Raw genomic sequence first — 288,358 nt, forward strand, 5'->3', positions numbered from 1 at the left:
CCACACGTAGGATGTCCCACAACCACAATACTTAAACAGGCTAAATATGCAATCGGTAAAAATAAATGCACAATGAAATCGTCTATTGTTTTGCTCAAAGGTATTTTTTAAATACTTTTTCTCAATTTTCTTTATGAGTTAGTTAGGCCTATATAATTGATATGTATTTTGTAGGCCTATTTATGTTTTAATAGTAGAAGTTTTGAAACAATAAATTATACTATTAATATTAATAAAAAAGATCTCGTACTAGAGCGTGGGCTTACGTTTTAAATATTTATAGTCTGCTGACGTTGCTTGGTTTACTTTCTTGTAGCGTCCACCGTCCAGGTCTGCGTTTCCCAAAAGCACCGTGAAACCATTGCCACCAATGGTTTCTCTTTGAACTTTGCTCAAGATGCTTTCGAGAAACGCAGCCCGACATCGTCCAGCACGCAAACTTATTCATATTTATAAGCTAAACTTCCACCTTAGCCATTTCACAAGCGCCACAAACAAACGTCTGCGTTTCAGCCAATCAGGAAGCGACACTGTGTTGCGTCACGCAAACTGATTAATATTCACAACTCAAGCCTTCACCGTAGTAGATTTCGTAAATTCGCTCGCGCCCAGCAGACCTTCTGCTCTTCTTTAATTACTTTGCTGAGCAGAGAGAGTTTAGTGCATCCGCTCAGCTGGGACAAATCGGCAGTCATTTTTTTTGACTAGCCTAAACTCACGTATTTGTTGCTTTTTTAAAGTTGTGCAAAAGATCTTTTCTCGAACAAGGGGAGCCAAGTAAGAAATCGTGAGATTTCTGATCATTTATTTGGTGCGACGTGAAATAAAACACAATGACTCAGTTCAACAAGGGCCCTGCATATGGTTTATCAGCTGAAGTGAGAAGTAAGGTAAGGTTTGAATGATTTTACTTTAACGTCAGCCGATTGGTTTGTAATGTTTCTTTGCATTGCAAATGTTATAACGTTAGGTATGAAAGTGTAAGTTAACTGTCTCAAACCAAAACCGCTTAACTTACCTAGAGTCAGCTTTTCAGGCATCACAGACATGTTCAGAATCAAAAATGTCGTGTATAATTTAGTACTAAATTAAACGTGCTTAGGATTGCCGAAGGTTTTGAGAGAAAGCCTTTGTGTTTCCTTTTCACCTGGTTCCTTTGATTTGTTTGTTCTGAGATTTTGGTTTTAGGCTCGTTGCCATCTTTGTTTTACTTCTAACGTTAATTGAATTTTTTTTTTTTTTTTTTTTTTATAAAACACAATTCCTCATACTTTTGTACCGTACGTAGAAAGAAGAAAATAGTCCGTGTTTCATGTCGCACAACCCTAGTTTCAATGAATGAAACTTTTTACGCACGCGACGTGATTTGCTTTTCTCGACATGTTGAGATGCTGTTTGTCATTTGCAAGACGCAAAACTTGACATTTCATCGCAATTGATGTTTACCGTGTTATATTCTGTTAGTAAAGCTTCCTTGCCTGCTGTAACCTGATGTGTTGGTGGGTCATCATGGGGTCTTTTGTTGAGTTCTGGGTGGAGCTCCAGTTTGAGAGAGAGAAAGAAGCGAGGCTGCTGCACGCTCTCTGCAGATGAACTCAAAAACACAAATAAAACCAATAAATGATGACATTATCAATCCAAATACGCGACAATGTGTATATTAACGATTTAGTGAGATAAACGATGTCATTTCTTTTGGTTTGTGTGGAAATGTGTTGCGGAAACTTTGGCCGAGGTTTTCTTTCATTTTTAAAGGACTTGACATTTAAGTTTGATATGTAGTGTGGCTTAATTTTACGTACTTTTGTAGTTAAAATATGTATAGTCGCTCCTTTGGAACATTTTTATTTGTTAAACAATATATTTAAGTTAAACCTTGTTTGAGTTTTATTAAAAAAAAATTGGGAGGGGGTGTCACTAAATCACACTGTGGCTTTTCTGTAGAATTTCCAAGCGGCTGTTTTTTTTAATTTTTATTTTTATTTCTTAATGTTTCTTGTTTTCTCTGCACATAAATATACCATAAAATGTTATTTGATTTATTTAATCAAAGGTCTGAAAACTAGACCTAAACGTAGTTCCAAACCATTGCTCCTAACTATTGTTTTTGTTATGTCCCATATGCTTATTTTTCTTGCATGCAAATTGACCTAGTCCTGCGCTAATGACGGTCCATCTGGTGCACCTGGGATTAACTTTCTTGCTCGGGATCAATTTCACATTCACACATCTGGGTTAGAACCTGCAGACTTTTTGTTAGCGACTGCCGACTAAGACCTTTAACCATTAGGCTACAATCTTCTTTGTTGTCTTAATTGCTTATCACATTTGAAAATCACACAAAGACGACGCACCCCAGTAGTGTCTGTGGTTGGTCATTTTAGTGCTTTTCAACAGTATTCCCATCACGCCATGTATCTTAAGCGTGCGTGTGTTTAGTCAGAATGAGGGGGAGGGTGGGCAAACAATGTAAACCACAGTGGGGTGATGCTTTCTTGAATCCTGTGCCATCTGCAGAGGTGTGAGTCCACTTGCCCCCAGCTAACTTTCATTAGCACTTTGTTGGGATGCCATGCAAATATCTGGAGATAACTTACTGTAGGAAACTCCATTACTGATAGGAAATGTCCAGACTGCCAGCAAAAATCTGATTTGTTGCATACCATAACCACATTTGGTGGTGGTTTGAAATGCAATTCAGATTTTTACAGATGCGTCCCAGTCTGGATCCTCTGGCCGCTCAAATAGGATTTCAAATGTTCTTTTGCGTCTCTCTTTACGTGTAACACAATGATAACGTCAAAACTGGTGACGTAAACACCGTGCTGCACAGCGAAGCTGCTTGCAATACATTGTACAAAGTGGTATATAAACGTGACATGGTTTGATTGGATTGCTGAATTGCAGAGCTTGTGCAAATGTCCTCAACGCTATGATCAGATGCTGTCTTAAGGCCCCGATATACTTCAAGCGAAATCGAAGAACGAACTGATGTGACGTAATTTCGAACAATATCAGGCCAAAACGAACTTTGTTTGGGGTTCCTTTTGGGAGTTCGAAACAGCTTGCCAACCAGCTTTCCGGCTGGTAAACACCTTTGTACTACCATTGATCCGTGGCGATTATGTAATAGGTAGGTGTTCCTGAAGGCTCCGCCTTCTTTCATGTGGAAATATTTTCCGCTTAATTTCTCCTGTTCAAGCCGTCGAGGTCAGACATCCGTAGGTGAAAACACGAACACACTGGAGAGCTACTTTATAATAGAAAATAAGACACTGACACTGTTCTTCATGTTTAATACGGTAAAGCTGCTTGATTGTAGGGATGTCCCGATACCACTTTTTCACTTCCGATACGATACCGATGCCGCAGCTTTGGCTATTTGCCGATACCGATATCAATCCGATATTTTTATTTTATTCTTGAACTAATACTACTACTAATAAAATATATGGAAGCACTTTGCTCAATTAGCCACATAAAAACATCTCACTCAAATGGAGAACAAATACTTCTCCAGTATATAGTCCACTCCACAACAACAGTTGATAATGAAAGACTGCCACCCTTTATTCAAAAGACCTTGAGATATGTTTGGTAATTGTACCTGAATGAATTTAAAATGAATGTGCTATATTTCAAATCAATAATGTTTCCTTAAAATGTTAATTAACTTTAACGTTATTCTCATCTGAATTATAAATGATTTGTGTATAAAATAATACTACCATTAAACACACATTTGATTTTCTTTTTTAATCAATGTAGAATGTGTAACTTCAAAATAAACAGATTAGTGCTCTGTTTTAGGACAAGAAATGAAAACCAATGTAATATGATGAATGTCCAAAAGATGAGATGATTTTTGCTTTTAAACAGTGTCTGTGTGTGTGTGTGTGATTTTGGTTGGGTTACAGTTGTAGGTTACAGTTTGACGAAAGCACAATGTTGTGTTTTACACAAATATAAGTAGGTTAAACACTTTTTGCAGTTTTAATGATGTCCTGTATGAACAAAATGACGAGTACGTTTTTGTTTTCCACTCTCTCTCTCTCTCTAACAGTTGTTCCGCATTACATTAATTAATGTGCACGCAAGTTTTATTTATTTTTATACCGTGTATTCTACATGTAAATCCATGCACCGAACCGTGACGCATGTACGTTCAATACGAATACACGTACCGTTCCACCCCTAATAGGTATCGGATCATAGGTATCGGATCCCCTCCGATATCCGATCTAGCGTTCTGGGCCAGTATCGGCACGATACCGATGCCGTGGGTCGGATCGGGACATCCCTACTTGATTGTAAGCAATCTATTGTATAAAGTGAACCGTAAATAAACGTGACGTGACTTTAGAGTGCCGAATTGCAGAGCCCATGCAAACATATCCACGTTACTATGAAATACTTGCTGTTTTCTCAATTTTGTTGTGTGTTTATTTTGTTATTGAGAGGAAAGCACACAACACATATTTCCATATTTATCTAAACACCGCTCTCAGCAGTTTGGGCGGCATCACAATGTTCACTAACAGTATACCACTGGTCATGTATTTCAAACTACTTTTTAGCCCGAAACTAAAAAAAAACTTTACTATGACTGAGTATATCAGGGCCTTTATGCTCATCTAGCCAGAAATTATTTCATCAAATGCAGTAAAAGCAGTATTATTGTGAAATGTAATATTTTATTTGAGTATTTAGAAAATTAATTTATTATTCCTGTGATGCAAAGTAGAATTTTCAGCATCATTACTCCAGTCTTCAGTGTCACATGATCCTTCAAAAATCATTCTAATATGCTGATTTGCTCTTATCAATGTTAAACAGTTGTGCTGCTCAATATTGATTCTTTGAATAGACAGTTCACAAGAACAGCTTTTATTTGAAATGGAAACTTTTTTTTAAATGATAAATGTCTATACTGTCTCATTAAATCAATTTAATGTGTCTTTGATTATTTAAGTTAATTGTTTTAAAAAAGAATTACTGACCCTAAACCTTTGACTGGTACTGTAGGAAATTGCCCTAGGCCATATGCATGGTCAATTATAGAGTTAAGTGTCATTATACAAAATGTGTGGCTCATATGTAAATGTGCTGTAGGACTGTTCTCTTTAGAGTCCTTGAGCACCAGGTTTTAAAAATGTAGTGGTCATATAAACCAATTGTTATATGCGAACACATCTTGTAGTCTGCTATACACCACAGACCTTGCTGCCACATTATTTAGTCTGCTAGACATTTCCAGAGCAACAGAGTGAATAATTGATCAGCAGAAACAGCTGTGTTGTTCACAAAGTTCTCTCACAGCGTTAGATCTTTGTTAAAGCTCTTCCCTCCAGCAAATCTATAACCGCATTGTAGGCAGGATCCTTTCCCTCTGTGTAGCTCTGGCTGGATTCCTCAAGTACTTCCTGCAAGTTTTTTTATTTTATTTATTATGCTCAGTTTTTGCCCCCCACATGATTGGTTTTGTCCATGAGGCCTGCAGAACTCCCAACATGTTGTTCTCACAGGGCCAAATACAGATGTTCTCCCAGTTTTCTCGGTCTTCAGGAAGTTCACTCTCTGCTCTGGGTCGAGGGGCTCTGTCTGGAAACATGTATCAATGCTCTCCTACATGTTTTTTCTTCCTTTTCCTTAAATGCTCTAGTATACACTTGGAACACAAGCTCTATTATGTGGAAAATGGCAAGTGGACAGCTGGATGTGAAGACTCTACTGATGTCCTAGTTGCAGAGCGGTGTAAAACACCCTGAGATGATAAAGGAGTCTGATATGGGATATGAGAAGGATTCAGAGGGAAATCTTGTTGCTCTCATCAGCCTTTAGCTGTTGCGTGTGCTATTTGAACCATCTTTTGGGCCTATACTGGCTCTTTATTGGGACTTTTTCAAGTTGGGTAGAAAGATCAGTTGTTGTTTTTTTGGGCGAATGCTCTGCAAGGCCTGAATGTTTGCTTACTGTTGCTTTAGTAGGAATTTCTCTCTTCCATTGTAACGGTGCTGGTGCTTTAATCCTCTGACCTCTCGTATTATGAGTTTCACTAGGGAAGCACCAGTATTAAACATCTGTGCCACTGCCAACACCAATAATTACTTTCATGTTTTAACAACATTTTATCCAAATAAATGAAACACAAAATGCTATAAACAACAATCTGGGGTTTTAAATATTCACCTGGGGTCTCATTTATAAAACTGTGCGTAGGAACCTTACTAAAAGTGTACGTGCGCCCGAAAGCCAAAAATGGCGTACGCAAAATAATATTCGGATTTATAAAACCGTTCGTACGCCAGAACCTGCGCAGAATACACTTTATAAATCCCAGTCAGCGGAAGATTGTGCGCACATGCGTCTCCTCCCCGAAATAACCATATATGGAGCTTACAACGCCTAGTTTTACTATGCAGATCCTCATCTGCATATCATTTGCATATGATTATTCATCCACGTGATAACGTTTAACGGTACAAGACACATTACATTAATAAAAATCAAGCAGTTGCCTATCCTTGCCTTGTTTTTGAATACATAAATCAAATAGTGTAAAATACATTTCAGAGAAAGTTTTTCTCAATCTTTTCCACTGGCCGAATTGTATTTTTAATTGATACTTTTAATGGAAACAGATAGGCCTTGGGCATTATTTGCACGAAACTATTTTCTCAGACAATCTGGTATTATCATGATAAGCAGTTATCTCTGTCGTTAAAACATTAAAACAAAGCATGCCAGAGGAAAAGTGTTCAAAAACACTGCATTAACAACAAATATTTCTATTGACTGAATTTGAATATAAAAATGTTGTAACTTCTCAGTAATGACTTCATGTTTAAGTGCTTAACTCCATTAGTTTAAATCATTATTTTATTTATTTAAACTGTTATTTGCGTCAGTTTCACTAAACGGCCCAACGCGCTCGCTGGCGCGGACATTTAAGAAGGGATGGATAAGTGACAGGCTTGGTGAGTGAAATTATATTTGTATTATCTTTCTGTATGTTAAATTTTCTTTAGATTTTCTGTCTAAAAGTGACCAAAAAGACACTTAACTTCAGCTCACCATCGGTGTCGCCAATTCCCTTTGTCTCAAGAATGTGCGTACGCACGGCTCAAAGTTTGCTTAAAGGTGCGCACATTCTCCCGTCAAGTTTGTTTTTTATAGATCACAACCTTTGCGTGGGAACTGGCGTACGTACGTTTCCAGCCCCGTTTTGTGCGTACGCACGCTTTATAAATGAGACCCCTGGTGAATTTAAGTATCACACTTATAATGTAGTGCAATGCAAGATAAATATACATTTTGAGATTTTCTGAAGATTACGTTTAAAGGCACAATATGTAACTTTTTTTGCTTTAAAAATAGCAAAAATCACTATATCTATGTTATATATTTGTTTTAGTTGTGTACTTACATTTATCCCGACTGTTTCCAACAACTTTCAAACCAGGAGAAATTTGTTATTTAATTCAAAGACACGTCCCGTTTCTTTATTTCCGTTTTGTCGCCGTCAATGTCGCCATATCCGCGTTGTCCCTGGTTTCCGCTCGCACTGCCATAGCAACCAGAGCTATGAACCAGAGCCCTCTGATAGTAACCAAAGCGACAGATGTGGACAACTGTTAGTTTGCAATGTCTATTTGCATAATAACCAGTGAAGCATCGAATCGCGAGAATGATTCAGATTTTATTACATAAACAGATATTGATAATGATAATGTAGGCTTTTTCTGGTAACGCCGTTTCGTTGTTTCAAATGTAGGCGCGTTGCGCGTGGAAAGTGCGCTCATAATGTAAGAGACGCCGGCGCGACCACAACATTGCCAAACATCAAATGGCAAACGTAAAATGCAAGCGGAACGAAACTGCTCGTTATTGTGTGGTTGAACGACCGTTTATCAGTTTGGACCAGTGCAGCGCGAGCCGATCGTGATCATGCGACACTGTTACTACACAGCGCTAATAAGAGATGCAGTAAAGAAAGCATTTGTATTCGCCACAGAACTGACAGAAGTAATAACATCGCTGCGAGATCTAGTGAGAAGCATTCATATTTCTCCGTTATTAACGGATCAAACAGCGCTGACGTGGAAACCTGGAAGAAACATTGTGCCATGAATGAACTATCAGTGTCCACAGATCAGCAACATTCCATGGATTTACTGTAGTAACACTAACTGCAACCATGGACGTTTGGCAGGAATAGTAGGCTATAATGCCTTCAAGTAACACGTCGGTTTTATTTTGACATTATACAATTGCTGCCCTCAAATGTTAATCTGAACTAAAATAAACCTTTGTTTATAACTATTACAATATGACATTTCATTTTTTCCAAGGAGCTGTTTTGTTTTATATGCTCCTAAGAATAGTCAATTATAGCTCTAGAAAGTAAAAAAAAAAAAAAAAAAAAAAAATCATACTTTATGATGTTAGTTTTAATATAAAAAAGAATAAAACATTTAAATCAAGGACATTTCTCTGGCATTTATTTCTTTATGCTGTATCAAAAATGTACCGAACCGAACCATGACACAAGTGTATCGTATCGAACTGAACCGTGATTTTTGTGAACCGTTACACCCCTATAATATACTTATGTAATATAATTTGTATTTCCATCACAGGTTTGGTCTTAAATTTCCTTCAAAGTGGCATTAAAAAGGTCTTAAAAAGTCTTAAATTTAACTTGTTCATATTTGTAGACACCCTGGTCAGGTGAAGCAAAAGAAATCTAAAGCCCCTTTCACACAGCGCATTGAACCCGGGAAATTGCCGGCAAATTGCCGGAACGCCTTCTGTGTGAACGCAAACATGACCTGGGTTTAATGCCGGGATCGATGCCGGGTTGGGGACCTAGTAACATTGCCGTGTTCAGTCCCGGGACGCGCGCTGTGTGAACAAAAGCCGTAATAATGCCGTGTCGTAGTGATGACGCTGAAGCTGGGATCGTTCGCCAGCTGTGAAACGGTACGAAATGCGCAATTTTATGATCGAATCAGAGAAATAAATGCACAAGCGTGGTTTCTCGAGAGAGAAATCGCAGCTCATAAGCAAACTGAAGACCCTGCTGAGACATTAAGTCACATCGATGTCACGTGTCTTTCCGGGACATACACGGGTTGTGTGTGAACGCGCTCTCTGATTCCGGAAAATCACTGGCAGTGTGAATGAACCAAAATCAAATGAACCCGGGTCAAATCCCGGGTCACTTTATCCGTGTATTTTCCGGAATCTCTGTGTGAAAGGGGCTTAAATAGGGGGGAAATTATCATGAATGATTATCCAATATTGACTAAAATGAAAGACTCTTAATATCGGTCGACACATGTAGCCTAATATGTATCTTGGGCATCTAATTTTTATGTGCAAAAGTAACTTGATTTGCTAATTTTACACCATCATAAATTGCTTTAAATGCAACAATCAGAAGTTATAATTAAGTTGAATAGCAAATAATTCACACAGATGATGATATTTGGAAATCGCAGGATTGTGGATTGAAAAGTGTCGGGGCCGCTATGAAAAGCAACATGTATCAGGAACAGGATGTCTGTCAGCTCTCTCAAGGGTAAATGTGTGTTGTGAATTGAGTTTGGGTGGAAACAAGGTTTTTCAGCTTTATCTTGCTCTGATGAGGGCTTTTTTCTTTTTAGTGTACATTATGTGTTGTTTGTCTCAGTGTTGAAGGATGTCATTGTTAAGTGTGACAAACACCTCAGGCATTGTGTGATAAGTGATGATTATCTCCTTTTTCTTGTGTTTATAAGGAGACTTGACAATAACACTTTCATAATGGGGTATATATGGTCTCAATTCAAGTTCTGCTTGTCATTCGTTCACGCCAACCAGGAGACACTAAGGTGTGACGCATGGAAGGTCATCTGTTTGTTTTGCTGTTGTTTTTGTCACAGTCCCATTTCCTGTTGAACTAATGCTGACACACTGCTGAAGTAAAAGACCATAACAGGTTATAGAGCACAACAGTTGTGTTCCCAACTTGAAAATCCCTTTCATTTGTATTTTTAGAGAATGATTTTGAGTGAGAATGTATCTTTTAGAATAGACCTGCCATGAGCTTTTAGGTTTTATGTATGTCAGGGTGATTTTCAGTACTTAAAATCGCTGAAATCCCAGACAAGAACTACATTGGAAATCTAAAATATTTATTTATTATTTGATTATTTATCAATTATTTTATTATCATTTATTCATTTAAAACAATGACTAAGTTAGAGTGCACATCACGATATATCTGCCACTATTTGTATCGGCCAATATATGATCATTTTTAATGATATAGTTATCGACCCAATAAGAAAATTTGGCTGATATTAAAGCTCATAAATAATGGATTATTTCCATCAGCTGAGACGCTTCAGATACACACTGTTCACCATGATGGTTTTGAATTGCTTGAAATATGATTGGAATCACTTCAAAAAGAAAAATAAAGTTAAGTGCAACATGTGCAGCGTAAGTCTGCATAAAATTATAATAACACTACTGTAAAAGAATGTGAGTTCGTTGTACGCTCGTGGTTTAACGTGTCGTTACGGGAAGAGCACATCCACAACAGAGTTAAACCTTTGACTATAAGGCTTGTGCATTGACAGCCTTTTGTTTTTTGCAATTATAAGTTGTAATATTATGTTTATTTTGTGTATATACAGTATATTGCGTTCAATTTTAAAACTTACTTGGTTCAAAGGCTACTGTATGTTTAATTTATGCAGAGGTGCTTAGGACATGGCTTTTAATGGTGTGACTTTTGTTTTTGTAATAATAATCAGGCTTGCAAAAGTTTAATATAAAAATGTGGATTTGAGTTGTGGTTCATCTTGTAGTTTAGTTTGGGTCAAGTCTTTGAAATGCTTATTGAAGAATTGTTTGAAATGCCTGTGTGGCAAATGAATGGGGGAAATATTTCTTGAACCAAAGGGGCGGTCAATGTTATGCTCCAATTGTCCTCTCATAATGAAGGACTTCTTAAAGAAACAGACAAAGTTTTATGCCTTTTGAAAGTGTCTTTTTTATATGAATGTTAAGGCCTTAAATTGTTATACAAGGTAAAAGGAAAGTTTCTCAATTGCTATATATTTCTTAAAGGGGACAAAAGAATTGTCCCTAGAAGCAGACATGTTTTAGCTTGTCACCTCTTTGGAACCTCACACATTTTATTCAGCTGAAGTTAAGAACCAAACTGCAATTGTATGGTTGATGGAATATGTTTTACAACTCATTTACAATTGATTTTCAAGACCACACTAGTTGAAGGCAATTAAAGAACCTTAAAGTGACATTGAACGGAAGGACTACCTCTCAAACATGAAGTGACTTGATTATGATACAAAACTTGTGCATAATTTAACCTGTTAACCGTTACCCCCATTTTTAAAAAAAAATCATTCTGATTGATCATTCCGAACGCATTGTTTACATAAACGCTAAATAAAGTGATCGGGTTGATGTGACGAGCTTCAAATCGGATTTAATCTTTTGACGTGCACAAAAGTCACTGTTGTCACATACTAATCATCCTCCTTTTTTGTTTTAAAAAGCAGTATGTTTATATATTTTAGGTCGTAATTAGGAGACTGCGAGCACACAAAGCTTTGTGCCATGATGCTTATATTAATCAAGCAGTAAAAATGCTCATTCCCGCGCTCAAAGCGAGGCGTCTTCAGATGAGAGTCCAGATTGTAATTGGAATTCAATGCTCCATGTAAACACACCTACTGACAGTTAACAGGCTAATCTATTTTAAAGTCTATAGAGGCTTTTTTTGTAGGCAAGATAAGTCCTTTCAATACGTTTCTGTTTGCTGAATGGCAGTAATGGGGCCTGACAGGCGTCTGGAGCTGCTCCTGAAGCCAGAGTTCACAGATGGGGCAACGTTCTGTAATTTCCTGTCCATCTTACTGCACTTGGCTCCAGTCCCGCACAAACTACCCAGAGATGAAGACGAGACGGTTTTCCAAAACTAACCTCAAAACATGACGGCACCTGCACGCTCAAAAACCCTTTTGTTTTGGAAGTTTATGAATTCATGAATTGAAACTGTGCAAAAGTTTCCATGTGAGTTTCATGCACGTGTTCTCAGTTCCAGTTATTTAGGTTCACCAGGGAAACTGTCTGTTGCTACTTTATTGGCACCATATCAGTTGGAATGAACGTCTTTTTGTGTGGCAGGCCTTGGATTACATATAGAGAAACTGTTTTAGGAAGTACGAGTTTTCAGTATCTCTCTCTCTCTCTCTCTCTCTCTGGTCCCTGTAGATCGCTCAGAAGTACGACCTGCAGAAGGAGGAGGAGCTGAAGTACTGGATTGAGGATGTAACGGGCATGCCAATCGGAGAAAACTTCCAGAGTGGATTGAAGGATGGTGTCATACTGTGCGAGTGAGTCTATGAGCATGATGGAAACCATCATGTGCATTTCAGTTTGAATAGGATCTCAAAACATTGGAGCACAGATGGCTGTGCTTGTTTGGCTCTTAATAATGACTCTCAGCCCCACCTGTAACTTTTTGTCTTATTGTATCCCTACAACACACCAAATTATGAAGTGACTATAATATTCAGGCTTGAGACCCCCCCAAAAAACCTTGTGCCAAGCTCAAACCATGTGTTGTTCATATTATAACCATCTAGTCTGGCATCCACACCTTCTTTTGTTTGCTGTTGCCCTAAAAAAAAAAAAACTTGAAAATGTTCCTTATTTTGATGAAGAAACATTGTCTAATGTTATCTTGGTATATACTATCATTACATTTTATGTTTTTGAAAGAAGTCTCTTATGCTTACAAAGGCAGCATTTATTTGATTGAAAATGCAGTTTTAAACAGTAATATTGTGGAATATTATTACAATTTAAAATATTTTTTCTATTTTAATATATTTTAAAATGTAATTTATTCCTGGGATATCAATGCTGAATTTTCAGCATCATTACTCCAGTCTTCAGTGTCACATGATCCTTCAGAAATCATTCTGATATGCTGATTTGAAAGAAAGTCAGCTGTGTTACAAGTATGATCAGTTTGTATTTTTGAGAGTTTTAAGTACAATTTTATATATGTGAATAATTAATAATAATAATAATTTATTTATAATAATTACCTTACTTGTGAAAACGGTACCAAAGTGAATAAAACAAATATTTCTTATCAGTGTTGAAAACAGTTATGCTGCTTAATATTTTTGTGGAAACTGATATTATTTTCAGGATATATAAATGGTTTTTACTGTTTGATCAATGTAATGTGTCCTTGCTGAAAAGTATTACTTTCTTTAAAAAAAAAGTTGCTGACCTTACACTTTTGAAACATCAGACCATGTAATTTGAGTGTCTCATATGATGTAATATTTGTCTTTCTCATAGGCTTATTAATAAACTTCAGCCAGGATCCATTAAGAAAATCAACCACTCCAAACTTAACTGGCACAAGGTGAGGGGAAAACTGTTTATGTATAGCATTGTTTCAATGTTATTATATGGATTTTTCTTCTAGTTTCAAGTCGGTTTTATTTTTTATGTAAAAGTCACTTTTCTCATTCTTTTCACTGAAGCTTGAGAACCTGGGCAACTTCATCAAAGCCATTCTTGCTTATGGCCTGAAACCTAACGACATCTTTGAGGCCAATGATCTGTTCGAAAATGGGAATTTGACTCAAGTTCAGACCACACTTCTTGCCCTGGCCAACACGGTGAGTTCTGTGCAAAACATTTTTGAGGAGATGATAAAAGGTTTTATTCTCTCTGACATAAGTTTGGATTTGGAGTTTTTGGAATAATGACAATTTCTTTCTTTTTTTTTCAAAGGCAAAAACTAAAGGGATGGACACAAAAGTCGACATTGGTGTAAAGTATGCGGACAAGCAGTCCCCCAAATTTGATGATGAGAAACTGAAGGCTGGTCAATGTGTGATTGGACTGCAGGTGTGACTTCAGTTGGTTCATATCTGTTGTGGCTTTGGGAAACCAAAAACTTTTTACTTTAACTTTTTTTTTTGCCCGTTTCCACGGGGATTATCTTCTATAAGTTTCCTTCAATCATGCCTTGTATATTTATATACATCTTTTATTTTCTTAATGGCTAGATGGGGACAAATAAATGCGCTAGTCAGGCTGGAATGACCGCATATGGCACCAGGAGACATCTGTATGACCCAAAGACTCAAGCAGACAAGCCTTTTGACCAAACCACAATCAGCCTGCAGATGGGAACTAATAAAGGAGCAAGCCAGGTGAGTGTGAATCCCTAAAGGGATAGTTTACCCATAAAATGGAAAATTCTATCATTTACTCATCTTTGAATCAAAAATGAATGTATTTGCAACGAAACCTGAGAGGTTTCTGTGCCTCCATTGAAATAACCAAAACCTCATTGGTTGTTATGCGACACACACACACACACACACACACACACACACACACACACACACACACACACACACACACACACACACACACACACACACACACATATTTGAGCTTCTGTGTTTACCTTATGTTTTGTGTTTATCATATGTTATTAAGTTTTAGTTAACTGGACTTTCAATGAAGGGACAGAAAATGAAAACAGTAAATGATGACACAATTTTTTTGGAGTGAACTATCCATTTATTTATTTATGAACAAATTTTTTTAACTTTTTGCTGTCATCTCAATAGGAATCCACACATTCCGTAATTTCACAAGAGGAACTTGTGAGGGGAAACATTTCCCATGTGCATTTCATGTCAGATTTAAGTTTATTTGAACATTTAGCACGCAAATTTGCCACATTTACCAATATAAAGCTGTTTGTTTTTAGATTCATTGCATTGCTACTCTATTGAAAATGGATCTGCTTGCTGACTTTACGCTAATGTGATCTGGCCTTAAAACATGGGTGTCCAATCCTGCTCTTATAGGGCCAATGTCCTGCAGAGTTCAGCTCCAACCTGCCAAGCTAGCTCAGTCAGCTTTAAATAAACTCCTGATGTACTTACAAACTTTCCAATGCCTCGTTTTAGGAGTACAGAACCTATTTGTACTACTGTAGAAGTTTGGTACCATTCCGGGCATTATTTGTGGGGTGATTTACGAGATACAATCTTGGACCCATTAGTGCCTGCACTAAGCCATTCGGCTGATATCTCTAAATAAGCTCTAACTTTAATAATGTTCGACCAAGGGAAAAAAAGCTTCTGGGGCGGTGTTTGGCTCGAGGTCATGGTACAAAGGACCCTAGGTTGAAATTACTCCGAACAATCCCTTTAAAGTCGGCATGAAACAGAAGTTACAATAATCTTTTCTTCCCTATTGTGACATATTGTGAAAAAAAGAATTGTTACTTAAAACACAGGAGTTAGGTGGCCAAGTCAAACTTTAAGTTTTTACTTTATTCACCCTTTCTTCTCTTTCAGGCTGGCATGTCGGCCCCCGGCACCAGGAGGGATATTTTCGACCAGAAAGTGGCTGTCCAGCCTCTAGACAACTCCACCATCTCACTGCAAATGGGCACCAACAAGGTGGCCTCTCAGAAGGGCATGAGCGTGTACGGGCTGGGCAGGCAGGTGTACGATCCCAAATACTGCTCCTCCCCCACTGAGCCCACCATCCACAGCAATGGCAGCCAGGGCACAGGCACCAACGGCTCCGAGATCAGCGACAGCGACTACCAGGCTGAATACCAAGGGGAGTATCAGGATGAGTACCAGGCAGACTACCACAGTGAATACAGAGCCCCCTATGACCATGGGATTGACTATTAAACTGCAGGCATACAGCACAGATGAATATTTTTGGATCTTTGCATCAACAGAGCGAGTTGATTTTTCCCTCGCTGGCCTTTTTTATATGACAAGAAACGGATGTTTAGAGGAGTGTTTCTATATCATCATTCCTCTATTGATTATACAGTATTTTATTAGGTAGATAGACAATAGACTATAGTTTTAAAAGTTTGGTCCTTTTAAAAGTTGAGATGTGTTAGAGAAGTGAAAGTATTCGCCAAAAGTCCTTCATGACATATTAACCACAATCTGTATCCCTAGATTTAAACTCATTTTGAGCATCAGGCTCTGATGTGTATGGTTTGGTTTAGCAATGGAATTTCTAGCATTTATTTTATGCAGATTTCATCTAGTTCCCAAACTGACTGCAGTACAAAAAAAGACATCCAGAAAGATTCAACAATCCCCAGGCCAACTTAAGCATTGTTGCTTTTTAAGAGTTTTTTAAAGTGTATTTTTTACTTCCTGTGTTTAATTCATTTGACCAAACAAGACATTGCTAAATTGCACCATAGTCCCTTGTATATGTTAGGACCAACTCATATCTCCTTTTACCCTTCCCCTCTTCCCAATCATCTTGTATTTATTGCCAGTAATACTCAATAGAGACTGCAGTCCTGTTGAATGGCTCTTTTGTTTTGTCTTTTAAATGAATAAAGTTTTTAATTTTCTGTTGTCATTTTGGTTAAATGGAAAAACTTTTTGGGTTTCTCAATAGAAAAAACAAAACAAAATCAGATGAAAACCAGTAATTTTCTGATCCACTCCACCATGATGGAATCTTATCTTTGCGGAACCATTCCGGAAATGATGCGCCCTTGCGTTTGGACAAGCGGGAAAGAGTGAGTCTGAATGCTGCCTTCTGTCTGAAGGTCAAAGGGAAACTCAGATCTGTAGAGTAAAACACATCCAGCAGTCTGTCTGATCTCAGAGCAGTAGTGAAGCTTGGAGGACAAGGACTGGCCGGTATAAAGGGTTCGTGAGAAAAGCACCAAACCCCCACCTCTTCCCGCAAACACCCTGACAGGGAATAATCCCTGCTTTGTGTGCCTGTGGAATTTGGCTCTGATAATGCAGCAGTCAATTAGACAGTCTGACAGAACGGCACAGGTTTCCCCTAGCAACGCTCCCTTTGTATCAAATGTTACTCTGTATAAGCAGCTCGAAAGCTTCTACCTTGCGTTGGGAAGATCTTGAGTACTACAGTAAGTTAGTTTTCCAAGTGTGTTCTGGTGGGAATGTCTACATAAATGTACTGCTGTTGTGCTCCCTGTCCTTAAAGTTTTGAAAAAAACTGATAAAAATTTAAAATTGTCATTTACTCACCTTCATGTCTTTCCAAACCTCTTGACTTTTGTTTCTGTTGAATTTAAAGAAAGTATTTTGAGAAATGTCTATCCCTCAGTGGTTTTCCAAAACTTTGTTTCTCAACATTCAAAATATATTTTGTTTCACAGTTTGGAGTTTGGAACAACATGAAGATGAGGAAATGATGACAGAATTTGTATTAATGGCTGAACTATCCTTATACGTTGCTTTGTTGATAACTGATCACATGGTTGTATTTTAGTAATGTTATCTTGATCAATAACATTTACAACAATGCAGACTAAGGAAATGTCACTCTATGCTATTCTCACTTAATGAATGGGGCTAAAACGTCTAATAATCTCATTTAATACACTAAATATATAGACAAACCTGAGAGGTCTTAATTCATTCAATGTGGTGAAATTGGACTGGAAAAATATCTGTCATAAGATAACATAAACCTAAACATAACCATGACTGAACTAGGAAAAATCCTATACATGTCTTACCTTTTCATACGATATTACCATTTAATTTTAATTATGATTTGTCATAAGCGACGAGAATACTTTTTGTGCGCAAAAAACAACAAAAATAACGTGCGTATAAAAAATGCGTAGTGCTTCTGTGTTGTACGTCACACGCATCACACACATGACCAGCGTCGGCCAATAGTGAGCCTACGTGTGACGTACAACACAGATGCGCTACACAGTTATACTACGTGAACTAACTCTAGGCCCAGAGAGAAGGAAATGAATAGTGGAATAAAGTCGTTATTTTTGTTGTTTTTTGCGCACAAAAAGTATTCTCGTCGCTTGATAAACTTAAGATTGAGCCACTGATGTCACATGGACTACTTTGATGATGTCTGTATTACCTTTTCTGGACATGGACAGTATACCGTACATACATTTTCAATGGAGGGACAGAAAGCTCTCGGACTAAATCTAAAATATCTTAAACTGTGTTCCGAAGATGAACGGAGGTCTTACGGGCTTGGAACGACATGAGGGTGAGTCATTAATGACATAATTTTCATTTTTGGGTGAACTAACCCTTTAAGAATGAAATTCAGAAAAACCATAAGACCATCCTGCAGGCATCTGCTGAAGACATCAACAGATCTCTTTTTTTCGTATTGTGTGGAAAAGCATTTAGCAGAATACAATCATTTCTTTAACTTTCATTAGGGGATTTTTACATGAACGCTGTTTTTTTGTGCTGTGAAACATGAAGCAGATAAATGTCAAAAAGGAAAAATATAAAGGTATGAGCTCATGTACGCCTGAATATGTTAGTCTCAAAGAAAACACTATCATTTTGCACCACAAACCTCAAGATCAGTCTGTGAAAACACTGAGGTAACTTTAAACTCGAAAAGTTTTAATACATGTGGCATGAGCTGTTCCTCATCAGTTACAAAAGCTGGACTGTACATTTGCCAACCGTTCTGCAATCTCCAGGCCTTTCAAAGAGCATTCAGGCTTTACGCACACACAGTATGTGAATACTTGCATCACAGCAGGCATGGCTACAAGTAAATGGTTGGATTGTTTTTTTGTTTTGTTTAATACTTTCCACTCGTGGCTCAAAGAGAGTTCCTCTCAGCGTTCAGCTGGACAAGGCAGCTGCCGAGGGAGCGAGGCTGGAAAATGTTTGTCACTCCTCTTTCACTGTGTCGCCTCTACACCGAGATATGCCTGTAAGTCATAAGGTAGAATTTCTGTGAGTGCAGGACAACTTGCACTGTTTCTTTAAAGTATGTTTGCTTAACTATAATATTTCATATGACCTTTGGCGCTTCTTGTCAGATGTGGGAATAGTAGCCTACATTGGATATGATGTCAAGAGCTTGTCCGACCTTGTCTTTTACCCTTAGATACATCTCTGTGTGGTCTGTTTTTCCCTGAATTAATTCCAAGTCTCTGCGATGCTAGTGTCTCTAAATGGAAGAACATAAATGGTTGTTTTTTTAACATGTCTCCTAAACGCTCCCCTTATCTTCCATTGGTCAGACAACAAGATAGCTCCACCTTAAACCCAACACCATTCGTTGAGAACTGGACAAAATGCTCAAATAAACAAAGTGATGTTTTGAAGTGTTGCTTTTTGTGGGATTAAATGCCCAAGCAAATGGCTTGCTCATAGTTGTCACAACTCTAAAGTATTTAAAAATTATTATATATTTTTTTAAATCCAGACCTCAGTAAATTATATTTTTTTGTTTTGTGAGTCTTAGTCTATGAACATTATACCAATCAAACCATTTGGGGTCGTTAAGATTTTTAAAAAAAAATCAGGGCTGTATTTGTTTGATAAAAAACTGTAAAAACAGTAATGTTGCGAAATTAATATTACTATTTAAAATAACTAGTATATCTGAATATATTTTAAAATGTAATTTATTCCTGTGATGCAAAGATACATTTTTAGCATAATTACCACAGTCTTCAGTCACATGATCCTTCAGAAATCTTTCTAATATGCTGCTCAAGAAACATTTATTATTATTATTACCAATGTTGAAAACAGTTGTGCTGCTTAATATTTCTGTGGAAACTGTGATAAAAAAAAAAAACTGGATTATTTAATAAAGAAAAAGTAAAATAAATAAATGTAAAAAAAAGTACAGCTTTTTTGAAATCTTTAGGTTTATTCACTGTAATAAAAATAAAAAAATCATTTTAATGCATCCTTGCTTAATAAAAGTATTGTCTTTAAGAAAAAACTCCCAACCTTTGGCCCGTACTGTATGCTAGCATACTCCTATGTTGACCAAATACTGTTTTGCCTTTCAAATTTAAAGTCTTTCTCTCTGGAGAAACAGACCAAAAATACTGATGACTCATCCTGAACTGCAGGTTCTGTCCAATCATTTGCTCTTTAAAATGAGAATGATCCTCCCCCAATACCGCCCACAAACGACTAGCAATTAGCTAATTATGGTTCATGATTGTGATGTAACTAAAGCTTGTATAGAAGTTTGGTCACACTTTAGATTAGGGTCCAATTCTCACTATTAACCAACTATTAACTATGACTTTTCTTTTGCCTTAATAAACTCATAATTACTGCTTATGAATAGTAATGTAGTTGTTGAGTTTAGGTATTGGGTAGGATTAAGGGATGTAGAATATGGTCATAGAGAATAAGGCATTAACGTGCTTTATAAGTACTAATAAAAAGCTAATAACCTAGTAATATGCTTGCTAAGCAACTAGTTAATAGTGAGAATTGGACCATAAATTAAAGTGTTCCAAAAAGTTTCTTTCACAAACTTAAAAAAAAAAAAAAAAAAAATCAGCACGGCAAAGTGCTTGTCAAGTGATATCATTTAAGTGACGAGAAAAGTGGAAATAGAGAAATATTATTTGTTTTAAAAACTCAAGTGGGAATCATTTTGGGAATCTGCAGAGACACCTGCTGACTAGTCGCAGAAATACACCCTCTCGAGTGTCCTGCCCTAGACTCATTACAGATAAACAAATCCTCAGAGCTCCGCACTTCAGGCCGTGAATATTCCAAAATGAACCATCTAAGTGTTATGATTATCATCTCTGTTTAACAACGACAACGTACCATTAAAATAACCGTATCAGTTGGTAAGAGACATGGCACCTGGATGAGCGTATAGCCTACATAACAACCAGAAGGTGGCACTCACATAGCAATATAAAAAGAGGCTCTTTGAAAGATTTAAGCGTAACTCAAAAGGCTAACCATGTTTTGCTCACGGGATGGTTTCCAGTTGTTCAGGAAGAGTAGAAGCCACTTATAACATTAAACTTATCAGTAAAGCCAGCACAAAACTGCTGATAACTGTGAGAGTAATCAGTCATGAACATTCCAGCCAAAAAGGGATTTCATCACTTCAGAATGAGAAAACACAGCGAGCACATCTGCTCTGCACAATACCAGCTCTGTTCAGTGAGTGCAGAGTGAACCACAGCATGTGGATCATGTGTGTAGTCAAAGCTAGCTTGGAATGAAATCTTTTGTAAATCTAGTTCAAGTGCAGATGATGTCTATACCAACTTTGAAAGATATGCCAGAGTGCGAATTACCCCACCATAATTGGGGGGTACTGCTCCTTCACTTCTTCTATGACCATCATGGTCCACTACCATATCAATCCCCACCGTGATCGCCAAGTGCAACATGTGTTGTGCAACACACATAGTCTAAACATGCGACAAACTAATAATCAGTAGGCTACAGAATATCTCATTGTTATTATATATCCAAAAGAGAACTGTTTTGATCAACTCCCAAAAGTTAAGTGCACTGAAATACCACTCTAATTACTAGTAAAAGTAATATCTTTACAAGAAGCCTATTGCCTATTTCAGGGTTTTTCCTGGCTCAAAATGAGGCGGAGGTGGTAAAATCATAATAATATATTTTAATAATAAGCTAATTTATTTCATTTATATTTCATTAATTAACTTAAGCTTTTTGTCTCAATGATTATAGAATTCTGAAAATATTAACTGTTTTAGGCCTACTATAATATTATAGTATTATTTATTTCAATAATATTATTGTAGCCTATTATTTATTTATTTAGTCATATTTATCAAATAACAGTTATTGAGTTTTGTTTGTTCATGTGTAAAACATAGGCCTACATAGATTCAGTGTGCAGGTGTTACAGATGCTATTCAATCTCTCCATATTTCAGTGTCAGACAGGAAGAATTGAACAATTTGCAATGCAACAAACTTTTATTAAACATGCAATTTATAACTTGTTGCAACTGTCCCCAACCCTATCAGCCATGACAGAACATCATACGCCTGCTAGACACACTGACTTTGACACATGCTAACCATGTCACTTAGAAGTCAACAAAACAATAATTCAAACTAAGTAAGTTTTGATTAATTCATACAAAATTTCAGGACAGTATTACAAAAATATATCTCATGAAAATTTTTACTTTCACACCTCCAAAACAAGTTTTGTTCAATAAATGCAGCAGCAGATGTTGAATATGTCTACTGTCTTTTTGGTGGGGGGAGGGTCTAACTGTGCATGTGCGGTGTGAGTGTCATCACCCTAGCTTGTTTCTGATTGGAGAAAAATGACATGTTGCAACCATCCCCTGTTGCAACTGTCCCCGGTCTCCCTACTCCCTTCAAGCTTAAATTGTCAATTACATCATTGTTTGAAAACACTCAGAATTTTTTTTTGTACCTTTATAAAGGGCATTTTCCCCTAATTTTATTAAATGTATGCTCCATCTTTCATTTCAAATTCTTAAATTTGATAAATATATTCAATTAAAATAATTAGACACTAGGCTGTTACCAATCAAATTAAATAATTTACATTGAAAAATTATAACTGTATTAAATTCGATTTTTTAAATATTTTTGAATACACAAATAAGGAATGTTGAAAAGAATGATACTTTATGAAACTAGCGTTTTGTCATTTAACGTTGACACTTGCTTGAGAAGTTGAAGTCGTTCTCTATCTCCGTTGCTTCTAGCCACGGTGGTTAAAAATGGTACGGTCCACAATAGGGGTGTCTGAAATCGCTTTACATTAAAATGTTCCTACAGTGAAAATAGGAGTTGACTTGTAGCCTATTGTAACTGTAATTATATTTTTTCACAATATCAGAAAAATTATCCGACCCCCCCAAAACTGATATTTCTGTCCCTTTGGGGGGTATAGTACCCCCCAGTACCCCCTGTAATTCGAACTATGCAAACTTTTAATCTCACCTAAAACAAAGTGAGTTATTATAGCAGATTGTCCAAGCTGCTTTTTCCATGCTATGAAAGCGAATGGAGACCACATCTGTAAAGCAAGATTTTATGATACTTTATAGTGATATTTTAGCTTGACTCCACCATCCACTTTCATTGCATCTCAGCAGCTAGAAGTCCTGCTATAAATGTCTAATAAAGTTTTCATATTTAATTCTTTTGTGACGCGCTTTATCACATGAATTGGTTATGAGACGCAGTAGTGTGAAGTCTGGAAAAACCCAATGCCCTCATAATATATAAATGCTAGTTCCTTGAACCCGGTGCGAAAGCATATTCCGTCGCATATATTTGTGTTTCCTTAATAATCTAAAAAAATTGTTTTACCATTTCAAAGGAAAGAGGAAGTGGAACATTGTACTTAAGCATCAGCACTTGTAACTTTATTAATGAGGGCTATAGACTTGCTTACCAAACTCTGCGTGACGTGAAAAATCATACCTAGGGTCACAAGGAAGTGACCAAGTGAAGTGATAAAATTCATACATTTACATTACTTATTGCAAACCGCATGACATCCTCTTTACGGTAACAATGTGCATTGGTAATCAATGAGTGTTTTTATTTCAGCACATTGATTCATCTGAATGTTGATAATGATGGAGACCAGAGTTCCTCGGTCAGCAGGAATGCTAAGGTGTCAGTGTTAGTGTGTATGTTTGAACTTTCTGTTTGTGTTTTGATTTGTTCCTGTTTGCCTTTGTTCTTTTCCCGCCACTCCTTTGTTTCTATGGTTACCGTCATCATCAGTTCAGTACCACCTGTTTAGTCCTCATCGTCATCTGTCTCACCTGTGTTGTGTTAATCAATGTAATCTGTCAGTCCTGGTCCGATCTCCGTCCTATTAAGTGTGTGTGATCCTTCTGCCTGTCTGTACCTGTTTGTGTTATATTGTCAGTAAAAGTTTCCATTGGAAGTTTTGATTCTCTCTCGTCTTCTTCTGCCTGCACCACACAGTGACGTGAGGAATGTGGAGGTTGCGCCGGACAGTGTTCATCAGTGACTCCCATCTCATGACAGCTGTTGCGTAACCATACTGAGGATAATTAGCAGGTTCAGAGATAATACAGAAAAATCAAGTGAAAAGGCAAAGTTTTCTTTACCCTTGCATGTTCCTTTCCTATTAAAAGAACAGTCCCTCGAGTGAATGGATCATAGCGTTAGTAAAATGGGAACGATTCCCAGCCTGCAGGGGTGGGATCGATCCACATGAGAGCATGGGAAACTCAGAAAGGGACTTTCTTAGACTGCAATATTTTGTATAATTGTTTTTATCAATCTAGCCAGGACATACAGTCCTACAAAAAGTTGCATGTTAAATATAAATGAAAAGAGTTCCCCAAATTTTTAACTCAAATCAGTGTATATTTTCATTTCCAATTTGTTGGAGGCTTACTGGAACCACACATTACATGGGTGAACAAAATGTGATAGAAAAATGTGAGATTATTACAGTTTTTCTTGATTGCTTAAACACTATAGCCAGGCTTTTGAACTAAAAGGAAGGTGAAGGGCAAGGAAGACAAGTCTCGGATGAAATTCGTGCCACTCTAGTTGCCCTAGGTATGACCATGAGGGAGGCTGGGCTCGTAACGAGTAAGGCCAAATTTGAGTCGCTTCAACGTCGCCTCGATCATAACAACCTTCCGGGAGAAAAACAGGTACAGTAGATGTACTTCAGACTGCTCTCTACTGTAACTTTTGAGTGCAGTACACTGTGCTCTTACAACACGTACATGGAAAAAGAAATGCATCAAATTGCCTCACATACCGATAGTTTTCTGAATGCTTCCATTTTTTAAAAAGGATGTGCAATAGCGGTAATGTGTTACCGTTACAGTAATCAGTACTTCTATTTTTCTACACAGAGATGATGAAATGGAAGAAGTCTGTCAACTATATCAGTTGATGCAAGACAGCGGGGAACAGGCATGCAAGTGGATTTTACCCGCGCTGCCTGGCTAGGTGTGTGTGTGTGTGTGTGTTGTACTGTGTAGTACATGAATGAATAAAAATGTGCCAATGTATCCATTGGTTGTGTCTTACCACAAGCAACATAAATTATCAGTTTTGGAAATGTTGTTTTGAATTTATTGCACCAGTGTGTAAGACTATGTTGTAGTGTGTGACGTCTGAGGGCAAAGTTTGGTTTTTCAGCAAGAGTGAATGGTTTTGAGTGTAGAGCTTCATTTTGACCAGAAAATAGGATGTTTGGGGAATTGGGTGAGACGTTATGGATTTGTGTTTACTGTTTTGAGAATATGAGGCATATTTTCAAGAAATGTGTTTAAGCAATCGAGAAAAACTGTAATAAAGAAGGGTGTGGAGCTGAGTTGGGTGTAGAGCTGAATGATTGTTGATAATGCCAGTAAGTATTTGTAGAGAATGATAAAAAAAAAAAAAAAAAATTCTGCAAGGATTGATTTTAAGACTCCTTAGTGCCCATTGGCAGAGAGTTTAACCAGAAAGTTATATCTATCTATCTATCTATCTATCTATCTATCTATCTATCTATCTATCTATCTATCTATCTATCTATCTATCTATCTATCTATCTATCTATCTATCTATCTATCTGTCTATCTGTCTGTCTGTCTGTCTGTCTGTCTGTCTGTCTATCTATCCGTTCGTCTATCTATCTATCTATCTATCTATCTATCTATCTATCTATCTATCTGTCTGTCTGTCTGTCTGTCTGTCTGTCTGTCTGTCTGTCTGTCTGTCTGTCTGTCTGTCTGTCTGTCTGTCTGTCTGTCTGTCTGTCTGTCTGTCTATCTGTCTGTCTGTTTATCTATCTATCTATCTGTTCATCTATCTGTCTGTCTGTCTATCTATCTATCTATCTGTCTGTCTATCTATCTATCTATCTATCTATCTGTTCGTCTATCTATCTATCTATCTATCCGTCCGTCCGTCCGTCCATCTATCTGTCTGTCTGACTGTTTATCTATCTATCTATCTGTCTATCTATCTATCCGTCCGTCCGTCCGTCCGTCCATCTTTCCACCATCCATCCAACCAACCACCCATTTCTTCATTCCTCCATCCATCTTTCAGTCTTTCTATTCATCCATCCATCTCCATCCATCTTTCAGTCTTTCCATCATGCATCCATTCCTCCATCCATCTTTCAGTCTTTCTATTCATCCATCCATCTCCATCCATCTTTCAGTCTTTCCATCATGCATCCATTCCTCCATCCATCCATCTTTCAGTCTTTCCATCATACTTCCATCCATTTATCTTAATTACAGTGCTGCATTCAGTTCCGCAAACTGGAATTTTGTTTTTTGCTCGATTTTGGAATTTAAAGGCATTCTCAATTCAATTCTGAATGGGCACAAAACCGTAAAGACTCTTACCACGTTTTATCATGCAATGGACTGCTAAATGACGTAGAGAGACACTCACCAGCCGGCTGTATCCATATCCAGAGGAAAACTGAGAACAGAATGGTACTGTTGACAGGAATGATCAGTAATATCCTGGAGCCAGAAGAGGACAGGCTCACTGTCTCTGAATTTGAACTAATGCTCTGGCCACGTGTTCCCTGTTTCCTGTTATCCTAAAGGGAGACCTGCTACAGTCACTATATGACTACTCAACCTGTAACAATGGTCTGAACCAGGGATGGAGATCCTTTAGCCTGATCATTATACTTGTGTGAGTGGTGATAGCGTGTTTATACTGGATAAGAGGCCGACTTGTTGGAGTCTGGGAGAGATCTGGGATTAAATGTCCTCCCTCCACTGTTAAATTCCTCTACATAGAGTGTTTAGCAGGCCTGTCTCCTGGGGTGGGGTTGGGAGTGGGGGGGTCAGCGGGTGTCTGAGAATGTTCTATTGAGCCGTCTGTTGAGACAAAGCGTGAAATGATACAATAGAAATCGAGCTCTAGTTATTTTTTAGTCAGTATAGGAGTAGACTCTGTGGCTCAACCTCCTGAGGCAGTCAAAAGGACACAGCCGAAGGACAAGCAGAGGAGGGTTGAGGAACTTACAGCTCTAAATATAGCGTTTAGTCAGACCTTCATTTGACCTGTCATCACCACAGGCTTGATTAGATACATTCTGAAGACACGTAGAAGACACCTCTCTGATTGTGACAAGTTACCAAGGTGTCAGTCAAGAGACTCCCTTCGGAAGTACCTTCGGAACTTTGCAAACACCCTATACATATTGACCTGGGTGTTACTGTGTTGACCTTTGTGTTCTTTCTAGGTTATTGTACTCTTTATTACTAATTCTGATATGCAAATTAAACACAGCTGTAAAGTAGAAAGTACCTTAAGAATTTTCTGAAATATGTATTGCTCTCAGAATGAACTCCCCCACATGCATTTTTTCACAGCCAGTTGCTGGCAAAATTCCAAATTCTAACACACTAAAATGTTTCATTTCTATTTTTATTCAAGAATGTTCTCTTTCTGCACAATGAAAGACTCATTTTTTAAACCTGAGTTTAGGCCATTTTTGCTGTCCTGCCAAAGGCTTTACCTTTAATCTCATCAGAGCACAATATCCCCCCCCCCCCCCCCCCCCCCCCCCAAAGGCTTCAGTTTTGTCACAAGACTTCGAGTAAACTCTGGGTGTGACGTAACATCGGCCTTTTTGAGAAGTGGTTCTCCTCTAGTCTGTTTTAACAGTAAAAAGATACACTACGCAGTATATTTTTCCATAATTTTGAAAAAATATACAAGTGGTACTTTAGTCTGGAAAACTTTTCACTGTGTTGCATATGCAGTTGCTAGGGTATTCTGAATGTTTGATAGGGCATTGGGTGTTTTGGGTGGTTGCGGTCTAAAAAAAAATAAAAAAAACCTGTAGATGTGGCTCAAGCCCTTGCTTTAGTATAAATCTGTTGGATCTAAGCAGTGTGGTATGAAACACTCGCATCTATACTGTAGATATGCTGATGTTGATTCAAACTGCACTGTTGTAGAAGCACGTCACACTCTTAAGAGTTCCATATAAGGCTCATGACCATAAATAGAATTCAGACGGCCAATGGAGGCTGGTATTCTTACTCCTTACAAATAATTGAGACCATACTTTGAGGACGGTAAAGTCATGGAAATTGTACACCACACGTCTGCCACACTTGTACATTATTGCGTCTCCGGGAACGGAAAAACTGTTTGAACGAATTTTCAAATACAGATTTTGAAGATGTCTTGCTTATTGTACTCTCAACCTAAACCTTTAAGTATTTAAGTAAAATCTTATTATGTTATATAGATGTAATGTAAATGTAATGTAGATGTAAATAGATTAAAACCATTCAACTCATCAATTGGTCATAAAAATGATCCAAATTAGTATGAAATATTATAAGTATTTAAAGTAATTATGATGATTATAAGGGCATTAAAAATAGACTGCCGAAATCTCTCACGCGAAGAAACATTTTGGACATAAATATTGCTTTAGAGAGAGTCCAAAATAAGTCTGCTATTAGTAGCAGCTGTAAAAACAAGAATCCAGTACAATCATGAGGGAATTACAGTAATTTTTTGCAAACATTATTTTTTCAGACTGATTGTTGTTCGTTTTAGTGTCTCACCCATCCAACCAGTCAGAAGCAATGCTTCACCACAGTGCCCTCTGTCATCACAGTTGAATTTCATAATATTTTCTTTCGGTTTGATGAATTTGATTATTGCCTCCAGTACCTTTTTAATGTGGTATCAGACAAATTGTTAAGCAACCTATTAAAAGGAACTGCTATTTCCATTATGCAAACAGTGTAACAGACATCCGCCATAGTTGCCTCATTAGCATAGTAGCCTCATAGTTGGCAACATAGTTCCTATCTATTCCATTGAAATCAGATTATATTAATCTAGATTAAAATGATTAATCAGCAAGGTAGGTTCATTACTACCAAACAACGACCACCTCAGAGTCATGCTTTACCTCTTAGTACCAAAGATTAAGTTTAGATTCAAGAAAATTACATATAAAAATTACCTTTAAGTATAAACATGAGATATTTTGCGACACCAACCACTTCCAGTTTACAGAAAAACCACTTTTATTAGGTTTCTTGATGCAACAATTAAGTAACTGAGGAAAAAAAACCTTGATCACGCATGTGGCGAGATATTTTCTAGCAGAGTCATTGCTGTGACAAATTGACGGTTATGAAACTGAAAGCTTGTTGAGCTTGATGATGTCAACTGGCAACTTATGGGAAAATGTTAACTTCAGTTTGTGTATTGTTACATTTCCTGGCTTTAGTTCACCAATATTAAGCCCATTATTTGCCATGTTCAGCCCCAAATCTGATTTACAATAATTTATCATCTCAAATTATGGCATTACTTCATGAAAGTTTATCCCACGCTATTTAGACTGTCTGACCAATGTCTCGGTGCCTGACTGTCAACTAGGTTACCTCAATCTCATGCTACATGTCACGCTGCATGCATGACTGGACTTCCACTTAAATTTGAATTAAACAGTCACAGGATGCAAATTCCAATATTACTCAAACAGTTTAAAGTATTTCAGATGTTTACCACTAAATAAACAAAGTGACATTGCAAATGCACATTCTAATAAACACTTGAATTCAGGTCACCGAACGTAACCTTCTTTCAATATAAACAAACAAACAAAAAAACAATCCTGAGAATCCTTAGCAGTGAGTTTATCTTTGCAGCCTCATACTAATCAGAGCTTAAAGTCACTATGAAATTAGAATTGATAATTTTTTATTGCAGTGTTTATTATGAATGATTTATCCATGTACATCATTATTTTTGTAAAATTCATGTGCCCTTTTAATCTTTAATCAAAATAACTTCCCCTCCCTTCAGTGCCGTCTCTTCTCTGATGATGTGTTTACTGGCGCGAGGGCGGGACAACCTGTCACTCACATGACATCAACCAATAGCAAACCATTATCATCCAATCAATCAAGCCCCGTCCCCATCAAGTGTTTTCCTGTTCTGGAAGCCATTTCATTTACATTTATGCATTTGGCAGACGCTTTTATCCAAAAGCAACTTATATTGCATTCAGGGGCGTAGCCAGGACATTATTTCTGGGGGGGCCAGCTTGGGCCAGTCTTTTATTTGGGGTGGCACTTGATTGTCAAAAACTACTATTTTAAAACTCACTCAGAGTAGCGGTTTTCCCGCGGCTCGTCAGGCCATAAACAATGGATTGAACTTCCTTACTAATAATGTCTTATTGACAGGGGCGGAGCTACGTGGTTGCCGGGGGGGCCACGGCCACCACTGGTCAAGGCTCTGGGAGGGGGAAAATAAATTTAATTTAAAGAAAAAAACCCTCCTGAGTTTAAATAAATACTCATAAATAAATACTCGACCCCCGCCGAGTGAACAGGAGGGCGCGAGGGGCGGATTCGCTTTCTGTACGTAAGAAAAAGCTTAGATTTCACCACTGAGCCACAGGGGAAGATACATCATTTTACCGTTAGAGTGAATATAGAAGAGAGCGTCATATTTTGTGTCAGCGTTTGTTTGTAGGTGTGCATGCTTTGTTTATAACAGACTAAAACACTCTATTTCCACCTTTCGCCGATGAGTGACGCAGATTTGAAAACTCACTCAGCAAACAAACAAAAAGACAATTATGAAAAATAAATTGAATATTGCACTTAAAATGCCATGGTTTACATAAATAAATTATCGCCTAAAAATGACAATTCATATTGTGTCTTTCTGTCATTTGCACTAAAAAATCCCCGTCTCATGTTAAGGTCCCTAACCCCTCACATAATCATGACACATCGCACTCGCACATTATCTAAGCCAGTGGTTCTCAAAGTGTGGTACCGTGTGTGGTACTAGGCTATTCTAGTACGTTACTAGTTACTAGTGGTAACGTTACGCAGAGGAAACACTGAATTTCGATCTCACCGGTGTGAGTAGAACGTGATCAACTGCTAAATTCAAACTGTGCTTTTTTTCCCCAACTAACGTGATCATTATAAAGGCGATTCAATGCTTTAGCTAACAAATTTGTGAATATTTTGAATAAAAAAAATAAATAAAAGCAGATCATCAGTAGGCCTATGTATTGAGTGGTTGTGGTTGATTGTGGTCGTGTGACGACACGTCACCATGGAAACAAAGTCAAGTGATACGATCTATAACTGTCGCCTTGAAAAGCTTACGCTTGGGAGCAGCTGATTTTTTTAAACTTAACTAAGTGTGTGAAAAGGTTAAATATAAATGAATGTTAGGTGGATTATTAAATTATGAAAAGTTCAAAACTGCTATTGTGGCTTCAATCTGGCAAGAAAAGTTTGGATCAGGAGGAGAATGTTTCAAATACAAGAACTGAAGAGGATGAAAGTGAACCAAGCACTAGTGCTGCTAACAACACAACAGTGGCAACTTTGAAAGCGCCGGTGAAGGCAGTGAGAAATTATTAACCTTTTCACACACTTAGTTAAGTTAAAAAAAATCAGCTGCTCCCAAGCGTAAGCTTTTCAAGGCGACCGTTATATCGTATCACTTTGTTTCCATGGTGACGTGTCGTCACACGACCACAATCAACCACTGATCTGCTTTTATTTATTTATTTTTATTCAAAATATTCACAAATTTGTTAGCTAAAGCATTGAATCGCCTTTATAATGATCACGTTAGTTGGGGAAAAAAAGCACAGTTTGAATTTAGCAGTTGATCACGTTCTACTCACACCGGTGAGATCGAAATTCAGTGTTTCCTCTGCGTAACGTTACCACTAGTAACTAGTACTAGAATAGCCTAGTACCACAATTTGCCTTGCAAGTTACACATTTACATTCTTATCAGTTCTTGCTTTCTCTGGGAATCAAACCCATGACCTTAACATTGCCAGCGCCAATGCTCTACTGTTTGAGCTACAGGAAAGTTTCATTTGAAAAATAGGATAGAAATTACAACTTCCATTTCATGCCAACTTTAATCAGTGATATACATTATCACAGAGTGAAATGCCATATTGGTTTGCTTCTAAATCCTTTGTGCTGAATAAAGCCTGTCTTATTAAGATTAAGAAGCAGAGGTTTATAAAGCTCTTTGCTGTAGCCAGAAAAGATCTCATCATCTGCCATCTATTTCCTCTGAAGGATAAATTAATTGTTTGCTAATCTTTCCCTTAATACACATGAGTGAATTAACATCAAAACCATTAACAACAAAATCCATCAAATAGGGCAGTTTTGCTGCATTTTTATCTCCTTACCTACAGTAAGCTTGAAAATGAAATGTTTTGAAAAGAAGGTTAATACAATTTATTTGGGATTTTGATCAGTAAGGAAGGTACAGCCAAGTTGGTTTTCCCAGCAGTCGGGCAGTCCGTCTAAGCAGCTTATGAGGGAAGAAAGGGGCCGCCAGCAAATATTTTGTCCTTGGTCTTGTAAATTCAAGTAACAGTGTTGACACAAAATCAAATATTTATTGGGGTTGACTAGAAGTTGTTTTCTCATAGACATATGTGATAACCTGAAGTCAAGCCAAGGCCAACAGAACTTTGGTTACTTACAAATCTTCCTCAGTTGGTATGATGTTCTTTGCCACAGAGTTACTTCAGACTTTATCTTTCCTGGATGGCACACACGAGTGGAAATTCTCACTAAAAAGAAAAGCCTTTTTGAGAAGATCTGCTTAGGGAAATTATTCTTTGCATAGTGCAGATCTATAAATAGGCCTATACAAAGTATTTTCACTTCCCATAGTAAGATCATATTAAGAATCACATTTATTCATTTATTTATTTGATTTATTTTAGACTACAACTGAAAATACATTTCAAATAAATCTGTTTGGGTGATTGTTAGCTAAACACAACTAAACTGAATTAAGATTGTAATCTTAATTCACCTGCACAGCACGGTCTAAAAGCAGTTAAAACAACACAGAAATGTGCAATGACTAACTGACCTGATGATCTAGCAAAGAACTAGCCTACATTCAGACGTCTATTAGCGTTCGTCAAAAAAAGTTCTAAAGACGTGCTTGGATTTTGGATTATCTTCATGAAACCGGTACCCGGATAACCGGATAACCATATATGGTTATACGGCCCGCGTTACGATGGATGCCCAGCCAGTGACAAAACCCCAAAGTTAAGAAAGGGGCGGAGCTACATTCGTGACTCATGACGAGTCTCCTCTGTGGCTGGCAGCAGCGCCAGAGCTGGGAGTTCTCACCCACACTATAAAAACGGCTCATTAGTGGAAGATTTGATTGAACAACGCTCCTCGGAGGGATACATTGAATTAAATATTTTACGCCTAAATTGCTATCACTAACGATGGAGAGCATGACTGTAATATTTTCGGCACTTTTTCTTGCCTGGCTTACTCTCGTAAACGGATCCCCAGGTAAGAAATCTTGGTTTTATGAATGTTTAATAAAAAAATAAATAATCAACAACTGTAAACGAATACAAATATAAATTGTTTACTTGTACTGTTTACTAGTATGGCAGTCTGTAGTAGGCTAGTAATATTGTACAGTACAGCATGCATGGCGCAGAGTATTCTAGCCTAACGTTATATCTGTGAACTTCAGATGAGTGGTTTTGTTGTATCTCAAGGTTTGGTTGTAATGGAAACCAGAGAAAGCTGAATGATGTTTCATGATGTATTGTTCTGACTGATGTTCTTTGTCTCATTTAGCATCAGTGCAAGTGGGCAAGCTTCCCAAAGCCAAAAATGTGTTGTGGTCATCTTACAATTTCAAAACAATCCTATCATGGGGACCTAAACCTGTCAATTACACATATACAGTTGAATTCTCAAGGCAAGTACACAAATATCTTATTTAGCCAGCATGCCTTTGCTTTGGTGTTTCTCTTTATTGTTCATATTAATATTATTTTGTGATCAACATTCAACACAAAATTATAAAAATCTGTACACTGTACACATGATCGAAACCCTATGGCAGGTGATCCTAACCAACATGTTTTTTTCTCTTCAGAGCTGGTAAGGACAAACTTAGAAACCCTAACTGCATCAGAACCACTGAGACCGAGTGCGACCTGACCAATGGATTGGACATAATAAGGGGTTGTTATACCGCTGAAGTGCTCTCAGAGTCCCTGCCGGGGATGACTTCTGACCATGTGGAGGCTCCATTCACCAGGTCGAAGACATTCTGCCCTTATAATGACAGTGAGTGTCCAACCATGCATTCCAGAATATGCTAGAGTTCAAAAATATTACTTCATTCATCGAAATTCAACAAATATTGATTTAAAGCAGTTGTTCTAATAATTTTGATCTGTTCTTGTAGCTTTAATTGGAAGACCTAAGTTCACGTTGACGATGAGTGAGGACAAAAAGATTGTGCTGATCATACACGACCCCATCACAGCTCGGTACGAAAATGGCAAATCTCTGAACATCCGTGACATCTTTAAGAAACATCTCAAGTATAAGATTACGTACAACAAGGCTGGAAGCACGGGAAAAGTGAGTGTCGGCACGTTTACCAGCCAAAGATACTATTAAAGATTTCATGCCATGCGTTTCTTATTTAAATGCCCTCCGACTTTGCAATTCTCACGTTGTTTTGTTTGTTTACAGAAAATTGAAACTGTGAATGAGAGCAGAGCAGATTTTCGGCTAGATGAGGGTCAGAGTTACTGCTTCAGCGTGGCTGCATATATCCCTTCCCGTAAAAGAGACAAGATGTTAGGAGAGTGGAGCCTCCCCAAGTGCTCGCCACAGGAGCACAAGACCTTTTTTGAGGGTAAGTTTTACCAAGACTTCACAATTTTGCCTTACTGACATTTACGGGGATGTTGCATTCATTTGAGAGACAGAGGAAGGCGACAAAGGGGCATCCACGTATTCTAAACGATTCAAGTTTTGCTCAAAGATTTAGTTGTCTAGAATTCCTGTGTTTTGGAAAACAGGAAGGTTGTTAAGCATGAAGAGGCCAGCTCAGGGTCAGCTACCAGAGTAGAGGAGGGAGGGTGATGCACTCTGCCATTACTCACTCAGAAACTGACCAGGGAAAGACTGCTGTGCTCAACCGACTTCATTTAGTTGGGTGGGACTAAATTAAATATTGGGACTATTGGGATATAAAATCTATATATATTTCTTAAATTCGGAAATAAAATCTATATATTTCTTAAATTCATTAAATAAAAAAATAAAAAAAAGATTTTTCCAAACCTGGAGTTTCCAAACACAATAATTCAAGGTTGATGATGTGTTTATCTATTAATTCATCAAAAAAATGAATTCATGATTAGATTTAAAAAAAAAAAAAAAAAAAAAAAAAAAATATTATATATATATATATATATATATATATATATATATATTATAAAGTCATTAAATTGAAAGTTTTGTTGAAATTGGTATTTAAAAAAAAAACCAAACCATTGAAACTAACAATACAAATAGTTGATTTCTATGAACTTGCGTTTAAACAAATACTTTTTTTTTGTTTTTTAAGTTCCTTTTCCTTAACGTGGACACTTATTTATCACTGAACCTTTATACAAACTAGCACAGAACCGTTACATGAACTGGATTTGAGCAATAACTTAAATTGTGTGTCAGATTGGCATTTAAAATGGCCATATTGCAAAGCTTTCCACTATGATTCATTAAAACAAATTATAGACTGTTGTAATGATACAATGAATGAATTTCCTCTTTTTTTTTTTTTTCTTTCTTCATAGAGTATGAACCTGCTGTGATTGGAGGAGGAGCGGTTATTATACTGGCTTTTGTAATTGCTGTAATAGTTCTGATTGTGGTGTGCTGTAAACGAGCACAAAGACAAAAAATGATGGCCAAGGAAACCATAGTTTAGAGGAATCCACCATTTCTGCTGATCAAGTCATGAACGGGACGCACAGCTGGACTGTAACCATTTTTGCGCTGGGAGGGACCGGTGTGTGCATAGCACTGGACTGGTTTCTATGAAACTAACTCTACATGATATGTTATACATATCAGACTTGCTTTTATTTTATTTTTATGAACGAATAGAACAGTGTATTAGTTTATTAAACTGCCATATTTATTGTTTTCTTTAGAAATACATGGGTATTAGCTGCTCTGTGTGTGTGTGTGTATATATATATATATATAGATTTATATCTAGAGGGAAAATATTTAATGTGCGTAAAGTATTTTTTTTTAAATGTTAACTGATACTTGGAACTTTAAATAAATTATTCATGTTATAAGTTTTTATTTATTTTTTTAAGAGGTAGCAAAACTAAACTCCAGGATTTAGTGGCATCATTGAGTTATGCTGTGTAATGACTTGTGTAAAAGGAGTTGCACAATCAAAAATGAGGAAGAATGGAGCAGCATATGCTCTTTCCATGATTCTCTTTCAGTGATTCCTTTTTTCTTTTTCCATTTTTGCTTAAAAAAAAAAAAAAATCCCCATTAACTACAAAAAAAAAACTTATTCAGATTGTGAAACACAATTTGAGATTTAAAAGGATTTCAAAAGGAACAAAACTTCCAAATAACAAGGAAAGCTTGTGCAATGCTATCTGACAATTAAATGGAAAGGAGACGCTTAATATTCTTGCATTCTCGTCTCAGTAGCTCACCCTTGTGGTCAGCTACAGTAAGTTTTGTAAGAAAAAGTTGTCTTTTTTTTCTACTAATGACTTTGACCTGAAACAAGAAATAAAGGGAAATGCAAACAATTGTGCATAATGTGAATGTCAAAACCAAAAAGTATAAAAACCACAACAAAAAAAACTTGTACGAAACAATGTGGGATTAAAATGAATTCTTTTTAAATAATCACAGATTTCATTGTATGTTTTGTAATTCAGTAAAACATGTCTGTAAGGCACTATGTATACACATGTATAAATATCCAATAGGTTCTCAAACATATATTATTAAGCTTCATTATATCTTAAAATTAATTTTCCATCAAATAAAATTCAGAAAGACAGCTCATTACACTTAAATAATACAAGTTTCCATGGTGTTATGATGAACTCATTATTGTACAAGTGGCATGCAACCGTGTTATTTCCAAACATAAATCAAGTACCAACAACAAATATCACTACTTTTATATTACAAATGCTCGATTTTTAAAAGGATATCAAACCCAGTTTTATTCCTCATCACAGATAACCTCTCCCTGAGAGATCTTTATCCACAGAGTTACAATCCTTTCCCTCAGACGAAGAAAAGCAGTTATATTTAACATCTTATAATATAAAGACAACTCCAGAATATTGCTTCAGATCCACTCATAACACGAGCAGAGCAAATATCTGCGTAAAACCATTCTTGCAGAAGTTTTCACAAGCAATAATTTACCTGAAAAAAAAACTTTGTGAATGATTTACGCAAGGATTTGCTCATGAATAAGGCCCAATGTTATTATTATGATCCAAACTCCACCGTTTCCTTTGTGATGGATTTAAACTCGTAGTTTCCTCTTCCATCCATCTGCAAGTAATACTGTAGAAAAGAGAAACAATGAGTTAAGACTTCACCGCACATTACTTTTTCAGTGTTAGTACTTTCATCATGAAGTTGGCAGTATTCATAAGAAAACGGAAAGGCAAGATTGTACCTTGTGGTGCTTCCATAGTGATTTCCTATGGGAGACTGTGAACAGTGTGATGCCAACCTAAAGGAGAAAACAGATGATTCCAGCTGAGCTCAGGGAGACAGATGTTCCTGAAGCAAACTCCCACAGGAGCAACAAATACATTCCTGACTTCCTCAATTTGTCACAGAAAATGAGCATGGTGGGGTGACCGCTTGCTGGCCCACTGTACATAACTTCTCCCCCCCCAAACATTTTTGCATTCATTGTGAATAAGAAGATGACACCTGACTACCTTTCGACAGTGGCTGTAGATGAAGTCCTCCACATCAACGCTTACAGCACTGGTGCACTCATCCAGAATAGCAAACTGGGGCTTGTGGTAGAACAGACGAGCCATCTGTGCAATTCAATATAGAGTTAAGTTCCTCATGAGGTTCCTTAAGATATGAACATTTGGGCTTTCTGATCGTATACAGGCCACATTAATATCTGTCTCTGTCTCACCCTAAAGAGAGTGAGGTTTCAGGTTTAAAGTCACCATGATATCAAAATTGAAAATTATTTATATTTCACAGATTCTTTTTTTATGCATGTGTCCTCATAATCTTAAATCAAAATAACTTCCCCTCCCTCTTGCAGCAACATATCATCTCTTCTCTTCTCTGATGATGTGTTTACTGGCGTGAGGGCGGGACAACCTGTCACTCACACATGACATTAGAGCAATAGCAAACCACAACCATCCAATCTATTCCCGATGGACAAAAATCTAGTCCCGCCCAACATTTTTTTGAATATACGTCACAATAAGGAAGAAAAGAGAAAAGACTATGGCAACTTCCATTTCATGCCGACTTTAAAAAATAGATAACGCAAGAATTAGAGCTTACAGCCATCCTCTGCTTTTCTCCGCCACTGAGGACATCCATCCAGTCCTGCACACTCTCCCAGCTGCCCTCTCGGTCCAGGATATGTCCCAGCTGGACATTGTCCAGATATTCCTTAAGCACCTGACCACAATTACACAATATATAATAACAGTAACACTATAGTTTACTATTCAAGCACATTACTTAAAGGAACAGTTCACCCAATGATTACAATTTTCCTCAATATTTATTCACTCAAAACTTTTTTCCTTCAGTGAGACATTTAGCAGACTGTCTAAATTCATTGTTCTGTTTCATAAAACCAAAGTTGACTGTCAAGCTCCAAAAAGAACATCATAAAAATAGTCTATATGATTTTTGCACTATATTCTAAGTCTTTCTGAATTCATATGATAGCGTTGTTTGAGAAGCAAACTTAAAATACAAGTTACATGCACACATTTTATGCTGCTTTCTGTACTTTTTGGAGCTTCAATCAACATGTGGGTGAATAAATAATGACAGAACTTTCATTTTTAAGTACGTTTTAAAGTGATAGTTCACCCAAAAATCTAAACTCTAAACACAAATGAAAACTTTTTACACTACAAAAAGTTAATAAGGAGATTGTAAAAGTAGTCTATATGAATCGAGCAGTTTAAGTCTTCTGAAGACACGATCGTTTTATATGATGAATAGATTTAATGTATAAACAACTGATCAACGCACATACCTAGAGCACATCAAACATGGTCAACAGGAGTTCAAATGAGAACAAACCTCATTGGTTCTCACACGTCAAGCAAGTACATTTGAGCTTCCGTTCTCTATGTTTGTGCATTGTTCATCAATGTTTATATGTGAATAAAAGTAAATACAATTTGTTCATCATATAAAGCGATCAACTCTCTTCTGAGGACTTGGATTAAACCGTTTGATTTATATGGATTTCTTTTGTCATCTTTTTTCTTTTATAATCTCTTTAAAGCAACAACGTTTTGATGGAATGGACCTTCAGTGGAGGGTAAAAATATCTTCATTTGTGTTTTGAATATAAACAAAAGTCTTATGGATTTTGAACAACATCAGGGTGAGTTAATGATGACAGAATTTTCATTTATGGGTGAACTATCCCTTTATCACATAACATCTAATTTTGCTGTCCATTTGATTCTAAAACTCACCCGATCAGATGTTCCTTTCTTCTTTTGGTCTTCATGTGTGTCAGGATAAATCACCTGATCTCGGAGGGAACCCAGTGTCATGTAGGGCCTCTGAAGAAAAATACAAACAAATTAACCTGGAAAATGTAAAGGAGAACATTTTCACATTTAACCTGCTGGCATGAAAATGCCCACCTGAGGAACATAGAAGAGCTTCCCTCTCTCTGGTTTTGTGAGCTGTCCTCCATACAAAGGCCACAGCTTGGGAAGCAAAGAAAGACAATGTTAGTTAACAACAACAGCAAAAAAAACACTGAGGTTTATAAAGACACATAATTCTGCTGAAGAACAGCTCTAACCTCTCCCAGCACCCTGAAGAGGGAACTTTTCCCACAGCCGTTGGGCCCACAGACCAACACATTTGTCCCAGATGACACCTTAATGTAAGGAGGGAAGATGGTAATTACCAAAAACAGATTGCAAAACCCTGTTATACAATCTGAACAACACATTTAGACTAAAAAACATTTTATTTATGGAGCAGTAACCTCAAAAGACAAGTCACGGATGAGAATGTCTCCATTGGGCGTCGCTAAAGGTATGTGTTCAAACCTGTGGATGAAAGGATACAGCTCAACTTGAAACACTAATGATATGCTGGTCGGACACGACGTCTACATTCAGAAAAATAAACAAATAGGTCTTTGGTACTGAGGATTACACAAATGCATAAATGCTAAGTACCGGTAGCTAACTATGACGGCTTGACTGATGTGTTGTTTAGTTTGTACGTAACTTACTTGATAATGTTGTCTGCGATGATGATTTCACCTCTCCCAGGGATAAGAGGGATTTTCTCTACTGCTGCATCTGTCAATTTTTTTAATATATATATAAAATTCAAGCCAATATATATATATATATATATACAGTGCTATGCATAAGTTTAGACACCCATACTAAAGTTGACTAAAAAGAGGAATAAAAAATCATCTTTTGGAAACTGAACTTAATGCCTTAATTTAAAAAAATAGGAAAAATCCAACCTTTAAGGACACCAATTTTCTTTGTGAATGAATAATGCATCGTAAATAAATAAATGTTCTTCCTTAAAATACAGGGTGCATAAGTTTGGACACCCCTATGTTAAATTCCCATAGAGGCAGGCAGATTTTTATTTTTAAAGGCCAGTTACTTCATGGATCCAGGATACTATGCATCCTGATAAAGTTCCCTTGGCCTTTGGAATTAAAATAGCCCCACATCATCACATAGCCTTCACCATACCTAGAGATTGGCATGGTTTTATTTCAGTTAGCCTAATAGCTAGTTTGATTTGCATTGAGAGATGATCTTATGGAAAGTACCCCATGCCAATCTCTAGGTATGGTGAAGGCTATGTGATGATGTGGGGCTATTTTAATTCCAAAGGCCAAGGGAACTTTATCAGGATGCATAGTATCCTAAACAAAAAATTTAAAAAAATACTTAAAAATAAAAATCTGCCTGCCTCTATGGGAATTTAACATAGGGGTGTCCAAACTTATGCACTCTGTATTTTAAGGAAGAACATTTATTTATTTACGATACATTATTCATTCACAAAGAAAATTGGTGTCTTTAAAGGTTGGATTTTTCCTATTTTTTTTAAATTAAGGCATTAAGTTCAATTTCCAAAAGATGATTTTTTATTCCTCTTTTTAGTCAACTTTAGTATGGGTGTCTAAACTTATGCATAGCACTGTATATATATATATATATATATATATATATATATATACATACATACATACACACATACACACACACACACACACACACACACACCAAGGCTGCATTTATTTGATTAAAAATACAAAACACCCCCAGTAATATTGTGAAATATTATTACACATTAAAAATAATTTGAAGTGCAGTTTTCAGTGTCACATGATCTTTCAGAAATCATTCTAATATGATGATTTGCTGCTCAAGAAACGTTTATTATTATTATCATCATCAATGTTGAAAACAGTTTCAGTTACAGGATTCTTACAGGATTGAATAGAAAGTTCAAAAGAACAGCATTTATCTGAAATAGAAAGCTTTTGTAACATTATGGGGGGGTTTACTTAAGTTTTACTTACTTTACTTACTTTTTTAAGTAAAAAATCTTACATACTTTTATTCAGCAAGGATGCATTAAATTGATCAAAAGTTACAGTAAAGACATTTATAATGTTACAAAATATTATATTTCAAAATAAATAAAATAGAACTTTCTATTCATGAAAGAATCCTGAAAAACAAATTGTACATAACTGTTTTCAACATTGATAATATTAATGAATGTTTTTTGAGCATCAAATCAGCATATTAGAATGATTTCTGAAGGATCATGTGACACTGAAGACTGGAGTAATGATGCTGAAAATTCAGCTTTGCATCACAGGAATAAATGACATTTTACAATTTCAAAATAGAAATTTTACATTTTTATAATATTTCACAATATTACCGTTTTACTCTATTGTTTTTATCAAATAATGCAAATTAGCATTTGAACAGTATTATTAGTTTACAATTCATTGAGACATCTCTATGTCACAAATTCATAAAATGCTTCAAACAAAACAAAAAACACAATGCACAATGATCCAGACCTTTGATTTGCTGTGTAATCATGGTTCGTTCATATCTGCCTGAATTCAGCTCCTTAAGGACATCCTGAATTTCTGTGATTCGTGCAGTGAACCTAATAAAAGGATTCAGATTCCACACAAACACACTTATACTCGAGCAGATAAAAGACAGATGGTAAGTGAGCACTGGCAAGTGTAGAGATGATGGATGGCATGAGGACCAAGCAATGAATGAATGTATTGGAGGCAGAGCACTCACCCGGACAGTCTGGTCATCTCTCTGCCCGCCAGGACGATCCTTCCCAGGGCCTGTGCCAAACTTATTAACATCCGCCCACTCTGGTAGTAGTCCTGCAGCGGAAAACAAACACAGAAGAACTTCTATCTTCTGTGCAAACATTTAACTAAGGAAATCCTTATTGACCCAATAAAGCAATTTTCCAAAGACAATTCAATCTGGAGAGATCAAAGGTCAGTAATTACAAGCAATATATTATCTGGATTTCTTTGTCTGTCTGTGTTCATTCATACTCACTTCCAGTCGCTCAGCGTATGAGCTGTTCAGATGCCGTTGGTTTGTGAGGTCCAGGAACGACCGACTGATAACCAGGTAGCCCACCACCATGGCTATGTCTAGAGAATCATCAGAAAATGTGTCTCCCATGAAAGATTCTTTACATTTATCTCAATAATCCTTTCACACTAGGGCCTGTATTCAAAATACTCTAGGTAAGTCTACTTTTAAAGTCAGCATTGCCATTTTCAGCCTATTTTACTTTCATAATGTGACATATTTCCAAGTGAAACATTTTCAAAAAGAAAAAGGATCCAGACCTGAATTTGACTTTGATGACTATCATATACTACATCAATTACATTTGGATTGAGGTTTAGAAATAAATTATTTGAACACATTAATTGCTCACAATAAGAAACATGCATTAAACAGTTCAAAGGGCCAAATTTGATCCATGTTGACCTTGTTGAAGTTTAATTTGGATTCTGCTGCCACCTTCAGTAGTAGGCTATTTCTGCTTACATTTGGCTATGATGCTGTCCACGACGCCCATTGAGAAACGAAAGTGTATGAAGCGATTCAAGTGGTCGACCTAAATAAACAAGAAGTCTGATTGAAAGATTCACTAACAATGTGTATGGATTAGATAACGGATATCAAAGCTATTTTTATTTTCCTCACCAGTTTCTGAAAGGATCCAATAATGGTTTGCTTTTCTCTCCTGTTGCCGTTGTAGAACGCGATCTCCTCACTGAAATAATATGGAGAAATCATGCGTTTTTCTTCAAAAAATACCTCAGGAGACAAACAGCCAGACAAAGAGATGGAGGCCCATGGATACATACCTGTTAGTGATGAGACGAGAGTTGACATATCTGTACTCCCCCTCATACTTCTGCTCGGTTATGGTCATCTTGCCGATCGGCCTGCGCAGCCTGGTCAGGATCAGACCGGAGAACAACAGATAGCTCAGCAAACAAGCAGGGCCCTAGAGAGGAGCAGGAAGATGCTTCAAACACCGTGGGGACTGAGGCACTAAATTAGTAATGAATTACACCTAACACTGTTTACCGGCTAAGTCATTAATTACCGTAATTTAAACATTTAAAAATAAAGTAAGGGATTACTCTTAATTTTTCTGCAATTTAATTGCAGTTACTTCTGTTATAATTGCATGAAATACTGTAAAGACTATAGAAAAATTGTGTATAAAACCATAGCGGAATTAAAATCATATTTTAACGTCTAGTGTTAAAATGTATGCTTTAAATGTAACTTTCTTCCTTTAAATACTAAGAATAATTTATGCAATTTTATATTATTTATTTGGATGTTTTATTTTCATGTCTATCCTTGTATCCTTGGTTGAGTCTAATATGGGATTTAGGAAATAAATAGAATGCAATACTTTTTAGAGAGAGTAATTAGAACAGTAATCTAAAGCCCTATTCGGATGGGACTAGTTTTCTAAACGAAGTTTGAGGTACAATTCTTATCACTCGATGTCTGTGATTTCACATACCGATTCGACTAACATCTCCGTGTTTATTACAGAGGTGGGAGTGTGTGTTTTCTAGACGTGGGCATTCCAGAAGGTCATGTGCGTATATGTATATGTATATATGTATGACGTATATGTCTAAAGTTATTATTTATTTATTTAATTTTAATTTATTTGAAAACCCTATTTAAGTAAACTTCACGAGTTTATAGAAGTGGCTGTTTATAATAAACCCACATAAGTGAGCAGCGAAATCTAGACAAGCATCTTACTCTTACCTGACACTGATATTAAAATGGGAAATCTTCGCAGTTTTTTTGCGATTTGGCTCTATTTATTAATTTTATAATCTTATTTTTTCATCGAATACCATCCATATTGAAATGAAAGCATGCTGAACTGAAGATTGGTGTGCAAACGGTAGCTCAGGTAGGTTAAAAAACACACGAGGAGAAGCGCTAGGATAATACAACATCAGCAATCACAGACATTCGCATTAAGACGCCATTAGCATTACCTGAGATCATTTTTCCAGAAGGTAAAATTCACCGTAATCTTTACTGACATTGTCCGTAATGATTACAGAGATTGCACATTCGGACGGGACTAAAATCACTGAGAAGCCCTGGTAATAATTACTTTACCCCACCCCAATAATTACAAAATCCCATCCGAATATGGCTTAATATAATGTTGAAGATGTAATTATTAGCTAGTAATGAATTACTTTTTTAGAGTACCTTACACAACACTGCTGGTAAATTATTCAAAACTGACACTTACAAGAGAACCAATGGCTGTGTTGAGTTTGCAGATGTAGATCAATATGTCTAGTAGAGGCTGGAGGAAAAAGAAAAAGAAGTCTCAAACTGAAGACATCTTAATATATGGTTCAGAATGACCAAGCTGTAACAGAGTGAGTGTTGCTCTGTGTTACCTTGCTGACATTGGAATAGAGGTCCACCACACTGTTACAGAACTTCTCCACATCTTGGGTTATTAGCTGGTCTGGGTTGGCAATGCGGTTGTCTAAGTTGCCAATCTGATAGTATGTGAACCCCCTATTGTAAGATATAGTGTTGTAAAACATACAGCAGTGCTTTTCTAGTGAAGACTTACACTTATAATATTGCGTTACTCTCCCCAAAACTTAAAGGTATAGCGGAGGATTTTCCCGAATTTTAGAAAAGAACCGCCTTCTCCACTTTTTGAAAAAATGCACATGCGCAACACTCTACCTGCTCCCGAGAGGGAACGCCTATTAAACGTGTGCACGAGAGAGCATGCACGAGCTAATCATAGCTTACATTAACTTTTACTAGCAGTGATTTCTCCAAATAGCATGCCAAACTTTACCTGTCAAGTAGAAACTTCGCGACTGAGGCATCAGTGGGAAGCCCAACCTGTGTTTTGAGCGCACGCCGTCGTGTGAATCGTGTGCACGAGCACGTACGACGGCCTTACGTATACATATCGCCAGAATGATTGACACTTAGGAGGACCAATAGTCTTGATGATCCACCCGGAAAAAGAAAATCCTCCGCTATACCTTTAAGTTACTTTTTAGGAAAGTGAAACTGAATTTAGAATGGCACAACCGTGCTTTCTGTATTTGACTGCATAAGGGAAAAAATGCAAATAGAGTTAACTAAAAATGGATATGAACAGAAAATGGACAGAATAGAAATATGATAAGGCTGGATTCAATTTAAGCATCATTCACCAGTTGACGAATATAACTTACGTCAGGTAGTCATTGTAAAGTTGATTGGTCAGCCTTACTCTGAAGCACAGCTTCAGTTGGTCGAGTCCCAGCTTTAAGAAGTTATTCACTAGAGATATCTGATGAGTCACACAAAAAAGACATAAAAACATTTTTTTATTTTATAAATCTGTATATGATATACATAGTCAAAGAAAAAACAACAGGTACTAGAATATGTAAATACATTACCTTATTATATATGCTAACTACATTTAAATAACATTTTATAGAACAAAGGATCAATGTTATGATCCCTTTATTAAAAATAGCTTAAAAATATTTAATACTGAATTAAACATTATATTATCATATACATTTATATAAATAATGGCTTGTCAAGCTAATCTGAACACAGTTAAAATTGGACAAAGTTTAAAATTGTGCAAAGTTTAGTCCACTTACAAAAGGCATGACTGTGATAAAGTTGACCAAGTATCTTTTGAAAGCAGTTGTCGAGCGTCCAATAATTGCACTGCAAACCACACACACACACATATTGAATAACAGTCATTGTGTGCGTGTATTCGGTACACATTACAAGAAAAACAGGACAGACAGCATTTAAGTGATCAGGCATGTTCCACTGGCAACGGAACCCAGATGTAGTCATACCACTGAGAAACGCACTGGACTACAAATACAACAAATATAGGAAAAACAATCAAAATCATTATTCAAGATCAGATGAGATAAATCTAAAAAAACATCCCCTAATGTTAAGGAATAATGGGATATTGTGATCTTGCAGCTAATACGGCATGTGGAAAATGTGATCAAAGCTCTAAAATTTTCATACCTCTCAATCATGGTCCCATTACGGATCACCCAGACATCGCAGTAGGTTCTGGCAATGAGCATCGCAGCAATCAGAAGCAAATATCCTGACTAGGATAGAAAACAAGCAATAATGCAGCAGTAGCCTATATAAAAAAGTATTTTACCTAGACCACACAGCCAGTGGAAACAAAAAATAAATACATAATAGAAAAAAATACTTACCTCTTTGCAAAAGGTCTCTGGCAGCAGGATTTTCATGATATGACAAATGCGCCTAAAGAAAACCTTGTCCACAGCAGCCTTGTCTGTCTTTCTATCCTTCTGAAAAAAAAAAAAAAAAGTATATCTATATATACACACACACACACACACACACACACAACAAACTCCGATCTTAGATAAAGAATACTACTTAGATTTAGACTAAGGAATATACTTACATCATTGTCCAACAGTGGTTTTGATGCCCCTTTCTCTCTATAAATGAACACGTGGGTAAAGCATGAGAAATCAACAAGCCTTAAAGTAAATCACCTAAAATGTCAATGTAACTCAATGTAACTTCAAGGCATATTAACCTCTGAATAAATGAATGCGTCCCATGTCAATGATGTTTCAATGTCGAAGAGGTTATATCGGACACCGGGTAAATAAATGGCAACAGGCAAAAGAAGCAATGATCTTACCCATTAGTTTCCGAAGATAGTCGTTGTTTAATTACGTACACTGCGAACAGCACAGCACCTGCGATGGAGAAATTGCCGGCTGTCAGATGCTTACTAACAGCCGCCATGTTCACTATAAAAACCAATCAGGAAGCGACGGCGGCAAGGAAGGACCCACGCAGTGGATTTCCTCCTGTGTTTTTTCACAGCACGACTGTTAACCGAGAGCTTCTATAGGTCTACACATGCCTAAGAACACACATACGCACATCTTAGAATTATCACACACATGCACACACATGCACACACAAACACGGATATGTAGGCTAATAGTGAAACGTTCAGCCGCAAGGTGTCGGCAGAATCACGTCATTCTCCATAGGCGCAGTCATTTCTTTTGCTACATTTTTGGTACGTACGGTTTTTGTTTTAGAAACGTTTTTCCCCTTTATTGTGTGATGCATCAATAATCAGGATAGAGTTTAATTTCACCATTACACCCATCATTTCCAGTTATAATGCAATCTACCCTTTCGTGCCAAAATCTGAGTATTTAAACCATATTGATAATACATTTTTATTAGAAAGTACAATTGCTTTGTTTAACTTAAAAAAAAGAAATATAATGTTTTTTTTTATATTGTACATTTATCAGTGTTATTTATTATTATTATTTAATATTTTTCTTTATTTTGAAAATCAATAATTTGTTATCCCTTTTACTGCCAACATTTGTTCATTTAATTTCGCTTCAGCTTTGCATCAACCGTTGTATTATATGAAGTGGAACCATACTAACATTATTTAAGTATTGACATTGAATTACTATGTAAAGTTTAAATAAGTTGTCATTTTTTTTTAATTGTTCTTCGAGTCTTTCTTATTCTTTTTTCCTGCTATATGCTGGACCTTATGACTAGCATATAACCCTTATTTTATCTCTAACAGAAATAAAACTATTTATTATGTTTGTACACTTCTATAGAAGTATACACTATATACACTTATACACTTCTACATCACTGTACTACAGTCTCAGAGCAGCACATGTAATTTTGACGAGGAAAACAAGCGATCCGCTCAGGGCACTCCCCAGCCAATAGGAAGTTTGCTTTGAGGTCACGTGAGTACGTTTTGAGTCAGTCAGTCACTCACTCAGTAAGTTTTTCTCTCGTCAGTTGTGATGTGAAGAGCGGTCCGTTGGCGAGCATCTTATTTCAGCTTATTTTATGTTTTTACAAAGGATTTACCTTCATAATTCTGCGGTATGATGTTCCTCATGAACTATTCAAGTAAGTGCCACTCGTTTGAGACGCTGTAAAAAGCAACCAACTGTTAAAGATTTGTAATTGTGAAGTGGTTAGCTAGCACTATAGCAGCGCTAAAGTGTAACGTAAAGCAGCTATGAAGTGGAGAGACAGTTACAGTATTGAGAGGAGTTAGTTATTAAATTCGGTTCGTCAAATCATATGTGCTCTCTTACACTCGGAAAATAAAATATCTAAATTATATACAGGATTTTAATAATACAGAAGTGATTTGATACTGATTGCATGCTTTGTTAAAGAGCCAAACTTTTCAAGCCAAAACAACATTTAAGTCTGACATAAATCATAGCTGGTGGTCATACTCCACCCAATGTCCGTGTTTTTTCCTCTGTCCATTTCCTCTCATATCACTGAACACAAGCGCGAGGGTTTTGATTGGCAGGTGTCAAGCCCCTTTATTTAAATGATAAAGATCGGTGCATTACTCGCATTCTGCAGCAGACGTGCGTTACGTGTATACGAAAGCAGTCACGTAACGTTAATCACAGTGCTCAAGAAAGCAGTGTATGGCCACAAAATGCCATGTGAATGAATGTAAGATGCATGCATTTGTAGATAATGGGTCAGGTAGTCTGAGGGCTTGTTCCTCGATCATCATAATGATAGTGAAGAGCTCGAAGAGAGCACTTTAGGTGCTGTGGAACCAGGTGCTGGGTTTTAAAATTAAAATTCCTGTTTGCTTAGAAAAGCAACTCTAGATAATTTGATGCATTTATAATATGGCTCGATGTTTACTACCCTCTCAATATGTAAATTAAGAAAAAATCCAAAATAAATTCAAATACACTTAACCCAGATCTAAAATACATCTGCAGCAACCAAATTTAAGGTGTCAAAATTTGTGATAGTTTATGGATTTGAACCTACAACTTTTTTTAAAATGTAGGCTACATGGGATCGGATTTGATTCTAAATTCCATGGATTTCATCTTATGTAAAAAGTAAGGAACAAATCAGGATTTACATGAAAATATTTTTATGTATAGGCTACACGCCAACTAAAGAGCATGTGCGTACAAACCTTATGCACTCTTATATACCAGTAATTAAATATAAAATGCAAAGATAAATAGGAATATGCATTAATATAATTCTATTTGCAAATGAGCAACATTTTAACTTGCTTTGGTAAAATTACATCACCAAAATTAATTCATTAATTATTTCTTGGAAGAAAAAAGAAATCTATAAACACTAATAGTCAAAAGTTTGGAAACAGTAAGGTTTTTGAAAGAAGTCTCTTTATGCTCACCAAGGCTGCATTTATTTGATCAAAATACAGTGAAATATTATTACATAAATATTACATATATGTTATTGCTAAATTTTCAGCAGCCATTACTGCCGTTAGTTTGTCACGGTTTACCCAAAAATATTAAGCAGCATAAACTGTTTTCAATATTGATAATAATAACAAGTGTTTCTTAATAAAGAGATATTTCTGGGCATTCTGTTCATGGAATTGATCATCATGACCTTGTACTACACATTGTGCTTGAATTGAAGATTAACTGCGATTTACAAGGGATGCATTAAATGTTTTGTGTTTACATTTTATAAATCATTTCAGAAACATTTCGGTCATACGCTCTACATTCTACACGCGTTTATAAATGGTGCACCTGATATTAGGTTCCACCGTCTTTGTATGCTTACCTTAGCTGTCTCCCACAGTGCCCTCAGCTCTCCACTGGCAGGCGGGCGCTTGGATCTGCGGCTGATGCGGCTCAGTAACGGCAGAAGCGGCTGCTGGAATGTTCCGTCAGGGCAGCAACAGTGGGAATAAGCGCTTGGCAAGCGGTGCTCGTCTCTCCCAGCCCAACATCCCCGTGTCCCTGTCACCCGGCTCCAACAAAACACAAGAAATGGGCCGCAGCTCTAATGACCCCCTCAATGCAATGGGCCTGGACCATACCATCACCGCCCCAGGAGGAGACCCTGAATACATCATGCAACTGGTCAATGATGTGCGCAAGTTTTCTGACGTGCTGCTGAGCCTAAAGGAGGCTTTTCGCTCCAAAGGTGAGGTTCTACCTAAAGCTGCAGTCCGTAACTTTTGGCGCTCTAGCGGTACATAAACAGAACTGCAGAACAATGTTGCCGGAGCTACTTCTCTCTGTTTATGTCTATGACGAGTCACGCAGGTACAGGGCTACTCCGCAGTGGTACGACCCGAACCAGACTAAAATAGTCAGAATATAAACACTGTTTATAGGTGTACCCTAGTGATTCAGGATAAGAAAACAGATTCATGATGTACTCGCTTATTAGCTGTAAAGTTACGGACTGCAGCTTTAACGTTTGCTACATCAGATGCTTCCAAAAGCGTTTTGGTGCATTTCAGCTGTGGTTGATCGTGTGGTATGGCTGTTTATGACTTAGCAGCTTCTTCTAAATGTGCATATGGGTCAGTCTTGTCAGCCCACGGTGATGTAGAAGTCGTGTTAGTGTTTCTCATTCCCATCACTGGAGGAGTGCCACATCTGTCAGGATGCCACGGGTAAACTCCTGGCCATCCTGCTGAGAGTGCTTCTTTTCTGCTGCACAAGGCATCTCTGAAATTTGCCTCCTTCTGGTAAATCCCACCCTCTTTATAGATATGACTGCACATGATACACAGAGTCTGTTGTTGGTTATTCCTGTTTGCTTTTTCAAGGTACAGAACTTTATGGGAAACTATGTGTTCCTGTTCTGCATTATTGGAAACCGCTAGAAGATGATGTTCCTGTTAGATCCTTCCTTTTAGAGAAAAGTTGAAAGAATGAAAGGCCTTTATTATATAGTCACGCACAGTAAAAATAAATAAAAAAATACAGCATTTATGACAGAGCTGTGGAGTATAGATAGTGGCTGGCCAATTATGGTTTGTGGTCTGTACACATTTAAATACTTTCCCATCTAAGAATAGCCAAACTGTCCCACCCCCAGCAGGGAATTATGATGCTTTTTATTCTTTGCAAAAAGCATTTCACCACTTAAAATGGTGGTCACTGGCTAAACAAGTGTGGTGACTATAGATTTGCTATTTCTGCCAAATTATGTTTATGTACACTGTGAAGGTTTAATTTCAGTCAGTAATTCAGTCAGTCCCATCCTTATAATTGTTCCAGACTGTTTTTATTTTGCAATGTTGGACTAACAAATACTACTGTTTAAAAAGTTTGGGGTTTGTAATTTTATTTAATTTTTTATTCAGCAAGGATGCATTAAATCAAAGTAAATACATTTATAATGTTACATATGACTATTATACATTTTAAATATTTATATTTAAAATAAATGTTCTGTTTATCAGACAATTCTGGGGAAAAAATGCATCCAAAAATAAAAAGCAGCACAACTGTTTTCAACATTTCTTGATTATCAAATCAGCATATGGGAACAAGGATCATGTGACACTGAAGACTGGAATAATGATGCTGAAAATTCAGCTTTGCCGTCACAGGAATAAATTGCACTTTAATAAATAGAAAAACATTTAAAATTGTAATAACTTTTCAAAATTTTACTATTTTTACTGTATTTTTTATCAAATAAATGCAGCGTTGGTGAGTATGAGACTTCTTTCAAAAACATCAAAAATTCGTACAGACCCCAAACTTTTGAATGGTGTCGATAGTGTAGATAAACTGATTGTAGTTGCGTTAATCAAACTCTAGTTTGCCTCTGCATTGTGCACATGCTCAAATAGGTAGAGGTGATGCAGAAAAACGCATATTTTAATCCTTCAGTTGTTCAAATTGTGCTTTGTGTTACTTATACCATACAGATAGATGAACACTAGCCCGACTACACAAAATCCTTCTGTAGCTTGTTTATAACTGTGAACATAGGCTACTTCATGTAATTTTCACATGAAATTACACGAATTAACATTTTATTAGCTTTTAATTTTATTAGCGTACTTTTGTAATTTGTACATATTGCCAAAGCTTTACAGGAAGTGGGTTGTGGTGAAAAAAAAAAAAATCTCAAAAGAGGCTTTTGTACAACTGTGTTATAACTTCGATGCTTTATTTGACAAGTGTGGCAGCTGCTGACTACGACAACTTAACACAAATACCAGCATAACAAATGGGTTGAGTAATCTCTAATCCGGAGATTTGGTGCGTATTTGCTTAAAATGAGCAGCTAATTCTCTTTCCCAGTAGCTCAATCAGTGCAGTCTGCCTAAAAAATGATTCTTCCTGCTTTTATTTCAAATGTTAAACTGTTTGGTTGAGTACTGATGAATGAGATACTTCACACCACCCTCTGTCAAGCAGCCCGGTGACACTTCCCACAAGCACATGCTTTTGACCTCCCCTCTCTCCCACTGCCCTGTTCCCTCTCATCAGAGGAGATGCTCACTGACCCTCTAAATGTATGGATTCAGTCTGTCTGCACAGAGATTGATCATCACACAGCTCTGCTCACCTCCCTGACTGTTATTTTACACTAGCTATGATCTACAATTCAGCCAGGAGGAACGCTACAGGAACTCATCTGCGTGCTTATTTGCTCTGCATTCTGACTGCATGTCACTTTGAATTTCTGCTCTAGACTTTTGTAGCCACAATGTGTCAATTTAAGCAAAAAAAAAAAAGAGTGGTTCGTAAAGTGGTTATCAGAAAACTGCAGTCGCAGTCCTTTTTTAGTTAGTGTTTATGTTGGCTCATCACTTTGATCTGTGCGACCAAACTCTTCTCGTCGGTGATTCCTCCTCCGCCATGAAGCCCCCTCCTCCTGCATACCCCGCATTCCTTCAGAACAAATGTTCACTTGTTCCTTCGATTGACTGTTGTTAGGTGTGCGACACATGAAAAATGACTCTTACTTGCCGAAATTTCCGAATGTTTTCAAAGGCACTTTTTCCTCTCCGTTTTGGTTGTTTGACTATCTGGAAGCCGGGGAATTTTTAAGGAGTGCAAAGTTGCCATAGTCAAATTGTTCTCAGTCAAATGGTTTTCTACGTTCCTTCTTTCTGATCGACATCTTTCCCAGTAAAACTCTCCGATGCTGTGCACATCCTGTGAGAAATGTCAGAAATGTCACTTTTTTTTGTTTGTTTCTCTTATCAAAACAAATCTGAGAGCTAAGCCTAGCGTGATTTTCCTTGAGTCAAACATTTGAGATGTTTTTAGTGTAATGTTGAACTCCCGTGACAGTTGGACATTCAGAAGGGTGGGGTGTTTTTACTGGAAGGGCTAAATATCAAATAATTCCCTCTGATTTTTAGAGAAGCACGTTCAGAACGAATGGACCGTATTGTGGCCTGTTGACGCTCATCATGTGGGTAGCTGAAAGAATGTGCTGTTTTGTTTTGAAGTTTCTCTTAAGTGCTCTGAGTTTGAAGAGTACTGTGATAAGAGCCAGAAAGTTCAATTCAGTTCACATTTATTTGTATTCCCCCGTGATACATATCGTTTTAAAGCAGCTTTACAGAAAATGCATGTTTCTACATTACAATTTATAGTAATCTGTTATCAGAGGTGACTGTCAATGTAATGTCCAAAATGGACAGTTCTAAGATAATAAAAAATCATGCAGTTAGCTAATATCATGGCTTTCGTTCTGTCATGCACCAGGTATGTAGACTGATTTAGCGTAGGTCAGATAACAATACTTAGTGTTCGTCTTATTTACAAACTTACGGAATTGATTCAAGGTGCACTGGCCTTTTTGTTTGCTTTTAGACTACTTGTGTAGCAAGTGTTTAAAGTAGAGATGCACCGATTGATCGGCTGGTGACCGGAATTGGCCGATTTTCACGTGATCGGCCATGACCGGCGACCGGCCGGTCAGTCTGACATATGCCGATTTTATGCCGGTCAAATGCACTCGGGCGCCGCATGATTAACCTTTTGAGCGGTACGGTCTCATATATGAGATTTGTATGTCTGTGCCCATGAGAGTACGGTGCGGTGCCACATTTAGATGTTCAGTGACGTCGCATAACTGCCAGATTCAAACTGTGCTTTCGCGCGTTGGCTGCCTGGCGCTGAGCCAGAGTCGGACGCGTTCAGCGCTGTTATGGCACAACTAAGCAGTGTTTTTAACCTCATAATGTTTATTAATGTTTGTTATATGTAGGTTTCAGATATTTAAATACACAAGCACGATTAAAACAATACATTTGGAGTTTGTAAAACACACACTGATGGAAGCAGCAATAACAATCTATTCAAATATAATTTGCCAACATGTGTGTTATTCATATCAGACAAACATAGTGGAAGTAACTATAAAGTTTACTCTATTCTTCTCAGTTCACCGGCCACTTTCTTGCATTTATTTCGGAGAAACTGATGAATTCACGTGCTGTAAATCCGACTGACAGGACAACATTGCGGCGCCCATCTCATTATAGATCAAGATTAAAGGTTTTTAAACGACCACTCACTTACACGTATTTGAGAATCGGAATATCAGATAGGCTAGTTGATGACATGGTAAGCAAGTTTGTGAATATTTTGAATAAAAAAGGAAAAGTGAAATAAAAGCGACACATCTGTCATACAGTTTTATTGTGGCTGCGGTGTATCGCGTGACGCGTCGCCATGGAAACATTAAAGGGAACGTTCGCGAAAAAACTCACTCGGGGGGTGGGGGTGTCAGTTAGAATATTTTAAACTTACGCGTGAAAGGGTTAAAGAAAAGATGTAAAATAAATATTTGTGTGTGCTGTAAAGTGGTTAGAAAAAAATTAAATCGGAATCGGCTAAAATCGGTATCGGCAGGTCAAACTCAGTGAAAAATCGGAAATCGGAATCGGCCTAGAAAATTGTAATCGGTGCATCTCTAGTTTAAAGTGTAGTACATTACAAGTCAAGTTTTGACACATTTAGTCATTCTTTATCACAATTTCCAAAATGTTTGAAAATGCAGAAATGTAAGTATGCAATGTATAGTAGCGGTATATACATATATATAATTTAATTCTATATTTTTATACAAAAGTTCTTTCTGGTTCTCGAATCTGATTGGCTGAGAGCCTTTTCCAGCCGTGCGATATTCCAGCATTATCAGCACTGGAACCTTTTCACCTGTTGTAGGGCTGGGTATTGACACAAATTTCACGATTCAGTTTGGTTTTGATTCACAAGCTTTCGATTCGATTCCGATTAATTTCCATTCGATATTGATTATTTTGGCTAGCTATACGTGGGAGTCAGTTGGTACTACAGTATAATATTGAAGGTTAAAATTAACTGATTTGTATACAAACACTTAAATGACACTCAAGTAAGTTTTTATAATAATAAAGTTATGATACTAACTTAACAATAACATAATTATATTTGTACTCCAATTCGTTTTTTGAAATATAGTCTAAACATTTAAATGGTGGCTGTCCTTTAAACTTGACGGATTTATTAAAACATGCATTAAATTTTGAAGAATATAAAAAATTATAATGAATATGGTGCACATATTTAGCAAAATGCTCCTCTCTAGAGTTAATTTTCATGTTTTTTTCTGAATTAAATGTAACATTACGTGACACATTGTTTACAAGCTGTTTTATTGACGTCTTTCTGCTGTTGAAACACTGATTGAGCGATTACAGGGTCCGAAATGAACACCCGCCAAGCGCCAAATGCGGGTAGATTTTCCGTTTGGCGAGTAAATCACCTTTTTCAGTGCGCACGCGCTCTTCTGCCTCTTAACGCTCTCATCTGTTGACGGCGCTGAGGAAAAATGATATGTGAAGCTCCCGCCACTGGAAGAAGCGGTCGCCGCCCATTTGTGTCCTCCCACTGCTGGCAGTTGGAGAGCAAAGGCCGCGCAAAGCCGTGCAGAACGTCTTCAGCACTCGCGGATCGTGCATACTCCGCCGCTGGCCAGGCTGCTTCTGCTTTACACGCCATGGCCGTTCTTTTCTCGAGAAAAGGAGTTTTCCCATAGCATTTGCAACGCAATACTCGTTCCCTTATCTCTCAGGGAACCGAGGTTACGTAAGTAACCGAGTACGTTCTGCCTTGTTCCATAAATATTAGCCTATTTTATATAAATAATATGTCGTATTTGATATTGAGAGCCCGTCCGGCTTTTATTTTTGTGCTGTATTTATTTGTGAATCTACCTGATTCGCTTTCTGCCAATGGTGAGTGGCTTAAAAAGCTGCAGTCCATAATGAAAAGGTTCAGTTTGATGAGACTCTCTCAACCCTTAAGCATGGGAACTCTGAAGGATCTGAGTCCACACAGAACCAAGCAAAATGCTAAAATTAGCTCAGGTTTTTCTCTTTTCTTAGACTTGGTTAAAAAATAATCTTCCAACGGAGTTATTTTTCTCCAGTCGTAAAGCTCTTATTATTGCTCACAAAGATTATACGCATTGGCCATGTACACACTACAAAGTTTTGGGCGTGATGACCACATTTAAACGCGGGAGTACTGTCACTGGTACACAAAGCAGGTCTCTCTAGACTGTAATGAATGGGGTTCCCCAAGACCACAGGCCTGCAGAGCATAGGCGCTGATCCGGGGACTCGAGCACAAGATATTCTCTATTCATTTTATCCAATCAGCAGCGATTGAGATTCGGGGACCTCTCTGATTGGTCCTGGTGGGTCATAAATACACACATTCCTTCCTTTACTTTTAGCATTACAACATAACAACCTGACACAAGAGCGCATGCTTTTTGTTTGTTTACATGATGATGAATTGCATTTTACATAATTAACTTCAAAATCATCAGGTAAATCAGCGAGAGAGTGACTCATGATAACGGTCATGGAAAGAGTTTGTGTTTTAGTTTGGTTGGAATTGGTAATCATAGGCGGAGGGGGTAAGGCTGACTGATCGTTCACACCGCCGCTGGCGAGAGCGTCAAAATTCGTTCCGGCTGCCCTGCCAATAACGCTGTAAAAAGATTTGTGGACGCTCTGACGTTGAATTCTTGGTCTTTTTTAAACTTTATTTAAAGGGGCCGTAAAACAAACAAGCATGTTGATTCGTATTTGTGCAGACTGAGCACAATAGGGTATAAGTTAACCTCATGAAATTGTAACGTAATTTTGTAAGAAATTGTAAGTGAAAGTAAGAAATTGATCGATGGAAAGAATTTCACAATTATAGTTAGCCTATATGTTTGCTAACGAAATAAACCAATTAAAAGCCATTTGTGAGGTGTGGCTTTTATGTTTATGGTTAAGTTCTAGTCTAATTTCAACATGCAGTTTATAGGAGACATTAACTAGCCTTGGTCTTTAATTAACATTAATTTGTGTGCAGCCTATATTACAATAACTGTACTGGTTGAAGTGTAGCCTTAATGCAATTGGTCAGATCGGTGTTGCATGCCTTCTTATGTGGTCATGCCACTAATGTGGTTTGAACCAAAGTTTACAGGACTGCGATCTCTGGAATCCTCTCAAGCAAAGGACTTCTACATTCCGATTGGTTGCCGCCGAACCGCGTCATAGCTCATTACCATAAAGTTGACCTGACTTCAACTCTCCTCGACGCCCTCACTGTCCAAGAGGCGCCGCGCAAGTGCCCATACAAGGAATTTCACCCTTTATGACGTCATACTGTAGCCTGGTAATACCAAACTCTGCTACTTCGCTTTGCTTCGTAGACAGAGTCTGGCATATCATAATTGAAAAGCGTTTTCTTTCTCGCGGGGGGGCGCTTGTCGGAAGTTTAAAATCATTGGTTCCCGTAAGCCAATCACATAACGTTTGGTTATGGCGTGTGTTATGCGCATGCTCAGCCGCATCTAACTTCCACTGTAAACACATGTAGTATGATGCGAAAACAAAACCATCGAGCGAAACACCGGAGTGAACATGGCTGTGAATGACTTTTGCAGATTATGTGAAGTAAATCTACGCATCCACGGTCCAATCAGTGTCTACGTCACGGCTCTCAGCCCGCCCTCTGTTCGTTGATTGGCCGGCTGTTTTCAGGCCGGAGAAAACGGAAAGCTATTACGCTTTCTCAGACTGAATACAGAAGCGAAATGAAATTGAGCGGAATTAGGAAGTCTGACGTAGTCAGGCTAGTCATACTGGGCCATTCTTGGAAAAAACTTCCCGAAACTTGTACAAACCCTGAAGGAGTGTATTTGGCACATAAATACTCCGTCCAACTCGTTTTATGAAACTTTGGCCATGTTTAGCATGAGAATCAGAATGCATGAAATAACATTAGACATCCCCTTTAAATTTAAACAGCCAGTCAGATGGTAGATTTCATTTGGTTTTTATCATTCCCTACATTTATTTCCAAGTTCCTCAGTCACCTGCACTCACCCTTACAGGTGCAATCTGATAGATGCAAAACAAATGAGGGGTTCAGGCATAAAAGAGTATTTTCCTATAGCTGGGCCTGGTCAACAAATAGTTTTCGTGAATGCACCAGCCTGTTGGAGGTCTTGGTATGGCGGCCCCTTTGGCATATATTAGTGGTGTTAATCTGGGGATATGGACAAAACCCTCCAAATTGAAAAAGTGAAAAAAGACACCCAACCCTCGTTTTACACGATTGTTTCACAGAGTGTTGCGGGTGGCACCATTGCCGAAGCCCCGGTGGTAGGTGATATAATGGCTCGCTGCGCTTGTGAAGTGGAGAAGAGAGATTTGTTGGGCTGTAACTTTCCCACTGAAGGTGAGGGATGTTTTTGTGTGGGCCTGTGGTTGGGTAGCATTTCCTGGGGTGTGGATTTATAGCCACAGTTCAGCGGATTGGTCATGGGGATGTGCCAGTTGGCCCATGAAATCCTAGCTAAGTACAGGGCCATCATTAGTGCTGGATGTAGAGTGTGTTTTTTTGGGTTTATGCCAAATAAAGGCCTCTTGATAGAGGTTATTTTGGTGGAACTGAATTTGAACATGAAAAGTGTGACTTGTCAGTTTAGACCGCTGCTTTTGGTTTGTTTATTTCCTCTTATGTGCTAATAATGGGATACTCCAGACTTTGCTAATTTCCTGCACTTCAAAGAATGCTCTTTCTGTTCCCGTAAAAGAGAAGTGGGACGGTGTGAAGAAGGCCGACGGGCACAACGGCAAACCCAGTGCTGCTTTCTCACAGATGATTTACTACAGAGCGTCACTAAGCTTGTCTGCCGCTTTGGGCAAAGCGAAACTAAGGCAGGTTGAGACGTGCCTATTGATTACCTGTTGTTAGCAACGTAGGAAATGCCAACAGCAGTGCGTAAAAGCTTTGAAGTGTGTGATGACATTGTGTCAAGTGGCTCATTTTCTAGGAAGCATTTGGAACATATGGTGGGACAAAAAGCATACGACCGTTTTTCTCAGGAAAAGAGTGACGAGTTTCCGACTAACAGCCCTAAAAATGTAGCTGATGTTTAATTGACTTGTACTAAACGTTTTTAGTAGAGATGCACCGATTGATCGGCAGGTGACCGGAATTGGCCGATTTTCACGTGATCGGCCGTGACCGGCGACCGGCCGGTCAGTCTGACAAATGCCAATTTTATGCCGGTCAAATGCACTCGGGCGCCGCATGATTAACATCGCGCAACATCAGCATCACACCCGTGCACACATGTAGGAAACCTCGTGAATTACGTCCGTTCAGACCGCAAGCGCGTATTTTTTTTCGGCATGATGTTAATCAATGAGTGCATTCACAACGGCAGCAGGAGCAGCGCGTGAGCGTCAAGCAGGAGCGTCGCGAGCAGTGAAGCGCGTGTTTCGGCGCCGAGTCTATTTGCTGCACTGCTCGCGCTCAATTAAAGGGAAAGCACACTTTTGATGGACAAAATAGCCTAAATAGGGTTTCACAAAAAAAGTGCCCAAAATGCACAGAATTTGCGTGTTTTAACAATAACTGGTGTAGGCCATGTCAGAAAAGAAGACTAATATTTATAGAAAACGTACCCATTTAAACTTGTTTTATTATTAAGTTTGTACAAGTGATTCCAATAGGCCTGTGTGTGTGTGTGCTTTGAGAAATATCTTTATACTGCAAGGCTATATTTATTTTATGTTTTATTTATATATTATTTTATTGCCATTCCCTGTTTTCATACAGACGTTTAGTTTGCTAAATACATATATAAAAAAATTATTGGATATTGAATGTGAAAAGGAAATGGTTCTTCCATAACACTGCACTTCAGATGTGTGAATTACCCACACCTGGAGTAATTAATATAGTTCTATTTTATAGCGTTTATGTGTTCAAAAAAATATGTAGGCCTACTATGCAAATTGTAAAATGTTCTATTACAGAAAAGATATTTGTATATATATAAATATAAATATAAATATAAAATATTTGTGTGTGCTGTAAAGTGGTTAGAAAAAATGAAATCGGAATCGGCTAAAATCGGTATCGGCAGGTCAAACTTAATGAAAAATCGGAAATCGGAATCGGCCCAGAAAATTGTAATCGGTGCATCTCTAGTTTTTAGTTTGGTTATAGTTAATGGTAGAATTGGGGAAAATTAACATGTTAATTTTTGCATTTGATGTGGATTGTTTAACAATAACACTAAACAAATATTTTTATTTATATTTAAAATAATAATATAAACATTAATTAAATGTTTTTTTCTTATTTTTTCAAATATTAACTACAATATTATTCATCATTCTATATTAATTTGGGGATTACATCAATGTGTAAATATATTTATTATTAGAGGTTTCAATGTTAGGTGCAATTAATCACAGAAAAATGTGTGATTAATCAGTTGCTTGTACTGTTCAATAGTTATAATGAGATTGAGTTAAAGTGGGATGCATTAAAATAGTATTTTTAAATTATTATTTATATTAATAATAAATAACTTAAGTATTGAATTTATTTTATAACAACATTTAATATTTATTTAAATAATTGAAAAAAATATTTATTTTAATTTCAATATTATATTTTCCTTCATGTTGATTCTGTATCATTCATTTGATGGACCTTCAGGCCAGCAGTTCAATAACATCCTGTTGCATTTTGTCCCTCTGAGCTTAGGACATGTTGTTCACAACCTCAATTTAAAAACATCCATCTGTCAGTTTAACTTGCTGAGATCTAAAAAACATGTCAGACCTGTCAGCTACGGGATAGATCCCTTATGTGTAACTGCCTTGACTTTCTTGCCGATAAGATGTGGGATATAGGGCTGTTTGCGGCCTTCGTTCTCACACTGCGGTGCGAGGCTTGTTGGCAGTTGGGTGAGATTATGTTAAACGGCTCTGATCAGAGACGGAGGGGCAGGCGAAGATCACAAGGGAAACATGAAGAGACTGAGCGTGAAGCGTGGCTGGGCCAGCACGCAGGCCAAGCGTGGGAGGGACGGCGACTCGCTGCTGGAGTTCTCCGGGTGAAATAGACCCTGGACGGAGGGCCGTCAGCAGGGGGCTCATCCTGAACAATGCATGTGGCAGTATCCCCACAGAAACAAAGCCCCGAAGTTCCCCCTGAGCAGTTTTCATGCATACTTTTTAAAATCCCATTGTTTTGACAGCACTGAAGAGTTTGGGGGCCCAGATGATGCATTATTCATAACCGAGTTAGAGCGGATTTGAAGAGCACCGATTGCTACGCTGGCATGAAGACGTCCTGGGACCCCAATCAGGTCTGACACATGACACATCCCCTGTGTGCTGGGCCCCCGTTGGGCGGATGCAACATTCCATCAGGCTTTTGAGGGGTGGGGGGGTGGATCACTCCCTGTCATTCAAACTGACCTGTCCTGCATGTCAGGCCACACTTTAAAAATCAAACATCTTTAGAGACCAACAGCACTTCGGTTGTGCTTTTTAGATGTGGCTGCACCTGGATTACCATTAAAAATGTGCTGTGAACAGACAGCTTAATCAGAAAAGTAGAGATGCATCCGATTCCGATTTTCTTTCAAATAACTATAATTGACAGCATATACAAACAAAAAAATCTACTTTTCTTCAATGCAAAATTTTGTTTTTGAGCACGAAACCTGCAGGAATTAGTACAATGATGCACAATACAAGCACTATTTAACCTCGCCGTCGGAGAGATGAGAGCGAGAACGCGCAGCTGACGAATTCCAGTCCCTGGCCGGTCGAACGGTGCATCTCTACAGAAAAGGCTTTTCCTTCTGTGACCTACTTGGGACTTGACCCCTCACCAGTAATTAGGAGGGCAGAGAGGGGAAGACCTTCAGCTGGGGTAGGGGCTTCTAATGGAGGCCTTTTGTCAGAGGGACACTTCAAAGTCAGAGAGGAGAGAGGATACACTTGAGTATCCCTGGGGCTAGAGCCTCCTCTCCTCTTACCACTCTGGAATCTCCTAATCCTGTGGGTTTGAAGACGTGCGCCTGGTCACCCAGGTTGGAGGAGGGAGGTCATTATGTTGTGCTAATGCAGGATCTTTTAGTGTCCTTAATGCATGATTTTAAGATTTTTGTATATACTCATTACCTCAAGATAAGAGGCCTGCGTGGAATGGATTTTTTACTCCTCCCGTCCATTTCCAGAAAAAAAGTGTTCTATTTTTGTCCAGCTTCCGCCCATATCTTTCACGCTTTGTCCCGCTCTTGTCAGCAAAAGCCAACAGGTAGAGATCTATGTGGATCTATGTAGATTCTGTCTCATTTCGGTGCCATGAAGAAAATTCCAATTCCCCCAACCCGTGAAACTCATTTTGTTGCAGGAGACATGAAGAAAATCCAATATGCCTGTTAAGTGTTTTTTGTTGATGAATAGATGAATAACAAGAATAACATTCTGTATCAAACTTCTTCACTTTTTCAAAATAATTTTTTTGCGGGGGTCCCGCGAGCCATTTCTTTCTCCTTTCTCCCAGGCACACAACAATATCTTCACTCTTGCACCAGCAAAAAAGAAACAAAAAAACAGGCCCACACAAAATATGTGCCTGAAGAACTCCAAAGAATTGTAATTCGGGCTGGGCATTGACACAAATTTCACAATTCGATTCATTTTTGATTCAGAAGTTTGCGATTTGCACTGGTGCGAAACACCACCACGTTGCGCAAGCTGGCATTTCTGTTGCATATAAACCGCGCTTCTCGTTTGAGCTGCGCAGCGCGGGCCGTTTATCAGCTCAGACCAATATTAGACAGCGCGGTGTGAGTTTGATCACGCGACACCGTTACTGCACAGCGCTAGTAGATTAAGAAAGCATTTGAATTCACCACAATATTACACTGTTCACATCTAATATTAAAATATTATTAAAATTATGAAAATATATGAAAAAATATATAATTTTTTTTCCCTATACATGTTTTACATGTTACTGTTGTTATTAATATATATTTTTATATGCATCTCAACTAGCTCATTGCTTTACTGTCAAATGTGCATTTCCAAGAAATAAAAGTGTAATAGTTTTTAATGCGAAAACATATATTTTTTTCTAGCTGACTAACAAGTTTTTGGACATTGAATGGCTTTTCTGTGGTAAATGTAACTTTATGTGACATTGTTTACAAGCTGTTTTATTGAAGTCTTTCCGCGGTTGAAACACTGATTGAGCGATTACATGTAACATGATACAGATTTCAATAAGTTGTAATGTAGGCCTATCTTTCAACATACCTTATGATGTTCATTCATATTTATTTTTGTGCTGTAACTAGTAGTAAAGTGGAAGTCATATGCGCTTACAAGTGCGTATTGCTATTTTTAGGATGGGAGGGCAGTCTACAAGGCTTTGTTCAATCATCAACTGAAAACAGAATAGACTTAAAGATAATTCTATGGGTTTAAAAATTGATATCGGTTCTTCAAAATGAGAATCGATTAACAGGGTAGCCGCGGGGTCTTAAAAGTCTTAAAAAGGTCTTAAATGTCATGTTCCTAAATTAAGGCCTTAAAAAGTCTTAAATTCCGTTGTCCAAGTCTTAATTTTTTTAATGAAGGTCTTAAATTTCATTATACTAGCCTATTTATTCAAAAAATTCAACAGGGTTTAGTGTAACGTCAGAGAACGTCTCAAACAATAGTTTGGGTTTTCGCGCCGGCGGCAATGGAACAACATTCTAATCGATCAGTCGAGAGGAGAGACATCATGGGGAAGTGTCGTTCGGTTCGGTGTACGCATTTTCAAACCGAACGGTTCGTTGGACCATTTTTCCTGCCGACCAAAATTTCATTATTTCAAATGTAGGCGCGTTGCGCGTGGCAAGCGCGCTCATAATGTAAGAGACGCCGGCGCGACCACAACATTGTCCAACATCAAATGTGCAAACGTAATGTAAGCGGAACGAAACTGGGCTACTCGTTAAGGCCTCATTATGCTTCTGCGTCAACTCCACGGCGTAGCTACGTCGTCACTCCTACGGCGTCGTGGCTGTTTTATGGTTCTGCGTCGGGTTGCATTGCATCGCGGTGCATTTCACCGCCAGAACGCTAGGTGGGGTGTGGTTCGCGAATCTCTTTGCTAGTTTGTTTTGGTTCCGTGCGCTGGTTCCGCGCGAGCGAAAGAGAGAGAGTGTTGTTGCCCGTCTATGGTTGTTGCAGCTGGAGCTAATCGACGTTGAACAACAAATGTAAATAAACTTTTTTTCAAAACAACCATTGATCTATTAATGTGCAATGAGTAAAAAAGCACGCCAAGAACAAAGGGCAAAGGTTTAAGTATACAATAAAAAAAAAAAAAAAGAGTAATAGGTACAAGAAACACACAATATAAAACTGAAACACAATATAAGTTAACCGTAATATAAAACATTATCTAAGAAAATGAACTATTTACAAAAGTGCACTGAATCACGAGGATGCAAATGTTCAGTCTTGCTCTCTGCTCTCATACACCAATCGAAGCCCTTGCGGTCTGCGTCGCCTCGACGCGTAGTTACAATTTTTTGGAGGTGCACGTCGAGCTACGGCGGAGGGGTTGGAGAGGGGTTCGCGGCGACGCAGAGGGGTCTGCGGGGGTACGCCGTCGATTCGACGCAGAAGCATAAAGGCCTCATTATGCTTCTGCGTCAACTCCACGGCGTAGCTACGTCGTCACTCCTACGGCGTCGTGGCTGTTTTATGGTTCTGCGTCGGGTTGCATTGCATCGCGGTGCATTTCACCGCCAGAACGCTAGGTGGGGTGTGGTTCGCGAATCTCTTTGCTAGTTTGTTTTGGTTCCGTGCGCTGGTTCCGCGCGAGCGAAAGAGAGAGAGTGTTGTTGCCCGTCTATGGTTGTTGCAGCTGGAGCTAATCGACGTTGAACAACAAATGTAAATAAACTTTTTTTCAAAACAACCATTGATCTATTAATGTGCAATGAGTAAAAAAGCACGCCAAGAACAAAGGGCAAAGGTTTAAGTATACAATAAAAAAAAAAAAAAAGAGTAATAGGTACAAGAAACACACAATATAAAACTGAAACACAATATAAGTTAACCGTAATATAAAACATTATCTAAGAAAATGAACTATTTACAAAAGTGCACTGAATCACGAGGATGCAAATGTTCAGTCTTGCTCTCTGCTCTCATACACCAATCGAAGCCCTTGCGGTCTGCGTCGCCTCGACGCGTAGTTACAATTTTTTGGAGGTGCACGTCGAGCTACGGCGGAGGGGTTGGAGAGGGGTTCGCGGCGACGCAGAGGGGTCTGCGGGGGTACGCCGTCGATTCGACGCAGAAGCATAAAACAGGCTTAAAACAGGCTTTATAGTGTGGTTGAAGGACCGCTTATCAGTTTGGACTAGTGCAGCGCGAGCGATCTTGATCAAGCGACACTGTCACAGCAGCGGTAATAAGAGATCCAGTAAATAAATCATTTGAATTCGCCACAGAAGTAATAACATCGCTGTGAGATCTAGTGAGAAACATTCACATTTCTCCGTTATTAACGGATCAAACAGCGCGTGGAAGCCAGGAAGAAACATTGTGCCATGAATGAACTATCGAGCGTCCACAGATCAGCAACATTCACCATGGATTTACTGTAGTAACACTAACTGCAACCATGGAAGTTTGGCAGGAATAGTAGGCTATAATGCTTTCAAGTAACATTACGTTGGTTTTATTTTGACATTATGAATACAATTGCTGCCCTCAAATTTTAATCTGAACTAAAAATAGACCTTTGTTTATAACTACTACAATATTAGGTTACATTTCATTTTTTTCCAAGGTGCTGTTTTGTTTATGCTCCTAAGAAGAGTCTATTATAGCTCCATCATTGGTCAAAGTGTGTTAGTTTTAATAAAAAAATAATAATAAAAAAAAAATTATCTGCCATTTATTTATTTTTGCTGTATCGAAAACGTACCAAACCGTGACACAAGTGTATCGTATTGAACCGAACCGTGAATTTTGTGAACCGTTACACCCCTACTATCTATATCTCTCTTACCTGTCTACCCCTCTGAAGCAATGGTTGAAGCAATTTGAATGCTGAGAAACTTTACTAAGACGATTTGTAAAGTTAGTTTATCTGTTTATTGTTATGAATGTTTGATATTTACCAAAAACATCACTTTGCAGTGTTTTGTTGAATTAGTTTTTTTTAATAATAAATATTTTTAATTAAAACATTTGTTAGTAATAGTCATTATTGGGATTTGATCTGGTGTTTTACGACTGCATAATGGGTGCGATGTAGGTCTTAATTTTCATTAAAGTGGTCTTAAAAAGGTCTTAAAAAAGTCTTAAATTTGGGGTGATCAAACCTGGGGAAACCCTGATTAAAATCGAGAAATCAATCATTTTAACCCAGCCCTAATTGTAATTCTTAAATTTTAATCATAAAATTAATTCAATAAATTCTACAAATCTCTAGCTCCTTACATGTTTGTTTATTAAATGTTTTGGCTAATTTGATTATGCTTTTAGCTCATTTAATTTATGTAAAATTCCCCAAAAAGATTCCACAAAAATGAAAAATTCTACAGTTTCTGCCTGAGCCTAGCTGTGACTAACACAGAAACAATAAAAGATATCTTGATGTTAATCAGTTTTTTTGTCCAAGTGACGCTACTTTTTGTTTCTGCAGCATTGCACATAGTCCTGCCCACAACAAAGACTCATTGGATTGAATGCCTCTCCTCATGCATATTAATAATCATTATACAATGACTTGATGTAAACGGAAGTGACTGACACGTTGGTCTTAAAGCAATGTGCCAGGCGGTCATTGCATAGGCTACACATGCATTCGTGGGACTGAGTTGGAGGAAAAGGAGTGATGATGGAGATTATAGGTAATAGAGAGGCAAAAAATCCATCACTTATCATTTTTGGCGCCACAGAGTCATGGCCTTGTTTCCCTGACATCTTTTATTCATTTGTTTTTCCATGTGTTTTCACACTGAGGGGAATTTAGGGTGGTAAATGCAGATGATAAATTGAAGATGCTTAACTGTCAAAACATTTTGAGCTTCCTACTTTTTTTCTTCCTTTTTTATAGTGGGAGAAGTGATTCTCTCTCTGTTCCGCCAAACACACACATACCTTCCACGTTGTAACTGTGCACTCATAAAGCTTCTGTCTCATCCCTGTGGCATGATGTACATCTGCACAGAAAGGATAAAAAACAGATGCTCCTGCTATCAAAACTTCACGAACCCAGTTTGCAACATTCAGTTAGATATGAAGTCATCCATTGCACACAGACAAATTACCGTCCACTTTATCCTAATCCAAACAAGAGAGATTAGAGATTGTGGTTTTCGTTTATGGGTTCACATGGTGTAAACTTTTTTTTTTTTTTTTATCCTAATGTCTATTCAGCAAGTCTACATATTTGTAGTGGATTCACATTTAAAGGGGTTTCACGTTGATTTTAAAGTGCCCCTATTATACTATTTTAAAGGTTTCTAATTTTGTTCTCCTAAAATAAGTTTACATGCATCCCAGGTAAAAAAAAAAACACTTAATAAAACTCGTAATATACAGTACACAGCACATCACCTCATTTTTCAAAGAGTCTGAGGATTCAGTCACTTTTAACCCCTCCTTGCCACAGGCCTACTCTGTAGTGTTGTGCCGATAGACGATAGTATTGTGTATCGACGATAGTCGGAGATATCGCTAATGGCTGATGCCTTTGATATCAAATGATACTTGGTTTTCCCATTAATGTATTGAATCATTATTTTTATTGTTATCAAGCTAGTATTATTATCAGATGAATATCAGGACCAACTGTTCATTTGCCTTCCCTAATTTCATAACGACATCACCACATAACCTCACTTGCGACACCAACACGAGCGTATAAGGATTGAGGGACTCCTCAATGAAAAAGGTTTTAAAACAGACGGTGGTTTGAGACTCCTTCAACAGCATAACTCTCGTGCATGTGTGATATACACAGGCTCACCTTTTCGGGTGAAATATTTCTATGCAACGTAACATTTTTCTTGATCACCAAAATATTCTAATTTCCTGCGATAATAAAATTAAGTAAATAAATAAACTAGTAAATAAATATGTAAATTGATGATCAATAATATTGATCATTGATCAGCCCAACATTACTACTCTGCACTGATTGGTCAGTCGGCCCAGTGTGTTGTGATTGGTCTGCATGAAAGGTAATATTCGAAAAAAGCATAATGGGGCACTTTAAGGTTGTTTCATTCAGGTACCTCCATCACTGGGCTTCTCACTCTGTATGCATTGCACACATATATTCACACATACATATAGACTCCTGTTCAAAGGTTTGGGGTTGTAAGATTTTTAAATGTTTTTCTCACATTGTTTTTCTTATTCTCACAAAGCATTTATTTGATCAAAACTACAGTAAAACAGCAATATTGTAAAATAGTGTTACAATTTAAAAATAACCATTTTCCATTTTAATACATGTTCAAATTTAATTAATATATGTGATGGCAAAGCTGGATTTTCTAATATGCTGATTTGGTGCTCAACAAACATTTCTTATTATCAGTGTTGAAAACAGTTGCGCTGCTTAATTTTTTGTGGAAACTGACATTTTCAGGATTCTTTGAATAGAAAATTCAAAAGCATTTATTTTAAATAAAAATCTTTGTAGTATTATTAATGTCTTTACTGTCACTATTGATCAGTTTAATGCATCCTTGGTGATTAAAAGTATTCGTTTTTTTTACATAATATATCTTACTGAACACAAACTTTAGAAACAGTAATGGATATTCAAAAACTTAAGAGAAGCAAGTCAAAACTCTCTGATCTCCTTTTCCATGACATCAGTAATCCAGTGCAGTCAGCAGTTATGAAGTACCTTTCTCACAGTCAAAAAAATCTGTTATTACACGTCTGGATTGATGTGAATAGATGCTGTCAAGTTTGTCTCAGAGTTCTTTTCTTATCTTGACGTCAGCCATCTCTCAAGTGCACAGAACACTGTCTGCATCTCAGCCACGGCACGGCCTCATAATCTGCTCATCGTCTCTAACCACAGGGGCTTGCACCATCACACGCCTCCGTTTGAGCCTTCTCTAAACGAGCGTGCTGTTAGGATGTACCAATGTCACATACAGTATGCCAACTCAACATGTGTTTGCTTGGGGAAGCTTGGGGAACTTTCACACGGGTGAATTTCAAAGCTTTCTACATTACTGCTGTATCCTTTCTGTTTTAAAGTTGTGCATCCCCTACACACGCAGAGGAAGCTGAGCTGATGCGATTGTGGTCTCTGTCTGTCTGTTTGTCACCCACAGAAAATCAAGAGTGCTCGCAGCACGTGGTCAACGAGCGACTTGGGGAGCTTGTACGCGTGTTGAAGGTCGTCATTGGCAAACACCAGCCGCTGAACTCGTCAGAAATTCTTGGTGCTGCAGGCACCGTTATCGCCAAAGTCAAAGGTGAGCATCTTCTTTCAGCTCCGCCCCACCTAAGAATCAACTACTCAGAATTGATCTATAAAAAAATGGTCTGTTCTGTGTACATAGTTTGTTTTATTCAAATACAGAATTTGCTCCTCCAAGATCAATATCTTAATGCATTAGGCCTAAGCCACATTAAGAGTTAAGCATTAATTCTAAACCTATTTGTAATGCATCACTTTTTTAACTCTTGTTTCTGGCTCAAGTGTTAAATAATGTGAAGCAGTTGTTTTTGTACTGATGGCAGATGTATCATTCATTTGTTATGAATAATCTTATCTTTTGTTTTGTATCCATCAAGTTCCAAAAAAACAAAACATATAGTCATTACTGCATGGTTATGAAATACTAATACATTTTGATGGTTGAATTTTCAGAACAAATAACTACATTGTGATGTTTTCTCTAAAGACTCATAACATGATATTGATTTTGGTCATACCACCCACTCCTAGTCAGAATAATTCTTCTTCTGGCTAGTGCGCAGGAATGTTCATGTGTACATCAATGCAGTTCGCAGTCAGGTTGCAGAAGAGGGAACAGATGATTTCTGTGCTATATTGACGTTGTGAATGTGTTTCTTATTGGTTATAAACATAATTCCCAGCTGTTTCCAACTGTGTTTTTGTTCTTTTTTCCCCCGACTTTGGCTGTATTCATTCAAGTGTCCGCTTTAAAGTATCCTCCTTTGCCACTAGAGGGCCAGTGACCCCTCTGAGCTCCCATGTGTCCTATACCAAGGACAGGCTCTTGTGAAAAGGAAGTCTGAAGAGTTTAACAAAGGAAGATAATCTGTGGATTGTCTTTTTTGACGTGCTTGAGGCCTTTTTAATATTTTTGAATAGGGAAGTTGAGAAGAAAGACTGATCACCTCAGATATCCGCCTCAAGTTACCTGTAAGACCGACATTCCATTATGAGTGTCCCACTCACACTTCAGCTTGCTTGCATTTTAACGCCCCACATTCATGTCAGCCGCCTTCTTTCTCTTGATGGAATGCGATGAACTTAGCAGGAAATCAGGAAATCAGATGCACATTTTTTCCCCCTCCATCATGCTCTGTCCATGCGGTCCTCTCTCTTTTTAAAAAAACGCTGCATAGTTTTGCTGAAGAATCTCTCAGGGGCGCAGCAATAAAAGTGTCAAGTGTCTCAAGTTATTGAAATTCTTTCTTCCCTCACCCAAGTCTTCAGCGAGTCAGTGGCATCTGAACCGCTGTTTTTTTTAATCTATTTTTATTTTAACCTCTGATCTGGAGAAGACTCTGTTATCTCAGGTATTTTATCTCATCTTATGACGCATTGCACCTGATAAAGTGATACCTGCATGTGTTTGAATGCCACAAGTATGTGGTAATAATCATTCTTAGGCTTTTTCTTAAAACAGACCTATTGACAGAATTTTAAAGAAGTCTGTCCAATGACGCAAAAAATGCTTTCAAGGTTTTTTTCTTTGAGAGAACTACTTTCTGAATGTAGCCATTCCCAACCCGTATTTGAGCTGTGAAGTGGAAGCATTGTTGTGGAACTGCAGGATGTCCTGAGGAAGAAGTCAGCGTTCCATTGCAGGGGCCACTGAGCTGCATTCAGAAGTAGAGAGGCATGCACCAGGAGCCACGCACCTCTCTCGCTCTCTTCTCCAGCGCCGTCTCCTCCTATGGGTGGCAGTTGAAGTTGGGGATTCCCATCTCTGCCAACAGTCGCTGCGTTTTGCATGGCATTCAACTTTAAAATGCACCCATGCGGAACTGGAAACTACAGCTGAAGATGTTGCTTTTTTTAATTGCCTCGTCACTTTTTCTTGTATGGCAGGAAAAAGTGGAAGTCGAGCTTTATTGTGAACTAGGCTGTGGTGTTAGTTCCTGAATTTCTGAGGGAGTTGTGCTTTTGGTTAATCTATGCTTTACCCTAGCGAACTTGGATATGACGGCAAGTGCAAGTTAAAGTTGTTGGTAAGTTGGGCGAAAGTTGTTTGAACGTCCTCTGAATGTTTTGAGAGTTCAAGCTTTTGTCAGTGTTTCCTGTAAAGGGGAGGCTCAGCTAGCAGACAGGAAGCTCTTGGTAAATGCACGTTTTTTGCTTCTCGGAGACTTTACTTGCTGTCTGTCACAGATTCAACATCAATAGGATGTCAATTTATCGTCTAACTGCTCAAAACATGGAAAATTAGCACCAATGGGGTGGGTCATAAATCATCTTCTTGAAACAATGAAGAAAAGCATCCTTTGATTTATTTACATGCAAACTGTTCAGCATTTGTGCTGTACTCTTGGGAAGCATGTCTTTAGTACAAAGCAGCATTAGACTCTAAATAAGGAAGAACCTAGAAGTTCCTTTTCTTTGGGCACCACAGTGTTCAAAATGAGTCTGACTTTAAAGCATATTAAAATTGGTTTCCTGTGAAATGTGAGAGTTATATATTATCGGAAAGCGTTGGATCTGCTCATCGTCCTCAGTAGCTATGGTGGTGCTCCCAGCTGTTGACAAATTCATATTGCCATAAACACAGTGAGATCTAGCTCTATGCGTTTGTTTCTCATCATCATCTAATAATAATTGTGATTTTGGTGCCTTTTGGCTCCACTTCTTATGTGGTTTTTCACTTCCCACAGGCGTGAACGTCAAGGAAGTCAATAAAGAAAACAAAGGCACTATATTTGGTGAGATATACACATCGATCGACACTTTGGCATTCACCTTTGGCAATGTGTGAGTACCGTAGCCCTCTCTTCTGTAATTAAACGTATATTATGCTCTGTATAGATTTACTTTCAGTTTCCATGTTCTGATTTTACAGCACACGTCAGCTGTGCATCCTGTAGTCACTCTCTTACCGCTAGTTAAATGAACGTTTGCAGTGTTACTTTAAAGGGTTTGTTCACCCAAAAATGAAAATTCTATCAACAATGGCCTCATCCTCTTGTCATTCTAAACCCGTAAGATTTTCAAATCTTAGAGGTATTTGTCCCTCTGTTGAAAGTCCATGCAACCAAAACTTTGATGACTTCAAAAAAAATGTTCATAAGAACATGAAGTAATACATATGAATCAAGCAATTTAATTCAAGCCTTCTTAAGAGACACCATTGTTTTATATGATGAACAGATTTAATTTAGCTTTTTATTCACATATAAACATTGATAAGCGCACATACCTAGAGCACATCAAATATGTTAAACTGAAACTCAGCCATACCTCATTGGTTCTCACCCATCAAGCAAGTATGTTTGAGCTTTTGTTTACCATATTTGATGTGCTTTCAATGGTTAGAATATGTTTATATGTAGAATTCATGTTTCAAATATGAAAGTTATGCAGGTTTGGAATGACATAAGGATGAGTAAATGATGACAGAATTTTCATTTTTGGGTGAACTATCCCTTTATACTGCTCATATTTTTTATTTAAAATGATCTATTTGTGATTTATATTATTTGATTATTATATTTGTGAAAACCAACATCATAATATTGTAACAGTGTTATGTATGGTCAAGTTATGTTGTGTGCAGTGTCCCAGCAGTGACTTGTCCTTCTTTTTCACTCAGAGTGTCTGACTTCCTTATGGGAGATGTGGACAGTGGCTCCAGGTTGGGGTACCCCCAAGCCAGAAGAAGTTGTGTAAGTTGTCACCTTCATTGCTTTTTTAAAACACTGGTCACAAGTTGAGCCTTCAAAGGTCCTTAAATAGTTCACACACAAAAAAAGTCATCATTTACTCACTCTCATGTTGTTCATACCCATGTGCTATTTTTTCAGTGGAACAGCTCTTTTCCATACAACAACAGTTCATAGTGACCACGTCTGCCATTAAAAAGTACCATAAAAGTAGTCCTTATGACTTGTGTGCTGCGTTCTATGTCTTAGCCATACGGTAGCTTTATGTGAAAAGCAGACTGAAATTTTAGCCATGACTCACTATTTATAAACACAATTATCATATGGCTTTAGAAATGCACTACCATTCAAAAGTTTGGGGTTGATAAGATTTTTAAATGTTTTTAATGTTTTTGAAATGCATTTATTTGATTACAAATATTATTACAATCAAAAAACTGTTTTCTATTTTAATATAGAGTATCCCTGTGATAGCAAAGATGAATTTTCAGTAGCCATTACTCCAGTATTCATTTTAATATGATAATTTTAATATGCTGATTTCAGGAAGCACTTTTTACTATTATTAATGTTTAAAACAGTTGTGCTTCTTAATATTTTTTGTGGAAACTGTCATGCATTTTTGTCAGGATTCTTTGCTGAATAGATTGTTCAAAAGAACAACATTAATTTGAAATAGAAATCTTTAGTATTATTATAAATGTCTTTAATGTCACTTTTGTTCAGTTTATTGCATATTTGCTGAATATTAATTAAATTTAATTAATTCTTGTAAGTATTAATTTCTTAAAAAAAATTAAAAAAAAAATCGACCTTTCTCCAAACTATGAACACTAGTGTATAGTTGTATGGACTAGTGTTATGGCATTTTTATGTCCTTTTCGGCGCTTAACAGGTGTGGTCACTATGAAATGTTGTATGGAAAAACCCCTGAATGAAGATTCTACAGAATTCTTCTTTTGTGTTCCATAGGAAAAAAATAGCATATTTTTAGAACAAGCATGAGCAAAAAAACATATTTTTAGAACAAGCATGACTAAATAATTACGTTTCATTTTTTGGTGAACTATCCCTTTAAAGGTAGGGTAGGCAGTGTTTTTCAGAAACACTTTTTGTTATACTGGTTGAAACTCTCTTTACATCCTGATAGCAATCAATTATTTAAGTGGTCTAAATATATAAAAAAAGATGACATATATCTTCTGTGGAAGTCTCAGGACCAAAAAAATTTTGTCTAGTCATTGCATGTGGTTCGATATGATACGATGCCCTATTTGCCCATCAACCTATGTATTTCCATACCTCCGCGCAGACATCACACAACACACATCAGTGTGTTCTGTAAGATGGCTGTGCAGAGTTGTAGACAGACTGTCCCTGAGCATCACAAACAATCAGCAGCCACCTTTTACAGTTCCTCTTGAACCAAAACAACGGGCTTATGCTGTGTTCATGCAGTAACTACTGTAAATAAGAGATGGCAACCCGTGATGTTCTTTTTAGATTTATGTGCTTCTATGGCAAAACTATCAACGGCGAAATGAATCTCCAGCAGTCAGGTTGAACAAGCCAGCGTTCTTTAAGTTGTTTACGTTCATTATCATTGTAATGTTATGTGCTTTGAAGTATGAGGTAATTTAACACCTTCATTTACTGCAGAATCTGCTCTGGTTATGCGTGTGTTTTGAAGAAAGTGTGGCTTTGGAGACGCTCTGAAGGGATCTTCAAAGTTGCTAGCCTCTCTGAAAATGCCTACCCTACCTTTAAGTTTAGATGTCTTTTGAAAATAGTGAAACCTGGCTGGCACCTGTGATTTAAAGAGCAGTGTTCTCAAGCTTTGATTGACCTAGATGTTGAGAGACAAGATGAAAGAGAAGCACCTTCTCTCATCCCTCACCTCTGTAATCAAACTTCTCATCCCATGTGAAATGTCTTTCCCTTTATCTCCTCTAGTCTTTTGATAACCTCTCTGAAGATTCACGGGGCTGCAGTCAAAATGATCTGGCAGGTAAATGGATTTCCTTTCTTCTTTATGAAGCCGCCTTTTACATCTTTCTATCACTGTTTTTATCGCAAAGATAGCAGGCTTGTGCCGTCGAGGTGTTGCAGTAAATCACAACGCTCATTTTATGTGCCCCCGAACAGAAATGCAAGCTCAGAGTTTGAAGTTAACTTTAAGTTTTCTAGTTTAAACAAACCATACATGATAGGCGTTGTTCTAGCAGAGAGACAGATGAGCAGTACTGACTTGGGACATAAACAACAAGAGAGCTCTACACACCCCATACCTTCACACTTGTGTTGTTTTTCATATAGTATAACATTCTTCTTGTTTGCCAAATGGTTGACATTCTTTGGGTTTTTTTTGGACATTTGTGTGAGGAATGGGAACCACATGTGGCTTATTGGGCGGGGTGCTTGGATCCAGCGCGGCTGAGCTGCGTGTCAGTGCATTTGACGAAGGTTAAGCAGAGATTTTATGAGATGATCTCACACGCTCATGCCACGCAATATATCGTACATGCATCTAATGTGAACACAGATTAGTGTCAGTTTTAGAAACATCTCTTATGGGAACAAGCAAGTCTGCCACCAATTTGAGGGCTGTCGCTGCCTTTAATAAGGCTAACTTGTAAAATTTGCCTTGTAACATTTGGCCTATAAACCAAATAAGGCGGTAACATTTAATAGTAGATTTTAAATGACAGTTTTAGAGAGCGCAGAGACGAGGTTGAGGAAATATAAATGTCTTCAAAGGGTTCCTCTGTGCATTTTTAGCAATCTTTTTAAACAATGTGGAGCGTTTGTGTATTTTTTGTATGCGTGTGTTCATATGCGGTGTTCTGGGTGTGTGTTTCCAGATCATGCTCTGTTTCCAGAGCTGTCCACTGTGGAGCAGGTGGACCTCCTCCTGCTGAAGAATGACAGTGGAGTAGAGTCGGCCTTGCTCTATGCCAAGGCCTGGTCAAAATACACCAAAGACGTGTTGGCCTGGGTGGAGAAACGCCTCAGCTTGGGTCAGTCCATTCTTAAAGCCTGATCTTACTTGTTTTGAGTCTTCAAGGTTGATCTTTAGTGTTTCATGTGGTCTCTCTGTGTTTGACAGACATGGAATGTGCAAAAGGTTTTGCCAAGATGGCAGAATCTGCAAAGGCAGTAGCAAGTCAGCAGGTGATGGTCTTTTTAGTATGTTGTTTTGATCAAAGGTGATGCTCAAACATTTATGGTCAGTACGATTATTTATAAAGGATGCATTAAATTGAAATTGAAATGTTAAGCAGCACAACTGTTTTCAACATTCAACATAATAGTAATAAATGATTCTTGAGCATCAAATCAGCATATTAGGATAGCATATCTGCATATTCTTCAGTGACACTGAAGACTGGAGTAATGATGCTGAAAATTCAGCTTTGTCATAACAGGAATTAATTGCATTTTTAAAACATCGTACTGACCCCAAACTTTTGAACGTTATTGTATTTGGTTTTGGGCCTCTAAGTGACATTATTGTGTGACTGTGTGTCTTTTATCTAAAGGACTACATGCCATTCCGGGATATTTACGTCTCTGCCTTTAAAAATGAGATCGAGTACAATCAAATTCTGCTCCAAACGGCTACAGCTCTTCAAACCAACAAATTCATACAGGTATATTCAGTTGACTCTGCTGTACACTTTTAGCTAACTATTCAACAAATCATTTCCTGTAATTCCATACAATTCACATAATTCCAACAGCCACTGCTGGCCCGCAAGAATGACCTGGACAAGCAGAGGAAAGAGATAAAGGAGCAATGGCAAAGAGAGCTGAAGAAAGCGGTACCTATGATTACTTGAATTTCATCACTAACGTTTCTTAAGAACGATAGCGCTTTATAACCCATGCGTGTTTTCAGAGCGAGGCCGAGAACGCTTTGAAGAAGGCTCGTCTGCTGAAGGTGCAGAAGAGAGAGGAGTACGAGAAGGCACGCAGCTCCACCAGCCGCACCGAGGAGGAGCAGCCAACGGCAGGAGGCAGGACTCTGGAGAAGAAACGGAGGGTGGAGGAAGAGGCCCTACAGAAGGTACTGCAGAAAGTGCTCTATAAAGAATTTTTAAAACACTAAATTCAACTCCAACACCATCACAGACTGCACAAACACACACACACCCTTGCTTTTATTGTCCTTGTTTACTGGGCATCAAAGTGGCAATAAGAAACAGAGTTTGTGGGAATTCATTTGATTTTTCTTAACATCTGATGCACTGTCTGAAAATTTGGCCATATAATCTAAACATTACTGTTGCTATAACAACTCTAGCAACTACATAGCATCACACTAAACGCCACTCAGCACACTAGCAAATGGGCGAGCATTTTCTTCATAAAAAGTTTCATTTTTGTAAACCTTGGTTTGGTTTGGTTCTGCTAATGACATACTGCGGCTTAAAACAGGCTAGTAAAATCACTATGATTTTATTTTGTTTGACTCACGGTCTGTTTTTGTGGTGACTCCAGGCAGAGGAAGCGCAGGAGCAGTATAAAGCCTGTGTGGCTGATCTAGAGGCAAAGAAAGTCGGCTTGTCAAGTGCTAAGAGTGAGATCCTCACTCAGATTCGGAAGCTGGTCTTCCAATGCGACCTGACTCTCAAAGCGGTCTGTATCACTACATCCCTTTATAACACTACAGTTCAAAAGTTTGGGGTCTGTAAGATTTTTAAATGTTTTTGAAAGAAGTCTAATATGCTCACCAATGATGCATTCATTTGATCAAAAATACAGCAAAACAGTAATATTGTGAAATATTATTACATTTTAAAATTATTTTAAAATGTAATTTGTTCCTGTGATGGGGTCATTACGCCAGTCTTCAGTGTCACATGATCCTTCAGAAATCGTTCTAATATGCTGATTTGCGGCTCAAGAAACAGTTGTTCTGCTCAAATTTTTTTGTGGAAACCATGATACATTTTTCTCAGGATTCTTTGATAAGTTCAAAAGGACAACATTTATTTGAAATAGTAATCTTGTTACATTATAAACTTGCTGAAAGTTTTAATTTATGTCAAAACATAATTCTTATTGACCCCCATCTTTTAAATGGTTGTGTTTATATTGAAAATATTTGTTTTCCTATTATTGCATACTGACTATTCTCATGAACTCTTGTAGGTGACAGTGAACTGGTTCCAGATGCAGCAGGCTCAGACTGTGCCTCTATCTGTAAACTACCAAGCTCTAAGTGAACAGGCCAAAAGATATGAGCCAGGCCAGCGCTACTCGGAGTTTGTGTGCAGCTTGCCTAAAGAGCGAGTGTGGCTGGAGTCTCTGTCTCAGGACATCACCACTTCCTCAAAAACTGGGTTAGTCCACACTCCAGTTTTCATGCAAGCCATGCATTGTTTGCATCTTCCTCAGGAAGAATGATGAACGAAACAAGGGTCGGTCTTGACGTGTTGTTTACCCTGCTGTCCGTAATCACTACCCTGTGCAAACTCTGCTTTTCAGCTTAACCTCTGAATCACACCCATGTACAAACATACTGGCCATTGCTATCACATCTCTTTACAGTGCATTCAAATTTCACGCTTGCCTTTTGAGTAACCCATTTCACAATCAGCAGAGATTTTGCACAGTCTGTTTTGGTATTTTTATAAAGCCTGCTTTAACAGGTTTCCTTCATTTCCAGAATGTCCCTTCATAAGAGGTCTCAGAGCAGCACCCGCTCGTCCCATGGGAATCTGTCACAGGGTTCTGTTACCTCTGCGGATAACCACAGTGCAGATGAGGTCGAGGGTACCGCACAACCCTGCAAGACCAAGATCGCAGAGAGACGGTCCAATAGTAGTATAGACATGCAAGGTAGGAGATGTTGTATCTTTGTCAATAAAGATCTAGGCTGGTGACTAAAAGTTTGTAGGTTTACAATGATAAGTTTCTGTGGCACTAAATGGAATGAGAACAATAATGACATAATTCCCCTTCTACCACTGTTTGGACAAACAGATAATCCTGGCCCAAACTCACACAATTGGTTGAGCCAAAGTTGCTACTTCAGGCTGTCTTTACATTCTTTGGGGGACATCAACCTACTCAACTTGCATTTGTTATACTCTAAAATGTATTTTCTTTCCAGTTAAACAAAATATGAGGCACATTTGTTTGGAAAGCTTCAATCTCCTGTACAGGTTATTAGCTTTATGTCCACTGTGGGTTTTTTTACCCAGCGCTGGCCGTTCAAAGCAGTCAGGATTAATGCCCAAACCCAGATCGGCTCTCAGTTTCCAAAAATTCCCTGGTGCTATGACATAATCAGCCTGCTGGATTACAGCCTGAGCATTCAGGCTGGATGACTAAACTAAAGAATTAAGAACATCATTTGAAAGCTATGAACTGAATGAAACATTCAGGCAGACTGATTCCCCCAAACACATACAGGACTTTCTCCCTCAGTTTAATGGAGACTAGAGATTTCGAATGGAAAGTTAATTCTACGGTTAATTCTGTGTGTTGTAGCGTTAAGGACGCAGGGTTCGCAGCGGGCCTGGAGCTCAGGCAGTGCTGGCGGTGGAGGGATGTGCAGTGACTCAGAGAGTGCTGGGGGAAGCAGCGAGTCTCGCTCCATGGACTCCCCCACAGCCAGTCCAGGTGCTTTTTCTGACACACATTTCATCCTACTATCCGTTTCACAATATGGGACATGTCTTATATGTGAAATACTTTATTTAAAATATATCACAAATGGCTTCTTATATCTGTTCATTTTCTGTGTAATATCTATTTATTCGTTCATTCATTTCACCTTGTCTTTGCCAAAAATAGCCTTCTTAACTGGCATTAAACAATATACTATTATTTCCCCTATTTATTTATTTATTGACTGATTTCATTCATTCATTCATTTAGTTATTCATTCTATACTGACATTAAACAATACACTACTGCTTCTACTATTTCTTTTGTATTTTTGTTTTATTTTCTATGCCAACATTACCACAGAAAATATACATTTTATTGTTTAGGAAAGGATTTTTATAAATGTCATAAAAAACATTTTACAACAGATAATTTATGGTTTGTAATGTGCAATTGTTGCTGGAAATTCTACAGCTGTTGTGGCAGTTATCATTTCATAAATGCAAAACCTCATTTACATCAGCCAGCCAGACAACGTGACCTTAGTGACATACTGTAGTTGCATCAGCAGAATTTAACATAATTTGCTTAACAACGTTCATGTGATCAACAAATCGTTGGGATGTGAGAATATAAGCAATGACCTAATCAGGCATGTGACCGTTTTGCCATTCTTTTTGTTGAGCCCTGTATAAATTATATCCTAAAAAGAAGTTCCTCTAAAAATATTGCTGTTTTAGGCACGTTTGTAAGTTTTGCTTGTAGTGTGGTTGACCTAGTTCTCATTGGACAGGATGGAGAAGTGCTCTGCAGGACCGGAAGTATCTAATGTGTGTGTTTGTGTGTCTTCATACTAAAGGGGATTTCAAACGCAGGCTTCCCAGAACTCCCTCAACTGGTACCATGTCTTCTGCAGATGACCTGGATGAGAGGGAACCACCTTCCCCATCAGATAATGGTTGGTAGTACAAACTGAATAGCGTGATTGTGGCCGTCTGTGTTCATAGATGTGTGACACCACACGCGAGTGCTGAATTGCTCGCACCATGTTTTTCTCTCTGTGCAGCTGTACAGATGGGCTTGGTGTTGACACTGGCGAAATGCCACAGTTAGCAAGTTCCTGTCTCTCCACCAAAAGTGTTACATTTCAGTAATAATTGTTGAATGTAAACACATGTTAGACTAATACATTTGAGGAAATGGAGAGAGGGTTGTGCTTCCTCAAAAGTACCAAAAGAGTCATTAATTTAATCGGAATACAAACCAGAATCATTACATTTCTTTTAGTTCCCATCCCCACTCACATTTAAGACTCTATATTATCCCATTTCCAAACTAGAAATTTGTTGATGGGCCAGAAGACTGTTTTTAAACTATTGGCAAATTAGCATTCGAAACACATTGTCTCCTCTCGTCTCAGGCCTCTCTGAGATGGTGTTGGAAGCGGCCAGTTCTCCCGGCCCTTTCCGCAATACTCAGATGTCAAAAGCAGCGCACACCCACAAGTTGCGGAAACTGAGAGCGCCTTCCAAATGCAGGGAGTGTGACAGTCTGGTGGTGTTCCACGGGGCTGAGTGTGAAGAGGTACGTCATCATCATCAACACCCACACTGATTCAGTTCACATTGTTCAGTAGAGCCGTTTGTCATTCTATAACCTCTTATTCCGTAGTGCTCCTTGGCCTGTCATAAGAAATGCCTGGAGACTCTTGCCATTCAGTGTGGTCATAAGAAGCTCCAGGGCAGACTGCACCTGTTCGGGATTGACTTCGCTCTAGCTGCTAAGAACAGTCCTGACGGCATCCCCTTCATCATAAAAAAATGCACCTCGGAAATCGAGAGTCGTGCCCTGAACATTAAGGTAAAGAATTGAGATGTAACTGAAAGAAATTGCTTTAATTCAATGCTTGAGTCATCTTGTTAATGACGCCTACTTTCGGTGCATTTCAAGGGCATTTATCGTGTGAATGGGGCGAAGTCTCGTGTGGAAAAGCTTTGCCAGGCCTTTGAGAATGGAAAGGACTTAGTGGAGCTTTCTGACCTCCACCCACATGACATAAGCAACGTTCTCAAGCTTTACCTAAGACAGGTGTGGTGGGACAAATAATCCCAGTTTCATCATGTCTTTATGAAACTTGACATATTAGAGTGCAACAGCGCCCGCCCGGTTTTTCAGTGTCCATGGTTTCAAATTTTTTTCTAAGTCTTCATTGAAGTTATAAGCTATGACTTACCAACCAGCCAGCTATTAGGTAAATCACAACATTACAAACTTTGTTTTGAAGCAAAACAAGTTTTTGAAAATCAAATAAAAAGACAAAGCTACAAGACTGTATACTTAATGACTTTAATAAGGTAAAGAATTCAACCTAATGAAGCATTGCAAATGACAGTAATACTTCCTATCCTTTTATGTATTGTAGCAGTTACCCACATGTGTGGTGAATATGAATGTAATGAAATGCGATGCGTGTAATGTATGTAATTAAAGCATTGTGAATGTATTGTATTTTAGAATTATTCTAGATGTAACAGGTCATATAGAAATGTTGATAATCGAGTCCACAACCAATTTCCCTATTAGGGACAATACAATGATGGATATATATATATAAATCTATTGATTTAAACATGTTGGTTGTATATAGAAACAGTGTATTGCAAAATATGCATATATATATATACACAAATATTTAAGTATTTTGAGAGCGTAGGGAGACCGTCTTGATTACATTATTCACAGTGCTTCATGGCAGTGGGCGGAGCTAAAAAGATATTTTGGCATGGGTTGCTTGTTGCGATTCTCTGATTGGTGGAGATTTCTCTGCAGAATCATGGAGTTTTTCACCAGGAATTTAGCTGTTAAACATGATTATTTAAAAAGTAAGTTGTGGGCTGATGGCTTCAACGAAAGCATATACCATCGATTAACAAACTTGTAGCTCACAGTAGGTCTTTTTTTAAGGGTTTATATGTTAAAAATCAGTTCCTTATAAGGAAAATGAATGGGATTTTTACTAGCGGGACCCCACTGTTGCACTCTAGTGCAGCAGTCGGGTTTCAGAATTAAAAAACTCCATAAAATTTTTCCATGGGGAAATTGATTTTTAATGATAACTCATAAAGCTTTAAAGAAAGCCTTACTGTGAGCTACGCGGTTGCTTCTGTTGAAGCTGTTCGTCCACATTATTTCAACTTACTTTTTAAATAATCGGTGTTTAACGGGAATTTGTGGTGAAAGAACGACATTACCCATGAAGCTGTACAGAAAATTCCACCAATCAGAGATTCGAAACAAGCAAAATGTGCCAAAAGATCTTGTTAGTTCCGCCAACTCCCATGAAGCACTGTGAATGATGTAATCAAATACTTAACGTTTGAATATATATGAATATTTTGCAATAAACTTAAAATATATTATTTTTATATAAATAATCAGCATCTTTAAATGAGTGGTTTTAAATGTCTTTATTGTTTTTAATTTGATTATGCTGTTTGCAATGTTAATAGGATTGTAGTTATTTCTATCACTAAAGCGTTAAAAAATATTTTTAGTCTTGTACCTTTGTATTTTTGTCAGATTTTCAAATACTTTTTTGCTTCAAATCAAATTTTGTAATGTTATGATTCACCTCATAGCTGGTTGGCTTGGTTCATGGCTTATAACACTTTAACAAGACTTTTTAAAATCCCTATGGGAGAAATGAATGGAAAATATACCAACGCCACTGAAAAAGTAGGCGGCCACTGTTCTACTCTATAGGCTTCCATTTCTTTTCTCATTTAGAATTTTATTAAATTTTTTTACTTTTTGTTGATCGACATTGCCTGTAAAAAAGAATAATGTTTTTTTGTTTGTTTTTTTCAGTTGCCAGAGCCGTTGATTCTGTATCGGTATTATAATGATGTCATTGGGCTGGCAAAAGAGACTCAGAACCTTGATGAGACTGACTCTGCTAAAGAGAAATCACCAGGGGAGCAGCTGTGCCTCAGCATTGAGCTTAAAAGAGTTCTCTTCAAAATTAGAGACCTCCTTCGCCAGCTTCCTGCAGCCCATTACAGAACCCTGCAGTTCCTCATCACACATCTGCACAGGTATCTTAACACAAACCATGAACATAAGCATCTGTAAAATAAAATGAATGTTGCAAAAAGCAGGAATCCATTGTCTAAATCTGGTTTCATTGCTTGTTGCTTGAAGCCCTTAAATGTGTTTAGTGAGAGTGAAATATAAATCCACCACTCTAAAACATCATTGTCCTACAGAGTAACAGAGCAATCTGAGGAGAACAAGATGACGGCTAGTAACCTGGGTATCATCTTCGGTCCCACGCTCATCAAGCCAAGGCAGTTGGAGACGGAAGTGTCGCTGTCTTCTCTGGTTGACTACCCTCACCAGGCCCGCATGGTGGAACTGCTCATCAGTTACCACCAGATGATCTTTGATGTCCCCCTCAGCCCTGTGTCTCCCACCATTCCTACGGCATCACAGGCTTCACTTGTGCCCAACATGCAGGACAAAGAGCCAAAACTCAGCCGCCACTCCCGATCTCTCATGGATATCAAAGAGGTGAGATTGGCCAAAGAACAGAAGCTAGACCTCACTTGCTCTAAGGACATTTTTAGGAAATGTTAGCATTTATGATTTGTGATCTGTGTTTATTCTTCATACAGAGTGCGAAAGTCTACAAGAGACACTCGTCTGTGATTACCTCTGCACAGCTTATGGAGGAAGTGAAGGAGATAAAGACAGGGGATGATAGAGCGCAAACACCTGGTTAGTATGAGTGTCTCTGCTCATCTTTGGTGAAATTAAAACTGATAAACCATGGCAGCATGAACATTTTTTTTTTAAATATTTTGTTTAAAAACATTGTAATAATACTGATAATCAGTGTTGGGGTTACGTAATCAGATTACTTTTTTTCAAGTAACTTGTGAAAAATTACTTTTTTAAAAATTCACAAGTTAAATTTTTTTTTTTTTTCAACAAAATATCTGAATTGCTTTTCAAAAAAGTAACGCAAGTTACTTTGTTTTCCCATTTATTGACTAAGAGCTCTCCTGTCCCAATTTTGAGAAAAATCGTGATTAAGTGCAGAGGCGTTGTGTGCGCTATGAACATGATGGTTACTGAAGTTCTAGACTAAATGTGAGCATGCATATACTAATCTCACTTGCACAAAAACAGATTCAGTATTCATCAAAATGAATAAAATCAGTGAAATAAAAATCAGTGAAAGAATACTACGCAAACCCCCAATAATTAAATGTTAAATTAAACAAATATTTGTATGCATTTAATCTCACTTTATTGATGTAAAGTTATTTATTGTTGTTTATTTATGTACTTGCTGCCGCTGACTTTTGATAAGTCAGTTAAACTATAAGCAAAAATGACTTCAGATTTTTAGTTTTTATTAGTGAATTAAGTGTTGAACTTTCTTCTCCTGCGTTCTATTCTTCTGCAATCCAGAATGACAGCACAGCTGAAAGGATTGTTTGAGCTGTGCCCTCCACTGTACACTTGTGAATTTGCATTTCCTTCAGCCTTATTATTTAAATTTTGGTGTGAAAGGCCTTTACATTGAAAAAAAATCATTAATAAATATTGTGTAATTGTAGTAATAACATGGTAATAACATTCAGAACTTTGAAAGCTTTGTGCATTTACTATGATATATATACATATATATTTTTTTAAATACTATATGATTTTTAGTTTAGAAAAATATGAAGTTATGACTGTTTTATAAACTTATGTTCCACTGGGTCAAAACTGACCCGGAAATGCAAAAGTCGTATTCAGATTTTAAATGCAATAAGAGGTTACTGAGAGTCTCTTTGGAAAGAATAGTGTGTATAATGAAGTTTAACAGTATTTTCTTCTTTCCAGTGGGTGAGGGCTCAGATATAAATGGGGTTGACTCATCTTCTGTGGACATGCAGAAGGCCACATCTGTGTTCAGCCGGCCCGGTGCCAACAGCCGATTGGTGCAGCTGCGTCCCCAGCGCTCCAAGCAGGTGTCTCGACCAATCAGCATGCCCGTGGACCGACTGCTCAACGAGCGCAACAGCCGCAGCACCGTGGAGCATGAACACTCGCCTGCCGCCATTCAGGAGACCACTGAACCGGAGAAGCCTTCGACACCGCGACTCTCAAACTATTACAGGAACCCCTTCATCGACACTCAGACGCTGAGGAGGACATGGGACAGACAGTACAGACATTACGATGTGACACCCAGAACTGCAATGATAGTGGCCAACCTGCCACCTTCTGGCGGGCCGAAACCGTCTGAAATAAGTGTTGTACCCCACAGCATCGCTGCTAGAAAAGATGGTACAAGTCAGTCCAGCGGGGCTCCAATATCCTTCCGAGCTCCACGGACACTAAAACCGCCTCCTGGAACGTTCTACAGACCTCCATCAGGAGGCCCATTCAGGTCATTTGACTCGCTGTCAAAAAGCGTTTCAGCAGCACCAACCACTACTACAGGAACAGTTTACACAACCGCCATTACCATATTACCAACAGCAGCAACAGTCTCCACTGCAGTGACGACGCCGCCCGCCACACCAACAACACCCAAGCCCACTTCAGACAAGACAAGCACTGTATCAGGAGGAGCGGAAGAAGGACTGTCGGAAAGCGAATCGCTAAGCCCCATCACGCTCTCGCCGCCTCAGTCTCCAGGATCCAGCGCTGAGGAGTTTAACCCAACAGACGCCAAACCCCTCTATCAGAGACGCAGTCGCCGTATGCAGGAGCTGGAGCAGCGAGAGGCACATTTTGTTTAAAAAAGAAACTTGACTGTTACAAAATCTGTTGGCTTCTGGGGTGGTTCACTAGGGCAGTTTTTGTCACGCTTGGTACAGTATTCTCCTGATATGTGACAGTGACTGATTCCTCCACAGCCCTCACAATGTCAATGTTAATACTATCTACGGCTTTATATCTGTATGTCTTTTTGTGCCATACTGTATATATGAAATTGTTTTAATATCCCTTTGAGAAAGGGCAAAAATATTACAGGAGAGGTGAAACGTCTCCGTGAATTTTTTTTCTGGATTGCTAGCTCTTTGTTAATGTCCCTTTAAGCTACTGTATGAGCCGGAAATATCAGCAAAGGTCCAAAACATTTGTGACATTCACTTAACTGTAAGTGAGCACTCTTTTATGTTATTTTTGTATATTGTTTCTGAACATTTATGCCAAATGTGTCTCATTCTCATTATCTCCTTCACTGTGATAAGATGGCCAAGAGACACTTCTATATCATTAAATAATCAGTTATATTAATGTGTTATTAAAACCAGAAGTTCTGTGTAATAATTGTATCAACTCAACAGGAGTGTTTATAGTGTTGTCTGTACTGTAAATGTATGGCAGCCTGTTCATTGTGATGCACTTGCTAAGCCTAACCACCGCATCATCCCTGCCTTGGCATGATGTAATACAGTTACTGCCGGCTGTTTTTTTGTTTTATAGTTTGTCTCTCAGAAACGCTTCTGCTCTTGCGTGTTTTAGGCTGCGTAAGTGCATCTGTTTCTGAGTTACATATGCATTTGTTTTCATTTTGTACACATAACCTTCTGCCATAAACATACCAACAATTCTTGAAGACGTGCAACATTTGCGATTAAATATTTAGTGAAAACTAGTTTTATATTTTCTGCACATATTTCTTTTCTGTTTTGTCCATTTACATGTATTGTAAAAGTGGATTAAATATAAAGACTACATTTTTTTAAATTTCGGATTGAAAAATGAATGGCCACTGTGATGCTATGGGTTGTTGCCAGGGCATTGTTATGCAGTCGCTGAGGTGTTTCAGGAGTTCACTCTTGCATATAATTAAATAGAGTAAAGGTTATGCGTATTTGGCGTGCTGTCCAAGGGGATAGGGTTTATTTATTTATTTATTTATTAATTTCTAGGTATATTACTGGTGGTTTATTACTGGCCCAAATCAAAAAGATATTGTCGTCACACAGGGTTTGAGTCCCTCGCAGTGTTGTTGTTGGTAACTAAATCTAAAACCAGTTATAATCATTTTTGTTTATTGAAATAAAGCTGAAATAAAATATAAATATTAGATGAAAGGCTTAAAATAAAACTTAAGATTAGAAATGTTGACTTGGCACTAAAAATAAAATGTGTTTAAGTTTAAGCACTAAAATTATAAAAACTAAAACAGAATTTAAAAATAGATTAAAGCTAAATAGAAATATATATTTTTTAAAACTTATAAAAATGACAAAAAATTACTATACACTGAAAAATTGCTTTTCAAATAAAGCAAAAATTATTGGAGTAGATTTTACACATTTTAAACTTTCGTGTTTCAATGTTACTTGCTGTTTCTTTGTAATTAATTGTGAAAATTGAACAGTGTAAAACTTAAACTAAACATATAAAAGTTATATCAGAATCTTAATAAATACTGTAAGAGTTTATAAATAATATAAAAATGTCATCGGCACCAACATTTTGGTTTTTTGGCCCATTTTATCATCTGCCGGGCAAAAAATGCGCAATTAGAGACAAACGGTGTGGGTAGAATTATGTTTAATACTTCAAAATAATAAAAAAACAGTTATTCCTGCTTTAGCAAACACTACTAATTTAAAATGTGTACATTTAAATATCATTTATTATGATTTAATCAGGTATATTAAATATTCAATATTTGTTCAAATGTTCAATATTCCTTGTCAAAGCTTAATTTAGCTGCTGTATTTGGAGGCCAAACCAGTGTCCTGCTATCTTGCCTATTGTCCTGAGTCCCTGTGTATCTGTAACTGTCCGGGATAGACTCTGTCCCTCCTCATCCCTAATTAGACACGTCACCTGAGCTCCAGCACTGAGCTGCTCAGCTCTGACTCATCCAACAAACACAGAAATAGGAGATATGAAATATAGCACACATACTTCCAAATGCCCATATAATACATAATATAACACAACACACATTATTAGCATCTCCTAATCCATCGATCCACCGCATGTACATGTAAAGAAATAGTAGTCATGTTAAAATGGAGGGCTTTGCTGATGGCCAAGTTAACCCAGCAGATTAAGGCAATCAGATTAGTGGTATCACCTGAGTCAGTCAGGAGCTGCAAGTTTGGCTGTTGTGTTTCAGCGACTATCATGGACTGTAATTATGTACCTTTACATGCGAATATTGAGGGACTCAAATCTTTTCAGCACTGAGGTAAGCATACCATTTTTTGGTCATACGCTACTGTTCAAACGTTTATGATCAGTGAGATATTTTATTTGGTATTGGTTTGTTTTTTTAAAGATCAGTACTTTTATTCAGTAAGGATACATTCAATTCATCAAAAGTGACAGTAAAGACATTTATAATTGAACAAGATTTCTATTTCAAGTAAATGCTGTTCTTATTGTTTCTAACAGAATCCTGAAAAAAATGATCACGTTTTACTCAAAAATATTGAGCAGCACAACTGTTTTCAACACTGATGTAGGCTAGTAATAACTGTTTCTTGAGCAGCAAATTATCATAGAATGATTTCTGAAGGATCATGTGACACTGAAGATTGGAGTAATGATGCTGAAAATACATATATACAAGAGACTTCCTTCAAAAACATTAAGAAAACTGACACCAAACCTTTGAACAGTAGTGTGCATTCACGACGGTTATAGTTGTTGGCCTCGGTAGAGAATAGCATGTTATACCTAAAATAAGGCATTTTAATTCTATCATCATTTAGCCATAAAGATCAAGCATACTTGCAATATATCTGTCAAAAGAGACTGTAAGATGAGACATTTGTATCTGAACCTGAGCTCAAAGAGCTTTAATCAGTGTTTGTGTAAAAAGATCACTGTGGAAAATTAGATGTCTAACAGACATAATAACAGCTCTGTCTGTGACTGTTTTGGTCTTGATGTAGTCATTGCTGTGGCTCAAAATAGTTCAGTGGTTCAATGCTAGGCCCACATTTCCCTTTAAAGATTTGTGGCCCAATTTCACATGACTAACAAACAAGTCTCCACGCACTAAAACTGCTGTTTATTTTTTTTTTATATATAGCCTACAATTATAAAGGAATGACTGTTGGTCGTCTAAAATCTGATCACATGGTCACATGTAAAGCTCTACAGTGCTAACAGTATTTATCTGACACTTGAATTACAACATTTCTGCAAGTTTTCTCTCAGGTTGATTGTATGAAGTATGTGATGTGTTGCCAGGTTTGTTGTGTTTTGGTGACCCCTACAAGGGGTTGAGTTGGAGCCATGAACACAAGCAGCAAGATCCGTCTGCTGCTGTGGAAGAACTGGACACTCCGCAAGAGACAAAAGGTAGCCTACAATTAACCGATTCAACGGAGTCCGGGACACAAAACAATCATCATCGCAGGCTGTAGTTTCTAAAGCCTCAAGAAAGACAGCTTATATTTAGCGCGCTCTGTTTATATCATTTAATACAAGCCTCAGATATTTGGTTCTGAGTGCAGGATTTAGGCAATGAGGTGTGACATACCACACAAAACCAAAATATAAGACTCTGAAGCGGAAAACTGAATGTTGGATGTTTTGAAAGAGTGTTTGTTTCGCTTCAAAATGTTCAAAGTGTACACTCTAAAAAATGCTGGGTTGATTCAACCCAATGTTTGGGTTAAATATGGATTAACCCAACCGTTGGGTTTAAACAATTGAATTTAAAAATGTAAACCAGCGGTTAGGTTTTGATCAAATTTTTATACAAACAAACAAACCAGCATTATTTGTATTTATACGCATTATATGTATTTTTTTTTTGTAAATAATGTGTGTACTTTTTTTTCCGACTGTTTAACATCAGGGCAGCACTTTTCAGTACGGTTTAATTCTATGCATGATTTATACTGGTACCAAATCGTTCATTTGCGAATTTGGAGAATCTTATTTAGATTTATCTGTCAATATTTGATATTAAATGTTAGCCTACATCCTCATTTTGCATATTTTTACAGTGAGATTAGGCCTACCCCTATCTGAAAATGAATATCTGTATCTGAAAATGAATATCAATTTGAAAATATCATACTGTAAAATGTTAATGCTTAAATTCAAAACAATTTTAGTTTTTATTGTTTTCTTTTCCATTTATTTAGACAAAATAGTACAGAATTTTAATATTGGCCATTTATCAGTTGAATAACCATAACATGAAAATAATTATTGTATTGTTCAAAATTGCTGTATAGTTATTGTGCATCCTTAAATTCTTTAAAATTAATGCATTATGTATTTATGACCTACCAAAGAACAGTAATTAATTACAGTATTTAGTAATCGAGGCCCATAGAGTAAGATACTTCCTGTATTTCTGTTAGCCTGGCTAAGGTCAGACCTTGAGACGTGGTCTGGGAACCACATGTTCATTTTCTCGTATTTGAGGCGTGGTTTACGAATGCCCAGAGCCGTTTATTGGGCGCTACGAATGTCTATCAAATGCGCCTGTACGTACTGTACTGTGCTCATAGCCAATCGTTTCAATTATACCAGATGACGTATGTAGAGCGAGGGAAATTCGACGAGGAAGAAGACGAAATAAACATGCGTTCTAAACTACTTAGAACACTATCTAAGGCTGCATCGAAAGGTAACTTCGCGTCTGCTGCCATGTTGGATCCATAGATATAAACAAACTGCTTCGGTGTGTCGCATAGACGTCGTCATCGTCTTGCTGCTCCCTCCCCGTTCTGTGATTGGTTCCCTTTTTGAGGGGAAAATCTGGTCCATGGTGTCCAGGCTGCCTAGCAGCATGAATAAAATCGCTCTGCGCGCAAGGCAGCATGGGGAAACCCAGGCTATATTTCTGTGGTAATTATGAAAGCTGCTTGTTATAAAAAAATTTATCATCAGAAACTGAGAGTATTGATAAAATCTAAATTAATTAACCACAATTCATTTAGTGTTTTCAGAAGGTTCTTCAATAAAAACAAAAGTGTATCATTTCAGTTTTATCATCTTCATTTTTAATTTATAGTCAAGTTAGATTGTTTTAGTTTGAACAACTTGAAATGTTAAAAATGCATTAATGTATAAAATAACATTTTATAAACTAATAAATACTTAGTTGATTAGTTGATGATGTTTACGACCTGAGCTTTTTTTGTATTACAAAGTGTTACCAGCATTGCTACAATCCTACATTCAGATCTGACGTGTTTCTGAACATACTGCTCTCTTGTTGTGTGTACAGATTCGCTTCCTGGTTGAGATTCTGTGGCCTGTGGTTTTATTCATTGGACTTGTCTGGCTACGAAGAGCAAATCCCTTGTATCGCCAACATGAATGTAAGAATACACATTAACGTAACGTAGTTCCGGTTGTGTAATGTCACACTCACAGCCATATAATGATAATGATAAGAGTTTTCAATTAACAAAAAGTTTCCAACAACATCTGTCTGCTCATCATATCTGTAAATGCAGGTCATTTTCCCAGCAAGGCTATGCCCTCAACGGGAATCCTGCCTTGGATCCAAGGGATTTTCTGCAATGCTAATAACCCATGTTTTCGCCATCAAACCCGAGGAGAGTCGCCTGGGGTCGTTTCCAACTACCACAACTCCATGTGAGTCAGACGCTCCTCCACAGCTCGAATCTGGAAGATTTTCCTATCTAGCACATGTTGTGTTGTGTAGGCGTTCAGAGATAGTCCTCTGACACAATTCAGATGAAAAATGTGTCTTCCCATGCAGAGGAGTTTTGCAGGAGGTCCAACTAACATTTTGGGATTGTAAATGTAGTCTTATCCCAATAAGAAAGTTTTTTTTTCTTCTTTTTTTCTGGAAGTTAATTCCATAAAATGGTGGGACCCAGCTAAAAAATATGTTCTATAAACGTTTTGCTTATTAAAATGTTACTTCTAAATGTTCTCTTCCATTTTTCAATGTTTTAATAATGTTTTTTTCTTGGTTATATGAACTTAATGGGAAAACTATTTTTTTTGTTTTGCTATTTTTCAATGTTTTCCTATAACATAATGAAACATTTGGTGAACATCCAACTAAACGCTTCAGTTAAAAACATTCCATGGACGATAGTTTTTGAGAACATTATAAAGACCTGATACCCATGAACGAATGTTTTATTATCTTTTCTGGAAGAATGTTTGTTCATAACTTTGAGAGAACCTTGTTTTTAATGTACATGTACTTCCAATCCCAGTTCCAGGTTATCATTTGTTACTCATTTCTATACCCTCCTTAGACTGGCTCGGTTTTACATGGATTCTCAGGAGCTGCTGTTCAACGACACTGAGTTCCGTCAGCTTGGTCGTTTGTGGCATGAAGTCACTATCATGAGCAACTTCATGGAGACGCTGCGCACCAATCCTGAGCTGGTGGCAGGTATGTAGAGCATGGGTAGGGTCTGCTGTCTGACCCATAACCTAGCCCTCAGAGGAACTGATGGGACCTCTTTAATGGATCTGAGTGATGAATGGAGAGAGTGGGCATTTCCTCTCTTGTGCTTCCACTCCTCTCATACCTGTTTCCTTTTCCTACTCCCTCTAATGGGTTGATGACTAGTCCTTATAGTGTGAGGGAAAACCCAAGTCTTTCTTAATAGATGATGTGAATTTTTCTGCTTTGGGAAAGTACATTTTTTTTAGGAAAATGTCCAGTGATCAAGATTTTTCTAAATAGGATGTGTTCTCTTATTAACATATTTAGTTTGTCCTGGGACAACATTCCTGTCAAATATAGTCCTAGCCATGAAATCAGAGGGAAATTATTTCTCATGTCATTCAAAACATGTAAGAATTTCTTTCTACTGTGGAACATGAGGTGAAATTTTATTGAATGGCTCTTTTTAATATAATTACTCTACTGTTTATGTGGCAAAAATATGGCAAAAACAGTAATATATTACTACAATTTAAAATAAATGTTTTTTTATTTTAATAATGTATTTTAATAAATTAAATATAACTTATTCCTGTGATTCGAAGCTGAATTTTCAGCACCATTACTCCAGTATTCAGTGTCACATGATCCTTCAGAAATCATTCTAATATGAAGATTTGCTGTTCAAGAAACATGTATTATTTTTTGTCAGTGTTTAAAGGGGTGGTATAATGCCCCTTTTTACAATATGTAAAATAAGTCTCTGTTGTCCCAAGAGTTTTAGCTCAAAATACCCCACAGATGTGTTTTTACTGCGTGTTAAAATTGTCCCTTTTTGAGGGTCAGTAAAAACACATAGTTTCGTGTTTCTTTAAATGCAAATGAGCTGCTGCTCCCAGCACAGAGGGCAGGGCTTCAAGAGCTCGTGTGCATTAGTATCTTCGATTACCTCACGCAGACAAGCTCTAAAATGGCAGAAACTGTTCTGCCTTTTATGTTTAAGCTGGAGTCGGACAACAATGGAGAGACTCAAAAAGAAGTGACAACATGTAGAATGCAACAGGACGTTTCTGCAATTTATGTTGCTGATGTGGAGTTAACTATCTTCAAGTCTTTGATTAGCATATTCTGTCATGATAATCTGTAAATTCACTTTAGATGCACGTAAGATGCCTACAGAGTGACAAGCAATTGCATTTGTTTTACGTACTGCATTGCATGTGAAAAGAGGAGGCGACAGCTTGAGCAGACTCACAAATGTGCTGTACTACAACAACTCTTCCTCTTCTCAACATGGACTGCGTGTTCCTGGGGGCGGGGTTTATGTAAATTTTAGTGAGGAATGTCGTGTAGTCCCTACCAGCCGTTTGTTGTAGTCCTTAAATAACTATTTCTTTAAAAGCAAATATCTTCATTTGCTTTGAACTTTGAGCGTTGTAACTTTGCAGATGTTGTTTACGTTCAAACAGCAACATTACACACTAACTAAAGTTAGAAAAGTGAAATCATAATCAACCACCCCTATAAAACAGTGAAGCATTTTTTCATGATTCTTTAATGAATAGAGGTCAAGCATTTATTTGAAACAGGAATCTTTTGTTACAATGTAAAAAGTCTTTACTGTCACTTTTGATCAATTTAAAAATAAAAGTATTAGCCTATTTCTTTAAAAAAAAATATTACTGAACCCAAACTTTTAAACAGTATTGTATATATAATACAATTTAAATGATTTAAAAAAAAGCCATAAAAGTTCATAAAAGAAAATGTAAGTATTATTCATAAACATCTTGTCTACTATTAGGCCTATTCCAGAAATGTTCTAGGACCAATTAGGATTTTGATCCAGGGATACTTGGGAAAAATATCTCATCACAGTGATCATTTGCATCTTTTTAATGTCACATAAAAATCATTTTCATAATATGTCTTATCAAATCTTTTATACAAGTAACAGCCCTATTAGTATATCTCTGAACACCTTTAACTGCAGTGAATTAGTTGGATCTGTCAGCACTTTCTCCACACACGACTCCCATGTCGTAACCTTTCAGCACAGAGTATATACTGTTGAGCGACAAAGCTTTCAGCAAAGAATTCAGTGATCAAGTGATCCATTGAAGCACTTTGTCAGCACAGTTTGTCCTCTGAGTGAATATATGTCAAAGTCATTATACACGCTGGTCAGCACTCCGCTGCAATGTTAAGAGTGCTTCAGTTAAGAAGGTGTGGAATGCATTCTTCCCATTTCACATGTACGTAACTAGGCCACAAAAAGGGGAATATTTGTATCTCAAGTAAAAGTTTTAAAGGATTTAGTTTAAGAAAGCAATTTTTATGATCTAAAACAAATCTTTTATGACCTTTACATACTTAAATGAGGCTTGGACTTTTATTGTCTGGACAATAAATTGAGTGAAAAACGTACAGCAACACAATGGCAGCGAGTTACACATTTTCTTACATTTTTTCATTGTACAAATGTAGTTATCAATACTGACACTGTGCTTTTTTCCCCTTTATGTACTCGCACACGTAGGCTACATTGATGTTTAATCATATATTTCCCTCCATGTTCTTTCCTTTCCTCTGTGCTCTCAGGTAAAGGACTGAAAGTGGAGGACATTTTGAAGGACGACGAGAGTCTAACGTCATTCCTACTGCGGGACGCTGGGCTTTCAGTAGCTGTTGTGAATGATCTTACAAGTGCACTATTGCGGGTGGAGCAAGTAAGTTATGGCAAATTTAACTTTTTAGGCTACTGTTTTTCAATAGCACAATGGCTGCTTCTCTTGTGAGACCTTGGCTTTCATAAAGGCTTGATCAGCTTCCACTGCAACAAGAATCTTGCCACGCCGTCACATCCTCATACACTCCTATCGGGACTCACTAGATGTTTCCAGCGAAATCTAGTGGGTTTGTGTTGTATTTTATGGTGTTTAACAGTCACTGAGAGCCCTTCCTGAGGTTCTATGTCATTGTCTTGGTGACGTACGTCTTCTTTTGTTTCACGCTGGCCTCTCACACACAGGCTGATTTATTGTGCAGTCCATTGTCTCAGGGATTTTAACAGCACTCTTAAGTAGACTGCTTTGATCCTACACATTACTAAGTGCATCTCGATATATTGTGACACACAGCATAATGTACAGTAGAGAGATATTTCTGGAAATCTGTATTTGAATGATTTCTTCAACACAAATTGAAAAAAATGTAAATCCCATTTTTCAAGATAGCAATGAGACTTAATAGAGATCAAATATAACCATATTCTTAAGTCTCCTGCTTCTCAGAAATGTCTTCCTACGAAATATATTACCTCAGTAATCTTATTTTTGCCCTCTAGAGTTTCAAAAAGTCTTACACTGTAAATAATTATAGTAATTTTTAAGGTATGCTATGTAACTTTTGGCCCTCTAGTGGTTATAAAACCAAACTGTATGCATTTTGCAGAAGAACATTGTTTTGGTTGTGCTTCGGCTCTACATGACTGTGTGGATGAATATGGTTCATAAAACAAAATGGTTCTACTGCTCATAAAACATTCACTAATAGGCTTAAAGGAACATGCCGACTTTTTGGGACTTTAGCTTGTTCACCGTATCCCCCAGAGTTAGATAAGTCCATACATACCCTTTTCATCTCCGTGCGTGCCGTAACTCTGTCGGACGCACCCACCACTAGCCTAGCTTAGCACAAAGACTGGAGGTAAATGGCTCCAGCTAGCATACTGCTCCCAATAAGTGACAAAATAACGCCAGCATTTCCCTATTTACATGTTGTGATTTGTATAGTCACAGCGTGTACAAATAACAAGGTCACATGAGACACAGCCATCTTCTAACCGTGTACATACTGGGAACTATATTCTCAGAAGGCGAAGCACTGCTACTTGGGCGGAGTGATTGGGCGGAGTGACAGTACACGCTGTGACTATACAAATCACAACATGTAAATCTCTATACTCTGACTATAATGTTAACCATTGTCTCATTTGTGTCTATTTTTTGTATAGTTTATGCAAAGCAAAGTTTTTCCAACGAAACATAATGTAACTTAGAACTGAAATTAGTTTTTCATTGCTATGTAAGAATAACCACTGAGCAATAAAAACAACATCTTCTGGGCAGTCTCATCTTCACTAAGCAGAGCTTTAATTCTGGACATGCTGAACTTTGCCCAAAAATCTGTTCCTGTGTTTCCAGTTTGCATATGGTGTCCCGGATCTGACTCTGAAGGAGATCGCCTGCAGTCAGGCTCTTCTGGAGCGATTCCTCATCTTCCCCAGCCGCAGAGGATTGTACGGGGTCCACAGCGCCATGTGTGCCCTTTCCCAGCAGAGACTGCAGAAGATCGAGGACGTACTTTATGCCAACTTAGACTTCTTCAAGCTCTTCCGACTGGTCAGTCATGACACTTTCTCTTTTCACATGCCGCACTGTTATACTGGTGTTTAGAGAAATGAGATGTAATTCAATCCCAAAATTTAAAACAGATATTTTAAATTGTAAAAAATATCTATTTTTTTTTTTAAATTATGATTATTTTTATAAATGCAGTCTTGGTGAGCATTAGAGACTTCCTTCAGAAATGTTAAAAATTACACCGACGCCCAAACTTTGAATGGTAAATTAAAGACTAAATTATACTGACATTATAATAACTTATACATTTATAAATATAATAGAGTAGTTATAAAGTTAAATAGTTATATATATATATATATATATATATATATATATATATATATATATATATACATAATACAACCAGAATAGTTCAACTGTAGCCTAATTGTGGGTCCAGTAAGCTCCCAATGTTGTTTTTCTTTAGATCTCGAAATGTTTCTAAATGGTCACGGGGTGTTATAATGTACTCTCTCTGTAACTCACTCTCTGTTTGCCTTATACATTTTTAAACCGGTATGTTTTGTTTCAGGGAAATTTAAATATTTTTCATAAAGTTTGGAAATATTTAGGTCAGAGTCAACAGTAATTAACTTTCATCAATGTACTCCAGTATGTTGTATACAGGAGCTGTACGGATGTCACCTGATGTGTCATGTGCTTTGGAATTATGGAAAAGCTGTTCTAAACACATCATAAGTGTTGGCAGGTGGTGCACTAAACTAAGAATGTGGATCGTGAGCCAGACCTACTTACCTGTTGTTAGATTTTAGGAGACCTATGAATACCACTGCTGAAACAACACTACTTATCAGCTTTCTCTTTCTTAGTCTCTCTCTCCTCTCTCTCTCTGAGGTTCAGCCAGGGTTAGGGCAAAGCAGATGGTAGCGTTAGCATGATGACACTGCTTGGCCTAATTTACTAATGAGATTAATGAAGACACACCCTCGCGGTGATAAGGACTGCAGAAGCAGTTGCTGTTCTTTGAGCAGTTTTGCCGTCTCGTGATGATGTTAAGCTTTCGGAAAAAGTTGTTGCTAATCTTGCATCTCTACTCATATCTTAAACACTGACTCACCCCATTGTGGTGTGGGCCTCACACATCAGAATGGATCCATACCTGAATGTGAATTTGTTAGAAAAGTACCCAAACAACATTTTTGTTTTTTTGTAAAACATTATCAAATCACCCACATGGCCTAAGTGGTGTTTAGAAGAACTGGCTAGTCATTTCAGAGGAAGAGGCAGAGCAAGTTATTATATTTTCATGAAAGATTATGAAGGCAATATTTTTTTAATTTGGAATAATGTGTACCAATAAATTGTCTTCATTTAAACAAGTAGCAATGCAATGAGGAAATACATTTTCTACTTTTATTAAAGATCATTGTAATTAATCAATAAACGATAAACCATTAATTACACTGTTCTACAGCCGAAATGCTTCTGAAATAAATGTAGTCAAACTTTGAGAATGATATGCTATTGGGTCAGTATACGACCCTTGACTTGGGAATGGCAGAGGATAAGTGAGTTATAAAGGGAAGGGATCTCAATTTAAACCAGAAATCACTAAAATACATCTTTAACTGGATCTATGAATATATCTCTGACTGTACTTGCTTTTTAGACAAAACAATGAATGATAAAATCTGAAGCTGGTATTCCGTCATACATGATATGAATTGCATCATGTTAAGTCATGGATGATGCAATCACCATGATCACTCTGCTGAGCAAATTGTCCTATATCAGCTCTAGAAATCTTACAGCAGGGGGTGCAAAACGCAGTTCCTGGGGGGTTAGTTTCAACCCTGCTCCAACTCATACAGTACCTGTAGTTTTCAAATAAGCCTGAAGGACTTGATGAGCTGGATCAGGTGCGTTTAATTAAGGTTGAACGCTAAACTCTCTTTTTTGTCAGTGTCAGTGATTTTGCAAAGGGACACATAAAATTGCTGGACAGTGACAAGAGATGCTCCCATTTATGAATACACGACACAAGTGGCACCAAGAAGACACTGAATAAGACTAAACTATGTACATAATAGTTTTTTGCATTTTGTTTCATAATAAATTGGATTTATATAACCCTTTTGCTGATTTTTAAAGGGTTACATAAACAGGACAGGTGACAGGTAGGCTACTATCTACACACTATACATAAACGTAAAATGTAAAATCTTACAAATATTTGGCATCTATTTAAATAAATATGTATTATATAAAAAATATATTTACATAAACTACTATTCAAAAGTTCATTAATAAATCATGGTTGTATCAGTGTATCACGGTTTCCACAAAAATATTAAGCAGCACTATTGAACTATCTTCAACATTGATATTAGTAATAAATGTTTCTTGAGTTCCAAATCAGTGTATTAGAATGATTTATGTGGATCATGTGATAAAAAAAGAGAAAGAAACTGCTGCCTTGGTGAGCATAAGAGACCCTGGAGAACCCAAGAACCCTTTTCTTCTTTGGAAAATTATGAACTATGCATTAAATTATTGCTAGAAGTTCACTGAACACCAAAATATCCACTTTTTCTATTTTAACCCTTTATTCCCTAATTTAGGATTAGGGCCAAATTTGACCCATTGGGCTTTAGGCGTATCATGGTACGACTCAACCTGTTCACCTTGAAAGTTCACGTCAGGCAACTCAAAGCCTTTCTTTCGCCAACTGTAAGTTTTTGCGGCATGATTTGGCTCCATCTGTGGGCTAGCAGTCTCGGCAAACGGCACATCTTCATCACTGGACGAGCCATTGGACGAGTCACTGTCTTGGGCAGAAGATTCACCACCATCACTTTCATGCGGTTGAAACAATTCATCAGAATCGCTATCGCTGTCCAATTTAGGGCCAAAGTCACTATCATCAGCTTCAAGTTGCTCCAATACTTGTCTTACAGTGATCTTTCTCTGTTGCTTTCCCTGTCCTGAAAAGGGAACGGCCATACTCCCTGAAAAGATATACTACTTTATTAGTCTCTGGCCCTGTACTACTGAGGTAACTTATTAAAATATATTATACAAATGAAATTATTTCAAGGCTTTAGCCAAATACAGGCCTGTCACCATTCTCCATCAAAGTCACTCAAAGAACCAAAGGGTCATTTTTGACCCGACATTTTTTTAACCCATACACCCAGAGGGTCATTTTTGGCCCATCGTTTTTTTTAACTAGCTCAGAGTCGCTAAATTATCCAAAAAGAATATAAAACGTACTTCTAGGCATTCTGCAAGCTAATACTAGCCTGGTAATACCAAACTCTGCTACTTCGCTTTGCTTCGTAGACAGAGTCTGGCATAGCATAATTGAAAAGCGTTTTCTTTCTCGCGGGGGGGCGCTTGTCTGAAGTTTAAAATCATTGGTTACCCGTAAGCCAATCACATAATGTTTGGTTATGGCGTGTGTTATGCGCATGCTCAGCCGCATCTAACTTCCACTGTAAACACGTGTATGATGCGAAAACAAAACCATCGAGCGAAATACCGGAGTGAACATGGTTGTGAATGACTTTTGCAGATTATGTGAAGTAAATCTACGCATCCACGGTAAAATCAGCGTCTACGTCACGGCTCTCAGCCCGCCCTCTGTTCGTTGATTGGCCGGCTGTTTTGAGGCCGGAGGAAAACGGGGAAAACGGTCGCTATCTCAGACTGAGTACAGAAGCGAACTGAAATTGAGCGGAAGTACGAAGTCTGACGTAGTCAGGCTAAGCTAATACTAAATAGATTAACAAAAAATACACAATTTTACCAACCGCTGGTTTGCTGAGAAGACGATTTTGTTTGGGTAGGTTTCCAGCTCAACAAAACAGCATGTGGTCAGCCATCTTGTTACTACCACTCTGGCACTTGTGAGTTCAATATTCATCCACTAGGTGTCTCTATGCAGGGGCCAGAAGTGGCGCTCTGGGCTTTTGAAGTTAAATTTGACAATTTTTTTTTGTTTGTTCATTTTGGGTAGCAGCAATTAACAGCGGCCAAATTTGACCCCGTGGGTTCTCCAGGGTTAAAAACATTTAAAAATCCTTTAAAGGTGCAGTGTGTGATTTTTAGAGGCATCTAGTGGTGAGGTTACGAATTGCAACCAACAGAAGTTACGGTGGCCGACAGGAAAAGATGTCGTCGTCTGAGACATCAGAGAGTGGCCAGTTAAGCAATGAGGTTTCTTTACAAAGATAAATTAAAGCCGCCTTTCCACTGCACACGACATTCGCATTCGATTGTCGCATTTTGCCCCCTGGTGTCAGTCGCACGGAACTTTGAAATTGGTCGTGAAGCAACCGTTACCCTCGGCTATTCACAATGGTAAAATGAATGATTTTAATGAATGTAATGCATGCATGAATATATCCACACAAAACAAATGACCCTCAATACATCTAATATAAAAAATAGTCGATTTTATAGAGCTAATCAATATAAATATTGATTTAATAATGATAAAAATATTTTTTTCAGCCATAATTATTAATAACCGTCATTTTGCAGGAATAGCGTTTACATTAAAGTAATAAAATGTTGGTAATTCTAGCTTCGCACTCATAGTTTTAATTAGAATACATCACATCCGGTCGACCGGTCGCATACGGTCTAGCCGCAGAAGTTCAGATATTTCAACGCATCCGAAGCTCAAATCGGATCCGAAATTTCTGCATACGCATATGATCGGAACTCCCCGCAGCTCCCGTACGACTCTCCATTGGAAATGAATGACTTCCGGTCCGACGGCTGTCGTTTGTCGTGTGCAGTGGAAAGGCGGCTTAAGAAATGATGTTTACTTAATTATTCATTAAAACAATGTTATTGCGAACATTATTGTTACTTGTTCATCATCGTGTCAGTGTTTTATTCGCTGACTTTAGCTAGCTTCTTTGTACGAAGAACAACATAGTGACAAAACGCGCTCTGTAGTTTGTCCGTTTAGGGCTACTGTAGAAACATGTCGGCGCAAAATGGCTATTTCGAAGTAAGAGGACCCGCGGTGTATGTAGATAGAAACGGCTCGTTCTAAGGTAATAAAAACATAACAGTTCATTATGTAAGGTCTTTAAACACCACTGAAAACATAGTTATGTATATGATATTGCATTTCTGTCAACAGGTCCTCCTAAATATTACACAATGCACCTTTAAGTGGTGATATGTAATGTATTTTAATTTGTACTTTTAAAAAAGACTATTGAAAAACATGTTTAGAATTGTGTACTCAAAGTAATTATATACTGATTTGTAACCTAATAAATTCTGACATTTCCGTTTTTACTTGGTTTCACATAAATTCGAACGTCTCTTTCCTTCTCTCTGTGTTTAGTTGCCCATGGTCCTGGATAATCACACGACTGGGATGGACCTGCGGTTCTGGGGTCGAGTGCTTTCAGCAGTGTCTGACAAGCTTCAGGAGGTAAGACTGCTTGAGAAAGCTCAGTTCCTCTCCCCCTTTCAAGACCCTTATTTTAGCATCCAGGATGCGCCTCATTTCCCTTCAGCTCTTCAGAAAGCTCCAAGAAAGGGGTCAGGAACGTGTGTGCGGATCGTTTTTGTCTATCGCATCAGAACCTCAGTTGTCCGGTTAAATCACCACAATCTCGTGAAGAGGGCAGAAAGCGTTTATATGACCAGTTCATGTGTGTACATGCATGTGTGTCATCACTCCTGTTTTATTATTATTATGTGAAAGGACATTCCACTGAGGTCACATCCTGAAGGTGGAGTACATTTCTTTCCCTTTTGCTTGGGTGACAGAAAGCCTGGCCAACTATTGCTATCACCCATCTCTAAATCCATCTGCGCTGAGTGGGTCTGAATGTATGAATGGGAAGTAGGGAGTAAAAGTGTTAGTTTAGTCGAGGTTGAGCAATGACTCATTACTCATACTGAAAGCCTCTATGGAAATCTTCATGTTTTCACTTACACTTATCTTGACCTGGTTTGTCTTACTTTGGCTATCATATTGTGAATTAGAGTTCACGACCCATGGAAAAGTGCTGGATCTCACGTTCACTCGTATTTTGACACAGAGCAGTGTTTGCTAGGCTTTGTGGTGCAGTCTGGAGATGAATATGAGCATAACAGCTGTGAGGATATTTGCCCCCCACAGGAATTCTCCCTGATGCATTTCCCTTAACATCAGAGATAACATCAGATTACATGATGTCTTTTATATTGTTGTAGAAATAGAAATTGTTTTCTTTAATACACATTAATACAAGGTATTCTGAAGCAAACTTAATCTTTTTTCACTGGGGACCAAAACAGCATTGGACATTGTATGGACAAAAAACACTTTTTGTGTGTGTTGATTATTTCTATACAAAGTTTACCAGCTGGATTAGATTGATCATGCATGGCAGAATTCAAATCGGATCAATTCCAAATCTGGTTCTCACCTTATGTTTACCTCCAGGATGCCAAATTCAGCCACAACTGTACATGAAGGGTTATTTAGGGATTTCCTCTTCAAGGAGATGCGTCTTTAGGTTGCCACGTGTATTGAGAATAGTTCTGGCAGATAAGAGATGTTGACCTGGATGGAGAGGTTTAGACAAGGTCGGTCAACCAATTAGGCAACTTACTGTAAGTGACCATCTAGGGCACATCTCTTGCCTTAAAATATATATATTTTTTTTTTTTACTTCATCAAATTCTTAAACTTCCATTTGGTAACTGTACTATTTGTCTAAAATAATAAAGAATGAAAAGGTACTCTAATGTTCATAGGTTTGGTGTCGGAGGAAGTCTCTCATTATCTCATAATTCTCATTAAGGCTAAATTTATTTGATTAAATATACAGTAAAAATAGTGTGAAATATTGTGATATATTATAATTTAACATAACTGGTTTCTATTTTAATAAATGTTTTAATTATTTGAATTGTAATTTGTTCCTATGATGGTAAAGCTGAATTTTCATCATCATTACTCAATGCTCAATGCTCAATAAACATTTCTTATTATTATTAATGTTGAAAACAGTTGTTCTGCTTAATTTTTATGTGGAAACTGCGACTTTTTTTTACTGGTAGTGAATGCTTTAAGGAATACATCCAATTTTATAGTTATTCTCAAGTAAGAGTGGTGCTGCTTTTTTTTTTTTTGTGGATCATAAAAATAGATGTTTAGCAGAATGTCCAAGTTGCTCTTTCCTATACAGTTAAAATAGCTGGTAATTCAAGCTCAAAAAGGTCATTAACGCATCAAAAAATTATCATTCAAGATGGTTTTGGGCTGAAAATCTTGCCTTCCTCCATCTCTCCTGCCCTGTTGCATTTAACACCCCATATACATAAATTAATCTGTTCATTCTGTGTTGTTAGAGTTTTGATTTTTAAAACGTTTACATTTACTAAAATGTCCACAGCTTACAGAGAGGCCCAGCTCCCAAGACTTGATGCGGGTCATGTACTCCATCTTCCAGCCTGGGGGTCCCTCTTCCTTCAGTCAGCTGATTTCCACTGTGTCAGATCTGTTCTGCGGATACCCTGAGGGGGAGGGCACCCGGGTCTTCTCCTTTAACTGGTACGAGGACAACAACTACAAGGCTTTCCTAGGCATCAACAACTCAAGAGGACATGAGAGCTACACCTATGACAAGACAGCAAGTGAGAGCTGTTAATCAGTTTGTTTGTTTCTTTTTGTTTCTATTCTTCACTTTCTCTTTTTTTCTTGTTTTGTTGCTCATTCACTCTCTCTGTGGCCCACAGCTCCATTCTGTAATGCACTGATACAGAACCTGGAGTCGAACCCTATCACTAAAATCGTGTGGAATTCAGTGAAGCCTCTGGTGATGGGGAAGATCCTGTACACCCCAGACTCCCCGGCTGTCAGAAAGATAATAAAGAGTGTAAGATTCGCGCACATGCATTGTCAACCAAATCAAATACTACCATTCAAAAATATTTTGGGTTGATTGGTAAGATTTTCTCTGAAATAAGTATCTTATGCTTATGCAGCTGCATTTATTTGATCAAAAATACAGTAAAAACAGTAATATTGTGAAATATTATTACAATTTAAAATAACAGTTTTTTTGTTGTTGTTTTAAAAAATACATATTTTAAAATGCAATTTATTCGTGCATATAAATTGCATGAAAGCTGAACTTTTAGCATCATTACTCCAGTGTTTATTGTCACATGATACTTCAGAAGTCATTATAGTATGCTGATTTGATGTTTAAGAAACATTTCTTATTATTATCAATATTAAAAACAGTTATGCTGCCTAATATTTTTGTGGAAACAGTGACACATTTTTATAGAGTTTAAGAGCATTTATATGAGATATAAATGTTTTGTAACATTATAAAAGTCTTTACTTTTGCCTTTTGAATAATTTAATGCATCCTTGCTAAATAAAAGTAATAGTTTCTAAAAAGAAGGAAAAAAAAAATCTTACTGACCCCAAACTTTCGAATGGAATACAGTACAGACAAAAATCTGGGTTTCACTTTATTTCGATGGTAGCTTTAACTCTGTGACTATAAATAACATTGCACCTACATGTCTACTAACTCTCATTAGAGTATTAGTAGACTGATAGGGTTAGAATAAGTTGACATGTACTTGCAAAGTTACTTATAGTTAGCAGAATGTCTATTCGAGGACCATCACAATAAAGAGTTAGCAGATATTAAGCAGACAGTCTACTAATACTCTACTATAAGAAGTACACATGAGAAGTAGACATGTAGTTGCAAAATTGCTTCAGAATGTTCAAAAGGGTTCATCAAAAAAAAAAAAAAAAAAAACCTGAACATGAATTTGAGAATGTCTCAGTATTTGGTTTATCTCTCTTTTTCTTTAATAACAGCAGCATACAGTATGAGCTGCGTGAACTCCACAAGTGTAAAACCTGATGATCATTTTCTGCATGTTAATTTGAGATAATCCAGCAAGCGTATTGTGTGCTTCAACAGTCAGGGTTACACTTGAATATATTTCCATCTGGATTGTTGTTTTTGTTTCAATGAGCTGGAACATTTCCGAGTCAATTATTTTGTTATTGTGTATCCCCAAGGTGCCATGTAGACATACAGTATGACACTGACAATGCATATGGATTCATGATTGTGTGTGTGTGTGTGTGTTCTCCAGGCCAACACTACTTTTGAGGAGCTAGAGAGGTTGCAGAAAATGGGTAAGGTCTGGGAAGAGGTGGGACCACAGCTATGGGAGTTCTTTCAGAGCAGCGTCCAAATGAACATGATACGGGTAACATATCTGTTTCTTTTCATCTCATACCCACACATACAGTACATGCACACACATACACACCTCTCTTCACATGCCACATTATGCCAACAAACGTCCGAATATCTAATCCACTGCCCTCCTTTAGTCTATGTATGATCTCATGGGATTAAGTTTTAATTTGTATCATCTCTCATGATATGGTAACCACTGTATAAGTAAATCCATTCTCAAATATTGTCTGAGAGATTATTGGTATAAACTGCTGTTTAAAAGTTTTGGGGTCAGTAAGATTTTTTTTTAAAGAATAATACCTTTCAGAAATGCATTAAATTGATCGAAAGTTACAGTAAATATAATTATAATGTTAGGAAATACTTAAATGAATTCAAATGAATGCTGGTCTTTTGAACATTCTTTTCAATTGTTTTCCGAATTGAAAATTCAGCTTCAATAAATTACATTTTAAAATGTATTAACATAGCATAATACAATTTTTTTTTTTTAAATAACACTGTTTTCACTGTATTTTTGATCACATAAATGGATTCTTGGTGAGCATAAGATACTTTTTTGCAGTGTGTGTTACTGTCCTTCATTTCTATTTCCAACTTTCTCTCTCTTTTCCTCCCCACTGTAGGACACACTTAGAAACCCCACAGTGATGGACTTTTTGGACAGGCGTCTAAAAGAAACAGAGTTCTCTACCAAAGACATCCTTAACTTCCTGCACAATGGTCCAGCAGAGGATCGATATATGAACATGACAAACTTCGACTGGAGAAATGTCTTCAGTCTGGCTGATCAGGCTATTCGGATGCTCAACCAGTACAGTGAGGTGAGATCAGTCATCAATTCAGAATAGGATTAGTTCACCCAAAAACTGAAATTTCTCTCATTAATTTCTCACCCTCATGTCGTTCCAAACCCGCAAGACCTTTGTTCATCTTCGGAACACAAATTAAGATATTGTTGATGAAATCCGAGAGCTGTCTGACCTCTCTATGAACAGCAACGCCACTACCACTTTCAAGGCCCAGAAAGGTAGTAAAGACATCGTCAAAATAGTTCATGTGACTACAGCGGTTCAACCATAAGGTTATGAAGCGATGAGAAATCGAGAATACTTTTTGTGCGCAAAAAACAAACCCAAAAATAACGACTATATTCAACAATCTCTTCTCCTCCATGTCAGCCTGCTACGCTTTTCACTTAGTAAACAGTGCAGCGCTTCCCGGTTCTACGTAAGAACGCCGCCTCATTATTGGCCAGCTCCTGCGTCAGCATCACACGCATGCCATGTGTCGTGCTGCTCATGTGAACAGCGTTGACCAATAATGAGCCGGCATTCTGACGTAAAACCCGGAAGTGGGTCTTACAGGTTCGGAGTAAATTATGACAGAATTTTCATTTTTGGGTGAAATAATCCTTTAAGGATAAATTAAGGATCCAATTTCAGCATCTTTCAGCTTTCAGACACATCCACAGGTGTGAAAGTAATATTATTTACCACTGTAAAGATATTGTAAAGATATTTGATATAATATAAATATGAAACAATCACAGGTGGAGTGTCCGGTGGAAGCCAAAAGGAATATTATTTAGCACTGTAATATGTTAATACTGGCAAATATCATGAATAGAGTCAAAATTAATTTGCATCCTTTGACCTTGAGGATGCAATTCAGCTCCTTCTAGAAGAGCTGAAAAGTTCTATCGATGTAGAGCATGTAAAGCATTTCCTCAAACCATCCTTGCCGTTCCTCACTTCACAGAATGCGGCTCTTTAGCTCTCGTTCTGCGGAGTGCTGATTGCTCTCAGCACATCACCACAAGAAAGACCACTTAGCACAGCTATATAGAGCCCACCGTGGCCAGATGGGTGAAAGGGAAAAGAACAAGCAAGCTGTCAACAGCATGCAGGCCCCTCTATTGTGCGGCTGTGATTAAGTGGAGAGTGGGAGGGAGAGCCAGCCTTTGCCAGCGCCGTGTTGTTTTTGTGGACAGGGGGCTTCATTGAGAAACAAGAGGGGCAAATCACTCTGTTACCTCACCTCCCCAGCCACAACCGGCCCCGTAAGCTGGAGGCCTCTTCCCCGCAAATTGATTAGATTGGGACGGCGATGGTGGGAGAAAGCTATCATAGAGTGACCCAGCCTCCCTTTGTCTCTGCCCGAGCGGCGAACCATCGTGCTTTACAAACAAACCTTGCTTGTTTAGCCCATTAGCTATAGCTGTCATCGTTCAGCCCTGCACAAATGTTACCTCGAAGAGCGTAATTTGTCACTGAAAGAAATTCTCTCTATTTTTGGTTTGTTTGTGGTTTTTCAGGGGTGTGATCTCAAGCTGAGTGCTTCTGAATGTGAATGTTGTGTTCTTGAATTGAAATGTGTTTAGAACATGTGAGTCCTGCGGGGGGTCCCATTGAACCTTTCCATTCACTTGTTTGTTCGGGACCTCTGGTGGCATTGTACATTACCATGAATGACTCCATTAGATATGGTGCACATGAAATAGGAGGCCTCTCGGCTCTAGTGCGGTGGCATGTGATGTGAGAGCGAGCCGTTCACTCAGCTATTGTACAGCAGTCCTCCAGTGAAGAGCCAACACAGACTCTGTGATTTTCCCATGTCATTGGAGCGCTTTGAGAACGAGAGGCCTGCTATGTGGAGAACGGCTTCGGCTCTTGAAAGCGTGACACACACACAAACACACACACACGCACATTATTACACAACATTATTAGTTCCAGTCCTCGATTTTCTTATTGGCCGCTTGTCTGTGTTTGTGCACTCTAGATGTGATGGGATCTTAGAGAGACTCTTTCTGCAGTTACATTGTTATGGCAGTAGGTGGGGCAAGTGGCAAGCCCATTTGTTCAAAAACAATCATTTACTCAGCAGAATGGCTGCGTCTGAAATTGCATATTCTCTTGAGTAGGTACTTATTTTGAATGAGTAATAAGTAATTACTTCATAACTGCTAAAATAGTACATTCTATATAGTATGAATGTGTGCGGTTTGAATCTAATCTGGACGTGCTACATTCACCATGTTGTCATTATCATGTGACCTGCGCCAGTTACGTTGCTTCACTGTCATCAACAAATCCTCTCCCGTGGCCTCATGGGATAGTAAAGTGTCCATCTTATGCACACTTCAGAATCTCGCCGGAAGTAGTAGGTCGTCCGGGTATTTTTTGCCTATGAATACTGTGAATTCAGACGTACTTCTTTTGTCACATACTGTTTTTCACCTAGGGAAGTATGCGATTTCGGATGCAGCCATTCATTTGTTTAAAAACACTGATTCATTCCATTAGTGAAGCACGGAGATGCACAACGGTTCTGTTGTTGCTTCGTTTGGAACTATTTTCATTGGCAGAGCAAAAATAGACAAAGTAACTGGCAATATTGTGTCTAAAATGTAAAAAATTGATAACTAATTTCTTTTTTATTGAATGGCCTGTTGTATAAAAAAATTCACATTTGCAGTGTGCTGTTTGTCTGAATATTCGTAACAACAGTGGGACAACAACACTTGCTCGTGCAATATTGCTTCTTCTCGAGCAATGAATAAAAAGTACGAATAGCACATGTAACTTACAGTATATGAACCACTGTAATTATGGATGTCACCACAAGCACATATAGGATTCAACATTCAAACACACATTGTTTTCTATTTCCTCATATTTACACTCTTCTTCTTTTTATATCTTATCAGTGTATAAGTCTGGATAAGTTTGTGGGTCACATGGATGAGAATCTGATGACCCATCAGGCCCTGCACCTGCTGGGGGAGAATAAGTTCTGGGCGGGTCTGGTTTTCATGGACATGTACCCCTGGACCACAGACGTGCCCCGCCACGTCAAGTTCAAGATCCGAATGGATATTGATGCAGTGGAACGTACCAACAAAATCAAAGACAGGTGAGATGTCATGATGTTGAAATGGCCTGATTGTTCACTTGATCTAATAAGGGTTGTTCCTTATATAGGGTCAAGCTGGGTAGTTCATGAGACACAGATTAAGAGACCATTAAACCACTGAATTAGAGTGAAACTGAATCTGTTTGACATTAATTTTAATAGCCAGTTTTAAAGAAACCATTCCAGCCTTTAGTGGACTTCTTTACTCAGACAGATAGTCAAGCAAGCAAATGTTTAAATCAATCTTGAGGGAGCTTTGAAGGAACATTAGATTAAAGTTCATGTCTCATCTTTCAGAGTATATGTTTTGATTCAGATTTTATATAACATTTATTGTGTAAGGAGAGAATGGAAGATCTTCTCTTAATTGTTCATGTAAGGTGTTGCTGCTCAACACACTATTGTTAGAGAAACAGAAAGAGAAAGAGCGGGCACAATCACTTTCTCCATGTGTGCTGCACACTGCAAAGTGACACCACTCATTACTGAGAGTTTCTCTGAAGCACAAAACATGCCTGCAGGTGTTAGTCTGGTCACATCTCACTGTAGCCGTCCCTCTTTAACAAACGAAGACAAACAGCAGAGGATAGAATGACACTGTGTGTTCATCAGCAGAGGATAGAATGACACGGTTCATTGTGTTTTCATTATTGTGGTCATAATGCAAAGCGCAGCCACCACAAACAAACAATGTGAATTGAATTACAAATTGTTATTTTTTTTATTTTTTTTGTGTGTGTGTGTGGCACTTCTCCTAATCATTTTAAGGATATGTTGTTATGGTATGGCTTGTGGAAAAACAGGCTTTATTGCAAAATGTCAGCATTATTATAATTGAGATTAAAGCCAACTGTCTTGGATTTGACTGTCTTGAGAAGTCTTCCCAGCAAACTAGGAGGTTGACATTTCTTTACATGTACATGACAAACTACTTTCTAAATACTCTAAAGTCCTGGAATATTCATATAGCCTACAGTAGTTCACTAACCCCCTGAAGGTACCTGAAAATGCACATTTAGAGGCCTACAGTAGCTTTGAGTATTATAGATATTATAGAATCAGGTGATGGTTCTGTTGTTGCTTCGTTTAAAACCATTTTTTTTTGTTGGCAGAGCAAAAATAGACAAAGTTACTGTAACTGGTATTAAACCAAATTTCATATTCGCAGTTGCTCTGTCAGGGTTAGGCTATGTTTTGCTTTCATGGACTTAGTTTATCACATTGTTTCCATGTGTTGTCTTCCTGTTTTCTTTTGTTCTCTATGGCTATATTCAGACTGTCAGTCTATATTCGATTTTTGTGCATATCCGATTGAAATTGGATCAGATTTAGCAAGTGTGAACGGCCAAAGAATTTATTTTTGCTGATCATTTTGGCTACATTCACACTGTCAGTCCGAAAAACGATTATTTGTCTATCCGACAGTAATCTGATATAAAATTATTATTACATCTTACACTTGTTAAATCTAATCAGATTTCAATCGGATACGCACAAAAATGGACTGACAGTTTGAACGTAGCCTTTTACATTCATATGTGGTTTGAAATGTTATTCAAATCGCATTTCTGGAAATCCCTTTCAGTCTGACTGCTCTGATCGGATTTATTGTGGTTTATGTGACTTTCTCACGCGCGTAAGTAAACATCAGACGTTGTTATAGGAAACGCACTGAAAGTCCCTGCAGAAACAAGGTTGTGTTGTTGCAAAGTGGCGGAACAGCAGAAAATTACATTATAACGGAGACCGGCGGAGATGAAAGCTATAATAAAGCCATGCATACCAGCCTCCTATGTGTCTGCCGATGCCTCATAAGACACACCAGCTCAACAACTACACTGCCTATCCTACACAAAATCATTGCCATAGAAACCGATGCAGATAATCTGGAAAACAAAAGAGCGGCATGGATGCAAATCGGATCTTAACAGTGGCAATACATAATGTGGGTGTCAATAAATTTAATAATAATAATAATAATTTGTTACATTTATATAGCGCTTTTCTAGGTACTCAAAGCGCTTTACATGGAAGGGGGGAATCTCCTCAACCACCACCAATGTGCAGCATCCACCTGGATGATGCGACGGCAGCCATATTGCGCCAGAACGCCCACCACACACCAGCTTACTGGTGGAGAGGAGACAGTGATGAAGCCAATCAGTATATGGGGATGATTAGGAGGCCATGATGGACAGAGGCCAAGGGGCAAATTTGGCCAGGATGCCGGGGTTACACCCCTACTCTTTTTCGAAGGACATCCTGGGATTTTTAATGACCACAGAGAGTCAGGACCTCGGTTTAACGTCTCATCCGAAGGATGCTCTTTGACAGTATAGTATCCCCATCACTACACTGGGGTGTTAGGACCCTCACAGACCACAAGGTGAGCACCCCCTACTGGCCTCACTAATACCTCTTCCAGCAGCAACCTGGTTTTCTCAGGAGGTCTCCCATCCAGGTACTAACCAGGCTCAGCCCTGCTTAGCTTTCAGTGGGCAACCAGTCGTGGGCTACAGGGTGATATGGCTGGTGGATTTAGATCAGATTCCAATTGTATGGGGGAAGAAAATTAGATTTGGACTGACAACGTGAATGTAGCCTATGTTCCCGCTTATCTGTCTCCTAGGTTGTCGAATGTGTCGCTGTTTGTTTCCATGGTTACCTATGTTTTGCACCTGTGTCTAGATTAGTTTCTCTTGTGTGTATATATAGCTCTGAGTTTCTGTTGTCCCGTCGGTTATCGTCATTGTTTAATGTGCATTTTCATTACCTGAAGTATCTCCTGAGTATTTCGATTTCTTGGATTAAAGACTATTGAATTTGACATTTTTGAGTCATTCATTTTGGATTACACAGCAAATGTGACGTGCTTGAAGGCTGAATTTTAATTTAGAATTTGACATTTTTAATGTGATCTCAGTGTAGCCCAATGACAGTCTATAGAGTTTTATTAGGCGACATCGAAAATAATTGGAAATACTGTAGCCTATGATTTACTGAATTGAGCTCTATTGTGTGAGAACTGTTGGCCACTAAGGATTAATGCATTTTTACTGCATTAGAAAAATTGTCAAAAAATATACACAACTGTTCAAAAGTTTGGGATCGTTAATATTTAAGATGTTTTTAAAGAAGGTTCAGCAAGGGTGCATTTATTTAATACAATTTAGAGCATTGTATATTTTGATATGTAAATTATATTGTATATTTTGATATGTAAATTATTCCTGTGATGGCAAAGCTGAATTTTCAGCATCATTACATGCATACGTTATGCATTACATTACATACGTCATATTATGATCCTTCAGAAATCATTCAAATATGCAGATTTTCTGCTCAAGAAACATTTCTTGTGTTTTTAAAAACTTTTTAAATGAGCACCAAACTACTAAATGCCCTCCTTTTCTCTTAGGTACTGGGACCCTGGTCCCAGGGCAGACCCTCTGGAGGACCATCGCTACATTTGGGGAGGTTTTGCCTACCTGCAGGACATGATTGAACATGGTATCCTCAAGTTACACACAGGTCATGACTGGCCTCTAGGTGTTTACGTGCAGCAGATGCCCTACCCCTGCTACGTGGATGACATGTGAGTGATGGCTAACTAATCCTTTCCCATATCATCACACCATTTTCCACCCAAAAATGGGGTAGGACAGGTAGTTAACAGATAAGATGTATTTCTTCCAACCAAAAGGACCAAAAGATAATTTACAGGGGCAGATATAACAAAAGTCATTTTCAAACAAACTCCATGTAAATACTGGGTGACAATACAAAACAGTAAAACAATACAAAAGACAAGAAACAAAAGAAGTATGTAGGCAATAAAAAAGTTTTGGTTCCCTTTGACTTCATTATATTTTTGACTATACAATGGAAGTCAATGGGAACGTCAAGTTAGGAACGACATATGGGTGAGTAAATGTTCACAGAATTTTCATGTTGGGTGGTCTGTCCCTTGAAGTCCATTGCAGTGAAGTATAAAAATGACTCCAGTTGCATTATTTCATGGCATATCATAGTTCTTAATGAAACCTTGCAATTATCCAATGGATCTTGTTTGTTTTGTCCCATATCAAGGTTCATGCTGACCCTAAATCGCTGTTTCCCCATCTTCATGGTGCTGGCCTGGATCTACTCAGTGTCTATGGTGGTGAAGAGCATCGTGCTGGAGAAGGAGATGAGGCTGAAGGAGACACTGAAGGCCATGGGCGTCACTAATAGAGTCATCTGGTACACATGGTTTATCGACAGTTTCCTCGTGATGTCCGCCAGCACCGCTCTATTGACTGCCATTATCATGGTGAGGAAGAAATGTGATGACTGATGAACTTTGTCCCTCTGAGCCTTTCTCAGACTTGTTGCATTGTGACCTCTGCTGGATGTATGTTATTAGTACATGGAGGTTCTCTGTCTCTCTTTCTCTCACTCTCTCTTTATTACACAGCACTGTTTTAAATTAGAAGAGTATCTTAATTATTGAATGCCTTTGTCCTCAGGCTGGAAAAGTGCTCAATTACAGCGATCCTATCATCCTGTTCCTGTTCCTCCTCACGTTCACTGTGGCCACTATCATGCAGTGCTTTCTGATGAGCGTGTTCTTCAATAAGGCCAACCTGGCTGCAGCTTGCAGCGGCATCATCTACTTCACCCTGTACCTCCCTCATATATTCTGTTTCGCCTGGCAGGACCGCATTACTAAGAACATGAAGTTAGCTGTGGTGAGTCCAATATGGTCTTCCACTTCTCTTCAGTTTGATCCAATCTAAAACAGCAGCATTTAAAGTTGCCAAAAAGCAAAAAATCTGTGATTCTCAACCAGGTTTCCGGGGATCAGTAGGGGGCCTTAACAAACTGTGAAAGGCCCCTCAAGATGACTAAAAAGCAAAGATGACTGAAAAAATTGTTTTAGTATCTCCCTTTAGTATCTGTTGTTTTTAATTGAAGAACATAAACTTTTAAAGTTACCACATTATTTGTGGTTAATTAATTTCATATATCATTACTCCCAGTTTAAAAAAAAATTAAAACAAGCAGCTTTGTCAAAATTACAGCAGAAATAGTCCATATCAGGGAGCTTTGGAGTATTGTATTGGACAAAGGGAGGCCTTCAAGTAAAATAGGTTGAGAACCACTGCTATAAATGTATTATTTAATTTAGAAACTATTTAATAATAGTATAGAATAATATAATAATAAAGAAAGTCATTCATTTATATTTGGACTTTACATCTGATCAAATGGCTCTTGCATGTAATGTTTTGTAAAATGCTCCTGCTTTTCCAGAGCTTGCTGTCTCCAGTGGCCTTTGGTTTTGGGACAGAGTATCTATCCCGCTATGAGGAGCAAGGCCTGGGTCTGCAGTGGGACAATATTGGTACCAGTCCTCTAGAGGGTGATGAGTACTCCTTCTTCACTTCTATTCGGATGATGCTATTGGATGCAGTTCTTTATGCTGTTTTGGCTTGGTATCTCGACAACGTATTTCCTGGTTCGTTTCTTACAAAGCATTGCACTGAATATGCTAAACTACTATAAAAGAAAGCTTACTTTTTTCCATTGGCTTTTCAGGCCAGTATGGCATCGGTCAGCCATTTTATTTCCCTCTGCAGCCCTCGTACTGGCTGAAGCCGACACCTTTACCCTCACAGAATCCAGATCCAGGTATGGTTGATTTGTTTACACCTGATATAAACATCCATCTAGGATGATTCAATCACAAGTTGGCAGCATTAAATACATGTGTACACAGGGCCTACATTAGATTTATTTTGTGAACACACCTCTGTTTCTCTGTAGGCCCTGAGATGCCTCTGGTAAATAACTTGGAGAAGCAGGAGGATGTTGAGTATGGTGGCCTTTCGCCGGAGCACAGGGAATGCAATGGTTCCCGCAGCAGCAAGCACTGCAAGCACAAGGAGAAACGAGAGAGGATGGAGAAAGAGAAAGAGCGGGAGGAGCATCTAAAAATACACGAAGAGATTCAACAAGAGGAGATCCAGCCTGTGCACGATGGTAAGGATTCCAGTTGGGTTGTGCGTCATTTACAAATTTGAATTGAAAAAAACTTTCCAGGATAGAAGTTTCAAAAAGACTGCAAAATTGTAATTCAAATTTGAATTTAAGTCTCAAAGAAACTTAATTATAAATTCAAAGGAATTTATATAACTGTACCATAAGTGAAGTTTTAACTGTTGAGGGTTACAAATTTACATTATTTTAAATTTGAATAATATTTCACAATATTGCTGTTTTTTACTGTATTTTTAATTAAATTAAGCTTTGCTGAGCTTAAGAGAGTTTTGAAAACAGTGAAAAATGTCCCCAACATTTTGAACAGTAGTGTATATAGAATTGCAATTTCACTTATAAATACAGTACAGAATTAATGGAACTAAATGTCATATACATATTTGATGACAACTCTCGGTTTAAACAGCACTTATTAATTAGAATGGACATAGGCTTAGAATTGGCGGACTAGATCTGCTGCGTCATGCTGCATGAGGGAAAGCTACTGCCGAAACTTACACATAAATACGGTGAATAGAATGCAAGCTGCTGCAGGGAAATTAGGGAGAACCCCCTTGCAGATCTAGGCAGGTGGTGCTGGGGAAGGTGGAGGGCTAGGAAATGATGCGCTGTACTGAGTTCGGTATGGACTTTGGTATGGACGGTATGGTTCACGACTTTGAGTGAACCAATCAGCTGGTCATATTGAGTCATATGGAGTTTCATGACTGAACTGTGTGTGTATATACTATATATACATATATATATATATATATATATATATACATGTATGTACACTATAAATATTTTGCAGAACTAATCCTTTATTATTTATATGTAATTTTGTTGAATTTCTTTGATTTGACTGTCGTTCCAATTCAAATCTCAATGAATGCTTTGATCTTTAGAAAGTGTTCCTGTATAAACTTGCTCTGTTTCTGTAGTACCTGTATATGAACCCAGACCTGTTATATTGTCAGTTATCTGTTTGGTTTAGTGTCCGTATGGGTATTTTCCCGCAGGAAATCCATTCTTTGAGCCAGAGCCGGAGGGTCTGTTAATAGGAGTGTCAGTGCAGGACTTGGTGAAGGTGTATTCTAGAAACTCAAGACCTGCAGTGGACTGTCTTAACATGAACTTCTATGAGGGCCAGATCACTTCTTTCCTGGGTCACAATGGGGCAGGAAAGACCACCACTTTGTGCGTCCTTACATTCTCTTTATCCTTTGATAACATTGATGATATGGAACCATAAATCCCATCTAGTTTGTGTCATCTTGGACTCATTTCTCATACATCTTGTACTGTTGCAGGTCCATATTGACCGGGTTGTTTCCGCCCACCTCTGGAACGGCTTACATATATGGGAGGGACATTCGTACAGAAATGGACACCATACGACAATCGTTGGGCATGTGTCCACAATACAACATCCTCTTCAACCAGTGAGCACCTGTTCTTTGCAAGTGGACATAATATTATAAATACTGCAGTCTGATAGGTATGTTTCGTTTTATTTCACTCAGTCTGACAGTAGAGGAGCATATTCTCTTCTACTCTCTGATGAAGGGACGTGAGCGCAAGGAGGCCGAGCAGGAGGTCGAGGACATGCTGGAGGACCTGGGATTGCCTCATAAACGAGATGAGGAAGCACAGAACCTCTCTGGTGGGTCTTGATGCAAACCTGAGACAATAATCTAGTAATCTGTTATTAAGGGGGTTTTGAGTTTGCCCACTCAGGATCTGTGTTTTAGACAGATACTTAAAAACCAGGGGAGACGGGGGTTACTGGAGAAAAGCTTCTTATTTGGAGCTAATCTGGGTTAGGGATAAAATGAAGCTTCTCCTATAGGGTAAACATGGAAATGATGTTGCCTTGGTGGCAAGTGTGTTTGTACACTATACTGTTCAAAAGTATGGGGTCAGTAAATGTTTTTTTTTTAAAGAAATTTATACTTTTATTCAGCAAAGATGAATTAACGATTCATATTTTTAATAAATGCTGTTCTTTTGTTGAACAAGGCGTTTATAACAAACTGAGTTTTGCTTAAATCTTTCATCATCTTTCCCTTATAATAGATCACTCTTTAATCATTTACATGGCCTTTTTTTATTTACTCATTATTTGTTTACACATTATCACATGCCTCCTATGTTTTCATTGTGTTTTTGGTTTAGTCCTGTGACGTAGTTTTCCCTAGTCTGTTTAATTAGTTATGTCATTTACCTGTGCCCTCTTAATTTAATAATTAAGTTGTTTGCTCTGTATACTTACAGTAAACCCTCAGTTCTACCCTTAGTCTCTGTCCGTTGTCGTTAATGTTTGTGTGGTTTTCTCCTGCGTTTCTCCTGGTTCCTGAGTGTTTGTGATTAAAGTCTGTTTCCTGCAATTATTCCTCGTCGCGCAAGTTTCTAATATACCACGTTACGTAACAATTATCAGCTTTTTAAACATATTTTTTAGTATTCACTGTTAACAGTCAAATTAATTTCACAACATTTGGAGTCATACTGCTACATACTAAACGGCTCACATTAAATGAGAAACCCTTTACTCGTATAAATACTTAATAGGTAATTGTGACTGTTTTTATTCTTTCTTTCTATTTATCTATATATACTGTATATAAAAACTTGCTACATGTACTAGACTAACTGGTGCTTGTCACAGCACTTACATATTGTTGCCTTTTTGTTGGTTTAATTGCTTCTATTGTTCTCCTCAATTTGTCATTAAGTCTACTAAATGATTGAATATAACTGACATTATATCACACAATATGACTTCATATATCACAATTGCGACTTGGTCTTGTAATTTCTATGTGATTTCTCTTTAAATCTCCTAATTGATACAGTGCATCTCCCAATGTGACTTTATATGTCACATTATCTGTCATTTGCATGTTTTATTTTTTACTCTGAGGTGAAAAACATGGCTTGCTTTGCATAATGACTGTGCCAATGTTTCAAATGCCGATGTTAATTCCTGAGACAATTCCTGGGTGTCATTGTGCCTTAATATCTCGGACAGTATCCACAATATATGCAATTTTAAATGCATTTTTGCTTAAACATCAAGCACCAATATCTATAAAGTCAGTGTTTTAAACAATTTGTGTTTCGACTCTGTCTACAGGGGGTATGCAGAGGAAACTGTCGGTGGCGATGGCTTTCGTAGGCGGTTCTAGGGTGGTGATATTGGATGAGCCAACGTCAGGAGTGGATCCATACGCCAGGCGCTCCATTTGGGACCTGCTACTCAAGTACCGCACAGGTACTGCCACCTTCTGGCCAAAGATAATAATGCAGGATTAAAAACACAATCACTGCAAGAGACTTTCATTTGTAGAGCTACAATAAGATACAAATCTTATCCTCCTGTTGTTAAATATCTGTATCACCTCTTTCTCTCTCTCTTACACGTACACTTCATCCAGGCCGCACAGTAATACTGTCCACTCATCACATGGACGAGGCAGACCTGTTAAGTGACAGAGTGGCCATTATCTCTAAAGGTAAATTACACTGCAGTGGCTCTCCTCTCTTTCTGAAGAACTGCTTTGGAGTGGGTTTCTACCTCACGCTGGTGCGTCGCATGAAAGACCAGCGCAAGAAAGAGGTGAGACTTCTGTGACAGTTCACCATGTTGTTGATTAAATTCTTGTTTCATTTTGTTTAGATATTAGAGTTAAAGATTTAATTTTTATTTTGGATATCTCTTTTTATCACTCCATAATCAGAAAGTACTATTTTAGGAATAAAATGTTATATAAATCAAATCCCCTCTGTAAAAACCTTCACAGAATGAGACTGGAAGTGCTACTGAAGTGGAGATCTCATTTTGAGAAAACAGCCTTTTAAAGATGTGCATTGTAATTGAAATCTACTGACTCAAATAGATAAAGTGTAGTACAATAAACACTTTATTACATGTTTTGGATATTTTCTTTTCATTAGTCTGAAAAAAAGGCACAATATGGTAGCAAAATAGCCCAAAATCGGTATTTCGACTGTGTCCAGTAAGTGTTCTTTGTCTGTGCTCTTCAGAATGAGTGTGACTGTGCGTCTGAGTGTTCCTGCTCCTGCTCCTCCTGCACTAGATATAAAGAGGAGAGTCAGGCACTACAGGCCGAGAGAATACTGGACGGTCAGTGGGCTAACAGCTCAAAATATACATTGATATAACAGCCTCATTTCTTCAAAAAGGAATCATTTTTTCATCTCTCTACACAGGGAATGTTGAGAGCATCACTACTCTGATTCATCACCATGTACCTGAGGCAAAGCTGATTGAAATGGTCGGTCAAGAGATGACCTATCTGCTCCCTAATAAGGGTTTTAAGTATCGTGCGTACGCCAGCCTTTTCCGAGAACTGGAGGAAACTTTGGCTGACATGGGCCTCAGTAGCTTTGGCATATCTGACACATCACTAGAAGAGGTTGGACAACATTTGTTTCTGCATTATGCTTTAGCAACCATTACCATCAGTGATAACAGTCAACAGACTGCGTAATGTATAGCTACTGTTTTTGTGTTTCAATTTTCTGTATAATTTTAATATCCATTTTTGGATTTTATTTATTTATATATAATACTAAAACAATGCTGGTTGTTACTGTGCAAAATATAGATAAGTGTGTCCTCACTAATGATTTAAGACACTGTGTTGTATATATTTAGATCTTTCTGAAAGTTACAGCAGATGGAGAGGCAGCCAACAGCTCTGTGACACCAGGTAAATATCCTCATATTACCTATATCAACAGCCATAATACCTATAATATATATCATTAAGTTAATTCAAGTCCTGTACTTTCCATAAACCAGGAGTTTATGGAATAGTTTATGATTGTCTTTTAAATCCCTGCTGTGTTTGACTGTGTCAAACTACCCCCTCAGAGCAATGGATGCTACAACAGAGGAAAAATAGTTTCTTGAGAGACAGAGAGACTACGAACAATGTTGAAGGTGAATCGAGATCCCAGATCTCAGCTTTGCTTAGCGCTCATGCTAAGAAGCTAACAGGGTGATATGAAGGGTTTGACTGAGGTGCTATGCTTTGTGTAGAGATAAAGCTTCTTGAGATACAGTAGCTCTTGGCAGACATCAGATCATCTTAGACCAATACGCATTTCCATGCTGCTCCATGCTGGTTTGTGCTGATTAGTGCTGGTCTAGCTGGCGAACCAGTCAATCGTGCTGATTGATTGCCCGAAAATGGTTCTTGGTTAAGCTAGAAAACGTATGGGGTCTTGCTTGTTAAAGCAACTAATGTGGTCTTGCTGGTTTAGAGGTTTGAGCTGGTCAGTTGTCTATGGTTAATTAGCCAGGTGAGGACAAACCAGCAGCCAAAATAGAATGCTGTTGAGCAGCTACACAGTTTATACAGCAGGTCTAATTAGATTATGCCTGTATCTGGTCTGGTTTACAGATGCAAATGGTGTGGGGAACCCAGCAGAGTCTGACAACAGTGGTGGTAGAGCCTCCAAGCAGGTTAAAGGCTTTAGCCTGGTACTCAAGCAGTTCCACGCTCTTCTGGTCAAGAGATTTCACCATGCCACACGCAGCCACAAAGATTTCCTTGCACAGGTGAAGTTTGCATGTGGACACAGTGTTATGAAAATTAGGAAATTCCACCCAAAAAGGATCATTCTATTATCCGTTCCAAACCTCTGACTTTCTTTCTTCCATTGAACACAAAAGTACAATTTCTGAAAAAATGTCTGGCCACTTATTTGATGCCATGTGTTTTTTCTAGAATAGACAACAAGCAGAGGTTTTCTTTACATCTTGCTTTTTTTGTAGATTGTTTTGCCATCCAGTTTTGTCCTTATTGCTTTGGTCTTCACTATGATTGTCCCACCATTTGGAGAGTATCCCAGTCTGACCCTCACTCCATGGATGTACGGACCACAGTTGACCTTCATCAGGTGAGATCAGCTGTTTAGAGTCTAAGTGCGTTTTCACACCTGTAGATTGTTTTCTTTGTTTCGAAGCAAGGGTTAAAATTGTTACGATGCTGTGATTTCTTCTTGGTTCAGTTCGCTTTCACAAGGCAATATTTCCAAATGGACAAAAATTAGTTAATACTAGTCAAGTGTGAGTAAAGTCTCCTCTCATTGGTCCGCGCGCACCTGTTTATGTTCCAGGATTCGTCTCCTAGCGGTCATTATATATTACTTTATAATTTTAGCAAGGCTTTGTTTGTATTTTTATGCGTTTTGGACAGTTGTTCTGAAATATGTTTATTCGACCAAATTTTAATAAGGCATTTCACTTCGTCTTTGCTCCAGGTTAACCTGCGATTCTTTTTGAGAGGCATTAGCAAAACACACACTGCTGCTTTTCATGCAACGTACGTAATTACCCATCATATATTGTGATACAGCCTGGTTCGTTGGTTCTTCGGGTCAGATTGCTTTCTCACTACAAGCAAACAGCTCCACAGTTGTTGCAATTGGGCTTGAAGACCACCTCGTTGATATGATCTCGGACAGATTATTTTGGTGCGGATCGGAGCGCGATTGCCATTTTCACATATGCCTAAATGAACCGAACTAAGGGCCCTTTCCCAGCAAACATGCTCCTTTGGGGCCCGAATGGGGCCCTTGCGGGCAGCCCACTGTGGGCCCAAATACCGGCGTGTAATGCGGGGCACATGTAGGCCCCACACTATGGGGACCAGGTGGGGCCCCATCGGGACAGCCCAAAGTGTGGGCTGACTGTGGGCTGGCCCACACTAAGTAGAGTGGGCCCCCATTGGGGCCCGTTGTGGGCCCACAGCAAACCCCTTAGGGGGTCCAGGTGGGGCCCTAGTGGGACAGCCCAAAGTGTGGGCTGACTGTGGGCTGGCCCACACTAAGTAGAGTGGGCCCCCATTGGGGCCCATTGTGGGCCCACAGAAATTAGAGCGGGCCCTCATGTGGGCTGGATGTGGGCACACTGTGGGTGCAGGTGCATAGTTTGAGCACACAGAGGTGTAGGTACACCCATATTACTATATGCAGAACAATTGCACTTGTTAGCAGCAATAAATCGAGGGTCATGTTTTTTTTTAAATAATTTATTTACGGACAATAATAATTATAATTAATACAGTTTAAAACAGCAATAACCACAAAAACAGAAACACAGAACACTTAAAACACATCAAAGTAAATTAAAAACCAATCCCCTCAGGGGCACCAGTATGTATTTCTGCAGCTCTGGCCCTTCCTTGCCTTCCCCCATCTCTGTCCCTGGCATTACGGAGCCAAGTTTTTATAGAGGCTTCCGTCTCACATGCTGTAGCTTGACTGCTTTTTGTCACAGCATCTAAGAGAGAAAGGATCAATTGAAATACAAATGTTAAAAACAAAATAAGGTACTGTTAAGCCATTTCAACCTAAGAACATTTTTAACCTGCACTTTTGAGTGAGGAATTGAGAAAACGTCTTCTGCTCAACTGAGAGAATGACTGAATAGGACAATGAGAGAGCTGCGGTTTATTGGGTAACACTTTATAATAACGTTCAGTTGCAGTGCAAGTACTGACTGGTGAGGGTATAGACAGCTGTCTTCTGTAGTGTGTACTGTAGTGTAGTGTAGTGTGTACTGCAGTGTATGTGCTGACATGAGGGTATAGACAGTCTTATTTTTATTCCTGCTATAAGGACTTATCACATATAAACATTATATACTGTACCTATAACTGCTTTGCAGACCAACATCTGCCCAAAGGCCATCTTCTGGCCAGAGCCCTTCCAGCACAGTTGCTGGGCAAGTGGGGTGGTCAGCATGCAGACCAGGATACGTCTGGTGTTGGAGGTTGGGCTTGTACCCCCAACTGTTGCCAGATACTTTGCCTAAATTAAAGCAGTAACACATCAGTGTATTCACAGGACAGCTATAATGAAACTGTAGTGAAAAAGTACAAAACTTTATTTATTTAAATGCATTTATTCATTTAGCAGGCTCTTTTATCAAAAGCAACTTTTAAAGAACCAATTATTTAATAAAACCAAGTGTACCATTGCACTGTAGCAAGCCTCATCCTTCAGTTGGAGTTCTAGATTTAGAAAAAAAAAGCCCACATGGGGGCCCAAATGAGCAAAACTGCTATGGGCCCCGCATGGGCTAACCCACTGGGGGCCCTTGTGGGTTTTCTGTGGGCCAACCCACAGTGGGCTTGCCCACAGAAAGCCCACATGGGGGCCCAAATGAGCAAAACTGCTATGGGCCCCGCATGGGCTAACCCACTGGGGGCCCTTGTGGGTTTTCTGTGGGCCAACCCACAGTGGGCTTGCCCACAGAAAGCCCACATGGGGGCCCAAATGGGCAAAACTGCTATGGGCCCCGCATGGGCTAACCCACTGGGGGCCCTTGTGGGTTTTCTGTGGGCCAACCCACAGTGGGCTTGCCCACAGAAAGCCCACATGGGGGCCCAAATGGGCAAAACTGCTATGGGCCCCGCATGGGCTAACCCACTGGGGGCCCTTGTGGGTTTTCTGTTGGCCAACCCACAGTGGGCTTGCCCACATAAAGCCCACATGGGGCCCCAAAGGGTTTGCCCTTGCCCACACTGTCCCACAGAAAACCCACACTTACCCACAGTGGGCCCACACTGGCATGTTTGCTGGGTTCACACCTACCTTGTTTGGTCCGGACTTTCGGACTTTTCAGTTTGGTCCGAATCAAAATTACAGGTGTGAAACCTCCCCCGGACCACGGTCCGGACCAAACAGACGAAATTTGGTCCGACGAAAAGAGGTGGTCTCGGTCCGGATCAAACTGTTCAAAGGTTTGGTTCGTTTCTAGTGTGAAAGCATTTTCTGTATGGTTCGGACTTTCGGACCATTTACAGGAAGTTCCGGTGGTTCCCGCGTAGCATAAACAACTGAAGGAGAATATTTATGTGCAGATCTGTCAGTCCTGCCCACAGCGTTTCTTCCAGCTGATTCGCGCGCGCGCGCGCGCACACACACACACACACACACACGCACACATTTGTCCTGCGTCCTACCGGCGATGATTTGTTTGCACAACGAGGACGTTCATTTGGCGAATTTGAACTAGCGTCGAGTATAGTTGGTGCTGGAGGGAGTAATGCCGTAATAATAACAGCATAGTGGCAACGATAATATGCGTCTGTCTGTTCATTCATCTTGTCAAAGTTACCCGCCGAATTGACAACACGCTGACGTCAGACGCACGTCCGTTTACAAACCAATCAATGTCAATATGCAGCCATGTAGATGATGACGACAGGACGCAAGTACGTCATGAAAAGTTCTTTAGTGCGCTCGCATAATTGCAATGTGAAACCAAACCAAAACTAACCAAATGTATACAATGTATCAAAACATGAACTTTGGTTCGGACCTTGGTGCGGACTTTCAGGTGTGAAAGGGCCCTAAGGGAGAAAACGCACCAGGTTCCAAAACAAACGCTCCAAATTAGCCAGGTGTGAAAACGCCCTGAGAATCTGTTTATGAAGTAATTTGTATGTTTTCATGGGAGATGAATTTCTCACCTGTCTTCTGTATCTCAGTAATGAGCAGCCATCGCATCCAAAAATGAGACATTTCATGCAGACGTTGCTGAAGGACCCTGGCATGGGAACACGCTGTATGGCAAATCAGCCCTTGGAGTGAGTTTTTAAGTTTGGTCTGAATGGGTTTTGAAACTACACTATGAGCATACTTTAATTATTTTGAGATTGACTCTGGAGAATATATTGAGCCAATGCACACCTATCCAGTTCTGATTTATGTGATTACTTCAATAAATACAGAGTTCTGTCATGAAACTCTAGATGGTGCAGGCTGATAAATCCTTAACTCAATCTGCCTGCAATCACATCATTCTCTATCCTGATTGGTTCCTGCTCTATCAGTAGCAATGATTTTTCTGCTCAACTTTTAAATACTTGGTCAGCATTTGTTGTAGCAGTGCTCTTTCAGAAACCCTCCATCTTCCCCAGCTCCACCTGTATAGATCTGCTACGAAAGGGTAATTCATGTATGCTATATTGCATAGCAGCAGCATGTCTTACTTGCTCACAACAGTCCCGTACTTGCTCTGCCGCAGCAGCAACAGTTATCAACTGCAACAGCGCTAACAGCAGCAGAAGCGTAGCAGATCTATTCCGCCAAGACCAAACATATCAACATTGTCATATCCATTACCATGCCAAAAACTCCTAGAATTGTCATGACAGAAATGTAATCTTTAAATGGAGCGTGACAAAATCTTCAGAGCGTGAGTTTTCTCCATAGATATATAATAATAATGTATAAACATTTCAGGGCTATGCATCTGTGCCACAATTCAATATAATTTTAAGTTAATTGCTTAATTACCAAATTCATAGTAAGTTAAACCACCAATTGAAAAGTCAGTAAGATTGTTTATTTTTGTAACACTTTTGTTCAGCAGAGACGATTAAAGTTTGGTTAAATTGATTGAAGTAACAATAAATACATTTATAATGTTATATAAAAATATTAATAAATGTAAATAAATACTGTTCTTTTTAACTTTTCTTTTAACAGTTTCCACAAAAATATTAAGCAGCTGTTAGCTGTTTTCAACATTGATAATAATAATAAATGTTTCTTGAGCAGCAATTCAGCATTTTAGAATGATTTCTGAAGAATCAGGTGACTGAAGACTGGAGTAATGATGCTGAAAATGTTAATATTTTTAATAATTAAATTAATTATATTTTGCAATAATTATACAGTTATACTTAGAATAGAATAGTGATTTATTATATTATGTTATATCATATATGTGAATATGTGCTCACAGGAACCTCTTTACCTGTTTAAACACATCCTCTGATTGGGAAGTTCCTCCAGTGTCTCCTGAGGTCACGAACATCTTATTGAGTCCCGAGTGGAATACAAGAAACCCTTCCCCTTCCTGTGAGTGCAGCACTGATACAAAGCTCACCATGCTGCCGTTCTGTGCGGCTGGAGCTGGAGGACTGCCACCACGACAGGTCAGGATCAGATGGAACTGAAATACTTTATCGTAATTATAAAGATCCAGGAGGTGAGTTTAGTGATGATGTTTTTTGTGTTTTATCTCATGTAGAGAAAAGAGCTAACAGGGGACATTTTGCTTGATATGACAAACAAAAACATCTCTGATTACTTAGTGAAGACTTACCCCAAGCTCATCAAGACCAGGTGAGCTGTTCTAAAAAAACTTCAGTGTGCTAGTAGTGTTAGTATTCATTTCATTCTGTATAATGTCTGCTGTTTTCCTTATATGCAGCTTGAAGAGCAAATATTGGGTGAATGAACAAAGGTAAAGTTTCTGTCTTTTTTATTTAGTTGTATGGATGTTTGATGGGGTTGCCAATATAAAACAATCAAACAGTTGTCCAAAAACCCACACATCATAATCAAAGATTTCTTTCTTCCTTCATTTAGGCCAAAAACATAAGCTAGGGACTTAAAAAAAAAAAAAATTGAGAAGATGACGTCCTTCAGTGTGGCTTTATTTATTTATTTATTTATTTATAATAAAAATAATGGATTTTTTTTCAATGGAAATTTTTACTTTTTAATTTGTCTAGTAGAAGCAGCTTAAAATAGATGGGTGACTAGTCACAGAACCAAATTAGACAATTTCCCTCATACATTTTGTTAAACTGTAAAATGTCTTAAATATTGATAACGAAAATGAATGGACGTGTTATACAAGTGCAAAATGTTATTAAGGAAACATAAATTAGTGGACACAATAACTGAGGAATCTTTAAAACGATGCTCGATTAAACCCATTCTTTCACAGGTACGGTGGACTCTCTGTTGGTGGACAACTACCGATCCTCGATGTGGATCCTGAGGAGATCCAGGATATTCTTTCCCAGCTTGGACGGATAATGAATATTACAGGGGTATGATATTGTGTTTACTACCCATAAGATTTTGATGAGAGGCATTTAAATATATAACTGTCTATTCTGCTCACACAACATATACACTGTTGAATGATTTCTTCTCCTTAGGGCCCATATTCAAAGTCAGCCATGAACGAATTCGGAACTTTCTTGCACTACATGGAGAGTGAGTACAATGTTAAGGTAAGTTAAACCTCATACTTAACAGTACAATGTCCCAAAATGTCTTTGGACATTTTAACCATGATTAAACATGGTCTAAATTTCAAGGACATTTTTCTACTGACTTTATTTTTCTCCTGGTTTCCTAACTTGTCACAGGTGTGGTATAATAACAAAGGCTGGCACGCCATGGTCTCCTACATGAACATAGCAAACAACGCCATTCTCCGTGCTTACCTGCCGCCTCACGCCAACCCTTCAGAATACGGCATTACTGCCATCAACCACCCGCTCAACCTCACCAAAGAGCAGCTCTCAGAAGTCACTGTGTGAGTGTCAGATGTTACATTGAAATGTTTATATCATCTGTCTTGGATGCTCAGCACTAAATACAGGTGTAAATGGAGTTGTTTTTTTACTAAAACAAGAGATTTTAATCTTAAAGTTTGAAAATCGGGTTTTTAACGTTGTTTATATGTATATGTGGTGTTTTTATTATGCTTTAAGACAAACCTTGTTCAAATTCATAAGTCAGCACCATTGCTGAGTATTTTCTCCTTAAAACTGCAATGAACCAAAGACAGTCTCAAGAACGTTTTTCAAATTGCTGTTGTTTTTGACGTCACAAACTACCTTGTAACCAATCAATCACATCAACATGTGATCGTCAACCAGTGGATCTCTGAGCTGGTGTGAGTGGAGGCGGGGCTAATTTGCATATTCATAAAACCACGTATACTAAATGAGGCATGGGTGTAGAGTTACATTCAAGCAATTTTAAGGCATGAACAATTTTTTTTTTTTTCAAGGAAAAACGTTTAAATATGTAGTTTGGGTGATCAAAGATGAGTTTTAAGGGATACAATTATTTACTACAGGGGGACTTTAAACTTCATGTGAAGAATCTTACGTTCAGTTAATAGTGATGTATGAGTGATGTACGGTACCGTTCAAAAGTTTGGGGTTGGTACACTTTAATGATTTTGAAAAAAGTCTCATATTCTCGCCAAAACTGCATTTTTTTAAAATTAAAAATACAGTAAAAAATTGTTTCGTGAAATGTTTTACAATATAAAATATCTTTCTATTTTAAAATGTAATTTATTCTTGTGATTCAAAGTTGAATTTTCAGCATAATTACTCCAGTCTTCAGTGTGACATGATCCTTCAGAAATCAAAATAATATTTGCTGCTCAAGAAACAATTATTATTATTATTATGAATGTTAAAAATGTTGTGCTGCTTAATATTTTTGTGGAAACTGCTCAATTTTTTCCAGCATTCCTCTATGAATAGAAAGTTAAAAAGAACAGCATTTGATTTTTTTTTTTTTTTTGTAACATTATAAATATTTTTACTGTCCCTTTTGATCAATTTAATTTATCCTTGAATCTTGAGTGGTAGTGTCATGAAATCAGAAACACAGACATCTGATACACATCATTTCAAGTATTTACATGCAAACATTTAACTACTGTATGACTCTGTGGATAATGTTTTTTTTTAAGTAAAAAGTGTAGTGTACTTTTGAGTAGTAAAAGGCTGCTTTTCCTTTCGGACAGTCTCGCCACATCAGTGGATGCAGTGGTGGCCATCTGCGTCATCTTTGCCATGTCCTTCGTCCCGGCGAGCTTCATCCTCTACCTCATTCAGGAACGTGTCACCAAGGCCAAACATCTGCAGTTTGTTAGTGGAGTCAGCCCTGTGGTCTACTGGATCGCCAACTTTTTCTGGGACATGGTGAGATTTATCAGCGTTGTGTGTTAAGGACAGTTCTGTAAAATGTCAATCATTAGTCACTGTGAAATGTTTGAGCTGTTTGATTGCTCATATCCCATTCGTTTGTTTGTGCCAGATGAACTACTCCCTCAGCACAGTGATGGTTGTGGCCATTTTCGTGGGTTTTGATAAGAGGTGCTACACATCACCCACAAATCTGCCAGCGCTGGTCGCTCTGCTTTGTCTCTATGGGTCAGTCAGCGGCTTATGTATTCTGCCATTGACTTAAAGAGAATCAGCTAAGCACAACAGTGATTTTTCTTTCACTCTTCACTATGCAGGTGGTCAGTGACGCCCATGATGTACCCCATGTCCTACATGTTCAATGTCCCCAGCACGGCATACGTGTCACTCTCCTGCATCAACCTTTTCATTGGTATCAACAGTAGTGCCATCACCTTCATCCTTGAGCTCTTTGAAAACAACAGGGTAAAATGACATTTTTTGTTGTTTGTTTTTTTATATACAATTCTAATTCACAATAATGCCTTAAAGTAAAATGAAAAATGTACATTAAAGTAAAATGAACTTAAAAAAATGTTTGCTTAAGAATCCATGTTTACTGATTTCAGATTTTGAAGTAATTACTTGTGTTTTTTTCTTCACAAACCCTACAGTCTCTAATAATGTTTAATGAGGTGTTGAAGAAGGTGTTACTGGTCTTCCCTCACTTCTGTCTCGGCCGAGGTCTCATTGATATGGCCATGAACCAGGCCGTGACTGACGTCTACGCCAGATTTGGTATGGTCTTCTATTAGCAAGAACTATTAATGATTGATCAATTGTTGTGTAAAATCTGCCACCTCAAATGAAGCCTTTTAATGTCCTTACTCTAAAACCCCCCTAAAAAGAAGCCACTGTCCTTACTATAAACTATATCTTGGCACAGGGGAGGAGTATTCCATGGATCCGTTCAGATGGAACTTTGTGGGGAAGAATCTCGTCTGTATGGCTGTGGAGGGTTTCGTGTATTTCATCTTTAACCTGCTCATCCAGTACAATTTTTTCCTTGATCACTGGTGAGGGCAAAAAGACAAAACGATTCTGCTCAGTACAGACTTTTACTCTACAACTGCAAAATAAACATTAAAAGAAAAGTTAGCTTTAAATTTAGATCTGTTTAACATTTTGTGTTTACTGTAGCTGTTAGGAAAAACCCTAGAACAGCAGATGATGGTAACTATTATTTGTGTCGGTGAAATGTGCAGGGTGACAGACTATGCGAAGAGTCCTGTTAAAGATGAAGATGATGATGTAGCTCAGGAGAGAGAGCGCATTTACAAAGGAGGGAACAAGAATGACATCCTTCTAGTTCGAGACTTGTCAAAAGTAAGTGACCATAAGACAAAAAGCTTCCATTTTTTAATTATTTTTTGTAAACAATGTCAGTGTTGAATTTGTAGTGTTTTGAAGAACCGTTATTGCCATGCTGAAATGTGCGGTCTAATCTTAGACATACAGGCGCAGAAAACGACCAGCAACGGACAGAATCTGTGTAGGAGTTCCAGCAGGGGAGGTATCACTGAAAAAAAATATGATTAGATTTGAAAATATGAACCATACTGCTGCTCTTTCAATTGAAATGAACGACTGAACAATGATTACATTTTACATTTTTTAATTTCTCGTGCAGTGCTTTGGGCTTCTTGGTGTAAACGGTGCAGGTAAAACCACAACCTTTAAAATGCTAACCGGAGACACAGATGTGACATCAGGCGAGGCGTCAGTAGCTGGATACAGGTAATGTACAAATTATAAAGAGCTACTAGTTGTGAACTTACATTGGATGTAAACACTAATCATGAACTGCTTTTCTTCAGCATTCTTACCAACATACTGGATGTGCACCAGAACATGGGCTACTGTCCTCAGTTTGATGCCATAGACGAACTGCTGACGGGGAGGGAGCACCTGTACCTGTACGCCCGCCTCCGTGGGATCCCTGAATCTGAGATTAGCAGAGTGAGACTCCCACCCCTTACAGATCACATGACACACACCAGGACAAAAACATAGTACATGACACTTGAACACATACTTGAGTGAAAGTAGAAAAGTTTCCACATTTCATTGGACACAAATAACTACTATATGGTAGGCTTTGTTGGCTGAAATTCTTAAAGCATTCTGATACAATCATCATGTATGACTGTATGTTTTCTGTAGGTGGCAGAATGGGGCGTTCAGAAGCTGGGTCTGTCTGAATATGCCGGAAACTGTGCTGGTACCTACAGCGGGGGCAACAAGAGGAAGCTGTCTACTGCTATCGCTATGATTGGCTGTCCTCCTTTAGTGCTCCTGGTATGTTTTTCCTAAGCATTCCCAGTGACATTGCGCAAAATAAAACACTGGTGTAATGTAACCCTGTAAATGTGTGTAGGATGAGCCCACCACAGGAATGGACCCTCACTCCCGTCGGTTCCTGTGGACCGCCATTCTGAGTATCATCCGTGATGGGAGGGCAGTCGTTTTGACGTCACACAGGCAAGTATTTGTCAGGGTTTCCCAAACAGGATGTAATTTAATAATTAACGAAGTATACAGTATTATATATATATATATATATATATATATATACTAAAAAATATATTTTATCTGTTCACTTGCATGTCATGTTACCATTAACCAACATCAGAGAACAGTGAACATGCAAATGTGTTGTTAAATTACTGAAATATATATTTACAATCTCAGAGGTACTTCAATCAATCACATGCATAGTTTTTTAGTGACATGCCAAGTGTTTCTTTAAATAAATACTTATAATTAATATATTTATACAATATATATATATATATATATATATATATATATATATAATAAAAATCTATTTGGAAAAAATAACTAAGTGTCCAAATATTATTTTAATGTATTAATCAATTATTCAAACAAAATTAAAATATTTTTACATTATTTATTTGTTTTGTTTGTTTGCATTTACAGTATGGAAGAGTGTGAAGCTCTTTGTACTCGTTTGGCCATCATGGTCAATGGGACATTTAAATGTCTGGGCACAATCCAGCATCTGAAATACAAGTGAGTATGTTATTTTGGAACGTAAAAAAAAAAAACTCAAGGATGCCATGTCCATATTACCCCAAATCAACTTAAATGGTTTTCCAGTGTTAAATGGGTCCTATTATGCTTTTTTTTGTGTGTAATTTTGCATGAAAAAGGTCTGCAAAGTTACAAAGCACAAAGTCCACAGGGAGTTATTCTCTATATCGGTAAGCACTGTTTCTGAACTTCTGAAACTTCCGGGAATGTACACTTCACAAGTGTGTAAATAATTCCCACCCAAGGCATACTCAAAAAAAGGGGGCGAGGCCTGGTTGAGTTGCATTAGTAGTGTATTGAAACTCAAGGTTATGGTAAGGGGCGTGACATTTCAAAAACACACTAGAAGCAGTTGACCAATCACAACCCTGGCTAGCCGACCAATCAGAGCACATTGCGCTATTCGGAACAAGGGGCTTCACAGAGACCGAAACTAAACAGAACGTTACATACAGACTGGGAAGAGAGGTGCTGCAACGATGTTAAATATGTGAACAATAAGGTGTTTTTGAACATTCAAGCATGAAATCCTATTCTAGTAGACCCCAAAAACTAAATCAGGAATTTGTAAAAGGGCATAATAGGTCCCCTTTAAATGTTCAACTTTTAATGCTGATATGCGTAACAATCTTTCAAATGGTCAACAAAACAAGTGCATACTTGATTTTATATGCATTGTGTGTATTGATTGTACTTGCGGACAGGTTTGGAGGTGGTTATGTAGTCACGATGAAGATCAAAGCTGCAAAAGCAGGCCTGACTCCTGACCTGGGCCCGGCCGAGTCCTTCATGGAAAGCAGCTTCCCGGGATGTATACAGCGAGAGAAACACTACAACACTTTACAATATGAAATCGCCACCGCTTCACTGGCTCGAATCTTCCAGCTGGTGCTGACCAACAAAGAGAGACTGAACATTGAGGACTACTCTGTGTCTCAGACCACATTAGACCAGGTGCGATTTGATAAAGCATCAAGCAACAAATCTCTTTCATGTCAGTCTATACCAGCTGCCCACAGCATTATTTTAGCATTTCACTTTCACCGCAGACAAGAAAAATGGCTTGATTCTGTGAAACTGACATGCTGTTCTTTAGGGACCTTTCATTAGAAATGAATTATTGGTTGAAATTCCCATTCGGAGATTGAATTCGATTTGCTCAGCAGATTTGACTGACAGGACTAACAGCTCATCTGTTTCACTGCCTTACAGGTGTTTGTGAGTTTTGCCAAGCAGCAGTCAGGAGAGGAAGATACTATCCCACCTCATCTCAGAGCATCAGGATCAAGACGAGAGAAAAAGATCTCGCCGCTACAAAGAGTAACGTCAAAAAACAGATAGAATGAACTCAGATGCTTGTGAGTGACAGTGATTAAAGTGTTTATAAAGTTCCCTAAAGCCTTTTATATATGTATTTATACGCAAAACCAACTGCATCTATATCAAGTTTAAAAAATGACAGATTTTTTTTATTATATTTAAAATGTTTGAACATCTGCCCTTAGTCCACAGCACTTTGAGCCAAAGGTCAGTCTCCACCCAATGAAAGGAAACCTTCATTGATACAGTAATGCGGATGAATTGATGCAGGTCAGGCGAAGCAGATGTATAAAACTCTTGAAAAATACTTTTAAGTTGTTGGACACAAAACGTACTTTAGGTTCGCATACAATCTGAAATGTTCATTATATTTATACATCTGTAAATATTAGTGTTGCAATTTTTCTTTGTTGTACAAATCTTTCAAATGCTGAATGAAAGAGCATCTGCTACAGCAGTGCCTGTGTACGCACTCACCAAAATGCTTCATTCTAATATAACTTTGATAATGTGTTGATTTTGTACTGGTTAAACCAACAGTATAAGCTTAAATAAATTTGAAATCTGTAATCAGAACCTGAAACGTATGCAGATTTGCAGCATTTCAAAAAAGTGACTTTTTTTATGCAGTGAATACACACTTATGGCATCTACCAACAGCCAAACCCTGACCTCATGGTTTAGACCGTGAGTAGGTCAGTGAGTAAATGTGTCTGTTTTGAGGAATAGAGAGTTAAAGCAAATATAGTTTTAATATGCAATAATATGACAGATGGTTTTCATTAACAATAAAAAACATTCTGTAAGATTGTTGTTTTACCATATCTTGAAAATACTGACACTTGAAAACTGACAATCACTTATTTCTGAGAAATAAAAATATTCAGTAACATTTTCTTTACTACAAAAACACTTCTGATACGTTCTGCAAAATGTTTTAATGGAATACAAAAATGAATAATCAACAATAAAACAGGATCACACTGTACACCATGTTTTCTGCTTGATGGTCTGAAGACCTTCAGTCGAGACTCAACTTACTCTTTGATGTCAAGCAAATGTTTAAGTTTGTGATACATACGCCTCCTGCACAATAAGTATTAGTCACTGTCAGTATATCTTCCTTGACTTTGAAGTATAACCTCAGTCTATGCTCAGCAAGCCTCTTTATAATTAATGCAATTACTACTAATTAATGCAATTACTAGTAATTAATCACCATTTAATACTTTGGAGAGTAGGCTACATCACAAACTTAATTGTGTCTAAAAAAAAAACTAGGTCTGACAGAAAAAAAAAAAAAACGTATTTTTCTGATGTTTGGTGAAGAGTCCAATGACAAAAGTGCATGTAGATTCATCCTTTATCCAACAGATCTAGAAGAAGAGTGGAATGATGGCTGTTCTCAGATCAGGATAGTCTTCGAATTGCTGGGCGTAGGTTTTATGCTTTGCCCGAGCCCATATAGTCATCTGAATAAACCCCAAAAATGCGAAAACTCCAACTGCAGAAATATGAAGGATTCATGGTTCTTATCAGGCAGGTGCAGCAAAATATATACACATCATTTATACACAGAGAAGTCCAAAAGTCAGAGACTATCTATCTATCTATCTATCTAAAGAGATTATTTTATTTGGCATTAAATTGATCAAAAGTGACAGTAAAGATATGTATGTTACAAAATATTTTAATTTTAAATAAATGCTATTTATTAAACTTTCTATTCATCAAAGAATCCTGAAAAAGATGTATAACGGTTTCTACAAAAAATATTGAGCAGCAAACAAAATATCATTTTCAACATTGATAATATTAAGGAGGACCATTATTAATAATCGAGTACCAATAATAATTGAGCACCAAATATTCATATTAGAATGATTTCTGAAGGATCATGTGACACTGAAGACTGGAGTAATGATGCTGAAAATTCAGGTGTGCCATCACAGGAATTACTGTTATTACCGTATTTTTGATCACATAAATGCAGCCTGGTAAGCATAAGATACATTATAACACTTTTGACTATATAATCAGCATAACCATTTAGAAAAATGTAAAGATTGTTGCCTAAAAAAAAAAACTTAAATATAGCTCATTCATTTTATGTCATAAATACATCAACTTTAATTCACAGGTTTCGATTCAATTTTTTGCATTCGATTTGTGGTCTCAGACATTTGGACTCTCTGCAGTTGGTTTGTAACACTGTGTACCTGGAACACACTGTGTCATGACTGTGAAGCTGATCCATGATCCCACCTGGAAATAAATTCAGGTTTCAAATTTTGCATCACTGCACAAAACAATATTTCCACAAGGATACTTTAACCAGAAACATTTCACACACTGTATCTGTGATGTATCTGCTCTCTACAGGTGTGGACACAACCTCAGGTGTTCCAAATGTCTCATTTACTGCTTTTTTGACATGAAAAAGCTTACTTTGTACACATGACAAACCTCATATGTGTAGTTTGGGCAGGACACGAAGAAAAACAGCCAAGTGAATGGATTCTTTGTGGGATGAGGAATCTCTGTAGGCCTGGACCCTGTCGATGTGTGAGAAGATCGTAAGGTTATGAGTTAATGAAAACTGGATATAACTGGATAATATTCAAGAAACTAAAGAGTTGAGGAGCCATTCAGGAGAATGTCTAGTCTCTGAAGCAGGTATTAATGAGATATCATTTTCCAGCATACACCCACAGATTTCTTTATGAAATGGAAGAAAGAAATGGTAATTAATCACAATCACTGGGTTTAACTGTCTGTCTTGATCGGTCATGATTACGCCCACACAACTAAAGAGATGAATCTTTATTAGGGCTCACCATTACAGCTGATTCGATTCAGAATCAGATGAACTGAGAGATTGCCAAACTCACAGACCTGAATAAAAATGAACAGACAAAGAGTTGATGGAGAAAAAAGCTACTATGTAACATGTGGCCCCCCCAAAAATATAAGTGCATAAATAACAGTTTCTTTGTTTTTACAACCAGTGATTCCCCAGAGGTTTGCTGTGTTGAAGTTTACAATTTTTCTTTCAGTTTCACAGTACGCACAGCTGGAGATACTTTTCGCTAGCGATGGGCACTTTCGAAACACTGCTTTGTGAAGCTTCAAAATCTTTGTGAACAATTTATCTCAAATCAGTGATTTGGATTGTGTATCAAACTGCCAATGTCACATGATTTCATCAAATGAGGCTTTGTTACAGCATAACCATTTCAAAATGTTTCCCGCTAGGGGGTGAAGATCACTGTTAACCAATGAACCATTGTCTACTGTATGTGGTTCCCTTTCGAGGGAACTCAATACTGAGTCATTTTTAATGATGCTATGGGAATGCTCCCATGTTACCGGTCTATGAAGCACACGTGAAATCACGCAAATGGCTGCCGGTAGTCAGTTGATGCGAAATCTTTTGTCTTATTTATTGTTTGCTTGTCTAAATGAATGCTCTGGTTCTCTCTAACACCTCCAGTACACTTGGGGTTGGATGCCATGGTACAGACATGATGCCAGTGCGGGTTTGCCTATCACTCATAGCCCCATTTTGGCCGCCTGAGTTTAGTTTTCAGAACTGATATCTCTACTGGACGGCTCTCCATGAGAGGTTTCTGTCCGAAGGGACCTTCTGTCTCAGGCAGGGGGAACAATTTATCACCCCCAACCAAAATATGGAGGGGATCAACTCTAGGTGTTGATCTTTCAACTGAGGTTGTTGAGACCATCCTAAGCATTAGGGCTCAATCCACTAGGAAACTGTACGCCTCAAGTGAAGGCTACTTTCCTTGTGGTGCAGAGAGCATGGACCCTGGACCCGGTTAACTGCCCTCTTGGTTCACTGCTTGAGTTCCTGCAAGACTAATTTTCTGTTGGGTTGACTCCATCTGCAATTAAGGTGTATGTGCCGGCCATTTCTGCTAGCCACATACCCACTGATGGAGCATCCCTGGGGAGGCATCCTTTGGCCTTAGGCCTTTTCCCCAGTCCAGAGTTCCTTTTTGGGACCTTGGAAGGTCTGGCTATGGCAGCATTTAAGCCTCTTGAGTAAAGTTCTGACTCTTTCGGTACCCTGTCTCCTTGCGATTTCCTCCCTGAAGAGTGTATGAGATTTTCAGGGCCTGCCAGTTGCCTCCACCTGATTAGTCTTTGCTCCGGGCAGAGTTAGTTATTCTACATTCTAGGCCAGATTTAGTTCCCGAAGGTGCCTTCCTCAGTCCCATGTTCAGTGGTCCTTCAGACCTTCTTTCCTCCGCCTTTTCAATCTGCGGTGCAGGAGAGGCTTAATCTCTTACACCCTCTTCGGGCCCTTAGCATTGTCCACCGCTCAGGCCATTGGCGTAAATCAAAACAGTTGTTAGTCTGTAGCACACTGGATTGTGCAGGCTATTTCTGAGGCCTATGGAGTGCGTGGAGTACCTTCACCCCTATGCATTAGAGCCCACTCTACTCAGGGCATGGCCTCTTTAAGAGCTTTGCTGTCTGGATCTTCTTGTGATGTGGCAGGATGGTCCCAGGCTCCCAGGTACGTGACAATTTAAGTCATATGACTACTGGCAGCCAATAGAATTAGCGTGATTTCACATGTGCTGAAACCACGTACCCAAAGCGTAAACAACCTGATGGAGTGTCTCGTTCCCTACTCAGGGAACCCGGGTTACAGTCCTAACCTGAGAGGTTTTTAGCTGATCTCAGATCAGTTTTATAAATTTGTAGACATTTCTAGAAACACATTTGTATAATGAAAAGTTGTAGTTAAAAGTTTATTTCTGGCCAGATTAACCAAGCTCTCTATAAAACAAACAAAACAAGCCCTACAAATTGAAAAAATAACACATATTATACAGACACTTCATACTTAATGGTATTAGATAATTTGTTAAGCTTTTGGCATAGATTACACTTTCAGTATTTGCAATTGGTTTGTAAAAGGTGTTTGTATACATGCTTGGGCTTTGTATGCATGTTTTGAGTTTTCTCTGACCAGCTTATGGCGTTTTAAGGCGTTTTTAAGTGAATCATTTTGCAAAGCGCATGACATGACTTGCACAAGTGAATTACTTATGTACAGCATGTCATTTCCGACAAAATGAGTCCTGACAGCTCTAAAATATGAATCATTATAATATGTTTATCAAACTTGGCTAAAGGCATGATTTGTAAAAGATGACCTTTTGCACTCTCTCATTATTAAAAAAAAAATTAAATCAAAGAAGTTACATAAAATTGCTTTAAATATTTGACTTTAATTAATAGAGAGATTTTGACATACCAAAAACATTGCCAGTGCAGAGTAGATTTGAAGTCTCCCATAGCCTAGAGAAACAATTAGGAGTTAATATGAGGGACACAAACTAATCTAATGTGTGACATAATGAGCACTTACTTGGTGGTGTGTAGAGCGGATGATTGATATAATATGCCTGCCATGATGCAAATCCCCAGTAGTACAGACAGAGCTGAAGAAACGACATTATAAATTTGTGTGAGGATCACATAACACAAAGTAACTGCTCAAAGAATAATACCAGAGTTGTTGGGGGGAAACTTTAAATGTATACTTGAGCTATGTTTTACTTAATTTAAGCTTTCTCATTTGCATTGTTAGCATTTGTGCAGGCAATATTTTCAACGACTCTTCCATATGGTCAAACCATATGTATTCCCAGTGTGTTGAAAGATAGTTTAGGGGCATAATTTAAACCAGCAAGACAACACTTAATGGAAAGCAGCCAAATATCCCCCCCAAAAGCTCCTCAATGCTTCACTGACACCACCGAACTAATGCCAATGTCATAAGCACTTCAGACACATTAGCTAATGTGCCAAGACTGGAGCAACTGTGACAATACGACTTTGGAAAGCATGTTGTCAGCAAGGGGCATATTAAATACAGAGAAAGAAAAAGTTAATAATTCATGAATATATTGACATAAACATACTAGCATGATGGTGCGTAAAGGTAACGTTCCGTCAGAAAAGCGATGGATAAAAATAGTTTCCACAAGCCTCTTGATGTAATGAAGAGAGTGGCACCAGCAAGCCAGCCTGTATCAACAGGATCAAATATAAACCACTTGCAAACTGTTTGCCACACGTATGGTAAATTATTCATGATTTATTTCACACTAAAAGAAAAAGTTACATGAGCTGCATTTTTTTAAACTTAAAAATGTGCTTATGTGGTAGCATCTAAAGTCAAAAATACTATTTAACACCACTGAACCAACCTAAATGCATAAGGTTACACCAAAAAAATAAGAATGAACTAAATTTAAGTGTGATCAATTTTCTGTTCATTAGTATTCATCAAGTTCAGCTCATCTGAACAAGATTTTTCACTTCGAACTCACTTGACAACTTTCATTGGACTTTGGGTGTAGTCATACTCAGGCATGTAGATGTATGGAAGCCGATAGTAGAACAGCAGGTAAATGAAAAGAGGCCCAAGACACTCTGCCAGAAATACCTACAATCAGCCCCCAACAAAAACACCATCACTGGCATGCACACAGTATGCACTGCTATTGTCTAAATAAGCATGCATCAGATTGCTTTCTTTACCATAGTCCAGCCCAACTGTGGGCCGAGGTCCTGGAAGAACATCGTTGCGGTCGTGCCAACTGGTAGATCCTCCAGCACATCGTCATCGCTGAGGGCCTTTCCCTCTGAGAATCAGTCAAGTCAGTCATAACATCAATATCAAGAGAAATGCACCTCAGTTTAGATATATATTATAAACACAAAATGTTTTGGCCCAATGGTTAAAGAGTCAGACTGGTAACCCGAAGGTTGCATGTTCGATTCTCAATTCCAGTAGGAAATGACTGAGGTGCTCTTGAGCAAGGCACCTAATCCCCAAACGCTCCCCGAGCGCCACAGCAAAAAAAAAAGAAAAAGAAAAAGAAAAAGAAAAAGGCTCCCCACTACTCCAGGTGTGTGTGTCCATAGTTTGCAGTGTGTTCACTACTCACTACTCCTAATGTGTGTGCATTTGGATGGGTTAATGCAGAGGACAAATTACAAGTATGGGTTACCATACTTGGCCTTCACATGTCACTAAAAGAAAAAATCAAAATTTTCATAAATAATGCAGTGTGAACAGCTTTAGTTTTTTGAAAGCTGCAATTTTCTCACTCTCTCACTTCTCCAGTGTGAAATGATGCCTGATATTCTGGCAGGAGAATTGCAGACGCACACATATGTGCCACAGCTGTTGCAGATCTATGATTGCAAAAGCATCTGACTACTATATGAGGTGTTCATTCTCTCTCTTTTTTATTTTACCATCTCCTTTGAAGGTTTGGTCAAGTTCAATGCATCAAGGCTTTGAAAGAAATGCTGGTGAATACACAGGATGTCCAATAGAATAGAATAGAACAGAATAGAAAATATTAAATAAGAAATAAAAAGTAAGTTTACCAGGATGCAGCTTCAGTGCCTGTCTTGATGGATAAAACTTGGGATCTACAGGGATTTCAAGAATTGTAAAATTTACAACAGCTTGGTCATATATATGTAAGCTTCCGAGCTTGAATAAGCATATCAAATGAAGTCTTTGACTGTTTAAGAACAAAAATCACTTACAAATTTTGTGCAACAATGTCTTGATCTCTGCAACGGTGGCGTTGGGCTCCACCTGAGGAAGTTCAAGAATTGAAACGAGGCATTTGTTTACTCAAATATGATCTGTGGCCCAATGCCAGTGATTGGGCGTTTTTTTCCACTGAAAAACGAATACAATAAAATATAAATTCGATGAAAGAAACGAACTAAATGGAAATTAGAAATTTTGCTTTGGCAACTACTACAGTACTACAAGTACTAAAATGACTAAAGCTGAAATAAAAATGAATAAACACTAAATTTAAGTAATAATAATTAGACAATATAAAAAGTAATTAAATAAATACTATAATATCATATGAATAATATGAAACCAACACGGCTCAGTGCAAACACTAAGGTGGCCAAGCACACACACCTTATCCAGGTAGCAGAGTTGCGCCTTGCTCTTGGGGTCCAGGATCTCCACCTCAAAAAAGACATAATTCTTATCCTTGGTGGGACCAGCTTTCAGGCCGTGTTCACACCTGGTCTTTATAAAATGGGCTACGGTGAAGAGATCCCTTAAGTCCAGACATTCCATGATGCCTGCTGAGGGTTGTGAACCCTGATTTTGGAGGTTGGTATACTGATGCCAGGGGGAGATCGCAAGCGATCGGACCCTCACAGTCACGTGGTAAGAGATGGCATGCTCATGATGACCTCACAGGCATATCCAGTTGAGTATCACAGCAAGAGTATATGTTGACTTAGTTGCATAATTTTGCTCAGGTTACCACATATTGAGATTTCTAACGCTATCAATCATGCATGACTTTATATTTCCAGAAAACAGGGCTGGTATGTCATGTCATGCATTACTTGGAGTATTTGTGAGGTTTGTCTGCAGAAATGTGTCTCTCATGCAGTAGGTATGCACACGCCAGCTGAGAGACGTGAGGGGCACGTCTTGGATTTGGAGCTGCAAGCTGGTCTAAATTTGTCTCTGACGGTGAGGGGCAGTTCATCAGCCCCGCTGCACCTCTGAACTCCAATAACACTGCCAACTATCATATCATCAAGTGCTTGAGTTTAATCCTTCTGGTAAGGGGAGACGACCCCCCATCAAGCTTTAATCATATACAGACTTTCATTGACATATAGCCTTGATTATCAGCTTTAAATGAAGAAAAGTAAAGCACAGCACTGATGAGATATCAGCCCACTGTGAAAGTAGATGAGACCACACACAGAGATAGACCATAACAGAGTCATCCTCAGGAACCCTCTTATTCTACATATCAAATGAAAATGTAGGTCCTGATTAATAATAATAATCATTTTAAATATATATTTTAAATAATTACTATTATTTAAATAAATAATGTTTAGTTGATATTAATTATTAGACATTAATATTAATGTCTACACTTACATTTCTAATAATTATTTCTGCCACAATGATAAAATAATCTACAACAACTCAGCATAAAATAATAACAATAATAATGGTAACACTTTACAATAAGGTTTTATTTGTTGACACCAGTTAACAAACTAACAATTACAACATCTTTGTTAATGTTAGTTAATAAAAATGTTTATTAAATATATATATTCATAAAATATGTTTTTATTAACCCTCATAATGCATTCATGACCTGGAAGAGAAACATAATTTTACAAAAATGTGTCAAGAACACTTTGTTTTTTTAGATTTTAGATATAACACACTTTTAAGTTACACCTTTTGCGTGTCCGTTGCCATGTCCATTATTAAGTTCATTATGAATTAATATTTAGCACGCTATGTACTTGTATGGTGTTCTTATGTATTATCCTTTAGATATATGAAGTCATAAATTAGTAGACCTGATAGGGTCTGCGAATATCGGTAAAAAATATTGGATAACTTTAACTAAATCGAACTAACTGTTAATTATTCTAATAATTCTATTTTGTTAATTGTATCACTAGTGAGTCATGGGGACAAAAAACAGTTCATTAATTAACTGCAGCAATATATTCACTGCATTCGGATATTTCAATGTTTCCATTTAAAACAGAATATCTGTGAGGGGGAAAACAAAGCCAGAATGTAATTCAAGTAATTACCTCAAAATAGGCAACTCTATTAATGACTCCATGTCTCCTCCAGTCCTCCAGGTGAAATCCATGCCACACAATTGATTCCCAGCCTCTGAAAGACTCAATGTTTTCATCCAGCATGTCCATGTGAGCAGAACAGGCCATAATTCCTCACATGTACCCCTGTCTTGCCTTTGTTGAATGAGATGTTATCGGTCCACTAAATATCTTCTGCTGAATTCTAATGAGGATGTCAAATGGAGAGTAACTGCTCTACTGCTGGAAATAAATAGACAGTTGTCTCCAGTGATCAATACAGTGGATAATTAGCCATAGAACCAGGCATACATCAAGAGCTGCTGAGGATGGACAAATGCACTAATTACAGTGACTGACTGAACAGTGTGCAGGAAGCAGAGAATACAGTAAATGCTGTTCTAATGGGAAGAAGTGGGTGAGTTTCTTTCATAATTAGCGATGAGTTCAGTTCACAGACAACACAGAGATTTGGTTACACAATTTTCCCCAAAAACCTGAGGAGTCTGATGATGTCCCATGTTCAGTGAGACTTTTTATACAGTCAATATACAGTTTACACAATCAATTTTATACAGTTTTTCACCACTAGGAGGCAGCACTCACTCTATTTACAGTACACAAGAAAATAGTTCGAGTTTCTTATGTTGCTATGTTCACTCGTACACAGCAGAATAGTGATATTCAGTTCTAAACCCTGAAATAATTAGCATTTTCAAGCCATTAATTCCCTTGGGAATTTCTAATGGGATTTTACAATGGCGGTTTTGGATTTATGGCAAAAAAAGACTGTTGTACTACAACATTTCAGATAGAATTTGAATTCCCTCATGTGAGAAATCGTTCATTGCTAACAACATAGGTTGTCGGATTCGTCAAACACGCAGACTCATATTATTATTATTATCATTCTAATGCTAGGCCCTACTAAAAGACAGTAGCCTAGGCTACAGATATATCTGTATTGTCTTTTAGTAGCATTAAAATAATAATAATAATAATAATTAATTAATTAAAAATAATTAGAAAACTTTCGAAACTGTAACGTATGCTGTAGAACAAACCTTATTTCATAAAAGTCTAAGGAGACTCCGGGAATGGTCTTGAACGGAATACCAATGGAACTTACATTATTAAAAAAAAAAGAAAGAAAGAAAGAATTATATGATATAAAGGCGATTGTATGAGTTGAGTAAAGTTAACAAATAAACCAAATCTAATAGATAAACTATAAAGCTGGCTGAAAGCAATACTGACAACAAACCTAGCACAAAACTATATGTAATTGCTAAATAAGTTAATTGCCATTATGCAACGTTTTAGAAAAGTATGAATTAGTAGATTTATCATACGTTTTTTTCTTTCGGTTTCTGAGTTGGGTGTGTATGTCACCAAATCTAACTTTGTATTACCTTAAAGCTACACTGTGTAGGATTTTCTCCCATCTAGCGGTGAAATTGTATATGACTACCAACTGAATATTACTTTCTAGCCCCTCCCATTCCGAGGGCGTTTTAACTCCCATGGTGGCTGTATTATTTCAAATCTGCCGGCAGTCGCGAGTAATCTCCCCTTCGAATTCGTCACGGTGCCACTGAGTGTAAAAACGCAAAAGGCGAAGCTTGAATTTCCAGGTATGTCCCTCTTTGTCTAATGTATTTTCAAGATGGATGCGCAACATGGCTTCCGCCATTCGAGCGACTCGCTCATATGTATTCTAAATTGCAGATTATACACTTATGAGAATACTTGATTAGTTGGTTGAAGTGATTACACATTAATGAGAATGTATAATTTTGAAAGAACAAAGTGTTTTTTGCTAAAAATCAACTTAAAATATTACACAGTAGCTTTAATCACTGTCTTGTTGGCTAAAACATAGCACCATTTTGAAACATATCAGCAACTCCTAGCAACTGTTAGCTAGGCTTAAAATATTTTTTACGCAGCAGGGTTAGTTGTAGCACAGTGTTGTACAAGTGTACAACGATACTGAAATGAAAACAGGGAGCCACACAACTTTTCAGGTATGAGTATTTATTTATATATTTATTTTGCCACATTTAACTTTGTTGGACTTTCACAAACAATGTTGGAATTTAAATGTCAAAGTATGTTTTTTTTTCTGCTTGGATGAGGGATGGATGTATGGATTCTATCTATACAGATCTACAAACAATATCAAACTATACAGATAAAATAGTACTGAATTATGTGTGTTACACACGAGTGTTACAACTCACCCCTCTGTCTGTTACAATTAACCCCGCATATGGGGTAAGTTGTAACATCTGCACTTCTGTCACTTTCAGTGCAACTGTACGAAAATGGTAGGTCCTAGAAAAAAACTTTAAGTGTTCATTTGTAGCAGAGATGTTGCTTGTGTAAAATAAGATGAATAACTTAATTATTTTTTTGATAATTGAGCCAAAACCGAAATGTGTTAGGTTGTGCCCCGCTCTCCCCTACATTTTCTTTGTTGCATGCGCAAATTATGATTTTATGATTATGATATGACTTTATTCTCAAAAATGTCTCTATTTGTACAAATTGCTGCACATTCGTTGAATTCTGAATTTTGCACACATAAGTTGAAAGCAATTTGTTTGTGGATAGTAAAACATATCTGCAACATTTATCAAGTTCACGGATAATTTTGTGTGCATTTATTAATCATTATGATACTAAAATCATAATAAAGTATACTACAAAAAATCAGATGAGTCCAGAATATGAACGCAACATGTTTAATTTCACGTTAAGCATTTTCCTCCCATAGAAAACCATTATAAGAACGCTAAATGTGGCTTAATGCATATTAGAATGTCCCCTTATTATGTCGAAATAACGAGATATTATGTCGAAATAACGACTTAATATCTCGAAATAACGAGAGATGTTTTCTTTTTCTTTTCTTTTTTTCACCATGCGTTTCAGGGCTTCTTTAGAGATAAAATGCAGATGCTTCTGAAACCTTGATACATGAGATTTAATCAGGGATTCTTTCAACTGACCTTCATTTCCATGACCAAAGGGGAAGAGAAAATTGAGATATGAAGATGAATTAGGGCAGCTCTGGGCTGGTATAGCTGGAAGGGGATGCTCTCATGAGTCAACTATTGGAATCCTAAATCCTAAAGAGTTTATAAGACAGGCTCACTTGCACTATTTTTAGCTAGTAACAGTTGCATTTATGGTAATTTATCTATTTGACTAGTCACTACTGTTCTCTTAACACACACGCACAACCCTCACATGACATATAAAGCACTAAAATCTTGCTAATTTAAATAGATTTAAAAACCAAATTGCAATTCATTCAAATGGCTGATAAAAATGTATTAGGCTACAGTGGAAATTTGACAAAATTGACAATACCAGAAATATTTGGCCTTGTGGGGACATTTTTTGTTCCCCATTAGGAACCAGCATAAATCATGTTTTTTGAAAATGTAAAAAAGCAGAAAGATTTCTGTGAGGGCTGTGTTTATGGGTAGGGTTAGGTACAGTTTGCAAAGTTTAAAAATCATTATGTCTATGAAAAGTCTCCATAAATCATGGAAACCCAACGTCTGTGTGTGTGTGTGTGTGTGTTTTAAACCACATTAAATCAAAATATAGCATAACAAATGGCTGTGCACAGTTATTGACCACATTTTCGACTTCACTCGATATTGTTTACATGCAGCTGAAAGCTAACAAATGCACATTCTGAGAAATGTGACATGGTATCTTTCTAATTTCACCATGTCTAATGTATTCAGACCCAGTCACTGACACCACCTGAGAGCTGAGTCAACTTCATATGCCTCCAACACCCACAGGCCTGCTGCTCGCACACAGGAACTTAAGACCATTTAACTCAGTTTTTCTCGCTGTGCCTGCATGCGCTATTCTTCTCCTCTGTCTTTTTTGCTTTCTCTCTTCCCCCCCCTTCATTTTCTTCTTCAAAGTCGCATCTCTGGCTGCCTGCTGAGAGGGGTGTTGAGAAAGTTAATTTACTGTTGGCCTTATATGCTATGCTTGGCCTGTCTCAGTCAGCACCTGCCCTAGCTTTGACACGGGTTGACAGTCTGCCCGATTCATCTGCCCAGTGGCTGTCAGTCAAACGGCCAGTCATGGGCATTGTAGTCAACACTGAGACACCCCAGAGCACAGGGCTGACCGGAGCCAGGTCACACACGACAAATTACAAGAAGACCCTCATTCATTTTTCTCATAATAAGTTAGTGATTATATAGTCTGTCATTGAGACATCTTTAATGTGATGTGTGAATAGAACTGAATGGGCAAGTGGTGGACCGATCCAAATTTCACATTACATGTGAGTGCATTTGTAAAAAAGATTAAGCTACGAAGTATAAGAGCTTCGTAATGTTTTATTTTAATGTTCTTGATAATGTTTAATTGCACATAGGTGAAGTAAAAAGTATTTTTAAAGGGTTAGTTCACTCTAAAATTAAAAGTCAGTCATCATGTACTCACCCTGGTGCTGTTTTAATGCTGAATGCCCTTCTTTCTTTCTCGGACCACAAAAGGAGAATATAAAAAAAATGTCCAACAATAACTAGCTAGTTACCTTTAAAGTAAATACCGCCGTCAGTTCGTAGTGCTGTAACATTTTCTCTGACAAGCGCCTGTTTTCCTGTTTGTTCATGCGATGTTATGAATGCCTATAGCGACCAGCATCAAGCTTGGGTCACACTTTAAATTAGGGTCCAATTCTCACTATTAACTAACTATTAACTATGACTTTTGCCTCAATAAACTCCTAATTACTGCTTATTAATAGTTAGTATGGTAGTTGTTAAGTTTAGGTACTGGGTTGAATTAAGGGATGTAGAATATAGTCATACTAAATAAGGCAGTAATATGTGCTTTATACTGTAAGTACTAAACGGCCAATATCCTAGTAATATGCATGCTAATAAGCAACTAGTTAACAGTCAGTGTAATAGAAGCTAAACTAAAGTGTTACCCAAGCTTGTTTTAGAAAAAGTATCACAGAAAGGTCCGATGATACACGTGCTGTATTTTCCAAGTGTTCTGGGGGCCTATACGATAAGGCTTGGTTAAAAAAGGCTTGGTTAAAAAAACAAAACAAAAAACACTGAAGAAGAAAGAAAAAAAAAAGACTGGCATATTAACGAAAATTCTGTCCTTGGATTTCTTGCTGTTGTATTTATGCATTTAAGTTTTGGTTTCTTACAACTTTCATTAAATAGTACATTACAATTTGGTTTAGTTTTTACCACACCCTTTCATATACCCCCAGAACACTTAGAATATATATTATACATGTCTTGCATGGGATCATTGTGTGATACATTTGCATCTTTTTTAAAGCTTCTAAGAGGAACAGACTTTTATTTTTACTTTATCTCTACTTATCACTTTATCACATTAATTGTCCATAACTATAACACAGCTCTCTGGAATACTTGATTCTGATTAGTCAATTGAACTAAACACTAAATCTTTTATGCTCATTTGCTTATTCATTTGAAGCAACTGTGTAATAAGCAGGGCAATGTAGATGGTATGTCTTTGTTAAAAAGCAAACAACACACAGGTAATGTCACGACCGCCAAGGTAATAAGCACAGGATCCAAAGTGCAGCAAAGTGAGGTGTTTAATATCAAAAGGGTAATCCAAAAAGCGAAATCCAAAACAGGCAAAGGTCAGAATCCAGGTAGGCAAATAACAAAAACAAGAAACAGACAAGGCAGGGCAAAACTCGGGCAACAGACGCGGTGTAACGTTAAACATTGATTCACAAAGAACACAAGACAAACAGGGCTTATATACATGAATGACAAGGGGATAACAAGAGACAGCTGGAGATACAAAATACAGACACCTGGGTGCAAATCACAGACAGAATTGTGGGAGATGAAGTTCCTAGTGCAAGACACCGTGGGGGTAAGGAGGACATCTAGTGGGTACCCGGGGAAACACAACCAGACACTGTGACATGACCCCCTCTCTACGGAGTGGCTCCCAGACACTCCAAGATGGAACACAGAACAAACCAAGAGATCAGGAGGGAGGTAACACGGTGGAGGATCCAGGGGAGGGACGGGGGACCAGGTCCATGCAGGGGAACAAACACGGGGGAACTAGGATAAGACAGGGGCCAGGGAAACATGGACAATAGGATGGGGAAACAGGGGAAAACCAAAAGTCTCTCAGGTGGCCGGGGCCAAGCGAACAATCCATCGGGTGGTCGGGGCAAAGCGAACAATCCATCGGGTGGTCGGGGCAAAGCGAACAGTCCATTGGGCGGCCAGGGCGGTGAAGACCCCTCGGGCGGCCAGGGCGGTGAAGACCCCTCGGGCGGCCAGGGCGGTGAAGACCCCTCGGGCGGCCAGGGCGGTGAAGACCCCTCGGGCGGCCAGGGCGGTGAAGACCCCTCGGGCGGCCAGGGCGGTGAAGACCCCTCGGGCGGCCAGGGCGGTGAAGACCCCTCGGGCGGCCAGGGCGGAGAAGACCCCTCGGGCGGCCAGGGCGGAGACGACCCCTCGGGCGGCCACGGCGGAGACGACCCCTCGGACGGTGGAACTGGCACCACCGGCTCAAGCACTGGAACTGGCACCACCGGAACTGGCACTGGAACTGGCACCAACAGCTCAGGCACTGGAACTGGCACCAACGGCTCAGGCACTGGAACTGGAACAGACTCCACCGGCTCAGGAACTGGAACAGACACCACCGGCTCAGGCACTGGAACTGGCACCACCGGCTCGGGCACTGGAACTGGCACCACCGGCTCGGGCACTGGAACTGGCACCACCGGAAATGGCACTGGAACTGGCACCACCGGAAATGGCACTGGAACTGGCACCACCGGAAATGGCACTGGAACTGGCACCACCGACTCAGGCACTGGAACTGGCACCACCGGCTCAGGCACCATCGGCTCGGGCACTGGAACTGGCACCACCGGCTCAGGCACTGGAACTGGCACCACTGGCCCTGGAACAGACACCACCGGTCCAAGCGTGCGCGCAGCCCACACACACCACATGGCTGTGGCCATAATGGCCAGTGTCACGGTCACTGAGGGCTCAGGAATAGATGTCACCGGCTCAGGCTCAGGAACAGGAACAGACACAGACACAGGAACAGACACTGGCTCCAGCTCAGGAACAGAGACTGGCTCCGACTCAGGAACAGACACTGGCTCCGGCCCAGAGACTGGAACAGACACCACCGGCTCAGAAACATACACTGCCGGCTCAGGGACTGGAACAGACACCACCGACTCTGGAACAGACACCACCGGTCCAAGCGTGCGCGCAGCCCACACACACCACATGGCTGTGGCCATAATGGCCAGTGTCGCGGTCACTGAGGCCTCAGGAATAGATGTCACCGGCTCAGGCTCAGGAACAGGAACAGACACAGACACAGACACAGACACAGGAACAGACACTGGCTCCAGCTCAGGAACAGAGACTGGCTCCGACTCAGGAACAGACACTGGCTCCGGCCCAGAGACTGGAACAGACACCACCGGCTCAGAAACATACACTGCCGGCTCAGGGACTGGAACAGACACCACCGACTCTGGAACAGACACCACCGGCTCAGACACAGGCTGTACGGCCATCTTGTCCATGGACACCGGCTCGGTAAACGTGACGGGAACACTTTCGGTGGCGGCCATCTTGTCCGAAGACACCGGCTCAGCAGACGTGACGTGAACAGTCTCTGGCTGGGCAGACGCGACGTGAACAGTCTCTGGCTGGGCAGACGTGACGTGAACAGTCTCTGGCTGGGCAGACGTGACGTGAACAGTCTCTGGCTGGGCAGACGTGACGTGAACCGTCTCTGGCTGGGCAGATGTGACGTGAACAGTCTCTGGCGTGACAGCAGGCTGTACGGGCATCATCTCGGACCCGTGGTCGAGGCCGAGAGGTTTCCTCCTCCTCCGCCGTCTCTGATGGTGAGTGGACGGCTCTGGACTAGGTGGAGCCCGCTGCGGGGGAACCTCTGGATCGATGTGCGGCCAGAACGGGTAATGGAACGGGATCTCCTCCCGCCCACCTCCACCTCCTCTGCGACCTCCACGGGTACCGCGAAACTTTACCAGGCGGGTCCCCACGAAAGAATGTTCACGGGGGGGAACATTAACCGACTTGGTTTGCCCGGTGTTCTTGCGCTGTGGCTCAGGGGAGTTGACCGCCATTCTCTCCTCCATAATCGGAGCCCACAGTGCAAAGCATTCAAAAATGCTCATTCTGGGTTCTGGTGCTGATGGTCCTCCTTGTTCCCCTCTGGCAGCGGGGAAATTGCGGCGGGCGCTCATACTGCTTGGATCCTAGAGGGTGAATCAATCTGTCACGACCGCCAAGGTAATAAGCACAGGATCCAAAGTGCAGCAAAGTGAGGTGTTTAATATCAAAAGGGTAATCCAAAAAGCGAAATCCAAAACAGGCAAAGGTCAGAATCCAGGTAGGCAAATAACAAAAACAAGAAACAGACAAGGCAGGGCAAAACTCGGGCAACAGACGCGGTGTAACGTTAAACATTGATTCACAAAGAACACAAGACAAACAGGGCTTATATACATGAATGACAAGGGGATAACAAGAGACAGCTGGAGATACAAAATACAGACACCTGGGTGCAAATCACAGACAGAATTGTGGGAGATGAAGTTCCTAGTGCAAGACACCGTGGGGGTAAGGAGGACATCTAGTGGGTACCCGGGGAAACACAACCAGACACTGTGACAGGTAACTCATGAACACACTTTTTTTACTCAGACTCAATTCATCTCTTCGTATGGTACACTCATGTACACTCAAAACCTTGTGGTGACACCACATCTCGCTCTCTTTTAACTTAGTATTCACTTATGTTCTGTACAACGACCAAATGCTCTGTTTTAACACAATGACATTGCATGCTAGTACCAACATTTCAGTACCAATGTTTCAAACATGAACTTAACATTCTCCCCTAAATTCAATAGGCGCACAACATGCATTACAGAACATCACTTTACTTAATATGCATTTGTTACCTTATCACTCCCCCATGTAAAGTACTTTTCACATGGAATCAATGAACCGACTTTAGTTCATAACATAGTCCCGAGCCCATATTGGTTCGTCCATCAGACAGTTTGTAAGTGTAAGGACCAGTCTTTTCCAGTACTTTCAATGGTTTTGAAAATGCTGACTGCAGCTTAGGAGGAATACCTCATCGCTTCACTCGAACAAAAGATCCTTGTTGAAATGACAACGATTGTGATCAGTATATGTTTTGGATATTTTCTTTCACTCGATCCACAATGTTCTGCGCACATGGTTGATGAAGACGCTGCAGTGTCTGTAATCCTGAGATGTGAAGTTTAGGTGAAGTTTAGCATCTGTCTTGCATGTAACAATTCAGCAGGTGAACGCGGAGTAGTCGAATGAGGTGTATTCTTGAAAGAATTCCCTTGTGAATTCTTTCCAACCTTTGCCTTCCAGGGTAGTTAGCAACGCGTGCTTCAGAGTACGGTTAAAAGGCTCGACCTCTCTGTTGGCACAAGGATAATACACAGATGAAGTTCGATGCATAAATCCTCGGTTTCACAGAAACATCTCAAACTCTCATCATGGCATGAATTGAGAGCCGTGATCAGAGATCAGTTCCTTCGGGTTATCTTCACGGCTGAACACAGATGAAAGAAACTGAATGACAGCTGAAGAGGTTACCTGAGGCGTGAAAGCAATCTCTGGCCACTTAGTAAAGTCACAGCAAAATGACATTCTGCTGGAGCTTTGTCAAAGGGCCCCACATTGTCTATAGCACGTTTCTCCCATGCTCCATCTGGAAGGGGTACTAAAAAGTCTGTGTGTACCTCTTACCACGCAATCATCCCGAAGAGAAAGTTCATGTTGGATTTTGTAGTATGGCAAAAGATCAGGTTCTAGGCCCTTAGGGGATTTGGGCCATTTGGTCATCAGTAGGTCAGGAAGCTCACAGTATATTGGGCAGGTAGCCCTGAATTCATCAGCAGATATGGCCGTGAGGGTTGAAGTAAGTGCGACCACTTCCACGTCATCCTCCAGCACGGGACCTCTGCTCTGTAATGGCAATCGAGACAAGCAATCAGCTGTAACATTTTCATGTCCAGGTCTGTACTCGATGTCATAGTCAAAAGTCATAGCTGACCACCGAGCAATCTGAAGTCCTGCTTGTCCTCGTCCCTTCGTAGTGAGCAGTGTTGTGAGTGGACTGTGGTCTGTACATAATGGAAAACATTGCCCCCACAGGTAAGTTCTCCATTTCTCCGTTGCCTACACACATCCTAACGCTTCCTTCTCAATTGTGGAGTACTTGCGTTCTACCTGTGTGATGCAAAAGCAACAGTCTTTTCAGACCGTCCGGGTGCATTTGGGTGAGAATGGAGCCCAGAATGTAATTAGAAGCGCCAGTTGTAACGATAGTGTGTAGCTCAGGGTCAAAAAGTGTCAGTGCAGGGCTATTATTTATGAGGTCTTTCACCCGCTCAAAACTTGTCTGTGCCTCAGTCGTCCATGTGAATGAAGCAGATCCCAGATTCAATGCTCTGAGGGACTCGACCACTGCAGGATAATCGGTATGAATTTTGAATACCACGATGTGAGCCCAAGGAAAGAGCATCAGTTGGTGGTGGAGGTTGTGAAACTGCATGGAGATGAGAAGCATCCGGCAGAAGTCTTTTAGCTTATATTACGTGTCCTAAGAATGACAGCTCCGTCTGTCTGATGTGGCATTTGTCAAAGTTCAATTTAAGTCCAGCTGCTATCAGACGCTGAAGTGCTGCGTTCAAGCTCTTATCATGTTCCTCAAAGGTCTTTCCTGAGACAATGACGTCGTCCAAGTAACATTGAACACGTGCAAGTCCTTTGAGTATGGTCGACATCAGTCTCTGAAAACAACTCAGCCCTGATGCCAGTATGCTGTTTTGAACCACACCTGTAACACATTTTCCCTTGGGATGTAGGTGAGCGCATCGCCATCGCTCCTCGTAATGTCTGTGCATTTTTCCCCGTTTCGTGGCTGGGTCTGTTGTGCTGATGACGTGACTGTTGTATAACTTGTACTGTGCCATCTGCCGGTTTGCTCATCACGTTTGCCTCAGCCTCTACCGTTTCTATTTGGCTGGCAATTGTAACAGCTTTTTTCAAAGTAAGATCCACTTCTAGGAGTAAATCATGATCCGTAATAATCCCGTATCATTTCCTCGTCCATGGTTCCAAATTCGCATGTAGCCGCAAGCTCCTTTAGCACAACAACATATTGATCCGTAGTTTCACCACGCCATTGTTCTCGCTGGCGAAATCTGTACCGGCGTTCAGCTACCACATTCACTTTTGGCTCGAAGAATGTGCGAATAGCTTGCAATGCCGTGTTGTACTTATCATCAGTAACCTTAAGCATGTAAAAAAGTCTCTGGTCTTCTGCCCCCAGGTAGTGAATCAGTAGAGCACATTTTCGGGCTTCCAACAGCTCTTCGTCCATTGCCAAGACATAGTTTCCGAAAACACGAATATATGCCTTAAATGGCATCATACATTTGTAGAAAAGGTGGAGGCTGACTTAAATTCCGCTGCATAGAGCATCACAGTCCCGCCCACAGCCCGAGAGCGCTTAGGTGCCGGAAGTAAATTTCCCATTCATTTCTCCCATTGACGTTTTGGAAAATCCGTATCTAAAGAGTTTTAGAGCATGTCTGAGGATAACCAGCTACGGCTGAACTCATAGGCATACAACATATTATTTAAAGTGAAAAAACGACTAGAAAATCCCCAAAAAGTCAAAGGTACAAGACTGTGTACATATTTTCATTTCCGAGCGAAGGAACTACTCAACCCATAAACCACCGCGCCTCACTGAAGTCGACTGAAGCCACAACCGCGAAAGCCTTTAGAGCGACTTTCAAATCTGACGACAGCCACGTGAACTTTTTCTTGTGCAGTTTATAGCAGTTTATAGCAGTTCTTTCAGTAGTAATCGTGTAAATAATAGTGTTTTTTATAGGTATTGTGTATTGAATTTTATATTTATCATCGTGTATTTTATCGTGTATTTTATATTGTGTGCGTGTGTGAAAAGCGGTTAACGATAACGTTAGCAACATGGTGCAGTGCTTTGTACCTGACTGCAATCACCGCTCAGTGGTCAACACGTCGTTTTTTTTTAATGATCTTCAGTCTTCACGGACTTTCGCGGGGTTTAACCAGACAGTTACACGAGCTCCACCAATCAGATGCATCACTGTGGGATTGAGGGATTGTTCAGGATTGTGGGTAATGAAGTACTTCTCCAAGACATCGCGAATAAAAGGCATTTATCCCAAAACAAGGTTAGTGCCCCATGAACTTTTGGCGGTTATATGAGCATATACAATCGCTTAGTACAGCCGTAGCTGGTTTTAAGTCTACCATGTATGGTTATGTTTTTATGGCTTATATCCCAACTGTCAATGGAGAAATTGTATTGAATTTTTACTTCCGGCACCGGCTGTGGGCGGGACTGTGATGCTCTATTCTTGTCGCCAGTATGTTATGTCTTTGTAAAAAGGCAAGCAACACACAGGTAACTTATGAACACGTATGGCACACTTATGTACACTCAAAACCTACTAGTGCCACCCACAGGACAAGTGGTGACACTAGAGTACAGTATAGTCAGATGGTTATTATAGCAAGTCAAACCCCTTCAAAATCTAGAAAGATGCAAGACCTGATCGCCATCCCCGTCAGGGTTTATTTTGCGATAACAACCGGATGACTGTGTATTATCACTTACATAAATATACTTATTCTCACTTTGCTGAATAATGTTTCTCTGATTCAGGGGCCTGCAGAGATGTGTTGAATGAAGTTTCTGAATCAGCAGATGGGAAGAAAAATCAGCTGTTCCTTTAAGGGGAAAATGAATGACTTTGTTTTAGATATTTGTCATTGAGGTTTATGAATACTGATTGAGCATCCACTGGCATAGAAAATAAATGACTGAATCATGTGTTGAGAAAACAACAGCATATTTAGCTGGTCTGTGTGAATGCTTGAACATTCTGAATCTTCATTACTACTATCATTGAGCAGGGACAGGAATTCTGAATGAGTACAAACAGAACACAAGAATTAGGGTTTTTCCATTTTGGGTCTGATCATTCTTTTTGCCTCTAAATGAAGAATCTTTTTCTACACGCTTTGGGATAATTAGAATATTTTTTTATAAAATGTTTGATCTTTCATCAACATCAAAAGCAAAATCACAAAACCCTCTCATTCTCTCATCCACGAATTTCCTAGGGCAGAAAAAAGCAATCACGAACAAAGCCTTTGTTGCATTATGTTTGAAAAGGTGAGGAAGAGGTAACATTACTGAATAATAATATTTCTGACAAAACACCTCAGACTGCTGTCAACAATTATTTATTTTAATTACACTGTACACTGCGAAATGTTTTCTTTTCAGCATGGATTGATTTTAAAGAAATAGTTCACCATAAAATTCTGTCATAATTTACTCTCTCTCTCTCTCTCTCTCTCTCTCTCTCTCTCTCTCTCTCTCTCTCTCTCTCTCTCTCTCTCTCTCTCCAGTATGGAGAAGAACTGGGAAGGAGTGACTGACCGGGTTATTGGTGAAATTCAAAAGTGGAAGTGGATTCTCCCACAGCTTTCATATAGAGGGAGATGCCTGGTGATTAATAATCTGTCCGCTTCAATGCTGTGGCATAAGGTTACAGTGTTAGATCCCCCTAAAGAACTGCTTTTAAAGGTTCAAAAGGCATTTGTTGATTTCTTTTGGAATGGCCATCATTGGCTTCCTCCTGGAGTGCTTTATCTTCCCGTTGCAGAGGGAGGTCAAGGCCTTAAACAGGTTGAATCCAAAATTGCTGCAATGAGACTACAAACATTGCAAAAACTGCTATACTGCTCTGATGGTATGCCATGGATTGATTATTGTTTGTATATTCTTAAAGAACTTGGAGGAACAGACCTTGACAAAGAGCTATTCTTAACTGAGAAGTCTTGTGTTGAAAATGTGTATTGTTCTATTTTTAAGTTCTATGAATACATTTTTCAATCATGGAGTTTGATCAAATTTTCAAGAGTGGGTGATGAAAATTATGGATGTGCAGAACCTTTGGTTTTGAACCCTTTTTTTAAGCTACAGCCTCCAGTATCAGGTTCTGTTATTGAAATGTTCTTGAATGCTGGAATAACTAGAGTTATAGATCTGCTTGATATGACAAGAGGTCAGTGGCGAACGGCTCAGTCACTTGCTGACCAGGTTGGGATGAGGTCAGTAAGAATAGTGGAAGGGATAGTTAAGAGCTTTAAGGCTTGTTTCCCCCAGTATTCACATCATTTGTTGATTCTGCTTTAAATAATGGCTTGTTATCAAAGAATTCTGCGGCATTAAAAGTTGTACCAAAAAATTTGGAAACTGAAGAGAACACACAAGGTTCTTTTGTTAAAGGGGTTTGAATTTTTGGATTTCCAAAGTATGGGGAAGAAAACGGTTTATCATGTTTGTGCTAAATCTGCACACTTTGTTTGGATAGTTGAAGGAAAGGATATATACTAAATGGAGGACGTACCTTTCAGTGCCCAGTGATGTGAATCCCTCATTGTATAAGCCTCCTATTCCAAAAAAATGTGGAGATCTAGAGTGGAGAATCCTTCACAGGGTGTTGGCTACAAATAATTTTGTTTCTAAATTTAATGAAGTGGTTTTACCTGAATGTTCGTTCTGTAAGGCTTCCGATACTGTATTTCATTTATTTTGTGAGTGTTCAAGGCTGGTTCCACTTTTTGTACTTTTTGAAAAACTAATTATGAAATTGGGGTTTTCTTTTACAAACACCCTTTTTATTTTTGGTTGCAACTATAAACAGTCATGGCGCGAACAGTGTGTGCTTGCCAATTTTTTAATGGGCCAAGCCAAGTTAGCAATCCTGAAAACACATCAATGTAAAAATGCTGGTCAAGATGTTGATTTGTTGTTTCTTTTTAAATCATTGGTAGAATTTAGGGTTGCTATTGAATTAGCATATTACAAACAAACTGATAATGTACCTTTTTTATAATGAGGTGGGGCGTGAGAGATGCTTTAGTGACAATTACTGATTTTGGAAATCTGGTTTTTAATTGGTAAAATTACCAATTAAACCTGGCTATATCTTTTTTCCTTTCTTTCTTTCTTTCTTTCTTTCTTTCTTTCTTTCTTTCTTTCTTTCTTTCTTTCTTTCTTTCTTTCTTTCTTTCTTTCTTTCTATCTTTGATTTAATTCTTTGTGTGTTTTGTATACTAGCTCTGTAATGTTCTGGAAAATGGGGTAAATTAAAAGGGTTTTAAAAGTAAAAAAAAAGTCTCTCTCTCTCTCTCTCTCTCTCTCTCTCTCTCTCTCTCTCTCTCTCTCCATGTCATTCCAAATCTGTATGACTGTCTTTCTTCTGTGAAACATAAAAGAATATGTTTGGAGCCCATTGATTATCATTGTGTGGACAACCATTGTGTGGATATATTTCTAAAAATGTCTTCTTTTGTGTTCCAGAGAAGAAAGGAAATCATGCAGCTTTGGAACAACATGAAGGTGAGCAGTAAATAATGACACATTTTTATTTTTAGATGAACTGTCCCTTTAAATCATAAAACAAGTTTAAAAATATGTCCTAACTTCCCTAAATACTCGACAAGCTAAAACTAAGAGATGCAGTCAGACAGATCAATATTTAATGTCCATAATAAGATTTTTTTTTTACTTAACAAGTTTCTAGTGGTAAGGTTGTTACATTGTTGGTTGAATGGAGTATTACAGCTGAATACCACTGTTACGCACAAACAACATTTAAATAGAGCTTTAAAAGTTCATTAATGTCCTTTTCTGAGTTAAGTGAACTTAATCACGATTGTTTTACAAATGGAGGAGTGCAATGCTGACGGACATCTCCAGAGACACTGAACCTCAAACTAAGCTCATCTTTTGACTGAGACATATAAAACCCATTATTTCACAGCAATACCAATTGTGAATACAGATCAATGTAACTGCAGAAACGGCGTCAGGAGAAAGTTTTCCTCTCACCTCAGGGTGCATCTCTCAGGATTCGTCATCAGTTTTAATAATGTGGAACAGCGTGACGTTAAACAGTACCTGGTGGCCATTGTTCCAGCCGTAAAGTGCACGATCCCTGGCGTTGTAATCCAGCATGGACATGTGAAAGTACTGGTTATGGATGGGGATGTCCATATACTCATAGGTAGAGGTTTTGGTGGAATAAGAGTAATACACCTTAGCCCCGGTCAGATGGGAGTTGGTGATGTACAGCGTGCCGCAGATCATGAAGGACTCACCTGCGTTTCGCTTGGAGTATTCAGTGTTCCAAGAGTTCAGCACCTGAATGGTCAGAGGATCCAGCCGGCTTATGACTATATTCCCTGCATTCTGATTGGTGGCGTAGATGGCCCATAAACCGAGCTCGTCTGCCATCAGGTCAATGTCGGAGAAGCCGCCCCAGGTGTACGGGTAGACGTTGTGGAAGCCAGCCGACTCAAGTGCTCGTTGGGTCGTGACCCGGCCGCTTTCGAAGCTGTATCTGACGATGATGTTACTCTGGTACTTGTTGTAGTACAGGGAGCCGTTGTAGACCACATGATTGGTGCCCGCCCAGTGGAACGGAAGGTTGTAGGTTCTTGACTCAATCCCAGCTACGAAGTCGCTCACCGATTTGTACTCCCTGACTATCTTGTTGTTTGTATAGCTGTCCATGTACCAAACCTGCATTAGAACGTTACAAATGTGATGAGTAACATTCGAAACTTGAATTTGAATTATATGAAAGGAATCATTTATAGAGCACAACAATAGGGATCAGAAAGTAAAAATCCATTTCAAAATCAAATCGTTAAAAGAAAAATCTATTTCAAATTAATGTTGTCCTTTTGAAATTTCTATTCATCCGAAAAATCTATATATAAAAAAAAAGTTTAAAATATTGTTGTATTTTTATAATATAAATATGAATAATCCTTTTTTTATTTCAGTAAATCATTCATAATGCATCAGGTTATCCCACCATGAAATAATTATATTACATAGTCTTACCTTTGTGCTTCAAATCAAGTTTTATACGCTGTGAATGATTTCAGAGCTTGTTGGTTCTGTTCAATGCCTTTGAACATGCCTTTTTTTTTATTTTTATGAAGGAAAAAATTGTTCCTGGAAGCAATGCTGCTGAAAAGGCTCGGCTGAAAATGCTGCTGCAGGCACAGTTGCATAGCCATAGATTACCTTGTTGTTCTTAGGTGAAGCCTGAGGGTCTGTCATCCATGCTCCAAACCTCGTTCCCGATGTCTTTACGGTGATGGGCCCCGTGATTTTCATCAACTTTCCACAGGCTGACAAAATGGAGAATGATAAAGAATATCGGCTGTTATATAGACATCTTCAACCTATAAGAGTATTTTCAGTCTGAATACACATACCATGCCATATATAAGAAGAAAATACCATCAAAGTCAAGTTGAGTTTCAAACTCACTGAGCTTGTTCATGCAGTTCCTCAGTCTTCCCTCCAAGCCAAGGACCCTCTGCTGGAGTTCCTCATAATCATATGCTCCTATCTCCTCCTGGATAGCAGTCAACACCAGAGACAGGTTCCTGATCTCCAGCTTGAACTGGGAAATGAGCGTGGCATCAGTCTTGTACTGCTCCAGCACTGGAATCAGCGGCTGCAGTTCATTCATCTTCCCCTTCAGCTCCTGAAAAAAAACAGACAGACATTTAAATGGGAATCACATGAGGGGAGATTAACTTACATGAACAGAAACAGATTTAAGAGCACAGCACAGCTCGCAAGAAGTTCTAAACAATAACATGTTAGGCCGCAATGATATTACTGCCTGGGAATGAAGCATGACCTTTACAGGTTTACAGGATTTCCAAGAATGTTGAACTGCGTGTGGCCTTTTCAAATGCTTGTGAAGGATAAAGATTAGAAGCTTTTAAGCGGGATATGATTCTTCATTCTTGGAGAGTAATGGCAAGAGTTTGGCTTTTTCAAACCGTTCTGTTCATATGAGAAAGGACCATTGATTTTCTCTGAGGCCTGACTTTAATGGTAGCCCACCTGAAAGTTTTTAGTCAATAACGTTCTTCGGTTCGACTCGATTTGTCTGAACTTTGATCGGAGTCCTTTTATCTGGCTCTCCATTTTCATGACATACTGGAAATCCCTCTGGGTCCTCAGGTTCAGCACTTCGATTGATTGCGACATGTTCTGAATCTTAAGAGAGGAAGATGAAGTTAGGATCCGTTAATCATTCTTTGAAATGCAAAAAGGAAGATGCGCTAGATTTGAATTATATTTCCAACTGGTCTAAATCAGTCCTGACACTGTGTCTCCAAGGAATTCTGCATTTCCATAATTCAACTCAACACAACCAAAGCAAAGACAGATAGATCTCAGAGACAAACCACAACTGACACATTTAAAAAGGGACAAAGAAGCGACTCTATCGGTTAACCCTAGTACCTCCTTCACTAGCATCCTCCAAACAAAAAAAGACACAGAGACGTCTTATGGGCCAATAAGCTGGCCTTTTACTGTAACAGAGAAGAAAAGCGTAGGAAGTAGGAACGAGAGGGGGCCTAAAACACCCTTCAGGCCTTTACGCATTACCATCATCTTTATGCTCCTCCACAATCATCTGCAGAGAAGAAGCCAGCGGCATTCTTAACAGATGACAATGGAGAGCAGTCTAGCATAATGCTTTCAAATCACTGCAATGAGAGCTTTTGTTATCCGAACCAGATCTCAATATAAAGCGACTTTAGAGACTTAGACACACAATATGTGCGCGCACACACCTTCTCCAGTAACAGGCGGAGCTGTCTGCTCTTTGCATCTCTGGAGCACAAGCTCTGTTCTGGTGCCACCACCGTACAGATGCAGCGGCCGTCGGCATCCTGCGCTGAACTGTACACCTGCCAGCCTTCCTTTGGTCTGATGGTCTGTACACAAACACAGGTATGCGTGAGGTTTTTTGTCTCCAAATAAATAAACATAAATACAAATCTAAAATTCTAATGACATTCTTAGTGCAATGAATTTCAATGACATACAAAATGACAACATTTGTATGCCTTTAAGCAGTGAAACTGAACACATTTGCATGGCACAGCATTCACTGCAGTGCTTTGTTTCATTTAGTTTTCAATGTATAACTTATTACAATTGTTAAATGGTGAGAATATTGTGTAAAAATGCAAATCGATGTGTGTGCGTGTTCATATAAGAGGTCTTTGAACCATTAAGATCATGCCAGTTTCATATCCTAAAACATTATAAACATTATAAACAGAACTTTATTAAATCAAGCGATGTTTTTATATTGCAGGATCTGTGACGTCACATGGGCAAATACATTTGCATTAAAATGCCTCCAGAGCAAGACTTTTAACAAATAGATATAAATCATGGCTCCATAGGCTCCACCCGCTGGCATTTACATCAGTCGCTGACATTTGACACTGGATGTGAGCGTCACGTCAAAAGCAAACAGAACCCATTATAATCCCTGGCACTGAATACACTGGATTCAGTATACAGATTCGCATTCAGATTCTGACATACTCCACGCACTTGAGTCTGCCGACAACCGGACAAATAGGAGAGTGAAAGAACTTTTGCTTTGATGCATCTATAGTTTAAACAGCTCTGTACAGACTTCAGGAGGATCCCAGAAACAAGTGGATGGTTTATTTTTAATGGTGTGTCAGGCTTATGTTCAGTTTTAGTTTTCACTGTTTTCACTACCCGTCTGTATTCCCTTGTTACTGTAGTTCCTTTGGTTACTGATTACGTTATGCACCTGTTTCAGTTTCTGTTAATTGGCTTTCCATGTGTATTTAAGCCCTTAGTTTCTTCTCTTCATGGTTCCGTGTCAACTTAGTTTCACATGGTTGTTGTTTATATCTTTCCTGTCTTCTCCTACATTCCTTGAATATTGTGATTATTTGTGTCGTGCGATTTATGGAACCAAGCCCTGACAGTCGGAGGATTATATGTTTGTTCTGAGCATTTTGTTTTGTAAACGGGGCACAGTAATGGAGAGTTTTGTTGACAGATGAAGCAGCTAACTGTACTGGATCTGACAGCAGCTGCATCACAAACCGTAAGTAAATGATTTCATAATGCTTTGTCTGTGAATGACATTTTTATGTGGATGTTTTCAAAACACTTATGTGCAGTAGCAAGTTGATACCAATCATAACAGTGGCCATTTACTCACAAGCAACAAAGAAGCCATCCCTTAAGATTATAATTCTTATAGCCAGAGGCTGAAATATATATGTTTGTTTGGTGTGTGTGTGTGTGTATATGTGTGTGCAAAAACTTAACTAACTTTATAAGTGAAACTAAAGGAACATATTTAAAATAATAAATACATCAATGTCATGACCCCTCTATAATTAATGGCCTCTAATAAAATTTTCTTGATTCCACAAGCATAGCCCTTATATTTCTAGCTAACCTTTCAGTAACACTTTTCTTAGTCTTTATATATAAAAGTATTTTAATGCATTAATCATGCCTTGTAATGCACCTTATAATGCATTGTATGATCTGAATAATTGTAACCACAGTTATTATATATTACAATACTATAAACAACCAATTTCAGATGTAACAAGGTATCTGAAAATACTATAATATTAACTTTGGTTAATGGACATATTGCAATATAATGTACATTATGAATACCTTTATAATGCATTATACATACAGACTTTTAAGCTGAAAGGATCCCAAATCTGTGTCTCTGACTGTGTAAGACATTGCACACTTCATTTGAAATATATTTTAAAATTAATACAAGCACAGGAGAAATATAGTTCAGTTTCTATGTACTTCACTGAATATTGATTTTGATTCACAGTGATTCATAATTCTGAAAATACTTCAAGCACACACATGGCAGGCCAAACATAGTGTGTTTTGACGACAAAACACACTATGGTTGCAGTGGGTGTTGCATCCCACTGCAACACCTTCATGATAAAGCCTCTCTCTCTACATTCATCCCCCCAAATTTCCCACAATTGTCTGCAACAATAAAGGAGCTTTGTAAACACCCATATTCATTTTTCCCACTCTCGCAGCGGGCTTTGAAAGGCCGGCTCTGGGGACTAGCCTTTTACAGGCGAGCTGAAAAAGAGAGTTCTTTACACATTCTGGCACACTTCCTCACGCTGCTGCAACTAACAACTAACTGCAATTTCAGCAAATTGTAACATATCCAAGTTGGATGGGTACTTCCTGCTAGTTCACTGCCATTATGAGATATGAGCAGAGGGATTCTGCTCCTCAAATAAGACCTGCAGCTGGGTTAATTAAGCCTGGATGAGAGAGATCCTCACGACATTCTCATAGACACTACGGATTTCTTTGGTTTCCAGTCACATATGACATGTGAAATTCATGCAGTTATCTTGGTGCTACATGATAAATAGTTGATCTGATCTTGACCCAGTGCTAAAATAAACCCTTAGGAATTGCATACAGATTACTAGTAGTGCTGAGAATAGAGGAAGAAAACATTTCATCATTTAAACTCATAAACATCCGGAACTGTAGATTACTATTGAGCTCTCGATATAACAAATGATATTAGTACTAAAATAGTACATTAAACCTTTATATTATGTCTTTAACTATTTACTGTTAAAATTACATGTTAGCATTCTGTACATACAACACGTGCTGTTACACTGTATATTTAAAACATCTGCATGTAATTATTGTAATTATAGGCTACTCTTGTACTTACTGAAGGAAACATGCATCTTAATTTGCATTGCAGAGTAAACAGTAATATATACTAATATAATAGTTGTAATAGAGTGGAGAAAGGAGATGATGGGGAGAAAAGAGGGGCGGTGGTGGGCTACGGTAACTCTTGTTCTGTGAAAAGGCACATGCAATATTCATGCACTGTTTATTTGTCCAACAGGGACCCTAATACAAACCTTATTCATAAGGCTTTTCCTAGTAGCAGCAAATGGAAATCTCATGACAGTTCCTCAGAACAACATACATAAGTGCATTGTATCACACGATTTATATTTAAATGTAAATAGCATTTATCTCAAAAAAAGAAAAAAAAAAGACACCTAATATAAAGTGTGACCTAAGGTGAAATAAACAGCCAATGCTCGGTACAGGCGGATGCTTAAAACCTTTGAAACAACACCAGAAATAAGAGACCGCAAGCTGAAAGCTTTAATGCACAGTAGATCATTCACTGTAACAGAACAGTCTCCTTTTGAGCTACTACAATCAAAGAGAAAGTTACATGAAATGGAAAACACGAATTTTAAACACAATGTTAGGGTATCCCACGTCTATCAAGATTTTTTTTTGTCCCAGTTTAAGTATTACTGCATTTCTCTCCATCTCTCTGGGGTTGTCATTAAAATGATATTATCGGAAGAACGCATAATTCTCATAAGACATGATCATAATATAACACTGACAGCCTTGTTTGTCACTTTGCATATACATTTAGTCTTGCGTATCTTCTATGAGTCACTGGTGTAGTCGGAGCAGGGCTCAGACATGTCAAGTTTCTGTCTAAGTCAGTAAGGTGCGGGTGCGCATCACTCACCGCGGAAGGGCAGTAGCCGAGCAGAGCGAGAAAACACAGCGGTTTCAGCACCACGAACAGCGCCCGCATTCTGCCTCCAGACGAGTCTCCCTCCTACGTCTCTGTTACAAGCGGATTCACTCTCCGATGTTTCAGATCGAGCTTCTCGCCAGTATCTTGGGATCGGGAAGCCTCGACAGAACCGCTGAAAGTGCGTGCGCTGTCATCGTCGCTCTGAGCGAAGAAAAGTTTGAGATGTGTGGAGACTCTCAGCGGATATTACATCATTACAGCGTTTCAGTGCGGGGTTACACTTTCATTAACCAAACTTAATATATCGAAGAGTAAATTAAAGGGATACAATCTACGACTTTTATGTCTTTGCAACGTGAGGAGGAGTAAGGATTAAACATAACCAAAATGTTCATTAGATGTTGCTCAATAGGGGTGAGAACTGCTTAGAACCGTATTTGGAAAATATACAGTGCGTGCAGAATTATTAGGCACGTTGATTTTCTGATCTTTTTTTTTTTTCAGGCACATTTTACCAATTCCAAACCACATTAATCATAATAACTACAATTAATTTTGTATTTAATCATTTATAAGTGATATATAATTGTTCATGAAGGCTGGAAATGAAAAACGCCTTATTTTCAGGTGTGCAGAATTATTAGGCACGTTTTCTTTTACAGATAAAATAAGCCCAAAAAAAAAAAAAGATTTAACTCAGACTGAAAAGTAAAAAATTATGAAATGCCCATGAGAAGAATGCAATACTAATGCAATACTAGAAATTGCAGTTAAGGCATGACCATTGGACAGTGAAATACTCATTAGGTCAGCAGGGTCAGACAAAAACAGGTGGAGAAGAGACCCATGTTAACTGCAAAAGCATGAAGAATTAAGGTGAAGAATTAAGTGTGAAACCATCAGGAACCCTTTAGTCTCCAGCGCCACCATTTTCCAGAGCTGCAACCTACCTGGAGTCTCCAGAAGAGCAAGGTGTCAGGATCTCAGAGACTTGGGTTAGGTATAGAATCCTAAAATGAATAAGAATAAGAATAAGAATCACAAGCTGAAGTATAGTAAAATAGCCTACATGAAGACTGTTTTTTTATAGGCTTTGTAGACAGACAGATTGAGAGTGACTCTTGAAGGACCAGCACCACATCCTCTTCTACCACTGTTTGAAGAATTCATCTTCAGAAAATCAACGTGCCTAATAATTCTGCACGCACTGTATTTGGATTTAAGGAATTAAACTGTACTTTTTAAAGTAGCATACATTCAATAAAATCATTATTGCTAGAAGCTAAATAAAATTAATTAAACAACAACAACAACAAAAAAAGGTGGTTATCATTCGTTATTTTTTTTTTAAACTCTTTCCCTGCTAGCGTTTAAAAAAAAAAACAAAAAAAACACCCCAAGCATTTTTTATTTTTATTTTATTATTTGTTTTGATCATCTGCACAAGTTTCATGGCCCCCAGAATGTTGTTGTATGAAAATCTGAGCATGCAAAATGTCAAAAGAAAGAACAGGCCCTCTGCTTTTAAACAAACATAAAAAAAAATAAAAAAAACCTTTATTCTAGCTCCATGCATTCCGTTTTTCTCAACACTTGAATTTGGGTAAGTTTAATAAATAAATAAAAACATCTTGAGCAAAAAGTTGAGAAAAGTGTTTTATTTGTCAAATAGCCTACTATGGCTACCCAGACTTACCCTACTGGTGTTGTGTCACACCGAATAGCCCAACAGTGCAAGAATACTGTCAGAAAGAATATTGCGCTATTTAAAAAAAAATAGAAGAAAAGAAAAAGAGCGGAAACTGTTATCGGCTTCCAAACCTATTTCTCTAATACTTTTTGAGGCCTAATACAACTGGGTAACCAACACTGCAAACCTTTCAATGAGTCGCTTCATTAACCAAGAAAACAAGCATATCAGCACATTATCTACAGATACAGACATGTATGCTAAAATTACCTCATCAAAGGCTAGAGCATAAACTTTCACTGCACCTCTGCTCAAAATCTCAATTAGTTGCTTGGCAACATGTGTGGTTAGCCTGTCTTTTTTTAGAGGTAGGCTTCTCTCTTTATCTGTTCCTTTATAAAAAGAGAAAGTCTTGTTTACTTTCGTGTCATTTCCGTTTAATCTATGTCAGTGAAATTACATTTATTTGAAGACATTACTGCTCAATTAAAAATAAGTTGGAAGTTTGAATGATGAATGCAGTCATTTAAAAGCCAGGAATGCACCACTGAAATCTGATGGCACCAGCTGGGTGTATATTTTAAAGTATATTTTAAAACCCTGTTCTCCTATATAGCAGAAGCTGCAGAAGTCACCTTGGTCTTTCCAGGAGGTGCCCACCCCTCGAGAACACATCAGTCAAGCTATGTATCAAGCCTCAAAACAGCTGCAGACAAGACATCTCAGAGGCTGTCTTCATACCGCAAGCCAACATGTGTCAACCAGAGAGAGAGAGAGAAAAAATCACAAAAATGAGAAAATCATTAACCATGCCCCAGTGAACATTATTTTTCTCGTTATGGGCAGATTTTCAAACACTAAGATTAAAGAAGGGATGAAATATGAACTACATAAGAGATAATGCACAATCAGCCAGCCGTCATTGCAAAATGAACCATGTCAAAATAAGTTTTATTTTGCATAAAGTACGGTTGACTGTACTTTATCCCATTTAGGGATAAGGGTTACAAAATTCTGGGAATTTAAGTTGGAAACTTTCTATAGTAATTAACCGGACTACATGGGAATTAATGGTAAATTAACTGGAAATTGCTACTTTCCCTAAAATGAATCACTACTTTTCCTAAATGCATGGATCCTTTCCTCAAAATGAATCGTTACTTTCCTCAAAATGAATAGTACTGGATACTAAAAAAATCTTTACCAAAATGTATTTAAAATAGCCTATGTTTATACTAAGTATACTACAAATCCATTAACATATTTACTGACATATCGCTTGAGACTTACTAATATAAAATTATAATTATAAAATTATTAAATTAAAATTATAATTAATCTTTATTTGGAGTACTTCTTTTTTTGCACAATGCACATTTCTTAACATTTCTTAGCCTAAAATGTGTTTTAATATCACTATTAGTAGGGATGGTGTGATCACTGTATAATATCAGTCTTTAAATGCAAGATACTTAAAGTGTACCTAAAATATAGCCTACTTGCAATAGTTTCACTTTAGCACAATCAAATATAATAATATAATATAATATAATCAAATATCAAATCAAATATACTTAAGTATATCTTTAGTTGGACCTCATTAAGTACAAAAATAGTAGTTCCAATTTAGCAGACTTTAAGTATACAACTTAGTATACTAAAAGTAAAAAAAAAAAAAACTTTCGAGTTACAGTATGCTCATTTAACAGCATTTGTAGCAATGTCGTTTTACAAAATAATAATGATTAATTATAATAATAATAACAATAATAATAATCCATACAAACAAATATCTTGGTTAGTGAGGCACAAACAGGTATGTAAGTGAATGGGATCAAATAGGCCCATAGGGGCAGCCATTAAACACTGAACTGGACTAGATCCAAAAAGCAACAGTATAAACACAAAGGGGTCTGAGAGCACAATCTTAAGTGGACCAAATAAGGATCTGAGTCCTCTTTCAGGGACAGGGAAAGTGTGAACGTTAAGAGAACTGGGTCCTTTTTCACTTGGTTCACCTCTTGATCCACTTAAAGGAGTCTGAGTTTGGTTCTTTTAAAGAGGACTCAAGTGTGAAAACACCCTGGTATCTGGATGTGAGACTCAGAGAAAAAGGCCTTCCACACATGAGAGATAAACTGTGGTCCACGATCTGACAATTCCCTTGAGGATACCAAAGTTTCTGAATACCTGGTTGAACATAGCCTCAGTGGTTTCCATTGCAGTTGGAAGACCTTGTAAAGGTATCAACGTGCAGGCCTTGGAGAAATTACCTACTAGTAAGTCTACGATTACCAACCAGGATGAAGTGTATCTGTCTGATTCAGATAGGTAAGAAAGGAAATCCACCCCCAGGTATGACCAGGGGCGACAAGGAAAGGGCAGAGGAAGGAGTTTACCAATCGGCAGATGGCGTGGGACCTTGGATGTGGCACATTCCTAACAGCCTTGGACTTATCGCCGGATGTCATTGGCCATACCAAGCCACCAGAATCGATCTAGTATTAGAGAGTCTGTGTGGTCCCTAGGTGGCCAGTGCCCAACGAAAAATGAGCAGAATGTATGGCAATCAGGAAGTTTAGGGGAACATGTCCGTATGGGCAGCCCGGCAGAGCTGGATCAGAGAAGGTAGCCTCAGCAATCTGTTCCTCGATGTTCCATTGGATGGGACTGAATGTTCCATTGATGAGGGAGGAGGGAAGCACTGGTTTGGGTTGTTCTGAGTTTCATCGGGGGCATGGAGTGAGAGAGAATCCGCCCTCACATTCTTGGTTCCAGAATGATAAGAGATTATAAAGTTGAACCTTGTGAAGAAGAGAGTCAATCGGCCTGTCTGGATTTCAGTCTCCTAGCTTCACGGTAGATGCTGCAAATTTTTGTGATCTGTTAGTTCTGTGAAGGGGTGTCTGGCTCCTCCCAACCAGTGAAAACTGCAGCCCTGAGGGGCATTTTCACAAAAATCCATAACTGAGAAACTAGATGGCACCTGTTACATTTGTATGTAACAACAGGGAGCGAGTTTGCGGTGTAAGATGAGAGACATGAAAGTAGCGCCGGTTTCATTTACCCAGATCAGCGTTGCCATGGACGACTGTGATATCAGGAAAGGCATGGCACAATTGACCAATTAGAATTAAGTAAAAACAGAATAATACGTTGGGCATTGAGTCGGCATGAAATTAAAGTTGTGATAGTCTTGTGATGTATATCAAGAAAACAATAAAAATAAAAATTATTCTTTTAGGGTGGGACTTGATTTTGTCCAATATCATGTGAGTGACAGGTTGTCCCGCCCTTGCACCAATAAACACATCATCAAAGAAGATAAGAGATGATGCTGCAAGAGAGAGGGGAAGTTATTTTTATTAAAGATTATGAGGACACATGAATTAAAATAATAATAATAATGATGATGTGCAGAGACAAATAATTTATAACAAATACTGCAATATTTAAAAAAAAATGTGTTCATGGTGACTTTAAGTATTTATTTTGCTAGGTAGCCTATATATTATATCAAAAGCCTTTAAGTGAATTTTCAGTCAAAGGCCTTTCTTTAAGTTTTCATGTGTGTCCTTTCAAGAAGAAAGGGACTTTCATCCCAACTATTGAGGAAGATAAAAGTCTGATGGTGTTTCACAGTGCACAGAATATCCTCTCTGACACCTGTTTGTTTACAAGAGGTCGCACAGGTGCAAGCGCAGAACATTTGGTTCCCTCAACAGGTCTTCACTAATGGCCTGGTTGCCTTTGATTGCCGTTCATGTAGTGGCCTCGGAAAAGGACAAAAAGTTTTTGAATTAAAGGAGACTGTGTTAATAAAAGAGTGAGAACGAGAAAAAGGCCGCTGCACGCTGAGACAGTGACCCAGCAGGTTGCAATGGTACATTGCCTGAATCACACTAACACATTAACTCTGGGCACGTTTGTGTCTGGCAGCTGGCCACAGCTGATGCCTGCTAGAGCTCTGAATGAAAGGTGTTCCCAACAGGAGCGGGATGCCAGACACAGACACACACACACACACACACACACACACACACACACACACATGCACGCATGTGCACGCACGCACACACGCACGCACACACACATTTACGAACAGACTTTATTCATGAGCTGGAGCGGCTGCACCAGTCATTATTCAGACAGGAGCTGTCTCAATAAAGGCAAATAAGCTTTGCTGATTTATTTTGGACACTTAGGCACATCAAACATGGAGGTGGCAAGAAAGCCAAAGATAATAGGCTTTCTGCTCATAGAACATTTGGCTATAAATCCATTTTCCTTTTCGACAGCTGCTGTTCTCCCAGTAAAGCTTTGAATATTGAATGTTGAATTTAGTGTAATCCACATGGTATTACTGTACCTGTCAATACCCAAGAAAACATTGCAAGAAAGAATACAAAATATATATATATATTTTTTTTAATAATTAAGAGGATGAACACAAACAAGATTTAAGCCTCTGCCAGAAGTTTGTGTCCTGTGAAATGAGCTAACTGTAAAACATACCGGCCATGACTAAACAGAAAATGTAATGATGATTAAACAAGCTCCAGATCTGGATAAGAGCAGTGACTCACAGAGGACAAATAAACACGTTTGTCATGTGTAGTTGCTCATCATTTGAGCTTTTCTCCTCCTCCAAATCTGTCATTCTCCATTTCGATCACTTTGTTTGTCTATACTGCCACTGCTCAGTGAGTTAAAGTTAATTAAATATTCATAATCATATTACTTTTGGGTTTTTGGTGGCTACTTTGTTACAGGCATAAGTGCATGATTATCCTTAACATTTATATTAAACCATCCTCCCAAACATATAGTTTTGGGGTCTGTAAGTTTTAAATAAATGCATAATTCATTTTATTCAGCAAGGATGCATTAAGACTTTTACATTGTTCCAAAAGATTTAAAGATGTATTCTGCTCTTTTGTACTTTCTGTTCATCAAAGAATCCTAAAAATAAAGTATCATGGTTTCCACAAATATATTAAGCAACATAACTGTTTTCACCATTCATAATAACAGGAAATGTTTATTGAGCACTGAATCAGCATATTAAAATGGATCATGTGATTGAAGACTAGCCTTGACAAAAACATTTTAATTATTTTCATATATTAACATAGAAAACAGTCATTTTAAATTGTAATAATATTGCACAATTCGTTTTTACTGTATTTTTGATTAAATTAATTCAGCCTTGGTGAGCTTAGAGACTTGTAATGTTTAATGCACTTCATGTTAATAACAACGACTGGAATATATTTTCTTTCTCTTTGTACTTTAATATCAATATGGTACTAGTAGATTATCAAAAAGTTTTCTATTGATTCTTTTACCTAAAATGTGTAATGTAATGGATTACGTTACTAACTAAAATTTTTGTCATGTAATTTGGAATAAGTAACGGACTACAATTTGTACATAATCTACCCAGCACTGCATCCCAACTATCGAGGAAGATAAAAGTCTGATGTTTTTTCACAATGCGCTGAATAAGCTCTCCGACACCTGTTTGATTCAAGAGCTGTGTTGAGGTCACACAGGTGCGAGCGCAGGACATTTGGACATTTCTTCATTAATGACCAAAAATGCCTTTTATTACAGGTCATGTTGTAATATAGCCTCATTGCATAGTGAATCCATTGAAAACAACAGTATTTTTCAGTAATATTATAATATGATATAAATATTTTATTGTATGATATAACTTCAGCATTCTGACTACTAGGAGCGTGTGGTGTACATTGATACTCATTTTAGAGTGTGTAAACAGCACAAGAAGATGATTTGGCTCAGATTTGGCTCATCGTGTCATAGTGCTAGCTAAAAGTACTTTTTCCATAAGCAACAACAGTTGACCATACCGATCTGTTCTGTAATATTTACACTGCTTTGTTGCCAAAGTTAGGGAAAAAACTTGTACACACTAATCCAAAAAAATTAAGAAGACTCCCACACGATCAAAGTCATGTGAGCAAATGAAAATTTTCAATAACTTTTTGGTTTGTATTACAACCATAGAGAATAGTGGTTTTGGACATTTGACATTTACTGTTGTTTGTATTATTCATATGCTGCAATATGGGGAGGAAATTATTTTTAAAAGGGCAGCTAAACAGGTATTTGCAGCCGCTGGTGTCTCTGGAGTCTCAAAAACCTCCCCATGCAGGCTGACAGTGGTGCATCAAGTTTGCATTTCTGTCACATAACCAAAACATAAGATAAACAAACCTAGATAAGACAATACAAGCATTAAAATATCAAGATATTTCTTAGTATTTGGCCATTTTTATAAGAATAAACATGTTTCTAGTGATGTATTGAAATATTTGTGCTTTCAAGCTTTACTTCTTTCACAAGTATTTTGTTGTATTGCTTGTAGTTAAATGTTTGCTTTCATATTTTTGTTATACAAAACGGGATTTAGCATGAATCATATCTTTGCACATCAATGTTTTTTTTTTTTTTTTTACAAGAAGAATGACCTCAAACTATTAGAATTTAATTCCACAATTCATCAATCAAATAGCAGAAAGGCAAAATAGAAAAACAAAAGGCTGATCTAATGCCAGGTCCTTGAATGTACGTCTTTAATTGAATTACTGTTTGCTATTCCAAATACAGTTTAAATTCATAGCAGCTATGAATACCTACCACCATTAAAGCCCTGACCCTCTTCAGGCACACATGAAGAGGTATACAGGGGTCCCAAACATCACATTTTCCAGTCTATCCTGGGGAGAATTTTCATTTGTATGTACCAATTGGAATTTCAATATTTAGCTTTACATTTAAAGTCCTGGAAATCAAAATGGTAAATTTCCTTGATATTTCCATGGTTTCTACTCTCATAGAATATTTTACCACTTTCTTCTTTATACTTTCAGCCTTGTGTGCACTAATTTCTTTTTTTAATCCAAAAAAGTATTCCATCCTCAGACCAAAATCTCTGCATCCATTAGTTCATTAAACACATGACTGTGTTAAAGTGGGCATGAAACAGGAGTTGCAATAGTCTTTTCTTCCCTATTGTGACTTATATCCCAGTGAAATGGCTTCTGGAGCAAAAACGTAGGGCTGGACTTGACTGTGTCCTTTGGGAACTGATTGGATGGTTGTGGTTTGCTATTGCTGTGATGTCATGTGAGTGACAGGTTGTCCCGCCCTCAAGCCAGTAAACACAACATCAGAGAAGTCACTGCAATAGTAAGGGGAAGTTATTTTGATTAAAGATAATGAGGGCACACGAATTAAAAAAAAGAATGATGTGCATGGATAAATCATTTATCAAAAATACTGCACTATTCCATCAAAAACAAAAAGTCAATTTTGATTTTATGATGACTAACATCCAAGGTAACCAGGTGCTCACAGTCTTGTGTTGCTCATCATCAGGTGAATTATCACAGCCAGTTTCCGCTCCAGCGGCTGAATAATCACGTCTGTTCAGCTATAGCACCATGACAACATCAGCTATTAAAGAAACAGCAAATCTATCTCCTAGATTTCAGCTTTATAGCATCATTCTGTGAGATTGAAACTAAAAGATTTAGTGGAAGATCAACAAGACATTCCTCATAAATCAAACATGCTTTACATCCAATGACATTATGGCTTAAATGGTGTGATTGAGTGAGTGGTTTTGAATTGGACAGATCAATGTTTGTTGGTTTGAGCAAAACTGAAACAGTCGATTATCTACTTGAAATGTAATCGATCATTTATTCCAAGTTTTACATAAATTATAAGTATGTTACACAGACGTGTAAATTCTGAGTCTATTGTCATATATTTGAAAGGTTTTCAGGGACACAGACAGAACCGCAAAAACAATGGAGAAAGCAATGGAGAAAGATAAAGCAATCAAAACAGCTTACAGAACCACACAACCTGAACACATTTTACCACAGAAACTTTAAATATAAAGACAAAAGCGTTTGCACATACAGCACAGGACAAAAAAATCCATGACTGAGTGAATCACACAGATATGATTCATACAAAGAGTAAACAATTATCACTTTTAATACAATACTGTCCAGAATCCGTATTTAATACTGACGAAAAGCAACTCAAAATAGTTGTTTCTGTTGTATATCTAAAAGGGTTAATATTATAGCAATCACAAAATAACCAAACAAAAGTTTAACAAATAGTCTTTTTTTATTTTAAAATTCCCTGCCTCAAATATATAAACTTGATTCTCTAACCAAGGCTCTGTATGTACAGGGTTGAACATCTTTGAATTGGATACGTCTTTTAAGCGATTGAGGTATACTGTCAAGAAATTCAATCTGACATCAAGTTACTTTTCATCAAGTTTCTTTAGCATTGTAGAGTCACCGATTACCACAGCATCACTGCTACCACTTGAGAACAAAAGAAAGCTGGTGGAAATCTGCAAACCTCAGGAAGACAGGAAAACTCACGTTCAGCTAACCCTTCACTATGCCTGCATATTCCTGGATAAAATGGAAACTCCAAGTGCTTAAAATTGGTCACTGTTGACTAAATGGATACTTTATAATTACAAATTTGGATGGTTTGTAATGCTGACTTTATTATATAGTTGGCAGGGACACTTGAATGCTGTTGCACTTTTGATTTTCAAACATGGAGAAAAACTCTTTCTCTTTATGGTTATCAATATTTCATCAGATCAATTTTGATACACATGCAAGACTTAAAGGCAATTGCGAAAGAACAGTATTGTACAAAATAATAATTACAGTATTACCAAAAATGCACTTTCAATAGCACCTTAAGTGTTTGGGTGTTTACAACAAGAGCACACCACTGTGGTTGTCTTTCTCTGAGCAGCACCCGGAGGAGGATCCGTAAAGGATACAGGGAAAAGTAGTAGGAACAGGATTGGGAATACATTGGATAGGGGTTGGGGAAGGATTGAGATCAAGAGTGAATGGTACTGGGATTAAGGTTGGAATGGGACAAAAACAAAACAAAAACAAGGTTTAAGACTTGAATTGGAGAAAAAAAAAATTAGTTTGGAAATGGGAAAAGAATCCTACAGGCTCTAGGCTGGGTAGAGCAGTGAGATGATAAAGGAGAGGGTCCTCCTCTTTCTCCTGAAAGTGCGCCATTGTCCACCAGGTAGTTCATGTCCTCTCTCTCGGTTTTATTCCAATTGCAGGTTTTCAGTCGTGTGACTGGGATCCCACCAGGGCGAAGAATATTCCATTTCAGATTACACAGTGCGGGTGCTGGTGTGTGTGTTTGTGGCGCAAGGAGGGGGCGGGTCGGGGGTCTCTTGGCTGGCCACACTCCTTGACCTTCGCCATAAAGTTGGAGGGGGGTGTCCTTTAGCCGATGAAGCAGACAGGGCCTACCTCAAAGCCAAACCTTTGACTGGATTCCCCAAAGTCATTCAACATGACATCGATGATGGGCACCTGGTCGATGCGAGGAGTGTTAATTTCCATCACAGACTTAGAATATCCCTGCTTCAGCTGAAACAGAAAGAGATGAATTGTATGTTATTACTGCAAACTGTTTTAAGCAGCATTATACAACCAGTTGCGGAGCCAGGGGGGTGTACGGGGTGGCACTGGACATCCCTGACATCTGATTGACCACACCAAAGTTGAATTCTCATCCGGTGTGCATTATAGCCTATTTGGAGTAGGTTTAATGTTTATCATCGGGATTAGGTTTCCTGAACCACTTTTATGAAAGTCACTGAGCAAGCTCCATTAACAGACAGTTAACCAGATAGAATGTTTAGTTAAACATTAAACCACTGCCACATTAAAGAACTCGTGGTTATCACTTCTACCACTAATCAGCAATCATAGGTTTCATTTATGCTTTTAAATGTCAGGTTAAGGTTAAACACTAATTTTCTTTCATGGTCTATGGAGCCCCTGAAGTAGCCTTGGCCACCCCATGTATAAAACTCTAATTCCACCACTCTATACAACAGTTCTGTCAGGACCACAATCGTCAAAGATGATTGACAATTAGCATTAACTTTGCATTGGCGGTATGGTTCTGTTCTGTTCAAGAATCCCTGCCCATAAGTGCAGGGAGAGCAGTGATAATCCTCTTTAGGGTAAACAGAACAGAACCAAAATAAATGTATTGCAGACATAATTAGTGTTCAATAATTTAATGAACAACATAATTCAAGAAAAAAATAGTCTTATTCAAAGAGGAATATCAGAGGGCCAAGCCCTGACTGGACGAGAGGAGAGCTGCTGATAATATTGAATGGGCCTTATATATAGGGATGCTGTGAGAGGCGTTCTATTCTGACATGGATCAGCTGAGAGTCAGCTGATGCGAGCTTGACTGACATGACCTGCCAGAACTAACGCTACGCTTCATTTAGATCTGATCCTCTAATTTGATATACAGTCCTACAGCATTGATATGTTTCACAGTTTATACCACTCCACTTCAGTGTTGTTATAGTTAACTAAACCTAAAATTATTTATTTTTTAAATTCTCTAATTGAAATAAAGCTAAATAATGCCAAAATTCACTTTTAGCATTTAGAGTGACTGACTTAAGGTAATTTATTAGTTAACTGGTAAATTTGTTTGTTTTTTTCCGATAATACAGAATAGTACAGAATTTTAATATCTGCCATTCACAAGTTATTTACTATAAAATTGTAATAATTATTGGTTTATCGTATCATCCAAAATTGTTCAGCATGACCAGCAAAGAGATCAACAGCAGTCTTACCGAGCAGCCATCTGAAAGAGCCTTGATGAAGGGGTTGTTGTCATAGGACATTTCCTCATCATTAGAGCCCAGGAAGCGCAGCGCCTTGTCATAGTTGTCAGCCTTGGCGTCATACCAGGCCACAGACTGATGGCATATGTATGTGAAGTTCTGCCGAGCAGAAGAGCTGAGCAACTTGAGGAACGTCATCTGGACTGAGTTTATCGAGCCCTCCTCAACATCCACATAAGACAACTGAGACACAGGGAACACAGGGATCAAACATCTGATGAAGGAGAACTTTCAATTTTGGATATTGTAGGGATGAAAATCGATGGACTTTGTCTGGTTCTAGATCCAATAAACAATTACTTTAGTACTTTTTAGAAAGCAACTTTCAATAATTAGTTATAATATAAAAATTTGAATATAGCAAAATTCTAGTGCAACAAAACTTGTTTCAGTAAGTTAATAATTGTTCAAACTGGTTTAGTAAGCGAGCCAAACTAACAACACGAACTTGAAACTATCTTTCATTTGCTAATCAAATCTATGTGAAGTTGCCATTCGGTTTGCATTGGCAGAAGAATGCAGATGTTAACAGAACTATGATATATGAAGATAATTCATTCCCAGAATAAAAATAAAAACAAAAACTGAAACAAAAATAAAAAATATTCTGAATAAAAAAACAGTTCTTGATTCCCAACCCTGAACTACTGTCACCCTTCAAGCAATAGAGACATTCACAACCAAATTGCTGAGCTTTGATTCGAAGTTTATGAAATTTATAATGGAAGAGAAAAATGGGCACTTACGATTTTTCCACGCTTGAATTCACTGAACCAAGATCCTGGGGACTCCTTTGGCCAGTTTGATATTCTAACCTGGAATAAATGGAAACTGTGATCAAATAATTCACCAAGATAATACAGTTCTTTATTTTTGATTTATATTACTACCAATCATGAGATTTAGCAGAGATGAGTTCTTCTCACCCCTGAGGATTTCTTATCAGGGAAAATGCAAGTTTCTCCTCCTGCAGTGAAGTTACAGTACACTTTAAAGGCGTCTCCTATGCATCCCATATTTGGATCGATCCAGTAATGTCCTAAAGTCAAAAACATGTATGTTAAAATAAAATAAAAATTGCCCCAATTAAAGGGAGAAGTTATTCTTTACCTTTGATTATTAAGCCTAGTTTATTTCAAACAGACTTAACTGACTCTTGTTTATGTCATACAATCCAAAAAGTTGATAATTCTGCCTTATCTTTGCTAAAGAAACCGCATAACTTTCTCTCACCATCAGGGAAGTCTGGTTGGCTGAGCTGCAGGTCTTTGCAGGTTCTGGCAGGGTTATCCTCGGTTCCCAGTGGGAACTTCATGCGTTCAATGTCCTGCTTGAGGTTGTTGAGGGATCCAAACACATCCTCCATTCCCTCCATACCATAATCTATCATTCCCGCTGCTTCATCATCCTGCATGTCGGGTGACCTCCTCGATTTTTTATTTGTCTGGATGGGGAGGGGCTGGATGATGTCACCAGCTGGGCCCTAGTGATAGATATTCAAAATAAATAACTGACAATTCTGTAGGGTCGGCTTCAATTCCACTGGATGTCAATTTGATTTTCAGCAGAGCTCAAAATGCAATACAATATTTTTCTTACCGGAGGACCTGGTGGTCCAATCAAGCCAGGCTCTCCCTTCTGGCCAGCTGTACCCTTGGGAAACAAAAACACGGTTAATTTACACTGGAAAATATGACCATGTGTAATGGAAAGGCTCAGCACTTACAGTTGATCCTTTGGATCCCTTTTGTCCTTGAGTGCCCTGGAGATAGAGACAACAAAGAAATCAATTAAGCAAATGTTAAGGTAGCCAAATGTACAACCAAAAACAAAACAAAACATTTACCATGTTTACATGCACAATGCAAAAATGCATTAACCTGGTTGTCGGATTTCAAGAATCTTAATCTGGTTTTGGCAAAGACAGCTGGTATGTCTGTTTTAATTAGAATTTTGTCATGTGCAACATGTTTTTTTTTTTAATGAATGTAAAAACATTCATATAATCTAAAAAGAGTAACTGAAATAATTCATAAAAATATTAAATTACTGACCAAAATAACTAAAATGCAGTGGTATGAATGGAAAAAAGTGTGTGAGCATGCCAAATGAGAATAGCTTGCTGATAACATGTATTGATGAGGATTATTCCTCTATACTCCTAATAGCTGTGGAATAAAGGTTTGACCAGAAAATGGGCCTTAATCAGAAAAATTATACACACACAAATATGGTCAATGTCAGTGCTAAAGTAAAAAAAAAAAAAAGAAAAAAAAAAAAACTGCTTACGGGAATACCAGGAGGACCCGGAGGACCGAGTGGACCAGGAGTACCACCGGGACCCTGAAGTCAATAAAGCAATTAAACATTTTCAGGGCAAAATCAAGACATCATTTTAATGAACATAAATCATTGTAAAGATACACTTCTAAATGTTTATTCTTAAATAACAGCATCTATCTAGCAGACAAAAGCACATTCTGAACTAACTCAGGTGTATTTAAAGAGCAGTAACTCACAGAGTCCCCCTTGCCTCCACCGAGCCCCTGAGGTCCTTGCAGTCCTCTGTCACCCTTCTCTCCTGACTCACCAGGAGGACCGATCAGACCAATCAGACCTGGATGACCCTGGATGAGTAAAAGGAAACTTTAATACTAAATTGCGGGTTTTAATACTGGAGTAAAACATACATAGGCCTACACTATATTTCGCAGACGCTTTTTACATAAAACATAGAGACAACATTTTCTGTGATAAATCGCATCCCATAGATGCGTTTGATTTATTGCAAGTTGTATTTAACCCAGAATTATTTGGCAGAGGAAAACTGCCAATCAATCAGTCAATCTATACAAACCTCAGATTGAAATGGCAAACAATGAATTTTATCATGTACAAAATAAAGCACTGTTTGGCTTCCACAGTCAATATAAATCATATTTAATGCACAGAGAATCTGCTCAAGTGCTTTAGTTTATATTCAACACCTGATATTTACAGCCACAGCTACTGTACTTGGCTCAATATAAATACAGAAAACACTCATCTCAGCGCGTCTCCTCTCATAAAACAGATTTACAGAGATATGCCGCATTGATTATGTATTGCAGGCAGAGTAACAGTTTAATCATTGTCTGACATTGTATTTAATCTACAGCACTAAGAGCTTGTTTATGCCTTGTCATTGTGTGAAATAGAGATGCCAGTAGGGCCAGTTGCTCTCGCCTCTTAAACTTTCAACTGGGCTCAGCATTATTGTAAATATAGATGGTTTTGTTTAGCAGAGGATTTTTTTTTAATACTGTAGAACCTCTTTGGAGATGTTTATGGCACCAATGTAAATATATCCAAAAGTTTGGGGTAGAAACAGTAATACTGTGAAATATTGTTGAGAAAAAGAAAAAAAACCTGTTTTCTATTTAAACATAAACTTTTGTGATGTTAACTCTTACTTTAATGATGCTGAAAATTCAGCTTTGCCATCACATAATTAAAATAAATGACTCCAGTCTTCAGTGTTACATGATCATTCCGAAAATAGTCTAAGATGCTGATTTGCTGCTCAAGAAATATTTATTATTATTATCATAATTTTTCAAGATTCTCTGATGAATAGTTCAAAAGAACAGCATTTTTTAAATAGATTTCTTGGTAACACTTTATTTTACAGTGTCTTTGTTACATGTTACATGTACTTACCATAGTAATAACAGTAAATTATGCATTATTACATGCAAATAACCCTCAACCAAATCCTAATCCTACCCTAACCCTATAGTGAGTACATATGTAGTTAATTAATATTACTCAGTACTTAAATGTATAATTACACTGTAACAATGACACCTTAAAATAAAGTGTAACAGATTTCTTTTGTAACATTATAAATGTATGTTACTTTTGAAGTTTAATGCATCCTTGCTAAATAAAAGTATTAATTTCTTTAGAAAAAGCATACCCCCCAAAAAATTTGAACAGTTTTGTATATATTTATTAAAATATAAAATGAATATAATAAATATAAAAGAACAAAAACAACAGACATTACTGGGCTTTTTTATTTTTTTACTTAAATGATCTATTGGCATGACCATTTGCAGTAGTCTTGTTTTTGTGCTTTAAAAATACTAGTTAAAACATACCTTCTCACCCTTTGTACCAGGGTCACCTTTCAAGCCAGGAAGACCAGGAGGACCCTAGAATTGGTCAAGACACACAAATATGTCCTATTTAAGTCTGCATTCATTAGTCTGAGTAAACAACATAATGGTGTCTGATTGCATCTTCTTACCAATGGTCCTGGAGGACCGTCCTGGCCAGCAGCTCCAGGAAGTCCTTGCTCACCCTGAAAGAGTAGACAGAAACCATCAGCCCATTAATACACCCAAATAAGCAAAATTTTATGCACGGCACACATGCTCAAACTTACTGACAAGACAAGGAGAGTGATTCAACTTGAAAAGCTTAATGATTCAAATTAAGAGATTCTTGTGTACTGCTCTAATGTAATTATGCAGACAATTTGGACTATATGAGATATCAGTTTCCAAATGCATACCACAGGTCCAGGGATGCCACGTAAGCCCTCAGCTCCAGACTTTCCAGGAGGCCCCTGGGGGCCCACAGGCCCAGTTTTGCCCACTGGTCCCTCAGCACCGGACTCGCCCTGTGTGACGAAAATAGAATTAAGGAACAATGTACTGATCAAAAAAAAAAAAAAAAAAAGCAGATACTTAGTAAACTGATCAAACTATTTTTTTCATTTGATAAAAATTATATGTATATTGTGACAATTGTATAATGTGCAAAAATATTTAAGGACCTTCTATAAATCTAATGTTTTTTTAGCCATTAAAATGATCTTTTCAACGTATTCCTTTCTTTTTTCTTAAATGGCAACTGTGATATCCAAGCAAACATGTGTAATGTGATAAGATGAATAATACCATTGGATCAACAAATCATTTTGAAGAACTAAAGCTTTTAGAAGAAAAAAAAAATTGATTTCCTGTCACTTCCTGTGATTGAACCTGTAGTATAAGCTTAATTTGCCCTGGCATCCAATTAGGCGTTCTTGTGCTCAGATCTTTCAGTGAGGATTTTAAAAGTCAGGACCACTCAGTGTCGTGAGAGATTGGATTCAACAGATAAAAGCAAGGACAAATACAAATCAAGCATTCAGGAGGACAAATGATTTACGCTGCAATACAAATGACAATCATGTTGTGTGGTTGTTCAGGTGCTTTTTTCAATAATGGAATCTGTCTTACCTTTGCACCCTTCTCTCCTTGCCTGCCTTCTGTACCACCTGGGCCAGCAGGACCCTTGAGGAGAGAAACACAAAACTCAAAACACAACCTTCCATAGAGAGCTAGTAACAATAAAAAAGGTGCTGCATCCAAATGTACCATGACAACGTTTCCTCCATTTTATCCCCATGACAGAAAATCCATTTTAAGAAGCCCTTGTTCACCGCAATCACACAAAAACCAAAACATGCTCCGGAAACCACATATAAACACTTTTATACCTTTTACATCCGTAATGACGTCTATGAGGTTTAGCTATTGCTAATGCGCTACCATTTGGTAATGGAGTAACATAGTTTGAGATAAACTCTAAAAAATAAGTCTTATTTTCATACACAGTATTGATTCAAGTAAATTGTTTTAAAGATGGTTTGATATTTTACCTGAAACCAAGACCAAAATCCTGTTTGAAACAATTCATTTTGGAGTGAAGGTGTTAGCAATAGCAATGGCTAATGGCGTGGGCAGGATTCCAGATACTAACCTATTAATGTCCCCACATTTGTGAACACTATTAAGAAGATTATTCAGATAAATAGGTGATCAACTAGTGAAAGACTTAATGATGCTATTGGTTTCTCAGCTTAGGCATTAACACAGCACAGCGCAACACCCAAAAAATCCATGATCAATATGTGTGTGCATTTAGATTCAAGACACAGAGAAGGCCGAGATCTGCTGAATGAATCAGCTTCCTTCGCAGACCTATTTAAGTGGTAAGCAAAACGGGTAAAAACGGAAACCCCTGCATTTTTATTGCTTTTAGCTCATGTCTCTGTTGATATATTTATGCAACAATAAAGCTCACTGTAGAAAACAAGTTATGAGTCAGTGACTGAAAACTATAAGTTTACTATGGTAAATACATCAGATCATAAAAGACAGTGTTAGAGCTAAAAGTGTAATCTATTCTAAGCCAAATCTTGAGGACGGCGCCAGAGCTGACAATGACATCTTCATTTCCTTTCGGCTATCACATTGCCGTCACAGAGCTGTCATTCAAACCGCTTTGGTCAATATTCTATAATAGAAGTGTCTACATGTCAGCCTCAGCTCAACTGCTCTTGAGCAATGCAAACTGATGTGAGGAGACCAGTTTGTTTTTTTTCCCACACAGGTTTTATGCTACACTGGAATTTTCCCAGGCACAGCGTGTGCTCTTTACTCACTTGGGAACAATTTACTGAGGGAAGACCCAGTAAAATCCTGACTGTGCTCCACTTTTAAAGATTTATTGTTTGTGTAGTTCAGATCTGTTAAAAATAAATGTGCCCCATAAAATATAGGCTTCTCTTAGAATGAATTTACAAGGGAAGCTCATAAACCTATTTGAAAATGTTTGTCTCAGCAGATTACAAAAGGAACAAAGGGGTAATACAAAGGTACATTTTTACATTTTCTCAATGAAAAGTAGTGCTTGCACATGCAAAACCAATACTGTTTTGAGTGTTTTAGTACATTTCTATGTGGTTGCAAGGGTGTTGTCATCGTCTGGTACTTGTTAGACATCAAGATTCAACATTTAAAGTGGGGGCTGTTTAAATCTCTTACACCAAGTCTGAGCTATTGTAATAATAATACAACCAAATCAGTGTTGGGGAGTAGTTATCTACAAATAGTGACACTACGAGTTTAAATAAATTTTTCTGTGGCTTGACAGTCTCAACAAACTTTTAAAATAGTGTTGTGTTTTTAGTAGCAAGCAATTTTTTCAACCAAGTAGCAGTGTAGCAACATGAAATGCTATATCATTATGCTTAGAATATGAACTGAGATGCACGACTAGCAAATTATTAGTCAGTTCTTTTTCAATGAATGCATCAAACAGTACGAAGAGCGATCCAAACTGGTTGGAGACTCGGTCTGAGTAATTCAGCCTGTTTACTCAAGCACAGAATCATTTTGCGGGGTAAAAATAGTGCTAGATTAAGTTGAATAATTTACCTACAATTCACTTCCTGGAATATATACTATGGTTTACAAGTGGTGAAGAAGATCTTTTAGATTAACAGTGAATGTACAGCTTGTGATTAACATACTGCAGGTAAAGACGTTGCACAAACACACCACGTTTTAGGAAATGTACCACGGTAAGCGTATTCTTTTGTTTTTTACGCATGTAAAGTTGCATTCATTACTATAGCAACATTAGGGCCCATGCACATTTTCTTTCAGAATCATCATTAGTCCATAACATATACCTGATTCATGGTACAACATAAAATAAAATATTTGGTATGTTAACCAATCGCCTAACACTTGTCAGACAAGAGCTGTACCCCTGTAGGCATAATACAACATCAAATAATACCTCACCACCAGATACATCACTATTTTTCTCATTTTAGATAAGATTTGAGCATGTGGATGGATTTTGCTTTTATGTTCTTCTGAGTATGTGGGAAATTGTGTTTTTCATCATCTCCATAATGAGGATCAGAGAGAAATATCTTGTACAGTGCACAATGGTCTGATTATGCATTTTTTTATGCAACTTCTCTTCATATTATTTTAACAAATGCACATTACATATACATTACTTTAAATATACATAGTTATTTGTAACCTGATAACTGTAATCAAATAACTATCTCAAATATAACTATCTATATGAAATATTGTCCCTTCAAGTAGCTTGACCCTAAAACTGGCAATGTGATCTGGGTGTAACATAGTTTTTGTCATCTTTTTTGGGGCGTAAGAATAATTTTTTCATCAAATCCTTTTATCATTTATCACAGCCTGGTCTGTCGAGTATGCTGGTCACATGATTTGTTTAAAAATGTTTGTGATTAATTAGTCAGCCTGACCTAAATCCAACATGGCTGCCAGTGGTGCAGGACATTCAGATTTTGAGATAAGTAAATATATATTAAACTTACTTTTCTTTTGAAAAAATAATACTAGCACTGCTAACATTCATTATGAACATTGTCTTAAGGTGCTGAAAAAGAAAATTTATAAAAATGTTGTTCATGTTGTTATGTAGCACGTTTTGAAATATATGTTACACCTGAGTCACATTGCCACTTTTGGGTATAAAAAAGGGATTAACTTTGTATTCATTTTTGTAACAATCTTTGTATTCTGAGGTATTTTTTTGTTACAAATTATAAAATTTACAGGTTAAACTGATACAGCCTGTCTGTCTAGAGTATGCTGGTCACATGATTTGCTTCAAGTTATCTGTGATCAATTAGTCAGCCTGACCTAAATCCAAAACATTTTACCATTTTACCAATTATTTTTAACCATTTTTATGGTAACGCAAGGTCTGATTTCAAAACGGTTTTCACAGGCTGAATCTTGAGTTTGTAAGCTTCAATGATATATAATATGTCAACATTATATGAGTTGAAGTATAGGATATAATTGTTTTAAACATGCAATGGCAGTTACAGTTATAGATTTGGTCCTTTTTTTATACCCTAAACAGGCAATGTGATCTGGGAGTCACAACTCCAAAATACATAACATTTAAAAAAAATTTATTTTGGATATGATTTACTTAAGTCCAGATGATATAAAAAATGACATGAAATTATTTGTTGCTTATTTTCTACTCTTGCCTGTTTAAGGGTTAAAAGTAGGCCTACTTTTTCTTAGTAGCTTGTAATGCAGCTAACTACTTTTTCAGAATGGTAGCTTGTCTGTAGTTAAACTACTTTAGTTTTAAAGCAACAAGCTAGGCATAATTTACAGTTTTAAAGTAGCTTCCCCAACACTGAACCAAACGCCTGGTAAGGTACTCACTCGCTTTCCAGGGGGTCCTGGAGGACCAGCTTCACCAGATGGACCGGATGGACCCTGTAGTATAAAATTCAATACATTAACTAGAAATTGTTATTATGTTTGAACATACAATATGATTTTCATTGAGAGTCGAACATCACTCACAGGCTGACCGGCCTCTCCATCATCTCCTTTGTCTCCAGGAAGGCCATCCAGTCCCTATGTGAAACAGGACATTACATCACAACATTGCCCTAATATTTCATTTCCATCAAATATCATATTATTTGTACACATAAATATTTGTATCCCAACATTTGCTTCTTAAGTGCGTTGGACATGCATATAGCCTGAATATTGAGCCTGTAACTAATGACTATTCTGACGATCTGTTGATTATTTATTTTACTGATATTCCACATATTGCGCAAGGATTTCCTTTCAACAATGTACAACAAAGCCTATATGCTAAAGACTTTGAAACAAAATGGTTTAAAATATAAACATGCTTAAGTGGAAACCTAGACGCATCAAACTATATGACCTTTTTTTTTAAATAAAGTGCTTTGTAAAACTTGCGTTGCACACGCTTTTTCCCTCGCTCGCTCTGTTGCCTCCACCATGTTTAAATGCATTATTTCTAACAGTGACAAAGGTAATTTGTGCACAGTGCAAACAGCCAATTAATCGATAATGAAAACTGTTGTCAACCACTTTGATTATTGATTTGAATGCCTCCAAATTAAACTTACACCAACTCCAGGCTCACCAGGGGGACCTGGATCTCCAGGGAAGCCAATAGGACCCTAAATAGGAAAGAAATGGGATCAATTCAATCATCATACAGTATTATTTCAATTTAACAGATGAAGGGTGTCTTCTGGGATGTCGTAGACAGAGACTTACTGGGTTTCCTTTGGGACCGTCATCTCCAGGGGGTCCTCTTGCACCGGCGGGTCCTGCAGCTCCAGGAGGGCCGGCTTCTCCTTTCTCTCCAAGCTCACCTTTGGGTCCCTAAGAAAGGACACAATGATTTTCACCCATCTATGATGATTATGCAAAAAAAATAACAATGTAGTTCAAAGCTGGCACTATGCTGTTTTCAAGGCCAAGAAGAGGTAGAATAACTGTAAAGTGTTTGTTGGCTAATGTGATGAGAATGTTTTATGTAATGGAAGACTATAGACCCGACCTCGGGGTGAGGGTGTAATCCTCAGAGTTAGTATTAATGATCTTGTGTGTTGGACCAGGGCGGTGAGAGTGTATAGATGCTAAAGACTTGGTGCTCACGTGTGGTTTGAGGAAGTGATAGTAGCCTTTTGACGGGATGCCGTCACAACACTTTGGGAGGGAAATTACCTCAAAGTATTGGACTGTATTGTAAGTATTCAGGAAGGGAATTATCTCAGCATACTGTAGTGTCTTATTTTATTTACATTGACAACTGGAGGTTGTTTGAATTGTCCGTGGAGAAGAAGTCAGATTTGTAGGTTGTATTCATATTGAGAATTTAGTTTTATCCAAAGCGACTTGTGGAATACAGCAGCAAGCGATTCATCGTGAAGAGGCAAATAAACACAAAAAGTGCTCCAAATACAAAGTTTCAGACATTGCTTAGAGTAGAATAAGCAAGAATCATGAGGGATTAAAGGAAAGTGAAAGCATAGAATTGTCTTTTTAATTTTTTTATGATGAGGTTAAGTTCTCATGGAAGAGATTTCAGCTGTCTTTTGAATGTTGTCAGAAATACTGCATTCTGGATGAAGGCAGGGAAATCATTTCACCAGCAAGGAACAGTGAACGAAAATGTTCTGGAGAGATATTCTGTGATGGTACCACGAGCCGTCGCTCATTTACCGATCTTAGGCTTCTGGTAGGGGTGTAGACTCATAAGAATGAGTGGAAGGCGCTGAGCCTGTGGTAGATCTGTATAAGCAAGCGTCAATGCCTTGAACTTGATGCGAGCAGTGCAGAGAGATGAAGAGAGGTGTGACGCTGGCTCTTTTGGGATCATTGAAGACATGCTGCAGCGTTCATTGAACTGAATCTCTGAATATGAATTGAAGTAGCCAACTGGGCCAGTTGTGAACTGGGAGAACTGCAATTCAAATTTGAATTTAAGGAAGTAGAATTAAACTGAACTGAAATATATATCACTGCAACCAGTATATTAATAATAAGTGTAAAAAAAGGCTGTCAAAACTAACTTTGAATGTTGCCTTAAACTTCTGTTCCAAAAAGAAAGTAATAGTAAAATAAACTGTCCTCTTTAGTCTCAAAAAGCACTTCGACCAACAAACAAACATCATCATTTAAGATGCTGATTTCACATGAACAGGTCTGTGCAGCAGGCGGCAGACAAAATAATGTCCCTGGGTGAAAAAGGATGATGATAACAGGAACCATCTGGAATGCAAGTGATGTTCAACACAGCATATACGAGTGTATACATGTCCGTGAATATTGAAGTCTGTGAAGTCTACAGCAGAGTAAAATGTAGTCATTGCAAAGGACTGTAGCTGTGCCTGTGCAAATTATACCATAATGATCATTAGCTGAATGTGTTCATTTTGAAAACAGAAGGATTTATGCAGTTATGTTCCCTGAATGTCAATAGATTAGCCTTCTAGACTAGCCTAATCTAATAGATTACATGCAGGTCAGATTTATCAGGTAAAAACCCAGAAAATTATGCTCCACAACTCTAAAACACAAAAATATACTTACTCCTGGACCAGACTCCCCTGGTGGTCCTGGATTACCTGCCTCACCGGTCTCACCCTGAGGGGAATAGATAAAGGGAAACAATAAATGTGACATCTGGGTACATTCAACATAATAACTGCAAAAATATTTAGGCATATTCATGTTTTGAAGAGATTTATTGAAGAAAAACCCACCTTTTCACCATTTCCACCCATTGAGCCGATACCTCCAGGAGGGCCAGGAGCACCCTGTCAAACAAATAACAACATAGCTGATTCAAATCTCTCCGGCCACGTTCACACAGCAGCAGAATACGGTCCTCAGTCCTGTATTTGAGTCCTTAATATAGTTACGCTCACTCACAGTTCAGTTATTTACTGGGGTGACAACAGCATTCTAAAACTGAACTCACACCCGTACATTTTCAGCACTCACAAACACATTCTCAGAAAACCCAAGCTTTGTGAACGGACCTGGACAACTAGTTGTCTGTCATGTCATACAGTGCGAGAGAACCGCTCTGCACTGCACAAACACGTGTCTACCGTTCGTGGCGGGTTTTCGGGAGTGGTAACTTACTGCAACTTAGATATTAGCTGTATGTCATCTTAAGGTTTTAGATCCAGTCACTCTTCTCCACAATGCTCCGCTCTTCCAGATATCAAAGCTGCTGTCAGTTAATGAAGATTTGACGGATGAACTTGCGGTTTGATGAACTTGCGGTTTGATAGATTAACTCTTATTGTATCAAAAGTGATAAGACTTTTCAGTTTTATGGACATCACCATCTTTGATTTTGGTTTCTGGTAAGATCATTCGGACTTGACTCCTGTTGCATGTTCATATAGACAGTATTCGCGACGCTACTGCAAGTTGATGTTTGAACGGGACATTTCGAGACATTTTCGAGTTAATATATAGTCTCTGATTCACTTCTGAGTTTCTATACAAATATATTACAGTTAAACTCACATCTGCTCCACTAGAACCTTGAGGACCTCTGGGACCAGGAGGACCAGGTGGACCCTGTAAAAGAAACAGCCATTGTCAAACAGATTAAGACATTAAACAGGTCAGAATGATTCACAAACTTTTGGTTTGAACCTGCCCATTAGAAGATACATTACAAGAATCAGCACATCCAAATGACTTTGTTTGTGAATCAGTAGCACTAGCACTAATACTTTAAATGTGCAGTCACATTAGTGAAATTTCAGTACAATTTTGCAGGAAAAAATGGTTGATTCTCTACTGTCAATAGTGTAGCAATGCATTAAGCACTGCTCACACAGAAGTCATATTCAAACCAAGGAACTCTCTATTGGTCAACATGGTGAATTTGCGTGACCAACTTGAGCATGAGCGAAATCTGTGCAGGGAACTTTTGCCGTGCTCACGTGAAAGTCACAATCATGTAGATTCCTATTGAAATGACTGGATTTTACCCACAGAATTTTGACGGGCAACGGTAAATGTGACCGCACCTTAACACAAAATACTAATTATTTATCACTTGCTGGTTTTATAACAGCATTAAATATAGATTCACAAACTTTTTTTGTAACTGTATTTTAATGAAAAAGTATGTATGATTACATACCTACCTAAGACTAATTATGACAAAATTATGTGTTTTGACAACTACGAACTCACCATTGAGCCAACGTCTCCATTCTCTCCTTTCTCACCTGGTGGTCCTGGCAAACCCTAGAAAAAAAACAAGTTTTACATATTAATCTGGCACAATTCCAGGTTATATAATCCCAGTAAGAGTTCACTTATTACAATTTCAAAAATGCTAAAAGGTTCAGTAACAAGAGAGGATATGCTGATATGTTTCCTCTTCCCTCATGAACAAAGTAATTTAGAATAACAATCAGTCTCACAGTGTTGAATATTAATAATATACATTTACAGCTTTGAGCCATTGTGTAAACACAATTAATCAAATAACAATTTTTTGGTAATTAGCAGTAGAAGGAACCTCATGGCAATTAGCGCATTTTCATGTGGGTGCCTGTGAATGTGTCACACCCCGTGTCACTTTGAAAATATGAACACAAAAAGAGGCAAATCTTGGCAAGCAGTTCATTTTGCAATATAATTGTGCTTGACTAAAGAGGTTTGAATGATATTCAGATCATTATCACCCAACAATACCAACAGACGTCTCTTCATTGTTAATAGTTAACATCTGTAATTAGAAGGATATTCTGGGTCATTGTATTTGGCAGACATGCTCTTTGGTACCAGCGGACGCATATCTTACTGCTTATTGTTTGGATAAATGTTGTGTTGCTATAAAATGACAGAAGTGTAATTTCACAGTCATTTTGAGGCAGACAATTTTCCCAACTGCCAAAACAGCTAATAAGTATTATTTGCAGTCTCAGTTTTGAAAAGATAATTAAATGTCTCCATTCTAATAAAGCCCAATTTCTCCCCATTAGCAAGTTATTTGAAACTTCAGAGAAAACAAATTAAGATGGTTAATTTCTTCGGATCAAAAATAATTATTGCGTAGCATCAGTGAGATGCACTAACAAGGAGACGCAGAGAACAAACAATTAGCACAGTTGGGATGAATCACCATTCCTATTACCTTTGATTACTAGTCAGTTGGTTTGATTGACTTTATAATATTGCTGTGTTGAGTAACAGCCTCTGTTGTCATTTCACCCCATTATTCCCATAAAGGTGAAGTGTGTCATTTTTTCGACATTATAATACTTTGTCATATCTCAATACACAGAGACAGCTACACTACTGTTCAAATATTTGGGCGACTCTGTAGGATTTTCAAATGGTTTTTACCAAAGCTGCATTTATTTGACTCAAACAAATATGTGGGGGGTTGAGTAAACATTTGACAAAAGTAATAAGTCAAAGAAAAAAGTAAAAAGTTGACAAAAATGTATTCCTGTGATGGCAAATCTGAATTTTCAGCATCATTACTCATGATCCTTCAGAAATCTTTCTGATATGCTGATTTGCTGTTCAAAAGCTGCTCTTATTATTATATGTTGAAATCAATTGTCGTGCTTAATATTTTTACAGAAAACGTGATTCTTTTCAGGATAAAGGATTCTTTGATGAACAGAAAGTTCAAAAGAACAGAATTAATTTGAAATAGAAATATTTTGTAACATTATAAATTCATTTACCTTCGCTTTTGATCAGTTTAAATAATCTTTGCTGAATAAAAGTATTAATTACTTAAAAAAAATCTTATTGACCCCAAACTTTTGAATGGTAGTGTATTAGTAAACAAGCTGGTTTCCCTGAAAAGTGTAAACCCTGATTATGACAATATTTCTGTTTCAATATTTGCAACAATGGCTCAATCAATGGCATGCACTTGGAATGGAATCCGTTTGTCCAAAATCTGTTTGTTTTTTTGCTATTCCAATTTGTGGCACAAAAACTACACATCACCTTCAAAACATCAAGTAAACTGAAAGGGATGGAAGCAATCAGCCATGTTTAGAGCAAAATAATTGAATCCAGATTTTTAAAAAGGGCTATTGCTCTCCTTGCTCAATTATCCTGCCTCACAGTCTTAGACGATATTTAATATTCGAGCTGTGTGTATATTAAACAATATGAATGCAGCCGATCAATAATAGGTGTGTTTAGATTAATGTAAAGATGAAAACTGTACCTGGAGTCCGACGGGACCGGGAAGACCTGGGAAACCACGGGCCCCTTCATCTCCCTTCTGCCCAAACATACCCTGCTGACCTCTGGGTCCGGGCTCGCCGTCACTTCCCTACATGAGAAAAACAGTCAGACAAACGATAACACACTGACAATTAACATCTGAAACTGATACAAACTCTGAACTTGATGGTGGAAGTAGTGTAGTGCAACTCTCTGTACAAGTAAAATCAAATTTCTGACCCAAGAATGTCTTTCAAACTCTACTGTACGGAGCAGACAAGCATGAAAATTAGATCTACCCCCTGAGACATCAAAAGTCAAGCTTGAAAAGATGTGCCATTCAGAGTAACGCCCAGAGGAATTATTAAGGGTGAGAATGTGCTGCCCTCATTCTGACGCCGCTTGCTCTACAGGGTCAGTGGAAGGGGAAGTTATTATGAGGTTAGATGACTGAATGGCAAGTCACTGCAGGATATGATGGTGTATTTGTTTAGGAGACTATTGAGGAAATGCAATATTGATTAAATATTTTGTAAAACAAAAATTATATATAATTATAATTATCAATGGTTGTATTTAACATGTCAATTAAACACGTTAATCTAATAAACTAAACATCTTTAAAAAAATTACTCAAAATGTAATCACAATAATATTTTTACATTTTTTCATTTGGGGGCTTTTTATTTAATTGATTGATACAAGTGAAGGACTCCCTTCTTAAATGTTTCTTAACATAAATAAAAATGAATAATAATAATAATAATATTACAGAACAGAAATAAAATTACAACACTAATATTTATGGCTGCTTTCAAATGTTAAACCATAGAGCTTTTATTTTGGAGACCACAGGAAGACCTTAAAGCTTGTCTTTTGTTGACAACAGATTTATAAGCAATTAGAATAATACAAATCTAAGAAGATGGTTGGCATGTTGCAGAGATAAAGTTCTTGTGGAGCAGCATTTACAGCAAAATGAGTTGCTCTAAGAAACTGAAAACATTTGATCGTGAGCTCCTTGTGTGTATAAAAGAAAACAGTGCTGCGTTTCACTCTGAAACATGCAGCGCATCTGAATATATACAGTACTTGTTAAAATAGCAGCCTTTACATTTTGATAAATCGCACTGACTGCCAAGTAAAGCCATATCGTATACTCGCCAACACCATTTTTCTTTTCTTGCATTTGGCGCTTGTCAAATGTTCATTCTGGACTCAGGGCTGAAATGCCAAGGGTGTCCCACACAGCACCACTAGCTATTGGAGTGCTGTCATTTTGCAATTTGTGTATTGTGTAAGGCCATTTCGCATTTCACTTGAGAAAACACAGAATTCGTGTCGAAATCACATACCTGCATATCATTAATTTTATAAATTAATATAAATAATAAATAATTCATTAATATTTTTTTTTATGTAAAGTTCTAACAAAAACGTATGCACACAAAGAATCCTTGTTTGGTCAAATATTGCTCATATTTAAGTGACTAAGATCTTTAGCAGCATTAACATCATTAAGTCTTCTAAAAGATTTACCATCTCATTCGTTTCCGAATTTGTAAGATCCTATTCAGTAAAGCAGAATAGTTTCCAAGAATGTTCTTCACATAACTGCACAGAATAGGTGTAATTATCAGCTTTTATAGAGCTAATGTATCAAGGAAACGGAGAGGCCCAGCTGGGAGTGTTCAGCTTGAGTCATAAACTTTAAACATTCAACTGTGTGCCACCTGGCCCTGACTACTTACTCACACTGCTGCTTTATCAACTCAGCAGGCTGCCTGACAGAGGCAAAACTGAGCAAATGTGAGTAGTTAGTCATTTAACAGACACTTTTATTCAAAGCAACTTAAAAGTGTACTTAATACAAGGGAAATCTCCCTGGAGTAATGTGGACCAGGGTTAAACAATCAGGAAGGCCCAATGTGAGAATATTTTGTCCAGCTGACATTAACTGTCACCCTCCCTATAAGGCCAATTGTTACAATGTTGGAAGTGTTTTAATTACTTGCTCACACAAAACATTGGATTAAACGAATCACCCTTTGCCAGATTTAAACCTTGACACTTATATAAGTGATACTTGATATATATATATATATGTCTTTTTATTAAGTTAGGCTACTTTATATGTGTGAAATCATAGCAGTAACAAAGATCATTTGAAGAGTAATGGAGAAAAGAGGTAAACATTTGGATTTTATCCCATATGGCTGAAATTAATGGTAAGTACTCACAGCAGGACCTGGAGCTCCAACTACACCCTGAGGACCTCCTGGGCCTGGCGGACCCTACAGCAACAGACAATCAGGGCAAAGATAAGGACTGGTTATAAAGAATCTATATCTCATATGATCATTCTAAGATAATATTTGTTTAAAATAGGGTTGCTTTTGCATCCTAATTAATGCAACTAATACATAAGAAAAAAAATATATGGTCCCATTTTATATAAAGTCTCTTTAACTACATTGACAGTCCATGCAACTACCAATTTGATGCTTCAAATAGTTAATAAAGAGATCATAAAAATAATCCACATGAATAGAGTGGTTTAGTCCAAATTTTCTGAAGAGACATGATGATGAACAGATTTAATTAAGGCTTTTATTCACATAAAAACATTCATCAACTCACACATCAGTAATGATAGACAGAAGCTTGAGCCTGTTCGCTTGACGTACAAGAACCAATGAGGTTCAATCTCGTAGCACATACGCAGCACGTTTGAGCTTCCACAAGAACCAATGAGGTTCATTCTCGAGTTACGCAGCACGTTTGAGCTTCAGCAAGAACCAATGAAGGTTCATTCTCGTGTTATGCAGCACGTTTGAGCTTCGGTACGAACCAATGAGGTTCATTCTCGTGTTACGCAGCACGTTTGAGCTTCCGCAAGAACAAATGAGGTTCATTTTCATGTTACGAAGCACGTTTGAGCTTTCACAAGAACCAATGAGGTTCATTCTTGTGTTACACAGCACGTTTGAGCTTCCACAAGAACCAATGAGGTTCATTCTTGTGTGTTTCTCAGAACGTTTGAGCTTCCGCAAGAACCAATGAGGTTCATTCTCATGTTACGCAGCACGTTTGAGCTTCCACAAGAACCAATGAGGTTCATTCTCGTGTTATGCAGCACGTTTGAGCTTCCACAAGAACCAATGAGGTTCATTCTCGTGTTACGTAGCACGTTTGAGCTTCAGCAAGAACCAATGAGGTTCATTCTCGTGTTACGTAGCACGTTTGAGCTTCAGCAAGAACCAATGAGATTCATTCTCATGTTACACAGCACGTTTGAGCTTCCGCAAGAACCAATGAGGTTCATTCTCGTGTTACGTAGCACGTTTGAGCTTCAGCAAGAACCAATGAGATTCATTCTCGTGTTATGCAGCACGTTTGAGCTTCCACAAGAACCAATGAGGTTCATTCTTGTGTGTTTCTCAGAACGTTTGAGCTTCCGCAAGAACCAATGAGGTTCATTCTCATGTTACGCAGCACGTTTGAGCTTCCACAAAAACCAAAGAGGTTATTCTTGTGTTATGCAGCAAGTTTGAGCTTCCACAAGAACCAATGAGGTTCATTCTTGTGTTACACAGCACGTTTGAGCTTCCGCAAGAACCAATGAGGTTCATTCTTGTGTGTTTCTCAGAACGTTTGAGCTTCCGCAAGAACCAATGAGGTTCATTCTCATGTTACGCAGCACGTTTGAGCTTCCACAAGAACCAATGAGGTTCATTCTCGTGTTATGCAGCACGTTTGAGCTTCCACAAGAACCAATGAGGTTCATTCTCGTGTTACGCAGCACATTTGAGCTTCCGCAAGTTCCAATTAGGCCCATTCTCGTGTTTCTCAGCACGTTTGAGCTTCCGCAAGAACCAATGAGGTTCATTCTCGTGTTTCTCAGCACGTTTGAGCTTCCGCAAGAACCAATGAGGTTCATTCTCGTGTTTCTCAGCATGTTTGAGCTTCCGCAAGAACCACTGAGGTTCATTCTCGTGTTACGTAGCACGTTTGAGCTTCAGCAAGAACCAGTGAGATTCATTCTCATGTTACGCAGCACGTTTGAGCTTCCACAAGAACCAATGAGGTTCATTCTCGTGTTATGCAGCACGTTTGAGCTTCCACAAGAACCAATGAGGTTCATTCTCGTGTTACGCAGCACATTTGAGCTTCCGCAAGTTCCAATTAGGCCCATTCTCGTGTTTCTCAGCACGTTTGAGCTTCCGCAAGAACCAATGAGGTTCATTCTCGTGTTTCTCAGCACGTTTGAGCTTCCGCAAGAACCAATGAGGTTCATTCTCGTGTTTCTCAGCATGTTTGAGCTTCCGCAAGAACCACTGAGGTTCATTCTCGTGTTACGTAGCACGTTTGAGCTTCAGCAAGAACCAGTGAGATTCATTCTCATGTTACGCAGCACGTTTGAGCTTCCGCAAGTTCCAATTGGGTTCATTCTAGGCTAACATTAATTGAACATTTGTACATTTGAACACCGTATTTTTATTAACATTAACAAAGATTGATAAATACTGTAACAAATGTATTGCTCAGTGTAATCAAATATTTTTTATTTATATTTAAATGTTTTATTTATTATCCCCAAATATAAATAAAGATAATTTTAATAAATAGTTTGAATATTGTTCAACTTACATATTCGCCCTTGTCACCTTTGCTTCCCTTTTGACCAGGCTCTCCAACTTCTCCCTGAAAAAAATGAATGAGAATGTTTTGTAAATCGAGTAACTGACGCTTTGATTAAAACTTTTCCCTTGTTGCCTGGTCATCAAAAAAAATTCTCAAGGTCAATTCAGCCTCAATGGCAGATTAAACTTTGCTCCAGAGATTTTAATTTAACAGTAAAACCAAGACCTTGGGGTGTGTTTGCAATTAATCGATTACTTGGCCCCTCCAACACCAATGCCGCCACAGCTGAAAAGAATAATGTAGCTTGGGACGTGATAAGGGTCTAAAAAAGCCCCATCCTACATTTTACAGGGCGATAATAGATTCTGGAATACATTAGCCTCAGAACACATTTGTTTACTTGGTTTATGTGCATGTGTGTAGAAGTGTGTGTGTGTTCCTTGATTTCACTGGTTTCAACATTTCACTATAGTAATGATTTTGTGTCTTGTTTGATTATAGTGATGGATAAGTCAAAACTCTGTCGGCAGCATCACTAATGGTGTGCAGATGTGCAGATGTGAGATGGGCATGATGTCTATGTATTAAAATGTCATGCTGTGAAGTTTGGAATAAAGTGCTGCACCTTGTCACCGTCCTCTCCAGGTGGACCCTGAGGTCCGGCTGGGCCAGGGAGACCGACTGGACCTTGGATGCCATCCCGACCGGCAGGACCAGCAGGTCCTTTCTCACCCTGAGTGAAGTTAAGAAATAACATTTTACATAGATGACTCAATATGCAGATTAATATGCACCTCTCTGCATTACGTCCTATGAGGAATACTTTAATCCAATTAATACAGGGAGTCTGAGCAAACAAAGCTAATGGCAGATCCACCGCAATTAATTAACAGTATTTACACACTATGCAGAAGAGTATGTTCAGTAATTATTATAGAACCTTTCAGTCAACTAATTGATTTCAGCTTTAACTGAATTAAGTTTTTGTTTGGATGCTGCATTAAATTCGCTAAGCTATCTCTGGTAGATGTGTTTATTGAAAAGATGAATTTTAATGAACTAAAACTCTTTCCCTCTGGCCCATGTTATTTCCCACAGGAATCTCTAGACATTAGTGCATCGCTTCCACACATCTGATAAAAGCACAGTTGCTATTTTACTTTCTTCAGGGTGAATTCAGGTAAATTAGGCCCCATTTTGCTATTCATCTCGTCAACAAATGAGATGATGGCCCAATTTACTTGTTCAATTTAATAATTATGCTGACTTATTGGGACAATGTACAAGCTAAAAATGGCATTTTATTAATCTCCTAACAATGCTCACTCACCGGACCACCCTTCTCTCCAGCGGGTCCCGGGGGTCCCTGAGGGCCATTGCGTCCTGTTAGACCAATGGGTCCTCCTGGTCCAGCTGCTCCTCTTTCTCCTGGTGACCCCTGTAACACATTGGTTAAGATACTTATAATTTACAGGAAAGTAAGTTCTGGTTTTCCCTTTTTCAAGATAGTGTATTTTAAAGATTTTAATTTAATTGAGTAAAATCCAAATAAGCTTTCAGAACTTTATTGGAAAGTGTTTAAACAATGTTTTTCATACTTGTTCAATGAACCGTAAAACATTTTTCCACATGCACCTGTGGAACAGTCCTTAAGGCATTAACAGTTTACAGGCGGAAGACAATTATTGTCACAGTTCCAATAACTTAGGATACTAAAGAGACCTTTCTCCTGACTCTGAAAAACACCAGGAGAAAGATGGCCGTGATCTCTGGTCACCTAACATAGTCCTGATCCCGGAAGGCATGAGGACTGCAGATGTGGCCGTAGCAATGAACCGCAATGTACGTAATGTAAGAGGCCTAAGACAGTGCTACAGGGAGACAGGAAGGACAGCGGATCGTCCTCACAGTGCTTGACATTGACCATTCCTCTGTTTAGGCACTCATTATTTCATTTCTGTTTGTCAAATGTTTTTGAAATTTGAGTCTTTTTATGTTCACACAAATATTTACACGTTAAGAAATTTGCTGGGGGGAAAAAGCCGTCGAAAGCATGTTGGGAGCATGTTTCTTATACATTATATTATACATTTCCATGTCTGTGGGAACCCAGTTATTCAGTAGTTTGTTTTGGCTCTGAAGAACATGTTCCCATACAGATCCTTTTGCTGCACTGAACAACACAAGGCACATTTGCATTTTCGTATCACATTAAATATATCTCTTTCTTTGAGAGTGAACAGGTCTTTTATAGTTTTTCTGAGAGCGAGCTCTCTGGTTCAAAACCAACGTGTAGTTCCAGAAATAGTCCATTAGTGCATCTATTAGCACTGAAGGATTAGAACTAAAGACAGCTCTCAGAGCGAAGGCTTTATCCACTTTTTACTTGAGGACATCTGGTTGCTTTCACATGCATGCACATACTCACAGAAAAACATGCTTAAAATTATACACAACATTAACCATCAGTGTTAATGCTTCCAAACATAGTGAGGGGTCAAGGTCACTGCACACCAAACTGCACAACATGCAGTGCAGAACATGGTCTCAATTAGTGGTTCTCAACATATTTTCCTTATGCCTTGAAAAATTGTGGGAGGACACATCTCAATCATTATTTTTTTTGCTAACACTTTACTTAAGCCTTTATGTATAATGCATTATAAATGTATGCACTGCAGGCATACAATTTTCCATAAATAATTATAATTATAATAATAATAAATATATAAATAAATACTAAAATAACAAATAAAATAAAATAAAAGATCAATGGTTGAGAACCACTGATCTAAATGATCAAGACTGACTCACTTCTCATCTCATACACCACCCAACAAACACAGTCCAGACAAACATCTTGGAAAAACACACAGTGCAAACTGACTTAACCCTTTGTTAGAAACTTCTCAGAAGTTGTGCTGGTGACTCAATTCAGGCACCTGCGGGAGGTCTATTTAGGCAAATAAGATCGCTGATTTGCGTGGGTGGGCCACTGACTCGAAATCCTACTGATTTCAGAGATTTTTCTTGCTGGGCTGTACAGATGCCTTTTATACACGAGAGACAATGAAGCCCTACACCAATCTTCCTCAGGCTGAAAGGGGCTTCACATTGAGCACAGCTGAAGCTTTGACGGTTTTAAGCTGTACTGCTGTGCCTTCACTGCACTATGAGAGAAGACAGACAGCAGTTACTTCAATGGGAGGATGTTATTGCTATGCAGAATGCAGTTTCTATTTTATTCTATATTCTGTATGATTATAGGGTTGACACCATACCAAAATTCAAGAAATCAATAGCAAAAACAGCATGATTCTCAATCCCAAGTTCAAAACCGTAGAAATATTCAATTGTAACTCTTGAACACAGTCCTTTACCTAAAATATAAGACCACAGACTAAAACCTAAAATATAAAGTATAAATGTCAAGTAAAAACAAGTACTTTAAAATAATTCAATAAATAGATTTTTTTTTTTTTTTATTAAATCACTATATATTAAGTGGATGAAATATATATATATATATATATACACACACTTAATATCATATTTTAAATATTATTATTATTATTATTATTAATAATAATAATAAATTAATAATATAAAATATTTCTCAATTAGGTTCCTTGCAATTTTAACACATAAATATTTTTTCCCTCTTTCTTTTTCAATATTATATTATATTTTCATTATATAATAACAACATTGTATACAGCAACATATATTTGGCTTAGGTTGCATTTACACCGCACGGATTAAAACATAGGTCCAATATTCTGATACTAAACATGTATTATAAGGGTTTCATTAATATCCTGCCAAGATGGCCAATTTGACCGAAGTGCATTTGATTGCTTTCACGCGTACAGTAGCCGCATTATTATGAGTGCACTTCACAGAGTGCACACACACACACTTACAGTATCCCCGGTACATTTGGCATCCCTAATGACTACAGGTTTGAATCTCTGAGCATAACTCCTGTATGATTCAAATGCAATGACTGATATAGTGATGGACTTACTGATTAGGCCTGACTCATTCAGTGCGATCAGACTGTGTGGGATCAGATCACACACCAATGTGCCAACATTACTGGTCATTAAATTCACCACCTGCTGACTGTGCCTGGTCCAGAATTTGCCTGATGTCACATTACTAATAGAGGCAAAGCTTGCAGATTGATCGTTTGCAGTGACAGAGTTTCCATAGTAACACAGGTACTTACATTGGGGCCAGGTGGACCCTGTGGACCCTCACCTCCCTTCAGACCAGATGGACCCTGTGAAAGAGGGAGAGAGAGAGAGAGAGAGAGAGGTTTAATTCTCTAATGAGAACTGTGCTTCAGAATCTGTCAAAGTGGCATCTGAGTCTCTGCATGTGTGCTTGAATGTGTTTGTGCCAGAATATGGCAGCTGTTTGTACTATATGTCTACAAGAAATACAGCCCAGAGTGTTTATTAAACTGGCAATCTCCCTATTTCCTACATCAGAAACCCAGCGCTGGCAGTGCATTGTCATGTGACGCCAAGGACACGTCACTCTCCTCCAATCAAGCCATAATCTGAGTCATGAAAAACATATGAACCAGCTAAAAGTAAACATCAAAACAACAAGTGATGGCAAAATTCAATTGTTGTTTATTGAAATCATACTGGCTTTGGGTTTCAAATGTGACTTTCAGCAACACTTGATTCATGAAAGATGTAACTAATGAAGATTGAAATTCATCAAGTAGGCAGATGCTATTTCTTAAACTAAAAACAAAACTTTGATTATATTCAGTCCCACAGTCTAAATACTCTTAATGAAGAAAAACATGTATGGACATTTCCAAAGTCCCCATGACATACTCTTCTTTTGAGTTGCCCAATTGAGGCAGTTTGTTATGCAGAAAGTAATTTACAGGCCCACAGAGTACCACATCAGAGGGATAATAAATATGTCAAACTGACTGAAAGTGAGATACAGGTTAGCATTTTTCATTAGGACAATGCAATATATCATTATAGCACCTCATGCACTTTTAGTGTCCTGAAGCAGCCGGGAGACTGGATCTGACTAGATATCTGACTCTTTTTGTCTAAAACGCATATGCAACAAGAGATTATGTTGGTACACAAGTATTTCTTTTCAATACATTTATGAACTGAAAGTCAATATGAAATCAAAGTCATACTTTTACATATTACTGGCTTTATTGTGTAATACAGTGGAATTTCTTTCTATACAAGATGTGTTTAAAAAGCTTACTGAATGTCTTAATGCATGTTAAATATGTCAGTGTTTAAAAAGCTTACTGAATGTCTTAATGCATGTTAAATATGTCAGTGTTTAAAAAGCTTACTGAATGTCTTAATGCATGTTAAATATGTCAGTTAATCTGTAGTTAGGACTGTATCCTTTCCTGAGGCATTCATCCAGTGTGAGCATTTGAATGAACAGCAGGCAGTTAAGCAGCTAATGGCCATTTGGTGGGGCACATGACATTAACTTGTTTGCTCTTACCGCTGCGCCAGGAAGCCCCCTTTGTCCTGGGAACCCTTTCAATCCGGCAGGGCCAGGTTTCCCAGAACCCCCATGAGGACCTGGATCACCCTTCAAGGAGAGAGACGTTAGAGATTTAGTCCTCTAACTTAAAAACAACAATCTCCACAGCATTATCTGCCAGCTACACATTATGAAATTGGACAGAAAATTAAGTGAATTCTCTCCAATGATTAGCCTTGAATGATCTGAAGTAAACGTGTTTAGCACATCATACCTTTCCACCTTCTTTGCCAGCAGCTCCGGGAAGACCTTGCTCTCCAGGGGGCCCTGGTGATCCAGGATGTCCTCTCTCTCCAACAGGACCAGTTTCTCCTGTAGAGCCCTTTTAAATGTCCAATTTAAACAGGTTTTTGATTAAACTTCTGGCTAACTTCAGGAGATGTTTTATCAGAGCAATGTGTTGGTATTTTTTTCCTGCTTATATAAAACAATAACTGTTCAAGCGCACCTGTGGGCCAACAACACCTCCAGGTCCAGGAGGTCCAGTTTTTCCTTGAAAACCCTGTGGTGAGAATAAACATAGTCATTGTGAGAGATTACATGCAATTTATTCCAGTTATCACATGTGTGTGGAAGTAATCTTAGAGCAAAAAAAATCTGATTGATTGTAAACTATGTAAATATGACTAAACTGTACAAATCCAGCCTGTCGTTTACCCTAAATCAGTGAAAGAGAAGTGCAGTATTGCCATCTTGAAAATCTATTCAATATAAAACGAGTTCCTCTTTTTAGCAGTCCATCTCTCTGACATTCTTAATTAGAAACAGAGAGATAGATAGACCTGAACAGTATCGCACCTTGACACTGTCGGCAGCTAAAAGGTAATACACCATAAAGACTGTCTTCAACATTTCTTCCTCTTTACTCCAGAGACAGAAAACACTTATAAAGATAAAATGATACTCACAGTCTCTCCTCGCTGTCCAGGGTGACCGGGCAATCCGTCTTTTCCAGCAGGCCCCTGAGGGATTTACAAAATTGAAACAGATTAATTGAGATTAAAACATTAATTATTATATCAAAGAGAAGGTTCTCTGCGCTTCTGTAATCCACAAACAATCCGGTGCAACCAGGGCAGGACAATACAACCAGACAAAAGGAATCGCCGGTGCAGCACAGATGTCTACTAATTAAAAATATTTATTTAAGGTGCATAACAATAAATGACTAACGTTTCGATGTAATGTTACATCTTCATCAGAGTCCTGATTAATTAATTATTATATAATAGACTTATAGACACGTGGTTATCATTCTTTCATGTTTGTGGTTACAGTTAGACATGTTATTTGAGCTACAGTAAACACAATCTATCTCTGTCGCCTCACAGCAAGGAGGTCCCTGGTTCGATCCCTGGGTTTGCATGTTTTCTTTGTGTCCACTCCGGTTTCACCCACAATTCAAAAACATGCAGTATAGGTGAATTGGAGATGTTAAATGATCCATAGGTGTGAGTGTGTGTGTGTGTGTGTGTGTGTGTGTGTGTGAGTCCCAAGCCATGTAATGGGAGGGTAGAGGAAAGACCTGGCAACCTACCCCAGAAAAATCATTGGCAAGAAAATTAATGGACAGTCTCTCCCGTTTGGCAAGAGACGGCCCATTGAATCACTAAGAGTCAGATACGACTGAAATGTTTAATGAATAGACAGCTTAATGTATGGAAGCCCATTTCAGCCACATAAGAAAAAACAACAGCAATATTTTTAGTAAACCATAATTATGATATGAATTCATAATTATGACATAAAAGTTGAAATTATGAAAGCAGTCATAATTATGAGATAAAAAGTCGAAATTATGAGATAAAATGTCATAATTAGGACCCTAAAAGTCATAATTATAATTTCAACTTGTCATAATTAAGACTTCTAATGCCATAACAGATTATGTGAAGTGGCAGAAATGGACTTCCATACTAATGTGAGTAAAAAAGTAGAATAACTTAGATTAGAATAACTCAAAAGCATATGAAATTGACGAAACTACATACAGGTGGGCCTTTAGGGCCTGGCAATCCAACAGGGCCCTGAGGTCCTTGGGGTCCCTAAAACATGGAAAAAAAAATTAAGGGAGATGTAAAGGTTGATTAATACAACTGAACTGGAGAAATAATTCAACCATCACTTACTTTCTCTCCTGGGCCACCAGATGGTCCATCATTTCCTGATGTTCCCTAAAACAGAAACAAAGCAGCCTGTTACAAGAAAACATTCGCAGATAGCATTGACTATTTGAGTTAGCTGAATAAGGACTGGTGAAGCCTGACCTTTGGTCCAGGTTTTCCTGTTGGACCTCTGGCACCTCTTCCGCCACGGGGACCCTGAGATCGAGTGTTATTAGTGATAAGCCTTATGCATCATTAGTGTATGTGGAAAAAAGTTTTCTTTTCTGCTGAAAAGATTCAAACTTGTTCATTTACATACCGTTGGACCTCTTTGTCCTCTTGGACCTGCTTTACCAGCAATACCCTAAAAAACAAAACCAACCCCTTAAAATTACAACCTTAACATTACAATCAGGGCCTAAAACTAACTTTCAAGCAAAATCACAAATGAAATAAACAGTGCTTTTCTAGGTTTTTCAGGTAGGTCTGACAGTAGTTTTCAGGTCCAGAAATTTAATAAAGTAAGCAAATGTAAAATAACACTGCATAGTCTTCACTGTACAAATTAAAACATCATTATTAATTAATCCTCATTTAAGTCACAAAAGATATTCAGTCAAGAGCAGTGAGTGATTTTTTCTTTGCCCTTTGTTGTTTGATTAACATTAAAAACATAGACAGAAGCAGGAATATTAGGCTGCTGTCACTTTAAGAGCAAATGCACGGATCTAATATACTGATACACATGCACTTACTTTCTCAACTGTTTACGTTCACTTAAGACATAACCAACTTTTGTGGCGATGCAGCGCTGGCCTGTCAACTGTCCCGAGTGTTGTTCACTTTCATGCATTGTTTGAATTCATTCTAATGAATACCATTAAAATGTTAACCGGTGTTCTGCCGAATAATGCAACCAATCAGATTGTGCCACCAGCAATATATGTTTCATTGTTTTAAGTGTAGGTTTAGGGTAGGGCTAGGTATGGACATTATTAAAGCCTCAAACCACATGAATAATGCTGGTAGCACAATCTGATGGGTAGCATTTATCACCGGCCGACTGGCGAGTGACACATTTTCAAATAAAAGCATTTGACGCGTGGCGAGTGGTTTTTGGTCCTGGTTGCAATAACTGTGAGTTCTAGGACTAGTCAACTTCTGGTATAGGTTGTCAGAACCAGAGAAGTACAATAGAGATGGCTCTAGCCAGGCTGTAGCATCCTAAAATAAATCTCATTTTACAGTAAAATAAAAAAGCCCTTATACGTACCCTTCCTCCCTTCTCACCATTGGCTCCAGGGAAGCCAGAGAAACCAGTTGAGCCCTGTAGATGGAGACAGATTATTAGGCACATTGAGGAGAGTAGTTTACAGCTACACAGCATAAATGACACACTTATTTCACTTCAAAAGTATCCAATATTCGTCCCAACCTTTTAAACATGCCAAAAAACTTTGGTCGTTGAGCAAACGTGAAGCTGTGTTGACACAGAGGATGTCCTTGAGGAATAATTTAACAACATTACTGCTAATGCTAACATTTGCGAGTGATACTCAGAGGGCTAGCTTTTGGAGTTGATAAACATGAGCAGTGTGTGCTTGTCAGCACAAGGACAGGAGAAAATGAAGGTCGAATTATTTTGGCAGGGAAAGAACGGGAAGCGGCCCATGCACAATGGAAACGCATCAGTAATTTACTCCACAGGATGGTCGCCTGCACAAGATAATGGAACAGATCAAACAGACATCTGCAAATGCACACACAAAATAATGGAACACTGAGGTGGACCAACAGCAATTTCCCATCCCCACTGAAAGTCAATGCTAATCACAATGCTCCAGCTCCACTCTGCGTTTTACATTTTCCAAATGATGTATTATTTAAGATATCTGATATATCATTTTTTAAAGTGCCCCTTTTATGCTTTTTTGGATATTACCTTTTATGTAATGTGTAATATCAAGCGTAGCATTTGTTCTGACAGGTCACGTTAGTCAAGCTCGCATCAGCTGACACTCAGCTGATCCACATCTACCTATAGGAATACGATGCCTATCACCGTATACATATATAAGCTCCTTCAGTATTATCAGCAGCTATTGCGTTTCTCAGGAGCTAATTACCCTCCTCCATCCCCAGCTCCTCCTCTTGCCCAGACAGGATTTGGCATTCTGATTCCCTTTGAATCAGAATAAATTCTCAAATTATGTTTAACTTTAAAATCTTGAATTAAATACAAATTGCAAACATTCATGTTGGTTCTGTTCTGTTCTGAACGGAACCATACCGCCAATCCAAACTGTATGCTAATTGTCAATCGTATTTGACGGTAGTGGTCCTGACAGAAATAGCTGTTTGTGAATGTAAAAGGTCTGCAGAGTTTCAAAGATCAAAGTGCACGATAAATGGATTTATTGTCTCCCAAAAGAAAGAATCGATTCTGAACTGCCTGCAACGAGTTGTCAGTTATTCCAGTCTCACTTCCTGCATGAACCTACGTAGGTTTGTAACAAATTTGCATAATGCCAGTCTATGGTCTTCATTGGCTGCCCTACTTTGACCCGCCCTCAAACACAGTATTTGAAGCTGGTTCATGTTGTCGACATGTCAAGAAGACACTGTTTTCTGTGCTGTGAATGCAAATACAGTTTCTATGCACTTCCACAAATTGATATGACTCAAACTGATATGATACCTACGCTATAGTTTCTGTTCATATCACTAGGTAAAAAAAGCGCTGAGGAAGCCTCAGGAGCTGAAATTCAGATAAGGTAATGGGCGTTTAGTTTCCTAGATGCGCTGTAAGCGGTAGACCAATCACAACAGCTGTCTGACCAATCAGAGCAGAGTAGGCTCTTGGACAGGAAGGGTTTAGAGCAGGGGTGGGCAACTTCGGTCCTGGAGGGCCACTGTCCTACAGAGTTTAGCTCCAACCCTGAAAAAATCACCTGCCTGTAATTTTCTAGTAATCCTGAGGACCTTGATTAGCTTGTTCAGGTTTGTTTGATTAGGGTTGAAGCTAAACTCTGTAGGACAGTGGCCCTCCAGGACCGAAGTTGCCCACCCCTGGTTTAGAGAGACTGAATCTTTGAACAAACAGTTTTTTTTTTTAAAGAGATAATGCTGCAATGTATATAATGAGAAAATTAAAGTGATTTTTGACCTTGGATGCATGTTAACCTATTGTAGGAGACCTCCAAAACGAAATCAGAAACCTCTAAAATAGTATAATGGGGCACTTTAAATGAAAACAAAAAACAAAGAAACAGCACTTGGAAAGAAGTTGCATGCTTAATCAAAATACTAACATTAGCCCATTAACATGTTATGATCATGATGAATGTTCAAAAATTCCAAATCCAAATTTTGCAAAAATAAAACTTTGTATATAGCTATTAATAAAATTATATAATAATTATTAGTATTATAATAAAAAATGTATTATAAATATTACAGATATTATTATAAATATTATTTAATTATTAGTGTTTTAAAAAATAACTAAGTAAATGTTAGATGACGGAAAAGGTAATGTCAAAACAGAGGAAATGAGAAGAACAATTAAATATATAAAATATCAACCAATATAAATAGATGAAAAAAACATCAAAACCAGGCGATATGATACTGATATATTGCCATCCTTAATAGGAGTGAGAAAGAGAGAGAGATAAAAAACCCCACTGGACTCAAAAAACCAACTCATCACTTCCAGGGGAAAAAACTCCTCACATACTCTGAACAGAACCCTGAACAGGCCGAACATTACTTTAAAAAAAATGCAGTAGTGGAAAATGGAATCCCAGTGTCAAAATAGCTGACAAAGCAAGTTGTAGACTACTTCAAAATCACTTTCCATAACTTGTTATTCAAACAAAAACCAGGGAATTCAAGCTGTATGAGTGGACTAGCCTGTACACTGAATCAAATTATCGTTTTGTCGATGTTAGCAGGCTGAACTGACTGAATACGCTGACAAACATCACAACACAAACTGTTTCTGCACAGTCTTGGGCTGTTCACAGGCCTGCACTTATTGCATGCTGGGCGGCTGAAGATAAAGCAGTCAGTGTCATGGAGAATGAGTTTATCCTATTAAATCTGTTAACACAGGCGATCAGAGAACAGCAGGCCTTGCATGTCAAACGCAGCGCTTGGCCAAATATAAATAAAGCAGTACAGACAGTGGCACTGTTTATGAGAGATGATAACTTTTGTTTCATTAAAGGTTCATGTCTAATTGTTTCATTGCTTTTGTTTGTAAATAATGACCTATAGATACTTTTCAAAAAATAAAAATAACTAAAAAAAGCAGCAAAAAGAAGCTTATCAGCACTAACCTTAGGACCTTGTCTTCCTGGGTAGCCAGGCAAACCTGGAACACCAAGTTTTCCCTAAAAACAAAAATAAGAACACACTCTAGGTCTGCATATATTCATTTGGAGTTTTTAAACAAGCATCAGGCACTATACAGAAACAATAAAGCATTTCAGAATCCTGCACAAACAGCAAAAACATATGGGAGCTGTAATGGAGTATTTGGCTGCCCTTTAAAACTGGTGTTCAGAATCAATTTAAGAGTTATGAGTTCAGTGTAATTTTAGGTTTTAATTCACACATAAATTAATAATCCCTGACAGACACTTAAGTGCCCCAAAAACACCAGTGTTGATTTTTCCAGGGCTGGTCATTTTAAGTACTTTGCCATTATATTCAACATAATGAGTTTTAAACTGACCTTCTCTCCTGCCATGCCCATAGGACCGGCCTCTCCGGAGGGACCTGATTTACCTTTGGGGCCCTCTGGTCCGTCTTCTCCTCTGGAGCCCAAAACACCGCCCTCTCCCTGAACATCAGCAACAATGGACAAACATTACACTAGTTTCATAACAAACATAATGGGAAAAACTCAAACAAGTGATAAATGAGTGGTTAACTGAAATTAAATAAGCAAAGCTGTTACTCACCTTGTCACCCTTGAGGCCCATGTCACCCTTGAACCCTGGAAAACCATCTTCTCCCTGAAATCAATCGAACTTAAATCATTTATGTGGAACATACAGACAGACAGACGGATAAATGGAAGCTAGATAGATAGATAGATTGATAGAACATAATGGCTAAATGCTGGCATCTAGTGGCCATAGTGTAACTTGCTGGTTCATGCTAGTTTAGACCGAGAAATTAAATCATATCTAAGACTGTCAGAATGTTAATTTAACAACCTGTTCTCTCAGAAGTGTTCTTGAATTTTAAATGTTGAGCATAATATTACATATCAAAAACAATATATTTTATAGACATAAAAGTCTTGATTCTTTCTAAATGAAACACTGACACTTGGTGGCCACTGTAGAGGATACAGCCAGAAGCAGATCAAGTCACAACATTGTGTATATACTGTACAACAATAATTAGCACATATTGTATTATTACACATATTAAGACAATACTTCAATATTTCTTTTTCTGCTTACATCCAGTCGCAGGTGATTTTTCATTACACCTGACTGAGGCCATTTTGGTGCAGAAAGTCACTGAAATTGTCTTTTAGCTATTGGTCTGTCATCTGTGTGCCTCATTTTAGGGGCTGACCCAAGAGATCGTTAGTGGAGACAGAAGACAGGGTAATTTGCTTACCTTCTCGCCTTTGCCGCCCTTCAAGCCACGAATGCCCTCGGCACCCTAAATGGACAGAACAATGAATAGAGGCTCTAATGGATAGACTAAGAGCGCATAATGTTGATAATAAAGAAAAAGTGAGATGAAGAAAATCAAAGCTGTTTACCTTCACACCTCGGGGGCCGGGATAGCCAATGGACCCCTGGGGACCTGTGTGGCCCTATAGGAAGAGAGCAAATATAATGACACTGAATCAATCTGGATTAATTGAGGGGAACTTCTAAAGGGTTCACACATTAAGTGTTAATTAAAGAGACAGAGAAATGGCTTTAATTTTGTTACTGAGCTTTTAGACAGCTGCAAAACAGCACCTTAAAGGTGTTTAATGGCTTTGCACTTGAAATGTGGTCAATAACTGGAACTCAGAGTGACAATTCATTTCGAGACAAACTAAAAATACACTCACAGCTGCTCCTTTCTCTCCGGGAGGACCCTCTTTCCCAGGATGACCCTGTGTAAGGATAACAAACAAAAGCATCTCAAAAGCTGAAAGTCTTGTGGGTTCAGTGTACAGTAATATACAGTATGAATAGCATTAAAAATGCCAGAGTTGTGACTATTCCAGTGTAAGAGCCACTTTGTGCAGGACAAATTATTTTAGGTTTGTGCATGAGTAAGAACTGAAATTTAACTGAGGTATTAAAAAAAAAATTATTGGAATTTGAAATTTGATTCCAATCCAAGTTTGATTTGATTCCAAGTAGCATAAAAATATAATTAAATAACATTTACAAATTTTCATGATAAATATGTCATCATACACAACATACACTAACGTTCAAAAATGAAAGGAATGCAAGGTTTTTTAAAAACTTTCATTCAGCCAATTAAATTCATCAAAATGAACATCAAAACGACTCAAAAGTGACAGTAAAACATTTACATTGTAATAAAAATATGTTCACTTGAACTTTCTATTCATCAAAAATACTGGGAAAAATTTGTTGAGCACCAAATCAGCATATTGGAATGATTTCTGAAGGATCATGTTACAGTTTAAAATATACAGTATTAAAATAGGAAACAGTCATTTCAAATTGTAATATTCCACAATATTTTTGTTTTTACTATATTGTCAGTCCAATAAATGCAGCATAAGAGACTTCTTTCAAGAACATAAAAAATCGTAATAACCCCAAACAGTTTTTTTTTATTTTGTGAGATGTTTATATATTTTATTTGCGAAATATTATTCATATTTTTATTACAATGTAAAAAGAGAAAACTATTAAATACAATATCATATATACTTAGACTATTTACCATCCAATTGTTTTCTTGCAAAATAAACAATACATATTAATTTAAAAAATGTTCTTTAGATAATTTATATATTTTTATTTTATAAAAAAGTATTTTTATTCTATACATATTAGATATTAGTTATTAATATTCAATGGCACCTAAATAACTATTAAAAATACAAAATATATATTTAAATAAATAGGCTTATAGAATTTTATGGACCACAGCAGAAGTACAATTATTTTCCCAGAATGCTCTATTTTAAGTCAATCCACATAAAACAAGCTGTAAAAGTGAAAACAAAGGGCTCAGTTTTTGCTCATTTTGATGAAAGCCCTCTGTTGTGTCTGCAATTCAGTAAATTCCACTTCCATTCCAATTGAATGAAATGAAATGAAATGCAGCCAACACTTTAATTCTAAATTGTGTGAATAAAATACATTCCCCTCAAGCCAGGATCATTATCAAGCTAGTTAATGGTTAATGATATGAGATGATGCAAAGTATTTTTGATATGAACGCAGAGAATTAGGGGAGGGGAGAATACGAATTTAAGAAAAGTCCACTTACAGGAGGCCCATCAGCCCCAGCCAGCCCATGGAGCCCCTGTTTTCCACCGGGACCCTATGAGAGAGAGAGAGAGAAAGAAAGAAAGAAAGAAAGAAAGAAAGAAAGAGGATAAGTGAGAAAAGAAGGAAGAAAGAGAAGAGGGAGGAAAAACACACAATTAAGGCTACGATTACTGGCGCGCCCAAGTGATTCGCTGGGCAACTTTTATAAGCAGTTCACTCCTAAAGCACTTCATTTTCATCTTTTTCCTCTTGGTAAGGAAGAGATCTAATCATATGGTACGTCTGGAAACACTCCACCACTACTGGAGTCACATTTCAGACTCTTTCTGGCCTCCTTCCAGGAGCCCTGACAAAATGCTTGTCTGAGAGACTAACCAATGACAGTTTTGTGTGTAAGCATATATCCTGCTTGTTGAAGCATTAGCGAGTCTTGATGTGTGTGTGTGTGTGTGTGTGTGCGCGCGTGTGGTTTTTCTCTAGTCAGCAGTGATCTGAAGGCAACCTACAGCTCAGAAACCGAGGAGTCTGTTGAATCGTTTATAGGGTTAGGGCAGAAAAACGCCGCCTGTAATAACAAAGACGATGGCTGCTGGGGCGAACAGCTCTTATTCACACACTCACTTTCTCTCCAGGTGGACCAATCGGGCCTTGAGGACCAGGCAGACCCTGCAAGACAAGGTTTCCAAAGTTAGACAGTACAACATGGAGACTTCAAGGGAAATCTGATAGTAAAGTTTATATTGGAAAAAGCTATGGGCACCTCTCAGTCAAATCTAAGAAAGAATGTCGAACAGGATACATTATTATGGGTGTCTGTGCGTGAGTGTGTGAATATATGAGTCCTATTACAAACTTATGGAGCCTGGATGTGGATTTAGATTAATAGATCTACCAGTTTTCATTGCATTCTTTCAATGACAGTTCATCAGGCTCTACATTTAACCTGAATACAAGTAAAAAAATAAAATAAAAAAAAAACCAGAAAAAGACACTGCAGGAGAATAAATGACCCCGTGAAGTCATTAAACATGTGTTTTCCTTTTTCTGTGTGAAGGAATTTACAATTGAAATAGGAAGTTTGGGTGGGATATATCGAAGGGGTGGTCTACCTTTTAATTTTAAACTAGCCACAAGGCTATAGCTACTGTACATCACATCCATTAACATGATTTGCTACTTGCTAGTCAGTTGTGGGTGGTATTGGGGGAGGGACTTTCTCATTCTAGAGAGCATCTGATTGGACAAAAATCTGTGTAGTAGCTACAACACGGATCATAAATCATTTTGGTCCATTTACACTATCGTTCAGAAGATTAGGGTCAAAACAGTTTACAGTAAAAGTTTAAGTTTACAGTAAAAACAGCAATATTGTGAAATAATATTGCAATAATGTGAAATATTATTACAATTTAAAATAACAGTTTTCTATTGAATACATTTTATATGTGATGGCACAGCTACATTTTCAGCATCATTACTCCAGTTTTCAGTCACATGATCCTTCAGAATCATTCTGATATGATGATTTGCTGCTCAAGAAACATTTCTTGTTATTATCAATGTTGAAAACAGTTTGTGCTGCTCAATATTTTTAATAATTTTTTTTGCTGGATATTTTAATGAATAGAAAGGTCAAAAGAAGAAAATTTATTTGAAATAGAAGACTTTTGTAGCATTATAAATGTATCATTTTTTTAAATAATAAATTCCAATTTCATGCATTCTTGCTGAATAAAAGTATTAATTTATGTTTAAAAAAAAGTAATGACCCCAAAGATTTGACCGGTACTGTATGTATATCTACAAAAGGTTATTTTTATTAACTTTTAGGAGCACACTGGTGTATAGATGACTTCAAAGATAGCAGACAAAGTCTAAAAGCCTTTCATGGTATGTGGGGAAGTGAATTATTCTTGTTTAGAAAAACACAAGTTTTCCGAGAGAAAGACAGAGAGAGAAAAGAGCAGACTGACAAAAGTTGATTGATTGACGGATACCTACATGTGGACCGGTGCTACCCTGTTGCCCATGGGGTCCAGGCTCTCCTTGAGGACCCTGTTATAACATTTAATAGAAACACTTTAGTACATAACACAATCATTCCTACACGTCACTTCTCCAGGGAGCCTGACACTTTAGACAGATATGAAAAACAGCCCCAAAACCTCAAACTCCGAAAATACTACTATACTACTACAACAGACACGTGTACTATTGCAAATCCATCTTTTTCCATTGGCATTTCTTCCTGATTTGCACAGCCTACTGTAATAAAATCTATTATAGCAGCTTTAAACCACTGGGAAAGAGGAAGAGACATGGAGATGGGTAAAAATTTTATAACAAACTGCACACAGTAAGAAAGGTGGTTGTAGTTGAAGTGAGACCTTGAGTGAAAGAAAAGCTGCTAAAATAAGATAAAAAATTTGGTAACACTTTATTTTGATTGTCCACTTTAGACATTTTACTAACTATATGTAACTTTGCAACTATATGTCAACTTATTCTACTAACCCCGAAAAGTCTACTAATACTCTAATGAGAGTTAGTTGTAGTGTAGAAGACAAGTTACTTATCGGAATAAAGTGTAACCAATTTTTTTAGTTTGATTTTATTTTACTGAAATTAACTTCAGTGCAACCTAAATTAGTTGATTTGCTAAGAAACTGGACCAAACACTAATACTATACTTGTAATGATGCATAACTGTGAGCTACGTTAATGAAGTGAGACAACAGGAACACATAATCATGAAATTAATGTTAACACAATCAGTTAAAGCACTGTTATGATGATTATTTATTTTGTTTTTAATTAGTCACTCTCATGGACCAACTCCAATCCTTCACAGACCATAATGTGTGAACAACTGAAAAAGAAAGAAACATTGGCTGTGTTCGAAATCGCCCCCAATACCCTTAAATAGGACACTATTTATTTGAGGGAACAGCCACTTGCAGTGGTGTCCGAAACCATAGTGGACGTTATTGAGTGCACTCATTCAATCCCATTATGCACCACAATAATGAGTGTACAACTGATGTACGATCAGTGGCTAGAGAACACCCATAATCCCCCGTCCATCCATCCATTCATTTTCCAAACCGCTGGTCAAATGTGGGTACAGCGTAATATCATACATGGAAAAAATCCTTTTCACTTGATTATTATTAAATTGTTTAAGGTTTATAGATAGTTTGATAGAGTTTAAAACAAATATTTTCATTACTACTGGAGTAGCCAGTTTGCTACGGTTCAAATGATTTTTATACAGCAAGCAAAAGCTATGCAATAGCGCCAGCCCTTCCGGCGCACTCAGTGTCCGAATTCACTCACTCGTTTTCATTTACTCCCTCAAGTGAACTATATTAGTCGACTAATGTAGAGACTAGTGAATGAGGTTATAGGGGGTGATTTCGAACACAGCCCTTGTATCCTTAGATGATTCCTTGCATATTTTAGTGGCATACTTCATATATTCTTAATTTCAGCACTTTCTGATCACCCTCCTGTAGCTACAGTAATGGTGACATTAGCTCTCTCCTGCCAGGCCTACTGTGTTTCTCTTATCTAATAGTCATAGGCGTCGATTTCGGGGGGGGACGGGGGGGACGCGTACCCCCCAGATTTCGTCATGAGTCATTTTGTACCCACCACTTTTAACTTCCGTCCATATTAATTTGACTTTTGGTTCGATTTTTTTGACCGTTTTCAGTGGTTGTGAGGAGCAATATGAGAGAGAAATTTGGTAATCATTGTCTGACCCAACAAAAAAACATTATAATATTCATTTTATTTTATTTTCCGTGTTCGCATTTATGAGGGAAAAAACAACGTGTCAGTTCTCGGTTACTTAATGTTAAAACTGCTACTGGTGAAAGCGGCACTAAAAGACTGCTTTAAAACTTTCACAGAGACCTCAAACAGAACAGCTGCCTTTCTTTAAAGTGAATTTCGTTTTGTATTAATTATATCTTAATTTTAATCAATGTTTCATGAACCAATGGATTTAATAAATAAGAAGTAAATAGGCCTATAGCAGATAATCACGACATTGGAGGCGCAGGCGCCGTCTCATAAATGAACCGAAACTCAGCGTATAATGCACATTCACATTCACAGCGTATTTAGACACATTTAGACGCAGTCATACTCATTACTTTTACCGGTTCTTTGTGGCAAGCTTTATGCGTGCGGTCGTGCGCTTGAGTGCGGCTATATTACGTAAACGCTCATTATCCTGTAGCCTAGGCTATATAAGTAATTAAATTAATATAAAGGGGCGATTTGTCCACGAATGACTTAAATGAACAACTAGCCTACTAGTCGACTAGGAAAAAAACTTTTAGTCGGAAGCAGCCCTTATTCCACATATTTTCGAACCAGGCAACAGGACATCTGTGTTGAGCCAGCGACCCTGCGGAATGAACGAGCGGAGCGGAATATTCAGAAATGCGCTCTCCACTCACGAGCTCTGATTGGAACAAACCCGAACCTCACTGTCTGCTGAACTTGCGCAGAAACATCAAAATATAACCAGCTTTTTAAAATGTTTTTTAAAACTAAACACTATTTTAACACAAATTATGAGCTTATTGGCGATTTTTTTATAATTATTGACAAAATTAGAATATAGTAAAAGTTTTGAAAATGCACTTCCGAATGCGTCTCTGTCCCCAGCACATTTCAAACCAAACTGACGCCCATGCTAATAGTCCTAGATGTGACCCTTGCTCAGGACAACAAATATGTTTCAGAGAGGTCAGAGGTTGTCAGTAACAACAATTAAACAGGAAACTCCTTCATGAGGCCTAAAGCCCATAGGCGGCTCTCTATTCTGTGATAACCACGCTATTAAAGAAGGGGAGAGGAAATCCTTACCATATTTCCTTTAGGGCCAGGTGGTCCATCCAATCCAGGAAGACCCTGCATTCGTATAAAACAGCAGTGTCTAGTTGTGACTTTCAAACTATATGGATAGATGTACAGTAATTAAGGAAGTAATTTGGTGGTACATACACGCTGTCCAGCGGTCCCAGCAGATCCTCTGGGGCCCAGCAGTCCTCTTGGACCCTGAAGATTAACAAAAAGGACATGTCATTAGAATTCATTAGACCATTACACTGAATACAAGAGGTCTTCAACCTTATTCAGGCCAAAGATCCCTTGGTGGATAGAATATGGAGCATGGACCCTCTTCTACATGTCTGTTGCATTTTGAGTTACAGCAAGAAGTGTTGGAGGACATGGGTTTTCATAATCAGATTACTTTTTTCAAGTAACTAGTAAAGTGATGCATTCCTTTTAAATTGACAAGAATTTTTTTTTACTTTTTAAAATAATTTAGGCAAGTTACTTTGTTTTCCCATTTATTGACTGATTTATCGTCCACACCAGCGGACGATATAATTCTGTTCACTCTAAGCGCGTGCTTGTCTGTCACTTTAAATGCTCGAGCTTGTTACAGCAGGATGGATTTTGATTGGCTGTCAATGTTTTTATTGTTCATCAGCTGGATAACGTTCTGAACGTGATTCCACTGATATTGTTTCTCTGTAGCTATAATGTGAACTGCTATTATTTAATATTGAGAACGATTTTTAAAACTATATCTTTATCGTTATTTTTATAGTTATCATCCTTGGTGTGAACGAGCCCTAAATGTGAGCATGCATTTATTCATCTCACATGCACAAAAAGTAAGTTTTTTCAGTATTCATCAAAATGAATAAAAACAGTGAAGTACAAAACTCAGAATATTACACAAACCTACAATAATTAAATAAGTTAAATAACACATACACTTTATGTATTTAATCTCGCTTTATTAACCAGTGTTTTGCTGCTGATTTTCGATGATCCATTTTAACCATACTAAGCAATAATTACAAACTTCATTTTTTTAAACTGCAGAAGAATAGGACACGGAAGACAAAACTCTATATTCAGCAATCTATAAGGGCAGCACAGCTGAAAAGTTTGTTTGAGCTGCGCCCTCTACTATACAGGCGGGAATTTACATTTCCTTCAGCCTGAGGCTTATTCATTTCACTTTTGGTGTGAAAAAGGGCCTTTACATTTGCCAAAAACAGAACTTTTGTAGTAAAACTCTCTTTAAAGTATTAGTAGGCTGTCAGCCTAATATCTGCTAACGCTTTATTTTGATAGGTCATTCTCCTAACCCGACCACCATTAACCTTAAACTTTAAACCTTAAACTCTCCAATGAGAGTTAGTTGATAAGTAGTTGCAAAGTTGCTTATAGCTAGTAGAATGTCTGAAGTGGACTGTCAAAATAAATTGTAACCTATTTTGGTTTAATGCTTATTTTATTCAGTCATTGTTTTAGTCAGTCACATTTAAGTGTCTACTTTGTGATCTAGACTGGTTAAAGCTTCAATAATATCTGCATACTGTGTTTTGATTAAAGGTGGGGTAATCAATATTTGAAAAAAGCTGTTTGAAGTTGGTCGGACCGACACAACCAGACACAACAACAAACGTGTAGCCAATCAGCATTAGGGGGCGTATGACGGTGGAGGAGAGAGAACGAGCAAGAGGAAGATTTGAAGACTGTAGAAAGAGAAATGGCTGAGAGACATTACAAAAGAAAAAAGGTCATAAGAATATCACTGGAAAATGAAGGGTAATGATCAGGAAACAGTTTTAGGACCCGTGTAAATATTAGAAAAGCGCTGAAGAGAGCTAAGAGGGAAGGCCTGAAAACAGACGCAGAGCTTGATTCCACTCCACACGCGAGTAGCACTGGTTTTGAGTGTCATTGTTTGTCTGGAACAACAAACTCGTTTGTATTTACTCTTATGTATGTTATGTTAATTTTTTTGTGCTTCCTTGTCGTTTGTTCATCATCTTTGCAAACATTTCCGCGAAGCTTTGTTTTGTTGCGCTTCTGCTACGATAAATAGACATCCACTCTTGCATTGCATGTGTAATGGAGGCCAGCTAGTGAGTGTTGTGCAGGCTGATGACTGCTAGAGAATGCAGTGTTTACTGTTTAGCATCCTTGTTAGTGCACCTGCCTTGCCATGCCAGACGATCGGGGTTTGAGACCGAATCAGAGCAGGGCGGTTAGGATTGGAGGGTGAGCTTTGGAGGCGGAGCAAGGAAGAGAGGGGTGTGTTTGTTTGGGTTGATTTCAAATATCAACAATGTTCAGCATTGACTTTGAGAAATAACATACTACACACCTTTAAGTCAGAGAAACATATTAAAATAATGTAAAGGGAAGATAAAGGTTAATTATTATTTTTCCAGTCAGAACAGAACATGAAGTTTAAGAAAGGAAACCCTAAAATTTATTTTTTATTACTTCATTTAAAATGGTTTAGAGACAACTATGTAAAACAGAAACAAAGGCAAATTAGGTTTTTGCTATCGACCCAAAGGTTCACCGAATCAGCTGTGGGACTCGATCCAATTAGATTCCACTTCTTCAGGGCTGATTCTGTTATTTGTTAGATCTCTGCTGATGGAGTATTTAGTCAAAGAGTGAGTGAAATGTGTGAGACCATTAGTGTGTCGTGAGAAACAGAGAAAGAAAGAGAGAGGTTGAAAATAGAAAACTGCAGCACTCCCTTTCATTATATAGCCATTACCTCAATGAGCAATGAGCAACAAATACTGAGATTTGAGGTGGAAAGAGCAGGGTGGGGCACACCTCAGGAAGAGTGATTATACAGTTAGGCATAAAGTGAAGTGATTAACATTCATTTTCTTTTCTGAGAGATCTACAAAGTCTCAAAAACATTCTTAATGTAGATAGTATCAAGTTGATACTTCATGACTTTTCCTAATTGGATTATATAAAAAAGGTAATATTACTTGTCTATGGGGTCTCAGCGTTATACAGTACCATCAGTAAAAAAAATTATAGTTTTTGAAAGAAGTCTCTTATTCTCACCAAGGCTGCATTTAACTGATCAAAAATACAGTAAAAATAGTAATATTGTCAAATGTTATTACTATTTAAAAGGGCTGTTTTCTATTTAAATGTATTTTAAATTGTAATTTATTCCTGTGATGGCAAAGCTGAGTTTTCAGCATCAATACTGTTCAGTGTCACATGATCTTTCAGAAATCATTCTGATTTGATGATTTGGTATCTATGTTGAAAACAGTTTTGCTGCTTAAAATTATTGTGGAACCAGATACATCAAGGATTCTTTGATTACTAGAACAGCATTTATATAAAATAGAAAACTTATTTCATTACGGAATAAAATTATTAATTACTTTCAAGAAAAAAAATCGTATTGACCTCAAAAATTTGTATTTGTTTGATTTGTATTGTTCTACAATGCATTTATTTATTAATTTATGTATGTTTTGAAGAAAACAGAATCTTATTTATTATATTGGATTACAGTCATAATGCATACAGTGTGATACAAAAACAGGGTTAAAGCTTCAAACATTATGTCTACTAAGCCTTGATTAGTTCACATGAAAACATTCAAATAATTTGAAGGGAAAACATGTGAAGTGAATACAAAAGTTCAAAGTCAAAAAGGAGATGCTTACACTTTCTCCTGGCATTCCCCTCTGTCCGATCTCACCATCCTCGCCCTGCAGACAAGAGCACAAACACACTTGCCAACAGCACTGCAGCCTAGTAGAAGTACATACAAATAAATAAAAGAAATGAGATACTGGTGTGTCAATTGGACAAACGCACCCTTGGTCCGTCCTCTCCTGGAGGGCCTGGTAGGCCGATGGGACCCATCTCACCCTGAAAGAAAACGAAAGAGATGAAATGACAGAGAGAGAAAAATAGTACATGTATTATTACTGTCCCTGCCTGCCTGCCTGTTTTTGGCTCAGTGCATTGTTAGGGCTCATGATCACTATTTATAAGACTGAATCCCTATAAGAAGAGGATATAACATAGCGGGGCCTGTAATTACCCAGGGCAGGATTAGGAGGACAGCACTCAGGCTGGAAATATATACAGCTCCCTGTGATCTGCGGGCCTCTTTCACTACACCAGCCCAAGCCAAGCAAGCCACACTCCGCTATGCCTAGCCTTCATTTGCCAGAGGAGCACTAGCACGCCAAACAGCCCCCCTTGCCACTATAATGAGGTCAACTTCGCCTGCCACTATGACTGTCAGCACGCGAAACAAAACGTACAGCGACAGACATGGAACATTTTTATAATGTACAAGTCTTGGTCTTGGCAGGAGCCGCCAAGAAGCTTTTCAAGTGGAGTTAACTAAATACAGTAGATTTCTGTAGGAAAACTGCAGCTGAGGAATAAAAGGAAACCAGGCAAGAATTGTTCCCATAATCATAAAGCGCTGTTTGAGACAAGCTGGAAGTTTGATAATTGAGCATTAAAAGACATTTTTTTCTCACGGGTGGTGGTCAGGCTTGCGTTCTGCTGTCTAGAACGATTCGGTTTCAGTTAAACTATTACATCAATGATGGGAAACTAAGTATGGGGTTTCTTAAGAATAGCTCAGCACTTACTCTGTGTCCCTTATCACCAGGTAAGCCAGGAAGCCCATCAAATCCTCGGTCCCCCTGTTAGACAGCAATCGCAATGAGAATAAAAATAGAGCTGTCAAAGTTAACAATGCATAATGTTTACTGTTTTAGTGCACTTATATACAAATATTCTATGTGATTTGAACTGTGATTCAACTTGATCACAATTAATTGCATGTTAAATTAAAAATTTTAATCATGAATATTATTTATTATTATTTATTATAACTAAAAAGGTATACTTCAAAAATATATTTAATTATAAATTTGTTTAATTTTTAACAAGTAGTTTTACGAAGTATCAGAGACCTAAAAAATGATGATAAAATGAATAATTACAGCCATTAAACATGATATTTGAAAGCTATTTAGGCCTAAACTGTATATTATCAGTTTTTGTTTATCATTTAGAGAACATAATTAATCTTATATAATTTCATTATAATAAATAACTGTTGCATTAATTGCATTATAATAGTTGTTTATTATTATTTTAAATTTAACGGGTACAAATTAACTCATTCATTCAAAATCAATAATTATATGACAGACACATAGTAACAAACACTCCCTGATTTTCAATATAGAAGAAGCATTTCCGAAACCACAAGTGCTAACTGTGTTAAAGTGGAGTCAGAGATGATTTTACCTTGCCTCCTGATTCTCCAGGAATTCCTCTGGCTCCATCGGCTCCATTTCGGCCCTGTAAAACCAGATCACATCATCAGCCTGATGCTATGTGCTACGAGCATGTTAATGTGCTTAACATATGTTTTAAACAACTGCAGAATCGATGCGAGACAGGAGATGACGTGAAGTGAGCGAATACACCCAAAGACAACCTAAATAAGGTGTGTTGAGTCTACAGCACGTTTGAGTACCGAGTTATTGTGGCAATTTGACTCATTTATAACTAAACTGTGAATAAACTGTGTCAAAGGAGAATCTGAGAAACGTTTGGCACTAAAACTGGCAGATGTGGATGCGAATCCAATGGACATCTGTCATTCTGTTAAGCTGAAACAGGTAAATTAAGGTCAAGGCTAATGGACACAGACAGTTTCACGGAAAATCTGGTGCATGGTTGGAGAGCGAACAGTGGGCTACTTGCGTAAAGCCTTTCAGCTTCACTTTGCCAGAGTACTTCAGCAGCAGTATTGTAGATGTATTATGTATATGTCACCTTTTTGCCTTTTCAACTCTAATGTCATGTCGTGTGGCAGACCAGAGACTAAATGACAGCATGAGCAGATTTTTCCAATTCTTACCCTCTTGCCTGATTTTCCAGGTGATCCAGTAGGGCCTTGAAGTCCTCTTGGCCCCTTAAAAAAAAACACATAAACTTCTGTAATGAAAGCGTCTACTGATAAATGGCAAGTAAAAAAAAAACGGTGAAATCATTATTTTGAAACCGTTTGCCAAAAGCGTTATTTTTATGTATAAAGTTCAATACTTTTCCCTCACCCTCAGCTGACTGAGACTCTGTGCTCCAGAGTTAGAAGCGCATATGTTTTTTACACTAGAAAGTGCTATTTAACTGCGGACAAGTGTTTATCCCCCAACATATTTTGCATTCAATTGCATATAAGCTATACATCGAAAAGGAGCAAGCTAATTGTTTTGACAGCGTTAAAGTTTATGGCGGTCACATCTGTGGGTTCCAAGGCAGAGCAAATCTCTGACGCAACACCCAAATTCTGTTCATTTATCCGCAACAAATAATGACTACAACTGGATTCCACTGAAGCACTTTGGTTTATTTCTTGTTTAAAAGCAGTATTTTGATGTTTTTAAAAACATAATTTGAGTGGGCTGAAAGCACTCTGATAAGCATGACACATGCTTTCCACAACTACAAAATATCCTACAATGTAGCGCATCTTAAATATACCTTTAATTATCCAAAATTAAGAAAACACATTAAATAAATAATAAAACAAAGTGATTATATGATTATGTAATGTGCTTATCGTATAATAACACATTACCCTCAACCCAAGCTGACAAGTACACTACCGTTCAACAGTTTGGGTTCAGTAAGGTTTATTTTTAAAGGGATACTTTTATTCATCAAGGATTAATTGAAATGATCAACAGTGACATTTCAAATGTTACAATATTTCTGTTTTAAATAAATGCTGTTCTTTTGTCAGTCACTGTCCACTGAAATATTAAGTAACTGTTTTCAACATTGATAATAATAAGAAATGTTTCTCGAGCATCAAATCAGCATATTATACTGATTTCTGAAGGATCATGTTACACTGACGACTGGATTAATGGTGCTGAAAATTCTGCTTTACCATCACAGGAATAAATTACATTTAAAAATGTGAAATACTTCACAATATTACTGTTTGGTCAATTAAACAGCCTTGGTGAGCATAAGAAACTTCTTTCAAAAACTGTTGATGGGTAGTGTAAATAGGAAACACTAGAAAAATGATCATAATGTCTCAGGAATACTCAGATCATCATTCTATACTGTAAATCAGAATTACACAAATGAAAGTAGTTAAAACAGGACTCTAAAGTCTAAAGAGAAAGTCACCTGTGGGCCAGGATCTCCACTTTCCCCTTTAGCACCATTTGCACCAGGACCACCCTGAAACACACACATACAGATGAGTTTTACATCTCACACACCTTTCTAAACACCAATATCATATGCGCGGAGCTGTGTTTGGATCACACACTGGCAACCCAAACACATTCCTCTGCAATTGCTTTTAAAGGGCATTTGATTTGGAGGCAGCTGTAGAAAAGAATGAGAGAAATTCTGTGGGCATTCTTAGAATGATTCATCTCAAGCGGATGAAATACAGCAACACAAAAATGACAACAGAAATTTGAGAAAGGAATGTGAAAATTAACAGCAGAGACAGCCTGAAAGCACATCAGCACAGAAGAACTGTTCATTTTCTGGTCATAAATCACAGCAAGATGAATGTAACATATGTTCCTATCAGTGTTTGTGTGATGATGTCAACTGGAGGAAGTTGGGTTCAAAAGGAAGATATGGGAAAAGAAAAAGAGACATTTATGAACGTAAATCTTGGCATGCATGTGGCTTTTAGATGATGTTTATTTAAGCAGCAGGCGGCTCATCTGTGTTCCTCATCTATATTCAAAATAATAAATAAATAAAATGTATTCAATTAAACAAGCGTCACAATTCTTGAACTTTTTGTTCACAACTTAATTTCATTGTGTGCAATATATTTTTACATAGTTTGTAAAATTGTTTAATTAATTCATTTACTGTTACGACTACATGAATAATTTCCGTAAACTATAATCAGATTACAAAAATCCAGATTCAGACTGTCACAGACACATTAACTGATTAAAAACATTTTATTTTTAAATCTAACATCATTCATTCATGCAATTTATTTAATTGATGTTTTTTTATATATATATAAATATATATTGCTTTATACAAGTATCTTTATTTCTTGTTGTATGAATGAATGAACGAACGTTAGGTAAAAAGCTAAATTTTGTTTTAAAAAAAATTGTGGTTCTATTTAGTAATATAATTGAGTAACATTGTTTTATTTTGCTGAAAATGCATAATTTAATTGCATTTAATTGTTTTCCTAAATATTGAGCATTTTTATGTATGTCAGTTAGAGATGGGACACTTACCACGGGGCCGGAGCGTCCTGTCAATCCCATTGGACCAGGTGGTCCCCGCATAGTCAACTACAGGGCCGAGAAAAAAGAAAAAAAAATATTGCAAAGCTGACATTAACTGCAGTAGAGTACATAAGTTATATTACTGGCAACTGGTACATTTCCATGTACCATAGAGTGTTATGAGAGCTATAAACCTGCCTTGGTTTTAACAGTCGCTTTAAACTTGCTCATATACATTCTCTGCACCTAACACACTTGTTTCAGCCAGATAAATAAATAAATAAAAATCATTCAAGGCAACATGAACAGGGGTACACACCCGGGCCTGGGCGAGGATGGCTTGGGCCTGAGCTTCTTGTGCCGTCACCACTGGACCTTTTGAAGATTCTCCACCAGCGCGGAACTGTCAGAGAAACATCCACAAACACAGAAATCTTACGTTTATTTCAGGACTTTTACTGCATGCTGGAATTTAGAGGAGCCACTTGAGTTGCTACAACATAAAGTGGCTTCGTCAGTCTTGTCATTATGGGTTTGCATCTGCCAGTTTGTGTAGAGTTACTGTAGACGGCTGGGTGTAGCGTGAGTGCAGTGGGGTTACTGGGTGGGGTTGGGGCTCTTCACAGCTGTAACAATTCATAACCCTCTTGGACGTTTACAATGACAGTAATTTGTCTAATGTTAGAGGAAGTGGCCATTTGCATCTGATCTGAGATAAGTTTGGTGGTTTCTCTAAGATTAAGGGCTGGAAAATCTTGTCCTCAATCAGAATCATTGGAAATGTATGGGTTGGAGAAGCTTACCGGCAACATAAGGATGGTGCCAGAGGGCCCAGGAGCTCCATCTGCGCCTGGCAAACCCGGACGACCAGGAGGACCCTGCGAGAAGAAGAGAGAGAGAAAAGAAGGAGGGAGAGCAGAAGGAAATGAGGCATAAAGCGTGTGGGAAACGAACGTGTAAATGGCTAGACAAAAAAGAAAACTAGAGTCATGGAAAGAGCATCAGGCTCTGTTCTTTGAAGTGTAAAATACACACAAGCAAATGAAAAATACTGTAGGATCATTTTAAATTGTCGGTTAGGTAACCTAAATATACTCAAAATCCCTAAACAGTTCACATAAACAAAAATCACAAAAGCTTGACTAAACTTTTAAGAGAAAAATGCTGTGGCCCGTTCACAAATTGCACCTAAACTGCAGGAGATTTCCGCAGCGTTCCTTACACCCAAAATCAAAAATAGCTAATGTGCTAAAGCCTGGTCATTATCCCATAAAAATACACAATTTCGCTTTATATTTATACAGAGGTTTATGTGTGTTTTGTGTTGTTTATAGTTCCTTTCATTGCGTTGTTTATTTGTGTGTGTGCTCATAATGAAAGTGACACCCCACAAGGAAAGCGGGGAGGACTATAACGCATGCACACACATTATGATGGAATGCTGCTAGGGTAGTTTTGTGAAGAGATCTCTTTAGCAGCCATGTCACGCTCCTCTTGTAGACGGCTCACTTTAAATTGTTCCCATATGACGGTATAATTGTGCGAGTGTGTGTGTGCGTATTGTGAAGGCTGGGCAAACTTCCCTTCTATGTAACATATAAACTGACACCTAGCGTACATGTGCTTCCGTATATATAGCAAGGAGAATGTGTGGTGTAAAAGGGTCAGGCCATCAAGGGAAGTGGCCATCGTTGTTAATTATGTATTTTCGTCTACACTAGAGTTTGGCTTCATATGAGAAGGAGCTGATGGACATCAAAGTGAGACTGGGAAATCGCTTTCCCTCACGGACAAAAAATCTCTTTGTGCTGGGAGATGCAGGACAGTGAAGGTGGGAGTGCCTTTCCCAGAATGCATCGGAAGAGTTAACTCTGCGTGAGGTGGAGAAGAGGAGGCCAAGCTCCACCAGCGTAAAGAGGAAAAAAAGTCCCGCTGTTTGTTTGTATGGAGGACAGCTATTCTCTGTGCAATAATCTACATAGCTAATTTACAATCTTGAAAAATGGTGCGAACAGCACCGGACATAAGGATCAACGGGAGAATGAGTATGTGTTAATGTGTATGTGAGGTTATAAGGTCTGCTGCTCCTCTGGAAGTGTTATTAGTGTGAGGATTTATAGACAGATCTGGTTTCAACGTGGTCTCCCAGGTCTTTCTAATACACACATCTGCTCATTCACATAGTTAAGAAGACATGCTGCTTGTCATTAGCTTATTCTCTCAATGCAAACTTTACCATTGTCTTTATGTGGAGGTCAAAATCTACTAACTTCTCTAATAAAGTGAAAAGGGGCTGTGAAAAGTTCTGCCAGGGCTACTGTTACCTATAACTGGTGTATCTACATCCATGAGGTGTCTTAACACCACAAAAAGCATTATGAGTAACACAGATGAGGGAGGGTTTTCTGAGAAACGTCAACTTACTCTCTCACCAGGATCTCCGTGGAGGCCCGGGGAGCCTTGTATACCTGGAGTGCCGGGGAGGCCCTGAAAAAAAGACATGCAAATGTAATGTAACATACACAGAAACACTCACGCCGCCTCCATGCTGACATTTTCCATAACGGGTTTTTTCCTATGGAGTTTCTCCATGTGTGAAGAGTGTGGAAAAAATGTGATACTCACGGCGGGCCCTGATGGTCCTGGGGGTCCCTCTACAAGCATCCCCTGAATAGAATCGAAGAAGAGAGAAGAAGAAAAACATGAGTAAGGTAGCATGCTGGGAAGGCCGTAAATCTCACAGTTTGAGCAGCGCAGAAATAAAAAAGAAAATCAGTGATGAACGAAGAGGAACCCATAGATGCGGCTCATTAGTTCAACTGAACAAATCTCCTGTTTTCCACTATTAAAGAAAAGTGAATGATGCAACTGCTGTCAGAATCTGATTAATAATACGCTGACATTTGAAAGTATTAATGTAAAAATCTTCTTTCCTACTACTACCATCTTACCATTCCCGTACAAAGAATAATTGGATGGGAGGCACGACTACTTTGCCAAATTACAAAAGCAGTTCCAATCAATAAAAGTAATAAAATAAAATAAAACTTTTGAACTTTCTATTCATCAATGAATCATGAAATATTATGGTTTCTACAAAAATATTTAAGCAGCACAACTGCTTTCAACAACGATAATAAAAATGTTTGAGCAACAAATCTGCATATTAGAAGAATTTCTGAAGGATCATGTGACACTGAAGACTGAAGTAATGATGCTTAAAATTCAACTTTACCATTAAATAAATAAATTCTATTTTAAAATATATTCAAACAGAAAGGATCATTTTAAAAAGTAATAATTTTTGACAATATTTCAATACTTCTTTTTTCACTGTATTCTTGATCAAATAAATGCAGCCTTAGAAACTTCTTTCAAAAACATAAAACATGAAAATCTTACCAACCCTAAAAATTTTTTGCAGTAATGCATTTATATTAATATTTAAATATTGAATTGTATTTTGCTTCATATAATATTTCATATACGATTAGCAGCCTACCATATCCTGAACTGACACCATATTGAGTGGGGGAAATCTGATGCGTTATTATAGTTGCATTTCATTTGGTACAAAAGAGTTTACCTACCGGCTCAATGACTGCAGGTTCACCTTTTTGCCCCTTCTCACCACCATAGCCTCCACCAACCTACAACAGAGGCAAAAACAAACTGAAATTTAATGACAGAGGAAGTACTTCTCCTGTAGACCAAACAACTGTAAAACACTACATTAAGCACTGCAGCTAATGCCCAAAATGGTCTGAATTACTCTATAAAGCTAAGTGGTGAACATGCTCAGTCACTACTGTGAGGATGATTAGAAATCAAGTGTGAACTCCATCTTTTCCTATAATGTCCACTTATAAGACCCACAGAGAAAGCCATTTGATAATATGTTTACAGCCATTTAGCACAAGCATCATCCAATAAATTCAGTCTGTCAGTGTGTGTGTTTATTGTTTGTGAACCAGGATGATATTTCTCTCCAGGAATGAAGCAAAGAGCACAAAGCCACTGTGGTTTTGAGGCCACAAAGTGTCTGTGTGAACGAGTTATTGTGCTAAACAGTGAAAATAATTCTCAAGTTATATCAGATCAACACTGCAAACACTGCTAACATTCCATTTCCTGTCTCCCACACACCACAAGCAAAACGGCTCCAGTTGAGAGACTTTCACATGCTGATGTGTTAGCAGACATACTGAAATGTAGTCAATTAAATATCCATTATTTCTAGTATTAGTATTAGGAGCATTAGAAGCACAATTATGAGGTTACAATGACATAAAATAAAAAAAACAAGGCTAGACAATTGCTTGCTACACAATTGACTTGATTCAAGCATAAAGAAGAGAGAAGTCAACTCACATTACTCTCCGTGACTTGCGTTTCAGCAGGTCGGCCCGGTCCAAACTCATCCTCGTAGGTGGATCCAGTGGGTTTGGCACCATTAGTATTGTAGTCATAGAATGAATCGTCATAGTTGCTGGAGTCTAACTCTTTTGCATCATATTCGTTAATGTCGTATTCCTTAAAGTCCCGGGTTTCGGCTTCATTAGTGTTTTTGGACTCCACAATTTCCACATTCTCATTGGTGGTAATGGTGGGATCCACTCCAACTTCTTCTATCCCTGTAATGTAGTCGTCAACAATTTCCTCTTTTGGCAAAGGATTCTGCCAAGCCAGGGGAGGCAGGAGGTCATCGAATAAAGGGAACAGGGAAGACACATCAATAAACACATCAAATCAAACTAATGAACTTTTGAATGAAGCTCTACAGGTAAAATTGCACTGGCAAGCATAATTTTAAATGGAATCATTTTGGTTCTGACAAGGGGTGTCCAATCCTGCTCTTGAAGGGACATTTTCCTATAGAGTTTAGCTCCAACTCCACCACCCCTTTTCCACACTTTTAGTTCTAACTATTCCAACCGGGGAGTACTCTGAGTTCGGGCCACATTCCAAACTCAGAGCCCTCCCCCCAGACAGCACGCCAAATAAGCATAAAGCTTTACTCCATCTAATTATATGTAAGTGTGAACTCGTGAAACACATATGAACCAGTTGATCAAGGTCTTACTGGGCATACTAGAAACTTCCATGCAGGTTTGTCAAGGCAAGTTAGAGCTGAACTCTGCAGTACAGTGATCCTCCAGGAGCAGGTTTGGACAGTGTGTAATTGGTCAAATGTCTGTTCAATATATAATATATTCTTTATAAAAAATAGACAATGTTCAAACTGAAGACCACAGTATATGGCAAACATGACCACATGACAGACTACATACATCCACTAAAAATCACTACAACACCTGCTATTTCTCAAAAAAACATTATTTGTTTGCAGATGGCATTTATTTTATATTTACTTATCTAATGCAATGACCCTCATTCTTTTGGATCTTCTTTAGAAGTGTCAAAAAGTGTCCAAACACTAAGTGAATCTTGGTGAAACAACATTCAATATTTTTGCCACTGCAGTGAATAGAAACTAAAACGTCCAATCTCTTCCAAATAAAAATCCTTGATAAATGTTTAGGCATTATTGTTAGCATATTTATAAAATTATTTAAAAAAGATTATAAAAAAAAAAAATCTGAATCAGTTCGGTTAACTGCAAACCACACTAGCCTTGCATGTGATAAGGCTGCACTGGTGGCCTCATCTTACTCTGTACATCCTGTGCCTTCCACTAAGAATTAAACAATTTGGACATTTATTTTTTGGAAAGCCATTTTGGTCTGACATTCTTCCTCACCCAGGGGCCTTGATGCACTGAACAAAAGGAATTAACAGTTCTCCAGTTAATCCCAGCCTTTGTATTGTACACCAGGCGTGCTTTATGAGGCTACGTCAGTCAATGTAGGTGTATCATTTGAAGCAGACATTTGGCCATCGCTAAATGCAAGACATACTGTTCTGGTTAAAGCTGGATGTTCCTCATTTAGACTTCATTCATGTGATGTCTTAGAACAGACTGTGACAATCATCAAACTTTGGAAATAACATAAATCAATACTTTCAGTTGAACATAATTATTAAATGGAAGTTTGTATTTGATTGTGTAACCATAAAAAAATCAGACTAATGTACAACCAGTCAGTTAAAACAAACCAAAATAAATGACCTCAAGTAGAGTTGGCATCTCATTTAGTAGCAATATGATATATAACAATTACTTTAATTTATCAGAAAATAAGGTGCAAAATAGTTTTCTAAAGTCAGCAAATCCGATTTCATTTATCACCTGCACCAAAAGAAAGATATTTGAATAGAATCCCTCTTAAAATAGACAATAAAATGTAGGAGCATTCAGATCTTTACCTCATTGGCTGGAACGGAAGGGGCTTCAGTGCCATAGTCCTGCTCAACATAGTAGTCAACCGTGTCAGCAGTGCTGGGCTATAAACATCACACAAGAGATTCACATAAAAAATTTTTTCAAAATAAAAATAAAAACCCTTATTCTTATTTGTTTATATCTGAATTTGAAATATTATGAACAAGTGTTAAACTGCAAGTAAAAGTTGGATTTGCAAGTAAATAAAATTAAAATTAAATTGGTTTAAATCACTTGAAAGAAACTTTTATCATCAGAAATTGACATAGGATATAATGTTTTGTGCTGCTTTTCTAATATGTCAAGAAAAAACAGCTAGCCTACATTTATTTTTTTCTCTGACAGTATTATTGTATCGCCGGGTTGTGAAGGAGATATTAAACACACAAAGAAGACGATGATGAAAGTTAAGAGGCTTTAATGATCCAACTGGATAATCCAACGAGGTACATCCAAAACAACTACACATACGAGACCCGATCATGAACACAAACTGAACTGAACTTAAATAGTGAGAGGATAATGGAGACGTGAGCACCTGAACACAATGACACACAACTGAACTCAGTAAAGAATAAAATTAACAACCATGACGACAAACTAACTAAGGTGAAAACACAAACCATGTGATGAAAACTAAGATTAAACCTAACCAGATAACCCTGACAAGTATTAGTTCCCTTTCGAGGGAACTCGAACTGCATCGATGTGACACTTTGGAGAACGCCCTTAGCGTAACGCATCTGAAGTATGAATGAAACTAATCCAATCCTGATTGGTGCTGTGTTATGACGTAACATGTGACGGAATACACGGAAGCTACAAAGAGACACAAAAGAGTTTGCTTTTTGCTCTTCAGCAAGCGCTCTGTGTCAAACTGTCTGTCCCGTAAGAACTTCAAATAAAGGTCTGCATTGCAATATAGAATCTAGCGGCTTGGATCTTGCGTTTGCCGAGGCAGCGCGTAGATTACGGGTCTACTCTGCAATAAAGATTATGTGTGGGTGCGACGTGCGAGGCATGCATTGTCAGCTCCTGAGGGTGCTGGCTGTGTTCATTGAGAAATATCTCGACGTGCGTTTTCGGGTGTTTCAGCCTTGCGCCCGTTGACTTTCTTCTCGAGAGATGAAAGCCAAATAGATTGTGAACGACTCGAATCTCGCATTTGCCGAGGCAGCGCGTAGATTGGGTCTGCAATAAAAGGGTCACGCGATCTGTGAAATAATACTGTTTGGGTGCGAGGCATTCACAGTCAGCTCCTGAGGGTGCTGACAGTGTTCAATGAGAAATATCTCGACGCGTACATCCGTGCATTGTCGGATGTTTCAGCCTCGCACCTGTTGACTTTCTTCTCGAGGGATGAAAGCCAAATATATTGTAACGGCTCAAATCTCGCGTTTGCCGAGGCAGCGTGTAGATTACGAGATCGTAAATAAATATTTAAACAGTATTGTCTGGTGATTATGGCTGCATTTAATTCTAAGAAATTAAAATGATGGACTTTAAGAAGTTAGATATTCAGCCTACCATTCAGACCATGTTTCACTTATCCACTGTTTATGGCTGGATTTCATTCTGAGGAATTAAAATGATGAGCAGCGAACGGGGAATGATGAGGGCCCAGCAGTGGTGGTTGAAAACCAAGGGTTACAGGCAGATGATCTTCGTTCCCTATCTATGTGGAAAAAAGCTTTGTTTCTGTCCCAATCTTGCGCAGTGCTGGGAGCGTCATGTCGCCGGAAAGCCTTTTCAACAGACGCCTCCCTCATGGGCTAGGGCGCGGTCATGGATGGCAGGGCTCTGAGGAGCTTCCTCCCAGACCTCAGGGGTCACCACGCAGACAATGTGTCGGTGGTCTCCTACTTGATTCATCAGGGGGTTCTGAGATTGCGCCCTCTATCCAGATTGGCGGATCAGATCCTCCTGTGGTCCCAGGAGAAACTGTTGTCTCTCAGAGCAATGCATGTCCCAAGGGACCAGAATCAGAGAGCAGACATCTTGTCGAGGCAGGGGCTGAGGCCCGGGGAATGGAGACTTCACACCGAGGTGGTGAAGACGATATGCGAGAGGTTCGGCCCAGTGGAAGTGGATTTGTTCGTGTCTCGAGGAATGTCCTACTGTCCACTGTGGTTCTCTCTCACTCATCCAGCCCCATTCGGGTTGGATGTCATGGTACAGACGTGGCCGAGGCTACGCCTGTACGCCTTTCCCCCGATCGCTCTGCTACCGGGAGTTATGGAGAGGGTCCGTCGAGACAGGATCAGCCTACTTCTAGTAGTCCCCGTACTGGCCGGCCCAGGTATGGTTTTCAAACATCATAGCACTCCTGGAAGGCCTCTGTGGAGGGATCTGCTTCCACAGGCCGGGGGCTCAATATTCACCCTCGACTAGACCTGTGGAAACTTTGGGCCTGGCCCCTGAGGGGGCTCAGTACCTAGAGGCTGGTCTGTCGGCTGGAGTGGATGAGACCATACTCAGTTCCAGAGCTCCTTCCACGAGGAGATTGTATGGCCTAAAGTGGAATGTGTTTCCACTTGGTGTAGAGAGTGTGAGGTGGACCCAGTTAACTGCCTGGTGGCTTCAGTGCTGGAGTTCCTCCAAGATCGCTTCTCGGCTAGTCTTACCCCGTCCACACTCAAAGTGTACGTGGCTGCCATTGCGACTTTCCACGCTCCTCTGGGTGATGGGCCTCTGGGGAGACATCAGCTGGTCGTACGTTTCCTCCGTGGGGCTTGGAGGATGAGACCTGCGGCTCGTACCAGGGTTCCCACATGGGACCTGGCAGTGGTTCTCGAAGGGCTGGTCGAACCTCTGGAACAAGGCCCCCTTCAAACCTCTGGAACGAGGCTGAGGCCAAGAACTTTTCCCTCAAGAAAGCTTTTTTACTAGCCATTACTTCTCTGAGGAGAGTAGGAGACCTTCAGGTGCTCTTGATATCTCATGGGTGCCTGGAGTTTGCTCCAGGCGACATTAACGCTATCTTGCATCCCAGGCCGGGCTATGTGCCTAAAGTGCCTTCTAATGTGGCACGGCCTACGGTTCTGCAGGCTTTTCATCCCCCATCTCACGTGACGGCAGATGAAGAGAGACTTCATTTGCTCTGCCCTGTCAGAGCTCTCAAGATATATATTCAGAGGTCCTCTTCATGGCGGAAGTCAGACCAGTTGCTGGTATGTTTCGGGTCGCCCAAGAAGGGGCTTCCCGCATCTAAACAGACCATCAACAAATGGATCGTTCAGGCAATATCTATGGCTTATCAGGTGTGCAGTTTGCCTTCACCTTTGGCCATGAGGCATTCAACCAGAGGCATGGCGTTCTCTAGAGCCCTCCTTTCAGGGGCCCCGATCCAAGAAGTGTGCGATGCAGCAGGATGGGCCACCCCTCATACTTTTATCAGATTTTATAGCCTGGATATTCCTTCTACGCCAGGCACTCTAGTGCTCTCGTCCTAAGTGTGTCTGTGCGCAGATTTACACTGGGACAGGCAGGGCTCGTTGTGGCATAGTGGGTACTCGTTCCCCAAAGTGTCGTATCGACACAGTTTGAGTTCCCTCGAAAGGGAACGAGACACTGCATCCCTCCACCATGCCTTCCCCTGCCTGGGAACAACTTGCTTCATCGCAGAAGCTAACTGTTGTGTGCCGGCGTCCCTTTGTAGCTTCCGTGTATGCCGTCACATGTTACATCATGACGCAGCACCAATCAGGATTGGATTAGTTTCATTCATACTTCAGATGCGTTACGGCAAAGTTTTCCCCAAAGTGTTGTATCGACACAGTGTCTCGTTCCCTTCTCAGGCAACAAGGGTTACAGTCGTAACCCGAGACGGTATGTGACAGTATTACAGACTATTTTTGACAAATTACAATATTTTCTCAATAATACGTGCAGGTGCATTTGAGTGAAAGTATGGATGAAAGTGATGGCATTTGAGAAGAGAGAAAGGCAAATTGAATGAGGGCAACAGAACAGTAGAGCGTAATAAATCAGAGACCACACAGTGTGAAAATGGGCGGGCTGAAGAAAATCCCACAGTAATTGACATTCACCTGGGCCATGTGTGTGTTTACCTTGGTCTCAGTTTGGACGTTGTCAGTGGGATTTTCAGTGGCAGTCACTTCTTCTGTGTAGTCATAGAACTCATTATAATCCGTGTATTCAGTATTGTACTGAGAGAGAGATGGATGCATGTTAGAAAGAAAGACTCGGATCTTAAGATTCAAGTCCCTATATACAGTTTAGAGGCCTCAGAACGTATTTGAACACTTTTTGAATACCTGATGTCCAAAAATGTGTAAACTTCAACCTGTAACACTTTTTTTGTGTTTTGCTTGAAAAATGTTTGCTCTATATTTCTTTAATATATATATATATTTTGCTACATAATGCAACGGTGTTCATACATTACACAAGTTTGGCTTGAGTGTTCAAATACTTTTTGGGGTCACTGTATACTAAAGGGAAGATGCATTGTATGATATATTAATGGTATATCACACAAAATACAAATTGATAAGAACTTAAATCATGCAAAATGTGTTAAAGCCATTGACATGATGGGTGATCAGTGAACTACATAAATCTTTTGTAGTTCAAATATTTAAGAACTTTAATTTCTCTGATCTTCCCCATCTGTTTAAAACATCAAATCAATAATATCAAATTTCTTTGAATGATTTGATATCTTACATGGCACTTTTTTATCCAAAGCATATGGTACAAAAAGCCTAGATTAAATGCTTTGAGTACATGAAACATGAGCAGAATGGATTTCTGCATAAATCCATTTGTACACACAGTATCCATTCGAAAACAGTTTATATGCAAATCATGTTTCATGAATAAAACAAAAATGATTCAATGTAAGCAATGATTAACAGTACAGTACAATGTACTTAGAAAAAAAGAGACAGATAAACAGTGCAAAATATAAGAAAATTCTTTAGGTCTACGACTCCTTTACACATTTTACAAGATCTTTACTAGTTCTTCACTAGTAAAAAATACCATCATGTATACATGTATACATCATAAAGCCTTTTATTTTTTGTATCTTTAGGCTTGGTCTTAAAAATGACAGTGTGAACACAAAGCAAACCAGGACTAAATGTATCTTGGAGTCTGGATCAAAAGAACCAAGATAACCGAACTACAAGTGTGAACACACCCTTAAAGATAGATAATGAGACTATGCAACCTGCCTGCTAATGCTATAGTTTATCTTGCTAAAATTTGAGCCACCTGCCATATCAGTCCACTAGTGTTTAGCAAACTTTAGATACATTTTCAATATTCAATAAAGAGAATTTTTAATAATTACCAAAAAACAAATTCATAATTATCATCATTACATGCAGTTTAAAATAGCAGAGGAACAGAAATTTGGCACATAAAAAAACAGGCACGTGTTATAGTTAATAAGCAACAACTTAAAATGAACTATTTCAATCAAAATTTAACTATCCAATCAGAGTCTGAACTATCATTTTATAATCTTTATGGAAGCACCTCTTAGACATGACAAGAACACAGTGTTAATGTAAAAGACCTGTTCTGGTTTTTAACATTTCATTTTGTTGTGTAAAGTTAAACAGTGCACATGTCACACATGGTATGTTGCAATTTATAATTAATTTATAGGATAATTCTGCTTCTAATAAAGTGTACTTATTAAACGTAACACTCCCAAACCACTTGCACACAAAACTTTTTGAAAGTTGTTAATGTACTTAAATGGCAGTCAATTTAGCATTTCAACAAAGAGCTATTGTTAAGTCCTTCCCAATAATTAAATGGCATTTAGAAACAAACAATTATAAACACACGCTTCCAATTGTGAGCTTGTTTTCCTCTATGATTGTAATAAGGTGCACAAGCATAAGGTGAGGCACAACAGATTAAGTTAACAGGCATTCTGTGATGTGCCTTTGTCCATCAGAGAGGAATGAAATTAAGTCCCAATGCATCAGCTGAGCTAATAAAAATAACAGGGGGAAAAAAGAACTGAGGCCTGTTGGACTGGCTGCTTTCCACTGGCTACAGAAAAGAAGCTAAAAGGAAGAAATATCCAGCTGCGAGTCAGTTTACGGCATTAAAGGGTCTTGCCAGGCTTGGAGCCTGCCCTGGCTGTAGCCAGCGAGCTGGATGAAAGGCATAAATATCGTCTTGGGCCATTAAAAACGTGTCCCCGTTTCCCACATGTGTCTTAAAGCATTTGGTACGGCGCAGGGGAGCTCCTTGCAGGGGAATAGAACGGACCTCAGTCCAAAGTTCTCTGCTCTTCCTAATGTAGATATAGATTTTAGATTGCTGATGCTGGGATGAGTTATAGCACTTAAGTTAACACGGATTATAAAGCTATATTTTATCTGCTTTTAAAAAGCTGACGATATAGTTATGTCATTTGTTTTTACCATTCTGTATTACTTCACTAATTTGTCCATTGGTTTTGCTCTGGCGTTCTCCACGATACATGAAGCTATTTTCCATTCCCTGTTGTGGTGTAGTTCTCAATACCCCAAGCAGCAGTTACTGTGATTTATCATCATTTTACAATCAGGAGTTCTTTAACAGCTGAGAGACATAACTTTTCCAGGTATTCCAGAGCTAGCTGTGGAGGGAGAAACTAGACTTTCCCAGCAAAGCATGCAGGAGTCATTAAAGAAAAATATATTTCCACGCCACTCAAAAGTGGGCTCAGACTCTGTGGCAGGGGGGGAAATAGTTTCCACCGTGAGCTCATTGGTTATTCAGTGAAATATTATTGGAAAACACTGATGCACCGAAAAAGCAAAATATCGACAAACCAGACAAACCGCACTGTTTCAACTTGGGATTAGCAGGATGGTTTAATCTCTCAAGATCACACTTGTGATTCATCACAATAGATTCCATAAGGACAATTTGTACAGACCTGCAGCTCTAATAAAACATTCTTTACCGCAATAACACACTAAATAATAGAGAATGACATAAATACATTTTTAGTTGAGTAATCTAACACATAAAAAATAGGAATATTACTATTAGCAAGTATGTGAATTTACATTTTGTTTAAAGGGGTGGTATAATGCAACTTTTTACAAGATGTAAAATAAGTCTCTGATGTGTGTATGTGAAGTTTTAGCTCAAATACCCCACAGATAATTTATTATAGGATATTAAAATTGTAATTTTTTTGAGTGTGAGCAAAAATGCATCGTTTTGTGTGTGGGCACTTTAAATGTAAATGAGCCGCTGCTCCCGGCACAGCGGGCGGAGCTTCAAGAGCTTGTTCTTAGCAGAGACATATAGAGCCCTTTGTTGCGAGACGGGGTTTATGTAAATTTTGGGGTTGGTGATGTCACTAACCCGGGAGGAAGCTCGTGTAGTCCCTACCAGCCGTTTGTTCTAGTCCTTAAAAAGTGATTTCTGTAAAATAAAATATCTTCCTTTGCTTTGAACTTTGAGCGTTGTAACTTTACAGATGTTGTTTATGCTCAAACAGCAACATTACACACTAACTAAAGTTAGAAAAGTGAAATCACAATCAACCACATCACCAGTAACAGTTTTAATAAGCCAATTTAAAAAAACATTTTTTTTTATTAAATTAAAAATATAAAATAATGAACAATAATAAATATTAATACTTAAAAATACATTTTACTAACTTTTTCTCTTAGTGTTTCAGACTTTCTTTTCACTATAAAATCAGATTCTCATCATGAGATGCATGATTCTACCAAGTATGACTATTCCTCCAAATATGGCAATAAAAACATATTGTTACACCTGGCTGTGCTTGAAAGACCTCTCATACCCTCGACGTCAAGTGTCCACAGTGCCACCTAATGCAATTAGGACAGTGATATTCAGAGGAGAGAATCATCGGGAAAGTATTTTATATATAGATGTCAATATGGATATGAGAAAGAAAAGAAAAAAATCACCAACGAAAAACAATTGGAAAAGTTTAAACAGTGTTTTTACTAGTTGACTAGAACAAAACCCAACTAGGCAATTACGTGTGCACATCCTAATAAATTCAGATTAATAATTCAGATTTTTGGCCATGTTTTTGAATCCAGGTCTTAGAAAGCCCCAGACAGAAGCTGTGGGTGTAGACCATATATAATCCACCAATACATCATCACAAAACCACACACATGCACGCACGCACGCACACACGTCTGGGTCAGATCCAGACACATACTAACCTCCTCCTCGGGCTCCTGGGCCTGTGGTGTGTCCTGATGGGGGGTTTCACAGTCAGGGCTGTAGTGTTCACAGTAGTCGTAGGCTGCACGAGGGTCCGCCACCAAAAGAAGCTGCTGGATGTCCCCCTGAATGACAGCACATAGACAATTATCAGAAACATTCTGGATATCGATACATAAATTTGATATATGTCATTTTTATTCCACCTTGTGAAAATGCTATGTGTTTGTTTGAGTGAGACAGACAGACAGACAGACGGATGGACAGAAATATATACCGATATTAGATCGACAGACAGACAGAAATATGTAGCGATATTAGATCGACAGACAGACAGACAGACAGACAGATAGACAGATAGACAGATAGACAGATAGATAGATAAAACAGACAGACTGATTGACAGACATATTGATCAATCAATAAACAGACAGACAGACAGACAGACAGACAGACAGACAGATAGATAGATAGATAGATAGACTGATTGACAGACATATTGATCAATAAACAGACAGACAGACAGACAGACAGATAGATAGATAGATAGATAGATAGATAGATAGATAGATAGATAGATAGATAGATAGATAGATAGATAGATAGATAGATAGATAGATAGATAGATAGATAGATAGATAGATAGATAGATAGATAGATAGATAGATAGATAGATAGATAGATAGATAGATAGATAGATAGATAGATAGACAGATCAATCAATAAACAGATAGACAGATAGATCGATAGATAGATAGATCGATAGATAGACAGACAGACAGAGAGACAGACAGATTGGACGGACTGACAGACGGACAAACAAAAGAAACATCTTCAAAGCCATGAGTCCAAAAAAATAATAAAAAAGAACAGCTGCTTGCCATAGAGAATCCTTCTCTTGATATTGTACTAAATCAAATAAGCATGTGGCCATGTGCCACAGAGACCTATATGTGTGATAACATCGAAAGTAGCTGCAGGGCATTGAGCATTAGCCCTTCGTTCTGCCATGATCTTCTTTCCCAGCTAGCCTCTCAAAAGTCGCTCACAGACAGGAAGAAGGCCAACGCGCTGCTCAGCTGAAAAAACAATGAGAATGAAAGCGCTCGGTTCAGCACTGTGTGACTGTGAGCACACGCCGGAAGGGCCACTAATCTGCATCCCATTCAAAAAAGTGCTATAGTGCTTCAACATAAGTCACATTTCACAGAGCGGTCCTGCGCTAATGACTGAGGAATGGCAAGAAAAAATAACCAGTGCCCGTGTTGATGTGCTGAAATATCTGAAGCCTTCTGTTTTTCATGAAAATTTGGGGAAGGGAAATAAGATCCCCTCTCCCACCTCGACACAAAGGCCAAACAGCTACGTGCACGAGCTGAACCCAAGGAATTCTTCAAGCGGGAACTGTCTGACTTTGCTGAGAATGTAAACTACTTCTGTAGAGACTACAGAATACCTCAGCTGACCCCCACAGAACAGACCGCTCGGACCAGTAATGCCAAAGCCAGACATAATGCATCGTAAATAGGTAAGTAAGTCAGAGAAGGGCAGATTTCTTTGATTTGATTGGCATGTAAAGTCGATTCAAGCGGGGTGGCCTGGGGAGGAGAACGCTAACATGCAGACGACATTAAATTACAGGGTCTACATCTGTGGGAGCGTAAGGCGCTGGAAGACATTTTATGGTACAAAAAGGATGCTTCCTGCAAGCATGACCAATAAATCCTTATACATGCTGGAGAGCTCTGACATCCCTCTGTACAACAAACATCTCACAGTTAGAAGCAGCTGACACACGTTTAGGAGTCAAACACATTTTAAAATTCAACTTTATATTTGAAAATGAAGTTGCATGATTATTGTAGGTAAGAAAATGTGTTTTTCTTAAAACCTTTGCCATATTTCACATATCCACAGGTCTTAATTTGGTCATTCCAATTGAGTTGCACTTTACACAGGTTATTTGGCTTAAATTGAAAATTCTGTCATCATCTACCCGCCCTTATGTCACTCCAAATTCATATGACTTTTCTCCAGAAGAGCAAAATGTCAAAGCAGCGCTTTTTCATGCAATGAAAATACATGATGATCACTGGCTGTCAAATTTGCTTGGCTATAAAAAAAAAAAAACACTAAAAAAACACTAGTCTAATTTGATTATGCTTTCAGCTACCAATAACTATGTATTCTCATCTCTGTTTTAGCATATTTTAGCATGTTTAAAACCATTCAGCATAATTCCACAGATTTTCTCCTAAAATCAGCACAGAAAATGCATAAGTGTGGAAATTTTGTTAAGGCCTGGTAATGTCTTCTCTTATTTAAGGCCTTTTAAATACCTTTTTATACCAAAATCTCTCAAATATGATTGACCCCATTCCTAAAATATAAAGACAGCAACATAATCTTCATGGCTAAATATCCATTTATGTTGTGCACAATTTTTTTTATAAAAGAATGCTATAAAAACATGTTGCTTCCTATATTAACTAAATTATGTTTACATTGTTATTGTACTGAACCAAATTTTTCAAATATTATCTGGAACACTTTCACTTTGTAAGTTAAAAGTGTATCCTTTTTTACCCACTATCCATCCATCTATCCTAAAGGAGACAGTAGAAGTTTATTATTATTATTTCGCTTTGTTAAAATTAGCGTTGTCCATAGAATAAATAACTGCAATTTGAATTTATCATATGATTTCTGACTCAAGGCATTCTTTAGAAGATTCTTTAGATTGAAACAGTAGTATTATTGAATTCTGTAAATGTGATAAATTATTATGTTAAACAAATTTAGTATCTTAATAAACATTCTTATTTTTTTCAAAATTACAAATGTTTTATATATATGTGTGTGTGTGTGTGTGTGTATATGTGTGTGTGTGTATATATATATATATATATATATATATATATATATATATGTGTGTGTGTGTATATGTGTGTGTGTGTATATATAGACTGAAAGTTAAACTAAAATTAAATTATCAAACGAAAACTAAAAATATATTATGAAAGCTAATTCAAAATATTATGAAACTAGATTGGATAAAATAATCCTAAAAAAAACACTGGTGTCTCCTTTAAAAAAGTGCATGACAATCTCGATACGCAGCAAGTGAGGTTTGATATTCAGTGACCCCATTCAAACATAGTCAGACAAACCATTCACATGCACCTGATCTAGTTCAACATGAATTCAAAAATGTGCTGGCCCACTACTGACATCAATCTCTAGTCAAACACATCTCCTTTTTCAGCTTATTCCATCCAGTGACTCTCCATCATTGGATGGGAGTTGTTTTTCTAAGCATCTGGCACATCTTCTTCCTCACTACTGAGAACCCAAATAATATATACTAGCTAGGCTCTGGGCTAAACACTGGCGGAAACAGGGAGATATAAATCTACTTTGAATACTTCAGTATCCATTGGGATTGCCCTGTCTTACAATCACTGCAGAGTACTGCATTAATTCATAACAGACACATTCTTTTCAAAGAGAAAAACTCCTTGTACAGTACAGTGAACTAATTCCAGGTCCAACAGCAGATCAGTATCAAAATCATCACCAGCTACTTGTTCTGGTTTGATTTTCTTTATGTGCGTCACTAGTCTTCACAAAATCTCTAAATGTAGCCTATTAGTTACACGCTCTATTAAGTCTGTTCGGGCTTAGAGTATGAAGAACATTAAAACCAAACAGAATACAATCCAGACTAGAGATACATTGGTAACAAGTCTAAGATGTAAAAATAAGAAGGTGTAATGATTTCAGTCTTTCTGCAGCAGTACTGATCGCTGACTGACAGCCAGGTCGTCAAACACACTTCTTAATCAAAATGGCCATCTAACAAAGTGTTCATGTAAACAGACAGGAAAAAAGAAAGAATCTAAAACTACAGCCTGAACCAATGCATTCTTAAAAGCTTCACCTGCTTCTCGTAATCTTCCTGTAATTATGACAGAGACCTATGGCATTCTTCTATCCTGCTGCGTTAATAATAATATTCTCAAGAGTGCCACAGGCTATGAAGCACTTTTATGTAAGACAATTCAGATCACTTCAACCTAATGACCAGCACTACTACAGTGAATACAATACTCTAGTGTGACCCAAACAAACAAAAATCTAAATTAACTTGTACATAAAGCTTGTCTTGGAGAACTAAACTGAAGCCTGGCATGTTCTTTAAATTTCAGCCAATTTAATGCATTAATCTCTTATGCATATACTAAAAGAAAGTGAGGGGGGAAAAAACACTGATCTGCTGATTTCAGTTCAACATAGCTGCAACTTTATTTATTCAACTTCATTATTACTCTGCAATTGGTCTCAATAAGTAAGGTTTAATTCAGAAATTAGCATCAGAGTAAGTGTTGCAATGTAACAGGAGTATCGGAAAAAATATATACAGTTTACCCTTAGTCTTGGTTTACCCAAACAAAATGACTGGAGAAAGCTGGCATACATCACCAAAGAGGCTACTATAGGTCAAAAAAGGCAACAAAAAGATATATAAATGCATGGATGAATCATTTAAAATAAAAGCAACATGCATATAGAAAATATAGGATGGGTTACTGTGTTTCCAATCTCCAAAAAGTGTGTTCAAAGAAAAAGGCTTCCAAGTGATTCCCACTAACAGCATGACACAACTTAACGGAGTAACTCTATAAAATGAGTTTAACACATGAGATCCACCTTGTCTCATCATCACCCTTACCCGATGAAGTGTTAATGCCCTATTCTGCTGTTTGAGGTGAGGACTGTGTGCTTTAAATGTCAGAGGTCAAGCCCAGAGAAGAAAGTTTGGTTCATTATGTGTGCACTGAGACTGAATCAGACCAAAGGTTACCAAAGTGTGTATGATTACCCCTGTCAGCACTTTGTAATTATAACCTGAGGAACTCCAGGTATTCCTGCCAGTCACTATGACCTGACATGTGACCTCTCTGTCGCAGTAGACAACAGACTAGGGGAGTGAACACTGGTCAAATGCAAATTGACAATGCAAAGTAGACCATTTATTGAAAAGAAAAAAAAATCGACTTGACTTCGAGCCTCCAGCAACCTATTTTAATATTCAATTAATTGGTGAGTTTGGAAGAACTATGCAATAGTAGGAGTGTTTTTGTGAATTTATGTTTATGCCCCTGCGAGAAAATGCAGCCAAAAAGGTTGAGATCCGCTGTTCTAATGAAAGTCACAAAGGACAGTCCACCATATTTCTAAGGCCTGGAGTCAGTAGTTATCCCTCCTGACACTTTAACCTAGATATTCAGCAAAGAGGGTTGGAAAGATTCAGAGGAAAATACAGACTGGAATGATATCATGGAAAATGCAGATTGTTTGAAAAGAGCACAAACAGCAACTGACTGTCAAATGCAGAAATTGTGGAGTATCTAATGCCCCCCAGATCTTATTTCACATTTTCATGATATGCAGACAATCTCTGTGGCAAGAGCTGCATGGGGAAAAAGCTTCATTTTATACACAGGCAGACAGATTCCATGCACACTTTGAATAACACTAGTGTACTAAGGCAAAACAAAAAAATCAAACGATTGTTTAAACTGTAATACACCCCACCCCCGACTCACTTGCCCCAATCCAGCGCAATCCTCCAAACAGCAGCCGATGCAGAGCCTTGAAGCAGGCCTCAAATGTTACCTTATCACTCTACTGGGAGCTGTTAAACAGTAAAATATGTTTCCCAGCAGTGAGCAAGACACAGGCAGGGGCCAGTCAGGGGAGAAGAGGATACATAGAACGATTTTTTTTTGTTAAACGAGAGAGTGAGAGAGTAAAAACCAAACGTGTAACCGCATACGGTAACATCTTTGAGGAAATGATAGCCTTTGTAATGAACAGTTGGACCAGTATTTCCACAGGAGGTCTGGTGACAGGAGGATGAATGAGTCTAGTTTTAGGCCTACCAGTCATACCAATTAAACCATTAAACACAGGATAACTTGAGATAGATGGTCCGATCAAAAGTGAGGCAAACTATTTTTAAAAATTAAAAATAATTTCATTCAATCAAGCAAATATTATGAAATTAAATTAACTTCATTCATTTCATGATTGGCAAGCTACTAACTTAGCATAGAGCTAACTGGTTATGAAAGGGATCTGCCTTCAGTTACACACTCAGTGTTTTTAGTGGAACACAAAAAGTGATTAAAGAATAGACAGAGAAGTGCAAAAAATTTGGTTTTAAGTTGCCCCTCTTGTGATTTTGGTTACAAAACACCAAGCTGGACACAATATCTCTTAAACAGCTGTGCAACCTCAACCAAGTCATAGCGCATATGATCGTATTTTCCTTTCAGTCACAGTTCCAGGTTCACACCTGCTTAAGCTATCTGCAAAGGCTAGAAACACAGATGCGTCTCCATCATGAAGTATGCTGTTAGTTCAGACCTAGTAGCTCATCTCCAACAACAAAAAAAACTCTCACAAAAATGTGATGGACATTTACTTGCAGCTGAAATGTGTTTCTGCACCTCTAGCATAACAAAACCGAATTGCAAAAATAATGACTGTTGTCAAGTCTTCCTGAACAATCCTTTGCAGTCAACAAATCGTTATATTTATAGTAGTTAACAAATGTGCGTGAGTACTACTTCATCAATGATCCATCATGAAAACAATGATATATGCGTAACTTGAATTCAAATATCAGTGGCAACAATATACAAGCATGTCAAACAGTGACCTAATTTTTAAAAGTGTACAATAAACAAAAGGTGCTTCTTTGAGCAACACACTGGTAGCTGGTGTTTAATTCCTGAATGAATCAGGGTTTTTGAACGAATTGGTTGAATGAATGATTCATTGGCTAACTCATAAAGAAAAGTAATTTGTCACCACCTACTGGCGCAACAATGTAAAATGTAAAGCGTAACAATTATAAAGTGATTTATAATAGTCCTTTATGATTGTTGCTTGTCAGACTGTACGAACATGATCCTCGCTGTAAGCCTCGTCACACTGTAAGATAGCCTATCAGTTGTCAATGTCAGACTGTACGGCAGTCAAGTCGCGCTAAAAACGGACGCACGCAAGAAAACTTGTCTGGAATTTTACATCATCAATCAATGACGCGTTCGGTGATGTGAGCTGCATTACACGCAGGATTGAAATGGTGGCTACAAAGAAATCTCTACGTTAATTTTGGTCATGGCTTGTCTTAAAAAACGAAGACAATTTGAGAAGTCACACTGCAGGACTGTGAGTCAAATCTTCTGACACTGCCAGAATTTCGTCGGAGGTCAAATTTGATCGCAACTGTCATTAAACGGCTGTCGGTGAACATGTCAAACTGACGATCAGAGACTTCAGATTTTAGCCTAGGATCAGAGGAATCTTTTAGAATTTGCCAAATTTTTCGCACAGTGTGCAACCGGGTTAACCTGCAGAAAGGACACTAAAAATACCCAGTGTGAAAAGGTGGATCATGTAGGTAGTGATGTAGTATTCGAGTCCGGTCTCGGACTTGTTCCTTCAAAGACTCGGTCTTGACTCGGACTCGACCCTTCAAAGACTCGGTCTTGACTCGGACTCGGCATAGGCGGTCTCGTCCCCATCACTAGTCCACTAGAATACATACCACTAGAAAATTTTAATTTGCTCTGCATGTCCTAACTATGATTAAAAAAGTTAGGGTGGGCTTAACATGTTGATTACAGAGCAGCACTGTTTAAGCAGTTTAGAAAAATAGGCAGAAGATGATGCATGTGGTAGGGATTTTTTTTAATGATAGTAAAAGCATAGTCCATATTAAGACGTTAAGACTGCTCCTCTAAACAATTCCCAATCTAGCTTAGTCTGTAGGCCTACTGTAACTGTTGATTATTAACTGGGGTGATATTAAATCATGAATATGAAAACTGACATGTTTTTATGGTCTTGGTCTCGACTCCTAAAGACTCGGTCTCGACTTGGACTCGACCCTTCAAAGACTCGGTCTTGACTCGGACTCGACTGAATTTGAAAACCAACGAACTCGGTCTCGACCCTTCAAAGACTCGGTCTTGACTCGGACTCGGCATAGGCGGTCTCGTCCCCATCACTACATGTAGGTGGATCTCAAATAACCTATTTGTTATTCAGTGACAAAAAGACAATTCAACAAAAAGATGATCACACGTCCTAAAAATCTCAAAAATAAAGCGAAACACCCAGTCATAATCTGAAAACTAAATGTTCTGTTCTTGATTAGTTATTCAGCTTGATTTTTCCATCCATTCAATGTCTAACACATGTCCTCGAAGGAACATTTATTAGATGTGGAATACTTATGACATTCTGGACTTCTAGCCAGAAATCGCTAAATCTGTGCCATATCTCACAGGGCTGGCTAAGCTTTGCTACTCTCTTGGCCAAGAGTGACAAGATAACCTATACTTCCCACTTCACAGACAGTCCTTGCAAAGAACTTCGGAAAAAGAACATGAATGTGCATAGCGAATCTCCTCAAAATCTGAACAGTCTAGAAAAGGTCTGATGAGAAGATTTGAAGATTTAATGACTTTATACCACAGCCCTATATGGGGACTAGTTTTCACAAGGCACGTATCCCAGTTAACTATAAGGTGGAGTCAAATGTAAAATTACACACGTGTGTTTTCTCTAGCAGTGGTTTTGTTTGTTTCAAACACCTAGTTAAAAACCTAAATTAGAGTTATTCTGTGAATTCATTACTCTAAACTAAACTTACAATATCATAATATTTTTGCAATAGCGGTTGGGTAAGCAAGTGAAATTAGAACACAATAAAACCACACTGACCAGAGTCAAATATATGTTAAAGATAGATTATAATATACGTATATATATGAAACGTTGACCTGTATTCCCAGGACAAGGGTATTTTTCATAAATATTTTTTTCAAGAAAGATATGGGTAGGTTGTCAAGCATTTCTTAAGGCAAGCTGTGAATTGTTTTAAATGTGATTAATTTATTCAGTTTATTAATGGCTATTCTATTAACAATGGTTTAATATATTTGTTGTTTACTTTTTATATTTTTGCTGTACCATTTTCCATGATTGTTTTACTTATTGTAAATTTTGCTGAAAAACCTATGATACTTTCTATTGTTACCCCATATAGTGTGAAAACATTATTGGAGCAATTTTTCCTGGAAATGTCCAGTGGAAATGTTCTGTGGAGCTTTATAGTAAAGTTTTTAACATGAAAAATAAACCCACCCTCTGTCACGGTGGGTTGCAGCAAGAAAGAGATTGAGGCAGGATCGAAATGCAGCAGTAAAACTTTAATTTATTTCATTTTTTTTTAAATAAAGCTAAATAATAATCACTCAGGAGATTATCCACATGCAGGAGCAGAATAACCACTTATTAAACTAATGATTATTTTTTCAATCAATTAATCTATTGATTATTTTATTGATTATTATTTTTTGATTTTTTGACTGGTTAATCTAACGATTTTCCCTTCTGTTAATCTTTTGTTTGTTTTCTGAATAGTCGATTCATCCTTTGGTTAATTTACCAATAAATAATAACCAATAATTTAACAATATGTATGAACTTTTACCTAATGATATTATGTATCACAAAAGATAAGGTTTATGCAGTGTAGGCCTAATTAGGAAAGGTGTTTACTATGGCTGCGTTCACAGCAGAAATTGCTTACAAGTGTGAATCCTGAAATAATTTGTTCAATTCAGGAGATTAAAGTAGCTGCTTGAATATGTTTATTGTATGATCAAACAGTTGAAGTCACAACCGCATTCTAACTAACTAACCATAGAGGAAACCATAACAACACTATCAAACATGGCAGTGTCAATAAAACCGTGAAGTTTTACCACAATTGACACCGCGTCATTAAATAAAGGATTCCAATCATCAAAGTTCATCCATCAGATATTTTAAATAACCAACAGCTGTTTAAAACATTCCCACATTTTGGATTGGGACACATATTTCTGTAATATCGGCTGATTTTCAGTATGCCTGGGAGCCGCACTCATTGGGGAACATAAACACTGTGACAAATCAATGCATTTCATGCAAATTGAGTAATTTATGTAATCGATTACGTCAATGCAATGTTCCAAGCCCTACACTTAACACAGACGAGAACGGACAACTGATAACACAAACTGAGGGCTATAAATACACAAGGAAAACTAATGGAGCTAAATGAAACACAGGTGACACTAGTCAGTATATATAGCCAATGAGCACATAATGAGTAACCACGGAGACAGAGAGGGAAAACAGGAGCAACTAAACAGAACATAATCCTGACACTCTGAGGTAGTATATTATGTTTTTCTCAAAGTGGGTAAATGTTTTCTTTGTGAGTAAAAATCACAATGTTTGCCAGTCCAAAGCAGCAATTTTCTAGAAGTCAGAGCAGTGATTATCACAGAAGTCATCATCGGGGTTCCCGGGTGTACTAATACTTCCTTCCTTATAACTTATAACTTCCTTGTAAGCCATTTAAGGAATCTATCTGCAAATGGCAATTTTGGCAAATGCTCATATATTTTGTTTTACACACACCAAAATATCCAAACTTGCATTTTATGTTTGACATAAAACAAAGCAAACATAAAACAGTGCTAAAACCTATTAGCAATGCTTTTGACAGTTCATCGCTTTCATCATAATCACATAATGTATGAAAAGCAACTCCCTTGATTGAAACATCTGTGTTTACCATTGGGCAGCAATATTTGAAATAGTTTCCAAGATTACGAGCAATCGTACAGTGGGTGGAAGAATTGAGAGATGAAATGCTAAGTGATTGCTGAAAATGAGCCCATTAACTATGGCAGATTTACCTCTCAGGCTATATATTTTGCAGGCTCATCACAACCCTCTGACTAACGCTGGGACGAGCAGGGAAGAGGAAGAAATGGGATCAGAATTTCAAAAGATTCCTGTGCTGTATGCATCTCTAACCTGAGGCGAACATTTAGCATGCTGTTCTTATTAGACAGCATTCCTTCAGCTCACATCAAAGACAGACTCTGCAGATATTGTCTCGCAATCGGGCGTCCAGAATTACACAGGATTGATGCATTGCTTAGTACAGCTAAGATAAATGTGAATGGAATACTTGAAGAAGTATTTGTGAATTTTGTTGAGTATGTGGTGTTACAGTACTGTACTTCCACTGAGTTGTATCTTCACGTAAATGTTTTTTACTATTGCTCTTTTATACCTCAGGATAGTCACGTTGCATTTATTTATTACAATTTGCCTCAGATGTTTCTCAAAAAATTCCTTTGGCGAAATTAAAATGAGACAACAATTGACATACAGTCAGTGAGAGTACAGAGCCTTAACATCGCAGTACACATTTCTTGTGGATAGCATAGCTCAGATAAAATGACAAGTTCATTTTAAAATCTCTGGCTTTGATATCTTGGGAAATCTGAGCATGGTTTGAAACATTCTCAGGAGAAAAATCTAAGAAGTAGTAGATGTGTTCCTGTTGCTCAAACAGTAGAGCATAGCTTTAACAATGCCAAGGTCATGGATTCAATCCCGAGGGTAAGCAAGAAATACCTTGGATAAAAGCATCTGCCAAATGCATAAATATAAAACGTAAGGAAAAGCCTACATTTAATCATATTGCTGTTCAGGATAAACTACTGAAATATTAACATCTTTGCTATGGGAAAGAAAAACCTTTCCTTTAATAGAAAACAACCACAGCTAGTCTAATTCTCTTAAATGTCACAGCAGGTCACTGTGTTCATAAGCCACTCCCACTGGTCTCAACAGCTCTACAAATATGCTAAAATGTGCCAGATATGTAAACTTCATATGTAAAGGTTCAAAAACTCTGACAAGTATTCAGCATCTCCAGCATTTCATACGAACTCGAGTCACACTAAACAGTGTGAGTATCCTGGAACAATAGCTGTCGCTGGGGCGGTACTTTCAAAAGATACTAATATATATTATGCAAGGCTAAATAAATGTACAAGGTGTTCCTTCTGAAAGGATACATCACCCTAGTCACAGATGTTGTACCATTTTTTCTGAGAGTTTATCCTTGGCCTACACTGTTTCACAAATCATAGCTGGAATGGACGGTATCTACCAGGGTTTTTATAAAACAGCTTTGCTTGCCTCAAAAACGTCCTCGTCCAGGATTCTGGTGCCGAAGACAGTGATGCCATTTGTGTTAATGATTGAGTGGTCACTTCTGCTGAGTGGTTTAGAGATCTTCTTCTTACAGTCCACAATCATTGTAACGGTCTTCTTTTCGATGCTAATAGCCACACGGTGCCACCTGTTGGGGAGGAAATACAACAAACAAGAGCCATGAAGATTGTGATTGTTTAGTTTGTAGCATGAACTATGTTACTGTCTGCTTTCACTTGCATGCTAAAACGCATGTTTGGATCTTTATACATTTATATTGTGCAAAAAAACAACTGCCTGCCATTGAGGGAGGTTTGAATTAGTACAGGATGTTTCTAAATAAAATATTTTAAAGGAAAATACAATCAGCACTCTCTCTGTCCATGCGCACTTAAAAAGGCGTTTTTCTCAACACTGTCTCTCATCTTGACTCAGTTATAAATATTCAAAAGCTGTTTTTTGTTCAACACCATTTGTTTTCAATGAAATGAAATTGTGAGAAATGTGAGAATACATCATTGTTTTATCACATGTAAATCTCAATGTGGCTAATCAAAAGCAAAGCTTACTGCCGTTCTCGTATCCTTTTCAAGTAAATGTTTGCTTTGCTTGATTAGTTGCATATGGCTGAATATTAACATCACACAATTTTCCTACTTTAATTATATCTATATAGATAAATAAATGAATAGGCAGATGGAAAATAGTACCAATAATAAACACAGTGGACTAAACTAGCTATTAGGAAAACTTCATAGGCAAATTGCATAACCAATCCAAACACATTCAACAACCAGTTGATGAAAACTGTACTACAGCTTGTTAAACACACACACGCACCCACACACACACGCTAAGGCCCATTAATAAACACTTATAAAAAAATACAAATAAAGAGTCAACTTGCTTTCCATCTGCGAGGTTGATTGCACGGAAAAGGGGGTAATCCTCAGGAGTGGGTTTCCCATGCTGATCCTCATACAGGAAGATCGGCGAGCGGCCCACCTCCACACCCAGCTGCTGGATGCCCTGCTCGTTGTATACCGACAAAAGGAAGGACTGTGTTCCTGCCTTTGGCTTGATAGTCATAAGGATGGAGAAATCCTGAGGGAACACTCCTCCTGAAGATACAGGAAAGGCATTGTAGGTTAAAAATCAGCTGTTATTGATGATTCATATGCTTGTCTTCCGTTCTGTTGCAGAGATGAGCTAACACTATCAGACAGAGTAGTGTGATCTAAACAGGCCTTGTAATATGCAATGGACCCCCTACACAAGATCGTTTGTTGAGGGTAGTTTAACCCTAAAACTGGCAATGTGATCTGGGTGTAACAGTTTTTGTCGTCTTTTTTGGGGTGTAAGAATGATTTTTTCATCAAATCCTTTTATCATTTATCACAGCCTGGTCTGTCTTGAGTATGCTGGTCACATGATTTGTTTAAAAAAAATTGTGATTAATTAGTCAGCCTGACCTAAATCCAACATGGCTGCCAGTGGTGCAGGACATTCAGATTTTGAGATAAGTAAATATATATTAAACTTACTTTTCTTTTGAAAAAATAATACTAACACTGCTAACATTAATTATGAACATTGTCTTAAGGTGCTGAAAAAGAAAATCTATAAAAACGTTGTTATTTATTGCCACTTTTGGGTGTAAAAAAGGGATTAACTTTGTATAAATTTTTGTAACAATCTTTGTATTCTGAGGTTGTTGTTTTTTTTACAAATTATAAAATGTACAGGTTAAACTGATACAGCCTGTCTGTCTTGAGTGTGCTGGTCACATGATTTGCTTCAAGTTATCTGTGATCGATTAGTCAGCCTGACCTAAATCCAACATTTTTTACCATTTTACCAAGATTTGTTTACCATTTTTATGGTAACACAAGGTCCGATTTCAAAACGGTTTTCACAGGCTGAATCTTGAGTTTGTAATGATATATAATATGTCAACATTATATGAGTTGAAGTATAGGATATAATTGTTTTAAACATGCAATGGCAGTTACAGTTATAGATTTGGTCCTTTTTTTATACCATAAACAGGCAATGTGATCTGGGAGTCACAACTCATAAAATCCAAAATACATAACATTTTTCAAAAATTCTTTTGGATATGATTTACTTAAGTCCAGATGATATAAAAAATGACATGAAATTATTTGTTGCTTATCATTTTCTACTCTTGCCTGTTTAAGGGTTAACGAAGTATGAAACAGTTTGTCTTTTCTGTTGGCATGTTAACTTTACAAGGTGTCAGGTGACATAACAGATTTACAATCAAATGGGTTGTATGAACAATAGGGTGGAAATAAATCTCAAACTATCTATATCTGAAGTGCTGTTCTTTTTGCCAAACTTGAGGGAGTTTTTTTTTTTTTTTTTTGCCAAAATACTATTTAGCTGAAATTTCCAGTCCTAAAACAATAGGGTTTGGAGGCCATATTATTTCAGCCAAAAATCACAGAAAAAGAATCTCCTGCTATTTTGTGCCTCAGTTACCCTTTGTGGTCTGGCCAAATTGGAAGATATCCAACACACAGAGAACAGAGGTTCCAACTTAATAGGACTAAACTTGTAAATGTATATGATGTTGTTGTTATAAACTGAGCAAATAATGAGAGATTTTCAACATCCCATTAGTAAAAACTTTACTCAAAACTGTGCTTACCATGCAAGGGACTATGTCAAATAGCCTTCTTTTAATAAGTAATAGTTCATCATCTGTGTTATGCTACAAACAACATACAGTACTAGCCTCTGTTATAGGGCTAAGGCTACAGTTAGCACCAGTTAGCAGCAGTTTAGATCTTTTCACTTATTCTTTGTTTAGCTAGTCATGATTAGCAAGAAACACTCTGGTCAAAACCAACCCAGGCTCATTGGGAAAATGTGCCAGCGCCAAAATTTCTGCGATATGCAATATGCAAATTACATTTTTTGCCTATGTTTTATTATATTGGTTGGGAAATGAAATATCTGGTGAATGTTGCCAAAATGTTCATGCTCTATGGCATTTGAAAATAATGTACCACCTACACTAAACCCAACCCTAAACCTAACTGAAAGTATTAACAAGGGTAAATGTAAGATAAAACACATTTGCTAAAGCAACTGTGCCATTTTAGCTTCTTTTTACACATCTTTGGTGTTTAAAAGCCAAATTCTGACAATAACATTCTGTTTTACATTAAAACAGTAATGTGCTGTAGAAAACAATGTATTCTGGGCATGTGGGCAATATTCTTCACGGTAAGCAACTGCTGTTAATTTACAGCCCATTTTCAACACTAATCTACCGTATTTATGTATTACGGTTTTGTACTGTAGTTCACAATGCATTGTGGGCTAGTGCATTTTTGAAGCAATAGAATAATGCTGCTGAACGGGTGTTTCACAGGAGTTTGAGTTCAAGTCTCCTATCTGTGTTCGAGGCGCTTATGACAGGAACAGGCCTATGTGTGGAAAATAGAAGAAAACTAATCAAAGCGGTGGGAAGAGGTAACTTTGAAACTGACTGCAACGAGGAATGCGTTCTTTTAAAACTGGACCAGTGACTGTGTCGAACGGGAAGAACTGAAACTGAAACAATGGCGCCTTAAACTAACTTTAGCCTTTGATACTTCAAATCCCTAGAAAGTACTTTGAAAATGACTGCAGTGAGGAGCACTGGAAGTTTTGTTTGGAGTGTTTTCTCTCACATTCAAATCACTCGAACCCTACGATAAGCTGGAACTGAACAAGCCGGAATAGTGCTTGAGAGTGAAGTGAGTGATTATAAACGCATTTACCAGAGAGGGTAAAATCCTGTCGATTCACTGTAAAACATAATTTATTCAAAATTTCAGTGTTTATTAAGGCCTTCAGACTGTGTATTTCTTGGTGGCACTCAGCCTGATGGCTGGTAAAATAACTGGTAAAATTTGTTCTTAAACATTATTGATTATGAAACTTTAAAAAATTTCGTTTAACTATATATTACGACAGAGTTTTAGTTTGTATTCTTGTCTGCACTTTTTCTTACAAATGTTCACATTGCTTTTTTTGTCCATTTTGGGTGTTCTTGCTTATAAATAAATGTTCACCTTTTTATTAGCCTATTACTGTTGTCTGTGTTTTTACTGTAGTAATTTTATGTGATTTTAATTTTCAACCTATTTTGGGGTTCCCTTTTTGACCTAGAGCTGTGTTGCCAAAATGACCCAAATTGGGTCATTGAGTGTATTGTAAATTGAAATAAACACAGAAATGTACTGCTTGTTTTTTTACAGTAAATTATTAAATATAAATTATTAATTAATACCACAGAATTACAGTATATTGCTGGCAACTCTGCTGCCAGTATTTTACTGTAGAATAAAATAAAAAATACTGGAAAATACTGTATTTAATTTTTATGGTAATAAGCTGTAAAGTCATTTCACAGTATTCATACCGTAGAATTACAGTAGACCGCTGTCGACTATTTTACCGTTATTTTACAGATACATTTTTTACAGTGTAGAATAATCTTTTTCCAATGAGCCTCTGTTGTCAAAACAGTAGCCAAAGAGCGTTCTCTCTTTCTTAATCGACTCTTCCTTAGAACAATAAATATGCCTTTAATTCCTTCATCAAGGTCTGGGCATCAGACTTCTGCATTGAAAACAGTCCAAATGCATTTAACTGAGACGGTCAAGCTACATTATGTACTTCCTATTGGATGCATTTCAAAGAGAAAAAATAAACAACTAAAAACGTCACTTTGCAAGAGAAAACCAATTACACACATTTGAGTCACAGCCTTGCCCAACCAGAACAGTTACTCTATTTAAAAGTAATTAGAGATGAGAGTACAGATTAGCATAAATCATGTACCTGGGAAGAGCTGCTTGGTTGGAGAGCTGAGTTGAGCTTGTTTGTCCACTCGGTAGGCCACATCTGGTTTGGATCCTCTCCGGATGGTGCAGAAGCCTTGTGTTTTCTTCACTCCTTCAGGTGAACTTTTAAAGTCTAAGACCTTGAGCACATCCACGGGTTCAGCTGTGAGATAGAACGTTGAGTGCTATGATCAAAGAGTTTGTCATTTTCGTAATTTCATTGGTAAACAAACATTATTAGCATCAGTAGCTTTGAAACATCAAACCAGAACAATATTGGTAACACTTTACAATAAGGTTCATTAGTTAACATTAGTTAACTACATTAGTTAGCATGAACTAATAATGAACTGCACTTCTACAGCATTTTTAATCTTTGTTAATGTTAATTTCGATTTGCGTCTGTGACCGACGACGTGACGTCTGGAGTGACCGACTGAAAGGGAACTACTGTTCTCAGATAAAAACATCCATTTACTTTTCACAATTGCTTCCAAGTACAGTTGGGTTATTATGTAATTTTATTACACTTTCCAAGTGGCCAAAACAAGAAGCCAATTTCAATACATATTGTTAACCTCAATTAGACTGCTTTCCCTTATGCAACAGGGCTTACTTATCCTTATCCTGCCTTGAATAATGACCACAGTGTGGAGTCAGCATATCTACAGTCAATTATTGTTCAACAAGTGAGGACATTTATGGGCCACATCTTGCCATCTGTTGATACGAACAAACAAATTCCCATAAAATTCCCCCTTGGTGCCACACGTGTCATTTCGCAACAACGCTAACTCTGACTGACACTTTTACTGTACATAATTCCCTGCCATTGCATATGTGCTGTGACCATCAATGAAGCAATTGTACTTTTATAAGGAACCCAAGCAGAACAGCAGTAAAGATGTGAAGAAATATCCAGTAGGGATAATTGACCCCCCTACATGCATATCCATTTACAAAGCCAAACATTCCAGGAGTTAAAGTCACTGGTGCTGGTCAATGCTCCTCTACGGTTATGGCAGCTCAGCACGACCCAAACTTTACAAGCAGTTCAACTCCACCAATATGTCAGGTACTACACTTTATTATGTTGCTAATGCCAATGTCAAATATGAGAGGTTCTGGTTTCGCTCAGCCTGCACCCCACAAATGGCCCATTTCTAATGATCCTTAACAAATCTATGCTAATGCTTAAATAGGCTGAGAGATTTATGATATGATTAATATGGCAATTTAGAGGCTGGTACTGTAAAGTGGACTCTGAGCAGCACTGTAATGTCACACTGATTTATTGCTCTGCTTGAGTCTTTTAGACTTCGTCTTTGATGCCTTGAAAAGGAAAAGTTCCGGCCTCACTCGAGACTGATGAATGAGGATGTAAGCGAGGTCAGGGAGATAAGAGTATCAGCTGGGTTACTTACATCCATCATTATCCGTACACAACTTTGTGTCCCTAAGACGCATCTGTTTGTCATCACCACTGCGGACGTTGTGGTGGTTGAGGATGCCGAGTTGTGTGAAGTCTCTGAATTTCAGGAGGTTTAAGGGAATAGGAACAGAGGCTGAATGGAAGACTAGCACATAAACACTCCTATTCTTACTCCCCCGCTACCAGAGACTACAAAAACTTCTGAGTCAGGTCAAATAGACATATCTGTCTGCTGGTCAGGCAGCAGACAGGAAGTATCCCTTTCAAAGGCCTAAAAACAATAAACCATACAAACAAGAATGACTAGCTGCTAAGACTCATTACTCTCTCTCTCTGGACTCCTTAATGTTGGATTCAAATCAAGGTTTTATTTTCATATGCTTTGACATCACAAAAGGGCTCATTTTACACCCTGTCCCACTCAACTAAGCCTGGGAAAGAACTTCAGAAGATTTTTTTGATAGATCAGACCTATAACACTGTGTGTAAAGCACAATAAAACCAGTAAAACCACTGTAGGACGATGAGCTGTGTTTGTTAAAAATAGACAGTGGAAAAGTCACTCAGACACTTGGTCGTCACAGTTACATTAATTATATTTTATTTCGTTTTAAGGTCGAAAGAGCAGAACAAAAATATTATGAAATGTCTTCTCTTTATACTTACTGTAAAAAAAGTAAAATTTAAGTAAAATTTGACCTTTTCCCCCATTATTTTCTGTAACCATATGGTAAGCGCGTGCAGGAAGTGCTGATCCGGTGGTTCCTGTTCCACATATGTGGCCAGGAGCTGAAGGGTGGTGCTTTTTTAGGGTTACTGAACATGCTGAACACATTATGGTGTCGGCATGGCACAGCCTGCAGATAACTTTGCCTCAATGTACCACCAACTAAGTCCTAATGCACTGAAAACACAAACTTCTACTCTGAGATAAAGGGACTATTTTTGTTCAAAGGTTTGAGCGCAGTAAGATTAATTTTGTTTAATGAAATGAATACTTTTATTTAGCAACGGTGCATTAAATTGTTCTAGAGTGAATGTAAATACATTTCAAATGTTGTTGTTTTTTAAACTTTCTATTGATGAAATAATCCTGAACAAAATATGGTTTCCACAAAAATATATTAAGCAGCACAACTGTTTTCAACATTGATAATGAAAATGGTGTATTGAGCACCAAATCAGAACATCCTGATTTTCTTGATAACTTTAAAACAGCTGCACACAATAAAGCTCAGCGTGTCTACATCCGTGCACGTTTGTGAGCTTAATGATGTGGTCAGGTCCTAATGTAGCTTTGTCAAATCAGTCTGTTAAGAGTTTCCATTCAGCGTAACCCCCACTGACAAAACAAAGGGCAGCCCTCAGCATTATCATTCTAAACGAGATGTACAAAAAAAAAAAAAAAGTCTGAGTAAAACGCATCCAACTCTTAAAGGAGAGGGTAATAATCTGGAAGTCTTACGAGCCTCTTGCAGTGCTACTGTTTTTTTTTTTTTTCTAAATTCTAAACCAAAGGTCTCTTTGTGCTCTTCAGAATGTCTCTCAGCATTACTGCATACCTAAAGGCCTCATATATTCCAGATGTGGAGAATTGGCAGGAATTGGAGCCCCCCTCCCTAACAGAAGCTCTTAAAAAAATTTCAGTATCCAAAATCCATTAATGCAGCAAATAAGCACATTGCTCCTAATGCATATCCACAATTAAAAGTGCTGGATAAGTTTTATTCTTTGTATTTTCCATTTATTATACTTGGGGAGGGGCAGTGTCATGGATAATGACACGGCAGACTTTTCACAATAAATATGACAAAAGTTATATTTTATCGTCTGTGTAATTCAGCCTCTGAAATTACTATAAACCTTGAAGAAATCTGGCAGAAATGTCAAGAGACACGACATCTACTGCCCAGTCAAGAAAAATCATAACATTCAATCTGATCCAACAAGCAATGAAATGCCTAAGCATTTGACATCATCCCTGTCCGTACTATGACAAACATCAAATGCAAAAAAGGCCCTACATCCTCATTGGTTGAATCATTGGATATCTCAGTGGGTGTGGCCAATATCTCATGTGGACTTTGTGAACTGCTGTAAGAGATGTCTTATATGGATTTCAGTTCAAATAAACAATCCAGAAAACAAGAGCCAAAGGGTAGCTTTCATGCATGGAATGCAGTTGTGGTCAAAATTATTATTAAACCAAAAATGTGAAAGCTCACTTTAAATAGCTAAATACCCCCACCTCCCAAATTGGCCTGCATATGTGCAATGTGGTGAAGACATTATCAGGCAGCCATTTTGAAAGAGGTATGTTACATATCTGAAATGGCCATCAGAACAACAACAAAGGAATATACTATTTATCACTTTACAGGGTACTTGTTATATTTTGGATTTCCTTATAGTAGGAGAGACCAGGCCCTTTAAAATACTATTAGAAATACAATGTATAAAAACCATTTGCGATCCTCACAGGTGAGGTAGAAGGATATAATGCCTGAATTTTGATTACATTTTTTTAGAGTATGCTATACAAGAGGACTTAATGTATAAATGATGTATAGGGCCACTTTAATTAAAACACGCAAGTGTCCACTTTAAAAGGAGACAATGTGTCAAAGTCAGAGAGCACTACTACAGTAGCTTTCTGACAGTAGACCGGTCTTTAGTGTGGACTGGGATAGTGTGGAGAAACGGTATCTCTCTCAGTCTGAGTAATACAATTTCACAATCGAATTCTGGGCACTGGAGTGCCTCACTGGTGTGTGCAGGGTAGTGCAGTTCCATGAATGCTGTCTCATGAACTGGTCAACTATAATTGTTAACAAATTAGGGAAGACTACTTTCTGCTATTTACTTAATTATTCAGTGAAAACGCCTACATTAAAATTGTTTTCTATATGTAAAACTTTGAGGATCAATGTCACCAATGATATTAATTAACTGGGTATTTAAAATATATATAAAAATATAACTAAAAAGGAGGCTTACCTCCTGGCATACCACTCTGATACCTGTAGGCTGCACACCTTGAAATAAAACATGTCTTGATAGACTCTTCCATGTCTAATTTCAATTGCTGCATCAATGTAGGCTATAGAAGTAAATACGTCTATAAATAATAATAATATATATATATTTCAAAATAAACATCAAATACTGGGTATGTCGAAGATATTAATGCAATTATCATCACAACTTACGCCAATGATTTCACCTAACTACTGAGTTAGTTTTTCTCATAAAACATTTTGGGCATTATGATACCACCTAAAAATATAATTTTCAATTCTCTTTATTCTTTCATTCAGGTTTACAAATGCGTTTTTACCTCGAAACGCGTCTATGATACCCAAAAATGCTGCCTAGGTAGGCAGCTCAGCTGGTTTTGAGATGCAGCCAATACATTTCGCAATATATAGCCGGCATATACTGTGTTTTAATTATATTTTGACGCTGAAATGCACTCAAACATTTTAAGTCCCTTACAATTATAGCTACACAGTCTATACTGAGGATGGCATCACTTAGCTCGCGACGATGCTCCTCAACCTTTCCTTACCTGCTCTCACTTGTGTTGCCTGTAGGACAAAAGTCAGACTGAAGATTGCACTTAAAACGGAGTTCCTGAGCCACTTTTTCGTTTTCCATCTCGTGGACCACCTTTCCTTATCCATGACCGGCGCCCTCAACTGTGTCTTATTTTAAATTCGTTCCTATTCCACAATCCAGATTATTGTTATTTATTTCTGCACTGCCATGAGCAAAAAAAACAACAACAACAAATCAATTGGTTTTCGTCGAAAACAAACTTCTTAGTCCCTCCGCCCAGCAGTCTCTCAGACTGAAGGTAAACGGGCTCTCATGAAAAAAAAAAAAGGAAACCCGTTTGTTCCCTGAAGAGCTCAAGTCTTTTGGAGGGTTGGACGTGTGGACTAAACCTGACCCGTAAGGAAAAAGAAATGAACACGGGAAAATCACTAGTCTTAGAAAGATCCGCCCATTATTTTGATGAGAGCTTCAAAAGTTTGACACCGTTCCCCCGAAAGCTTAGAGCAAAGGTGTATCTGACGGATCATACAACACCGGGATGATGGTGATGGGACAGCGGTTTACCAGAGGAGAGTCACCCCTAGAGTGGATTGTCATCCTGCATCCTGAATCAGTGACAGAGGACTGGATAAGGACTATCTCCATAGCATTTCACAACTTACTTTATTTTGTTACTTCTCACATTTGTAGATTACCAATTGGAAATATATACATGTTTTATGTATTTATTTACATAGTGTATTCTTTTTCATGTCTTTTATTTCCACTGCAGACCTGATGAAATGACATGTTGCTCCACTAGCCTAAAAGGCTGGAATAACACTAGGTGTGATGTAACTTCCAGGTATTGCAGTCAAACCAGAGAAAAAAAAAAAATATATATATATATATATATATTAAAGAGGCAAACCAAAAGTTGGCCTGAGGTAGCCCATTTAAAATTCCTCAAGAAGCAGTGATAGCCAGAAAAGATGCCATCCACATGAATGAGAACTACAGATGAGACTTCATGGCCAACTCAGAATTCCTTCAAGAAACAATCTTTCCGCTTATGGGATTGCTGTGGCACAGATGTCTGAAAATATATATATTTTTAAAATTCATCAGACAGGTGGTGTCTATGCATTCCAGCAGTCGGTTTCTTTCTCCACAGTTTAATGTGTAGATGCATAATTGACAACATAACAGCCATAATTGTCACTGAAATTCAGAACACATTAACCATCATTATGTGTTATCCCGCAATAAATTGGGGCCATGCAAATCTTTTTTGAGAATGCAGAGGGAAACAATAAAAGCAACTGAGACAAAGAAACTGCTTCATCATGTAGCCTATATCTTCTTTTAAAATGCTGTATAAAATGAGAGTCTGTTCACTAAGACGAGTTCAGGGTTCAAACTCTTGTTTTACTTTAAGAAAAGATGCTTGGTGGGCCAAATGCCAAACTGTCGGAACTAAACAGAATTATTAAGTTTAATAGTTAAAAAAAGTATTAAAACGCACAATCGAATACATTTATCAAGCATAAAACATTCCTGCTTTGTATAAAGTAATGAGGGTTGGAACATGGAAATATTTCCATGTGTCAGATAGATAACACTACCTTATGCAGTCAGCATTCATTTCTTTCCCACAATAGCTGTTTGAGTAACCACTGCCAGACCATTCTGTCTGGGTTTCAGATGGATAATACATCTACCCAAACGTTTGAAAATGCGAATTATTTGAATTCTTAATGTATAATTTTCTTCTTCCTTTTTTCTTTTCATTCACATTTTCCTAATAAAGAAGAAGAAGAAGAAAAAAAACTACAAACATACACTGACCCCTTTATTGAGACAGGCAGAAGAGTTCATGAAAAAAATTACAGACATTTTTCTTCAGTTCAGAACATACAATTGTCAGCAGGATCCACATTTGTATCACTCGTTTATCTATAAACCATGTGATTAAGAAATCAGTGTGCATACATCCAAGTTATACCATGCATTATGTAATTATTCTATAATTGTTAGTGAGTAACCTTCACTTTTGTTGTTTTTAGACATCCCGAACCTTTCAATTTGTTTGACTAGTAGCCTATAACTTACAGTTCAAATTTAACCCAAAAGAAGTACGCTCTCATGCCAGACATTTTAGATGTTTGTTCTTCAAAAGCAGTTGAAATGAATTTATACTACATGTTGATCGACCAGGAATTTTGAGGCATGAGTCAACTACTCTGACCTCAGTCTGTTCGCTGCTCCAAACCTTTTTGATTTTAGTCAGACTTTGACCTCGAACTTTCTTGTTCTAGGTCATTGCTTACATCTTGGCTTTTGAGGTTTTGTCTTGACTTCTGTCTTGGCCTGAGATGAGACAGGCGATTCATCCTCATCTGGATGTTAGTGCTGTGGCATCCTGCTAGTTGAGAGAAATCAACAGGGTTAATGCAGTTAGATGTACCATTCTCTGACATTAGCTGAAATTAGTGAGGTAGGCAGAACTTACAGTAAAGTGTGCGGTAGGTTATGGAAGACTGACCCAACCACAAGTGTCTGGAATGTGTTTCAGTCTAAGCATGAATTTGATTGCTGAAGTATAACCAGCTACTTACGGTAATATAAACCATTTGTTTATTTGTTTATTTATTTAAATGTGGTCAAATCTACTTGATCAAAGGATGTAGTGCATTCATACTGTATGAACACATTTTTCCCATTTTACAGTAATGCATTGTAGTATAGTACGGCAATTATTGCAAAGTTCTAAGCCTCCAATAAAAATCTTCAAATATTTGTTGAAAATAGTGGTTTTTCATGTGTTTTGGAAAAAACTGTCAAAGTTGCTCTTCAATGCACTGAATCATATTTTTTCTCTATCCTTTTTGAAGCGTGCAACCACTTTCCTGCTTTCAAAGACTAACTGCACAAGCGAAAAACATTATAGTATGGGCTGTGAATGAGCATTTAATTGGTTCGATATGTTTGTAAATGACCTGAATGAACTGTGGCATCTTGAACAAAGATCTGCTGCCTGACTGAACTAGAGGAGCTTGCATGTCATTCATTCAGTTTGGCATGCTAGACAATCAGGTTCACAACAAGGAGAAATGGTACACATAATTAAAATGATGTAATGACAATCTGAACTCGAAACGTTTCTAACGAATTGGTTGAATGAATCAAGGATATCATAACATGCGAAACAACTTTCATGGTAGCTCCTATTGACTCAGTTACGTAACTTACAGAAAACGTATCTGAACAAATCATTGAATGAATTTGAACGAATTACTTTAGCGAAATATATATTTGAGTCACTAGATCAGGCATGGGCAAACTCTGTCCTGGAGGGCCGCTGTCCTGCAGAGTTTAGCTTCAACCCTAATCAAACACACCTGAAACAGCTAATCATTGTCTTCAGGATTACTAGAAGGCTACAAGCAGGTGAGTTATATCATGTTTGGATCTAAACTCTGCATGACAGTGGCCCTCTAGGACTGAGTTTGCCCATCCCTGCAGATGGATCAAAATCCCTGCCACTAGCACAAATTCAATGTTCCCATTTGAGAGAACTTCTAAACTGCATCAGCTGCTCACACTATCGGGATGCGCTCTTGTGGAACCTATAGTGTCTGAGGCATGTGTACAAACACGCCATACGATGGCTGACGCAGTGCGATGACGTCGCAAGGTGCACACCAGTGTATAAGAAGGGCACCAACGTAAAGGGGTTAAAGCACTGTGTTCCTCCATGCCCGTGTTCCTTAACACCTAGCGATGGTCATGAGCTGTGTGTTATTTGTCTGAGAGCGGAGCAGGCATGTTCAGCCCTCGAGGGGACTGGATGCATTCATTGGCTCTAGCTCTGCGTTGCTGAGGAGTGGGAGTCTCAGATGGAGCTGGTAGAGGAGCTCCATTGTCTTTGTTCCTGAAGTGGAAGCCCGCTCAGCAGTTTCTTCAACGGAAAGCGAGGACTCATTGCTTGTCTGTGATTCTGATATTATAGATGTGGTGTCAGTAGAAATGGATATATTTAATAGAGCTGTTTCCTGCTCAATGCAGCAAACACTGAATACGATGAGCTGGTGAAACTTATGACTTGTGCCAGAGCCAGATTGAGTTTAAACTTTTCTGGCTCAATGCAAGATACTGCAGAAGGTCATTTAAATGCACGATGAGACTTCCTTTTCTCCCAGACCTGCACACTTAGGTGTCAGGTGCGTGGAGACATCCATACTCTGCCCATGTGGTTCAGCCTATAGTTATTCAAATGTAGTGGGGCTGAGCCAGCAGGGTTATGAGTGGATGCCTTGGGTGGAATGGAATTTAGCGAATTACCTTTCCGCTGGGACATCCTCCTCACTGAAGGCTCCCGTTTTGACCTCTAAATCAAGTCAGACAACATTGAGGTTGGTGGGAAGAGAGTACGTGGCATCTGGGCAAACTGGTGGAGCACTGACAACTATGGCAGTATTGCAAGCTTACCAGGAAGATTTGTTCAAAGACCTTTCCCGAAGCGACCTCTGAACTGTGTATAACCACAGATCTAGCTCTCCGTGCCAGTCCGGTCCATGGCTGCTATGGTGGCAATGGAGAGACATCTCTCGCTTAATTTGTCAGATAAAGCTTTCCTCCTTAATGCCCCTGTCTTGCCCTCTGGTCTGTTTGGGACTGCCGTTGAGATGGTGGTGGACAGGTTTAGAGAATGGAGAATGGTAGAGCAGGGCTCAGGTCCAAGCTCTCGCCCCCTTTTTTCAGTCTCTTCAGCTCCTCATAAATCAATTGTGCCCTTTCCAGGAACGAGTTCCTGGGGAGAAGAGCAAAAAGGTTTGCACACATGCCTCAGACACCGGGTTATGCTGACGCAGCATCTCGCTCCCTTTCTCAGGGAACTGGCATTACATACGTAACCCTAGACGTTCTACTCACAACTCACTACTCTTATGAACTGATTATAATCTGTCTTTGTGGTAAGGAATTCATTTAATATTAAATTCTTTAAAATATGTAGTGTAAGGCTTTTGTTGAAATCTATTATTTCTCTAAAGCTATCTTTTGCCACTTATGTGGTTCAGTAACTGAATAATTTCATGTGCTGTATACTTGTAGAAACCAATTGTTTTAATCAGTGAATCTACTGAATCAAACATACTGTTTATTGCTGTACTGTATTGTGTTTTGTCAGAAAAAAAAAAAGAAAAGAAAAAAAAACTATATAAAGTTGTTCTTTGATAACAAAATGCTATGGGAATCTTCGTTTTTTTTCTTTTTACAGTAAGCCTACAATGGTGAAGTTGTGGTTTTAGTGTCTCTACATGTTCTTTATTAGCACTGTTTTCACTGAGGTTTAATCTAGCGATGTCATCAGTGCTCTGAAGCGTTTTGAAATAGTTTTGAATAAATTCCCTTTGAAATACATACAATAGTGTTGCTGTCCTTGTTATGATTTGTAGCTCAGAAATACAGCATAGTGTACAAACAATCATCCTATAAATCTTACTTTCTAAGCTGATGAGAAATGAAAAGCATGACAAAATATTCAATGAGAAAATGGCTTACGATAAATCAGTGTGAACTGTATAATTAGCACCAGATTCTCTGCATGTGTTCACAGCACGTTGGTACATTAATTACAGCAGTGCTATTCCCAGTCCTCTTCATTTTAAAATGATCACACGACTTGTTTAAACAACTTTGACTACAATAGTCAATTCACTGACATCAGTGATTGTAAGAGATAGATAACTCTCTGCATCTATTAGCACTGGCCAGTCTTATCTGTTTTCTTAGGTGCGGATACACAGGGAAAGCCATTGGAGGAGATGAACCAAGGATCACACTTGGGACATGCTTTACAAATGATTAAGAACATCACAAGAGAAAAACCAAATCTGTCTTGAGGAGTAAATCCTACATGATGTTTCCTTTTGATATATATATATATATCAAGATATATATATACTGTATATAGCAATATCTTAATCTGGATAAGCTGATTAATTTGAATCAGTATGCTGCTTAAAAAAAACAATAGGAAATTGGAAACAGCAAGATCTCTGGAAAAAAGTAAACACTTGGGGTTGCACTGTCGCTCTAATACAGACTAGGTAGGTGCTCTGGAAAACACATTATCCCATTCCCTCACAACTCTCCATTCACTCAGGGACTTCTACAGACTAAACAGGAAGTTCAAGAATGGCCAGTATAAGTTCTGCAAATTCAAAGACTTCTAGAGAAAGTTTTCTGGATTTAATACTTTAAAGATCTTTCAGTGTTGCCCTTAGAGTGGAAGTGATTATTGAATTGTGAGCTCAGCGAATGGTACATCAGGTAAAGCTAAACAAATAAGTTTTGTGATCAGTTGCAAATAGGGGCAATAAAATGTAGCAGTCCTAAATAATTAACACAAAGGTCTTTGTGATTTGGAAAAAAAAGTTTTCAATAGCCTGATATCATCCTGAATCTTCAGCTGATCTCACCAAACATATGGAAAAATCAAGTGGCAAAAAGAACGGCATTTACATTTTACATTTATTCATTTAGCAGACACTTCCAAAGTGACTTACAAAGAGGAATACAACAAGTGATTCATCTTAAGAGAAACATGAGAAGTTCTAGTAATACAAAGTTTCAGACATCGTTCAGAGTGGTAAGCAGGGAGGAATACTGAAAGCATGGAATATTTTTTTTATATAAAGCTCTGCCTAATAATAAACTTAAAAGTAACATACAACACCCACAAAAACTTGATTTTTGATAATGGATGGTCAATTACAAAAAAAGTATGTTTGTTGCAAAATTGCATGTAATTATTTGAGGGTCTGTTGAAATATTTCTGCAAAGATTTCTTAGAAGACATACAAATAGACACCAAACATTATGTAACATTTATGTGACTTTAATGATAAATATTTGTGTTCTGTATGACTTTTGATTGCAGATTCTTGACAAATCTGGGCACAGTTTGAGATATTCTTGCGATCTCCTTTGAGACTCTAGAGGTTTTCTTGGAATATAAAACTGAATAGCAGGAGAATAGTCTCTAGGACTGGTGCTCCTTGGACCAGGAACAAACCAGCTACCACGTTCCAAAAAAAAAAAAAAAAAAAAAAAAAACTTAATCAATAATATATTTTTTTAATTTTTTTTTTACCAGGGTCACAAAATTCAAAATTGTATCAATTTTCATCAAATAAAACTGCACAAATTGGATATAAACACTGTCCCACTGTTACTGATGACCTGACTTAATCTAAAAAATAATAATAATAACAATAATAATAACAAAAATGTTAAATGGAATGTCTAACTGGATTAAAATGTCTATCATCATCACAATGAAATGAAATGTTGTTATGATTTATTTACATTTCGCAGGGTTATGCCATCACCAAAAAAAAAAAAAGGAAAAAAAAAGAGAGAGATTAAAAGAAATGCTCTTAAGCATTATGCTTTTATGATTTTTATTACAAAAATAAATGCTTTCAATCTCACGCTTTGCTTGATTTGAGAACTGTGAATTGTCACATTTGAAAGAGACTTTCAACATCTGTTTACACACACACAAAAAATAATGTATTTAAGAAGAATGCCAATAAGATACAGGGGTGGGGTGGGGTGGGGGGGGGGGGGGGGATGGGTGGAGGAAACAAAGATGCCACTTTCTCGCTGCACCAGAGATCGTAAATTAGGAACATATTGGTTTGATTTTCTTTCCAATTATTGCTGTAAACCAAGCTAAAGACCAAAGAGGCAGCTCTGGCCAAAGGGTTTGGAAAAACACATGCACTGGATTAGCTACACCGTAATCATATCACTTTCAGTGGAAGGAAAATGAAAGGAATGATGACGGGTCATCCCAGAGAGAAAAGACAGAATGTCCTTCAGCAAAAATCAAACAACTGCGGAATGCTGGATATTTGACATAGAACTGAAAACAAAAAAACAAAAAAAAAACTCTCATAACATTTAATAAAAGTATCATGGGACTTGATGGGAGAGATTAAAAGCAACTAAAAAGATTACAGATGATGCTGTGACTAAGATAAACAAGTACAACACACACTCACACACACAAATATCACTGTTAAGCGCTGTTATTGAGCCTATTGCAGCAACCAATGAAATGAGGATAATGAAGGTGCTTCCTCATGCCCACACTCAGGACAAGAGATCCCCCGGTGTCCTCCCCAATTCATCAGCTGACATTTTACTTGTCATCAAGCATCTGGTTCCAATACCATGATGGAACAGTCTGACTGGAAAGAAATCGCACAGGTTTTCCATTATGGTCTTTACCAACGTGGTCAAAGCTTTGTTTCCATTTGCATTCCTGGTGATCCACAGAGCTCCAATTGCATCAATAGCTTGAGTCATTTTCTCATATATTTGATACAGTTTTTCTCATCTGGCCATTGATAAGACAACATTCCTCATTACATTTTCTGAACCAGTCCAGAGTCATTCCACATTAAATACTTGATCTGCATCTTTCTTTTATTTAGCAGCCAGATCACATTGACCAGTAATGGAAATTTCTTTCAAAAATAGCAAAGAATACTATAGTATACCATTTTGAATAGTAACAGACTACATATAATGTGGTTTACATGATTACAAACTCTGAAATTAAAATAATCTTAAAGGAGTCAGATTTGACAACAAAACACAACTGTGTCAACTAAAAGATTACATATTACAGTTTTAGTTTAGTAGCCTACCTAACACTAACCTAACAAGCTAACAACAACCTATCCGGGCTGCATTTCCCAATTACACCAATGCTGCCAATGGTTTCCAATGTGCCCTTCATGTGGGGTTGGATATAATATTGGATATACGAGTTGCGAGCACATGAATGACCAAGCAAAGTTGTATTTTCAAGTGGGAATCTCGGAGTTTTATATGATACATACACAAGTTGGCGAGTTGTGACATTGGAAGGGGCATGTTGATTTGAAACATAGCAGAAATTCTGATCTATAATATGTTGTCTCTAATCTATAGAGAGAGATCGTGAGAGGAAAGCGAGCCATATGCACACAGCAGCACCATTTTCATATGCAAAACTGGCCTGCTGCCATGCCAACAATTTGCTGACAAGTGTCAGATGGGACACAGCTCTAATCAAATAAATGTACTATGGATGTTATGGATTTTAAAAGTGTGACAGCATTCAGAGGCTCTTGTAGCATATCTGGAAGCAGTTAAAAAGCAAGGGAACACATCCCCTCATGTGGAATCAGCATTTCCCAGCAGTTTCAGTGTTTCCATATAGGCACCAGGATTTTTACAGTACCGTACCTTAGAAAGGTGGGTCCGCTTTTGGGAGGATATACAATTATATAATGTACATTTATGTTCTTCTTACCATTTTTGAATTTACTCGCAAAAAGCTGAAAATGCTGGGTAATGCTGTCTGCACCACTCCGATTTCAATGCAAATAAATGCTGGGGTTTTTTTTGTTTTTTACTTCATCAAATAATACTACAAAAAAAACATGGTTTTCAATAAGAAGAAATGTTTCTTGAGCACCTCATTGATTTCAAAACAAATCAGCATATTAGTAAGATTTCTGAAGGATCATGTGACACTGAAGACTGGAATAATGATGCTGAAAATTCAGCTTTGTTCACAGGAATAAATTATATTTTAAAATATATTCAAATAGAAAACAGCTGTTTTAAGCTGTAATAACATTTTATAATACCGTTATTACAGTACTTTCAGGTAAATTAAGTAAATGCAGCCTTGGTGAGCATAAGAGACTAATAAAACATTTAAAAACATAAACAAATCTTACAGACCCCAAACTTTTGAACATTAGTGTATATAGTATTGTTAAATAGTAGTCAATAAAAAAATATAACATTCAGCCATCATTTTTTCTTAATGTAAAAATTCGTAAAAATGTAAAAGTTAGTCCATATACACTGCAGATAAACCTTTCCAAGTGCACTTTCATCACATAGGGCTTTTCAGAAAAAGCTTTCGAGTGACAAATGTTCTGCTTTTCCTGCAGCAGCGCATGCTTTTTCTACAGCCTGCAATCAAACCACTGTAATTGGTGGCATGATGTCACAGAGTAGAAGCTTCAGTTAGTAGTATGAAACCACAGAACCATATTCCAGTCTACTGTGGCTTTGTCGAGCTTGCTTCAAATATGTGCAACACTTGCTTAATGATGGTCTTGAATGTAAGGCAGTGCTTATACAGTTTCAAAATCCCTGCGATGGACAATCACGAAGCCAGTGGGTCAATGAATGCCTTGACAAAGATTGCACACGTGTGGTTGGTTTAGTTTTAAAGTCTTAAATATGCCAGGGAACCCTGTAGTCATGAAAAATGCATAATGTCAGGGGGAGCAGCGGTTCAGTGTGTCAGTGAAGACACGCAAAATGGTCTGGCCAATCTAAATGAGGGTTAGAGACTGGTGCCAAGCTAAAGACTGCTTGGCACAGACTGGGAAACACCTCCCAAGAGCCTGGCAAGAGCTGAAGTCTGTCAAGTGTCAACTTAGTGACCATTTCCGAATGAGTCAGTGGGAAAGTGGGTTTTTGAGTACAAACTGAGTCACTGAGTCAATCTGATTATGCCTACTTCCATACTATATAGTATAGGTGAAAAACAGTATGCGACCCGAGTAGCGTCCGACTTCATATTCATAAAGCAGTAGGCTAATAGCACCCGGATGACCTACTACTTCCGGCGAGATTCTGAATTGTTTATACAATAGATACTTTATGAGGCCACGGGAGAGCAGTCCCGAAATTGGGAGCTTTGTCCTGCAAGATGCAATCAGTGTCCCACATCACAATTATGTCTGCATTATTTCATTTCTTTCCTGAAATTACAATACAATTACAATAAGACATTTTATAGTAAAAAATTTGATTTTCCATTTGAGCAGCTGTCAAATTCACTGAAAAAAATGTATTTGTTGAATTTAATTAAAAAAATTATCGTAAGTGGTTGCATTCAATTGATTTGACCTACATTTAAACAAATGCATTAAGTGAACTTAATCAATTTTAGTTCAACTTAATGCATTTGTTTAAATGTAGGTAAAATCAATTGAATGCAACCACTTACGATAAAAATGATTCAATTCAACGAATCATTTTTTTCAGTGTTGCTAGAGCGGGGAAAATAACCAACCAACACATTTGAACAAAGGGATTTTTCTGCTGATGCATGGAAGAAGCAAAGGAACCAGTGTTGACCTCATCAAAACTCATTAAATATAGCTACACCAGCCAGGACTGCTTCTAGACTCGCACTGGATAACATCCTGATTAAACCTGCCAGATCCAACAAAAGCATTCAAGTTAAATATGCACTGAATCCGGTAAAACGCATTTATTGTTTGCATAATCTCTAATAAATGAAAATAAAGTCTAGTTAAGGAAATTTATTTTAGAATAAAATGTGATTTTTACTTACACTAGAGATTTATTCAGTTCATTATATTTAGTAGAATAGGTCCCGTAAACGATAATGATAAAACGTTGTCAAACGTGATGGCAAAATAGGCTTTCCAACTAATGTAAATCAATATTTACGTAGTATAGTAGTAAATTTCTCTCTCTCACATGTGTCCCACAAAATCACATCTACTGTCCTGAAGTGAAGCGACGCAACTGACGCTTGAAGTCAAGTCAAGTCAAGTCTTTATTTAACAATATAGTTTGTTTCAACGCAGCTTTACAGTGATAATGTGAAATTAAAGTAACATAGATTGTTTTGGCTTTACAGCAGCTCTAGAATAAAGTTATTGACCAGCTAAAGTTAGTTTCAATTGATTCACTTCCGTTGCAAAGATCATTAGTTATTAACTTAGGGGCTGCTTACACAACACCGTTCTAACAGAAAACCCTCAATGTGCTCCGGCCTGCTCAGTCGCACAACAACAGTGCCTGGTGGCTCGAGAACGCAAACCTTGAAATAGGTTCCAAGGTGCAAGCATTGAAAACATTTGAAAAACTTTATCATCTCCACGTAAACTTCAAAAATGCGAAGTACAGAGGTAAAGGGAAGGGAAGGAGGCCTTCACAGGTGAGAGACTAGCTGACACTTCAGGAGTCACATGACAATGACAACATGGTCGATGTAGTATGTCCAAATTTCATTTAAACTACACACATTCATATCAAACATAATTTTTAACTGTCGTGAAGTAAGTTTCAAACCAAATGTAATACCTAGGCTACATGGAATGTGATTTTGGACGCAGCATCTGTTTTTTTCTTTGGTAGAATTATAGTCCTCATGCGCCAGACAAACAAGCGCGCAGCCATCTTTAGAATATTGTCTTTGAACTTTCGTTTTTGCGGTCGCTCTGTGTATTTCAATGGCATTGCTGTCGAGGAGTAATTAGCTGGTGAAGTGGATTTACTTATTGTAAAGTTAACGAAAGTTATTATGAGGATTGTAATGTTTAAAGCAGATGTCTTAACAAATGCCAGTCGACCGGGAAGATTTTAAAACGAGCCGTTCATTCATAAATACGCAAGATCGCTGTGAAAATACAGACCGGAGGTCAAAAGACAATGAGCGCAGTGCTGAAAAGGGGCGGGGCTACATACGGTCTATAGCCTTACCTTTCATTGTCTGTTGTTAATGTTAAATAACTAAAGCTCAGTTCCTGAAAAGCAATTCTGTTCACTTTCATTATGATATGGCATTTGATTGTGTGGAGTGTCCTCTAGTGGAAAGAGTTGATGGACAGTGAAGACTGTTCACGTGAGGTGTAAAGACAGCATTAATAAGCCTCATTTCAACCATGTCATCATCAACAGACACCTTGTATCGGGTACTTTTTCTTCTGTAAGATCAAATGGAGAGGGAAATTTGGGCTGTATATACGTTTTTGTGCGGCTTGGAGTCCCTGTCTGACTGCAGAGCCAACGTAAGGTTTGTTTCCAACTGTACCTCCTTCTCACATCTCTGTGTCTCCTAATTTAAATCTGCAAGAGCATCCATCAAAATGGTGTGTGGCCTCATGCCAGAGTTAACTTCTTAGATTGTTCAGTTACAGACTTGCTCACTAAAACACACACACACGAACACACACACACTCATTTTGTATGATTTATAAGCTTGTTTACCCATGGGGACCTCTATTTAGGTTCCCACTGTGACACGAGTCCCCATGAGTCTGTGTGCATTCAGGTTGAAGTCCCCACCAGGATAGAAAAACAGGTACACACACACACTTTAGAATAATTTATAAGCTGTTTTCCTCATGGGGGACAAAATATAGTCCGTTATGGGGACATTTTGTATCCATAAGGCATTCCTTAACCACACACACACACATTAGCTATGGGAATATACCATTGACTTTTTACTTTTATATACAGCTGATTTCAAATAATATAGACAAGAGGTGGCCAAACTCTTTTAACAAAAATAAAAAAGAGCCACAAAAAATCAAACCTGATTGGAGCTAGTGGCCAAAAGTAAATGATGCATAATATAACATAACTAAATTATATTAAAATTGATTAAAAAAATGTTTTATCTAATTCAATTATATTAACATATCAATGCAAAAATTATATCTGAACATACTTAAAATATCTGAACATCCTTAAAACAAGATAAATGACCTTAAAACGTAATTCATTCTTTAGTAACCCCAACACCTTTAAGTTTGTTTTCCTTTCTCAAGCAAGCCAAGCCAATTATTATCACTTACCTGTCATAAGAAACCAATGATATAAATTTAAATTATACATTTTTATGCGGATGTAATCAGACTCGGATGTAAGCATAAATCTCTCTAAAGTTTGTTCGATTTTTTATTGAAAAAAAAAAGAAAAAAATCCAGTGATGTAAGACAAATAAACTGAAAGATATATTTCTTGACCATTTTGCTTTTAAGTATCACATTCCCCAAGCATAATTTTGAGAGTTTACATAAAAGTGGCTGTGAAATACCACATATGTTCAGGTTACCTTGGATGACCATTTGATGCCATGCAGCCCTATCATGCTTCAGGCTGACCTTGACCTTCATGCCAGTGCCAGATTCACGCTATATGCCAATGTTACTCCTTTGATGGCCATTCGTTCATCATGGGATCAGGGGATGCCTGGCAAACAAGGCACAGAGTGATAAAAATTTCCATTTAGAGAGAAATTTTGTAGCACCCTACTTTATACCTAGGCCCACCCCCCTCAGCTTAAGAAATAAGGTTCATTTTCCTTACATGGATCTTTCTTTGAGCCATACAGTTGAATAAATGAAATGAATAGTATCTTATTTTAGTTTAAAAAGAAGAACTCAGAAAGAGGGAGCGAGATGCAAAAGAGAAATGAACAAGAATTGCAAGCTCAAATACAACCTCTGGAAAAGGCATTTATAGGAACTGCTAACCACGCAGTTTAAAAGTACAGAGCAGAAAGATTGAAGACTACGTAAAGCTGAGTTGTCTGTACTAAGCGAGTCTCTTTTTTTGTCCCAGTACTGGAGCAGACTGAACGCCAGTGCCAGTGCCAGTGCTTCTGACAGAAACCTCTCTTGGCTACTACTGTTATGGCAGTGTGTTTGAGGGGAACGGGGCCAGCCGAAGACAGAAAGTTGGATCAAAAAGGGGCAAAACTGTGAACATACTGTGAACTGTATCCACGATCAAAAACAAATAAATTCCACAGCCACTGAATCATCTGGTCAGCTTCTGTTCGCTCCAGACGCCATTTCCTCTTGAAACCAACTAACACTACTATGGTCAAAATATGAATGCACTGGATTTGTAAGATACACATTTTGGTTACAGGTCTTAAGCATTTCTGACAACTGTTGGCAAAAGTAGTCTGAGAAAAATCACATACGGTCTGGAAGGACACTAATCAGTTGAAGGAAGATGGGTTCAATTATTAGTGTGGACTTTCATTAAACACAAACATTTTGTACTTTCAGTTCTTTAATGGGTGATATATTGTAAGACTTAGTATTGTCATTAATATAGTCACTTCATTTAAGAGTTAAGAGTTTGAAAACTAGGTGAGAGTTAATGCGTTTAGATTTGTTTTATTCAGTCAATTTGCTGACAGCAGGTTTCAGTTATTTTACAAAATGGCTGTATTCATTTTGTTTTAGGGTTGTACAATAACAATACACACAATCTGAGTGGTCAATTCCATGACAGAGAGAGAAAGAGAGGGGGAAAAAAAGAAACGCTACAAAAATGCAGAGCCACAATTTTGTCTGGTATGAACTTTCATAGGTGTAAAAGTTATAAGAAGGTTAAATGCAAGAAAACGATACTTCCTCATCAATAGTGCGCTCAAATATTTAGACAAGACAGAGAGAAAATGAGACGAATGTTCCCCTCAGTTACGTCTTTCTGCTGCCGTTTCCCGCTGACAACTATGAAACGACATCATTAAATTGATTCCATCTGTACGTTTGTGGATAACTTTCCATCCACCAGCACATGCTTCAGCCCCTTTCTTGCATATTCCCCTCATTTACAAAGATCTTAAGCCAAATAAAAGTATTCATTTGGTTTGCCATACTGTAATGCTATATAACTTTGTCAAACAGATCATATGAAGTATAACATCAACCCTTTAGCAGTTTTACCAAAACCAAGTCATATTATAATATCAGTGTGCCCTAATCATTTATAAATAATCATTTAATCCTCGCTAACCTGAAAAACAGCATTACACATTGTACTCTGTGAATAGGGAACACACTGGCACTTAAATGACTGCTGTAAATTATCAAAAATGTTGGGACAACATAAAAGAACTTGCTGACAGTCCTGGACTCATTTCAGTGTACATACCATCATCTCACAACAAACACTTGAAATGATGGATGCTGTTGTTTGTGTGTGATTCAAACTAATGGGTGTTTACAGAGTTTGTAGACATCGTCGTTATCCAAATGCCATCTAGTCATTAACTTTCTCACTGCAGACTCTCATTCATACGTTTGAACTGGATTTAAAGTTCACAGATGTGTAATCAAATGAAATGTAGTTCAGTAAGCATATGCTGATATGTCTTTAAGATAACTTCAAGATGTGTTATGCAGTTTGTAACCCCATCTCCTGTCTCATGGTGGCGCTGGTGCACTTTCTCACATTCTGACAGCAAGAGTCATTTATTTTAAATTTTAAATTCAAATTTATAGCAGTCACTCTAAAAAAGATGGAATAATGTCAACATGACTTTTATGATAATGTCATAATGTCACAATATGTCATTTATCATAAAGATAATGTTAATATTCTCTTGAATAATGGCTTCACCTTTATTCATAAGTTAAGATAATGTACTTGCCTACTGTTTTCCCAGTACATAGAGTACATGTATTTTCATTTGAAATAAATGAAATGGCATTTTAAATAATTATTAATGTTTGCAATATAAACAAGTGTTGTTATTATTATGAGTAGTAGTGTTATAAACAATAATACTTATTGTAATTATTATAATAATGATATCAAAGTGGAACAATAATATAGTTTAATACATTTACAATTATTATGAATACATTATTATTATTATTACTACACACTGATGCCATCTTAGATCATATTATTTTACAATATGATATTATTTAATAATTACTTTTATATTATTATTCCATGCCATCTCAGAAAATTATATTTCTTAACCATATAATATTTTTTTGTAATATAATATAATATTTGAATAAAAATTACTTTCATTCTTATTATCACTATTATTATTATTATTATTATTAATTATATTATTTTTTTTTATTATCATTCCACTCCAATGCCATCTCAGAAGATGATACTCAAGAATGCCTTTGCATAATTATTAAACATACTTTTTCAGGTCTTTTTCCTGTATGCTCTTTCTGAAGTAAGCATGTGTGTGAGTCTCAGTCAGCTCCCTAGAGCACAAAGTGAATAGTATAAATGATATATGCTGCTGCTGATGACAGTAATTACACACTAATGGAGTTCTAAACAAAAGTTTGGGAGGAACTTGTTTAGCAGAACTTCCCACCTGCCATACTCAACACTGGTGAATTGCAGGACTATGAAATCATCCCACCAGTACAGCTTTCTGACCTACTACAACTGCATCGCCAAACACAACAACGGTAACATTATTAAGTTTGTAGATGGCAATACTGTTGTAGGGCTCATCAGAAAAAAAATTAAACCGCCTCTCTTCCACTAGACTGCAGTTGCTCCTTTTCCATTAAGGGACAATATTTGCCCCCTTAAACTGATTTTCAGGTGCATTTTTTTCCCTTTATAAAGACAAAGTGTTTCTAACCCTAAAAGGTTAGTCACATTTAGTCAAATTCTGAAAGTTCCATTCATTTAATTATTAATATAATAAATAAAGCAATAAATGGGTAATTAAATAAAGAAATTCGTAAACTAAATAAATAATTTCAATAAAAATGTAATCAGTATCAACAAAAGTAATCTTTACACTGCAGTGGCACATAGCCGCATAGATGCATTTACACAGTTTAATGCTGCTCAGAGGTGGCGTGAATGCAATTACACTGTAATAAATAATGTTATGGGATAACGTTTTAAATAAAATAAAATAAAATCAATAGAGAAATATGAATTAATGATAAAAAAGCTCTGGTTACTGAAGCACGCTTGGTTCCCTGAGATAACGTCGCCTGGTCCAAGGACAACAATCTCCCATATCCAGTATAGAAGCATAATCATTTATAATGACATAATTGCAAGATTTAACTAGCAATTGTGAGTCATAAAATCAGAATTGCGTGATATAAAGACGTCTTTATAAGCCTACGTCTTCTAAATTTTCATAATTTAAGAAAATTGGTGTGTAATTGAAATGTTATGTTTTGCTTGGTTTATTTTTTATTTTATTTTGTAAGTAATAAGGATTACACTGTCTTTTTTAAACAATTGTAGTAGTGAATTATACAATTAAAGAAATTAAGAGCAGTCGCAGATAAAAGTTAAGCACTTTTCAGCAAATGCTAGAATATTTTATTTCTTTTTTGTTTATTCTGGTTATTAAACACTAATACATTTTTATTAATGTCAGTAAGAGTTATTGATCGTTTAAGTCATAATGATTAAAGATAAACTGTTTCTTTATTTTCTCGTAATATTTGTAAAAAAAAAAAAAGAAAAAAAAAAAGCTCATTGCATAACCTGATTCAATGTTTTTTTTTTCTACTGTCAGCCAAACCTGTTCTGCTCCTGTTTTCATTAAGTCCATTTTATTCATATAACACATTATACAATACAAGTTGTTTCAAAAGCAGTTGTGCAGTAAAAATCAGTGTGAGCATTCTGAATGGAAAAATTACAGTTTACAGTCTCAACCTTGTGGTGTCAAGTTTGCCAAAGTTACTTTTCATTCCTTACCTAACAGTGTTTTATAACTATGTTTATGCTGATAAGGTTATTTAAAGAAGTCTGTATTTTTAGTTTGTACCATGGGAAACAGTCAATGTTTTTCACCTGCAGTTCAAAGTGGCTTTCTCCAACCTTTGAGGTCCCTGATTGGCCAGAGGAAAAATGTCATTTTGTATATAAACTGCACATGAGCCTAGGTTTAGTGGTAGGTTTTTCTCTAAACCAGGGAAGGATGAAGCTTCTAATCTTGGCAACGTTGATCGGGCTGAGCCTCGCTCAGTTCAACCCTAACACTAAAAGCGGAAGAACTGCCATCGTCCACCTGTTTGAGTGGCGCTGGGCCGATATCGCAGCGGAGTGTGAACGCTACCTCGGACCAAATGGCTTTGGTGGAGTTCAGGTATTTTTAAACACATCATTGAAGTTAATACTGCAAAGAGTTCATTTGCAGTTGATCATTTCTTGTGCTTTTTTTTTAAGTAAAAATGTATAATAGTAATAACAAAATATAAATTTTTCCCATTTCAGATCTCCCCTCCGAGTGAGAGCATTGTTGTCACAAACCCCTGGCACCCTTGGTGGCAGAGATATCAGCCAATCGGTTACAACCTGTGTTCCAGATCAGGAAATGAAAATGAGCTGAGAGACATGATCACTAGGTGCAACAATGTCGGGGTAAATGCAGCTATAATTTACAAATAGAGTACAACTAGCCTAATGCTGTATTATTCTCATGGAAAATTCATGTCGGTTTGTTGTTGTAGGTGTACATCTACGTTGATGCAGTCATCAACCACATGTGTGGAGCTGGTGGTGGATCTGGTACCCACTCAAGCTGTGGTTCATATTTCAATGCCAACAACAAGGACTTCCCCACAGTTCCATACTCAAACTTGGACTTCAATGATGGCAAATGCAACACTGGCAGTGGAAACATCGAGAACTACCAGGATGTCAACCAAGTATGAGATGATTTGATGTCTAAGTGTTCATTTCAACCTCTGATTTATTGTGCAGTGTGATCTCTTGTTGTGTTGGTGTTACGAATCTGAGCACTGTAATGATGGCAGGTGAGAAACTGTCGCCTGGTTGGTCTTCTGGACTTGGCTATGGAGAAGGACTATGTGCGTGGTAAGACGGCCGACTTCATGAACAAACTGATTGACATGGGAGTGGCTGGATTCAGAGTGGACGCTTGCAAGCACATGTGGCCTGGTGATCTTTCTGCTGTCTATGGCCGTCTTCACAATCTGAACACTAAGTGGTTTCCCTCTGGCTCCAGACCTTTTGTCTTCCAAGAGGTATTTCCATTCATTTCCAAAAAGAACATCAGTGTAAAGGTGGCAAAATATTTAATAGCGATTTACTTGTTATTGGGTATGTTATTAGGTTATTGATCTAGGTGGAGAGCCCATTACATCAAACGAATACACTGGAATTGGAAGGGTGACTGAGTTCAAGTACGGTGCCAAGCTGGGCAATGTCATCCGCAAATGGAATGGAGAAAAACTATCCTTCCTCAAGTAAGCAAAGCTGTGGATTTGCATTGCTATTAATTATACAACGGTCCTCCATTTGATTGGTCAACCAAAGTTCCAAACACACAGTACAACAGCACTGGGACTTGTCGCTGTCTGTATCAATCTACTTTGCATATTCCAGACAAACAGTCTAGTGGCGGGAATTTTTCACTGACTCTTTCTGAAGGTTACATTGTTACGCAAGTAGGTGTCTGATTGAGTCTAGTGTGGATCACTGATTCATTAATTCAACTGATTCATTCAAAACACTTATGAACAAAAGATTCATTCAGGAATGAAACAAGATACTGTTTTTATGATTAACCAATTGAGTAATTAACTCGACCCATTCGTTCAAAACTCTTGATTCATTCAGAGACAAAACAAGTGACTATCTTTTAGTAAGCAATTCAGTCATTCACTCAACTATTTAATATACTGATTCATTCAGGAACTAAACAAGTGAGGCTCTAAGCATATAAGAGTATGCCAGAAGTCCCTGGATGGTCCACTATTCCCGGTGGATTTTCGAAATGTGGATCCGTGTACACTCTAAAGGCTAATATACAACCCTTTTGCGCTTTGGAGAAGGAACTACAAACACGAGTAAAAAGTGTTAAAAAAACTAAAAAACATGGCGGATATGCGCGACCGACGGTGAGAGGTTTAGATAAAGGTTTGAGTGACTAATCTAAGTTTAACCCGATAAAAAAATTATATTTATTTAATGTTCATCATCATTGGTCGGGTCCCCCGTTATGGAGCTCGACAATATGTTTCCATGATTCTCTGTTCTTGGCGATGCTGATGATCACTTTTGTTTCCTCTTCCCTTTCGACATGGGTGAGTGACTGACTGCTCTTCGCTGCGGGGGAGAACTATTTGATTCCGAGCTTTTTGGCTTTTGTTGTACTCGTCGATATAGCTCCGGATTTTGTGTCTGAAGGTTAGGCAAGGGGCTCCTCGCTTGTTCTTATCACTGACTTCTGAGTGATTGATGGCGTAGATGTGGGCTGGTTCGTTCTCTTCCATGCGAAGACACTGGCCCACAAACTCTATTTAATGTTATCCGTGGTATATTTCATCTGCAATAACAATGTGGACTTTTATAAAGATCTGTTTGGCCATTGACTTTTAAATGCCTCATTATGCATTAATATAAGGTTCTCTGCGACCCGCGGCAGCAGATCAACGTGCTACATCATTTCTCTCCGATACAGTAGGAAATTAAATGAAATGAGGAGGATTTTATCTTTGACAAGATGATTGACAGGCCGGTTTACTGTGACAGGATGCGACAGAGAGCAACCGTTAAAGACGCAATTGTATGACGTGATAGTATGTCCTAAAGCTTGTCTAGTCTTCTGCTACACACTCAAAAGTATGTACTTTTTTTTCACAAAGAGAATACATACTTTTAGGGCGTAGTATAAGTAGGCGAACTGAGACGCAGCAAAGTTTTTTTTTTTAGTGAGAAACTGAATGATTCATTCAAACGATTCATTCAAAACGCTGTTTTTTTGCAGGAATGAAATTCGTGACCATTTTATGAGTGAGAAATTAAATTATTCACTTAGTCACTTCATTCAATCCACTCATTCAGGAATGAAGCACCACTGCTGTTGCCCAGAGGCACATCTTTTTTTGTTGTTGAAATATTTACTATGGTGTAAGATACTCAATGTTAACGTCTTGCTCAGAACAATAAAACAGAACAAGAAGTGAGTGTGATATTGCATAAATATATGAACTTTAGTGTTAATTCAAACATTTTCTAAGGGTCTCAGCTCTGTTTTGTCACCCTGTTGTATTTATTGTTTCTTGCAAACTAAAACAAAAAAAAACAGATTAAGATTTTTGTTTCAGGAACTGGGGTGAGGGCTGGGGCTTCATGGCTTCTGGCAAAGCTTTAGTGTTTACTGACAATCACGATAACCAGAGAGGACATGGTGCTGGAGGTGCATCTATTCTGACATTCTGGGACGCCAGGTACAACTTTGTATGATTTTAATTTTCAAAGTAGCATATGCATGACACATGAAAATATAAAATTTCCTTTCACCTGTTATAATCCTTCTCTTTCTAGACTTTACAAAATGGGCGTAGCCTTTATGTTGGCCCACCCGTACGGATTTACCAGAGTAATGTCCAGCTATCGGTGGGACCGCAACATTGTGAATGGACAGGTAGATGTTTAAGCTTAGCCAAGTGAGAAAACAAATGCTAATATGTCTTGTAAGGATTCATAATTGTTCACTTTTTCATTGCTCAGGACCAAAACGACTGGATAGGACCTCCCAGCAATGGTGATGGATCCACCAAACCTGTTACCATCAACTCTGACGCTACCTGTGGAAACGGCTGGGTTTGTGAGCACAGATGGCGTCAGATCAAGTGAGTTCCTATAGTTTCAAGATTACTAACATACACTAAGGTTCAAAAGCTTGGGGTCAGTATGATTTTTTAAAAATCAGCAAGGATGCATTACCAAAAATAACAGTAAAGACATTGTTTAAAAAAGTTTCTATTTCAAATAAACTTATTTATCAAAGGATCCTGAAAAAAATACAACACGGTTTCCAAAAAAATATTAAGCTGCACCACTGTTTTCAACTTTTATAATAATAATAATAATAATAATAATAAAATGTTTAGCACCAAATCAGCATATTAAAATGATTTTATCACAGTAATAAATTATAATATATATATATATATATATATATTAAACATAGAAAACAATAATAATAAATAGTAATATTTTATTAACTCATTTTAAATTGTAATAATATTTCACAGTATTACTGTTTTTTTTTTTTTTTTTTTTATCAAATAAATGCAGCTTTGATGAGCATAAGAGACTTCTTTAAAAAAACATGAACAAAATCTGATACCAAAATTTGTATTGTTGTGTACTTCAGAATTTACAATCATTATAATTATGAAGTAAGATTATAAATTAATGGTTGGGAATGTACGATGCAAACTAACATTTCTCCACAGGAACATGGTGGCCTTCCGTAATGTTGTAGATGGACAGTCATTC

The 288,358-nt window shown here is 37.9% G+C and overlaps 9 protein-coding genes across 12 annotated transcripts in view; 5 read left to right on the plus strand and 4 right to left on the minus strand.

The window, feature by feature from the left end:
- Positions 1 to 523: 523 nt before the first annotated feature.
- cnn3b (calponin 3, acidic b) lies at positions 524 to 16,465 on the plus strand. The gene is made up of 7 exons (XM_084410198.1): positions 524 to 890; positions 12,292 to 12,413; positions 13,396 to 13,462; positions 13,584 to 13,721; positions 13,837 to 13,953; positions 14,115 to 14,261; positions 15,426 to 16,465. Exons 1-7 carry the CDS (start codon positions 834 to 836, stop codon positions 15,771 to 15,773), a joined length of 996 nt encoding a protein of 331 aa, XP_084266324.1. The 5' UTR covers positions 524 to 833; the 3' UTR covers positions 15,774 to 16,465.
- A 16,568-nt stretch (positions 16,466 to 33,033) lies between these two features.
- On the plus strand, positions 33,034 to 35,930 carry f3b (coagulation factor III, tissue factor b). Its single transcript, XM_084410203.1, has 6 exons — positions 33,034 to 33,228; positions 33,526 to 33,649; positions 33,830 to 34,023; positions 34,145 to 34,323; positions 34,438 to 34,603; positions 35,550 to 35,930. The coding sequence occupies exons 1-6, from the start codon at positions 33,159 to 33,161 to the stop codon at positions 35,681 to 35,683; spliced, it is 867 nt and encodes a 288-aa protein (XP_084266329.1). The 5' UTR covers positions 33,034 to 33,158; the 3' UTR covers positions 35,684 to 35,930.
- A 325-nt stretch (positions 35,931 to 36,255) lies between these two features.
- Positions 36,256 to 47,704, minus strand: abcd3b (ATP-binding cassette, sub-family D (ALD), member 3b). Its single transcript, XM_084410202.1, has 23 exons — positions 47,311 to 47,704; positions 47,065 to 47,101; positions 46,847 to 46,945; positions 46,644 to 46,732; positions 46,250 to 46,319; positions 45,827 to 45,924; positions 45,020 to 45,143; positions 44,866 to 44,922; positions 43,427 to 43,569; positions 43,263 to 43,332; positions 43,104 to 43,173; positions 42,600 to 42,697; positions 42,324 to 42,415; positions 42,086 to 42,177; positions 40,244 to 40,313; positions 39,992 to 40,055; positions 39,803 to 39,880; positions 39,639 to 39,704; positions 39,465 to 39,554; positions 38,302 to 38,421; positions 37,704 to 37,808; positions 37,433 to 37,489; positions 36,256 to 37,317 (listed from the first exon to the last, which is right to left on the minus strand). Exons 1-23 carry the CDS (start codon positions 47,415 to 47,417, stop codon positions 37,240 to 37,242), a joined length of 1,974 nt encoding a protein of 657 aa, XP_084266328.1. The 5' UTR covers positions 47,418 to 47,704; the 3' UTR covers positions 36,256 to 37,239.
- Positions 47,705 to 48,438: 734 nt separating this feature from the next.
- On the plus strand, positions 48,439 to 88,328 carry arhgap29b (Rho GTPase activating protein 29b). 3 transcript variants are annotated; one of them, XM_084410199.1, is made up of 23 exons: positions 48,439 to 48,581; positions 50,292 to 50,639; positions 70,176 to 70,319; positions 72,952 to 73,048; positions 73,887 to 73,959; positions 75,910 to 75,964; positions 76,818 to 76,973; positions 77,063 to 77,127; positions 77,496 to 77,606; positions 77,697 to 77,777; positions 77,855 to 78,022; positions 78,457 to 78,594; positions 79,111 to 79,301; positions 79,628 to 79,800; positions 80,455 to 80,586; positions 81,434 to 81,532; positions 81,995 to 82,158; positions 82,246 to 82,434; positions 82,525 to 82,662; positions 84,442 to 84,668; positions 84,840 to 85,143; positions 85,248 to 85,350; positions 86,470 to 88,328. In XM_084410199.1, exons 2-23 carry the CDS (start codon positions 50,372 to 50,374, stop codon positions 87,372 to 87,374), a joined length of 3,981 nt encoding a protein of 1,326 aa, XP_084266325.1. In that variant the 5' UTR covers positions 48,439 to 48,581; positions 50,292 to 50,371; the 3' UTR covers positions 87,375 to 88,328. The 3 variants fall into 3 exon arrangements, with proteins under 3 accessions (XP_084266325.1, XP_084266326.1, XP_084266327.1); XM_084410200.1 differs by lacking the exons at positions 48,439 to 48,581; positions 50,292 to 50,639; positions 70,176 to 70,319 and adding an exon at positions 71,924 to 72,291; XM_084410201.1 differs by lacking the exons at positions 48,439 to 48,581; positions 50,292 to 50,639; positions 70,176 to 70,319 and adding an exon at positions 72,485 to 72,519.
- A 1,145-nt stretch (positions 88,329 to 89,473) lies between these two features.
- On the plus strand, positions 89,474 to 137,017 carry abca4b (ATP-binding cassette, sub-family A (ABC1), member 4b). 2 transcript variants are annotated; one of them, XM_084412532.1, is made up of 51 exons: positions 89,474 to 89,794; positions 90,805 to 90,915; positions 92,804 to 92,897; positions 93,036 to 93,177; positions 93,816 to 93,955; positions 96,554 to 96,681; positions 98,158 to 98,355; positions 103,688 to 103,777; positions 105,735 to 105,975; positions 106,078 to 106,217; positions 107,470 to 107,586; positions 108,206 to 108,403; positions 111,292 to 111,497; positions 114,916 to 115,092; positions 115,587 to 115,809; positions 116,006 to 116,227; positions 116,793 to 116,997; positions 117,078 to 117,170; positions 117,306 to 117,521; positions 118,541 to 118,718; positions 118,832 to 118,963; positions 119,045 to 119,184; positions 120,658 to 120,795; positions 120,959 to 121,140; positions 121,569 to 121,668; positions 121,755 to 121,960; positions 122,203 to 122,257; positions 122,422 to 122,490; positions 122,954 to 123,111; positions 123,328 to 123,452; positions 127,052 to 127,150; positions 128,314 to 128,506; positions 128,602 to 128,696; positions 128,785 to 128,817; positions 129,307 to 129,412; positions 129,524 to 129,598; positions 129,737 to 129,906; positions 131,140 to 131,317; positions 131,433 to 131,548; positions 131,638 to 131,785; positions 131,974 to 132,097; positions 132,246 to 132,375; positions 132,565 to 132,685; positions 132,810 to 132,872; positions 132,990 to 133,096; positions 133,177 to 133,318; positions 133,523 to 133,657; positions 133,737 to 133,840; positions 134,300 to 134,392; positions 135,118 to 135,367; positions 135,626 to 137,017. In XM_084412532.1, the coding sequence occupies exons 2-51, from the start codon at positions 90,850 to 90,852 to the stop codon at positions 135,752 to 135,754; spliced, it is 6,990 nt and encodes a 2,329-aa protein (XP_084268658.1). In that variant the 5' UTR covers positions 89,474 to 89,794; positions 90,805 to 90,849; the 3' UTR covers positions 135,755 to 137,017. The 2 variants fall into 2 exon arrangements, with proteins under 2 accessions (XP_084268658.1, XP_084268659.1); XM_084412533.1 differs by lacking the exon at positions 122,422 to 122,490.
- tecrl2b (trans-2,3-enoyl-CoA reductase-like 2b) lies at positions 136,989 to 143,897 on the minus strand (the record flags this gene model as incomplete). The annotated part of the gene is made up of 12 exons (XM_084412534.1): positions 136,989 to 137,237; positions 137,953 to 137,998; positions 138,200 to 138,288; positions 138,571 to 138,628; positions 141,021 to 141,064; positions 141,135 to 141,207; positions 141,691 to 141,796; positions 142,102 to 142,217; positions 142,313 to 142,416; positions 143,171 to 143,215; positions 143,336 to 143,387; positions 143,733 to 143,897. 12 exons carry the CDS (start codon positions 143,895 to 143,897, stop codon positions 137,110 to 137,112), a joined length of 1,026 nt encoding a protein of 341 aa, XP_084268660.1. The 3' UTR covers positions 136,989 to 137,109.
- A 17,231-nt stretch (positions 143,898 to 161,128) lies between these two features.
- Positions 161,129 to 168,324, minus strand: olfm3b (olfactomedin 3b). Its single transcript, XM_084412618.1, has 6 exons — positions 168,084 to 168,324; positions 164,284 to 164,427; positions 163,544 to 163,699; positions 162,956 to 163,175; positions 162,707 to 162,813; positions 161,129 to 162,193 (listed from the first exon to the last, which is right to left on the minus strand). Exons 1-6 carry the CDS (start codon positions 168,150 to 168,152, stop codon positions 161,516 to 161,518), a joined length of 1,374 nt encoding a protein of 457 aa, XP_084268744.1. The 5' UTR covers positions 168,153 to 168,324; the 3' UTR covers positions 161,129 to 161,515.
- Positions 168,325 to 177,432: 9,108 nt separating this feature from the next.
- On the minus strand, positions 177,433 to 265,945 carry col11a1b (collagen, type XI, alpha 1b). Its single transcript, XM_084410841.1, has 67 exons — positions 265,467 to 265,945; positions 260,465 to 260,629; positions 256,512 to 256,725; positions 255,590 to 255,752; positions 243,457 to 243,582; positions 239,329 to 239,427; positions 235,243 to 235,320; positions 233,287 to 233,592; positions 232,506 to 232,565; positions 231,541 to 231,582; positions 231,340 to 231,402; positions 229,719 to 229,793; positions 229,235 to 229,318; positions 228,925 to 228,981; positions 227,825 to 227,878; positions 226,542 to 226,595; positions 225,923 to 225,976; positions 225,256 to 225,309; positions 224,462 to 224,515; positions 224,308 to 224,352; positions 220,787 to 220,840; positions 220,649 to 220,693; positions 217,769 to 217,822; positions 216,389 to 216,433; positions 215,766 to 215,819; positions 214,357 to 214,401; positions 214,057 to 214,110; positions 213,909 to 213,953; positions 213,236 to 213,289; positions 213,007 to 213,114; positions 212,609 to 212,662; positions 209,539 to 209,592; positions 208,585 to 208,629; positions 208,428 to 208,481; positions 208,290 to 208,334; positions 208,152 to 208,205; positions 207,069 to 207,122; positions 206,609 to 206,662; positions 206,375 to 206,482; positions 206,119 to 206,208; positions 204,839 to 204,892; positions 201,938 to 202,045; positions 201,233 to 201,340; positions 200,614 to 200,667; positions 198,204 to 198,257; positions 195,965 to 196,072; positions 193,957 to 194,010; positions 193,276 to 193,329; positions 192,498 to 192,551; positions 192,325 to 192,378; positions 190,504 to 190,611; positions 190,350 to 190,403; positions 189,763 to 189,816; positions 189,619 to 189,672; positions 185,827 to 185,880; positions 185,115 to 185,222; positions 184,848 to 184,901; positions 184,699 to 184,752; positions 183,076 to 183,183; positions 182,846 to 182,899; positions 182,283 to 182,318; positions 182,156 to 182,209; positions 181,790 to 182,039; positions 181,483 to 181,595; positions 181,303 to 181,371; positions 180,506 to 180,739; positions 177,433 to 179,264 (listed from the first exon to the last, which is right to left on the minus strand). The coding sequence occupies exons 1-67, from the start codon at positions 265,579 to 265,581 to the stop codon at positions 179,118 to 179,120; spliced, it is 5,439 nt and encodes a 1,812-aa protein (XP_084266967.1). The 5' UTR covers positions 265,582 to 265,945; the 3' UTR covers positions 177,433 to 179,117.
- Positions 265,946 to 284,001: 18,056 nt separating this feature from the next.
- Positions 284,002 to 288,358, plus strand: part of amy2a (amylase alpha 2A) — a 4,835-nt gene continuing 478 nt past the window's right edge. The window contains exons 1-9 of the mRNA XM_084411532.1: positions 284,002 to 284,192; positions 284,321 to 284,467; positions 284,557 to 284,754; positions 284,863 to 285,093; positions 285,182 to 285,315; positions 287,179 to 287,301; positions 287,399 to 287,498; positions 287,585 to 287,706; positions 288,316 to 288,358. The exon at positions 288,316 to 288,358 is cut by the window's right edge and continues 83 nt beyond it. Of these exons, the coding sequence (XP_084267658.1) occupies positions 284,025 to 284,192; positions 284,321 to 284,467; positions 284,557 to 284,754; positions 284,863 to 285,093; positions 285,182 to 285,315; positions 287,179 to 287,301; positions 287,399 to 287,498; positions 287,585 to 287,706; positions 288,316 to 288,358 (1,266 nt within the window). The 5' untranslated portion in view covers positions 284,002 to 284,024. The remainder of the gene's footprint in view (positions 284,193 to 284,320; positions 284,468 to 284,556; positions 284,755 to 284,862; positions 285,094 to 285,181; positions 285,316 to 287,178; positions 287,302 to 287,398; positions 287,499 to 287,584; positions 287,707 to 288,315) is intronic.

The sequence above is a fragment of the Rutilus rutilus genome (assembly GCF_951802725.1).
Source record: "Rutilus rutilus genome assembly, chromosome: 6".
NCBI lineage: Eukaryota > Metazoa > Chordata > Actinopteri > Cypriniformes > Leuciscidae > Rutilus > Rutilus rutilus.

What these genes read in the sequence shown, in the direction of transcription:
- abca4b (XM_084412532.1), top strand. Translation starts at nt 90,850, where the DNA reads ATGAACACAAGCAGCAAGATCCGTCTGCTGCTGTGGAAGAACTGGACA. An exon ending in GACTACGAACAATGTTGAAG is followed by an intron (nt 122,491 to 122,953) that starts GTGAATCGAGAT and finishes TCTGGTTTACAG; the next exon opens with ATGCAAATGGTGTGGGGAAC. An exon ending in CAGCTCTCAGAAGTCACTGT is followed by an intron (nt 129,907 to 131,139) that starts GTGAGTGTCAGA and finishes CCTTTCGGACAG; the next exon opens with TCTCGCCACATCAGTGGATG.
- abcd3b (XM_084410202.1), bottom strand. Translation starts at nt 47,417, where the DNA reads ATGGCGGCTGTTAGTAAGCATCTGACAGCCGGCAATTTCTCCATCGCA. An exon ending in CAGAGACCTTTTGCAAAGAG is followed by an intron (nt 46,733 to 46,846) that starts GTAAGTATTTTT and finishes TTTCTATCCTAG; the next exon opens with TCAGGATATTTGCTTCTGAT. An exon ending in AATGGGACCATGATTGAGAG is followed by an intron (nt 46,320 to 46,643) that starts GTATGAAAATTT and finishes TGTGGTTTGCAG; the next exon opens with TGCAATTATTGGACGCTCGA.
- cnn3b (XM_084410198.1), top strand. Translation starts at nt 834, where the DNA reads ATGACTCAGTTCAACAAGGGCCCTGCATATGGTTTATCAGCTGAAGTG. An exon ending in GATGGTGTCATACTGTGCGA is followed by an intron (nt 12,414 to 13,395) that starts GTGAGTCTATGA and finishes TCTTTCTCATAG; the next exon opens with GCTTATTAATAAACTTCAGC. An exon ending in TTCTTGCCCTGGCCAACACG is followed by an intron (nt 13,722 to 13,836) that starts GTGAGTTCTGTG and finishes TTTTTTTCAAAG; the next exon opens with GCAAAAACTAAAGGGATGGA.
- arhgap29b (XM_084410199.1), top strand. Translation starts at nt 50,372, where the DNA reads ATGTTCCGTCAGGGCAGCAACAGTGGGAATAAGCGCTTGGCAAGCGGT. An exon ending in ACCACTTCCTCAAAAACTGG is followed by an intron (nt 79,302 to 79,627) that starts GTTAGTCCACAC and finishes CTTCATTTCCAG; the next exon opens with AATGTCCCTTCATAAGAGGT. An exon ending in TGATAGAGCGCAAACACCTG is followed by an intron (nt 85,351 to 86,469) that starts GTTAGTATGAGT and finishes TCTTCTTTCCAG; the next exon opens with TGGGTGAGGGCTCAGATATA.
- f3b (XM_084410203.1), top strand. Translation starts at nt 33,159, where the DNA reads ATGGAGAGCATGACTGTAATATTTTCGGCACTTTTTCTTGCCTGGCTT. An exon ending in TATACAGTTGAATTCTCAAG is followed by an intron (nt 33,650 to 33,829) that starts GCAAGTACACAA and finishes TTTTCTCTTCAG; the next exon opens with AGCTGGTAAGGACAAACTTA. An exon ending in AGGCTGGAAGCACGGGAAAA is followed by an intron (nt 34,324 to 34,437) that starts GTGAGTGTCGGC and finishes GTTTGTTTACAG; the next exon opens with AAAATTGAAACTGTGAATGA.
- col11a1b (XM_084410841.1), bottom strand. Translation starts at nt 265,581, where the DNA reads ATGGATAAGGAAAGGTGGTCCACGAGATGGAAAACGAAAAAGTGGCTC. An exon ending in CTGGTGGCCCAGGAGAGAAA is followed by an intron (nt 208,206 to 208,289) that starts GTAAGTGATGGT and finishes TCCATGTTTTAG; the next exon opens with GGACCCCAAGGACCTCAGGG. An exon ending in AAGGAGAGAAGGGTGCAAAG is followed by an intron (nt 185,223 to 185,826) that starts GTAAGACAGATT and finishes TTCGTCACACAG; the next exon opens with GGCGAGTCCGGTGCTGAGGG.
- olfm3b (XM_084412618.1), bottom strand. Translation starts at nt 168,152, where the DNA reads ATGCGGGCGCTGTTCGTGGTGCTGAAACCGCTGTGTTTTCTCGCTCTG. An exon ending in TCGGCTACTGCCCTTCCGCG is followed by an intron (nt 164,428 to 168,083) that starts GTGAGTGATGCG and finishes GTTTGTGTACAG; the next exon opens with ACCATCAGACCAAAGGAAGG. An exon ending in TCCGCCTGTTACTGGAGAAG is followed by an intron (nt 163,700 to 164,283) that starts GTGTGTGCGCGC and finishes TCCTCTCTTAAG; the next exon opens with ATTCAGAACATGTCGCAATC.